The sequence below is a fragment of the Musa acuminata genome, chromosome BXJ3-10, assembly GCF_036884655.1.
Source record: "Musa acuminata AAA Group cultivar baxijiao chromosome BXJ3-10, Cavendish_Baxijiao_AAA, whole genome shotgun sequence".
In the NCBI taxonomy this organism is placed as follows: Eukaryota; Viridiplantae; Streptophyta; class Magnoliopsida; order Zingiberales; family Musaceae; genus Musa; species Musa acuminata.
Window position 1 is genome coordinate 21125032 of NC_088358.1, and position 286288 is coordinate 21411319.

The following is a 286288-nucleotide window of genomic DNA, read 5'->3' on the forward strand; positions in this document are numbered from 1 at the left end:
ATTCATAAAAAAAACTTTGTTTACAATCAAATATAAATGTATATTTAAATAATTATAAATTTTAGACATTATAGTTTTATATTAACACTCTCATTTAATTTTATATTAATATGTGTTCAACTTTTGAGAGAGAATCTATCGTCAAACACGTGGGTGTCACATGTCATCCGAATCATCATTTATCATATATAAAGATTCAATGCATAGAAACATAAACTTGGCATTCGGAAGGAAGATAATTATAAAATTTCTTCTCTCCTTTTATTATAAACATAAATCTCATTCTCTTACTTTATGACAATGAAAATGTTCTTTCTTCCTTCGAGGTATAAAAACACATTCTGAATAAGAAAATAAAGGAAGGATTCTTTTTTTTCTCGAACTACTCGAGACTATATTTAGGAATCTCGGATTAGTAACTCGAGTGTTAGAGTGATCAAGTCGGAAAAACTCCCCTGACCTTGATCTTTGTGTAGATGATACCTCGAGAGAACAATATATCTATCTTGAACCTACCTCGAACCCACTTCGAAGTCACCTCAAATCTACTTCGGATAATCTTGCATATACAAATCCGGATCATATTAGGTTGATCAAGACTTTAACGATACTTTTCACTAGCAAACTTAATTATAAATAATGTATTATTTGTTATAACAATCTTTTAGGAATTGGGAACTTGTTCACTGTATATTTACCTATATCATGACACAAGTAAAAAAAAAAAGAAGCAATATTATCTTTATCGTCGAATCAATTTATGAAAGTGATACATTAATTACGACACAGGAATAGATGTATTATCTATAATAATTTATATTTCGATATTTTAGGTCATGAGGTTTGTGTCTTTGTTCATCCTAACCTAAATAGTATATCTTTAAAATTAATTTTTGATTTAAAGTGTGCAATGGAACTAAATATCTCTCTTAGGTGATTATTTGGAAGGTAATTTATTTTATAAATAATATTAAAATTTTCCTACTAAAAGACACAGTCCACTATGCATGCACAACATGCAAATGGACATAATGACTATAAATACAATGGTGACTTATGCCCTACATCTTATAGTGCAAAAATTTATCTCTCTCTCTTAAGTGTGATTGAGGATATATATTATTTTTTGATATGAGGTTCGGGATCAAACTTCAACTCTCATGCTCACATAATTGGTATGATAAACATAGGAAGATATGAGGCTCAAGTCCAATTGTAGTTCTCTCAATTACAAAAAAAAAAAAAAAAAAAAAAGGAGAACAAGAAAGGTTTCATTAGTTTGCAGCAAGTAAAACACTCAATTAATAGACTTTATAGGATTGAAGTTGTAATCCTTTTTATAAGTATTATATGAAAAACACCAACACAAATTCACTAATATATGAAAATTATGATATAAAAAATATTATAAGTATAAATTTAATAGTTTTAATAAAAATATTTAATATATATATATATATATATAATATCTTTGTATCATAATTTTCATAGTTTAGTGTCTTTGTGTTAGAGTTTTTGTTATCCTCCCTTCTTTTATCTTCTCTGTTACTTTTTTAGATCTATGATGATCTTACCACAAATCCCCATACATAAGAGAATAATTTAAAGAAAAAAAATCATAGAAGCTCTTTAGATTTAAATTATATACATGCGTTATTTTAAAACATAAAAACTTATGCATATTTGATAGCTGATCTCCTTGGGGTACCATAAATTAAATGTCACTTGGAACTCTAATTTATAATAATACCTTACATTCACTATAATCTTCTTTAAGTGATGCTTATATATTTATTGAATTAGAATAAATTAATATAGATGAAGTGGATAGCCAAAGTTTTTTTTTTTTTCAACACATATTAATGACAATGACATGTAAAGAAATAAATTTTGATATTTCATAATAATATAAATTTGTTTTTCAATCTTTGAAAGGACATTATCTAAAATTTAGAACTTCAAAATAAATAAAAAAAAGAATGTTACAGTAGATTTAAAAATGTCACTTCATATATTCTCATCAATTCATCTCATACCGAGAAGACTCTCCCTCCCCAACAATGCAGACCATTGGTTTAAGAGTTACTTAAAATGATTTTGCAATCACAGAGACTACAACTCACATTTGCTATTAACTTTTCCACTTAGCACTATATATATATATATATATATATATATATATATATATATATATATATATATATATATATATATATATATATATATATATATATATATATATATATATATATATATATATATATATATAATTTAATATAATTTTAAATTTAATATATATTGTGTGTCATTGCATATTAAATTTAAATTTGGACACAAGCAATCATTTGTTAGTTTTTCTATACTCAAAATATTTAGTGAATATTATTATAAGCTAATTTATCGGTCTCACTTAGGAGACTCCTCATGTGGAAAACCAATACCAAAGCCATTGTTCTTCACTCTCATATCTTAGATTTTTAGCATCAACTTGAGTATATTCAATCTGAAATTTTTTATTTATTATATATCATAAATTATGTATAAAAGATGTTAGAGGAAAATATTATTGATGTTTTGATTAACCTAATGTGATCCAGATCCATCTAAGCAGAATTTTCCATGGTGTTTTCGATGTAAAAATATTATACTCCCAAAGTGTTACTTACACGAAGACAAAGATCATTGGAGGTTTTTTGACTCGATCCTTTTAATGCTCAGGTTAGTAAACCGAAATCCTCAAATATGGATTTGAGTCGTTCCAAAAGAGAATCCTCTCCACTATTTATAATATTTTTTTCCATCTTGAAAGATAAGAATGAAGCTTGAAATTAACTTTCTTATAGGATGAAAAAGAAGTTTATGATTATCTTTCTTATCATAATAAATAAGAAGAAAATTTATATAGACAAACATATATAGGGTGAATTGGATCCCACATAACAATCACGTATTAGCTAACAATATACCCCCTAATAGAAGGCACTAAGGGACATATAATGTATACAAGTGTTTACTATAGTAGAAATTACCTATAATGAATAAAATAATTTATTAGTAGTATTTGGTGTAATAAAACAACTTAGTAGTATTAATGACATTGAGAATATATTTGAACCAGATGCAATTGATGGTTAAATGATATATTGGCATGTTTAATGCTTGCACAACACTAAAACTAATTCTTATTAATAATATTTACTTTCAACTTTCACATTGAGAATTTATTTACAACCAAATATCTAATTGATAAATTATAAATTACTTATATTTTATGTGTGCAACCATGTGTTACATTTACATAGTTTATTCAAACACTCTCATATAACTTTAAATTAACCAATATGTTCAACTTGATTATTATTTTTTATAATATTTTTTTTTAATTGAGAACTTGAAGGAAAAAATTACTCATGTCAAGGCAAAAGACTTAAAAAGACCCAAGTGATGCACATCCAAGAGTAGAAGTATAATTATCTTTGTTTTCGAATTCACTTATTATTTTTTTATAATTCTTATGAAATATATAGCACCCCAATAGGTCCCATATTAAAGACAATATCATATATATGACATTATAGAGAAATAGTCGGATCCATCTATGGTAACTTTGGTTTTGTGAATCGTAATCTAAATAGTATATCTTTTAAAATTATTTTTTTGTGCAATGGATCTAAAGATCTCTTTTGGTGAATCCTAAATTTTTATTTGGAAAGAACTTATGTCATGATTATCATAGAAAATTTTCTACCGTAATTTATATTTTTAGATATCCAATAAAAATACACTCTCTTACGTATGTATATGCATACAAATGTATCTAATTGCTCTATAAATATAAGGCCAACTTCTATCCTACCCCGATAGTACAATAATTTCTCTTTCTCTCTCTCCATGTACGAGTATGACAAGATAGATAGGACTTTGAGATATGTATATATTTTTTTTTTTATGGAAGCTTTGGGATCGAACTCTGAACCTCATACTCACATGTTTAGTATGAGAAAATTAAGACATGAGGTTCAAGTTCAATCCTAGACTTTCCATGAAAAAAAAGGAAAGAAAGAAAAAGAGAATGTGAATGATCAATTGATTTGCAGCAGATAAAATTATCCATCAAGGCTTGTGAGTCCTTTCGTTTCTTTTCATTAATAGCTATCTTTTTTTTTTAATGTCCACTATGTTATAATTATTATTATTTCTCTTATCAATGTCTCAAAAAAATGAGAGATAAAAATAAGTGTAGATATCAGTTTTGATATTTATCCCTTTAATTGTATATTTTAACATACTGGACCATAAATATGATTTATTCAATAATTTTATTTATATTTATATCTATCATTATCTCTATCATTATAGAGTGCGCGTCCTCACACACATAGTGATGATGAAACTTAAATTGATACTAATATCTTATGAAAAGATATTTTTAATATTTAGTAATGATTGAATATTAGGGGTATTTTATCTATTTTTAATTATGGTTTTTCTTTTAATTCAACTAGCTAGTAGTAGTATCATGATTGGCACTAAATGAACATTAAAAACAAAATATGAAAGAATATTTATATAATATTAAAATCTGAAAAGATAGATTTATTAGAGCACCCAAATTTATTTTATTTATCTATTATGATATATAAGTTATTGGCGTAAATGAAAATATACTGATTAGTGACATTGCAAAGTCATTTAGCAAGGAAAGTTGCATCTTCATTTGCTAGTGTCCTTTGTGCTTAATGATCGTGAGGTTCATCTATACTATCCAATGAGAATGTTATCTTCCTTAATTGATAATTTTATCAAGATAGATAATCCGGACAAGCACTTGAAGACTAATATGTTTGTGCCTTGAATTTATGTGGAACTCTTATATCCCTAATCTTATATCCCTCCCCATCTTAATTGTTATAGTTTTCACGGTTGTTTCTCATTCACTCCATCAAGTGGTCATTCCCAAGCTTTTCTTGATTGTTCCCTTGAACTCTTATATCTATTGAAATTTCTTTTGATGGTTTTCTAGTTAGATACTAGGGTTTAATTTATGGTTATCGAATTGGTTATGTGGTTCTTTGAACATGGCATGCAGGTTTCTTAGTTGCTTTTGCTTTCATTTTCATTTATGTTTTTTAGGTTCAGATCTTTAGATTTGTTTGCTTAAAGGCTTTGGTGGTTTCATAGTTCTTTGGGTAGAGATTCTTTTCTTTGGTTAGTTTTTTAATAATTTTTAGGGTTTTGTTTGTGAATCTTATCGGAGTGTGATTCTTTGGGGTGGCATCACAAATTTCATTTGCTTTCATTTTTTAAGATTCAAATCTTTAAATATATGAGAATAGATGAGAGATTTCAAAGCTAAAAACTTACGATCTCTTAGATTCCAAATCTACAAGTCTATTTTTGCTTTACCTCATTTCTCCTCCCAATTATATATTTAAAACATTACATGAGCCCTCTATAAATAGAGAGGTAAACTCAAAACTTTAACTTTAGCTATAATAGAAACTCCAATCTTAACTAAGACTCTTAAACCAAAATTATATCTAATAATAAAGTTTGATTTAATATTCCAACACCATTTCCTAATTAAAGATTGGAAAAAAAATTATGGAAAGCATTGAATGTTATTATTATACATTATGTTCTTTAAAATTTTAGAATTTGAAGTGGCACAATCAACAATGACTTTTTGATTTGTCTTATATACCTTAATTAATTATAAAACTCTTATTTGTTTGGAATCAATCTTATTAGCTTTCTTGACAATCTCTAAACACTAAATCAATCTTATCAATATAATTATTTGCATACATATCTAACTCCTTTATTATAGAATATTCATTAATTTTTATAGCTTCTAGATCATAAATAATAATGATCCTCATATTAGCATTAGTAACATTTTCTTCTAAATCTTTATTGATCGACTTTATAAATATTTTTCTTTTTTTATAAGGAGGTAAAAAATACTTTTATGCTTCTCATAAAAATAAAATAATGTAATCCGATAAAATTATCTACTCCAATAAAAATCAATATTATCTGCATCGTAATCTAAATCTTGCTTTTGTATAATTTTGGCATCTTTAATATTAATAAGAATATTATTGGGAGAATATGGCATCTTTAATATTACTAACAGATCTATCTTTTGGGTTTATATTATATAATTTTTATGTATTATCTAATTTTTATGATAAGACAATGTAGGAGGATATATATCTCCTTCATAAAAATCTTTTAAGATTAACTAGTCTTTTCTTCTTATCTTAGCACAAGAAATCTTTAAAATAATATTTTCATTTAGTAATAAATTTTATTATTCTTTTATCTTCTTCTATGTTAAAATTTAATTCTTATTTTTTTTTCGTAGAGTGACATAAAATCTATATTATTTATCACATCTTTAAAATTATCCAAGGGAATTTTCTTTTAAACCTTTTGATCCGACAAAAATCTTCACCTTAATTTTTATTTTTAGTATTTTTTTATCAAACCTAGGTAATAACGAGATCTAAAATAACTTATAAAAATTATCATTAATATTTAGAACTACGAATTAAACCCAAGGATCTAACCAAATAACAACCGAAAGAAACGTTAATATGCATCATGATAAGGGGAATAACTAAAAAGAACCTAGGAATGACCTCTTAATCAAGCAAACAACATTGACGTCGTGGAAAATATAAAAGTTAGGATAGGGAGAGATAAGACGGTTCCATCAAAATATAAGACTTGATTTCATTGTGATCACGTTCGTTATCACCTTTATCTCATCTTCTCTCCCAACGCCATCGTCATTTCTCCTCTCCTCGAGTTTAGTGACGTAACAGCAAAATTATATAATCTATCCTCTTCTCTTATTTTTATTTTTGATTTTTTAAAATTTATATTTACATTTAATTCATATTTATATTTATATTTATTAAGAAAATTTATGGTCTTCATAAAAAAATAAAAATATTATAATGTGGTCCAAAAAAAATAAAAATATAATTTACTTAGGAATAACACATACTTAGTTTTTTCTAGATAATTTTTAAAATTTATGCAATATAATATTAATTAAGAAAACCGGATTACTATTACCAAATCACGTCATCGCTTCAAACAGCTTATATTATTCCAAAATCGAAGTCGATATAATGTTAAAAACGTGGTCGGCAGGATTCGAACTGCGCGGGCAAAGCCCACATGATTTCTAGTCATGCCCGATAACCACTCAGGCACGGCCACATTGGGTGATGTTTTCCTGTTACCTAATTATATATAAACTATCTTTCTAAACCCTGTCTTTTTCTATTCCAGTCATGATAGCTCGACCCTTAGTCTGTATTATCTCAAATTTCTAATGTCCAAATTTGCATACCGTATCCCTCGTGATTTTTGGTATTTATTTATGTAAATATAAGGTTAATATGTAATCATTCTCATTAAGTTTATCATTCATTATCATTGATTTTTTTTATTTATTATGGTTTAAATATTTCGATTTTTCATTGTAACTGTTATTATTAAATATTTTATTTAATATCATTAATTTTTTTATTATGGTCAAACATTATAAATTTAAATTAATTCTTGAACGTTATGAAACTCGTGATAATAAATGTTCTCGACGGGAGAACGTCTATATAAACGAGGGTTTTTATCCTTGGGCTCAATATTAAGTCTAAAGGATTTTCTATACCATCTAAAGCGTGGCTGGACGTACGCAATTTTTATTTCTGCATTAGTTTTCTTGTGTTTCTCTTATAATGGTTTAAAAACATATTTTGGTATTAAAATTTTTAATAGTTGGTATCTGAGCCATTAACCTCTACCAAAGAGTTTTTATTTTTTTATATCATGAATATGGCTTGATTTTAGTTTTTTTTTTAACTTCTTGATATATTTCATGTTGAAAATCATGAGGATATAATATTTTCAATATTTTTAGTCGATAAAATGCTCATATTATATATGAATATTTGGTTATATTAATTCATGCTTATGAACTAATTTTATATGTTCAAAATGTCTGGTGACTCATATAATCTTAATTAATTATGAATTAGTCACAACATCATTAATTAATTAAAATTATATATAAAGTTAAAGTAAGGATCACATAAGTAATTAGACTAAATAGTATGATTGATTATATTTAATATAATAATTATTATCCTATAAAATTTTTTATTATATTTATATAATTAATTAGGATAAAACATCATATTATTTTTATAATTTACCCATAAGGATTATGAATTGGAATATAATTTGATAATTTTCTCATAAAGACCCGAATCTATTTGAATTAAAAATTTATCTCACAATCAATTTTTATATTATGAGATTCATGTTTTTGCATATTTCATATTGGTAAAACATGCAATTTAAACTATTAAATCTCAAATTTTGACATAAATATGTTTGATTTTATGTAGTTTCTCAAACTATTAATATTTTTATATTCAATTTGACATTCCTGAACTTATGGGTGATAACTATAAGATATGGAAGTAGAGGATTCTTCTCCATTTAAGGTCGATGTATATTGATTATGCTATTAGGAAAGACGAATCATCTATAGTTACTAATACCAGCATTCCAATTGAGGTCGCGTTATATGAGTGATGGGAGCGATCCAATAGGCTCGGCGTGATATTTATCAAGACTAAGATAATTGTTGGTATACGTAGTTTTGTTGATCAGTATAAGATCCGAGACTTGCTACAAGTTACCGATGAGTAATTCATCACTTTGAAAAAGGCATTAGCAAGTATCAAAATAATGAAATTCTCATCCCTCAAACTCACCAACATAAAGGGTATGCGTGAGTATATAATGCAAATGCAAGATATTATGGTTCAACTTAAGAAACTCTAGGTTAATATGTCAGAATCCTTCCTGGTGCACTATATTCTGAACACTCTTCCACATCAATATGAACCTTTTAAGATTTCATACAATACATATAAGGATAAATAATCAATCAATAAATTAATGATCATGTGTGTTTAAGAACAAGAGAGGCTTGTGATGGAGCTGGGTGAGAGTGCATCAGTGATAACCACTCGCGGGAAGAATAAAATTGACAAAAATCAAGCCAATTAGAAAACTCATCAACAGGAAAAAGATAAAATATCACCCTAAGCTGATATCAAGAAAGAAGCAAAGTGTTTCTTCTATATAAAGAAGGGACATGAAGAAGGAATAAATGAAATTTTAACAATGACTTTAAAAAAAAGGTAAATCAACCTCGTTTGTATGTTATAAATTTAATATGGTTAATGTTAATATTAACACATGGTAGATTAACTCTGGATCAATAATCTATATTACAAACTCTTTACAGGGTATGTAAAACCTAAGAAAGCTAGTAGGAAGTGAGCAAAGCATCTTATTAGGTAATAAGATTGGCTCACATGTGGAGGCAATTGGAATATACATTTTAACTTTAAGTAATGGTCTTGTTTTAAAATTGGAAATGACCTTTCATGTACCAAGTTTCTCATGAAACTTATTTTTTGTTTCCAGACTCATATCAGTTCGATATTCCTTTAATTTTCAAAACACATCATGTCGTTTATTATATAAATCTGATTGTGTTAGGAAAGGTATTTTGTCTGATAATCTTTATCATATTTTCTTATAAAATGATGACACCCAAAATTCATGTTCATGCGCGTACTAAAAGGTGTAATATTAATGATGACTCCTCTATGTTATGACATTGGAGATTATGACATATCTCCATAGAGAGAATTAAGAGATTAGTTAATGATGGGATACTTAATACTCTTGATTTTACTAATTAAGACTTGTGTGGACTGTACAAAGAAATGTGCTAATAAGAGTTCAGACATATTAGATATCATTCATACTGATATATGTTGTCCATACATGGGCATACATAGTCAGAAATTCATATCTTTTATAGATGATTACTCACGATATATATATATATATATATATATATATATATATATATATATATATATATATATATATATATATATATATCTGTTTGCTTCATAACAAAAATGAAGTATTGGATGCCTTCAAAATCTTTAAGGCTGAAGTTAAGAACCAATGTGGTAAGTAAATTAAAATTATGAGATCAGATAAAGGTGGAGAATATTATGGTAGATATACTGAAAATGGACAAACACCTAGTTCTTTTGCTAAGTTTATTCAAGAACATGTGATTGTTGCCCAATATACTATGCCTGATTTGTCAAACGAGATGGTGTTGCAGAAAAAGAAACCGAACATTATTTGACATGGTGCGGAGTATGCTTAGCAACTCCAATCTTCCTAAGTTCTTATGGACTAAAGTACTAAAAACGGTTATGTATATATTAAATCGAGTTCCAACCAAGGCTGTCCTAAAGACACCATCTAAATTATGTAAAGGTTGAAAACCAAATTTGAGACATGTACATTTAGGGATGTCCGTCTGAGGTTAGAATATATAATCCACAAGAGAAGAAACTAGACCCGAGGACTATTAATGGGTATTTTATTACATATGTCGAAAAGTCCAAATGTTACAGGTTCTATTATCCATCTCACACAACTAGGATTATGAAATCAAGAAATGCTAAATTTCTTGAGGATGACATGATCAGTTCAGGAACATAGTTTCTGCATATGATCATATAGAATCTCAACCTTCCACATCAAATGATAGATTGGTTATAGTTTATAGTATTCCTCAAGTACAAATTAGTATTGAACAATCAATCATTGAGATTCCATAAGTTATTGACAATATTCTAATAGATCAAGCAGTTCAGGAATTACAATAAACTCCTGAACAACTAGATGAATCATAAGTTCCTCATAGAAACATTGGTACAACATTAAGAAGATCTACTAAAAATAAAAGATCAATAATTCCTAGTGATTATATTATATATTTATAAGAATTTGACTATAATATTGGAGCTAAAAATAATCCTGAAACTTTTTCATAGGTCATGAGTTATAAAGAATCAAATTTGTGGTACGATACCTTGAAAGTAGAGATGAATTCCATAAAAAGTAATAAAGTCTAGGATCTTGTAGAGTTGCAAATGCTATTAGCTATAAATGAGTTTTTAAAACTAAGAAAGATTCATTACGCAACATTAAGAGATACAAGGCAAGACTTGTTGCAAAGAGATTTACTCAAAAGGAGAGAATCGATTATACGAAGATGTTTTCTCTTGTATCTAATAAAGATTCTCTTCATATTATTTTGGTATTGGTTGCTCATTTTGACCTTGAGTTGCAACAAATGGATGTGAAAATAGTATTTTTTAATAGAGATCTAGAGGAAGAGGTTTATATGAAATAACCTAAAGGTTTCTCTACTAGTGTTAGTGAACACTTGGTTTGTAAGCTTAAAAAGTCTATATACAGTTTAAAACAAGCCTCTTGCCAATGATATTTTAAATTTTATAAAGTAATTTCTTCATTCGAATTTGTTGAAAATCTCATAGATTAATGTATATACCAAAAGGTCAATGGGAGTAAAATATATTTTTTATTTTATACGTATATAATATTTTGCTTGTAACCAACTATAACAGTTTGCCGCATGAGGTGAAACAATTCCTTTCTAAAAAATTTGACATGAAGGATTTGGGTGAAGAATCTTATGTCATCGGTGTTAAGATCCATAGAGATAGACCTCGAGGTATTTTATGTCTATCACAAGAAACCTATATCAATAAACTTTTAGAAAGATTTTGGATGAATGATTGTTCACAATGTTGCTCCCATTGTGAAATGTGATATGTTTAATTTGAACCAATGTCTAAAGAATAACCTTGAGAGGGAATCAATGAAAAATATCACATATGCTTCTGTCGTAGAAAGTCTTATGTATGCTCAAGTATATACTAGACCCGATATTGCATTTGTTATAGGGATGTTAGGTCGATATCAAAGTAATCCAAGTATGAACCACTAGAGAGCTACAAAGAAAGTGATCAGGTATCTATAATGAACCAAAGCTTACATGTTTATGTATAGACATATAGACAATATGGATGTGATTGGTTACTCAGATTCAGACTTCGCCGGTTGTGTTGATTATCATAAATCAACATCAGGATATATTTTTATAATGATTGGTGGAGCTATTTCTTAGAGAAGCACCAAGCAGACCTTGCTTACTACTTCTACTATGGAAGCTAAGTTTGTCTCCTGTTTTGAGGTTACTTCACTTGGTGCATAGTTTAAGAATTTTATTTCTGAGCTTAGAATCATGGATTCTATTTTTAGGCCATTAAGAATTTTTTATAATAATTCTTCTATTGTCTTTATAACTAAAAACAATAAAAGTAAAAGTCGAAGTAAACACATCGATATTAAGTATTTAGCCATAAGAGATCTTGTAAAAGAAAAGAAAGTGGTCATTGCGCATATTAGCATCGATGATTATTGATCCTTTCAACAAGGCATGCCACATTAATTTGAAGAAAATATATTGGTACTGGACCAAGAATAAATATAAGATTTATTTATTAAGTAATATTACTATATTAAGATTAAGAAACTAAATACATACATGAATGATAATACTCGTTATTAGAAGACTTATCGTTATGATTCATGTATTTTTTTTATGAATAAAGTTGTTCGATAAAGATTAATTTAAATTATTAAGCTGAGCGTATATATCAAGTGAGAGAATGTAACCGTTCTCATTAAGTTCATCATTCATTACCATCAATTTCTTCATTTATTATGGTTTAAATATTTTAATTTTAAAATTATTATTATTATTAAATATTATATTTAATATCATTAAAATTTTTTATTATAGTCCAAACGTTACAAATTTGAATTAATTCTTGAACATTATAAAGTTTGTGATAATAAATATTTTTGATGGGAGAACATCTATATAAACGAGGGTTTTGGTCTTTGGGCTCAATATCTCTTTCAAATCTAAAGGATTTCCTATACCATCTAAAGCTAGAGTTTTGAGTTGAGAAGTACCAAAATACAAAGAGAAACCATTGTTAAAATTCTTGATAACAATGGTTGGAGATACACAATTTTTGTTTCTACTTATGTTTATATTATAATGGTTTAGAAACATATTTTAGGAAAAAATTATATATATATATATATATATATATATATATATATATATATATATATATATATATATATATATATATATATATATATATATATATATATATATATATATACTCTTCAAAGTCAAATTATGCATTTCTTGTAGCTCCACCTACATTTCTTGTAGCAATATATATACCCTTCAAAGTCAAATATATGCATTTCTTGTAGCTCCACATATATACTCTTCAAAGCAAAGGGGTTCGTCAATATATTTCTTGTAGCAACGGCAATCTCAGCTTGATCTCAATCTTAAAAGCAACCATATTTATAGCCAATCGAATCGGGAAGCTATTTCACGCCATTTGACTCGTAGCATATTCTATCGATAAAAGAGTTTGCGTCGCCCACTCGATTTTTCCCAAATAATGAATGAAATGCAGAGGTTTCATATAAATAGCATATACTACAGAAGTCAACTACACTTCTTTAGCGACTTGGATTAAGTAATCCGATTTCAATTCTCACTTCTTTTACTTGGTTATCGAGTAATCCAAGCTCATTGTTCCTTTGGGCAGCAAAGAAACCCCACCCCCCTTAGTCAACGCTTGGGAGCGCCACTTGCATGCTTTGACCAATCCGCAACAGAATTCCTTTCCCTTAAAGTAAACTCGACACCTTTCTCCATGGCTTACTCATATACCGATCTATCTATATAGATAGCCCTAAAACTACAACGCCATTGCGCTGACACCCTTTGGTTCTCGTCCTCGGCAAAGCAATGGATTCCTGGTCTTCCATAACGCTCGCTTTGGTGCTCATCTTCTCCATGTCGAAAGCGCAAGGTGCAAGCTCGATCTCGTCGTCACGAAACCTGCACGCAATCTACTCGATGACGTTTGGACTTGCTTCGCAGGGGCCGGCGTGGAGTGCGAGCGCTTGGACGCGAGCGCCTGCGCCTACGCGGTGTCGTCGTCGGGAATGCGCTGCGTGCTGGAGAGGAACGCCGGGGGCGCCTACGCGTGCGCCACGTCGGAGATCGGCGCCGAGGGGTTCGTCGACTGGGTCGAGACGGAAGGGTGCATCGCGGCGTGCGGCCTCGATCGGAGAACCGTCGGGATATCGTCGGACTCGTTGCTGGACGCTAACTTCCGGTGGAAGCTGTGCTCCTCGGAGTGCTTCCGTGGCTGCCCCAACGTAGTCAACCTCTACTTCAATCTCGCAGCTGGCGAAGGTACACTGCAAGCACAGCAATATCATAGCCACTTGTTGCGATCTTGACGTGTGGATTCAACAGGAGTGTTCCTTCCCACCTTATGTGACGCACAGCGAATGAATGCTCACCGTGAGATGGCGGAGATACGAAGCAGCGGTGCGGCAGCAGTGATGGCATATGAGTGGTTTGGAGAGTCTCCTGCTTATCCTCCGAGCGACATCCCTGTCGACGTCTTCCCCCCGGCAGAATCACCCATCATGCTGTAGTTTGTGTAACATGTAGTAATAATATTGCCGCCATGGGAATCTTCTTCCCTCACGACTCTGAGAAATTGATTCCCAGGAACACCATATGCCAAGCTCTCATCTTACAAGTATTGCTCCCATACAGAGGAATCTGAATGAATAAAGTATGGGTTGGTGATGAACATCTTCTTATTATGAAGTCAAGACGAAGCATTTGTCTTTTTAGCCTTCAAAGGAACCTTTTGGAGCTTCCACGAAACTCGATAGAAGCTTCAAAGAAGCATCTCATGAATGCACTACGAGGTTGTTTATTGATAGAGAATGTGTAATGGTGTCACCTTTTTTTCTTACTCCTCATAGATCTAAATTGAGAATGAGTTTAGATGAATAATTCGTTGATCACAATAGTTGACAGAATACTCATAAAAAAAATAAATTTTCATCAGAATATAGTTTGGGTTAAATCAGTCCAACATTATAGTATATTTTTTTTAATGGAGTTATGTATTGCTACACCAAAAAACATTATAACTCCATTAAAAAAAATACTCTTATTGAATACTATCATATTTTTTTAATTATCATTTATTCACAATAAATGATTATAAATAATATATATTTTTTAAATATTTAAAACTGAATTTAAGATACAATGAAAATAAATAAATTTTTATGATGCTTTATTTTGAAATATGTAAAGACCTTCATGATCATAATAAAAAAATTTATAATTAATTATTTTATAATACCTCTAAACTTATAGTTGAAAGTTAATGAAAATTTTAATTAATTGAAACTATGAAGTATTCAGTGACAAAAATACTATAAGTCCATTCAAAAATATTACAGCTAAGATTATTTTTAAATATTTTTAATAAATAAAATAATTATTTGATTTTTAAAAAATTATAGGTCTAATTTAAGGTTATGTTAAAAAAAATACTTATCATTCTTTATTTTGAAATATGTCAAATATTCTTAAAATGCTATCAGATAAAATATTTTTATCATATATATAATTAATGTTTATGAGAATTTGAATTAATTAAGAATGAATTAGGGTGTTTTTAATAGAATTACAATGTTTTTAGTTTAGTAACAAGAAATATTGAAATCTTATTTCAACCCAATTCTTTTGTGATATTTTCTGTCCCAATTAATAATATAAAAAATTAAATAAAATTATTTGGTTTCTGATTGGACAAAATCCTGTGCTATGTGAGCTCAGTACATCGCATCTGCCTCACGCGGCACGTGCGAAGTGGGTGCCTTCCCTGCTTCGCTGTTGACTATAAGTAGCAAGCGCGGCCTCATCGTTTCCGTCTCCTCCGCTCTCCTCCTCGCCGCTTCTGTTAGCGGCGACCGCGCCGATTTCTGCGATCGAGGCTCCAGGATAAGGAGATCGATCACTTCTTCCTGTTCCCTTTTCCGGTGTAGGTACGTGGATGGAGCTTCTTTAGCGGCTTTAATCGTTTGTCTTCTGTTGTCCTGTGCTCCTCGATCGAGCAGAGATTCGAGGTTTTTATGCAAAGAATTCGATGGATTCGGTATATTTCGCCCTTTTTTCTTGTACTTGTATATTATATTTCTGAGCAACAGAGTGGAAAACGTGAAAAAGGGGGAACTTGCTTGTCAAATGCGATGTTATTCTTTTTCTCCTCTTTAAATTTTGTGAGACATGTGTTTACTCTGCTCCTGAGAGTTTTGGGATGAGTTTTATTAACCTTGGCTGTTCATGCGTCTAGGCTTGTTCGTTGTTCATGTTACTCTGCCCAAAACTTCTGATTGCATTAGGTTAGGGATTTTAACTGGTTCGAAACTCATGATCAAGTTGGGATAAAAAATAAAGAGTGGGCAAATTTCTTCTGTCTGCTGTTCTATTCCTCGGTTGGTAACATATCTGAATATATGCCTAATTTCTCTACCATTTTCTTCTACTTTTAATTCAAGAACTTATTTTGATGTTGTTATATCCGCGTGAGATGTTATCTCAACGAGATTTACTGATTTTTTTTGCTCTTTTATCCTTGATGAATTTCTTAATTCGTTTTTTTAAAGATCTGTTAGCAAATCTTCGCTTTCTTTTCTCGTGTGTGTGTGTGAAAATCTTCTCCTGCAATGCTTGTCAAGACCATAGACTCCATTCTAAAATCATGAAGATCTAATGTTTACCTTTCACCTTTTTGGGGCATAAGTCTTCCTCCTCCTTCCTTTTGGTGCATGTGGAAGGAATATTGCTTTCCAATCACAAGTTGTTTCTTAAAGTGATAAATTGGACTGTTTGATGGATGTGTACTCTCTCTTTTGTGCATTGGACCATTTTGTTTGAAGTGGAACTGTATTACCTACTCTACTCACCTTGGAACAGTGAATACTCTAGCCAATAATAATTTAGAGCCCAAGAAGTCATATCAGATGCTATCAATAATTTCATCCTATGTCCATTATTTCTTGTAGGAGGAATAAGAACTTTTGCCAAGTTCACTTTGATCCTTTCAACTTGCACAATACATCTAGAATTCTGCTTCGCTCTGGTCATCTAAAGTGTCCCTACCAATGAATCTTGAGCTCCTTTCCATTCAAAAGTGTGTTCCTCATGATTGACAAATTAATCCAATAATATTCGCTTAAATCCTGGTTTGTTGTTATCTGTTGATCCCCCATAACTATCCTTGCATCTTGTTTGTCACCTTTTTCAAAGTGCACAGTGTTGCTAATTATTTCCTAGAGCCCGTTGACTTGGTTGGCAAGGAAGGCATATGAGGTCACCCACTAATATTGAAAGCAGCTCTATATCTTCTTCTGTCTTCATAGATTGCTTTATCTGTGTTTAGAGTACTTTTAGGATGCTGATTCTCTAACTGATATTATATGTCGGGATCTCTGGAAGGCAAAAAAGATGCTTCTTATGCATTACTCATCTTCCTTTTCTGATGCAGTTGATATGGACACCTCTTTGCATGATAAGCTCAGATTCTACCATAAGTATAATTTTCTTTTGAACCAACCTTTGTCATGTCATTGTCATGCGTTTGTCATTTTCTTGTACCAAACCTGATCAACCTTGCATTATTTTTGCTGTTACTGGGAATGTGTACATGCATGGCATTGCCTTCCTGTGACTCATCAGTGCTCCACTCTTTCCCCATGTTTGGCTATGGCACAAAAAACACACAAGTTTGGCTCCATGCTTTACAACTTGTTTGGTCTATATGTTCCTCGCCATTCATTCCTTTGCTCATCAGCCAATGGGACATCAATCATGGATCGCTTTACCGGTCCGTACCAGTGTACCGATTAGTTGTTAGTATGGTACGTATCGAGTTGTATCGAATTATACCGAGCGTACCGACACATGGTACATGGGGGCGTACCAATATATCACCCGTACTGATCTCCTATCGAACCAGTATATACCGCCCGTACTGAATAATACCGAGCGGTACGACGAACCTTGATGTCAATGTTAACTTCAATATGATGTGCAGATTTTTGTATAAATTGGTTACCATCTAGAAAATTAACTGGCCAAACTTTGTCCCTGTATGTTGTTTGTGTCAAGGAACCTTGTAATGTTTGCCATTGTTGGATTGTTTATTTAAAATCAAAATTTAATCATCTTTGAACCTTAATATAGTTCCTTTGTCATGTTATGTTCTGCATCCAGCTTGCATAACCAACTTACAGAAGAATTCCCAGCCTAGATGGCGGTTGAAGACATTCCCCAGGTCCACATCACTAGTGATTTCTCCTGTGACCATGAGGTGGAGAAACCTCGAGAGAAAGAACCACCAATGAAGTGCAGCACATCAGATGACTCTGATCCAGCACCAACCATGGATGGTTTCTTTGACTGCAGTATTTGTTTGGACTCTTCAGTTGATCCAGTCATCACACTTTGTGGTCATCTCTATTGTTGGCCTTGCATCTACAAGTGGATGCAAGTGGAGAGCATCTCCCATCATCAGTGTCCCGTCTGCAAGGCCCATCTCTCAGAGGACACCCTCATCCCACTCCATGGTCACGGCAGTCACAGGATCAAGAGGGACTCCGATGTCCCATGTCGGCCAACCTTTCACCTCAATCGTCATCATGTGCTCGACCATGGAGCTTCGAATATGGATGAGGAGGACAATAGTCTTTATCAACCAATGCAGCAGCCGCAGTTTCATCACAATTACTACCACCAAGATCGATCTTCACCACCGATTGCACCTTTGTCTCATTCAATGACTAGGGATGTGCTTGGTGGTTTAGCTGCCTCCATTCTCCCTTGGGTGGATAGGAATCATGGACTAAACTTGTACTATGCAGAGCCATATCAGTTTGCATTGAGTGGGAACAGTGCAAGGCTTAGGAGACAGCAGATGCAGGTGGAGAACTCACTGCATGAGATATGGCTCTTCCTTTGCTGCTGTGCTTTGTTGTGTCTTCTCTTGTTTTGACTGGTCTGAGCTTTCTTCTTTCATACATGCACATAAGTTGATTCATATGAAACTGTAAACAATGAAAATGACCACAAAACAGATAAATGCTTAATATGGTAATAAAGGCAGTGGATAAGTTGATATGTATAATATGCAGTGATTGATACTTGATAAAAATGGATGATTTGGAACCACTATTCTGTTAATGTGGTTGTCACCTGGTTTATTTACTGTCATCATGTGCTCATTTTTGTTTATGATACAGAAATTATCAACTGCTACAGAGAAAAACACACATGGATTTTAAAGATACTATGCAGAAAAAATTTAGAATTTGTAGTTTGTAACTTAAATTTCAAGTGCACTCCTATTGTCTCAATAACAAGTCTTGGGGCAATCAGAAGTAACTATTGACTGCAATGATCCTTAAAGACAAATGGAACTATTGCACAATCCCAAACCTGCACGTCATTCTCAAATGTGTGATTCTTGTCTTGTATGACCAACAATAAAAATGTCATCATGGCAAGGAACACATCACTAGATTCATTTAGTTACTCCAGTTCATTGTCTGTAACTCATGATGCTTGGGTTCTGTTGTCATGCACAGATGTGGTGAAATTAAAATAATCATTTACATGATTTTTGCAACCATTACATCAAATATTTGCAACGCTGTAAACCCCACCTAATCCTTAGTCAAAAGAATTCAAAAACCTCCAAAGCTTATGTTTATCCATGCTTGAAGGTAAGGTTGTCAGATATCATCAATCACAATTGTGTTGTACTACCATCACAGAAATAATAACCGGATGTGATGTCCCAACCATCTGAAATGGACTATAAATGCAATGCATTTAATATTCAAATTATCAATCAACGTATGTTTATGAGTACAATCATAGACTGGAGAATTGGATCTGTGTTTGGGCCCAAGTCATTGGATACCATTCCAAGCCTTCCACGAACTCTCTAGAATGTGGCGGGTATGACAACAGGGTATAGGACGACCTCGAGTCGCGACTTGATTCCCTACCTAACGCCTTTGGAAAGACCGTCCCTTGTCCCCCGTCGACGATCTTAGGAACGACTCGGGACTTCTGCAGATATCCCGTTCCCACTTGACCGTCGATCGCCATCAGATCTTTGATGAGCGGCTCCGATCTGTGCAGGCTTGAGCAGTCCCCGTCCTCGTCACTCTCTCCGAACCCTTTTCCGGGCTTAAGGATGTCAGCTTTCTTTTTCTTACCCGTTACGTCTAACATGCTTTGCATCGCGCACGAAATTTATGAGTGTGGGACCCATCGTAAGGCCAATAATAAGATAGGTAGGTCAGAAAGTAAGATATGAAACGTAGCAAAGTGTGTTTGGAGGAGATGCGAGCCCTCGCGACCACTGCACGGTAGAAGACCAGTCGAAGACGAGATTGGAATGAATAGAGTGGGACGAGATAACGCATCCCCTTCTGCGCATCACCGAGAAATCTCCTCCTCTTCTTGTTTCAATCGGTTCTTTCGGTGGGTTCGTCCTCTTTTCTCGCGTAAAAGGTTCGATTCGGGGTGCTAGGTTTCCGTTCTTCTTCACATTCGGGTCGTTGGAGGAGGAGGAGGAAGGGAGGGAGCATGGGTTGGTGGGTGAGGAGTTGCCTGCAGTCGGTGCTGAAGATGGTGAACTCTATGATCGGGTTGACGGGGATGGGAATGATCCTCTACGCTCTGTGGATGCTTCGCTCGTGGTACAAGCACCTGGATGGTACCTCCTTCGGAGTCTCCGGTTCCACGCCTCCATGGTTTGACTCGCTTCTCCTGATTTCCTCTGGCCCTTTCTTGTTCGTCTTATATGTATCCTTTCAAGTGTTTCGCCAAGATGCGATTTTGGATTGCCGTTTGGATGTTTGTCGATTTGGTGAGTGACTTTTGATGGTAAAGGTGAAAGATTCACATCGTTGAGCTTCTAATTTACTTGGAATCAAGTACTTTATGTACTTACTCTTTTAGGTTCATTCACGGATTCACGGTGAGTGAGATATGCTCTATTGGATGTGACTGTAATTACTGCTTTAGCTAAAACATTAAAATAGGGAAGGATATTTTAGAAAGAATTCAAGGGGTGGAGTCTTGGTGCTTCAGATGGTGATGGGGGACCAGGGAGCAAAGAATATTTTATTTCATTTTTTAATCGAAAATGAATTTGTTTAATTTCTTCATTTGACAAGACTACTAGGCTATCAATTTTGCTTGAAGTAGGAGACCACTGATTTAAGCATATTCTGGAATCAGACTGGAACAACACCGGACTTCTATCCTGTCTTTTGGCTAGTTGGGGTTATGGGCATTGCCTTTGTTTTAAGCAGATTATAGGATTTGAATGGAAAGATGATGTTGTTTGTAAGTACCTAATGTTAATATTGCATTTTTGTTTATTCCTTCTATTCCTAATTTGTATTGATGACTCCTACCCGTTCATCTGCCTCAGGTAACTATCACCTCATTCGTTTGTATCACATTGAACTGCTACCTCATCCACTAGACGGGATGAGGAGTTCAGATAGGATTCCATTAGAGATTGATCTATATATAATTTTTCTTACTCTTATGTTTGTTACTCTATGCATCTTTTGTTGGTTGCTCTCAGGAAATGTGGCCTAGATTAGCAGATATTCTGATAATGGTGACTACATTTCACACATTGATAAAAGGTTATCATGCCAAACAAGTATAGGAGTTTCCATCATGGTGCATCTTGTTTCCAGATGATACAACACTGAAAAATTTTTCAACAATATTTTTCGTGTGGATAATTTTATTCATCTTGTGATGCATCAAACTATATTCTGCGGAGGTGGCAAAACTATTTTATTTTTCACAACGGACATTTTATGTGGAACACTTGGCGCTTAGATAATTCTGATATTGAAGCTCTTTTACTTCAATATAAACTATCCATTTCATTTATATCCGTCTGATATAATTGCGACAACATTGAATCAGATGTCCTTGGGTGTGCAGGTTCATTTACACTTTTCTTGGACTAGGCATCTCCCTTTGTTTGATAACATGCGTGGGTCACATCGCTGCTGAAACAGCTAACAGTTATTGTCTTTCTTGTGTATCCTTTTGCAAAGTGAGATCAGACTTCTCTTTTCTTAGATTATTCTTGAATTGTTTGTGTTTCTTGATGAATGAAATATTGCTGTCATGATTATCATTTCTATCAAGTTTTAGAGAATCTTAAGCTTCCAAAAGAGTTCTTTGTTGTCATGAATTTAGGCATATTGTATATATTAGTTCCTCGAGTAAATTTGACTGCATAAAAAATTAATTTGGATTTTTTGAGTTGTCTTTTGATCTACATCTAGCTTCGCTAAACCTTGTAAAAACCTTGTTTTTTGTATTTGTTGCATCATTTTCTATATGAGAGGATGAAAAATTAGACACTATGGCTTACCTTTTCTATGATAATGACACTGACATATCACACACATTTTAATACTTCTCGTCTTATTGGGAACTCAAGCAGAAGTAACAAGAGAGAAGGACGAGAATGAGACATTCACTAGAGATAATAAGGGAGAGAAAGTGGAAATATTATTTTTGTGACCACTATTGCAAGTGTATATTTTCTTGGTCCATTCCTTTAATATTTTCATTATATCACATGTTGGAGGTTCTAGAAAGGTCCTTCATTGTGCTCTTTAGTGGCTTAATTTTTCACACTTTTGATCCCATTTAGAATCTATTACCAAGATATTTCTCTATGGTTGTGTGGATTGTCTTTCTTCTCTCTCAGTATCTCACGTCCATTTCTGTGCATCCCCATAGTGAAATGGCAATTCCATTTCACAAGTGCAACCGAATTTCATTGTTCTTGTACTCTGTACCTGCATCAGTATTTCTGCAAAACTGTACTTACATTAATATCATTTAATTTTTTCTATATGTTCATCTACTTAGTGTTCGGAGAGCTTTATTATCCTGTAATGACTCATTCCTTTCTGCTCTATATGTTTTGTAACATTTAAGCATATTGAATAATGCAAATGTCCAATATTTTGACAATTTTTAAAAATTGGAGATCATGATTCCTCAATTTCAGGTAGCTGTGGATGCCGATTCCTTCAATATCCTCATTTACCCCTCTGGCATACTGTTAGCATGACCTGTTAAGAGTTTTACAGCCTCCTAGGTATTAAAAGCACAAAGTGCAAATATTGCATAATTAAAGTGTATGAGTTCTGTAGCCAAATTTAGACAATATTTCTTGATCTAGCACTAAGTTGATTTTTTCATGATATCTGTCCTCAGAATCTTGACAAATGCCAGAATCATCCAGTAATTTGATATTTTAATTAGCTTATCACCTCTTTCTTGTTAACCTTAATCAGCAGCACAGTACATGGTATTTGTCTTTCTATTTATTACATTGGAGGCTGCAATTACTGCATTTATATTTCTGAACAGAGACTGGGAGGAGGTAGGAATCTGCTTGAACGTCTGTCTATTACCAATAAATTTATTCTTTTAGGTGTGTTTTACATATATTGTCTGATTCCATGCTCTGCATCAGGATTTTCCTGAGGATCCAACGGGAGAGTTCAATGAATTAAAGAATTTCGTGAAATCAAATTTTGAAATGTGTGAATGGATAGGTTTGTTGGTTGTGGCTACACAGGTTAGTGTTTTGTTTCTATTTGCCCTTCTTGTTAAAATGCAAATCCTGAGCTCTGAAAATTGCATATCAGAAGATTATCTTATATTTTCCGGTATGAGTTATGCCAATATTTGTCTCTTTTTTTATGTGCGAGCGGACAATGTCAAATTTGGATCAGAGACACATATCTTATATCCAGTAGAGTCCGGCTAATGAATCCCATTTTGGAATCTATAAGCTCATGCTAGGTTCACATTCAGGGTGGGTCTTTATGTTATTAGGGTCTATTTGTCTGGTTATCCACAAGTGACATGGGTGAAGCTTTCTTCACGGTTGGCACGACGAGACTTGTTCTTTCGTCCTTATTGTAGATTCTGTTTTCGTTTTTTGCTAGAAACACACCTTTTGCTGGATCTTGATACATTATCCATCTTTTGTGAGCTTCTTCTGGATAGTAGGGTTTCAGTGATAGTTTGGGGTTAGGCCTTCATATTGTGCAATCTTGGAGTGCTTCATGATTGTTGTCTTTGCCATCGCTCTTCAACATATATTCTAAAATGGAAGTGCTTTGAGTCATGTTATATCAAAATGACACTTTGCCGTCAATTTGTAGGCATTATCTATCTTCGCGGCAATGGTGCTTAGGGCACTTGGACCCGACAGTGGAACCGATTGCGACAGCGATGACGACGCCATACCTGCTAGGCTGCCCCTTATGAGAAACCAGGTTTAGCAAACTCATAGGAAGGTTAACCGCAGCTTGTTTCCGACGAATTCTCGGAACATAAGAATCTATCTCCGTGCTTTTCCGATCCGTTTCCCTGACATCTTTTTTTTTTTTTTTCTTTTGTGCTTATTTTCGCAGGTCAATCGATGAAACCTTTTGCCGATTACCATGTGCATCCCATCCAAAAGAATATTATATTTTGGATTAGGGTTGTATCTCAGTGCTATTATACTGCTGCCTGTACCATTTATGTGGGAGTGATCCAAACTACTGTAACTGTTGTTAGAATTGCGATACCAACGCATGACTCTTCTTGACACCCGTTGCTGACACTGTGATAGTTGTCATGACCATCTGATACATTATTGGTACAGAAAATACAAAAAGGTCACTTTCTTCCTTATTGCTTCACTGTTGCGATTTCTTTGGGTTGACCTGATCGTGGAGATGATGGAGACATAACAGGCTGTAAAAGTTGACAGTCGCAGAGATACTTGTAATAGAATTCAGGGGATTTCTTCTCTGTTCTTTTGGCATTCTCAAGCTTCAACTTGGACAGTCAGCGATCTTATCCACAGTTTGACCTGCCATCCCACGTGGAGTTTTGCCTTTGGCACGTGACGTGCACACACATCTACGTCACATTGGAGCGGGTGCTTATTATTTCATTTTCGACGCGTGTGATTGTCCGCTGCAATACATCGCACACACTGTGATAGATGGGGCCCACGAACACACGAGGTCGGGGTGAGTCGGTTGAATCAACGTGGGGTTTCTCGTGGACTTTCTCCGTCGACAGCAGATGCGTCCGACGCCGTGGCAGCTTATCCGAAGGCCTTGGCGTGGCGCCGCGTCATCGGATAAGCTCCCGTAACATGCGCGCTCTCCACCCAACTGACGTCGGACTTATTTAAGGCCCCGCTTCGTCCCTCTACGAGACTCCATTCCCATCCTTTCTTCATCTGTTGTACTTTCCTCGCTTCAGAAGCATTACGCAAACTCGACAAAGGAGAAGATGTTGGCTATATTCCACAAAATGGTCGCCCACCCTCCTCAGGAGCTCGGCTGCTCCGAGTCCACCTCCACTGTCCCTCCCATGCCCGGCTACAGCCGGCGGCAACCCAAGAACCCCGACGAGATCCTCAGGGACTTCCACTCCGCCCACCCCGCCCACGCCTTCTGTGCCACCTTCAGCGGCGGCGCCGCCCTCGCCTGCCTCGGCCCCCGCGCCCCGCCTCCCTCCCTCCTCCACCGGAGGTGCGCACTTCTCTCAATTCGCATCGTAGAAGAAGAGTACGTACGTGTGTATACGTTAAGCCTAACATCGTCGGTGCGGCTGCAGGTGGTTCTGTAGCTTTGATGAAGTATACTGCATGTTCGTAGGGAGCCTCGACAATCTGAGCTCCCTCGTCAGGCAGTACGGGCTCTGCGGCAAGTCCACCAACGAGGCGCTGTTGGTGATCGAGGCCTACCGGACGCTGCGCGACCGCGGGCCGTACCCGGCCGACCAGGTCGTGAAGGACCTCGGCGGCAGCTTCGCCTTCGTCGTCTACGACAACAAGAACGGCGCCGTCTTCGCGGCCCTGGTACGTACACCCCCCGCCACATGTAGCCATCGATCCATCTCGATCAGGGATTTGAGTTCTCATTCTTGTTCCGCCTGCCATCGTCGTTGACACAGAGCTCGGACGGCGGCGTGCCACTGCACTGGGGCATCGCGGCGGATGGCTCCGTGGTGATCTGTGACGACAGGGAGATCATGAAGGGAAGCTGCGGCAAGTCTTATGCTCCGTTCCCAGCAGGTACGGTCGATATCTGCCACTTTACCCTCTTGGTTTGAAGTGATGGAATAGGTGACATCATGAATGGGTGTCATGGTCCAGGGTGCATGTTCCACAGTGAGGGAGGGTTGAGGAGCTTCGAGCACCCGACGAAGAAGATGCAGGCGATGCCGAGGGTGGACAGCGAGGGAATGATGTGCGGCGCCAGCTTCAAGGTGGACGCCTTCTCGAAGATCGCCACCATGCCCCGGGTGGGCAGCGCCGCCAACTGGACCTCGTGGGATGACTCCTACTGAACCCAATTGCAGATCTCAGCTGTTCCTCTATGGAGACCTGTTATCCTTGTTCCAGTTTCAAAGCATGCAACTAAAAGTTCAATCAATAAATAAGTTTCATCAATGATGAGACTCCCATGAATGTTTGGTGAGTAAGCTTGTAATTTGCTTAATGAATTTAAAGCAAGTCAGCTAAATTAAAAGAGAAGATTTATCAGCAAAAATAGAACGTTCTGTTTATCATCACAAAACATCCTATTTTTATTTTAAATAAATCCTGCCTTTAAAACGAGGGGGTAGAAATAATATCATGATAATAAATTACAAGAGGGAATCTCTTGTGGTCGAATCTGATGCAATGCAGAGATCGATATCAAAAACCTGAATTTAAAGAAAGAATCATCTTGGAATTTAATTATATGTGCGTAAAGAGAATTTTGAGCTTAGCTCATTGTTTCTGAGCTGTAAATATTCTCTCACGTCTTTCTCGGGCAATCATAGTACCAAACTGGAATGATACGTTTAGTCAATCCTCCTATGTTTAGAGGAGGAATGACCGGGCAAAGGACCTGATTAATATTTTATGCCCGAGGAGCAATGATGGTAATTAACTTTCTTTTTTCGGGAAAAAATGCCTATGCCAGATTCTTACAAAGAAGTGACAAGTTTGACCGGAAGAAGAACAAATAGACAGTAATGCAACTGAACATTGGATATGATACAGAGGTCAAAATCCATTTAAAGCTCCAAAAATATTACAAGGCATGAGTCTCTCGGCATGAGAGGAGGTGCTCACCATATATAGAGGATCTGAAAGGAAGCAAATCACCTCGTGGGTGTCCTTTACTCCAAGTCAATAATCTTCTGCAGCGTATTCAGGTAGGTGTAACTGGAGAAGAGCACAAATAACTTCCTAAACCTGCAAGAACATCCCAATCATATACCCAAAGAAAGGAAAGTACATCATTGATGCTGGAGCATAAACATATCATGCATGCATACTACATGGCTCGAAGAAATTCAATCGTTACACCAACATTGAAAACCCAAAACTAGCACTCACAAGGGATCACCCCCGTTACGAGAGAATATAGATATGTCCAATAACAAGTTTTTGAATACAATCATATTAGTTTAATGAATTTCTTAGATAAAAGAAAACAAAAGAAACACCCAATCATTTGCTGATGCTTATACTTAACCACTATGCAGGATACTAAACGAAGGTGCCTTTAGTGCAGATGATGATAGTTGTATTCAACCATTGATGCTGGTTATCTATTCTAGTTGCTTTCTTACACAATTTGATGACAACGTCAAATATAATGAAACATATATATACTTGTCAACCTAGAACAATATCTAGCATGGTGAAATATTGAGATAATTGTGCACGTAGATTTTCATACATTAAGTATACATGAATCCCGTTGGTCATAGACACAATGTTCAGCAGCAAAATGCGGATTTGACAAAGAGGTGCAAGCTCTATCATGGATACATACCAAACCCATTGGCTTTGGTGCTCAGCCATTGCAAGATAACTTTTGGATGGACGATTGTTGAGTAAACAATAGATTTGTGTCTGCCGATAATATGAAGATGAAACAATCGATAACCACACATCCAAAGGGCCAGTATATTTGCGAAAAATGCTTCGGCTGACCTGAAATAATAAAATAATAATTAAAATGATTAACCGAAAGCAATTTTAGCCTTAGAAAGCCAAGTATAGAGAGTTCGTGACAACAATAAGACTTCAATATTTCGTCCATCAGCTTGAAACTCAAAAATAACAAGATGTAAAAGAAATTCTAACAAGACAAATTAGCTCAGAGCAATGCTACAATCTACATGGAACACACTGGTTATTTAGAAAGTTAGAAGCTGTCTGGAAAATTTTTAAAGCATTCAAATGCATTTTTTGTTCGTATAAAACCTAAATTTTCAAAAAATTTGACAAGACAAGAAGGATTTAGATATTGGTCCACACCAAAACACAGATAAATTACCGAACCACTATGGCAATTCAGCATTACTTTAGTATATTCAGTATACCATGTAGTGATGTTGGATTGGATTGGTAAACATTTCTCAGTATGGTTGGGTTTTTGCTATTTGAAACCTTGCTAGATTGTCAAACATGTCATAAAACATATAGTTGCATGCGACTATTGACAATAATAGAATAGTACATATTGGAGCCCCACCAAATGGCATACAAAATGAAATACACCACACGTTTATAAATTGGGGCCTATATTACACAACGATTGGATAAAACAAACGTTTTCTTTCACACGCTGATAGGGAAACTGTTTTGTCGAATCATTTCAAAAAGGTAAATAAGCAAAGTAAAAAAGATTGAATTACTTCAATTAGATAACTTGCTACCACAAAGTAAATAATACACATTGCTTATCTATATTAAACAATGTAATAAAAATATTTAACTCCACAGCATGAAATATTATACATATAATTCCTGTTGTACTTATGGGTTTCTCGACTTGTATGTCAATCAATATAATCAGTAATGTGATTTCTAGAAAACCCTTGCACCAATATACTTAAAGCATTAAGGAAAATCACCTCAAGCATGTTGTAAATAGTATACCAATTGTTTAATTTCAACTTATTCACTAACTGATAATAGCCAGGTAAGTCTCATTTAAATATTACTTTCAAGTTTCTACACAAAGAAATAGCAAGAAAAGGTTATTATTAGAACAAAGAAGCATCCACATGACGTGGTTCAATCATGACAAACTAATAAGCAGGTAGCAAGACATTTAAAATGACGAAACTCCATACATCACTTGCTAAAAAGACAACTGCATCGAATGGATTTCTCCATAACGACAGATGCACATATAAGAGGGAAAAAAAGAGGTTTTATTGATCTAAAAGCTGAAATACACAATCTGGTAACAAAATTATTTTAATGGAGTCTAGTATGTGCAAATTGGAAAAAATACATATTATTGATATAGTTCATTGGAATTTATGAAAGAATCTTACAAGTTCCCAGGCCTCAAATTTCCTTTGCTTATTGGCAGATAGGAGCATGCTGTTCACAGAAGAAAAGGTAATCATTAAAACTATCACACAATTCCATGTTGTGTATGTAGGTAGCTGAGGAAATATATAATGTAGCTATGTAAGCAAGTCATTATAGGGCTCAGTGGCATGAGCAGAGAAACCACTGCAGTAATCATGCAGAGAAATAGTGCATTCGAAACCTCAATTGGTAGCATAGAAATATTCATCATATTTTTTAGTTCCATAATCTTCTACAATATACTATATAAAGATTTCTAATTTAACATAACTTCATTTGAAGCTTAACTGAAGAAAAAATGAAGTTCTACTTAGTTTTCTAATCACGAAAACTCTCACACTGGAGAATAATACAGAGTGGCTACAAATCAATGACTACTCTGTCATTAATAAGAGAAGGCAAATAAATAAAATTCAAAGAATTACATTGTCGTTTGCTACTATGTACAGAAGAGATGATACTAATCATTTACACAAAACATTTTGAAAGCACCATCCCGTTGAAGTTTTAACATGTCTGGGTGCAGACGATGCCAAATCATTTAACTCATTGACCTTTTGTGTAGTAATAATACATAAGTCAGATTATCACATAAGGAGAAACATTAATTATATCAAATATAAGATACAGTCCAGTGACGACACAATATAAGAGTGTATTATTTCTTGGCACAGAAAATGTTTAACAATCATATTAAGGGGACTAATACCATGCATGTAGCAAGATAGGCAATGAAGAATATATGTTTTCCTCAGATAGAAAATAGTTTCTCTAACTATAATAACACCACATGTTCCAATAATAAAGTAAAAAACTTTGCTAATAAGCTACTTTTAACTAAGTAAAACAACTAACCGAATTCCATGATGAACATCACGGTGATTTGGATGACCTGACACTCCAAAATCATCAAACGTAATCAGCTAAAAGAGAGAAAAAAAAAGAAGAAATTAGGCATACGATACACATCAATGTCATTCAAAATGAAATGAAAAAAAAACAAGCATGCCATCCTAATTGCATGCAGCTTAACCAATGTAATTGAAACTCTTTTGCCACAGGTTCAACAGATTGGTATAAAGAGCAATATCTTGCTTAGGCTCACATCATAGAGAGAATTCACATGTTGGTGTGGATAATACCAACATTAAGAAGTCTTTTCACTGTTTAAATGATTCAAGCAAGAGACTCTCATATAAGAAGTAAGATTCTTTTATTACAAGTAAATATAGTCTCTGGAGTGTCTTATGACAACTTAATGTGATAGCATCATTTGTTAATTTATCATCAGGATACGTACTCAACTTTTGCCCCGCCATAATATTTAAACCAATCTAAGTTGCAATCCAGCAGCTCCTATCTTTCATACCTTTAAAATGGTTCTTAAAGCTACAACAGAACTTTGGAAAAGAGAAATTTTCAACTCAAGACAAGAAAAACAAAGGTGAATCTTTCTCCTATCTAAGTTTGTCTTCGGTAGGAATTTGGAATCAGAATATAATGTTAGATGGCTGTAAATTTCGCTGAGGCTGAGCTACTACCATGCCTTTTCAGCTTCGAATCGTGCTCTTTAGACAACCCAGTACATGATTATATTTTGTTAATGAATGATAATAATAGTACTGCAACTCTAGCCCTCCTGAGACCATAACACTAGCAAACAAATAGAGAAAATTCTTACTTATGATGATGGTATCACTTCCCTTGGAGCCAGTATTTATGGGTCCCGCCAGAGTCTCCAATAGTGTTTTCATCTGCTAATTAAAGCTTGAAGAAAGTAGTTTGGTTTTATGGTACATTTGTTTCATTTGACTTCTAATGTGACCCTTGGACATGAGCCAATTTATGATTCAGCGTGTGTCAAGCTTCATCTTCGAGTAAAATTTTTCAGAGGGGCTTATGGAGGATGTTCAAAATTGTTAAAGTACAAATATATAGAAATAGAATCAGCTGGTCTCCTGAAGCTGATTGGGTCAAGTTAATTTTTGGTCGAATCACCAAAAACTCAGCAATAAAAGGAATGTCTAGTCCGATTCATATCAAAATTATCTAAGATTTTGAAAGAGTATATTACAACAAGAGAAAGTTAATGCACCATTTTTTAAGTGTGAACACATTATCTTAAAAAGGAATATAAATACAGAAAAGGAACAAAAAAATCTACGTTGTGCTAGTTCACGAAAAATAGACCTTACTGAGTCAATATCCCACACTTTAATTTCATCTTCAATAAGTCTTGCCAATAGTTCATGGTCCCAAGTGTTCTCAAATCCATCCTGATAGGATCAAACAATTCAAGGACAAAATACTATTACGTGATATTTGACAAGCTTTGGGGTGCTATATGTACCTGCAAACAGGGATGGTCCAGGACCTTTACTTGTTGTAGTGGAATCTGCAGGTGAATGGTCCAAAAAGCAATAACACCAGGGAATAAATAAACTATCAAATATTTTTCAAATCAAATTTACAGGAAAATTGGCAAAATCACCTTTAATATAGCACATGCCCTGTAAATTTCTACTTTACGATTATTTCCAACACCTTCGGCATTACCTATAAAAGATGGAGTTTGTTTTAAAAATCCTTCTGATAGAATAATTTTTCTTATATACAAATAACGTCATCAGCTATCTTCCTTCTCAGTATATGACAGGATAGGTTGATCTCATGACATCAGGTTTATGTTGCCTATCTAATTCACTGACATGGGACAAAAATATGCAGGGATATTGACTTAAAAAATTCAAATAATATTGATAAACAAGACTGTGAAAGTCAATATATTTCTTTTTTGCCCATGTAGCTAAAACGAAAATGGTTTTATCAGCACAGCGTGAATTAGGTTAGCACCCATGTAACAAGTTTTATCAGGTTCATTTTCAGCTTGCATATATCCACCTTAGTTAAATATAATCCTATCCTATCATGAAATAAATTGGTTACAATTATAAAGCTAATTTTATTTGACAACTATCTGGTACAATTCCCAACAAAACTATAAGCTCTTATAAGGAAAAAAATCATTTACACAGTCAAAGACAACCTTCTGATTACCATCAACCTGTGGAACGATTAATCTCTAATTCTGATTGCTAAATATACAAAAGAAAATGCCATCAAAACAGAATGCCAGACTAGCTAAGTCAAAAATAATGTAAACCAGTAAATCTTGGAATTGGATTCAGCTCTCTATTTGACAATGTTTAAAGTCTGAAACAAAGACAAGGAACTTGCTCTCATAGGATCAAGCAGTTTGAACTTCTTGTAGGTAACTAAAATGTATCAGAAAATGGCGCCAAGATTTGATTGGGTCTGTAGGATCTGGCTTGAGTCCCTTATTGAGCCACAATTTCAAACAATTTGATCCTAGGTACTTAATAATCACAACAAGAGTGATAAACCTATCACCCCTCCCTACTTTCTAATCACAATCCCTATCCTAGGTACTTAATAATCACAGCCAGTTCTCCCACTTTAGAAGAAAGTACAAACTAGTGGCTCTCTTAACATGATTAATTATCATTGTTTACATGGTATATTACCACTGCAATTTTTCTTTTAAATCCCACATTTCCTCTTTATTAAACAAAATCATCCTTTTTCACCTTTTAAATTCCACATTTTGTCGACACTCAGATGAACTTTCCCTCTTTCCCATTGCAATGTACAATTTCCACTATCACTAATTTTAATTTTTAAACTCTAGGTTTAAAGTATAATTTTATAAACTTTGCATGAATTTTCACATATTCTCGTTCTCCTACTAAGAAGAAACTATAATAAACCATCCACTTCTACATAGAAACTGACAGTTATTTCCTTTGTAAAAGTATGCATTAGCAATTGTTGACCATCAAACATGAAAAAATATTCACACTACCCTGCAAAGTGAATTCAAGTATTTCATACCAGTTGAGATGCACAAAATATGAATATTATGTCCTTCTGAATTCAAGAAAAGAATTGTTGGGGCAAAAAACCTGCACAAATTACTCAAAGGGTGTTAATCTAAATATTACATGAATATATTACAAAAAACAAGAGGTTTAAACCAGAATTTTCATATGGCATTGTGTTTCCTATCAAGTCAGCACAAAAGTGAAGCATGATATTGTAATTTTGCATTGAAAGACAGAAGAGGAAGTAGGAAACAATTCAGAGATGGTAGTTATATCAAATATTTTGGTCATTAAAGTTCATAAGGTGCAGAAATGGTCATTAATTATCTAACTTTAATGCAACTTAGTCTGTCACAGAAAATGTATTGTGGAAGGTTCTCCGAACAAGTTAAGAATATGGAATTTAGAGAAGTAGACATAAAAATTATAGTAAAACAGAGAATATGGAATTTAGAGAAGTAGACATAAAAATTATAGTAAAACAGATTGAAAAAAAAAAAATCTTCCAAAAGAATCTTCAAATGCATAGAGAAGTAATAATACTCAGACAACATTTACATCTCATCTTACTACCTGGAAAATAAATGATCATCGAGATGTGCCCTAGCATCTAGAACAACTAATTCTGGAAAAAATCTACAATGATTGATCATCGGGATGGGCGATAACCAACGATAGCCTTGTGTGCCCTAAACTAAATACTATCAACAATGTTAAGCCTTGTTTATTTCGTGGTTTAACTCAAAATGAACATGCTATCAATAGATAGCAGTCTTCAGATTCGAATGAAAAAGTCACACCAAACATCAACCATCTTGAGATTCTAAATCATGAGATTGTCCTAAAGATTAAGCAACTAGATGTTTTCTTTTCATTTTCTTTTCCTTTAAGGCCACATCCAAATCACAACCCAACCCAACACCATAATCGTCTTAGATAACATAACGAGAAAAAAGAATTCGGACTTGCATTCAAACCAAGAAACCTACAGAACAAGATAAATGTTTCATTATCTAATCAAGGAGAAGGGAAATACATTGGTTCCTCTTCGGAATATTCCATGAACTACGGCTTACATCGATTCGTCATCGGGATGGGCGATAACCAACAGGACATTCCTCTTCTTGCCGGATCCTATCACAGACGAGTGATTCGAAACAAACAAAGAGACCAACCATAAGGTTTCGCCGATGGATGAAGAAATAACAGGCAGATCGATCGGGGCGGAACTCACCAGTACGGAAGAACGGAGGATTCGAAGGAACGCAAGAAGAAGAAGACAGGATTCTCGACAAAGATATCACCCAGAACGAGATCGACACAGCAATGGCCGCCAAGAACCAGGCCATGTCTCCGATCGGACTTCAAACCCTCGAGATGGGAGCAGGGGTCGTAGACGACGGAGAAAGTGGGGGCTTCCAGGCTTCGATGTAGATGGATCGGGTCGGTCTCGTTACCTCACTTCCAACCCCGTTCGTTATCGGAGCTCCGAATCCTCCCCGAGCGGCAAAGCTCCGAATTCGGGGGGTCATGAATCTACGGCTTTGAGACCCGAACCACAGACGCCTTACATATCAGGTTGCACGTGTCAGGCATGGGAGACAGGGTTGGCTCGGGAGTACCGTACCACAGTGGCTTCAGGTGGTGGTTCGTCAGCGACACATTCAAGTGTATCTTCGACAGAATGTAAAATGAGAGAAATTAATGTAATATAATATTGGGAGATTTCGACCAGACATATAAATATATAATTAATTCCTGAATATTATTGATGGAAAGAGAGATAAAAATATAATTATGAAAATTTTACTAAAAAGGGCTTTTATGTGTCACTCCTTTCAAGTTTGCCAACAGCACATTTGGCCCTACAAATTTAATACTATATATATTATTAGTATCAATTTTGATTATCAATTTGATATCAATAATCTTTCGAGTCTTAATGGGCTATAGGTGATTGTGATATTGTCTATGCTCCATTCCATCATTCTTGCAAGACAAAACTTGTTTATAAGGAAGCTTAATTTCTATCAATTTTGAAAACTTCAAATTTATTACTTGTATAATGGATAGATGATATTTTTGATGTCTGCATCTAATAAATATGGATGCAATCGATGTAGAAAATGCTTTATCTAATTAGGATATTTCTAGTGATGTTTATGTTGGATGTGCAAATCATAAGTGACTTTTTGTTTGATTAGGAGACACCAAATATTTTCATGCTTATATATTAGATAAATGATTCATAGGGATATATCTTATATGAAAAGGGCATATCTAGTAGATACATTACATTCTTTTAGGTCCAGATGTTCCATATACTTGTTTTAGATACATTGGATGATTATAATACATTTAACCATTTTGTATGTGTATATCCTTAGTAAATAGATCATTCATAAAGAGATATATTACGTGATTAAAGCACATTAAATATTATGATGTATAGATTTTATGTTAGAGATACTTTGCATCTTTAGGGTATATTAGAAGTTTGGATAGTTGGATAGTTATATTCAGAATAATCACATCACAAAGCATCTTAACTTTTAAAAAAATTATTATAAAATATCCTCAAAAGATCATTTTACTTTTATCTTTATCGAATCCACTGATGTTTCTCACATTACACCGTCACCTCCTTATTGTTCGCCATCACCTCTACACCCTCATTGAACTCAAGTATATATACACCTATACCAATCCTAATCGTTCTTACTAGATTATAAAAACATTGCTAAGTAATCGATGAAATCAGTTTAAGCGTTAAGGAATAAGTGACTAAAGGAAATGATTATTGGAGCAAAAATGTAATAACCAATTAAGTAGAGGACAATGATCTATAAACGTAGGATGGTTGTTTAAAAAATATTATCCGAAAAATTTTCAAGGTTTTTCCCGAAAATTCATCCAGTTATATATATATATATATATATATATATATATATATATATATATATATATATATATATATATATATATATATATATATATATATATATATATATATATATATATATATAAAGTAGTGGTTTAATGAAAAATAGAAATCAAAACATATCTTCGGACTCGTTCTCTCGCCAAATACCTGCTCCTCGCCGCTGGCTTCAGTCTCCGGAGGAGATCGCCGCTCGTGGTTTCTCTTCCTTCATCCGATCGCCGCGTTCGCCGCTGCCGCAGCTGCCCTCTGCCCATTCCTGGATCGACACTGCAGCTGCTGCCTACGCACTCTCCGATTTCGGGGATAGCCGTCACCGATCATCCAATCCTGGAAGTACCGCCGTCCTTTCCTCTAATCTGTTCGCTCTATCCTCCGATCTCCACGACAACCGGAGTTTTCTGGCCGCTTCGCCCGTCGCAACTCAACGCTTGATCTCCACGCCGCTGCCGATGATCTCGGCCATTGTCGAGTTCCTCCTCCGCCCGCCAATCTTTATCTCTCCTTGGAACTTATATTTATAAGGTATTCCATCAAATCCTAGATTCGTAACTAAAATCGAAATCCGTGGTCGATGACTTCCCAATTCCTTCTCGTCTGATGCATCTTGTATGTATAGTTACTCTAATTTGACCACATTTTGTGAGGAGGGAGGAGATTTGATTTGATTTGATTTGATTCGTGTCTCTATGAAGATATTTCGTTTAGGTTACATGTATGACATTGTATGACATCGAGCGTCACAATTTAATACTCGCTCTTGTGGGATAATCGTTTGCTCGGATCTGCCTTTAACAGTTATAGTGGTTGCGACTAAATATTGTATTATAGTATATATTGGAGAGCTAGGAAAGATGGATTATTCTCATCTGTTGTAGAAGGAAGTGGATCAAATTGAATATTGGATGAATGGTGCAGCGAAGCTCTCTATCAAGAAATTAAATGAACAGAAACATACAAGCTCAATTTGAGGTTAAAATTTCATGAATTAAATTTTTTTGTTGTTTCATGTGGATTTTGTTGAAATTGATTTGGTCTTTGTTATTGTCAAGAAAACTATGCCCAGGCCCCAGTAGTTTTTCTATGGATCTCTAGTTCATCAATTTGAAAATTTCCGTTATTGCATTTCCAGTGAAAATATGAGTAAATCTTTCTTGGATTAATTGAAAAAAATTATGATTCCTTCTCACTCTATCAGTGGTTTTGTTAGGTTATACACCTCAGCAGGTTTAGTGAAAATCTGTCACAAATCATAATTACTTCTCTCTTTATCTGTGGTTTTGTGTGGCTATATTCCTCATCAAATTTGGTGAACAACTTTTAGAAGTCAAGAATTCATAAATATTTCAACAACTTTGACAATATATGGAAACAAGGAAGGAGATTTCTGGTATCAAACCCGTATTGGGTGATCATTAGACTGCTATGGGTCTGGTCCATGCCAAAGAACCAACAGACTGCATGTCATTATGTACCTGTGTACGTTCTGCAGGGGAAGGAAGAAGGGAGAATAAGGAAGAAAAAGGAAGGGAAAACAAAGAACAGGAAGAGGAGGCAGTGGAGGAAGAGGAGGAGAAGTACCAAGATGACGTAGGTGGCAGGCGATGGTTGGATAGGTGGTGGTAGTGATTGGGCAACAGCACATGAAGAGGGAGAACAGGCTTGCGAGGAGTCACAAGCCCTAAAAGCTATCAGGTTCGGCCTTTAATTTACAAATAAAAGGGACTAAACAACGTTAAGAGGGAAAAAATAAAAGAAAAAAAAGAGACCAGACATTCCAAAATGGGATGGTCCGCATCTTGGTTCATGCCAATCTGGGCGAAATTAAATTCCTTACTTCTCCTAACGAATTTCATGCCCTATATCACTTCTTATACATCCATTATATTCAGTTGGAAGTGTTTTAGGCTTTTGCTTCATAAATGCTGTGAAATAGATTCAATTGATCAGCTGTTAGGACTAGACTTTAAAGAAATAAGCTACAAATAAGTTCCTGCGAAGCTTGATCTTACTTCAGTTTTGTGTTTCTTTTCTGTCCAAGGAATGACTTATAACATCTAGTTGTCATCAAAATAGAATCTTTCATGCTGCTGCATCAATTATTTTACATATTCAAACTAGTTTATGTCATTAAATTTTGCTATTAATGATATAATAAAATTGCCTATATATGGTAGAAAATTTATTAGTTCTACTCTTATGCTCGCTATGTCAATAGTATCAATTAGATGATTTTATTTGAAAGCCATATTTTTAATAACAAATACATTTTCAGGTAAATTATTATATAGAGGAAGCTGGAAATTCGTAACAGCGTAGGTGATAATCTGGAGGCAAATGGTATCTAACAGCACTGCAGTCCTCCATACGTTGTCTATTAAAACAGTTTATATTATATTACTGGATCTCCTGAAAGGGAAAACATGCAACTTTCCTCATCTCTCCATGATCTGAAAACATTATCTGAACAAAATTCAGGTGAGGATGATGATCTTGAAAGCGATAGGAGTTATGGAGATGCAAAACCTTTTCGTGCTCTTCAAAGGGAAGGTGCCACATCAAGTTTTTCAAAGGATAAGTCCTATCCAACTATTCCAACTACAAGGAAGAAATGGCTTTGGGCAACTGTAGGCATTATTGCACTACTATTATTGTTCTCATTGATCTTACTATGTTCTGGATTCTACAGTACTTTTTTGTCACATGAAGCATCTGAGCATTATGTTATACTTGATTGTGGTAGTACTGGCACTCGGGTTTATGTTTACAAGTGGACTTTTGATCAAAATAAAGGACATAGAAACTTGCCTATTGCATTGAAATCCTTACCTGAAGGTCCTCAAAGAAATCCTAGAACACAGAGTGGCCGTGCTTATCACCGTATGGAAACAGAGCCAGGTTTTGATAAGCTTGTTCATGACAAATATGGCTTAAGGGCTGTTTTGCAGCCACTCCTACTGTGGGCTGAGAAACAAATACCAAAGCATGCTCATAAAGATACATCACTTTTTCTATATGCTACAGCTGGAGTTCGCAGGTTACCTAAGTCTGATTCAGACTGGCTTCTGGATAAAGCATGGACCATTTTGAAGAAATCATCATTTTTATGCAGGAGAGATTGGATTAAGCTTATATCTGGCATGGAGGAAGCCTATTATGGGTGGATAGCTCTTAATCATCACATGGGTTTATTGGGTTCCTTGCCAGCTGGAAAAACATACGGTTCACTTGATCTAGGTGGTTCGTCGTTGCAAGTTACTTTTGAGACAGAGACGCCCATACATGCTGATACAAGTATAAGTTTGAGAATTGCATCTGCTAATCACCATCTTAGTGCATATTCTTTATCAGGATATGGATTGAATGATGCATTTGACAAGTCTGTGGCCCATCTTTTCAGAAAGTTTGTGGGTACAGGAGCTGGTTTGAATAATAAGTTACAGCTTAAACATCCTTGCTTAAATAATGGTTATAGGGACAAGTATACCTGTTCTCGTTGTGCCTCAGTTAAGCAAGAAGGAAGTCCTTTGACTGGAGGGAAAACCATGAGCAAGAAGAAAACTGGAATAGTTGTTGAATTGATTGGTGCCCCACAATGGGAAGAATGTCGTTCACTTGCAAGATTAACAGTTAATCGGTCAGCATGGTCTAACTTCAGTTCTGGAATTGATTGTGAACTTAAACCCTGTGCTCTGAGTGATGGTTTACCTCAGCCACGTGGGAAATTCTATGCCATGTCAGGTTTCTATGTGGTTTTTCGGTTTTTTAACTTGTCCTCCGAGGCTTCACTTGAAGATGTATTAATAATGGGTCAGAAATTTTGTGGAAAAACCTGGAAAGTTGCAAAGAATAGTGTTGCAGCGCAGCCTTTTATAGAACAATATTGCTTTAGGGCCCCCTATGTTGCATCCCTTTTGAGAGATGGGTTGCACATTAAGGATAATCAGGTGATTATTGGTTCTGGAAGTATTACTTGGACCCTCGGGGTTGCCTTATTGGAGGCTGGACAAGCATTGTCCAAGAGAGTTGAAGTAAAAGGCTATGAAATAATATATAGAGACATACATCCAGCTATTTTTGTAGTAATCTTTTTTGTCTCGGTTTTACTACTTTGTTGTGCATTGTCATGTGTAAGCAATTGGATGCCAAGATTTCTCCGACGATCTTGCATCTTACTCTTCAGGTATAAGAGTTTGACAAACTCTGTTCTTAATATCCCTTCCCCTTTCAGATTCCAGCGGCGGAGTCCTATTATCTCAGGTAAGCTCACCATTGTTGATAGTTTTGATTGCCGCACATGCTTTCATCAGCATTTATTAATCCAAGAAAATTCCTGTTTTGTGCATCTATAGAGAAATTGCTTTTAGCCATTACATAAGCCAGATATGATGTTTGTTCACAGCTCTTGGCTATAGTCATGAAAGAGTTGCCTTTGTCACATTTTTGAAAAGATAAACACTGGTTTCAGCATATTTATCGTGTAAGAAAAATGTTCTTTGTATCAGAATGATGGTCTTGGTTTAAATATAATGACACTTACTGTTGTATTATGTACAAAAAATTTTGGATTAATTTTTAACTCAAATCCGTGTCATTAAAGAATCTAACTTGATGCCTTCTAAGCAAATTTTTGCTGACATTCATGGTATTGTAATGGGTGATATAAATTGCTAGTAAACTTGCATATCTTAAATTTGTTTGATGATGGAGTAATCAGGTTGAGGGAGTCTTTACTGAAAGTGTTGTTGGGTCAATGCCACCCCACCCGTTTAGATTCATGGATTGGCCCCCAGGTCAGGAGATCTTGACCTGTAGCAGGGCAAGTGGTGTTCGGGTGAAGCATATGTTTTCTTAATAGTATGTTCAACTCAACCTACCTTGAGCCATATCCTGAATTATTTTCTAAAAATCATTTTAAAACATGTATGAGACTCTTGACCTACTAAATCAACAGACTTAACTATATGGTTTTAGTTTGGCTCAGGAAATCCTCCTGCTGTTGGATGGGTCATGTTTGGGTAATGGCATCTCAACCCGACCCATAATAGCCCTAAGTAATATATTTTATTAGGTTACTTGTCCTTTTTTTAGGGTTTGTCTGGTTCAATGAAAATGTTAAAAACAAGATGTTTGCTCTTGGAATAACTTCAGACTATTCCAGGTTGTAGTTATTTTGAGGATTCTAGTCAAATTTGAACTTAATTTACTCTATAGGTTGAAGTAATTAATTTACTATATAGCTTGAATTAACTGCTGCTTCACTTGGAACAATTCAAACATGCCTTTAGAGTGAGGATGTCAAGGGATTATATCTGGTTTGTGTTCATGTCTTAATTTACACCAATTTGGGTTTGTATCTAAAAAAACTTCACTTTAATTCAAAGTTTACTAATTAAGATGTACTTTTAAATATGTCATATCAAGTCATTTTGTCTCTTCGGAGACATCCGATAAAATTGGAATGATACAGAGCATATCAAGTCATTTTCAGGCTGCATGTATTTGTTTCATATTGATTTTGTGTCTCTTAGTAATTGTGCTATCTTGTCATGTGAATTCTGACTTGTATCATCTTGTTTTGTTTAAGATTGATACTCTTATGGAACGTTCACAGGATTGGGATTAGTCAAAAAGTAAATTTACAATTGAAAATTCTAAAAAACAAAACTAAAAGAAATATAAAGCAATTGGAAAAAAAATTATATACTAGCTAAAATATTGATTTTAGCTAAAGTGTGTTCACCAGTCACAACAGATGGTCCACTTGAACCTGTGGCAGTCTCAACCAAATCAAAAGGAGAACTAACATGTGCTGTCCTTAGCTAACTTGGGCTTATGTTGCAAGTTGAGAAGAATCTCAAAGAGCAGCAATTACTCAGATTTCTACTAGGAATCAGCATATTGCCAGCATCGGGCATTTGATCTTAGTGCATAGTGTTTTGAGGAGTTGAAGAGTACAAAAGCTGCACCCAAGGATTTAAATATTGGTCCAGTACAGTAATAGTATATTGGGCTATATGTCTATCTATCTATATCACCTAGTATCATTGAATACAACAATAAAAAATAAAAAAATGATATATATATATATATATATATATATATATATATATATACTAGTATGAATTATATGTTCCCACCCTTGTTTGCATTAGTAATTATTATTTGTTACGTACCAATCCGGCTGGCATCTAATCTTCACAAAATTATAAAAAAATATTAAAAAATAGTAAATAGATAGAATTAGGAAAACTAATAGAGAAGTGATGTTAGTCTCATATGATTAGGCTTATGTATTTTAGTCAATGAAAAACCTTGTATCCCTCTTTAGAAAACTGTATTGTCATGCAGGCCCTTATTTTAGATAACTCTGTTTTCATATTTGTAATTTTTTCTGTAATTAACCTATTTTTCCTTTAATTTGGAATTTTGAGAAAGCTTTCTTCTCTAGTTGGTAAACAGTAGAGGCCCTATCAATGCCTTGGCAAGCTTTATGATGATGATCATGGCCAAAAAATCATGTACATTGAATGACCAGCCTCCACGCTTCTGCCTAATGCCAACGCCATGGTTGCCCAACTTAAGCAATAGCAATAACCCCTTCTGGTGGATGTGCGAGAGCTCAACACTGGCTACTAAGACATCATTGCTGATGTGCAGGAGCCCAAATTTGTATCTACATAAGTGAAGAACATTGGTTGATGTACATGGGTTTTCATTCAACAAACTTGAAGTCTTCTAGAAACTGCCTCTAATCCTTTTCATTCAACAAACATGAAGTCTTCAACTATTTTCTTTTTTGTCATCATTCTTTCATATCCTCTGCGGTAATTATTTATTCCAGTCAAATCAGTTCTGAGTTAAATTTAACTTACACCCTCAGCAACTATGATAAACCTGAAAGTGACAAGGTTTTATCATACTGCCATGTTTGTGAAAGAAAGGGAATCTAAATGTAGATCTAGCAGAGTGTAGTGAAACTCGTAGCTGATAAGTTGAATATTATATCAATTTATTGTGTGTTTGGGACAAATTTTAAGGTGCTTTTCTCTCACTTTAAAAGCTTTCTTTTGTTTGGTAACAAAGATTAACTTTTTTCTTTTTCTTTCATGAACTTATTTTACCAAATCACATAAAATTCCAATTATTCTATGATGTAGCTTGAATATCTTTTACTTATAGATTGTCTGATTGGATGAAGGTTCTATATGCACATTTGGGATACTTATTGGTTGACTTTCAAGCTAGTGCAATAATGAGCTTGATCAATTGATGTTGCTACTTCTAGATTATGGATATAAATTTTTGAGACATGGGGCATGATCTGGTTGCCAATTGGTTCTTTGTAAGATAAAAAATTTCAGTTTGTCATTTTTGTAATTACAGAATTGGACTGGTCAAATTTTGTGAACTCGGAAAAAGAATTACTAGTATGTTACTGGCATTTCATGACAAAAGACATGAAAATCAGAATTTGAGCCTTTTTAATTCTTTTCTTTTCTTCTAATATTTAGGTGATGGAAGGGTAAAGACACCACTCAGTCCTACCATTAGTGGTTCTCAGCAGCATCCATTTAACATGGGACAGGGCTTGGGAGGCAGCAGCGTTCATCTTAGTGAATCTTCTGTGCTTCCTTTGGTTGTCTCTCATAGTTATTCATCTGGTAGTTTAGGCCAAATGCAGTTTGGCAGTGGAGCAGGATCCTTCTGGCCGCCTCACCGGGGTAAGACAACACTTTCGAGCCGCAGATCTCAGTCAAGAGAAGACCTCAGTTCTTCATTAGCAGATGCCCATGTGGTGAAGGTTTGACCTACATGTTCCACTGCAGGCCTGGTACAAGTCCTTATAACCTATGCAACTTTTTCCTTGATAGATCTCCTTTTCTTATGCAGAGAACCTTCGGTGAAAATATTAGTTATTCCAGTTATATCTAGGATTACAACTAAAGAATAACATGTTCAATCGGTCTGTGGTTAACATGAGTAGTCAGCTTGCAGTTTCATTTCTGAAATTTCAAAATTATAGTAGGCTATATGTGCTGAGTGCTGTAGCTGTGTGTATCGGGTGCTGCTTTTGAAGCAGGTGTTTGAATTTAACAGATCAGAATCCTGACGATTTATCTACTTCCAAAATTGCAACATTCTTCCATTCACCTCTGGCCAGGTGCTCGGACGATGTCCCCACTCTGATCTCTAACTCGATGGAGGTTCATTTGGATCTGTCTTCATTATTTTCAATTTTGTAGCAGAGTAAAATCTTTTTGATTCTGTTTTCGTGACTGCCAATAGAAGTTTGAATGGTCATGTCCAACTATGGCTGTTACACCAACACTGATTGATGCAGATAAAAGAATACAGTCGAGTTGTTCGCACAACCATGAGGTGCGGGATCATTTTCCATTCGTTGGATTTTATTTTTCACAGCCTTAAGATCTTGTATTTATTTTCTCTTTGTGGAACTAACACTGGTTAGATCTGAGAATATTGTACTCATCGGCATCGCAACAAAGCTCAGTAGCTGAAAATTGTTTCCTTTCATTCAATGAGCCTATCGATAACATGCAAATCCGCCTGTGTAAACTTTATATGGGTCAGCTTGTTTGTTTGCACCTGAGCCTCAAAGTTACAGAGACTTGCTTAATTGGTAGGTTTTGCCAGGTTATGGGTGAGATAAATCTGGGTTATGGCTTGGGTGAACGGCATTCCATCTTTCTACGGTGGCACAGGTTATGGCTGAGATAAATCTGGGTTTGTAGATGTGAGTCTGCATCAATTGCAGAATAATGTTATGCTCTTTCGACTGCCAATTCATCTTGGTAAGGATAAAGAACTGCATGCTGTTCGTTTTCTATTTTGTACACTATTTACACATTAACATCATTGGATCTCTGATCGATTGATTGTGCACAGAATGTTTTAACTAGATTTTCCTCAAACATCTACCAGCGAGGTAATTGGACGCTGCAGTGGATCCCGCGCGGGGCCCGTTCGTCAATTTGCCGTTTTTATGTATCTATTCTAGATAACATATTTCCTCCTACAAATATACCCCTAAAATATGAAGATCCCACCCACACATATATGCTCGTCTTGTTACTATCATCCAAAAAGACTAAGCAAATATATGAAGGTACCTAAAACACTTAAAATTTTCACTTGGAATATTAATGCTAGTTGTAAATTAAACATCTCTGATCTTATAGCAAAATAATAATCAACTAAGGGTAAGCTCAAAGCCATATAAGCAAAATTTTGGATTTTGAAGACAGTCTACCTTGTACAGTCAGTCCAATCTAATTACTGCTGTGTGTAAAAAAAATAATTATAATAAAAAAAGAAAAGTAGACATGTATGTCAATTATTATTATTATTATTATTTGGTGTACTTCACACTTCAAAAAGTATGTGATGGCAAGTACACTAAATATCTTTAAAGACATGAGTGGCAAACATGTGATTTTCCTGGGCCTTTTTGTCTCTGGTCGTCTTTTGGAAAAGAGGCTTTCCAGTCGGAGACGGGGGCTAAATTTTGGACTGAGCTATTCACTCTTTGGCCGCTTTGAGGAGGAAATGAAAGAGCTATTCATTACTTCGTAGGAACAGTCTCAAACAGCACAAAGGAATCATCCATCGGTCGATGCGAATGATTGAAATCATTGATGTGTGTGGAGATGCGGTGTCTCTGTTGGTTGACTCGATAGGTTAAATTCTGGGTCTTTTACTGCGAGTACAAAGGTAAAACCATTCAGGTTTGTGTTTTTTGGATTGATGTCCTCGGAATTGAAACTGTGAGAACCTGTAGATCTGAATGATTGAGAATCGTTGGTGTTTGGATTGGTGCTGATTCTGCCATCCATCATTGGGAGGAAAAAGAATTGCATTATTGTGTTGGTTGACTTGTGGAGGTAAAATTCTTCGATTATTTGTGTCTTTATATTATCTTTGGATTGATAGCCTTCAATCGGGACTTGACCATAGGCAACAATTGAATTCTGGGTTGCCATCCCAATCATCCACACCTTTCTCTTTTGTTCCTTTTACCCTGCAATCACATCCATCTGCGTCTTGGTCTGCTCCCACTGGTCCCTTCCAATCTCCGGTTTCCCAAATCCCTAATTCCCTTCTCGTTATCTCTATCTTCAGGTATGGATATTTTCCTTCCTTTTTAATCTTGTTTGATTGTGCCAACCTTTGCAGTTGAGTTTCTTTGCAATCGCAGGAAACCCTACTTTTGCTGTGGAGTGATTAGCCTGCTTTTCTTTGTTGTGTGGATTAGGGTTTTTTTTTTGTTGTTGTTGGGTGCCTCTCTTGGCTGCTTGTGTGAAGTTGGTTATCTTTCCTTATCTGTCCCCCCCCCCACACACATCTTCCCCGGAATCTCACTCCACAACCTCGTTTTGCATGATTTTTTCAGCTATTGATCGATCGGCATCTGTTGATTCGCCATTCAAGAAACAGTTCGGATCTGATTTCCAACAGCTATTTAGGCGAAGATCATCGGTGGGATGGTCATCAATCTGAAGGAGAGAGAGAGAGAGAGAGAGTGCTAGTGTAGAAAACAGATCCTATCTTGTGTTCAGGAGTTGATGATTTTGGATTTTGGAGCTTTGACTGGTGTTGGAAACTTTGGAGCCCTCTGTCTCGGTTTCAGGTCCCTTCTGTTTTGCTAGTTATATGCTTGATACACTGGGCTGGTGAAGATGGTGATGGAAGAAGTGAGCTGCAGTTCATCCTGGACAAGGGAGCAGGAAAAAGCATTTGAAAATGCTTTGGCAACGCATCCTGAGGATTGCAGCGACTGGTGGGAGAAAATTGCGGCCAATGTGCCTGGGAAATCAATAGAGGATGTAAAGAACCACTATGAGCTTTTGCTAGAGGATATCAATGGAATCGAGTCTGGCCGAGTCCCTCTACCTTGCTATCCATCTTCCTCGGACGGTGATGACCATGCTAATGATGGTGTTAGTGGTAAGAAGGGAGGGCTTTCACATGGTGATCCCAGTCATAGTGGGAAAGCTTCGAAATCAGATCAAGAACGCAAAAAGGGAATCGCCTGGACTGAGGATGAACACAGGTGTATTCGTACTCACTTTATTTTATTCTCTTTGTTCAACATCTTAACCTCAACGTGTTGAGATATGAAGGAAAATGATGGTGCTAGCCTTTATGAATTCTTGGCCCACATATGATTAATATAACAAAGATTTAGTTTATCTCAAGAACTTTCTCGTCAATTGAAACTTTTGTGAATACTACTAGGCTTTTTAAGAACTACTTGATTTTGGAACCTGAATTTGAAAGTGCATCCTGTATCTTATGACCAAGCTGGCCGCTAAGACTATGAAATGTTGCTATGACGCAAATATCTTCTTTTTGTCGTTGTCTTACCAGCAAGATGAGTGGTTCCTTCCATGGAGAATGAAACATATGTTGGCTTTCTTCTGTATATTAGACGTAATATCAGGTTTAGAACTTTTGTATTGGTCATGCTATCCTGACATTTTGATGAAATATCTAGACAATTTTGTGAACTTTGAAGGCATAACTACCATATTTTGTCTATAATCAGTGGAACCTTTCAGTTGCTTCATTGGATGGTACCATTTTTCTGCTTTATAATAGTGTTCGTGAACTAACATCGGTAGAACATTGTGGTGATTTTCATCAAGAGAACCTAACAGCATTGGCATGGATGCCTGAAGTTTGGTAATTATATATAGCACCTGAACGGGATCTTTTCTTGTGTTCTTTCTTCCATGGGTGTTCTAATTTTGAAGGTGTCCTAAGAAGTAATCACCTGTGACGTAAACTTGGTGCTATGGTCTATGTAATGCCAATAGTTTCTTTATTGACAGGAGATCATATGGTTATTATTCTTACTAGTAAAATATCCCATCATGTTTTGTAATGACTTGTCATGTTGATGATTTCTGTTTCTTACTATCTTGGTATTGTCTTTCTGGATATGCAACCACATATTTCTCGCTGTCATCTGAAGCAAATACTACAAACTGATCTGGTTCACTCTCTTTTACTTGGTAACAATCTGTATCTGTTGCTGGGACCTTTTCAGTATCAGGCGGTCCATCTATGATAGCACACACCTCAGTCTTCTGGATATAGGTTATCAGTCATTTTCACTAATGAAGTCCTGCTTGTCATCAGAGAAAAGGGAACGTATTGGTCAGCTTCCCTAGCTTTGCACTATGTTCTCTAGTTAAGGATTTATTTTGTCAAGAGAACTAGCAAATATGTTAGATTTTAGGATTTATTTTTTTGGTTTTCCCTAGTTATCTTAAAAGTAAAGCCACAACTGATATCAACTAGCTGTATTGGGAGTTTGGGTTTCTGACATGTTTTTCACCCTTTGACGGTGTTTCCTGCCTAAGTCTCATCTCAAACAGAGTTGTTTTACTTGTTTCTGTATTTATATCTCTTTCTCTGGATATCCTATTGAGCAGTAAACAAATGATTTTACTGTCTCCTGAAGGTAATTGAGTTACAAACATCAGAAATAAGAAAATAAGGAGGCCTCTGGTCACATGCTTTTGGGTTCCTCTTAGCATATTACTATTTACATAATTCATTGGTCCAGAGATAGTATAAAATGAAAACCAATCTTGTTATTGTTGACTGCTTGACGCTCAACATCACATCTGACACTGATATGCTGTCTGGCACTTGTGTGTGAATGTCTTGCAGTGGTGACTGCTTTGATTACATTTTCAACATCAGATGCTTTTGTGAATGTGTTGCTCTGTTTTTTCTACTAGCAGGTTGTTTGTTATCATCAAGATCTATGATAAGGAAATGAATAACTATATCTACTGTTGGATCTTCTGCAGATTGTTCCTTCTTGGACTTGATAAATATGGCAAAGGTGATTGGAGAAGCATTTCTCGGAATTTCGTAATATCGAGAACACCTACACAGGTCGCAAGCCATGCCCAAAAGTACTTCATTCGGTTGAACTCGATGAACAAAGAGCGGAGAAGGACCAGCATCCATGATATCACCAGTGTAGGCAACATAGACATATCGACTCAACCGCCAATCACTGGTCAAACGAGCAGTCCAGTTGCGGCTACGGGGAGTTCGATCAACCAATCTCCTCAGCCATATGGAACTGCCATCGGACAGCCGGTTGGTGGTCCTATGATGCCAGCAGTAGGCACTCCGATTAATCTTCCTGTTCCCGGAGCACCTCATATGGCTTATGGGGTTCGAGCAGTGGTTCCTGGTGCCCAAGTGAACATTCCACCAAGTACGTATCCGATGCCGCCAACATCGTGTAATCGATAGTAGCAGCAGTATGTCATTCTGGGCAAAAGAAAGGAAGTGCTGCTTGTTTCTCATGCAACTTCATTATCATCTCAAATAAGCTGATGGCTGGAAAAGCATCCTTTTCTTGATGTATCTGAGGGCTCGCTGCAGGTTAGATAGACAAGAGCAGCTCTTAGCACTGTTGTTAATCATATTACTTGTGTGATGACTCCTTCCAATCCTATTCAGAAACAATAAGTGCAGGATTCAAATGGTGTCACAGCAACCGAGTGGTATATGAGTCATGTCATGTTGACATATGTAGTGATCTTGCATACACCTTTTTCATCTACTCCTTATAAAGGAAAAAAAAATAAGAACTTGTTTTCGAAATAGTGCTGTATTTTTATGCAGATTGCAATATAAATATCCGGTTGTTTGCGGTTTTAGCTTTCGAACTACGATGGATCTCATGAATGGGTGTCAGCTGCTTCAGTGATAGATTTTCAAAGCTGTAAAAAAAATTCAAGTATTTTTCTAATTTGTAGTAAGAATCAAATTAGCTGAAAGATAAGAAATTTATATATGAAAATACATATTTAGTTATTAAGGTTTGCTTTATAAATACCTTATATATTTCAAGGATTTAGTAGAGAGGAGGTATAAAGGAAAAGCACTATAAGAGTCTTGTTTTGGAACTAAACTAGAGAGGTTAGGAGAAAAGCTTTTTAAGGGGTTTAATCTTGAATGTGTGTTAACTAAAAAAAACCTATAGTTTATTTTTTACATGATAAAAAATTTAATATATTTTTAATGAATATAAGTAGAGAGTATTCATCGATATGAGCATACGGAAAATTTTTTGATTCAAATGAATCTAATATGAACATGATAAATCCTAAAATTATTTTTGCGAGCAAAGATAAACTCTTATAAGACGTCATCGGTTCTCTTGCTCCTCAATCAATATAATATTAAGTATAATTATTATATCAAACATTTTGTGTGGAACCATGTCTAAGAAGGTGACTTAGATGTAGCCCAACATTCAAGAAACGTGACACAGGCCCGATGGATGATTCCACTGCTCCACGGAAACGATGCTTCAGAGACATGGGTGGGTCTTCGAGTGTGGCCCCCCAACAAAATTGTTTCCGCAAGCAAGAGGGTACAGAATGGCAAAAGTAAGCTTTTTACAGGGAGGCCAAATCTGCAGAAGCTTCTTCCTTTTCTTTCTTGCCACAGATGTGATTAGTACAGCACTTCCTTCAATCAAAAGATTGCTTCTCCAATCTGTCTGTTTGTTCTGATGCAGAAACACATATGTATCTCCAGCTAAGCAAACAAATCTTAATCTGGCTTCCGGCTCAAAAGCTTCCTCCAAAGCCAGCAAACAAGGACAGCATAATAAGCTGCTGATTCATTCTTGTGTCAGGCAAGCAGGGATGTCGGCATGGAGCTTAATAGGACAATTTCAAATAATTACATGAAAAAGAAGGTGGAGGTGTTTTGGTTCCATCTAAGCACATGGCATGTCCCTGCATGATGTGCTTGGCGATGGCACCATACTTTTACCTTCCTTTACTTCATCAAATAATTTGAGCTCTCTCTCTCTGTCTCACTTCATAATTATATAACAAGATTTCACCACAGGTAACTTGATTTTTTTCTCTGAGAATAACATGGCACAGTGTTTTCTCTTGAAACTTCATGGATGAATATCGATTCAAAACTGAACACCCTAATACCATGTTAGACGATTTGATTGTGTTCCCAGTAAAAACTTGTGGTTAGAAAAGGCCCCGATATTTTATTTAACTCCAACAATGATGATCTACTTTTTCTCTTTCTTTTCATGAGGATGCCTTTGTAGCTGCTGATCCCATGCTGATTCTGCTTTTCACCAGTTGCATGTAATATTAATGTAATTGCCTTTGTTGCTTTGGATGACAGTGTCCAAGGTTGCTTCACCTTATAAGAGAAGCCTCCCCACCAGCCTTATTTGGAACACAGAATCCCCACACAACTTCTCCCAGCTAGTGGCAGCAGGAGGAGCACCGGCTCAATATGAAGAACATAAACCATCATCAAGCTGGAGGTGTTCCTATTAGGTCGATCGGATATGCAGCTGAAGTGGCTGGAAAACCTGCTGTTTCTACAGATCTTAATAGACTCTGTCTTCAAACCACTTCGTCAGATTCCTCCCAATATAAACAGAGTAATATCTTCTTTCTCATATGAAGTTGTTATTTTCATTGATCGTCTTGCAGAAACTCAATAGAATTATTCTGTGATGCAGAAGAAGTGGATTCACTAATGGCTTGGATGAGCAAATTCAGAAAGAAGGCAGACAGCTACATGAAAGGCATAAAATATCATGGTAAGTTTTCTGGCTTCCTCCGTCATTCCAAAGTTCAAGAACCTGACCTTTTGGAACATATGAGAAAAAATCAATGTTAAATAGTAATCTCTGCAACGCCTGTTTTCGTGTGTTTTTGTGATGAACACTGCCTGGAATTCCAAACCAGCATAGCAAAGAACTTGTTTCCAAGTGACTCATCTCAGTTAACCTCTTTTGGAAATTTCAGTGAGTCTAGGGCCCAAAATCTCAGAGACAGTGAAGGGAAAATTGAGCTTGGGTGCAAAGATTCTTCAAGCTGGAGGTGTTGAAAGAGTCTTCAGGCAGAATTTCTCGGTTGCAAAAGGAGAGAAGCTGTTGAAGGCATTCCAGTGCTATCTGTCAACCACAGCAGGCCCTATAGCAGGACTGCTCTTCATTTCCACTGACAAGATAGCGTTCCGGAGTGATCGATCCCTCAGGATCACTTCTCCCAAAGGAAATTTGGCGAGAGTTCCTTACAAGGTACTTCTTTTCAGAATCCAACACCGAAAAGTAGAGAATTTACTATCAATAAGATATGTAGAATGTTTTCACATTTAACTTCCATTGACTGCCACAGGTTTTGATCCCAGTAGGAAGGGTGAAAAGGGCCAGCCTGAGTGAGAACTCAGACAAGCCTCATCAAAAGTACATCCAGATTGTCACCGGGGATGATTTTGAGTTCTGGTTTATGGGTTTTCTCTGTTATCAGAGATCTCTGAAGCACTTACGAAGAGCAATCTCAAGATCTCAAGTAGGAGTTCTGCAGTGAACGGAATTGGAGTGCCTTCTTGATTCGAATAGTTCTGTATATTTAGGTGGTGGAGTGTTATGACTTGTATTTGGTACTGAAACTGCTCTCAATTTTCCAGAAGAGTCAAGTTCAATGCCGTCCTGGAAATAGAATCCTGCATTTTTCTTCTATAACTCCATGATTCCCGTAGATAAAAGTCAAGTTTGTGGCAAACTCCTTTGTGCTAACCTCTAACTTTCCAAGCTTTAAGAATTTTCATGGTAAATTCTTGATGCAAAACTTCTCCCCATTTGTGACCTGTATCTTATACATGACAACTCTTTTTTCCTTCTTGAACTTCTCTTCTAGTGATCATCATTATAGTCTCCCACTTATTTCCTGAAATTTGCTTGAAGGAAATATCAGCTCTATATTGATTGATTAATTTTGATGAGTTCAATTCTGTTCACATGGTAGGTTAATTCTATAATCCTCTCTTCTTCCCATTTCAGACCTTTAGGGATTGCCTAGTATGATATCCAATGGGTTTTGCTCCTTCAACAACCTGGGCTTGGACAAAACTCCATTTGTTTGGGTTCTGATGTTCATAGCTTAGCTTGCAGTAAAACACCATTTTCTTTGACAGGCAGCAAGATGATGAAACCGACAAATTGCTCGGCATATGAAATAACTTACAGATGTAAGAACAATCAACTACCTAAATGAATAGCTCTGGGTCCAGAAAAAAATCACCTGGGTCACTTTCATCGAATATGGAGATATTGCTATCCATCTTGAGTTGCTTGGCCATCCCTTCCAAGAGAACATATATGTCACTTCGAAGGTGATGTGTCCTGTCTTCTACTAGAAATTCATGGACAAATCCATCCACCTCAATCCAGCTACATCCAGGTTGCTTGACCACCTTCCTCTTCCACATCTTCTTTCTCATCTCCAAGGCTTCTTCCCATCTGTTCGATGAGGCATACATGTTCCACAGCAGCACATAGACGCCATCATCCTCTGGTTCTTTTCTAATTATCTCCTTCCCTGCAACCTCAGCTAAATGAGCATCACTGTGAGCTAGGCATGCACTAAGCAGAGATCGCCAAATGATGGCATCTGGTTCTGTGTCCATCTTTTCGATGAGCGACTTTGCTTCGCTTAGCAATCCAGCTCGCCCTAACAAATCAATCATGCATCCATAGTGCTCTAGCTGAGGAGATAAATTGAAGATTGACTTCATTCTGCCAAACCATTTTCTACCTTCATGTATCATCCCAGAATGGCTGCATGCTGACAAAACACCTACAAATGTGACTTCATTTGGGAGAACTCCAGAGTCTAACATCTTGGAGAACACTTTCATGGCTCCATATCCATCTCCATGAGCTGCTAAACCAGAAATCATTGTGGTCCATGTGAAAACATCCTTGTAGATCATCTCATCAAAAATTTGGTAGGCCATTCCAACATTCCCACTCTTCGAGTACATATCTACCACTGCATTATAGACAGTAACATCAGCATCAACATTTATCTTGTTGATATATGCATGTACCATGCGCCCAAGGTCTAGTGCTCCAATATCGGCACAAGCCGAGAGAACTCCCACCAGCGTGATTGGAGTGGGAATGTGCCCCTCTGATTTCATCCGAAGGAACAGCTGTAGCGCCCGGACCGGATGCTTTGCTTGCACATGACCAGTGATCATCACTGTCCAGCAACTCGTGTCCTTCATCGGCATTTCATCAAATAACTGGCATGCTGATTCCAATCCAATGTGTTTCATATTCCCATGAAGCATGCTGCACCACGTTACAGAATCTCTCACAACCATTTCACTGAAAACCTTGCGAGCCAACTCAATCCTTCCATTTCTACAGTACATATCTATCAACGCATTGCCAACGACCGTCTCGCCGCCCAACCCCCATCGATAGACCATAGCATGAACCGTCCTACCGATTCTGACATCGCCCATCCGGCCTGAAGCGGAGAGGGCGCTAACAACGGCGAAGCCATCCGGCGGCCCACCAGAGCACAATATTCCAGAGAACAAGGAGACGGCTCCGAGGTGGTCATCGGATCGAACGCAGAGCGACATGAGGCTAGTGGTGGAGACGATGTCGGGGATGGGGATCTCGCGGAAGAGGCTACGGGCATCATTGGCATGGCCAAATCGGGCGTAGGCGTTGAGGATCTGGCAGGAGATAAATTGGCGGTGGGGGTGGAGGCCTTCGACGACGGATCGGCCATGGATTTGTTGGAGTTCCTTTAGGGTCGCGCATTTACTGAGGAGCAGGCGGCAGTTTCTTGTGGTCATACGCCTTTCGAGTGACGGCAGGGGAGGGAAGGCGGGAGCGGAAACGGGCTGTTATCATTGGGTTCGGTCCGGTTCGAGCAATTTGGGCCCGGTTTGAGCAATTCAAGTGTAAACTCATCTTCCGGTTTAGAAGAATCTACGAGCGGTCTCCGTTCTCCACTAATACCGTTAATTAATAGGGTTTTAACGATTAACGAGTTATTAGGTAAGTTTGTGTAGGGAGATGGACATTAATATGACGTGTCGATTGCCATATCTAGCTGCCGCCGCCGGCTGCTGGGAAGCCGGATCTGCTCGTAGTTCTTCTTGATGAAAGCCTCAATTCGCCGGTTCAACTCGTCGTGACTCGCGGATGGGGGAGCCTCCTCCGGTCGTTTCGCGGCTCGCTCCGCCGCCGCCCGAGACGGCTTCTCCATGATCGCCTTCCACGTGGCGTTCATCGAAACGTCCTCCATACCTGCTTTGCCCGCGGCGGCCGGCACGTCCTCCGCTTCCGCCACCGCAATGCTGCTCTTGGATTCCGGTTCCACGATCTCTTTCGCCAAAAACACCGACGAAGCCATGGATCTTTCGTCTGATTCTTTCGTCAGGCACGACGCGTCGGACGACGAGGACTCACCGAGTTCCGGCCCCGGGACCGCCGCCGCCGTCTTCGGAGATATCGAGATTTCGTCGCGGCAGATCTCAGGCGAGGGAGTCCGGAGAAGGCTCGCATCAGGAATCGGCTCAAAACACTCGATTTTTCTAGGATTCTCGGGCTCCGTCTTCCTCTCCTGCGCCTTCCATTGCTCGCTGTGGTGGTGGTGCTGCTGCTGCTGCTGTTCAGAGAGCTTCCAAATGACAAGTACAATGAAATGGATGGCTACGAGCAGGTATGGAGGGGCGATCCACGAGCGAAGGAAGGACAAGGATCCCGGGAGGGCAGAGGCTAGGGCCCCGATGGCAGCGGGGACGGCGACTCTGGCGGCGGCGCCGAAGGAGAGGATCCCAAGGAAGCAAAAAGCAATCTTGGCGGCCCGAATCATGGTTTCATATCCGCTGGTCTGAGAACGCCATCTCGGATTCGCCATCTCTGCAAACAATCTTTCAAAGACAAACGTAAAAGCTCGACCTAATGAAATCTCCAAAGAGCTCACTCAAATAAGATGCTAAATCTAAGAGCAGTAGAGCGCCATTGGCATCGAAGATTCGAGAGGAGACGCCATTGTTACCGCTTCTGAAGCTTTTTGCTGCGTTTGAGAGAGACAATATAGGGGACGGCTCGAATTCGACGAGTAGACAGCGAGGGGTGTTTATGATGGAGGGGAAGAGAGAGGAAGATGAGCGACTTTAATGACAGCGTAAAGGCGAGCGAGAAGGTTAGCGTGGGCGAGACTCGGTGAACTACTGCCATTGGATGGACAACGGAGGGTTACTCGAGCTGCTCTAAATCCTGTGTGTCGTCGCAACCGCCAACCACGAGACAATTCACTGCGGCTCGGCCACGTTTGTCTTTATTCCATAGCGACGTGTTGACAAACTCAACGATGCTCGGAAGATTCCAACCACTAAGAGGACCTCAAAACATACTGTTCCGTCTTCCATCTTTCTGTCACAAAGAGAAGAAGGTGTGAATCGATCAGAAAAAGCCAATAATAATAAAACTCATACCTAACACTCAAAATCTTAAGCCATGTTGTTCTCAGCAGTTTGTTTCCATGGAGCTTTCTGTGCAAGAAAATAATGGAATCGCCATAGAACAGAGAGCACGCAGAGGAAAAACCACAGGGATGAGGGTTGGTGGAAGTGATGCTTTCCTAGAATTAATCATGGTAAGTTGAGCAAACAGTGATTTGTCCAAAAGGAAATATGATTGATGGATTATAATCAACTAATGATAAATAAGTCACATCTAATCGAGTTAATTATGGATTTTTTTATAATTATTTATCTTTAACATTTAAATCCTTACATTTTTTAAAATTATATTAAGATCTCTATATTCATAAAAATAAAATATTTAATATAATATTTTTTGTAATTTTAGTATTTTTTTAATTTTATGAAATTATCTTTTTAATCCGATCTTAATATTTTTATGATTAAAATATAATATAAAGATTTTAACATAATTTTTAAAAATATAAGGCTCGAGATACTAAAAATAATTAATTATAAAAAATAATTTATAATTAGCCCCACCTAATTAGAAAACAAAAATTTGTTAAAGCAGTAAAGAAATCATAAAGGAAGAAAACCTCGTATATTCCAGTGTGATCTTAATGGGTCGGATACTGGTTGAACAGATGGGTTCGGATCCATTACGAACGGGTCTTACTGGCACAAGAAGATGGACGATCCATTTGTCACGGCTCCGAGAGGGTTTAGGTCGGGTTCAGTTTATTCACACCTCTCGCTCTCTCAGGCACCGCCGCCACTGCTCTGCGCTCGCCACCATGTCGGGAGGCGCTGCGGCCGCATGTCTCCCCACCCTTTTCCGCCGCTGCAAGACCACCTCTGCCCAGTACGTGGCCAGTCGATCCATGGACCCAACCTTTGAGAAGCTGATGGAGGGGTACAAGCACTTCCTCAAGGTGCTCGCCGTCCAGGACCTTATCCTCGCTTCCCCTACCGCTTCCCTCCCTCTCCCCGTCCTCTCCGCCGCCGCCCCCCGCCTTCGCTTATCACGCGGCGCCGCCCACTTCGTCCGCACATTCCCCCGCATCTTCTCCCTCCTCTACGACCCCTCCGCCGCCCAGCCCCTCGTCCGCCTCACCCCCACCGCCGCCCGCATCGCCTCTGATGAGTCCGATGCCGCCTCCGCCTCCGCCCCCGATGCCGTTGACCGATTGCGGCGGCTCCTCTGCATGTCATCCTCCCGATCCCTCCCCCTCCGTGCCGTCTTCAGGGTCTGGAGAGAGCTCGGTCTCCCCGACGACTTCGAGGACTCGATCATCGCCCGTAACTCCACCATCTTCGTTCTTCGCACGAACCCTAGGGAAACCAACACCCATCTCCTCGAGTTCGTCGACCAATCTCAAACCCCCAAATTTACCCCGGTGGTGGATGCTTGGCGGTGCCAGGAGCGGAACCAAGCAGACGAGGCAGAGTTGAAGTTCGCATTCAAGCAAGGGTTTCCTCCCGGGATGCGGCTGACCAAAAATTACCGCGCCAGAGTGAAGGAGTGGCAGCGATTGCCGTACGCGGGGCCGTACGACGTCGGTGGTGGCGGAAGCGCAAGGTCGAAAGCTGGAATGCGGGCGCTGGAGAAGAGGGCGGTGGGGATCGCGCACGAGTTCTTGAGCTTGACGGTGGAGAAGATGGTGGAGGTAGAGAAGATTAGCCACTTCAGGAAGTGGTTCGGGGTTGATCTCAACATAAGGGACCTGTTCCTGGACCACCCTGGGATGTTCTACCTCTCGACGAAGGGGAAGCGGCACACGGTGTTCCTCAGGGAGGCTTATGACAAGGGGAGGTTGATCGATCCGAATCCAATTTACGAGGCGAGAAGGAGGCTTCTTGAGCTCGTGCTAATGCGCCGCCGAGGAATGGGTGCTGATTCAGCGGGAAGGAGGCCATCAAGATCCGAAGAGGACGTAGAAGTTGACATGGAAGAAGGGTGTTCTTCAGATTCAGATACTCGATATGATTTTGGAGAGTAGTGAACACATCAGATCTCCCGAATCTGTGTGATTAAATCTGGATTTTCTGATGCATGTTCATATCATGCAATATCATGAAGAGCTTTAAGAGGTTTCCTTCCTCCCAAGTCAAAGCAAAGGAGAGGGAGAGGCCATGGCGATGGCACCTTGGTTTCCTGCGGGTATGGACAGAGGACGAAGCATTGCTGGCGGATATATGAAATCTTTGATTTGAGTGGGCTCTTCCACCGCATCAGAAAAGTTCCTTCAAGCCCAAATCCCTGTAATTACCTGTCCATATTTTTTTATATATTATTTCAAAGGAGGCAAATGTCCGGTGGAGGAAAAAAAAGGGAGAAGGAGAAGAAGGAAGACGAGAAGAAGTGATTTGGGCTTAGGGTTTTGGCTCAATTCCTATCGAATTCTTTTTAGGCAAGTGTTCTAACATCTTTCTATAGTAATTTTGATTCTTGATTTCATCTTGATTATGAGTATTTTGAAGAGTCTTGTCTTTGCAAATGATATCAATCTTGACGAGCTCTAAATTTGTGAATTTGAAAATTTTCGAGATTCTAATATTTCTGCATTGTTTCGGTTATAACTTTTTTTTTTTTTGTAAGGAATTCTAATTTGAGTAAAACTTGATTATTTGAAAACTAGACTTGTATAGATTTCTTATGACCTTTAAATAGTAAAACTTGATTATTGTCTCTTTTTGTACAAAATAGAGACAATAATTAATGACCTTTAAATATTAAATTACGTAACTTTCTATTGAAAACTCTAATTAGTACAAAATTTATTTCATTTGAAACTAGACTCATATATGTTTCAATCAATTGAGGATTATGTAAAATAGAGATAATGTTTTTTGATATTTTCATACTAAATCACTTGTAACTTCTTGTGCAAATTATAATTTGTACAAAATTTATTTTATCAGAAAGTATACTGATATATCTATATCATTCCAACGACATCTTTCTTAAGTTAATTGAAACATAATTGATTATCCAAATAATTCATATTATGTCTCGTAGATTCTATCATAACAAAATTGTTATAATTTTTTTTTATCTATTCTTGTTTCTATCTGTTGGTGAACTTACGTGTTGTGGCCGAGGAGTTAGTATGGCTTGGTCCACGGGTCGATGTCCGGAGTTCCTGGCGCTCGGGAGTGCATCTCTTGGTCGGTCGGAAGGAATGCCGAGGTCGAGTCGGATCAGGGGTCGGGACGATCGCGCCTCCGGGGGTGGCCGAGTTCCTGCAAACAGGCCCTGATCGGGGGGTTCCTGACTTGGGCCCCTCGTAGATTAAGTCAATGGTCTTTTTCTCTTTTTCTTTTCCGTCCCCTGGTCAAGTGTCGATCAGGGGCTTTTATGTTACTGCCTGAGGGTCGGTCATACGCGGATTTAGCATGGCGACCGATCCCCTGAGTGATGAGATGTTACATTCATGTGGCTGTCGCCCGGTATGCACGGAACGAAGCCATGTGACGTTGTCCCAAGCTTTCCGGGACGGGACTTTCCGAGGGGGCACCTCCCTGTACGGGCTCCGGCTCGACACGGGAAAGCAGCTTTTGAGCTTACTTGGCAGGGGCGTGATGCGACGTGGGTTGTGACGTGGGCGAGGTCCAAAATATGTCTTATCATTATCTTTATGAATTTGAATTCATCTAGAATTCTTCCCTCAATTGAGCCTTATGTGATTACTTTAAACTCTTGTATCTCTTGTCATTTATTTTTATCATATCTGAATGTACTATGAAAAAGTTTATGTTACCTCATATTGTTTACACATGTATATTTTTGTTGTTCCGCATGTACTTCCTACACATGCTAAATTTCTTGCTCACAACATCCTTTTGTACTATAGTGTTTGTGGGATAATATGAAGTTTTGACAGAAAGAAAGTTATGTATAGAGCCCGCAATACTTTTGTCGACCCCCTATGACTTACATGAGTGTATGAAACTCTCAAACGTGGAAGATTTATGTTAATGGTTATCCAAAAATATATGGATCATATTATGTTATTATGGACCATATTATGTTATACTGGGCTAATGTTTGGATCCTGAAAACCTCGACGGATGTCTTCCCTTCTTCGTCTCCTACCTCATATGCTAACTCCCTCTTTAGCTCGAGCTTCAATGGTTTCGTTATCAACCATGGCTCATCATCATCCTCCTCCTCCGCTTCGGCTCTCATTGTCCATGGTGGGCACTCGCATGGGGTCAGTCGGCTAGCATCCACCACCGCCATTGTTAGAGCTCTCTGTCATGTAAGTTTCTGTTGATGACCCTTGTTGCGGGTTTCCGAGTCCTGTGCAAAACCCTTGCAATAAAAATCTGTTGATTTTGATGACATGAGTGTTTTCTTGTTACTGTCCTGACACAATCGTAATCGTTGTTTCTTGGGAGGACTATGTGTCTTGGCGCAGATTCTTGCGATCTTGAATGAGGTGTCGGCCACGTCAAGGGAGTACAAGTACGTGTTGGCGACCATTGAATGCATCATCACCAAGAACATGCAGAGTTGGCTACACGACCCTGCTCGATGTCAACAGGGCTGCGTTGTCCATCGCCTTCTCCCACACGTGTGAGTTCCTCCATCGCTCCCTCAAGCACTTGAGGTCTCCACCACCTCGTGGCCCTCCAGCGTCCTCTGCTGTAGAGCAGAAGAAGAATGTTGTAGAGAGGAGCGATAAATATATGTTTTGAGGGAGGGATTCCTTTTAATCATGCACTTAAATTATTTAATCACATCAATCATTCATATTTATAATTTATTTTTAAATCATAGATTGATTGAAGATAGCATTTCATATTTATTTCTATCATGATATTTTATCATGCTTTCTCCAGATTGAGCTTCTATTGACAATATCAATTTTGAAACAATGTAATTGAAAGATTGTGAGGGTGTATGCTAGTTGATCAAAAATATTAACGTAAGAAATATGTAGTTGATATCTGACAACTTGATCTCTGATGAAGTTGAAGTCGATGACAATGTATTTCATGCATGAGTGAAACACCGGATTTCCGTTTAGGTAGGTAGCACCAATATTATCATAATATTTTTAGGAGTGCATTAGGAGATGATGTCAAGTTCATGTAGCAGATTAGTGACTCAATTGATTTTATAGCAGTGGTAGCCATAGCTTGGTATTCAGCTTTAGTGATGGATTTTGTGATTGTATTATATTTTTTTGAATTCCAACTGATTAGATTTGCTTCAAGGAAGATAATGTAAGTTAATTTGTTCTATCATCATCTAAGTTATGAAGTGAAGGCATAGAAATGAAGTGGTGAGTGTTTACGTAGAAAAAGTCTATGATTGAGTCTCTTTGATATACCGCATGATACATTTTGTTGCAAACCAATATGTAGTGAAGAGTCAATACATAAATTATAATAATTTATTGACAGTAAATGAGATGCTTGGGCGTGTGAGAGATAAATAATATAAAGAACTAAGTACTTGTCAGTATTGTATGGAATTCGTAGTAGGACTGACATCATATAATTTGAGTGATTCAGTAGTGGAGAGTGGGGTGATGACTTCTTGGCATTCTACATATTCGTCTTTGATAATAGATCTTGAATATACTTCTTTTAAGATAGAAAAATTTCAGAAGATGTGAATGTTACTTTTATTCATAAAAAATAGCTTAAGGTTCCTTGATCTTCGATGGAAAATCAATCTGCCACTTGCTTAAAGAATTAATTGATCTCTATAGAATTGCTGCCTATTATGATAGTGTCATTCATATAAACCAATAAATATATAGTACTTTCATTTTATTATCAAAAAATAAAAAATATTAGACTTGAGTTGACGAAGCCAAATGATGTAAAAAATGAGTCAAGTTATGTATACTAGGCTTTTGGAGTTTGACAAAGTCTATAAATAACCTTTTGTAGTTTATAAATATGACTTGAATAATGAGTGGATGAAGCCAAAAGATTATTGCATAAAAACATCTTCAGTTAAAATCCCTCGTAAGAAAGCATTGTTAACATTTAACTAACGTATATATCAGTGGTAGTCAAACTCAAGATGAGTCGGATTATCATTGGTTTAACAACTGGACTGAATGTGTCTGCGACACATGGTCATTGGTGAATCCCTTTGACCACTAAATATACTTTGTATCTAGTAATGAATCCATCTGAGCTTCACTTAATTCGAAAGATTCATTTATACTTGATGATATTTTGTATGTGGTGAGATGGTACAAAGGTCAGCATTGTAGAGTAGGGCGTCGATCGCCAGAGGCAGTGGATCAAATCGGCATCACCAAAGGCAGTAGATCATATCAGCATCGTTAGAGGACTGATCAAATCTATTGTGCAAGCCACAAAAGGGAGATCGCAGCGATCAGGGAGGAGCAACGATCGAGGAGGGCTCCAACTCTTACTACGGCTCTAGGAGTGGGTCGCAAGGAGGGTCTAACAGTAGTGATCGGGAAGAAGTAGCGATCGAAGAGGGCTCCAAGCGACTAAGAAGGAAAGGTAGCATCGGGAAAAGGGAATGACTCTGACGACGACTATGGAACGACTCCGACTCTTACTTCGGCTCTGGGAGTGGGTCGCAAGGAGGGTCTAACAGTAGTGATCGGGAAGGAGTGGCGATCGAGGACTCCAATCGACTAAGAAGAAAAGGTAGCATCGGGAAAAGAGAATGACTCTGACGATGACTATGGAACGACTCCGTCAACTAATATGGAACTAAACAAAGCATACATCTATGATCGATCCATGGGAAAGGGACAAGGGGTGGGAGGAAAGAAGTCTATCTTGCTTAAAAGTAAGAGAACTCTCGTATCATATAGAGTATAAAAAATTATTATGAAAATAAATAATTTTATTCGTTGAGATGATTACCTATTTATATATGTTAGATTTTTTTCGATCATATACTCAAATTATTATAAAAATAAATAATTTTAATCATTGAGATGATTATCTATTTATATATATTAGATTTTTCTCAATCATATACTCAAATTACTCAATCACATTAATCACTCAACAAGCTTCGGGCATGCTTGGCCGCGGGTGAGGTCATCCCACTGTGGGCGTTTCCCTCCGGCCTCGCCTCCCTCTCCTGTTGAATCTCGTATTTTGATGATGAAACTACTTGATATATGTTTATGATTTAATCTGCGTTTTGAGTGACGCAGGATGCTTTGATCAGGATGAGACTATTAAAGCAGGAACATCATGTTGTGCCGGAGGAACATGTCAGAAGATTGGACGTCGGGCCAGTAGATCGGTCGACGTATCGACAGAAGGCTTCGGGCCGTGGACTCAGGCATCGGGCCAAGAAGAGCGGGTATTGTGCCAAGGATATCGGAGTTGCGGAGTCAACTGGCCGATTGGGCAATAGGCTGTAGGAAAGGACGATGCGCCGAAGAATCGGACGAAGCGTCGAGGGACCAATGACATGCCGGACAACTTGGTTAATTGTTTAGGATTAATTGTCTCGATCGAAGTTTTTGTTTTGAGTGTGCAGGATTAACTACGATGGAAGAAAGACAAGCAGCAGGAGTTGCGCCGGAGTCAAGTTCATGATCACGTTGGGAGTTCGAGAGTTCGACGGAAGTACGGACGGTCGTCGGAGGTTCTGCGGGAACAGATCCGAGAAGTCCAGAAGCTTGCCAAGCGAAGCTCGTCGGAACTCGCCAAGTGGATCGTCGCAAAGTCCAGGAGTTTGCCGGAAGTCCGCAGAAGCATCACCGAGGGTTCATCGGATGATCGACGGAAGTTCGCCGGAAACTCGCCGGAAAAAGCAATTGACGTACCGAAGCAAAGCTGCAGAAATTGTCTTAGATTTAATCGTAGTTAGCACGGTGATTAAGTTAGAAATGGGAGGTGATCCCATTAGCTTAATCCTGGGGCAATTGGGCCCCTGAAGAACTCAAGTTGGGTCGAATGGTTCAACCCATTCGAACCCAAGAAGCTGTGGGAGGTGCAACCGCCCAGGCAGGGAGGTGCAACCGCCCAGGCTAAGTCTCCCAGCGAGACTGGGCGGTGCAACCGCTCCAGCCAGGCGGTGCCACCGCCCAGGCTAAGTCTCCCAGCGAGACTGGGAGGTGCAACCGCTCCAGCCAGGCGGTGCAACCGCCCAGGGCTCAGTCTCCAAGCGAGACTGGGCGGTGCAACCTCCTCTGTCAAGCGGTAGCACCGCCTGAGCTCAAGTTTCGAGCTCTGCCTGGTGATGCAATCACCGAGCTCAGTCTTCGAGCTCTGGAAGAGAAGTACGATCTCTCTGGCCAGGAGATGCACAGCCTAAGCTCAGTCTTCGAGCTCTGGCAGAGAGGTGCAACCACCTCTGGCAGAAAGGGGCGACCACCTCTGGCAGAGAAGAGAAACTTCTCTGGTCAGGAGATGCACCGCCTGAGCTCGGTCTTCGAGCTCTGGCAGGAAGGTGCAACCACCCCTGACAGAGAAGGTGCAACCGTCTGAGCTCAGTCTTCGAGCTCTGCCAGGCGGTGCCACCTCTCCAGTCGAGAGGTGCAACCGCCTGAGCTCAGACTTCGAGCTCTGCCAGGCGGTGCCACCTCTCCAGTCAAGAGGTGCAACCGCCTGATCCCGGAATTTCGGGATTTGATCGTTTTGAGCTCGAAATTTGAATTGGGTTGGGGCCTATAAATACCCCACCCATTCAGCACTGAAAAGAAATAGACCCACACCGAAATCTTGATCTTTTCTGTGATTCTAAGAGCTCAAAAGTGTTGTAAAGCCTTTAAGTCTCCTCCTTCTGTTCTTCAAGTTTTCAGTTGTAAAGTGAGGAGAGAAAGGTCTGTAAAGGTTGTCTCCTGAGCCTGTTAAAAGGAGAGAAACTGTAAAAGGGCAGTTTGGCCTTCGCCCATTGAAGGAAGGCCCCTAGTTGACGTCGGCAACCTCGTCGGTGGAGGAAGCCAAAAGTGGAGTAGGTCAAGGCTGACCGAACCACTCTAAATCTCTGGTTTGCGTTTATTTTTGAGCACTTTATCATTACTGCAAACCTCCTCCATTACTACTGCTCTCTGCGCTTTCACAAACAAGTTCTAAGTGCTGTTCTTCCGAATCTGCATTCAGACGTAAATTCGTATTTTCGTACATTACAGTTTACGTTTACATTTGATTCTGCAGAACTGTCTTCGGTGCTTTTACGAAAGAGTTTCTTTGCAGTTTACACTTACATTTTGATCCTATTGATAACTGCAAACTGTCCTCTACAATTTTACGAACGAGTTTCAACATTTAGACGTAAAACTGCATTTAGACGTAAATCGGCTTTCCTCTCACAATCATCAGTTCTCAGTTCACGTTTACGTCTTGATTTCAACTGCATACTGCTTTCTGCGAGTATACAAACGAGTTTCAAAGTTTAGACGTAAATCTGCGTCTAGACGTAAAACAGCGTTTAGACGTAAATCTGAGTTTAGACGTAAAACTGCGTTTAGACGTAAATCTGAGTTTAGACGTAAACTGCGCTTAGACGTAAAACCGCGCTTAGACGCAAACTGTGTTTAGACGCAAACTGCGCTTAGACGCAAACTGTGTTTAGATGCAAACTGCGCTTAGACGCAATCTGCGCTTAGACGCAAACTGCACTTAGATACAAACTGAGAATTAGCTTTTGCATCATAATAGGTTTTTTTTATTGAACGAACGCAGCTTTTGGTTTTTAATCGCTGTAAGATTTCCGCTGCACTAATTCACCCCCCCCCTCTTAGTGCTCTCGATCCTAACAATTGGTATCAGAGCGGGGTATTTCTCATTTCGGATTTACACCCGAGAGAAATGGCTCTTCAAGAGGGCTTTTCGGTCTTTCGTCCACCGTTCTTTAACGGATTGGACTACACTTATTGGAAAACTCGAATGAGAGTTTTCTTGATTTCTCTAAATATGGATTTATGGAATATCGTTGAAAACGGTTTTCAACTTCCCTCTAAATCGATGAACGAATGGTCGGATTTAGAGAAGAAGTATTTTTCTTTAAACGCAAAGGCTATGAATGCCTTATTTTGCGCTTTGGACAAAAATGAGTTCAATCGGGTTTCTTTGTGCGAAACGGCTTTCGATATTTGGCGCACTCTTGAAATCACGCACGAGGGAACTAATAGAGTCAAAGACTCGAAAGTTAATATTTTACTATATGATTTCGAGCTTTTTCATATGAAACCAAGCGAAACCGTTGTTGACATGTACACCCGTTTTACGGATGTCGTCAATGGTTTAAAATCACTTGGTAAAAGCTTTTCGGATTTTGAACTCGTTAACAAAGTTTTGCGCTCACTTTCTAAAACTTGGGATTCAAAAGTAACTGCAATACAAGAAGCAAAAAACCTAAACAACTTACCACTTGAAGAACTAATTGGTTCATTGATGACATATGAAATGGTGCACAATGCACATGATGAACATGTTGAACACAATTACCTTCCAAAGAATAGGAAGGATTTGGAACTCTGGACAAATGAATGCCACTTGAGCGATGACTCAAGTGATGAGGACAATGATGAACAAAACAACCTTCCAATGAACAGGAAGGATTTGGGACATAGAACATTTGAAGACCACTCGAGCATAAGCTCAAGTGATGGTGAACTTAAACTACAAATGAAACTAAAATTAAAAAGCAAAAAGAATCGAACTACTTGCTTTAAACGCAAGAAGAAGAACAAAAATTGGGATGAATCGAGCTCCTCCGAAGAAGAGAAACTCAACAAAAGCAAGGCGGCAAACTACGCCTTAACAGCCTACAATGATGAGGTAATCGAAATCCCCCTAATTTATTTTGAAATTACTTGATGCTTTCATGATGTAGTTTTCTTTTTTAGTTTAGAATTAATTTTCTTGAAAATTACATGTTACAAAAAAAAAAAAATTACAAAATTATGATCATGCTAGTAATTTCGAAAATGATAATATTACATATTTTATGATAAACAAACAAAATTATTTTAATTGAAAATATGAAATCATGGTTAAGAAGTAATAATGTGTATCATGTTTGATTAACATTGTTGAATGAAATCACGTTTGATTTAAAGTAATGCATAATAATATTAAATGGTTATGATAAAATGATTAACAATTTTATGCATGAGATTTTAAGTTATTCATGATCATGAGCTTGTTTGATCTTCATGATTTAAATTCAAAATCTATAGCAAAAATCATGTCTGAATATATGAAAGTGTTAATTTCATTTTCGGATTCACTTAACAAGTGGTATCCTAACAATCGGATTTACTCATACACTTATGAAAAATAATTTTCTAAAATAGGTTTGATGAAATGATTCCTGCTTATAAATTCCATCTTGAAATATGAATGATAGTATTTTTGCTTGCAAAGATATGTTTCACATACATATCTCCTATGATTCATGTGCAGAAAAAGAATTTATAAATCATAATACAATGAGATTTCTTATGCAAAAATAAAGTGCTTTTGTGATTCATTGCTAAAGAGAATAATTATTAAAATCATGATCTTGATAATTATAACATGAAGCTCGTTATAAATCAAGATCGTTCATTATGCTTATCAAAAAGGAGTTCTTCAAATGAAATGCAACTTGTCTTTTGATTTCTTAGAATTCAATAAAGTGTCATATTAATATCTTAAAACTTGGAATATTTTAAAATGTGATCTTGATAATAATGTTTCAAGTTGCTCTTTGTACTATATCTTTTCAAATGAATCATGAGCCTTGATATCATATATTTCATAATATAGAAATAACAAGATTTCTTTGCCTTTTGTCTTGAACCTTCATGCTTATCTTAATTTGGCATATAAAGACTAAGGCATGATTAGATGAAAAAGAATCTCTTAAAAAATGCTTTTCCCATCTGATCGAGATTAATGATTTCATGATATTTTGTGAATCTCGAAATTAATTTTAATGACTTGATTATGAATTTCAAGTTAATGATTTGATTTGAACAAGTTTTATCTAAATCATAATCTTGAATTGATACTCACAATATGAAAGCATTGATATTCATGACTTGAATTGGATTGAAACATTGTATGCTTAAATTAATCATTCTCCTATGTTTCAAAAATTCCTTAAATGCCTTATGTGATGATTGAAAACTAACTTGCTTTATGATGAATCACGAATCATAACTTGATCTATGATGCCTTGAAATGATTGAAATATTTAACACTTTTATGCTCTACCCCCTACTTTCTTCTTGTTTTCAATGATAAAATGGGGAGAAGTTTTGATCATGGATGGTAGGATATAATTTGACAAAATTGATACCATCATGATATGAAACATTTATGATATGAAATTATGCATGTAATACTTCAACCTATGATAACGATGCATGCAATGATAAAATATTCATGATGAAAAATTGTCTTGACATTCATAACTTGATTATTCATCCTTTGTCATGATTTTGAAATCGTTGTAAAAGGAAAAAGAACTATAAAACTGTATTCTTTCTTTCTTTTTGACAATGACAAAGGGGGAGATAGCTAGCTTGCACAAGTCAAGAAGATGCAAAAACTTGATTGCTAACTTGCTTATTTCAAGAAGCAAAAATTGTCTTCTTGAAAATCACTATCTTGAATATCTCAAGAAGCAAGACTTGCAACCTGCACATTACAATAGGAAGCAATAATCATGAGCCTACACAAGAAAGTTATCTTGCATTTGCTTTCGAAGTTTTTGCTAGCCTGTATATTGCGAAACTTGTATATCGTAAAAATTGCTAGCTTGTAGTCTAAAGAGAAGCGAAAAGTTGCTATCTCAAAAGAAGCATATGTGCTATCTTGCCTATCTCAAGAGGCAAAAATGCTAACTTGCACATCTAGCAAAACTTGACAAATTTGCATATCTCAAGAAGCAAGAGTTGCTTTCTTGAACATCTCAAAACTGCTAGCTTGCATGTTCTAAAAGTGCTATCTTGTATGCTGTAAAACTTGCATATCTAAAACTTGATAGCCTGAATATTCTAAGCATGATGTAACATTTGCTAAATTTTCTGGCTTCAAAACTGCATGATGATAAAACTTGATAATATGTTTTTCATGCAATAAGTTGAACCAATATCACAAACACTTGATTATGATACTTCTCCTTTTTGTTGATGACAAAGGGGGAGAAGTATGTTGATGAAAGTATGTTGATGACATGACATGTGATGCATAAGTTTATGCATATGTTCATGTTGACGTGTTGCAAGTATTCACGATGAATATTGCAATGACTTGAATTCAGTTTGAATTCAAGGTTCTATCAATATGGCATATTGATAGGGGGAGTTTGTTTAAACTCTGGGAGTTAAGGTTAACTCCGTTTATGATGACATGTTGCTTAGATTTTTGAATCTAAGAGTTTCTATCAATATGGCATATTGATAGGGGGAGTTTGTTTAAACTCCGGGAGTTAAGGTTAACTCCATCATCAAGTAGTTGTCATCATCAAAAAGGGGGAGATTGTTGAATCTCGTATTTTGATGATGAAACTACTTGATATATGTTTATGATTTAATCTGCGTTTTGAGTGACGTAGGATGCTTTGATCAGGATGAGACTATTAAAGCAGGAACATCATGTTGTGCCGGAGGAACATGTCAGAAGATTGGACGTCGGGCCAGTAGATCGGTCGACGTATCGACAGAAGGCTTCGGGCCGTGGACTCAGGCATCGGGCCAAGAAGAGCGGGTATTGTGCCAAGGATATCGGAGTTGCGGAGTCAACTGGCCGATTGGGCAATAGGCTATAGGAAAGGACGATGCGCCGAAGAATCGGACGAAGCGTCGAGGGACCAATGACATGCCGGACAACTTGGTTAATTGTTTAGGATTAATTGTCTCGATCGAAGTTTTTGTTTTGAGTGTGCAGGATTAACTACGATGGAAGAAAGACAAGTAGCAGGAGTTGCGCCGGAGTCAAGTTCATGATCACGTTGGGAGTTCGAGAGTTCGACGGAAGTACGGACGGTCGTCGGAGGTTCTGCGGGAACAGATCCGAGAAGTCCAGAAGCTTGCCAAGCGAAGCTCGTCGGAACTCGCCAAGTGGATCGTCGCAAAGTCCAGGAGTTTGCCGGAAGTCCGCAGAAGCATCACCGAGGGTTCATCGGATGATCGACGGAAGTTCGCCGGAAACTCGCCGGAAAAAGCAATTGACGTACCGAAGCAAAGCTGCAGAAATTGTCTTAGATTTAATCGTAGTTAGCACGGTGATTAAGTTAGAAATGGGAGGTGATCCCATTAGCTTAATCCTGGGGCAATTGGGCCCCTGAAGAACTCAAGTTGGGTCGAATGGTTCAACCCATTCGAACCCAAGAAGCTGTGGGAGGTGCAACCGCCCAGGCAGGGAGGTGCAACCGCCCAAGCTAAGTCTCCCAGCGAGACTGGGCGGTACAACCGCTCCAGCCAGGCGGTGCCACCGCCCAGGCTAAGTCTCCCAGCGAGACTGGGAGGTGCAACCGCTCCAGCCAGGCGGTGCAACCGCCCAGGGCTCAGTCTCCAAGCGAGACTGGGCGGTGCAACCTCCTCTGTCAAGCGGTAGAACCGCCTGAGCTCAAGTTTCGAGCTCTGCCTGGTGATGCAATCACCGAGCTCAGTCTTCGAGCTCTGGAAGAGAAGTACGACCTCTCTGGCCAGGAGATGCACAGCCTAAGCTCAGTCTTCGAGCTCTGGCAGAGAGGTGCAACCACCTCTGGCAGAGAGGTGCAACCACCTCTGGCAGAAAGGGGCGATCACCTCTGGCAGAGAAGAGAAACTTCTCTGGTCAGGAGATGCACCGCCTGAGCTCGGTCTTCGAGCTCTGGCAGGAAGGTGCAACCACCCCTGACAGAGAAGGTGCAACCGTCTGAGCTCAGTCTTCGAGCTCTGCCAAGCGGTGCCACCTCTCCAGTCGAGAGGTGCAACCGCCTGAGCTCAGACTTCGAGCTCTGCCAGGCGGTGCCACCTCTCCAGTCAAGAGGTGCAACCGCCTGATCCCGGAATTTCGGGATTTGATCGTTTTGAGCTCGAAATTTGAATTGGGTTGGGGCCTATAAATACCCCACCCATTCAGCACTGAAAAGAAATAGACCCACACCGAAATCTTGATCTTTTCTGTGATTCTAAGAGCTCAAAAGTGTTGTAAAGCCTTTAAGTCTCCTCCTTCTGTTCTTCAAGTTTTCAGTTGTAAAGTGAGGAGAGAAAGGTCTGTAAAGGTTGTCTCCTGAGCCTGTTAAAAGGAGAGAAACTGTAAAAGGGCAGTTTGGCCTTCGCCCATTGAAGGAAGGCCCCTAGTTGACGTCGGCAACCTCGTCGGTGGAGGAAGCCAAAAGTGGAGTAGGTCAAGGCTGACCGAACCACTCTAAATCTCTGGTTTGCGTTTATTTTTGAGCACTTTATCATTACTGCAAACCTCCTCCATTACTACTGCTCTCTGCGCTTTCACGAACAAGTTCTAAGTGCTGTTCTTCCGAATCTGCATTCAGACGTAAATTCGTATTTTCGTACATTACAGTTTACGTTTACGTTTGATTCTGCAGAACTGTCTTCGGTGCTTTTACGAAAGTGTTTCTTTGCAGTTTACACTTACATTTTGATCCTATTGATAACTGCAAACTGTCCTCTACAATTTTACGAACGAGTTTCAACATTTAGATGTAAAACTGCATTTAGACGTAAATCGGCTTTCCTCTCACAATCATCAGTTCTCAGTTCACGTTTACGTCTTGATTTCAACTGCATACTGCTTTCTGCGAGTATACAAACGAGTTTCAAAGTTTAGACGTAAATCTGCGTCTAGACGTAAAACAGCGTTTAGACGTAAATCTGAGTTTAGATGTAAAACTGCGTTTAGACGTAAATCTGAGTTTAGACGTAAACTGCGCTTAAACGTAAAACTGCGCTTAGACGCAAACTGTGTTTAGACGCAAACTGCGCTTAGACGCAAACTGTGTTTAGACGCAAACTGCGCTTAGACGCAATCTGCGCTTAGACGCAAACTGCACTTAGATACAAACTGAGAATTAGCTTTTGCATCATAATAGTTTTTTTTTATTGAACGAACGCAGCTTTTGGTTTTTAATCGCTGTAAGATTTCCGCTGCACTAATTCACCCCCCCCCTCTTAGTGCTCTCGATCCTAACATCTCCCTCACCGCGCATCCTCGCGTTCAAGGCGCCATGGTCAAGATCATATGTAACATCTCAACCACCCCCCAAGACTCGAACAACAACTAATCGATCGAGCAAATCGAACTTTCGGCAGTGACGCTGTATCGGATATGGGACGAAGGGAATGGGAAGCAGCGGGGGAGGTGCGGTTCGGGGCGTTGGCTCTGTGGCTACCGCTGCTATGCTACGCGAGCAATGGGGTGACGAGTCCGGTGCTGATGGCGGTGAAGAGGTGGGAGATGGAGAGGGTGATGGAGGACCTCATCGCGGGCTTGCCGGGGGAAGACCAGGAGATCATACTGCCATACTGGCTCGAGGACTTCGCCGCCTCCGACTCCGACTGGCCCAACCTTTCTCGCTTCTTAAACGTCAACACAAAGGTCAAAAAAATCTGTGTCAATGTCAAAATTAAGTACTTATTGGTGTTGTTGATGCAATATATACATTTTCGAAGTATAAAACCAAAAGGAATACAATTGCACTGTGAATACTGACGGATGACGAGATCAGAGAATGTCACCAGCTCAGTGGCTCACGAATCGAGGATGAGATCAGTGATCGGCACAATTGCCCTTTCTCTCATGGATACGACTCCAATTTCGTCGACGATGGACGATTGAGATGTGAGATGACGATGATGGGACGGTCGAGATGGGAGAGTTGGAGGAGAATTCGGATCCTGACCCAACTTGGAACAAACCTTTTGCGGTCCTCTCATTTCCCCAAGCCACGATCAGACGGCTGGAAAGTACCGATCGCTACAGTCCGCCCTTCCACACTCCCGCCTCTATTTTACCGGCTCACGTCTGCGTCTGTAGCCATAATCCTCCAAATTTGCCCGAAGAATTAGCTGAAGGAGGAGGACAGCCACGAGGATGGGAGCGATGGAGGTGGAGATGAGGATGGAGGACACGGGAGAGGGCGGCGGGAGGAGGAGGGCTACGACGAAGGCGGAGGAGGAGGAAGCGGTGGGATTGACAGAGGCGCCGTCGATCGAGAGCGAGTTCGACGGGGAGCGGGTGCCGCCTTGGCGGGAGCAGTTGACGGCGCGGGCCTTCGCGGTGAGCCTGGTGTTGGGGGCGATGTTCAGCGTGATCGTGATGAAGCTCAACCTCACCACCGGTGTCATCCCCTCCCTCAACGTCTCCGCCGGCTTGCTCGGCTTTTTCTTCGTCAGGACCTGGACGGTGGCGCTCGGCAGGGCGGGTCTCCTCCGCCTGCCCTTCACCCGCCAGGAGAACACCGTCATCCAGACCTGCGTCGTCGCCACCTCCGGCATCGCCTTCAGCGGTAATCCCCTCCGCCTCCTTATCGTTAGCTGCTTTCCAACCATAATTACGTAGAGAATGCTGTTTTGATTTCCTAAAAAGACAGCATTTTTTATTTGTTTAAGCTATTAATTTCTTCAATAATTATCAGTTTTAAGATTATCCTAAATCTTAGATCACAGAATGAAATGGATGCCAAATTGAGTTGTTCTGCTGACAAATATCCATGAGCAGGGGGCTTTGGAAGTTACCTCTTTGCCATGAGTGAAACCATTGCCAAGCAATCAACAGAAGCTAATGATTCACAGAACATAAAGAATCCCAAACTGGGATGGATGATTGGATTCCTCTTTGTTGTTAGCTTCCTAGGGTTGTTCTCCCTTGTTCCCTTGAGAAAGGTATTGTATCTACTTCAATAGGAATCACGATGAATCAGTCTCTCATGTTGCAGTAGACTTCGACTATAGAATATGAACGAGAAAGGTTGGTTTCAGATAATGATCGTCGACTACAAGTTGATCTATCCAAGCGGCACTGCAACAGCACACCTTATCAACAGCTTCCATACTCCTCAGGGAGCCAAGCTAGCAAAGTAATCTGAACCAGTCTTACAATTGGCCTTCTCTTTCGTCGAGTGAGTTTATGTTAGCAAACTTGGCATTTGTTGCAGGAAGCAGGTGAGAACATTGGGCAAGTTCTTCACGTTCAGCTTCCTCTGGGGTTTCTTCCAGTGGTTTTACACTGCTGGTGATGACTGTGGATTTGCTGCCTTCCCTACATTAGGCCTCCAGGCATACCAAAACAAGTGTGCACCCATAACTTTATCCCTGTTGATACTGTTCTGAAGAGTGAAATGATACAAGATATGAATCTGATTCAAACTTGTTGATAAACTAGTTGGATATCGCTGCAGGTTCTACTTTGATTTTTCAGCTACATATGTTGGGGTTGGGATGATTTGTCCCTATCTCGTAAACATATCTGTGCTCTTGGGAGGCATCCTCTCATGGGGAATCATGTGGCCTCTGATAGGTGCTAAGAAAGGCGACTGGTACTCGGCAGATCTCCCTTCAACCAGTCTTCAAGGGTTGCAAGGATATCGGGTAAAAAGCATCATCTCATGTAAACTGGCCGGCTAAGTAGGATCATCTCATTTCGTCGAGCACTTCGTTGCAGGTGTTCATAGCCATTGCCCTGATCCTGGGAGACGGCCTCTACAACTTCTTCAAGGTCTTGAGCAAGACTGTGGCTGCCTTCGTGACTCAAATCAGGAGCAAGTCGTCTGCGACTCCGCTGCCCTTCTCTGATGACACATCCGTCGTCACCTTCGATGACCAGCTGACACGGACTTAGCTGGATTTGCCTAAGTCGTGCGGCACCCTTGCGTGTCCGTCCGCAAAGGTCAACCTCTCCGAAGCCTCCCATTATCCCTTAAGACCAATCAAAGAGAGAACGGGTTAAAAAGAACGCCTCAATCGGGATCCACAAGCAGACATGTCCGAAAAACACTTCATAGACAATGCAAATTACAAACAGACTTTACAAGCTCTGAATAGTGGCACAACAAAGGGTAAAATGGTCCATTACAGACCGAAAAGCTCTCGCACGTGTCCACATGACACAACCTTTATTTACAAGCCTAAAGATGCTACCAACACAACTAAAATGGGACTATTAAGCCTTCGACCGCCCCTTTACATTCTGTACAGGGTATGAATATGCCAACAGACACGGACAGATATAAGCATTACATCAAACACCTTGTTTAGAAGTTTGTCCGTGACATTCTCCCCCACTTATCCCTTCGACATCCTCGTCGAAGCCTTTGTGAACACTGCAACTCTTCGCCTTTGCTGAGTCTTCAATCTTTTGCTCCAGCTGTAATGCGCCTCCTGGCTCCCAGCTGCTCTCCGCTGCTGTTTTTGAGTCGTCGAACCCTTGATCCGCCATGCTGCTTCAACTCGCCAATGACTCTGACTCTGGTGTGGGGTTGGCTGAGTTGTGTTGATCCTCGTTGATTCCTGCGGATCTCCCGGATGAAGGAAAAGACCATCCTTACTGCGCCAGTCTCTCAAAATTCCACATGCTGCTTGAACTGGGTGGATGCTTGTTGGAGCTTTAACGAGCATTATCTCCCTTCAGTTAGTTGTCACCTCCAAGTAGGTTCGCATCACTTCCACTTTCGATTGCCATTTCGTTGGGAAATGAAGCGGACAACCTACTCTCAGTAGCACTGATCACCGTTGGTGAGGATTTGACAACTATTGTCTTCCATTATCTTCGAAGGGTCTTTGAACTCATGCAGAGCTCCTCTGCTGGATAGATAAGAGAATTGGGGTACTCGGTTTCACCCATTCTCTTAAGGATTGAGAAGGCAAAGGTTACTTGACTTCGCCCGCCTCCTCAAGGTTGTACTTCACGCATCGAGCTGGTTACTGGCCTTCGCCTGCTCTTTGCTCACACTTCTGAAGCACTTGAAGTGTTTGCACTCCTTGCGTTGAGTTAGCTACTGTGATTCACCTTCTCAATGCCATTGAACTTCTGGAATGCAGGAAGTTTTCACCCCAACTTGGAGTAATTCTCTGATAGATGAGGTCGCCTCTGGGATTGTACCGTCTTCTCCATCAACCCTGCCGCCTACTCCACTGAGTAGCAAAGGTACAACACCGCGTACTGCTTGCTTCGTTCCTTGGTCGTGCACTCTTGCATGACCCAAAGTCCTTCACTTACGGCTATCTTGATGAGAAACTTGTTGACACCGGTCTTACGAAGTTCCTCGGCCTCTGCCCTTCAGCCTTGTCTCGGTACTTGGAGATTGCCTCTGCATGCTCCACCTCCTCGGCCCCTTTCACGACCAAACACCCTCCCTCCATGAGAGTAAGGGATCAATGACCTTCACGGAAGTCCCGCCTCTACGGTACCATGGCGCTGCCATGCCCATGGCACTACTATCCGTCGCCTCGCATCTACATCCCTTTTCTTCACAATCAGTAGAAATGTCTCCGTGGCACTCCTCTGAGTCCACCTCCATTCTGACTGATGCTTGATTTTGGGTAGCTAAGTCCCTCTGGACTCGTCGTCGCTTCCTTGCCCCTTTCGACCCCCTGCTTCAACACCTCTGTGTTCTCCAAGCAGTCTGTTTGGTCAATGGAAAGACAGACTGCAACTCCCATGCATGGCCTCTGCCATCGCGTTGTAGGATTTGCACCAATTCTGTTCTCCTTAGCTTCCTTGGTAGCAACGTTCGCTTACTCGACCTTGTCCTCTGACTTGTCGGGCTCCCTTAAGCGAATATGAGCTCTGGAGCAGTCCAACTCTCCAGCTGCTTCGATCATACCTCTGCATGATCAAGTCCCTCCCATGGAACTCACTGGTACTTACATACGAACTTTTCCCTTGGTGGAACCCAGCCCCCATATGCTGATGACCAAGGTTTTCATCCGATGCAAAATTCGGTGCACGCCCGGAAGACCCGCCTCTGCGGTACCATGGCCTTCACTCCTTGAATCCATAGCCCTTCTTACCGTCGTGTTGTTCACCAAAGCGGAGCTCCCAGTAGCTCCCGATCATACCTCCATATGATCTAGTCCCTCCCGGGACTATGTCGTGTGTATTGCATTGCCACGAACTGTTCCACCACGATCCGCTGCACCATGTCGCCTCCTTGTGACATCTCCACTGCATTCTGATCTTTGTGGAATAAACTCGAATTGTGAATCCTCCATGTGTGGCCTCTGCCAATACATCGCAGGGTCTTCTCCACCTTCGATTTTGTTCGCTCTTTTGGCAATCAACCTTCATCCACCCACTCTTGGGTCACACCTAGATGAAGCACCGCTCTAGGACAGTCCGTCGCCTAGTAGCTCCCGAAGTCCACCGACTTCACTGTAATTTGTGCACCATTGTCTGGATCCTGGGCCTCTGCCCCTACCAGCATAATCTCCGCTGCGCACCGCTTCCTTCATGGCAACTTGAATGGCAACACTGTGGCATATTCTTCAAGAGTACCCGCCTCTACGTCCTCTTGCCTCGTGCTAAGGCCTTCTAAACTCAACTTCGCCTCCGCAAATTGAGTCGCCTTAGTTCCTCCATCAAATGCTCCTCCGAGATAAGGTGCATGTGCCCCGAAGCTCCCTTCGTCTTTGGCACCATGCAAGATGAGTATGCTCCGTCAGAATGAAGGACCCATGGAACAACATGATCTTACTCTTGCCTCTGCAAGAGTTCGTGTCCTTGACCTCTGTCTAAGGAAAGCACTGTGCCTCTGCTCCATGTTCCAACTTCTATGCTGGCTCCCTTCATGCGGCTTGGGTACTTCGCCAAGTTACACCCAAGTTGCTCCGCTCCTTGTTTTTTGCATTGAGTCGATGGTGGCCCTCGCGCCCACCATTCCACGGGTCAGCCCTCCCTTGAGTCCAATCTCTACATCAACTCCAAGTGTGCCTTCATTTAAGTTGCTTTAGGTCGCTCCCCCACTTGATCTCGCAATGCATCCACCAATGCATTCTCTCGAGCGAGATCATGCGACAACTCCTCGCTACTTGCTCGGTCCATTGAGCTTCGTGGAGTTGTTGTTTGTGAGGTACTCCTCCTCAACATGTGAAGTCCGTCTCACATGATTCTCCCTCTGGAGAGCCGAGACTTATCCCTCCTGGATAACTGTCCCGTTGGAGCAACATCTCTCTTCATTTCGGAGACCACCATCCCCTTGGACTACTCCGACCTGCTGAACAAACTGTGCATTGTTCTGCCTCTTGCAAACGCACTTGCTAGATTGCGCCTCCACGTCAATACAGCCACCGCTGCACCCCTCAAGGCCTAGCAACATGCTGAACTCGTTGCACACTTCAGCCTCCTCCGGACGTATCTTTCGCATGCCGAAGAGAAAGTTTCAATGCTCCATGGCGCCGAGTCTCGGTCACCTTAGGATGGCCACGAACATTCCATCGTCCGCATACAAGTCCATGCATGAGTACCAAATTCATCGAGTTAGCAATTCCCCTCACCTCTGTGAGCTTTGCATAACTCTTTTGGTCGTTGAGCAACTCATTCTACCTTGGATGGTCTCATTCTTGCCAAGCGCCTCGCTTGCCTAGAGCACCATCAAGTATAGTTGTCAACGTTGAGCCGTAGCTCAAACTCAGCAATCCTAACCTTTGTGCGCTCCACATTCTTCCAAGCTTGCCTGTTCTCGTGGTGCCTCTTGCGCGAAGGGTTGGCCATTTCTCTGAATGCCAATCTCAGATGCCCGCTCCTCTGAGCGACTCCTTTTCCCTACATCTCCATGCCCGTTTTCCCTCAAACGGTCGCGCGTGTGCTGACTGCCCTCAACGCAGCCCCGCTAGGTCCCCCACGTTTACATGTCAAGTGTTTCTATGAGTGCTTGTCCCGCTCTGATACCATATGACACGGACTTAGCTAGATTTGCCTAAGTCGTGCGGCACCCTTGCGTGTCCGTCCGCAAAGGTCAGCCTCCCCGAAGCCTCTCATTGTCCCTTAGGACCAACCAAAGAGAGAACGGGTTAAAAAGAACGCCTCAATCGGGATCTACAAGCAGACATATCCGAAAAACACTTCATAGACAATGCAAATTACAAACAGACTTTACAAGCTCTGAACAGTGGCACAACAAAGGGTAAAATGGTCCATTACAGACCGAAAAGCTCTCGCACGTGTCCACATGACACAACCTTTATTTACAAGTCTAAAGAGGCCACCAACCCAACTAAAATGGGACTATTAAGCCTTCGGCCGCCCCTTTACATTCTATACAGGGTATGAACATGTCAACAGACACGGACAGATATAAGCATTACATCAAACATCTTGTTTAGAAGTTTGTCGACACAGCGTCGCGTCCAACTCTTTCTCATGACCAAATCCCCAAACCAATTGCCTACGGAGGTTATCTTGTCGTTGCTGCCGTATCTACTGCTACGCTTCCCCACATCATTCCGCAGCTGCGGTGGTACTACGTGCTGGTGGCCTACGTGTTCGCGCCGGTGCTGGCGTTCTGCAATGCCTACGGCGCTGGCCTTACCGACTGGTCTCTTGCTTCGACCTACGGCAAGCTAGCCATCTTCACCATCGGCGCGTGGGCTGGGGCCTCCCGCGGCGGCGTTCTCGCGGGCCTCGCTGCTTGCGGTGTCATGATGAGCATCGTGGCCACCGCTTCGGACCTGATGCAGGACTTCAAGACCGGGTACTTGACTCTGGCCTCGCCGAGGTCCATGTTCGTCAGCCAGGTGATCGGCACTGCCATGGGATGCGTCATTGCTCCGTCCGTCTTCTGGTTGTTCTTGAAGGCGTTCGAAGACATCGGCGTCCCGGGAACAGAGTACCCATCGCCCAATGCTCTCGTCTACCGCAACATGGCGATACTCGGGGTGGAGGGCTTCTCGTCGCTGCCGAAGCACTGCCTCGTCCTCTGCTACGTGTTCTTCCTCGCCGCCGTCCTCGTCAACGCATCGAGGGACGTCGTGGGGAAGAAGGCGGCGAGGTTCATACCGCTGCCGATGGCCATCGCGATACCGTTCTACTTGGGGTCTGCCTTTGCCATCGACATGTGTGTAGGCAGCTTGATGTTGTTCATCTGGGAGAGGACGGACAAGGCGAAGGCGGAAGCGTTCGGGCCGGCGGTGGCCTCGGGGTTGATCTGCGGCGACGGGATATGGACTCTTCCGCAGTCGGTGCTCGCGCTGGCCAAGGTGAAGCCGCCCATATGCATGAAGTTTTTGTCGAGGAGCATGAACGAGAAGGTGGATGCGTTCATCGCATCCGTGTCTTAGTCAATAGGAAATAAACAATAAGAGGAAAGGCAAGCGGCATGGTTACTAATCCTTCACTCCCAGGTGTGGAAATGAGAAAGTAGCTGGCACACGATTTTGAGGACTCACACAATAAAGTGGAATGAAAAGATGAAGACGATGGAGACCGTCGAAATTGTGGTTGCAGAAGCTTTAGAGTAATAATAATACAAGGGAACCAAATTCCTCATGAAAATAAATACCCAGAAGATAAAGGAGAGAGGATTCCTCGATGTAACGATGTCAAGTGAACGATCTGATGCTTGCTGGGTCTTCACACAAATCATATATCAGCAACAAGGAAATTTCCAGGTAAGGAAACCTGCAAATGTTTATTGTTTCTTCAAGTATGAGAAACTCGATTTCTCTATGTGATCATGGACGACAAACAGCAAATAGGTGAAATCTGAAAGCACAATGAATAGAAATTGAGTCACCTTTTCGCCCAATTTGAAGGGGGGAAGGCCTCTGTAAGGGCATCCACCACACCTGAATGCATCCCCGAGTCCGCACTGCAAAATGAAAATGGTTAAGCAAGAATACATTATTGGATATCTTCACAAGCACGACAAATTATCAAGTCATAATGTCGACTTCACAATTAAGGATAAATCAGTCACATACACTGCCACAAGCGGACTGAGGATTATTCATCTGCTCTGTGGTTAATCCCACTTTCTGCAATTTCTCCTCTTCTTGAGCCCTTCCACAAGTGCAGTTCTTGCAAGCCTTCCTTGTGCTTCCAACCTCACAGTCTGCAACTGAGCCAAAGCAAGTGAACTGTAAGTTTACAGGGATCTCAGAAGAGACACGATAAGAAAGACTTAAAAGTTCTGAATCATACAGGCAGGCAGCTGTGGTTTTTTCAGGTCTTCCTCGGTCAGGAGACTGTCTTCATCGATCAGATCTGATTCATCATCAATCTTAATTTTGGGTACCATACTCGTTGCTTTCTTTAAGGGAAAAGATGAACCTGCTGTCCAAGAAGCCTTCTTACCCTTAATCTGTGCCAGAGTGCGATAATTTATTACAAGACCAACATAAGAAGGGGTACGATTAGGAATAGCAGTTGCAACAATCAGAATATAACTCACTGTAATGGACTGAACATTTCCAGCTGATAAGAAAGGTTTCATTTCCAGTGATTGCACATCCAGAAAACCTTGCATAAGCAACTTCAACTCCATCGTGGAGCTTGGCTGCAAGGGTAGTGCTTTAACATTTCATCTCCTCAAGCCATTATAACAGATATTTGTCGGGAACACAATTGAAAACCTACTTTTCATATGACAAAAGAAGGCTACCTTTTCCAGCATACCAGAAGACAGAATAGATTGTAAAATGAGTTCGCCACCGGGTTTTAGCACTCGACCAATTTCTCGAAGCCACTGCTCTCCAACAAGCTCGGGTTTGTTCCAGGCAGTAACGACCACATCGAAAGATGCAGTCATAATTGGCAATTTCCCTTCTGTCAAGCATACCATCCAATTTAATTTCAAGGAAGAATATACAATTTCCATAGAACTTTACTCTGCTAGATCTATCACAAACACGGAATAATTAGCTACTTCAACCACAACTCCAATGCCCAAATCTTAAGCTATGTACGATCTATTCCAAATCAAGGAGAAAAGGTTACCAAGCGATTCGCACTGGGTAATAACGACGACATCGTCTTCCGGGACTGCTTCGGCCCCCGCATCCCGCGCAGCAGACAGGATCGCGTCGAGGGGCAACGCAACATCATCCGTCAACAGAAGCGTGCTGCTCTTCCTCCCCATGATGTCCTGCAATAAACTCCCTCAAACAATCTCGGATCAAGTTGCTGATCTTTCCCGGAAAATGATAACCTAAGAATCAATCCAAACGACGAAGGCGGGATGAAACAACTCACCATCGAAACCGTACGAGTCAAGAAAACGAACCCTGGAATTGATCCCCGAGACGATTAACGCGGCAGCCGCGGGCGGAGGGGGTATTTATAGGGACCCTAAAGCTCAGAGCTCACTCGAGGCCGGTTGAGCTAACCGTCGCACATCGGCTGTGGAGATTGGTTTGGTTCGCCGATCTAACGGTCCAGATTGACCGAGCGCACGAGAACGTGGTCGGCGAGGATGCGGGGTCGATATGGAGCCACGTGGGACACGAGACGCGTGTCCGGGGGAGGACTCGCCTGTGCGCCAGCGTGTCGCACCGCGGCGGGGAACGTGGAGTTTGGCAGCCAATGAGAGCCTGCCAAGGAGATCACGAGGCTGATGGATCCTTTGGAGCTTGCGATGCGAGTTGGAGGCAGAAAGCGACGGACAACCACCGGTGGGTGGAAGAAGGGGACGTGGATGAGAATTGTGCAAGCGCTGGTGTGGCAATAACGTGGGGCTGTTCGCTATCGAACATTCCCAGCGTTGATAGAAGTTGGCGAGGACACCATGCACAGTCTTCAGTGTGCGAGACAACACGTACTTAAATCTCGGGAGACGTCCTCTTAGACTTTTTAGTAGCCTTTCATCATCTACGATCAAATCATCTAAAATATCATGACATTAAAAACATTAAACACTCCCTTTGTAACAGATGATTTCTAAAATTCCAATAATGAATTTAAGCTTAAAACTTACAATTAGAATATTTAGGCATCAATTTTCAAACTTGAACTACATTTTTCTGACAACCTCACCACGCAGGACCAAAGATAATAAAAAGGATGATATTTACCGTGAGAGAAGACAGCACAAGGCAGGTTGAATCAATTCAAAGATGCCGGAAATTGGAACGAAGACAAAAAAAAAAAAAAAGCTTGTTCAGTGCATAGCATACTTCTGATCATTCATCACATTTCACCTATAAAACTGGTCTTTATATTGGGGAGATTAAGCACAGCCATATAAATTGACAAATCGACTCTGATAGTATCTTCTTTACTAACAGCCATAAAGATTGAGAAGTCAACGTCAGTCGACGAAAGCAGACTTGAAGTGGTAGTCATCGATCGTAGAATAAATATGACCGATGTCCACATAGTAATCGATAGCTTCCCTGCTCAGAGACATCAAATATAAGATTAGTTCACAGATATGAGTAGAAGAGTGAAAGAGAGCAACTAGGGAGAGCAAGAGACTTGATCTTATTGATTGGTACTCCCAGTCGTTTGGCAACTTCATCAACATGCAATCCATGGTCGCTGTCACTGTTCAACAATCACATGCTTTATCGCTAATAATTCATGATTTGAATGAATCGAGCATTCTACCAAACATGCTACAAATGACTTACACGTTTGCAGGTTCCTGGAAAACGTTCAACACTAATTTGTAGATGTCAGTCTCAGGTCCATTCGTGTTTGCACTTCCAGAAGACTAATAAAAGTACAGAAAAGCTATGCCAGTTAGTGAATTCAACCACTAGCTTATTCATGATTTGGAAGGAAAATTAAATATAAAAACTCCATACTGGACTGGCAACTGGAGTTTGGGGCACTCTCAACCCTTCAAAAGAAGTGGTTGTTGTCTTTACTGGAGTTGTCTGGTGCTGGAAAGCACCTCCCTGTTGCAAATGACAAACAGAAGGCCCGGTTACAAACGTGGAATTGCATAGAGATACAAAAACTCATGGACGAGACAGCTAAATATCCAAGATGCCAATACCTTCTGCCTGGTGTTCCAGAGATGTACATGTATGCACTGAATGAAGTGGAGTGCAATAGCATTATAGTCACTGACAGGCCTGGAGTGCAAATTAAGTTAGAGTTGCAGTTTGTAGACAGTGACAAACCTAAAATACGGCAAAACATGTAAACATAGATAATCAAATATTTCTTAACCAAGTGAATCTAAGACGTTTGGAAGGAACAGCATAGTGTACAAAGATCTCTCTAGTTAGGAGTACTACGAGGGTTAATTTATAGTCTTGGGACTAAGTACAGAGGTTGCTTCTGTTCACCTGAATCCTTAAAATCTGTTTTGTTTCAATAAGGTGTAAATTGACACCAAAGTGCAGTTTCCAGAGTCAGGTTTCATGAAACTTGACTTTTACACTCATATTTAGTTATCCAAAATTCATTGAAGTAAAATTCCACAAAATCAAATAAAATATCTACCCTCCCACTTTTCCATAAATAACTCAAGCTCCAGAGTCATAGTCCAGTTTGTTAAATTTATGACTTCCCAAACCCCATTTCCGAATTGCTATCTAGTTCTGGTGAACCAAACATAGGAACTTCTGTCATTTTCATCAGAAGTGTAATTAATTAGCTCACTTTGGAGAAACAAACAGGACCAGAAATGTTTCATTCAGAAAGGAGCAACCCTGTACATTTTATGAACATATCATATAGCAATGCCATTGATAATATGCTCGTAAGTCTCCATGACACTTGAGAATTATGGCATCCAACATTGCAACATCAAATTAAATTATCCAGTTGCCACTAATGAGTTTGGACAAAGGTAAGAAAACTTTAAACAAGCAAATAAGTGAGAAGTTATAAGAACTTGAATCAAGTAGAGTATGCATGCCAATCCACAACCACAAAGGTAGTAAAATCTGTCAAAAGCAAAAGGAGGGCAACAGACAAAATGGGCCAGCCCAGTGTGAAACACAAGCCACATCGCAAGTTGCATTTGTATATCTTTCAAACTGAATTTGATAATGACCTCTGGGCCATAATTTAACCCACTTCTATAGAAGTAAAATATGTAAGATCATCACATGTCCTCTTTAGTAGATTAGACACATCACTCAGTGGAAAATTTTACCCGAACCATGACAACCACTGAACAATTGCAGTCCTTAAGGTCATTATAAGCATATTTTAGCGCAACTGAATTAAGGCACTGATGTTAAGGTAGATTAGGTAACCAGGATAAAGCACAATGCATGATGTTACTTACAGATATTAACTCCTTGACCAGATTACATATCCAAATAAAAGTTCTAAAATTGTAAAGCTTACAGCTGAGATTTTCTCAATTTCCTATGTTGATCCGCATTGTTAGGAACGAACCACATCATTAAGTTTCCCCATAGTAAATTCAAAAACCAAATAAAAAGACACAGACCTCTATAGTTGAGTGCAACCACTAGGTTTGTAGGACTGATGATGCTTGGTTACCAAGGAAGTTATTTCCATTTTGCTTTAAGTTGATTGATCACTAATCTAACCCTAGAAACATAGGTTGGCAACAAAGTAGAATATGTTCCCATCCCTGATAAGATTAGCTATTATGACCAATAATTCTATGTCCATGCTTTCTGCAATAAAAGCTGTTACTTTTCATTCAAGAACTAACAGGGCCAATAAAAGAATCATTGTTTTCAATTAGAACACTTAGCAATAGATTATGCATCCAGCAATGTAAGGTGAAGGCTTATTTATGCAAACAATTAAAAGACATCTAAATCCAAGAACAACTTAGAAGCAAGAACCTGTAGCTCCTATCAGGACTAAAATATTCTGGGTTTTCTTATATAGATAAAAATTTCTAAAAAAAACAATAGATTGTCAAAAAAATTAACTAAGGTTCATCATACAGCATCACATACCGCCCAATACAACGGTACATATCGGTCTAACAAAGGACTAGTACAAGTGAGACATACCAATTTGTTAATACTCCCCACTGTACCATATGTCGGTACATTGATATGGTTTGGTACATTACATACTATACTGATGATAGATCAATACACCAACACAACCGATAAGGCGAATGATGTTTTCAACTATGTTCAATAACAGGATTTTGCAACGAAAAGAGCAAATATGAACTGGAACACAGAATCAGAAACATCAAATAGCTTACCTAACAGAGAATGCAACGGCTCTTTTTTTGTCTTGAAATCCTTTAAGGCTACCATTGACGGAGACATACATACCATTCCTTCACCCCCCCAAAAGAATGATTAGTCAGAAAGTGAAGGAAAAATAAAGAGAAAAAAATATTAACACGACAAAAATAAGCATATTATCTGTGATATCTTACTGAATAATAGCTGTCTCGTTTGCATCTGAAGTGTCATTAACCCTAAAAATCATAGTCAAAAGAGAAAATAACGGCATCAGGACAACATGCTGCGTCGACAAGTGAAGTAGAAGGTTTCTACCATCTGATGACATCGATTCGTCCAGTGCCATCGTCAAGGGTGAAGGTAACGTCCGTAGCCCTCTCCGCCTTGTTCATCACCAGCCCCAGGAGTCTAATCTGCACCCACCAAATAAAAACATCATTCTCAGTAAAAACCGAGCTAAATTTTAGGCTTCAGATTTCAGGAATAACACCTCAAAAAGATCCATAAACAAAAAGAAGATTCAAGGGCTTTACATTGGTGGCATCAACTCCATCGAGAAGGAGACTGGACTTATCGCCTGCAGAGTCGAAGGCCTCCCTAATCTGCTTCACCGTCACGGGAAGAACTCCCGGAGCGCCACGATTCTGAGAAAACATCGAGGTCAAGGGATCCACGGAAGGAGATCGGTACAAATAAATCACAGTTCGTCGTTACCTTAGCGAAGCCGGAATCAGGGTTTTGGGAGGATTGAGAGAGCATGAATCCACCTCCATCGATTTGGCTCGAGAACATCTTTGGTGCTACTTCTCCCCTCTTCTTCCCTCTCGATCTAGAGCAAGAGAAGGACTCAACCCCCGCCCTAAATGTAGACGGCGCGTTACGAGGTGTTAAGGCGTAGCGCGGGAAATTTATGGGTCGCGGGTGCGCCTGAATTTTTTCCCGCCAATTCGGTGCATCATTCATGCGTATAATATATATATATATATATATTCCCAGAATATTTTTTTATTTATTCTTATAAATTTAACTTTAGCGTATTCATCTCTCTAAAATCTAAAATGTTGCATATAAACCATCTTGGTTAATTAAAAGTCTAATTTACATTGAGATCCTTTACGAATTTATTATGATAGTGAAAAAAATTATGATTTTAATACAAATAAGTTAATGTTAATCGTAGAGTTAAAGTAATTAATCTTGATATTTTGGATGGAAGTAGATGAATCTATATATTGTATTTAAAATCTATAATAATAATAAATACACTATTTCCAAAGTTTTGTAAGGATGGATGTGCGAAATTCCCTTTCTATTTTATGTTGTCCTATTGCTATTGTGTATAAATTAACAACTATTTTAATTCTCACAATATTTTTTTGTACTATCCAATATATTGTTTTTTCATGAAAAGTTGCATATACATCCCTTTATAGTATGTGAATTTTATATTTATTTATTTTATTTTAAGTTTAAACATATATGCCATGGTAAAACATAAAAGTTTGCATGTAATCCTTTATGGCTAGTCTTTATTGGTATCATATTTAGCTATTAGAATAAACTTTAGTTAGGTATAAAGTGAAAATTTATTGACTAACATGATAATAAGAGAACCAAAAATATTTGGGGTATTTTTTAAATTAAAATATTTGTATTAAGTAAAAATAATAATAAATAATAATTATTATTATTATTATATTAAATGATATATAAGTCGTCTACACATGAATTTCAACTTGACACCCATTACTTATGGAATAATACATTAATGTCTCAACAAAACTTATAATTTTTACTATTCATACATAGCTTACTAAAGATATATTATTATTAGCACTATTGACTTGATTTGAGGAAGACCTCCGGGCAATTAATAGTACAGCTACCAAAGCACGTCGTTTAAATACCCACCAGGTAATAGAGAGCGCCTGTTTGTGGGGACATTTTATGTTCTCCAATAAACACACAGGTAAACCAGTGGGTGACATGACAAGTGGCAACCTGTATTTTTAATGGGTTAGCACGGGGATCACTCCCGAAAAGTCTCGGTGTGGCGGGTGCGGATAAGTCGCCGGCTGAAGCCTGACGCAGCGCGATGGCGCTTGCCTTAAGCGGCGCCGCTCCTCCCCGCGTCGCCGCGTCGTCGAAGGACAGGTGGAGGCGGTGGAGGGCGTGGGCGTCGTCGTCGGAGCCGGAGGGGGAGGTGGAGATCAGGGTCTGCGTCAACCGGACCTGCGGGCGGCAGGGCTCCAGGGACGTCTTAGCGGTTCTGTCCGCCATCGCGCCGCCGGGCATCTCCGTCGTCTCCTGTGGTTGCCTCGGCCGGTGCGGCGCCGGCCCCAACCTTGCCGTCCTTCCCCCGGGCGCCCTGCTCGGCCACTGTGGCACAGCCGCCAAGGCCGCCCAGCTCCTGGCGGACCTCTGCGGCCCGGAATTCGATCCGCAGAGGAACCTCGAGACGCTCGCTCTAAGAAAGAAGGCGGAGGACGAATTGGAGAAGGGGAATGAAGCCGAGGCCGAGTCTCTCCTCTCCCAGGTTCGAAAAGCCAGTAAACTTGTTCCAATAGGGAAAAAAGAGCCATTGTTGGAGTTCCAAATAGGTAACAACAGGAAGAGAATTCTGAGGATTGGAGCTTCTAACTGGCTTTTTGGTCGCAGGCGATTGATCTTAAACCTTCTGGCGGTCTGCATCTTATATACAGAAGCAGGTCTCTGTGTGTTTGGGATAGTTGCTGTTGTCTTAAATTGCTAAAATAAGTATATTTTTCTTTTTGATGGAGAAAATTTTCTCGTTCTCAGTGAGTTTCATTGGATGAGTACTTCAGCATGAAGATTGATTTTGCCTTATTCTCATATTTTGGTACATTTATCACTCAGGTCTTCTGCAAGATTAGCAATGGGAGACGATGTTGGTGCCCTTGAAGATGCAAGAGAATCATCTCGTTTAGCTCCTAAATATCCACAGGTAACTTATTTTGTGTTTTAATGAGGAAATAAAGAGGATGCATTATAATTGAATGATCTAAGTTGAAATTGAGCTCATCTGGCTAAAAGACTGCAGTATGTTTGGTTGCTTTTACTCTTCCAAAGTTAGATCAATGGAGACTTAAGGAGTTCTCTTCGATCTTAGTAAATCACATCACATGTGCTTTGATAGTTCAGATGATGGCATTTACAACTTCCAACTGTGTTCCATTGGTTCACCCCCTTCTTTTTCACTGCTTATATTCCTTATTGCATGTCAGTTTTAGGGTTATATACAACAATCTCAGAAGAAACAGCAGATGGGAAGAGTTGGGAATTTTGTTAGTTTAAAGAACTCTTATGTAGTGCCTGAACATGTCTTTTTCTCTTGACTCCTTTTCCAACCAGACATATTCTTTTCCAAAATTCTGCATTCTGAGCATGAAAAAAAGAGAAGGATTTTTCTCTGTCACCCTTGAAATCCATGAACTATGGAGTCTAATTCAGCATTATTTCAGTAACTGAGAGTTTAAATTCTGAACTTCTAGTGCCCATGCCACAACCAAAATATCTTTGCTATCATTTTCTAATTCAGCCTGCCGCTTGCACCAAATCCAGAAAGGTTGTTAGTTTTTTACGGTGTGAATTTGGTTGGGAATTTTGATGCTGACCAACTGATTCATGCTAGAGCTATTCAAAGAACCTTAATATGTACAAGCATATTTGATCAAGTTTTAATTATGTAATTCTCAAGGGTTATCACATATCTTACTTCACTAGTAGTCATTGAGAAGCTCATTGATGGATCTACTTGTATCATGTATATGTATCGATGAGAAAGGTGGAGAAGACCACCACCCTGTTTCCATTTACAAGGGTAAACAAAACGGTGCCTTGGAAAACTGAGCATTGTCATCCAAGTCTTCTACAACAAATGTCATGTAGAATACAACCCAGAAGGCTTCATTCAGAAATTGAAAAATCTCTTGTTTTTCGGGATCAGTTATCAGTCGTGTCAAATTTCTAGCCAATGAGAATTTAGGCAAAAGTGATGCTTGCTTAAAAACCTAAGGATCAGTTAGAGGTAGAAAGATTAGTAAGTCTCCAAAATCCACCTAAAGTTGGGAGAAGTTTAAAAAAGAAGAAATAACAAGTTATTTTTTGGGGATAGGTTTTCAAGATGGGAGTCCATGCAGCTGATGAGCAAAAAAAAAAATAAGCCCCAGAAGCAATTGATGGACCAGTGGTGCTTTCCAGAGTTGATGTCTAGTAACTTATCTATAGTATTAGGTCCTGAGACCATAGCCCTTTGGGGCTAAAATGTTGGATTTTTGGAGCAAGGTTTTTGCTTAAAAAACCAGGAAAGTCCAGTGGTTTTTAAGTTTCACCATAGTATCATTCTAGTATTGATTTAAATTTGTTAATGATTTCTTTTTCTTTTTAAGAGGGAACGAAAATGAACATGGAATTAGAATAATCTTGTAATTGAGTTCTTAATTATGTGCTTTTTTCTTTCTTGCCTTATCTGCCATAGGGAATATCCTATTAATTCTCTATAGGAAGCCAAACCTTGCTACCTGACTTGGCGGTGGTTCTTGGAACGAGAGAATTTGATGACAATGTTTAACAAGTCAGTTCTGTAACTTGTGTAGTTTTACCAAATATTCAAGTCAACATGGTTGCATGTAGGAGAGAAGCAACCCCATGCTGAAAGGATTTCATTTTTGGTTCAGGAAAAAAGCATCATCGTCTGACGTAATGCTGTCTGTATGCCAGAGGTGTACAGTGATTATTATACATTATTGTGCCAAAGAAAATTTTCTTTACCTTTATCATTAACATTAAGAGCTTCAACAGAATAGTTGTTCTAAGAAATAGAACATGTTTCCTTTTGCACTCTATGTATTGACATAAATAATCAGCTTTGACGACAGAGATGATGCTTACTTGCCGTCGACTTGTAGGCTTATATTTGCCAAGGTGATGTATTCTTGGCAATGGAACAATGGGAGGCTGCTGAGAAAGCATATTCAACTGCTTTGCTGCTTGATCCATCTATCCGTCGCTCCAAATCATTCAAGGTCGCCCTCGTTTCTTTTTCTAAACTTTGGATGATGCATGAATTACCATTAGTTTGCCGAAATTTTGTTTTTTGTTCTTACATAATGTGCATTATACAGGCCCGTGTTGCAAAACTCCAAGAGAAACTAGTCGCTTTAAATACTTCATCTTAGTTCCAGGCTTGGAACATGCATGATCAACTCAACTAATGAAGGATCATGCTTGATATATTGGTAAAATAATTGTCTGAGCTTTCGGGATCCTCTTAGAAGCCGGATCGGCTTGCGTCTACTAACTAGTCTCATGATAAAGCTGTGCAAAGTCTTAATGTTCACTTATCACTTGTATTTAATCATCATGCTGCTTGCTACATGTGGTCCTGTACAGTGATAAACCATTGACATTGCTTACAAATTTGAATTTAATGGAGACTGGGACTTGTGTTATGCTTATTGAATTCTATTGTATGTTTTGCATGAAGTAACATTTTGGGATTGACTATGAATTTAACTGACTGCAGCTTTTCTGGCATGTGGGCTTCAGCATTCTTTATTATCATTACCATGAGCAATTACTTATTATATTGATGTAGATTGCCATTGGATTCATAGGTTTGACTCTGTATACAGGTAGCTTTTGCAATGATATGAAACTGAGTTGAAGCTTTAGGGTTCATAACAAGTAGTAGTAGGGATCAAAATAGATTCATAAGAATAGCAGGATTATTTTTCCTTACTTTTCTTGGCCTTTTTGTTCCTGCATTTGATGTGCCTACTGCAATGCGGAAGGTAAAAAGAGACTCTGTACAGCATCGTGTCAGACACAGTGGGAGCAAGATAACTCAGTCTGCCTTGTCTCCTTGAGGTGTCACACCAGAGGGACTGGTGGGCGGGGAGGAGACGGCGCCGCCACCAGATCCACGTCGTAGGTCCGCGGCGAGGGAGTTGACGGCGTGCAGCGCCTGCTCCAATCGGAGCACGCTGACCGGCGGCAGCCCCGCCTCCGCCGGCCGTGCCGCCGCGGAGGCCGCGTCCGCCACGTACTCCGTCGTGATCCTCCTTCTCGCCATGTCTATCACCTCCTCTGCCCGATCGCACGACGCCCTGAAGAGCTCCCACCGATGCCTGAAGTTCTCCAGCGCCACGTCCATCGCCGCCGTCCGCCGTCCGCCTGATGCTTCTCTCTCCCGCGCCACGTCCGCCGCGGCGGCCACGAAGTCCTCGTACGCGTTGCTCATTTCGTCGATGGTGCTCTCCATGAAGAAACACTCTCAGCTACTTCTGTTGGCTGCAGGTGTCCTTTACAGGAGACTTCTTCAAGTGTCTGTCAGAAACGGACGAAGACCGCTTCAAATCCACCACGCTTGAAGTATGCAACTGATCCAAAGTTATCGGCTAAACTCATGCACTGGAAGGGCAACTCATAACACACGAAGAAGAAGAAACGCCCGACAGACTTGAACCGGGCGGCTTCAAGTAATGGAAACCAAGCCTAAATAGGAATCTTTTGGTGACCACTGCTTGCCTGCCGCTAGCCATCGATGGCTGGGGCTGTGACTGAGACCGCCGAGCTTTAGAATGGCTGGTGGAGAAGCGGGCTTGCATTTTCTTCCAAGGGAAGTTTGGCCAAGATGCCTTTGTGGACGGAACTTCATGTTAGGTGTGCCAAATGAGTGAAAGAGAAGGGAGTATGGCCATGGCAAAAGAAGACTACAGCTTTTCTCTGCTTCGTTTACTGGGAAGATCTAAAGAAAGAAAGACCATGGCTTTCTGCTTTCTGATAAATTGAGGTTGTTCTTCCCTTCCGGATTTTGGTGGAAGGCAAAAGACTCAATTTCTCATGCTATTTGTGGATCCACATTTGCCTGTGATTCAATGCCAAAGATTGCAACAGGAGAAAGAAAGGCTCTTTTGCTTTCGTTTGGTCATCAGATGGCTTCCATCTTGGCTTATAAGGGAGACAAGCTGTTCTTACGCAACATTATAAGCCATGAGATTAAGTTTATACAGGCAGCATTATATTACATGTTAATTCCACTATATTTAGTGCATATTTATAGTTAGTTCACACAATATTTTATATTAATGTCACCTACAGTTGCAAGTAATTAATCTGAATTTTATGGATGAATGCTAATAATATATTATATATTTGTAACTCAAATTAGCTATTGACATCCGTGATTACTAATGGTTAATCTAAGCTTCGTAGATACGTTATATAATACAAGCATCGGACTCGATGGGGAGCAACATAACTCAATCTGCCTTCTCTGCTTGAGATGTTACACCAGAGGGGCTGGAGGCCGGGGGGGAGACGGCGGCGCCACCGGGGCCACGTCGGAGGTCCGCGGCGAGGGAGTTGACGGCGTGCAGCGCCTGCTCCAATCGGGGCACGCTGACCGGCGTTAGCCCCGCCTCCGCCGGCCTCTCCGCCGCGGAGGCGGCCGCGTCCACAACGGACTCCGTCGTGATCCTCCTCCTCGCCATGTCCATCACCTCCTCCGCCCGATCGCACGACGCCCTGAAGAGCTCCCACCGCTGCCTGAAGTTCTCCAGCGCCACGTCCGTCGCCGCCGTCCGCCGGCCGCCTGATGCTTCCCTCTCCCGCACCACGCTCGCCGCCGCGGCCGCGAAGTCCTCGTACGCGCTGCTCATGGCCTTGATGATGCTCTCCATGAAGAAACTCTCAGCTACTTCCGTCGGTTGCAGGTCTCCTTTATAGGAGACTTCCTGCGTGCAGCTATGAGCTGACCGCAAGACTGCTTCAATGCTAACATGCTCGATCCTAATTTTGGGGGGCAGTCAAAGTATTTTTCTGCGTATTTACATAATAAAAAATTTCATTAATAGATTTTCTGATTATAAAATAGATATTAATGAAATGGCTTTATGTTTAAGATCTAAATAGGGCATCAAATGAGGTTGACAGGAAGCTGCAGCAAACTCATGCCTTGGAACGCATCGAGGTCGCCCACGACGTCCTTTCAAGCTCACCTCCTCTCCTTGCTCAGAGAATGCAGGACTGTCAACCATCTCAAGCAGATCCATTCCCTCCTCGTAACCTCTGGCCTCTCCCACGACGCCTCTTGCAATGCAAGGATCCTCCGACTCGCCGCCCTCTTCGTCCCCGGCGACATCGCCTACGCTTCTCTTGTCTTCCACCAGACCGAATCGCCTACGGTTTCGATGTGGAACGCCATGGTAAGGGGCCATTCCCTACGCTGCCACCACGGCAGAGCCATTGCCCAGTACACGCAAATGCTCCGAGAAGGCGTGGTTCCTGACGAGCACACGTATCCCTTGGTCCTCAAAGTCCTTCCCAAGCTTAGCGACATCCGCCCGGATCAAGTGCATGCTCAGGTTCTCAAGTTTGGCTATTGCGCTGACTCTTTCGTTCGGAATTCCTTGGTTGCCGCTTATGCTAAGTGCGGCGGCTTGGCGTCCGCTCGTAACCTGCTTGATGGAATCTCTGATCGGGATCCCGTTCCTTGGACAGCAATGATTCAGGGGTATGTGGAGAATGACCAAGCATCTGATGCCCAGGCCGTTTTCGTCAAGATGAGGACTTTGGGAGTTCACGTCGATGAGGTTGCCATTGTCAGTGTGCTCAAAGGTTGTGGCTTGCTGGGGAACGTTTGGCTTGGGAGGTGCGTCCATGGCTTCTACGTGGCTTGTGGGAGGGTGAAGTGGGATGTGTATGTTGGGAGTGCACTGGTGGATATGTATGCCAAGTGCGGCTGTTGCGACGATGCTAGAGAACAGTTCGATGAAATGCCTCTTAGAAATGTTGTCACTTGGAGCACTATGATCACAGGATATGTTCAATGTGGTAGATACAAGAATGCTCTATCCTTGTTCCGCGATATGCTCCTCGAAGGCCAATCACCAAATGAAGTCACGATGGCCAGCATCTTGACATCCTGTGCACAGACGGGGGCTCTAGGTCAAGGCAGATGGATCCATGGGTATGTGAATAGGAGCAAGCTGGAATCGAGCACGGTTGTCGGGACGGCCCTCATAGACATGTACGCCAAATGCGGATGCATAGATGAAGCAGTCATGGTGTTCAATGGCATACTGCAAAAGGACGTCTACCCTTGGACAGCTCTAATCAACGGGTTGGCGATTCATGGATATGCCTTTCAGTGTTTGGATCTCTTCTCTCGGATGGTCAAGGATGGTGTGCAACCCAACGAGGTCACCTTCATCGGTGTTCTCTCTGCATGTTCTCACAGTGGCCTGGTGGAGCAAGGAAGATATCACTTCGGTTCTATGTTCAAAGATCACAGTATCAGACCGAAGGTGGAGCATTACGGTTGCATGGTGGATCTCTTAGGGCGAGCAGGGATGTTGGAGGAAGCAATGCTTGTGATAGAAAGCATGCCTATGGAGCCGACCGCTGGAGTCTGGGGGGCTCTGCTGAACGCCTGCATCATCCATGAAGAATTCGATTTAGGTGAACGAGTCGGAAAGCATCTGATCGAAATGGATCCCCGACACAGCGGCAGATACGCACTCCTGGCTAACCTGTACTCTCTTTCGAAGAAGTGGGATGATGATGCCAGTGTGAGGATGACCATGAAGGGAAGAAGGGTGGAAAAGACCAGAGGGTCTAGTTGGACAGAAGTCAACGGCATCTTGACTGAATTCTTCGCCACGGATGAGTCACATCCAGAGACAGAGGCTATATATGAAATGTTAGACGGACTGACCAAGGTGATGAAGCTCAACGGTATATGCCGTTAGTTGCGATGGATGTTGGCTGATGGAGACTCCAAACAAGGGGTCAACCTTCAGAGAAGACAGAGCGCACATCAACTTTATGACGACTTAAGCCCGAAGAAGGGGGCCCAAAATCCGACAGCTCAGTAACTAGAGGTACGGAGGATCCGCGGATCGCTCATCAAATCCGACCACCAAACACGTCGGTCGGCCCTTGAAATCGATCTGTTCTTCTCACCACGTGCCTTGACACCCACGTGGACAGCAGCTCAACATTGGATTCGCACTGAACAGCCACGTGCTTCTGAGACCACCCATCCAGAGGGGATAAGTTCTACCGCGGCACTGTTTTGGATTTTAGGTAAATTGAATCGAGAGTTTTTTCACCATTTAATACATTTAAAATTTAACAGAAACAGTATATGTTGCGTAAAATTGTGATTGGCAATATTTTGTCGCCAGGGAGAATGTAATTTCTCTGAAAGCAATATATGCATGAGAATAAATGACAGTGGCTAATGCTTACTACAATTAAATTCAACTACATCTGAATGGGCCAAAATACGAGAAGTTGAGAGACACTGGATGAGGATCTCTCTCTATTTCCACCCCTCTTTTCTCCCTAATCTTCAACTATCTAGCTTCTGTTTTCACATTCCAATGTCCAAAAAACCAAGTCAAAAAAGAATTGCAGAACATGGTATACATTCGTCAAAACAACAAAAAAATTGATCAAGAAGAGTTTCGAGGGTCCATTTCTTCTCCTTCACAGCTTCCATTGTCGGCTGCTATCGCATCCGATTGCACAGCCGAGCCACATCGGATGGGCGGACGGGCTTGAGCAAGAAATCCTCCGCTCCTTCCTCCAAACACCTGAATCAAATCGTCGATGCCTACGTCATTAGAATCATTCGCTTCTTGTGTTCGAGATGTGAGAAAACATTTAGCAGCGGATTGAACGTTACCTATTGATTCTATTGGGAACGTTCTCCGAAGACATTATAACCACGGGGATTTCTCGCAGCTCGGATGATTCCTGCAATTAGATTTAGTCTCATTAAAACCATGCAAATATGATTTACGATGATCCAGAAATGGTTTATGTTTCGCGGGACGAGTTGTTCAGACCTTGACTATCTTGAGAAGTTCATACCCTGTCATCTCCGGCATCCAGTAATCCGTAATAATCATGTTTACATTTGGTTCCTGCTATCAGGAGAAAAAAAAATCCAATTTTCTCATCAAAAAACTATCTTTTTCCAACTTCAATTAAAAGTGATCAGGAGAACAAGCACAAGATGAGACTCGCGTCATCCTCAACTCACCAGTCCCAGAAGCTCCAGTGCTTTCTTTCCGCTATCTACAGTCGTGACTGCCACAGAAGAAGAAGCCGGCGAGTTCCATCAGAACAAGCACGAGCATGCGAACAAAAAGGAGGGAATTTGGCACAGAGAACAGCGTCTACCTCTGTACTTGGAGCTCCGAAGAAGCCTTGCGATCACCGCCCGGTCGACCGAGCTATCGTCCACGGCGAGGACATGGATCTGCCGGTCTGCAGCTCCTCCGCCACAGGCCTTCGGTCCCCTCGGCGACGACATGTCAACCAACGCCCGCACCCACGCGACTCGACGGAACAGGAAGGGAGAAAGAAGATAATGGAATCGAGGACAGAGGAGGCCCAGGTCACCCGCACCGCTTATGTACAAGTTCTCAACGACACGGTATATAAAAAGGAGAGAAAGAAGAAGAACAGGCGAAGCATCGACCAGGAGAGAATAAAGAGCAGGAAATCCCCACCAGGCCACCAAATCCCCGCCCCCAAGAATCCCAAGGCGCACTGCGCCCAAAGTCCACCCCCCGCCCCCAAATTCCACCCTCCACCCTCCACCCTCCACCCTCCGCCACAAATCTACCTCCCCTCGCCCCGCGGGGCCCGACCTCCATCTCACGCGATCTCCACCCGATATCCTCGCCCCCCCTCGCATCATAAAACACGGGCCGGAGTAGAAAAAGTCCACGCATCCCTCACCGGCGAATAAAAAACGTGCAATAAATATCCCGAAGAAATATTATAACGTCACCGCCATATCTGTGGATATCGTATCGGTATCTGCCCAGAGGACGTATATCGTATCTTGATAAAAGTATAGGAAGGGGATGGGCGAGATCTCTGGACGAGTACCGAGGGAGATCTCTTCGGAACTCAGTCTATTATCTTAATCTTAATTGTTCTTACGGAGGCTGGTGCGTCAGATAGCAGATAATATTTGGGTAGGATTAGGAGTGGGGAGAAGGAGGGAGGAGATATTCTTCGGGAAGCGTATCGGTTGCAGCGATGGACAGAGATCTTTTGCCCCCACCAAAAGATGGGACGGTGAGCAAACGAGGAAAGATTCGTCTGGAAAAGGAGATCTCCACATTTACTTCCCTCCGCCAGGTAATTCCCGGTTCGGACCGATGGATGATCGTCGAACCGGACCGACATTCCGATTCGACCGGAGTTTTTCCTCGTCGACTGACTGGAATCGACCGGGTTTCTGGTCCGATTGAACCGGCGGGTGAACCGAGGAAAACTGAGACCGCGGCACGTGACGGACTGATGACGTGGCCCGCGGGCTGCTCTGGGAAGCTCTTCAGCCACGCGTTCCGGTGGCGGTTCTCGGTAAGGGAGAAAGCATGTGTGTTGCGCTGAATCGCCCCTGAAAACTTTTGCGAGGTGTCACGGTGCGAATCCACGTCACCCATAGTATTTTCATGGGTGATCCAACTTCGTATCAGTGTAGAATGAGTAAACGTTACCAAATCTGAATGAGATAATTACTTTATCCTTATGAAAAATGCCATTTATTTAGACCCAATTGTCCAAATAAATATATGCTAATTAAAAATATATACTAATAAATTTTAAATTTTTATATTTTATTAATTAATTATATTCATTTTTTTTATGAAAAATAAATGATGAAGGTTAAATCCGAATCTTACGAAAAGCTGTTAAATCTTTATTAAAATTAGCTGACACCCTCAACCATAATTAGATTCGGATTTTGGTTTTATTGCAGTGAGATGAGTGAGTGTTATAATGTTGCTATCATTATGCGTTAGGAGGAGCGTTGCAACATAAGGCAGACAATGCAGTGAATGATCACATTATATGTCACTTTCTGGCCTACCCAAATATTTATATCAAATCGTATGCAGAGATTGCACAGACGTCATACTCTCCTCATATGGCTAAACAATCCGAAAGAAACAGCAGAAGAATGAGAAGCTGTGGAAGGATGTGATTCTGATGCAAGCTTTGTATCTAAGTTCTATAAAGTCAAGTCCACCTTAAGGAAATCAATCAAATGACAAGAGAAAAATCCACTGCCATCATTCAAATCTTCAAACCCCACAAAAAAAACTATATTATCACTTTTCATTAGTCTTTGACTTAAGGCACACAGACAGTATTGTAAAGGTATCAGAGATTGCAAATCTACAGACAGATTATATTGAAGCTTCTTCTCCTTTGCATCTGGATTTGTTTTAGAGTCAACACTGATGGAATGTCAACTAAAGTTGCTTGAGCACCACCGCATGAGCTGACTTCGATTTAATTAGTCCGATGGAATAATAGGTTGACAAACTCGATGATAGGGGGTTCCGATGCTTCCTTGCTTTGTCTTTGTGGAAGTCAACCTCTATGATGGAACATCAAGCATCTGGAGTTTGCAGCTGACCACTGTGCAAGATTGGTGGCTCCGAGCGACAGCAAAGATAAGGTATGAGAAAAGAAAGGAAGGATGCCATTGGGATGGATGGAGGTGGTGGTCTATAGAATAAGTTAGACTGGTCTCGTGTGAGCATCCAATTACCTTAAGCACAAGGGATAAGCTTGAGCTAGCAGAGAATCAAGATGGTGATGACAAATGTACCATCTTGATATATACATATATGCTGCACACACAATGATAAATGCTGGAGCGGAGAATCATTACCGAAATAATTGATTCTACGTTCTATTTTTCATCTTCTATGTTCTTATATTATTAAAGACTAAGTAATACAATACCCTATCATATCTTACCGAGTATTGTTTCGATATCATTCGAGATAGATCTCTCGTACCCGAATTTATTATGAAAAAATTCATACTTTTTTTTATACTTATAAAATTATATGATTCTATTAACTTAAATATCAAATAGTTATTTACTAATTGATACTAAGCTCCGATGTTAGACTAATGTAGGATCTCATCGAACTTTCAAATCATTCGACAATAAACCTAGTTATAATTCTGAACTATTGACATGATGAATAATATGTATAAATAGTAATAAGTATAACACTCAACTAAAGTGAAAAGAAATTTTGATGTTAAAGATTTAATATCACACTAGTCATTAATTTGATAGGTCAAAATATTTATATATAAATTAGTAATATTAGATTCATCTAATTTTAGAAGGTAAAATAATATATTATTTTACCTTTTAACGCGTAATATTCCGTGGGTATGCGTGATGGATTAGCACGGGTACTTGGGCTGCCATATGGGCTTATTGGCTCTCAATGCTCAGTCTAATCGAACAAAATGCTAAGCTCTGACTCCTTGCCATGGCTTGGCCCCCGTTCTACCATAATTGCGAAGGCCCCTTGGCCTCCGTAGCAGCCTCCCTCCTCCAGGGTTGCGCCTCCTCGACCGGCGGTACCCTTCGCAAGGCTCGCCAACTCCACGCCCTCATCGTCGTCGCCACCCCCCGCGGCTCCTTACCCTTCCTCTTCAACAACCTCCTCTCCCTCTACGCGAAATGCGGCGCCCTCAGCCACGCCCGCATGGTCTTCGACGCAATGCCCAGCAGAAACCTCGTCTCCTACAACGCGATGATTGCTGCCTACTCTTGGTACCCCCCCGGCGCTCATTCTGCTTTGCAGATCTTCCGGGAGTCGCGCCTCGCCGGCCTCGGGCCTGGCGCTTCCACGCTTTCTAGCCTCATCCGCGCTGCTGCTGCTCTTCGGGAGCCTCTGCTGAGCCGCGCCTTGCACTCCGTAGTCGTCAGACATGGTCTCCTGAACAATGTGTGTGTTCAAACTGCGCTTCTCGGGATGTACTCTGACAGCGGAAGTCCTGAAGCTGCCGAGAGCATCTTTTCTGAGATGGGCGAGGGAGATGTCGTCGCTTGGAATGCTATAATACTAAGCAACGTCAAGCATGGCAAGATCGAGCAGGGTTTGCGGCATTTTTTCCGCATGATCGAGACAGGCTTGGTGCCCGACAATTCCACGTTTTCTATAGTTTTCAATGCTTGTGGGAGACTGGAGAACCCAAATAGAGGGCGTATCGTGCATGCAAAGATGATCAAATCAGAAATGGAACCCGATATCCCGTTGCAGAATGCACTGATCAGCATGTATTCTAGCTGTGGAGACATGACAACGGCATTACTAGTTTTTGAGAGGATCGAGAAGCCAGGCTTGGTCTCGTGGAACTCAGTTATTGCTGGTTACTCAGATGTCGGTGAAGGAGAGAAGGCCATGGAAGTATTCATCGAATTGCAAACTCTTTCCTTTTATGGAGGGCCATGCCCCGATGAGTATACGGTTGCCACTGTTGTTTCTGCTACTGCTACTTTACCCTCTATATTCTACGGGAAGCCTCTTCATGCCCACGCTATAAAATCAGGGTTGGAATTTAGTATATTTGTGGGAAATACGCTGATCAACATGTACTTCATCAATGATGATCCTGACTCTGCTCGGAAACTGTTCAATTGCATTCAGATTAAAGATGTCATAATTTGGACTGAAATGGTTGTTGGTCATTCGAGATTGGGTGAGGGTGAGTTGGCTATGAAATACTTTTACCATATGCTAGAGGAAGAGCACAAAGTTGATAGCTTTTCTCTCAGCAGTGCATTGAATTCATCAGCTGATCTTGCAGTGCTGAAACAAGGGGAAATGATCCACTCTCAGGTGGTGAAAGCAGGATATGAAGCAAATCTGTGTGTCTGCGGGAGTCTAGTTGATATGTATGCTAAAAATGGTAATCTCGAAGGTGCTAGCTCAGTCTTTTACAGAATAAAGGATCCGGATTTAAAATGCTGGAATTCGTTGATTGGAGGATATGGTAATTATGGAAATGCTGAGCAGGCATTTGAGCTGTTCAATAAGATGGTTAAGAAAGGGTTACAGCCTGATCATGTGACCTATCTGTCTCTGCTTTCTACCTGTAGTCATTCTGGAATGGTCGAGAGAGGAAGATTCTACTGGTTCTGCATGACAGCAGATGGTATAATGCCAGCTTTTAAGCATTATACTTGCATGGTAAATTTGTTAAGCCGATCGGGACTATTGCAGGAAGCTGAAGGGTTCGTTATGAGATCACATTTTTCTAAGTCTCCTGAGCTATGGAGAATCTTATTGAGCTCATGTGTTATCTTCAGAAATTTGGAAATAGGTGTTCATGCTGCAGAGAAAGTTTTAATATCAGAACCAGATGATAGTCCTACATATATATTGCTTTCAAATCTTTATGCTTCTCTTGGCAGATGGGATGCTGTTGCTGGAATGAGAAAACAGTTCAGAGGACTAATGGTAGAAAAGGAACCTGGTTTAAGCTGGATTGAGATTAAAAATGCAGTACATGCTTTTTCTGCAGATGATAATACACATGTGCATATTAACGAGTGCCGAAATGAACTACTTAGACTACAGGGAAATTTAGTGGGATCAAAATCACCTGATTTGCAGCTTTTCGACAGTATGATATGCTAAGAAAGAGCTTTATTTGCTGGCATCCTTGCAGGTGTCGTATGCAGGCCAAACTGGTTTGCTTTTGAGTGACAAGAAACAATATTTTTGTCAGCAAGTCTATAGTTCATCTCATGTGCCTGCTGCTCTTATATAATCAAATTGTTATGTGATTTTGTGAAAGAAAAATCAAATCTCGAACCACTTTCATTCAATCTCACCTTCAGATTGAGCTAATCATCACCCACTTATTATAATATGATTTTAGACCAGTCAGGCTCACCACATCTCTCGCCAAAGCATGTATCTGACTGTTACAAGGTAACTTGTTCTCTTTACTTCACCCCATCACCTCCTTTTGTTAGAAAGATGCTGACAAAAGCACATTACTTTGGCTTGTAGGGAATGGGTGACAATTTATTGGACTGATGGGGCATTCTGTATAACTCACTGAACCTGCAGCTTCATTTATCATATCACAATAAGCTGAATCCATCGTAAAATGGCTGATTTGCACTTCAACTATGTTGGATGTCTTTTCTCTGTGCAAAGGAGGTTCTCACTTTGTTTCGGTGAGTGTTCTTGGCTTCATTCAACTACTCTTTTATCTTTTTGTTTCTATTTTCTGTTGGGAATCTCAGTATGGAATTGATTTGAACTTCAGGAATGCAGATGATGATGATTCTCGAGGTGCATCTAGTCCTAGTCCTTTTCAAAAGCATCCTCCATAAGGAGATTAGGACAAAATATATCTGAGTGCACCACTTGGTGTAAGAAAATAAGTGGAATCATTATATAAATAAGGATCAGCTTAAAGGAAAGTGCAACCTTGTTGCTTAAGTACTACTTTGTGAAACTCGCATTCTATATTTGTTTGAAAAGATATACTAACAAGTTATAGATACTAGAAGATAATGTTGTCCAAAAATCACTATTTTGTCATTTTAAGCATTAAATAGAGAGCAATAGTTACTGTTAATATTTGCTTATATTGTTAGGTGATATAGACTTAGTGGTTTTAGTTTTCTTTTTCTTCCTCAGTTTTCAGTATAATTGATTACTCAATCTATAATTTACTTACTGCACTGTAAGCTGAACTGTAAAATTTTCGTTAGTGTATTATTAATTACTTATAGTATGGAATAGGGCTAATTTAAGATAACCTCTTGTGATTAACTATCTTTATCATCTCGATCCTTAAGTTTTTAATAGTTACATTGACATTCCTATATTTAAGAAAGGAAAAGATTTGATCTTATTGTTCTAACAAAACCCTCATCTCTTGATTTTAAACTTTATAAAGTTATCTTTTTTAATTATGTACAGGGATCTCAATATTTTACTTTTGTAAATATAAGGATTCTAATATAATTTTTAAAAATGTAAGAATTACGATGTTAAAAATAACTAATTACATGAGGTAATATATAATTAGTCTTATGGAATGCTAGTACTTAGAGTTTGAGAATACAAATTGATAGTAATCATGATTTGTTCATTGTGGTTTTGATTGATTTTCCTTTCCCTTATTTTGTTGGTTTTATCTATGTACTGCTGGTTTGATACCTTTCAATTTTCTTCAATTTTATATGTGTTCTTTTTAGATTTAACTTTAATGCCCTATGCAACTGATGACCTAAGGAACTATTTTATCAATTAGATAAAAATAACATGTAAGATAAGAAAACATTGAGAAGATATAGTAGACTTCAATAGCAGTTATGATTCCTACAGGAAAGACCCAACTCTTTATTCATTTCCTAAGTTTTTATTTTTTCTTTTGTGCAAAATTAGATGTTGGAAAAAAATAATATCATAATATTACATATGAACTGAATTATCTGAGAGCAATTCCTAAAATTATAATATTATCTATCTAATTTGTAGAGTAATACTTAGATCAAGCAGTTTATGATCTGCTAGAGAAGTCTAAATGATTAGAAGGGTGTTAGGCTAAATCTCACTACTCGTCTTTATTGGAATATCCAGATTGATTATTGCAAAATTGCATCAGCGATAGATCGAGTTTATCATGTGAGTGTCATTTATGCGTAGTTATTATTATTATTATTATTATTATTATTTTTAAATCCCACTGTTCAAGTGAAAAAGCTTTTTCTTTTTTCTTGGTCCCACACGATGAATCCAATTAAAGGGAAGGTAATCGAACGGGTAGGTCACAGAGGGTAGGAAATGAACCGTTAAACCAGGGCGAGTTCAACCGGGTCAAACTCGGACAAGGAGGAGTTCTTATCTGTCCTTTATAAATAGACCAACCCCGTTTATCGAACTCGACTCTCCTTTTCATTGACGTGACGGTTGCCTACTCGTTCGCCCAATAACAAGGATCTCGCTGGACCCTTTGCGTTCGTTCCCCGCGGCCGGGCGGCAGCGCGCCTCCTTCCTCCGAGACCCTTCCACTCCTCCCGCCTCGATCGCCGAAAATGAACGCCGGAAGCGCCGCCAAGCTCATCGTCGAGGCGCTTCTCCAGCGTTTCCTCCCTCTCGCCCGCCGCCGCATCGAGACGGCCCAGGCTCAGGTGCCCTCCTCTCTCTCCCCCGTCAACCCTTCTCCGTTCCCCCTGCTTCGAGTGTCGGTTTGCTTCTCTTTATCTCTAGCCGTGTGGCGAAGAGTCTTTGGCTCTACGTTGGGTTCATCCTTTTACCGGCTTTGTTACATATAGTCTGATGGCCATCATTGGTGTAGTAGACCTTTTCGTTTGATAGATGTCAACTAGCTTAGCGGTAAAGACTTTCGCAATTTACTGTAATATCCTAGTTTCGAATCCCGTCTTCACAGTTTGCCCTTTGTAAAAAAAAGAAATCTTTTCGTTTGTATATATAACTCACAAAAAATCTTCAGCACAAAGAATCTTTGACTACTTCACGGGTTATCTTTTCCTGTTTTACATCAAGTTATGGCTTGGATCACGTATAATCATTGTGCGCTTTTTTTTAGGATGCTTGTGATGGATGGAGGGGTTGATAATAAATGCAAGTATTTTTTTTAGTAATCTTAACTGGCAAAACTTGGTATACTGATTATGTTTCTTTTTAAAAAATGAGAGTGCGACACATTGGAAGGACGCCATTAGAAAGTTGTACTTTTAAACTGCCAAAGCACCCTACATGCATTTACAAAGGCACTTCGTAGTGCATCCTCTCCACTGTGTCATTTAAGAGCTTATGATGGGGGCATGGAATATTGGAGAAGCCAAATATTTCAATTATGGAATGCAGACCATTCCGGTCAGAAAATGCGATTGTCTGCTTGTAATGCTGACTCAACATGACTTGGAGTGCCGTACACGGTGCACTCAGGTCTTCTACTCCAGCTCGAGAAGTGCAGAACAGAGACCATAAATGTAGTGGCCGAGATCATTAAAGCCAAGTTTATCATGTTCTACAGATTATATGATACAGTGGCCGAGATAATTAAAGCTGTGGAGCCACTATACATAGACGTATGCGACATAGATATGGAAAAGAGACCACATATGAGATGTTTGATTGACTTTATGTAGTTAGCAAAGGAGGAGATCAGAAGGGTCATTACTGATGATTTAAAACCAAAAGCTTATATCAATATCATCACAGATGGGACAATCAAATGTCTTGAGATAATCACATAGCGAATCGGAAAACATTTCAAATGCATTTTAAATATAATTCAAAATATGTAGTTATGTACAGTTTTAAGATATTACAGCCTCACTAGTTATCATCTTAATTAGGCATATCAAGTTATCATCTTAATTAGGCATATCAATATTGGAACAACATGGTCACTGGTGCTGATCTGTTGCTAGCTCTCTGCAATGTCATATGTAGACAAGCCATATGGTGATAGACAATCAATACTGTTATTTAGGTTTGACAGGTTATTTATTAAGATTTGATGGCAGTTCTTATTAAGGTTTATTTAATTTATATTAATCATTTATGTAGATATAGGGATGACTGTTTCAGCAAGTTTCTAGCTTGTTCATTGATAACATTGTTATATCATGCTGTTATAACATGGACCCTGATAATATAATTAACCCTTACAATTGGCCTTGTATTTACCTAATGAAGTTGTTTATCTAATACAAGTTTTAATCATTTGATTCAGCTTAGTGGCGGCTATACTTTAAAAAAATCGACACTAAATTTAAAGCGAGTAGAAATACAAGTCCTATCACAGACCATATCATATGGTGGTTGCAAGCATAATTGATTGACGTTCGTAGCCCTTAAAAGAAGTTAATCCATGAATTTATCACCATCAAAGAAATACAAGTCACTATCACTGAATTCACATGAGCACTTAAAGAAACATGCATATGAGATTGCACTATGTTGTCAACTTGTCATAAATAAGAAAATGGAGGAACCTGAGCCTGACTAACTAACCTATCAACTTCGTTTAACTTAAATCACTGGCTAAAATATTTAAGTTGAAGTTAATAATAATACACTCATCAGACCTTTATATGTCAATCTTAGTCTTGCATACTTCCGATGTGGAACTAATTCAAAGTGTTACAGTACACTCATAGACCTGATGAATTAACTAGCCTATCAACTTCGTTTGACCCAAAGTACTGGTCAAAATATTTAAGCTGAAGTTGATAATAATACACTCATCGGACCCTTATAAGCCAATCTTAGTTTTGCCCACTTTCGATGTGGGACTAATCATAGGTGTTACATCGTATGTTGGTGAGGATGCTCAAGTGTTTTACTCATGTCTGTCACACATCACAATCCTATGTAATTTTATAGCTTCTAACTAGATCTCATTACACTAGATGTAAGACATTGTATTTAGATGGAAATGTCATTAAGTCCTTAGTGGTCAAATGAAAAAAAGGCCTCATATGTTCCATTGACTCAAGCATCATGATTGATAATGAAATTTTGATGTTTGGCATTCTTAACCTCTTCAGTGGTCTTGGTGGGTTTTCATGTGGGACCCACCTAGCTGTAGTATCAAGGTTTTAAAATTGACTTAATTTAAGTCAAATAGTGAACAAAGAGTTATTTTAGAAGTCAGAAGAGTTTTCTAACTTGTCCTCATAACTTATGCCATCTCTTTTGCTTATCTAGAATTATATTCGATCACTAGGATAGCCATTTAAATAGTAACCCACATACATTTATTTAGTTAAATAAACAACCAGGAGAGCCATTTAAATAGTATGACTACTACGTCATCGTAACTTAGTACCAATGACTACTACGTCATCGTTGTTAACTTATTTTAGTCCCTTGATCAATCCCCCTTTGGAAAAAGGTTAGAAATGTGACATTTAAAAGCTATACTTAAGCAAATTCAGACTAAGCATTGTTAGACTAAGGTTTTCATGTCATTCTCCTTGTTTCATAATTGAAATATGACTTTATATGAAATATAAATGTGTATTAGACTTGTTGCTATCAAGTGCATGCCCTTGGCAATACTCTAATAATTCATTGACACAACAACAGCAAAGCTGTAAAGTCCTAACTATTTGGGATCGGCTAGATGGATTTTTTTCCGTCATTAAGATCTGTAAAGAGCTATATCTTTAGTTAAGTTAAGAATATTTAAATATTTATTTATAATTTTTATTAAAATATTTTAAAGGTATCATCTGCCTCTCTAGTAATCATTTCACCTCTTCTAACTACGGATCTATCTCTACCTTTCTTTATATCGCTAATAGTAATCATTTTAACTCTTCTGACTACGATCATTTTAACTCTTTTGACTACGCATATGTAGGTCTCTTGAACACATGTTCATGCTAGAAGGTCTCTTGAGCACATGCCCATGTCATCATAAACCATTCTCCTTCACCCTGTCCTTTATCAAAGCGGTATCTAGTTGTTCATGAATGAAAACATTTTTAATCCATTTACATAGTTAAAAATTATGGGAAATATCATGATCCTCAATGCAACTTAAATCTGTTAGTACGTTTTGGTGTTGGAACCTGGACACATCTTTTATGATTGACATCAGTAACTCTGGTTGAAGCATTGATCTTTGTGCAAGATACAATATGTATCATGTTGGATATACATATACATATACATACATACACACATACATATATATATATATATATATATATATATATATATATGTATATATATCAGTGTGTATTATTCATATATATATATATATATATATATATATATTTGTATGGTTTATATGTTGCAAGAACCATGTATGTGGAATGCTATATGATTATTTTAGTTTTTTATATATCTGACTATACATCGTAAGCAGGATGGGCAATATCTTCGACCATCTGATCCAGCTTATGAGCAAGTGTTGGATTCATTAGCTATGGTTGCACAGCATACACCTGGACCACTTTTAGAAGCTCTTCTTCGTTGGAGAGAGAGGTACTTAGAAAATTTTCTGTTTACTCTATTATGATTAGCTTAAATTTACTAAAGCTAGTTCATTCTGTATAAGCATAAATCACTTGTGTTAGTTGATTAGATAGCAATATCATTATGTTCTGGATGTGCCAGCACATGTCTAGTTCAAGTTTTGGTTTGTACAAGCCAGCAAAGGAACGTGTTGGATGGCATGGCTTGGTATTTTGTGATGCTATAATGGTATCATCACTGTGCCTTCTGTGCCAAAATATGGCAATTATTGTTGTTCTAGCAAAACAAAGATTTGACTTTGAGCATAGTAAAAGAAATACTAAATCTGGTGCTCCAAATACAAGTACTGTAAGGGTATCTGGAATTTTATGATTGCTTAAGAGAGAACAACTAGTTGAACCAGTGTCTGTATATATACATATATATATATATATATATATATATATATATATATATATATATATATTTAAAGAAGTTATATAGAAAGCAGAAAGTCTCAACTTTCAAGGACCATAATCTGTGCTTTATGTATATATAATATGATTCCAAATTAAAGAAGTAATATAGAAAGCTGAAAGCCTTAATTCAAGGACCATAATCTGTGGTTTATATATATATATATATATATATATATATATATATATATGAGTACAAATTAAAGAAGTAATATAGAAAACAGAAAGCCTCAACAAAAACAAGTAATATAGTGCTTCATAGTTCATATTATATATATTTTAATATGAGTCCAAATTAAAGAAGTAATATAGAAAGCAGAAAACCTCAACTTAATTCAAGGACCATAATCTGTGCTTCATATGGTTGCCACCAACTTTCAGTTGTTAATAGGCCCTTAATCTTTTTTGCTTGGAAGGTGTATCACATCTATATCAAATGTATCGGATATTTTATGACTCCAACATGCATTTGGGAAGTAAGCACTGGGTAGTCGTATGTGATTCATATTGTGCATGCATGTAGATTGTCTTTTGAGATACTAACATGTCATAGGAAAACAACAAGTTTACAGTTTGACTTTTGGTTAAAGAATGGTTGGTTAATCGTTTTCCTTTTACCTTATGGTGTTTTTGAGGAGGTTTGTGCGTCAGATTCAATCTATCCTGTAAAGCATAGCAAGATTTGAAGTTGTGGGACCATAATTTGGAGTTTTAGATCTTAGGCTCTATGTGCTAGATATGAACAGTTTTCTTAGATTTGTTGGATATATTTGTTGAGATTGCTGTTGTTTGGCTTAGAGGAAGGATGACTTGAGAAGTATAGAAGGTTTATGCATGCTCGCAGGCTGGCTAAGCCTTTCTGGCAGCAGCTTGCATTTGCTACTGCTTAGATGGTTAGCACTAGAAGGTGGCTGGCTGCCATCTTTGCCAGCAGTGATTCAGTGGACTTAAGTGTTCTGCCATTTTTTTTTTCAGCATTAATACTTCACAATCTGGAGGTCCTAAGATGAAAATTAGTAGCGAGGATCTAGTGAAAAAAGGAACTAGCACAGGTAGTTATTGGACAGAAAGAAATTATTTCCGAATTTTTAATAATTTTTTTTGAAGTTCATGTTTCCAAAATGCTCTATTCAAGTTATTGGGCTCTCAATTTACCCCTTGATTTGCATAAGTTTCACATAATGACTCTCATGACTGCTTCTGTTGTCAACATCAGACATCAGGTGTCAGGCTTAATGTTGATCTGCTTTCAACATTTTGGGTTTATTCTTCAATAATTTAGATTCACTAGGTTAATCCATCATGGAACCTACTATGTCAGCCAAACTATAATTTTGTCATAATAAGGGATTGCCATGGACGTATTTCATATATTTCATAGTATAACATTGTAAGGATTTGGCTCACAATTGAACTGACACGGAGAAGCTTCCTCATGTAGATAATTTAGTGTATAATATAAGTATATACTATATACCAAATGCTCAGAAGTAAACCTCATTGGATTGCGAGGAAGAGTAGCTTTAGCATGTAGAAGAAATCCTTAATTCAAGAAATGCCAATGTGTCAAACTTCTGGAATGAATCAAGGCATTTTCAACATTCACTTGCCATTGTCAAATGCCAGCATGTCACTTGAAGAATTTGCTGATTTGTGTGGGCCTTAGCATGTAAAGAGGATTGTTGTGGAAGAAATACCAATATGTCACAGTTTATAACTTTATATAATAGTTAAAGATTGTGTGGTCATGCTTGCGATCTTCAATGTGTCAGCATTTCACCTGAAGAATTTGATGATGTTGGGCCTGTGACAAGTGTATAGTGATCATACAATTCCCCTGTAATAATATAATATATTGATCGTTGCTTCTGATGACTATCCTGCCTAATCATGATGGCAGAAGTAGCTTAACTGCTCACTTGAAACAAATGGGCAGCTGTGTCATTGAGGAACTTGATGGTTTGTGTTATCAGGATCAGTGTCTGGTCATTCAAATAGCAGCAATGGTATGATGATATGAGTTTTTATCAGACGAGTATCCTGCAAAGCTGCATGGCTAACAGAGCTTATCCTGCTCAGCTGGACCTCATAGTTTATACTTTATATCTCTATGCCAACAGCATTATATCTACTTGTGCAAAAGTGGAAATTCAGATTCTTCGTACTTTTCCTTGAAGAAACATCACTTTTGCATAACCAGGGCTTGATTTTACTAGTACTAACAGTACTCTTATTGAAGTTTTTATTCAACATTTTGCTATTTTGAGGCATATAAATAAAGTATTATCTGAGGTTCACATCTATTGGTGATTCTCTCACATGTTTCTTGTTTGTCTGCTTTGTTGATGGGAATCCTCATTCTCTCTTGTCAACGTTTTTAAGTCTGATTAAATGTGTACAGACAAGGAGACATTTTGAGTTTCTGTATTCTTGGCTGATATGTTATGTAAATATACCCAAGTTTCTTGCATCTATTTACTCATTATTTTCTTTTTATCTCAGTGAATCACCAAAGGGTGCAAATGATGCTTCCACATATCAGAAGAAGGTTTATTCTTTTTTTATTACCAATTTACCATACTATCATTTCTATTAAAATTGTGGAAATCATGCTCTGATTTAGCAGTAATTATACTTTAAATTCTAATAGTTTGTGAATTTTTATGGAATTTATGATGGTTTTGCTTTTTATTCAAGTTATAACTTCTTCATGGTGTAGTGAGATGTCAAGAACCCTTTGTGTAGTACCTATCAGGAGAAATAACCGAGTACCCTTAACACAGTTATCCAGTTTTAGATTCCCATTTAACTTGTTAGGCCATGAGGTATAGACAAGTGATGGCAATATTTCTTCACACCTGGGACTCTGATGTAACTCTTATTTCAGAAGAGGGCTTAATCTCTTGATATTAGAAGCTCTAACCAGACTTCAGGTATTCATTATAGTGTGGTACTTGAGTATTATAATGTGAATGAATCACTAGGTATGTGAATAAATTGACTATGGCTTTGTGTTATCATGATTAATATGATCATTTTACTCCACAGCTTGCAGTGGAGTGCATATTCTGCTCTGCTTGCATTCGCTTTGTGGAGTGTTGTCCCCAAGAAGGAATTACTGGTATTGACTAAATCAATATGCAGATATTTCCTACATTGTGCATTTTTGACTTGAATTATCTACTTTTGTTTACAGAAAACCTATGGTCTGGTCTGGAAAATTTTGTGTTCGATTGGTTAATTAATGCAGATAGGTGAGGCTCAGCAATCTATTTATTTGCTTAAATTTTGTTTAACCTAAATACTCATATCTTGGGTTTGCAAAGAATCTTTTTAAAATGATGACAACACATTTGATTTTTGGATGCAAATTGAAACTAGAGCACTGGAACATCACTATTGGCCAATTTAGTACTGAACTGTCTGTGAACCTACATGCGTTTTGCTCTGTTAGAACCATTGTTGCTAGTTCAATTCAAGAAATTTATTTATAGTAAAGTAACTTCAGCATTTGATTTAATTGTTAATATAAAATATATTTAATATAGGAATTTAATGATAATATTAAAAAATTAAGGCATATAATTGATAAACTAATCTTATTAGCATTGGCACCTATATGACACCTCATAATCCTTAAGTGGTATTGATTTGGCATATGAAGTTAATGGAATAAAAGGCATATGGGTTCCACATTGTCTAAGTGCGTGTGGCATGTCATATTGTTGCCATGTTTGCATCGTATGTGTGGTTGCAATCCACATGATGTATGCATGGTGCCATTTCAGCACCATATAGGACCAATGCTGTACCATGTCAGTGCCACATAGGAGCCATGTCAGTGCCAGGCTAGTACAATCGATATTAGAATCCAGTGACTATGAATATCACATCAGCACCACATTCTTGGATTGTTATCATATGTCAATTGTCATCATGATGAGTGCCACATCAATCATGTCTCTGTGCTCAGATTTTAGCATGAAGTGGATAACAATGATGGTTGCAATCAAGCAGCAAGTAATTAGATATACACACTAAGCTGCAGGTGGGCAACTTAAATTGGGCCAACCTGTAGGTGGATTAAGTATATTTTGCTCTATTTGTGTTGTATATCATTGGTTAGCTTTGCATGATAAGCTACTAGTACATCTTATATATGATGCCACTTTATTATACTTTCGCTAGAGTACCAGACTTAGATATCCCTGACCTAGTTTATCGTTTTCTGAAGTAGTTAGGTTTCTTGAATTCCTTATTGGAAAGCCTATTAGTACCCACTCGATATAAAGTGCTACATACAATTTTAGATCTTTGCTATGGTAATTCGTTTCTTGCTATTGAGTTCAAAATATGAATTACCATTCATATGCCTTCCTTAACAGAAACAATGTTGAGTAAGCTGGTTAGTACATTCTTGTGCTTTTCGGACCAAGAATTGATTTTGAGTCACAAACGCCATGCCTGCCTGTATGGTCACAATGAAAGGCTTTATTCTCAAGTGGAAGAGTTAAAAGCTTTGGATAATAAATTGTCTATAATATTTCACCAAGCTCGTTTCTTTCTCCTGTTTCTTTTTGAGGGCTATCCTGAAATGCTGATTCACAAATTTTTATATTAATTTGCTAGTTTATCTTGACTTGGTAAAGTAATGATTAAGAATTCAGATTTTTTTACTGTGACGAACATTTGTTTGCTGGTGTACATATAGGGTTGTTAGCCAGGTTGACTATCCTTCATTGGTTGATTTGCGTGGGCTCCTCTTAGATCTTGTTGCACAACTTTTAGGTGCTTTATCGCGGATTAGGTTTGTATTCGGTTGCTTTATGCTAATGAACTTTTCTTTTTGAATCTTGGATCCAAATACTTACTATTGAAAGTTTGAAACCCACAATGTTCTATACATTAAGCTGAGCATGAAATTTTACTGGTTATGAAATAAGATTATTCTTTTTACTTTATTTTTCAGAAAGTCCTCTATATTTAAATATGCAAAATTCTTGCAATTATCTCATAGTACTTTTTTGCTTCTCCATTATGACAGATTACGACTCTTGTATCTAATACTTGTAGTTTTATCCTCTGACAATGTGTTAGGAGCAAGGATTGAAATATTGTACCGTACTAGAGTTTTGACTTTTGCTCGGTACGGTATGGTACTGTATACCGAGCGATTTGGTATATATATATATATATATATATATATATATATATATATATATATATATATAATAATAATAATAATAATAATAATAATAATAATAATAATAAAATAAAAATTCGGTGACTTTGCCGAAGCGACGTCGCCTCGGCAATTTCGCCTATATATATATAAAAGTAAAAAAAAATCTTATATATATTTATATATAAAAAGATTTTTTTATATATAAATATTTTTATAAAAGGTGACGTCGCCCTGCGTGGGAGAAGGGAAAGGCGACGTTGCCGAGGCGACGCGATGTCGCCTTTTATAATATAATATATATATATGTATATATATATATACATATATATATGTATATATATATACCACCCGATAACGGGCGATCCGTGTATCGGTCTACTGACGAACCAGTACGTACCGCCTGTACCATACAGTATTATTCGAAATTGAAGACTTTGGTTAGGAGTTTCTAGTAATGGTAGGTTGATTCTCACTTCCAAGACTTGGCACGTTAGAAAACAAAAACATTAGTTGTATAGGTTTTACTTGGTCACGTTCTCAAGTAAATGTATTTCAATAATGTGGTTACATAATTAAATAATTTGTGAAATTTTATATTTGAAAGGTTTACTTTTAAGGTTAACTATGAACATAACTTCTTTGTTAAGATGGCCAATCGCTCAGGGACATTATTGTGTTACTTGAAACTTTTATCATTAATAAAGGCACTATTATTGTCAAATGTGTTGTTGGTTTGATGTAACTAATCATGTTTTTGAGCCAAGAGATGCTTATCAATCAGATTTCAATTATGATGATTTAATCTTGATGTACAAACTCCTTGCTGGTGCATTTTAGATGATCTAACATCATCTCATCTGCTATTGGTGCTTCGGCCAACTTCTGGCTTATTTATTAATTTTCTTGTTCTATCCTATTACAGTTCTTCATCCTTCCTCATTTTCTAATTTAAATACAGTAATTTTTAAGATATCCTTTCCTATTTAAACTTTTTTTGTTCTTCCTGATATCCTTATTTTATATAGTTTTTTCATGATCTTTCTCCCAACTGCTGACAATCTGTCTCATAATTTGTCATTCATCTTGTAGCTTTCTCCTTACATTTCTTATCTTTATGTATGTAGTTGCCATTTGATCACATTACGAACCTGCCTTTTCAATTGTTTGGTCTTCTTAAATAGCCCCTTCTTTTAGAAGACTGATGCAAGATGTTGAAAGTTCTTTTATGCTTTTAATGATCTTCAATTATATTTGTCATTTGCTTTCCCAATCTTACTAAATTGCATTTCTTGTTTATTCTTGTTGACATAGTTCCAAACGTTATTATAAAAATTAAAAAGTTAGCTTAGACTAATTTAGTCTCATAAATTAATTTACCTGTTGCCAACATTTTAAACAATGGAATTGCTTATCATATGCCTAGTTAATTCATCATAGGTTTGCAAAGTGCATTGGCTATGTTGGCCCTTGCTCCTACTGTAATGATTCAGAACCAAATGCTTCCTTTATTATCAGGATATTAATCAATCATTCATATCGGTGATCATGCATTCACAACAGGCTGTTCATTGTTTTCTGATCAATGTAATTATTTATCTAGGAAGCTTATGTTTTGTTTTTGTGTTAAATAGAATGATATGAGCATCTGACTGGAAATATCTACTAGGAATACTATTATCACATTTTGAGATTAATTTGTTATTTTGGATTAACACTTATGATTTTTAGCATTCCAAAATTACTTTATGTAAATGTTAACTATGCATACTCTATTGATCTATTTATACAGGTTCAGCTCTGTAACAGAACGATTTTTTATGGAGCTAAATACTCGGCGTATTGACACTAGCGTTGCCAGAAGTGAGACGCTCAGTATCATCAATGGGATGCGCTACCTAAAGCTGGGAGTATGTTTTACTTCTCATGTTCATGAAATTGTAGTTTTTATTTAAAGCATTTCTTCTATATCTCCAAATTACTATTTGTAATCTTGATTCCTAGAAAAAGGACAAATGAACTATACTAGACCTCTCGAAAAGGTGCAATCTCTGTCCTAGTTTACACCCCCACCAGTAAATATTGGCCACTACAGAGATTAAAATCACTGTAGGAAAGAGTTAGAACACTTGCCTTATAAAAATTTGATTCTCAAGTGTGAGGAATTGATCTAAAACCTGAAGCCAAAGCAGAACTTCTTCTTCTACTAAAATTCATCTACCCTTCTCTTCTCAAGCCTACGTTGGTTGCAGCAAGTTTCCTCATTTGGTAAGTTTTCCTTTAGTTTTCTCTTATAATTGCTTAGGTTTGCCTAACACAAAAATAACAAGGTGACAAACATATATCAAGGAAGTTTATGTGTCATTCGTGGAACAAGCATAAATGGCACTATCCTTAGGTTAGTTAGTGACACATGTCCTCCATTTTTTTTTAACTTAATATGAATTTTTTACAAATCATATTCAATTGCTATGATTCATAATTAGGTCCCTAGCAATAAGCTTTCAAAAAAAAAAAAATTCTCAATTTTGTAAATAGGTCATTCTAAACAATTTAAAATAGGTCCTTACATTACAAACAAATCCTTTTGTACTTTAGTGTTTGTGGGATAATGTGAATCGTGGTTTGTTGTGCCGCTTAAAATGGTACGGTACGGGTGACACGTATCAATTCGAGAGGTGACAGACACACGGACCACACTGTACTAGGCGATTATATATTAGGGGCCCCGTATCGCTCAATACAAGGTATATACCGGGTGGAACGATCGAAATCCAATTGTTATCGACCTCTACCAGTCGGTAACGGTAGGATTTCGATTGATATCAATTAATGGTTGAGATTGACCTGGTTCAAACAATCATATTTAATTGTTTGAACCAATTCAAACGGTTTTTAAACCCTTTCCTCCTTTTTTCAACCCCTTTTATTCTCTCAAACTCTTCAACTCTCTCAATCTCTAATTTACCGTTTAAACCAACTCTCAGCAAAACTGTGATTTGTGGATTGGAAGTAATTTAGGAGGATTAACACTTAAGTTAGAGGAGGTCTATATGACATAGACACAAAGTGGACCTTGTCGTATTTCCAGCCATCGTATTATGGAGGATCACATGGCCAACAACAGTACGGTGATCGGTCTTATGATATAGAGCTTTAGGTTAGTGACGAAAGTAGAAGTTCTGGTGTTCTCCAACCTCCGCACCAATACATACCACAATCATACTTGCCTCAATAGTCGCCCCGGATACGTGTGGTTCATGATAATCAGACTACAACTATCATCACATTGATGCACCAATGACATACGGTGTATCGGTATTTTATGTCGTGGGATCAATTTTAAGATTGAGTTTGATAAACATACCATATTGATATACAAATACATAGGATCATTGATCCCAATCTATCACTTGTGGAGTCCCATCATTCTTTTTAGTGGGAGAACCAGGCATATCCATCGATCGATCAATTTATTACTTGATTCATTTGAATGTTAAAGTTGAACTAGTAATATAACAGTTCAAGTCATATCTTTATAGATAATTCAATATCAATGAAAGGACTATTTGGAACATGCCACAACACTGCTCCTCAAAGCTTGAAAAAGATATGCGCTGATATTCCTTCCTAGTTTAGAATATTTTTGATGAAATAATACTAAACTTACATTTAGTTCCAAATTAAAAACCTAATATATATTTTCCTATTTTTTGAGGTGCTTTTGGCCTTTTTTTGTGCCGTCGGCACGCATCGCCGTATCGACACTCAGCACACCGGTACATGGCAGCATGTGCCATGCTGTCAGTTGGCTGGCACACCGGTTCGGACCAGTAAGTCGATCCTTGGTCTTGATAATTTGTATTAGTTAAGAACCTAGGTGTATGATTTAATCATTTAAAGATCAATTTTGTAAATATGCAGGATAATTCTCATGCTAAGCAAAACTCAAGGTGATGTAACTTTAGATATTACTACTAATGGTGAATTTGCTTATTGGGCAGACGTAAATCAGTCAAGTATTAAATGGGTTAATAGAAGGTATATAAAATAATATTAAAGACTAAGTTCCAATACAAAGATTATAATGTATCCTCAGAACAGGAAGCTTTTAGTTGATACCTCGTAACTCCTGACGACTATTAAGAGATGAATTATTGAATATGATAAAGAAATTCTCAAAGTGATTTTCTTTTACTAAAAATTATCCTGCAAAAATTTCTGTTGGGCTTTAATATTTTGTGGGAATTCTTATTTGCTTTCTTTTATTTATTGATTCTATCACTTGTTGCTTTAACTTTGCCAGGTAAAGACAGAAGGTGGTTTGAATGCATCAGCATCTTTTGTGGCAAAAGCTAATCCTCTTAATCGTACTCCTCACAAGAGAAAGAGTGAACTATATCATGCATTGTGCAATATGCTTTCAAGCATATTAGCACCACTTGCAGAGAGTGGAAAAGGCCATTGGCCTCCATTGGGAGTGGAATCTGCACTAGCATTATGGTATGAAGCAGTAGCTCGAATTAGAGGGCAACTTATGCATTGGATGGAGAAACAGAACAAGCATATAACAGTAAGTAGCTCCTTAAAATATGTGCTGAATTTATTTTCTTCAATAGTGAGGTTCTTATGTGCAGTCAATTGACTAAAACTCAATGTTCCAAGTTTCCATTATGGGTCTTTCCTAATAATGATACATATATCAGATTGAGAATTTACAGACTTTTCAGACATTGCACACACTAGTTGGAATGTTTGCAGCATCTCTTGCTGATGCAAACCAGTGCACCCTTTACAAAGGCCTGTGCCTGCTTGCATCAAGCAACAAGAATTTCAGGGCTGTTGGCCATATTGTTGTAATAATCTTGTTCTATGTTAGTATAATGGTACTAACCAGCACTGTATCAAATATGCTGTAGGCCCCTTTTAATTGGATTTTTGGAATCTTGTAACTCCATTTGGATTTCCTTTCTCTGGGAGAGAAAGAGAGAGAGAGAGAGAGAGAGAGAGAGAGAGAGAGAGAGAGAGAGAGAGAGAGAAGCTGTGAAGGAATGAAGGATTTGAAGTCTTCCAGGTGATCAATTGAATTTCAAATTAGCTATTTTCTCAAATTCAATTTCAAATTATTTCCAACCATGGAACCTAATATATACCATGAGAGTAACTTCTGAACTGTAAACATACATATTGGCTTTTGCTGGCTTCTGGTGGTACCACTTTCATACTCTGACACAAATTGAGATGTACACATCAGTAAACAGAATCAATCACACTAATAATGAATCTATTATCTGAATACATATTTACAAACTCTATTTGTTATCAGTTTTGGCACCTCATCAGATTTGCAAGATTGCAGTATGTCGGGGAGGCAAGGACACAGTTCTAATTCACAGTAGTATACTGACTGATGCTATGCCGGTACATGGTGTACTAAGAAGAGGGAGAGGAGTACACAGGTTGACATGGTAAATACTGACCAGCACGAGCAGCAACCATCGAGCGTCATGAGGGGGGAAGTGGACATAAGAGAGGTTGACATGCTAGAAAGATCGAGATGGCTGTGTGATAACTCTAAATAAAAAGAAAAAAGGGCTGAACCGAACGTTCCCAAAGGGGCTGGTCTATCTGTTGGTTTTTCAGACCATGAGATCAATCCAGATGGTATTTAGAACTATGCTGGGTGATATATCAACTTGTACCACCGACATCACAAAAAAAAAAGAAAATTAATATCAATTTGTACCAGGCTATATGATTTGATGCTGATCCTCGATCAGATTGAAATATATTAGTTGGTATTAGTCCGACTGGTATTTAAAATCTGATACGGATGTCAAGGAAAAGAAACCTTCTTATTTCTCATAAAGATTTTCTACATGTGTCAGTTTCCATTGCACTTGACAGAATATTGGAATAATGCAGCTTGCAAGAGATTTTTCAGTGCAATACTAGCTGATAGATGGTTACGTTGCTCTTGTAATAAAGATGTGGGATTATGAATAGAGTGGGCTAGTGGGTTCCCATTGAGCCTCAACTTTTTAGATAATTCATGCTTCATTTTAACCTGAATTAGCACACAAGAATATGAAATTATCCATGTTGGGTTGGATTAAATATTGTGGTCCAGGTTGCATTTGTCAACTTATGAATTTTTTGTCAGTCATTATGCTGGATTAAGTGTTAAGGCCTTAAGGGTGTACCTAGTGCATGAGGCTTCTACCAATGTGGGGTCTGGAGAGGTTCAATGTATGCAACATTATCTTTAAAATATTTAAAGAGATTGTTTCCGTGACTTGAACCCTGGTCTTTCAGGTTGAAAGGGAGCAATACCATGGTATCAATGTTGGATAAAGTATTGAGGAAGCAAAATCATATTGGTGTTTGGGAAAAGGTTAAGCTGCCTGTGGTGAATGTGTAATGAAACATGAAATGATCACATGGAGGTTCTAAAGGTTTCAAGGAAGTTGTTTTCATGGTTTCAAACATCGTGATATATTGACTGTACTGATTGGTACTTGGTACTATTATGTTTAATATATATATATATTTTTTTTCATTGATGTGTCATGTTGTGTCATACTATATTGGTTGGTACAGGTGCCAGTATTCAGTATTTCAAACTTATATTATTTTCTATGATGGCCAAGCTGATACATTAATGTGGAAGATGGGCAGACTGGAGAAAGGCCAACAAAAGTTATGAATGGATGAATAGAAATAGTTAGTCATATAAGAATCCTAAATATTAATTTTAAAGGAGGTTTTGAAGACATTGCTTGCTTCTGGATTTAGTCTAGGAATAAGCATCACAGGATTTTTAGAGCCATGACCAATTTAAACAGGCTTGTTTATTACTGATATTACACACCAAAACTCTTGAACAGATGAATGTTGCCTATGTGTATACTTGGATTTGCTGACATTCTTTTTTGTTTTTTAATGCTTGATAAAAGCAGTGGTTTTCATAGAAAAAGCATGTGAATTGATCCAGACATATGTCAACATCTAATTCAACAATGAGAGAAAACAGAAATAATGGAGCATGTAGAAAAATAATTTTGGTAAGTATTTCATGAGCAGTAGTAGATAGGTTTACAAGAAGCCTCTGAAAAGAAAAATTCAATCTAAGATCATCATGTTTTTCATTGCAAATATGTACCTGACATGTTTCTTTCTTTCTTTTCTGTTTGGGGTTGGGGACAGGCTTGTGTTGGTGGAATGCTTTTTGTAAGTAGCACTGATAAGAGTTAATCCACAGCTTTTTTATTTTGTTGTTTCTATTTTATTACAGAATTGTTCTTTGATTACTGGGGAATTATTAAACAATAATTAGAAAAAATTTGAGTCTAACATTGCGGATGTTTAGATTGGTCAATTAGTAATATTGGGCCTTCTCTTCTAGGAGCTTTGTCATTTGTCATCATTGTTGAATATCTTAAAGTCTGATATTTTGTTATAGAAGTTGCTTTTTTGAGCTTCTCTGACATGCATGAGTCACAACCATGCAATAGAGGAAATTTTTTTGAAGATGGATGCATAAGAAGAGCAGCATTATTTTATAATTTTTTGTTGTAGAAGTGATTGTAGTGACATCCTCTTTCTTTTTCCCCCATACAGTTATCAGTGGTTAACTTCTGACTCAGATTTTTTTTTTTCCATTATCTTAAGTCTTGTGCATCTGCAATAATTTCATTTTTTCTAGGTTGGCTTCCCATTGGTGACCCTTCTACTCTGTCTAGGCGATCCCCAAGCATTTAATACTAACTTTGGTCCTCATATGGAGCTTTTGTATAAGAATCTTAAAGTGAGTGTGTTTTCTTGTGTAATATAACAAATTGTTTTTTTGTTAATTAGTGCCAACTGCCAAGCTAATTATTCTATCTCATTTACGTGGCTATTTGAAGGCAGCTATTTGCCTTTTTTGATGTCCCATTCCTGTCAAGCATTAACTTGTTTGATGCCATCTCTATGCAGGATAAAAACCATCGGTCGATGGCACTAGATTGCTTGCACCGGGTTGTGAAATTTTATTTAAATGTTTATGCAGATTTCCAGCCTAAAAACCAAGTATGGGATTACTTGTACAGTGTGACAGCACAGTTGTTGACTGTCTTAAAGAAAGGTTTGCTAACTCAAGATGTTCAGCATGATAAACTTGTTGAGTTCTGTGCGACTTTAGCTGAGAGTAACCTAGATTTCACTATGAATCATATGATACTAGAATTGTTGAAACCTGATAGTCTGAGTGAAGCAAAGGTTATTGGTCTTCGGGCTTTGCTTGCCATTGTTATGTCTCCTTCAAATCAACAATTTAGCTTGGAAGTTTTTCATGGTGATATTTCCTGCCCTCATAAAATATTTTCTTCAACACTTTTTCTTTTGAATTTTGATTCTGTACTTCTGTATATTGCTATATGTAACGCTAACTTATCTATTACTGTTTCAGTTCATGGTATTGGTCATTACGTTCCGAAAGTGAAATCTGCTATTGAGTCTATCATACGATCATGTAATAAAGCCTATAGCCAAGCCCTTCTTACTTCACCAAAGTCAACCATAGGTGTGCTACTCTTCTTTATCCAGTGCTACTTTTTGTAGATGTTTCTGTGCACTTAATTTTTATGGTGTAAGTACAAGGGTATGTAAAGTCATACGCATAAGAAAGTTTGTTTACAGCACAGCTAGTATGGGGCAAAGTATGATTTAATTTAACTTGCCCTATATTTTATTTCATGTTTAATGGTCACTCCTGGACTATATTTCCACTGCTTAGTAATTATTAAGTATTAACTATAATGCATTGTTATTGATTGAGGAGAATAGATGCAGATATGTAGCAATATTGTTATTTCATTCATCCCACTTGAGGAATATATCTCATGTGCCTGACAAGAATTGATCAATGTTATTCATATTGCAGAATATGCCATTTATTAGATAATTCATGAAAAGGGTGAGTAGTTCTAAATATATTAATAGTAGGGTGCAACCATGGATGATTTTGGGTGGCAATTTCATGACATGTCAAAGGAAACTATGAGGAGAGATACAACTTTGTAAATGAATGGATTATTTTGGATGTTACTGATGTTGGTGTGACAAGACGTTCATCATGGCTACGATCAATGACAAATATATTTATATTGGACCTTGTGGTGCCACTTCTCTGTTTATTATGGCAATGGCACATTAAACATACCAACACATAAGGTTAATCTCGAAGTTTTATTTGTGATAAGTGGAAAATTGGTCCTTGATGCAAGAGTAAGTTTGCATTGAATATTAAAAGATATGTTCAACAATGAAATTTATGCCCTTTTTTTTATTCTGTGATCTAAAAACGATTTTGACAAAATATATTTTCAAAGGCTAAAAAAAAATTTGACGATTACAGTCTTTTAGCCTTTGCAGAGCAAAGTTAGGCTTTCCAATTTTTTCTGCTGAAATATGGCATATCTAGTTAGTCGTATTTTGATTTGATAATGTGGATAATTAAAACTTGATGATATCATAGATTTTTATGCTAGAGAAATAATGAAATAGCTCCTGAGTTTAAGAATCCTCCTAGTTATATTTATATTCAGTTCATCTCCATCCCAATATAACATATATTCTTAGAAATGAAAATGGATTAACAAGCTATTTTTGTTAGATTTTTTAATCTATCTCTTTTTTGTATCTTGAAATTTGCTCATAATCTTCTTTCCATTTTACTTTTGATCTTGTTCTTCTAGTCATAATACTTGTTTTACTCAGACCGCAAATAAAAAAGTGAGTTTTCAAGTGATTGCAGTAACGTGAGTAATCTACAATGATATCGATACCAAACATGAACTGAAGAAAAAAAATTGTAGATCAGAACTACTGCAACTTCATGTATCTTGAGAATGAGATCTATTCAATAAAAAGTGAATTGATGCTATCCAACTTCATGTAACTTATCTAGTTTTATTGAGTCTATATTAGATTTATTTTTCTTCAAGGATTTATGATATTATTTATTAATTAGATGTTAGATTTGTATAAGATGTCTCATTTTATTATTATTTGTTTGGCTTTATCATTTGTTTATTTAGAAATATAATAAGATAAGATAGAACTATTAGTTTAAGAAGTTTAGATGAGTTGAGCTGGGAGAAGTTATGATCAAATCCTTATTTTGGTGGTATATTTTTTGAAAATAAATCATCTTCATTTCTAACTCTAATAGAACAAAATTCATGTATAGATACATCATCACCAGCACTCCTGTGCTAACAAATGCATCTTGGTTTTAGTTGACTTACTCGTTCATAAATAAAGCCTTTTATGCCTTAAACATGCATGACAATGACATGTATTGTTGGATAAGAGATGTTTTTTTAGATCTTGAGTACCTACTATCTTCTTTCGTTTATGATCGATAATTTCTTCCAACTTGAAGTTATTTTCTTCTAATCTATAGTCTCCTCGCATCTTCATTAGGGTTTATAATTTTGGTCAGGTGTTGATATTGTACAGTTCCAGTATGGATTGATGTAGCAACACATGGTACAGAAAAGTTCCGCTTGGACTAAGAGAAAGGGGTAGAGAGGAGCAAGGTTCGCCTTATCGATCCGTACAGGTGTACCAACTGGTCATTGGTATGGCATATACTAAAGCATACCAACATATCGTATCTTGGTACAACGAGGCATATCGACGGTATGGTAAAATTACCGAAAATAGCTTCAAATATTTATAAAAATAGAAAAAAATTAGATTAGGGTTTTCAAGTTGAAAATAAATATAAATTTAGTATAATTTTATCAAAAAAATCTAAATTAGGAAAGAATAGTCACATCTTTTTTGGGCTTTGAGGAGTAGCTTTGTGGTATGTTCCGGATCGTTCTTCCATTAATATTGAATTATCTACAAAGAAATGATTTAAATTGTTAGATTAATTTTTAAACAACTTAAAGTTTAAGATTATAATGAATCAAATAATTAATCGATAAATATACTTAGTTCTATCACTAAAGAGAACTACAAGACTCTGGGCAGTGGATTAGGGTTTTCGATTCTATAAATCTATATATCAATTTGATATATTTGTTGGACCTAATTCTAAAATTGATCTCACGATATAATATACTGATACACCATATACCATTGGTGCGTTAATGTGATGATGGTCGTAGTCTGATCGTCGTGAACCATGTGTCCGAGGCAGCTCTTGAAGCAAGGACGATTATAGCATGTATTAGGTGAAGCATGGAGAATGTTTGAATTTCTACTTTCACCACTGATCTACTGCTCCGTATCATAAGATCGATCATTATACTACTGCTCGGAGAAGTATGACCAACTATCACCGTACTGCTGTTGGCCGTAAAATTCTCCATAATACGATGGCTATGAATACATTGAGTTTCGCTCTGTGTTTACGTCGTGTAGGCTCTGTTACATCTGCTCAAAATTATCTACTGTCTTCCCTTTCCCCCTCGATGTATAAACTTGACCAGTACCTTATTTGTTGGGAAATCTGGGGCGATATCACATGCACAACAGAAGAACAGAAAATAAAATCCTAGAATTTCTCGTAGAAAATAAAAGAGGGGGGAGGAAAGGGTTTAAATCCCTTTTCTATGGTTCAAATGATCAAATTGATCGTTTAAAATAGGCCAATCTCAACTCTTGATTGGTAATAGTCGAAATCCGATCATTATAGGTTAGTAATGGTCGAATTTTGACCATTTTTTATTAGTATAGACCCTGTATCACCCGATATGAGGTCATGTAATGGGTACCACCTCGTGTAGGGTGGTCTATATCAAGGTCTGCCATACCGAAGCGTACCGCCTGGTATGGGCGGTACGTACTGGTCCGACAGGTTACTGGTACGCGGACCGCCCGGTACCGCTAAAGTGCTACAGTGCTATACTGTAGCACTACTACAATATGCAAAAAAATATAAAATTGTTCGGTATACCAAGGTGTACCGCTCGGTACATCGGTACCGTACCGTACCGAGCCGAAACGTCGGTACGATACGATACAGCGAACCTTGGTCTATATATCGATCCCTTGACGGACTGGTACATCCCACTTGTATTGGACAGTACAGCTCGGTATGGCGAACCCTTGAGAGGAGTAGGAAGAAGAGGAGGGGGAGGAAAATGTGGAGGAACGATATAGGAAGAGGAGGTGGAGGAGATGGAGGAAGAGGAGGAAAAATAGATGAGGTGTACCAGAGGTAAAGGAAGTAGCCCTTAAAAGGAGGAAGAAGCCATGGGGTGGAGGAAGTGGCGGAGGGGGAGGAGAGAGATGTGAAAGAGAGAAAGGAAGAGGCGGTGGGGAGGAGGAAGAGGCAAAGTGAAGAGAGAGATAAGCGAAAGAGAGAAAGGAAGGCAGGAGACAAAAAAGAAAAGACAACTATCAAAAGTTAAAAACAGATAGGGGTATCGGGTGGTATTCCCGGTATGATAATCAAACCAGGCGGTAAGTCTGGTTTTGAATGAACTGGTAAATACTGGTTGATACATATTAGTCTGACAAGTTTTATAGTTTTTGGTCTTCATTGTTGCAATTTTATATATTTTGTTATCTTTTAGCTATTTGTTGCTTCAATGTGCTATCCTAGATTCATGATGGATGCTATTATCAAAATTAGAGTTATTTCAAAGTTAGTGTGTTCATACTAATTAGCAATTTTATGAGTTCAATTTCTTCTGCAGTGGTTGATTACTTGCAGTAAATCGGTTATATCAGTGTAAAGATGCTGACTCATAGTTCAGATTTGTTAACACTTATCTAATTTTCTATTTTATATCATTTAATCTGAAAATCAGGTTGATAGTCAGGACCTTAGGAAATTTAGAGTTAGTCCCACATCGGAAGTGGACAATGACTATGATTGACTTATATGGGCCTGATGAGTGTACTATGACAACTCCCGCTTAAGTATTTTGGTCCGTGGTTAAAGGACTGAAATGGAGTTATTGGCCAGTTAACTTATCAAACTCGGGTCGTGACATTTGGTAGTTTTTGGCAAAATTGACTGGATCTTTTAGTGCTTTAGTTTGTTTCAATTGTTCTCAGTTTTCTTGGTTAGAAGTGTTAGCATATTGATTATATATTACTCTTTCTCTTTCTTATTTGCAAATGCTATGAAATTGTTCTAAAGAATAAACTCTTTTAGATAATGCAACGAAGGAAAAATCTCAAGCGTCTCTCTTCAGGTCAGTGCTGAAGTGCATACCATATTTGATCGAAGAAGTTGGCCGCAGTGATAAGATAACTGAAATTATTCCACAGCATGGCATAAGTTTTGATCCTGGTGTTCGTGAAGAAGCAGTGCAAGTAATGAATCGCATTGTACGACATCTTCCTCATCGTCGTCATGCTGTGGTGAGAGGGATGGCTACCTTTATTCTGAAACTTCCTGATGAGTTTCCTCTTTTAATCCAAACTTCACTGGTCCGCCTAGTGGAACTTATACGTTTGTGGAGGGCTTGTTTGTCTGATAAACTGTTGGTAAATGATGCTCATAGCATTAAGAGACCATGTCTTGATGGTGATAAAGTGAACAGGTCTCCATTTCTTCAGTCAGCAGACCCTTCTGAGTTCCAAACAACAGAGGTAGATGCACTTGGTCTTTTTTTCCTCAGTTCAGTGGATGTCCAGATAAGACATACAGCATTAGAGTTACTGCGGTCTGTTCGTGTTTTAAGAAATGATATCAGAAACCTCTCAGCAAATGGCCGAGCTGATAATAAATTATTTGAGGTGGAACCAATATTTGTCATTGACGTATTGGAAGAAAATGGAGTGAGTATTTTCAGTTTAGTTTTTGTCTTTTTCCTCTTATTTTTTATTTTTTAATGCTTTAATATATGTTTTCTCTTTTACATCATGCTGATATGTTATAAATCATAAAAAGGCCATGTAAGGAGATGAATTTCGATGCTTGGTAACTTGTACTGATCAAGAGAAGAATTAATATTTTGGAAAAGGTTTATTACTTATGTTGGACCAGATGTCATATTGTCATGTTTACATAAGTGTCTGAAGGGTAGAATTCCTTAACTGGAACAAAATAGTGTTTGTTGTTGGCTTTCAATCTTTTGGTGGTTTATCTGATTCAGGTTTTGATTTGATTCCCAGGATGATTTTGTTTTGAGTAGCTATTGGGATTCTGGTCGTCCTTTTGATTTGAGGAGGGAATTCGATCCAGTGCCTCCAGACATAACACTTCAGTCCATTCTTGAAAACCCTGATAAAAACAGATGGGCCCGCTGTCTTAGTGAACTTGTTAAGTATGCTGCTGAACTTTGCCCAACTTCTGTTCAGGAAGCAAGGCAAGAATACTTTTCTTTATTTAGTTAGAATGTTATGTACTTCTTCTTTTGTCTTTGAGATATAATAATGTCATCTTGGTTTGCCTTGTTAAGACTTAAGAGTGCTCATTGATCTGGAGATTGTATTAACTTAGCTGCACATATTGCTTCAGCTAATATGACTTAAATATCAAGACATTTTGACTTTAATCTTGTACTAAGACAACCTGTTCTGTTTGTGCCAAGTCCACTTTCCTTCTACATAATAGTTCAGACTTACTGCAGGGTTGTGCTGGCAGTAGGTAATTGTTTCAGCTGTGTAGTTTGTGGTCATTTGCAATTAAAAGCTAGTAGGCATTATGTGAACTTAAATTATTTAACTTCATCAACTAGTGGAAATTTATTCTACGTTAAGTCTAGGTGTGCTAAATTTTGATTAGTCATGAGAACTATGCTTATTCCAAGGAGATGTGGAATTCATGTTTTCTATTTTTCTTCTATTCTTGTTCTCTTGCTTCTTTTGTAACTTCTTAAACATACAAATATGGTGGTATAGAATATAGATCACCTTGACATTTTCTTTTTTATCTTTCTTCTCTATGTTTTAGAGCAAGGTATACAGTTTCGAATAATACTGTCCATACCGGGCGATACATATCGGTCCGTTAGTTGACCGGTACACGGACCGCCCATTACCAGATGACATATATATATATATATATATATTATAAAGCGACGTCATGTCGCCTCGACGACGTCGCCCCGTGTGGGAGAAGGAAAAAAAAAATATATATATATATATTCTTTTTTTTTTTTTTTTTTTAAGGGCGACGTCACCCCGATGCGATACGACATCGCCTTTTATAAAAATAATTTATATAAAAAAATCTTTTATATATAAATATAAATAAATAAATAAACATATATATATACTGAGCGGTATACCATCGGTATACGGTCATACCGTACCGAGCGAATGTCAAAACGCTGGTATGGTCCGATATTTCAAACTTTGTTTCATAGTCCAGAGTCCAGACACCTCTTATTTTCCTTTTCTTCTCTAATTTGATAGGTTATGGTTCCTCCTGTTAAGCATTCTATATGTTAGGAAGGGAAAAGTGAACTGCTGATAACTGCTAAGATTAATCCTAAATAAATGTTTTATGTAAAAGACTGCTTGAGAGAAGAAAATTCATGCATACCCTTCAAGTCTTAGAAGCACATATGTCTACAATCAACTAGTGTCAAAAAAACTATCTGAACTGTATAATACTGAACTATTTTAGAAACTATTTTACTCAAGTCTTTTCCCTGCCTTTTCTATTCTCTGCTTTTAGAGCCTGAGTTGGGTTTCCCAACTTGGATGAGCCTGCTTTCCTTTTCTTATTTGATGTGGGATTGTTGATCTATTCTTTTTCTTGGATAGCACTCGTTGAACCCAGAAGCTATCTTCTAGACTTTTCCAATCAGTACATCTATTGTCCTGGCCAATCCGAGTTTGATTGAAGTCTTCCCAGCATGTTAGAACAATATCTGGTCCAATTGGCCAGTCCAGCCAAAGTGAGGGCTGTCTGTAGCTTTCAGCCATTATCAGGTTTGTTTGTTTAGTTACCCCTCTGTTGCCTGACCAAGGTAAGGATGCCTCTGACCCTATGAGTCTGGTTGGGGTTTTTAGGTTTGAACCATACTGGGATGTCACTCGTTCACTGTATGACTGATGGTTACCAGATTAGTCGGTCATGAGTTCGCAAACCTTGAGTCATACATAGTTACCAAACTCAGGAGTAGATATGAGTCATTGGTTCACTGGTTGGACTAGTGGGTCACGGGGTTGGACTGTGGGTTTGATATGAAATATTTAAACATAAATAATGCTTATATATTATATATAAAGATAAAAAATATACAGTAAAGATACCAAAAATTAAGAATAAAAATATCCTTGCAAAATCTTTCCTTATCATATAAAGAATTCATGAAATTTGATGATCAAAAGTAGAAATCTGAGCTCAAATATGTTAACTAACAGAAGAATAGATCAATAACAAATGATGTGAGGTTCTGGCAGAAGAAAATTGAATGATTGTGAAAGAAAGCAACTACAAAAAGAACCGTGACAGAAACAGAAAAAAAAGAAAGAATGACAGAGAGGATGAAAGAAATGACGAAATCAAGAGGAGGACAACAAAAGAGAAAAGGAGAACATTAATGACAAAGGGCTGAGAGGATTTAGAAGAGGGGATGATAAAGGGGGTGGGTTAGAAAGAGGGATCGAGTGATGCACACTTTAAGAAAGCATAAGAGAATCTATATTTAAGGCATTATGGTCAATATAGATAAAACAGTCTGATTAGTGAATCCGATTGCCCAAGTGACCTGTTCCTGATTTTTATGGGCGGACTGGCTGGTCCAGTCTGGGCTAATAACTATGGTTTAGAATATTATAGAAGACTTGCAAATTTATAATATTGATATCTATTGTCATTATATCAGTTAATATTTCAAATCTATATTCATAGAGTTTGACCACTATATGAGTCTTTTATTATTTGTGCGATAATTAACTAACATGCTAATGTAAGTGATGCGAGAGAAAAATAAAATATGTGGTTTAAATGGAAAATCTTATTTTTTTTACTTTAAAACTTCTTGCTGACGAGTTGTCTGACATGTAGAAAATATTTTTCGTTCAAAATCATTAATTCCTCCAAGTGAAGGAAATTGTCTTTGTAATTTGGATTGCTATGCCGGTGTTAACTTCATTGTTAGCATCACTCAGTAGCCAACATTAGACAGCCCTGGTTATTACTAGTCTATCATTTGAAGCTCTCAGTATACAGTAATTAAATAGTACTAATTATCACAAGCTATGGAGTATTTATTAGTTATGCTAGTAATTTTCAGGTAATTTGATATTCATTTATAGCTAATAATTCTCAGGCTGGAGGTAATACGTAGGCTTGCACTTGTTACACCTGTTGAATTAGGTGGGAAGGCTTATCAGTCACAAGATGCAGAAAACAAACTTGACCAATGGTTAATGTATGCTATGTTTGCATGCTCCTGTCCAACTGATAACAGAGAAGACCGGGCCTTTACAGCAGCTAAGGAGCTTTTTCATCTCATATTCCCAGCACTTAGACATGGATCTGAAATATATACTGTAAGTACAAGGTTACTTCCACTGTCAGATATTATCTTTGACAACAAATTTACAACCTTGCTGAAGATGCAGTGATATGTGCTTACAAGTCATTGCTAGTCTAAACAAAAGCATGATGTACCAACAATTTTTTCTGATGCTATAACCAGAGGTTTAAGTTACAGCAGATTAAAATGGGATCAAAACGTTTGGGTATTATTACAAGTATCAAGCTGATTTTTTCTGTGATATGTTTGTCTTCACATGAAGATTTTTATGAGCTGAGTTTGATATACCATAAGGAGAGATACTGTGGAGCCTATGCGTATATATATTTTTTTCCGAAGCATATGCATGTTTGATCCTTGCAAAAGCCTCATGCATCCTATTGCACACTTGTTTGGCTGTGAATGGTGTTTTACTGGCCAATCACATATTCAAGGCCAGGTGGGTGAACCATTTGAGAGGCTTCATAGTGTCCATCCAAAACTAGAATTGTATGAGAGGATTGGAATATATAAAGCTATAAACTATGTGATTCTACTCTTTTTGATGATTATCAACTTAAGGTGTATTTAGGTTATTTTCCAACACATTCAGGGATTAATAAGGTTTCCCTTGATGTGTGGGAAGAAATCTCTGAAAGAACAAAGCAAGGTAAATCATTGGTACATGTGATATGTATATCGTATTATAATAGTGTACTTTAACTTTCTACTTTTATCTAATGAATTCCAAAAGAATCATCTAATGCTAATTTGTGCAACTACAAGGAGCCATTGCAGGATAAACAATGTGATTTCTTAAATAAGAATTAGAAAGTGTGGCTAAATGAGTGAGCTTCTTGCCAATACGAGGCTTCTCAGAGACTAGGCTTTGAAAGATTTCCTGACTTATTTATAGGGGTTCTTTCAGAATCTTTGGCATGTAGATCTCAATGGAGCAACATTATTATGAAACCATGACTTGCCCTATTAAATTTTTGTAATTAAATTCCTCAACAAGGGATGCCTTCAAGTGTACAAGAAAGGAAAGTAAATAGTGTAGAAAGTGGTTGAAGCCTTGAAGGTCCTAGGTATCGAAAGCTCATGTATTTTGTTGAAAGTACCAGAAGCTCATGTACTGAAAGCTCATGCCTATAAGGGATGCCTTCAGAATCACCTTTGCAGACAAAAATCACATATATTTTGTCGAAAGTATTCCAAACTTTGCTATTGAGAATTTATAGGTTGTTTACTTTTTAATCCTTATGTTGGGAAAAAAATTAGAAACAAAGACAAACTTATCAAATTTGATCAAATTCATTACAATACTTGGAAAAAGGCCTTTTGTCTTTATATTTTTTGCAGTACTTGTTTCTCTTTTGTGAAAGGTTACTATTTGAAATTTGGCCTTCTGGATAATTTACCATGGGATGTGACAATTGACAACTTATAATGCCTATAATGATCTTCCCCCATTGCATATATGTCTACCCAACACAACACTTTGTTATCTGACTGATCCATTTGGAACCTGTTAAAACTAGCCAAAATTTGGTTTGAGTAGGCTGATCCAAGCCTTTGTTGGCCAATTTTAGTCAATATTCGATTTGCAAAGAAAAAAAAGTGGCAGCTGAAGAATGGGTGAAGGCATGAAGAGGAAAGGAAGAGAAAAATAATATTTCTGCATCTACTATTGTTCATTGTGTATCATCAGTGCTGCCCTTCTCTCATGTCATTATCCTGCTTGTTGCTGTCTCTGTGAGATTGGAGTGCAACGTGAGTGAAAAACATAATTTCTTGATCTTTTGACAAATTGTTAAATATACTGAATATTAGTTTCTATTTAATTGTGAAATATGAAAATACTTTGAAGTAAAATGTTCTGAAAGATATATATATTTGAGAAAAAAGAGATCACTATAGTTAAAATACTTTTTAATATGTAAAATGATTAAACATGAAAATCAAACTAATAGTAGGTCATATAAATGATATGCTAGTTATATAAATTTTAATTATACATAGATCCTTTGTACATCTTACAATTGTAGGAGCCTTGCCTATTGGACAAACATTTTTCATTTCATCCCTGACCCATGTATTGATTTTCAAACTTTTTTGTGTCATATTTAACCCTAAATTGGAGGAGCAAATATGTCAAAGGTTCAATATATTATGTACATAATGACCCAATGTACAACAATATAGTTGTCAGCCAACAATAGGTTATCTAGTAATTAATGCTCGATATGGTAACTCAAGTTATCGGTATTGTTGGATGAACAAATGCTCATCCATTGACTAGTTAAAATATTTGAGATCCATAACCAGTTTGATCTAATAGAGGTCAAAGTTGGTGTAACTCAATTGGTAATACATAAACTAAAATTGTTAAAGCTAACACATGAATAGCGATCACCTACATTTCTTGGCTTCATCTTATATGCCCCCTTCTCCATCTCATTCCTACTCATTTAGTCCAACCAGCCATTTTCCTTGTTGATCACCCCCCACAGCCACTCACTTCTCATAAGCTGACATATTGATGTTGCCTTATCTTCTGTAGGGCCCTTTTTCCTTACTGATAGTCTGGCTCTTTGTTTGAATCTAGTTCCCCTCACTCTCCAACTTCCAACTGATTCCACCGCTTGTTGGCATGCTTCGATTCCTATTTCCATTTTGGTATTTGGTTTTTGGATTGCCTCTATTTACTTTTAGTCACCCCAGCTTTCTTATCTACTACTTCCATACATCTATCTAGTGGTAGACTCATTAATTGATGTTTACTTGGTCCTCAAGTTATTGGGATTGGTGTCCATGCCCATGTAACCGATGCTGATAAGTGGATGCTCATGTAATCTATTATATTTGGGCATCTGATATCCTTTGTAAGTATTTGCTTTCTGAAAAAAAAAAGGCAAAAAGGTTGGTAGCAATTTAAGATGAAGAGGCATCAGTACTATCTCTTCTTGCATTTTCCAATTTGGCTTATGCCACCTGGTGATCATTAATAGTGCTTTACTATATTTTTGGTCTAGCATGCAGCTATCACTGCTCTTGGCCACTCAAACCTGGAAGTATGTGAAACAATGTTTGGTGAGCTTGCATCATTTGTTGAGGAAGTTTCGTCAGAAGCAGAGGGAAAGTCAAAATGGAAGGTACATGATGTACTTACTGCCTGAAATAATTATTGTAATGGCCTAATGGGTATATAAGCCACTTTGGTCAAGTGTCTTTGTATATATTTTAAGGGAAGTCCATGAGTATACTCGCATTCAAATTATTCTTGATAAATTGAAGTATACTGTTGTGCTGGCTGTTGCACAGAGATATGTTAGATATCGTGTTAATTGCTAAGTTTTGCATAACTTCTCATGCTTTAGTACTTAATTTGCCTAAATTTTCAATCGACACAATGACATGATTTCTTTACTTTGTTGAACAAATTACAAGGAAGCATTCATATTTAAAAAGCATTCATATTTATGATTACCTATTGCCCTAGTTCTCTTTTGGTATAGGAATGTTGGAGTTTGGGAAATCTGCTTGGTTGACCTATGACATGGTGAAAAACCTATTTACACTAGTTATTGGGTCAGCTTTAATTTGCATTCTGATTATAGGCATGGATCTGGTCTTGTTTCAGAGTAGCACTGATGAAAGAACCACATACAAATTCACCTAGCTGTTCTTATCTTTTCTGAATCAGGGCGAGTTTATCATCTTTGGCAATAGTGTTGAATGGATTAAACATATTAGTCAGACCAAATTGTATTGGAGCAGTTGATTGAATGAAGTTCTTTATTGTTTTGCCTCGTATATTCCATTGTTCTATTGTTTGTCTCACATTGCCCACCTTTTTCTTTTCAGAGATACCTCTTCTAATTCATCTGGTGTCTATACTACTCTGCCAGTTTATCAAGATATATAAAGAAATTATAGTCATTATGTGGTACATTTCTATAAAAACTCTCACCAATTATGTTTGGCTAATAAAAAAAAAATGACATGGCCTATTTAAATTATTATTTGTTTTCTCTCCCACCTCTGCATAAACAACTTTGTAGTTTATCTGAACATTTGATTTTTGTCCAGGCAGACCAATGAAGTGGTGCTGTTTATCATATTAGCCAATAAAAGAGCTATCAAGTTTTTAAATGATAAGTGCTTTTTAAATGTCCTTAAGTTTGAATTAAAAGAAAGCTTCTTTTCTACTTCATGAGTATTTAAACTAACACTAAAAACATATGTGCTTAGGTGTTAGAAATTATGTATTCACTACATCTCATCAAGTATGTGCATGCAGAACCAGAAGTCCCGCCGTGAGGATCTTCGCATACACATTGCAAACATATATCGTACAATCGCTGAGAAAGTTTGGCCAGGGATGCTTAGTCGGAAAACTATTTTGCGACTACATTTTCTGAAATTTATTGAAGAAACATACCGCCACATATGCGCATCACAATCTGATAGTTTTCAGGAATTGCAGCCTCTCCGTTATGCGTTAGCTTCTGTGATACGATATTTAGCTCCAGAATTTGTGGAGTCAAAGTCTGATAAGTTTGATGTCAGAATTCGTAAGAAGCTTTTTGATCTTCTTCTTAGTTGGTGTGATGATACAGGCAGCACATGGTCACTTGAAAACATTAGTGAGTACCGCAGAGAAATTGAGCGCTACAAGTTGGGACAGCACAACCGATCAAGGGAGTCAATAGATAAATTCAATTTCGATAAGGAGGTTTTTGAGCAAGTGGAGGCAGTGCAGTGGGCCTCCATGAATGCCATTGCCTCTCTTTTATATGGGCCTTCTTTTGATGACAATGCCAGAAAGATGACTGGTCGGGTTATATCTTGGATCAACAATTTATTTATGGAACCAGCTTATAGGGCACCATTTGGGTTTTCACCTGCAGATCCACGAACTCCATCATACACAAAATACACGGGAGATGGAGGACGTGTTAGTGCAGGACGAGATAAACAGAAAAGTGGACTTCTACGCCTTCTTCTAGCAAAAACTGCATTAAAAAATCTTCTCCAGACAAATTTGGAGCTATTTCCTGCTTGTATTGACCAAGTAGGTTTCATCTCCTCTCCATATCTTCCTTAGCATCTTGCATCTTATATGTTAAGTTAAATGTCTTTGCACAAAAAACAAGGTGAAAAAACCTCCTATGAATGACAGTCAATAAGCATTAGTATAATCAAACTCAACTATAGCAATTCATTTTCAAGTTTTGCATTAAGATTGGAAAAGCTCCTTCAAGCAATGAGAAAAACTTAAATGCTAACCATTAGTAGAAAATCCTTGGTTGAGCCTTAAATATCTGATCAAAACATAAATCATGCCTTAAAAGTTGAGACACTTGTATTATACAGCTTCCTAGAGATGCATCATGTTGTAGATTTTGTTATATTACAGTTTTTGCATAATTGTTATATTTCATTTCACTGATTTCAAATGCATAAATTATATGCCATTACCTGCTTTGCAACATCAGATTTGTTGTTAATAAATGACAATATTCGTTAATGCAGAAAAGTGATTAGGCCAAAAATGCAATGTCAAAAAGGTTCATTTTAACATAAAGAACATATATTTTTTAAGAAGCTAGGAGAAATTTTCAGTTTACCCATTATTTGTTTGCTACAAAATGTATAAGACTTCATTTCTATTTGCGTGAAATAAAAATAACCTTCTTAAGAATCTATGTATGAATTGCTTCTCATGAGGTCTGAATACAGAGGAAATTATCATGTTGTGTTGTTCAGAGAGTCTAATTGCTACATAGACTCAGTACAATGTCTTAAAGATGCCCATTGAATTTATTTGTTTTTGGTTTAAAGTAATAGTATAGTAGTTTTTCAAGTTTGTCAGTCCCTGATTATTAATTCTTGTTGACCATGGGCTATAGGAACCTGACCATTCACTGCTTAAGCTTCTTTCCATGGGGTTCTTCACTTCTACACTTATTCATTTATGATCACTTTGATTCCCTCTTCCATCAATATCAATGCATCCCCTAACCTTCCTGTTGGGGATGGTTTTCAGCATTCATAATTATTATTACTGCACAATGGTTACCTTTTCAGCATTCATAACTATTATTACTGCTCGATGCTTACGTTACCAACACTATTCTGAGTCTACCAGATCTTTTTCTGTTGACCCCAACATTATCCACTGTGCCAATTTTTCTTGAGTAGTTTTTAGATATCAAATGGACCTCCTCAAGGGGTAATCTTAACATGGTCAATTTAGCCTCTTTAGCAATCAGCTGATATAGTTCTAGCAGCTCTAGCTAATTGTTCAATCGATAATGATAGTCAATCGTGTTTGAACCAGTGGCTCAACAAGGAATAGGACCAAAACATTTTACTGAAAGAATACTGAAACAAGAATGTAGAAACAAGAAGATGAGCTGTCTAGAATGTAGAGGAGGTAAGATGGACAGTTGGTCAGATCTAGTATGGGTCATACATGAATAATACATGGAATCTCTTGGAATTCTTGGTTTCCTGAGGAAGAGGATTAAGTTGGCCTTTGCAAATGGTCACGCTATCTTCCTTTAGCCTCTTGAGTGAAATGTGGCAAAAGGAAGTAAAATTTATGAACTGAACCACCTTGTAGGAAGTTAGGAACTATGAAATTATCCCAAGGATGCCTTCGTGGGCTGATCATAGCCTGTCAAAAAGGAATGCATGAGCTGTACGGTTTCCAGTTGCGCATTAATCGAAGGAGGGTAAAAAATGGCTATCACTTATTCTTAAGAGCTATTTTTGTTCATCTATCATCTGCATATTCTAATTTCTGCTCGATTGCTTTTAACATAGTGGATTTACTTCATAATTTATAGATAATATGTGTTCAGTTCAGGGTCAAAATGGCATGGTCAAATTCTTATAATCTAGACACAGTTACCTAATTCATTAATCAAACAAGCAACCGACTACATGCCTTTCTTAACATGTTGGCAAGATTTGTTAGTTTGTTTGCTCCATTTCCCCAGGTGTCTTCCAGATTACTGGGATATAGTGAATAACTGGATCGTAATATGCTACCCTCGCTCTAAATAATGTGCGTGGCATTATATATGAACCAAGACACATTCTCAGGTTATAATTTTATAAAAAATTTGTAGCTTTTGCTTCCTATCCATAATTGAACACAACCAAGATCCTTATTCAGGAAAACCAGGAGTACTGACTACCATGCTGGTGATTTTAGAAACCTGTATTTCATATTATCTTTTGTTATGTTCCTTTTTCAGTGTTGAGCCCATTTGTCATGTTATGAAATTATTTTACTATGGCACAGTGCTACTCTCCAGATTCTTCAATAGCAGATGGTTACTTTAGTGTACTAGCTGAAGTCTATATGTGCGAAGAAATTCCAAAGTGTCAGATCCAGAGACTGGTAAGTTTGATCCTCTATAAGGTAGTTGATCAGTCAAAACAAGTTCGTGACGATGCCCTTCAAATGTTGGAAACCCTTTCTGTCCGTGAATGGGCTGAAGATGAATTTGAGGGTACAGGGCGTTATCAGGCATCAGTGGTTGGAAACCTACCAGACTCCTATCAACAATTTCAATATAAGCTTTCCTCCAAACTTGCTAAAGACCATCCTGAGCTGAGTGAACTCCTGTGCGAGGAAATTATGCAACGACAGCTTGATGCGGTGGACATTATTGCACAGCATCAGGTCCTAACATGCATGGCTCCTTGGATTGAGAATCTGAACTTCTTGAAACTTAAGGAATCTGGCTGGGGTGAAAGATTATTGAAAAGCCTTTACTATGTGACGTGGAAACATGGTGATCAATTTCCTGATGAAATAGAGAAGCTGTGGAGCACTGTTGCTAGCAATAACCGGAATATCATTCCAGTCCTTGGTTTTTTGATCACCAAAGGGATTGAAGACTGTGATTCTAATACATCAGCAGAGATAACTGGAGCATTTGCTACATATTTCTCAGTAGCCAAACGTGTTAGTCTATATCTTGCACGCATTTGCCCACAACAGACCATTGATCACTTGGTTTGTGAGTTATCACAGCGAATGCTGGAGGAGATTGAGGATCCAGTTAGGCCTAGCAAGGATGATCCTTTGGCAAGTTTTATTTTGGAGTTTTCTCAAGGCCCCACAACTTCTCAGGTCACAACTATTGCGGACAGCCAACCTCACATGTCGCCTTTGCTTGTTCGTGGTTCCCTTGATGGGCCACATAGAAACACCGGCGGTAACCTGAACTGGCGGACTTCAGCAATAACAGGCCGGAGTATCTCAGGCCCTCTGAGTCCATTGCACCCTGAAGGTAACATTATTGCTCCTTCCACTGGTCGGTCAGGGCAACTCCTTCCAGCACTTATGAACATACCAGGGATGAGCTTGTCAGGGCCATTGATGAGTGTTCGGAATTCAACAGGTAATTTAAGGAGCCGCCATATGTCACGTGACAGTGTAGATTGCCTAATTGATACACCTAACTCTGGTGAGGATATTTTGCATCTTGGGGGTATTGAACTTCAAGGAATTAGTGCCAGTGAGCTCCAATCAGCTTTGCAGGGACATCAACAACACTTACTATCCCGTGCAGACATAGCGTTGATTTTACTTGCCGAAATTGCTTATGAGAATGATGAGGATTTTCGTGAACACTTGCCACTGCTCTTTCATGTTACTTGTGTCTCCATGGATAGCTCAGAAGACATTGTGCTCCTGCATTCTCAGAATCTGCTTGTCAATTTACTCTATTCACTTGCTGGTCGGCATCTAGAACTGTATAAGGTTGAGAGTGGTGATAGAGAGAATAAGCAGAAGCTGTTTAGCTTAATAAAGTACATTCAGGCCAAGCGTGGCACTTTAATGTGGGAGAATGAGGATCCAACTCTTGTGAGAACTGAACTACCAAGCACCGCACTGCTTTCGGCACTTGTACTGAGCATGGTGGATGCCATTTTTTTCCAAGGGGATCTTCGGGAGACATGGGGTGCGGAAGCACTCAAGTGGGCAACAGAATGCACGTCTAGACACCTCGCTTGCCGTTCTTATCAGATATATAGGGCTCTGCGGCCTAGTGTAAAGAGTGAGAATTGCATGTTACTTCTCCGTTGCCTCCACAGGTGCCTGGGAAATCCTGTTCCAGCAGTTCTTGGCTTTGCAATGGAGATTCTCTTGACAATGCAAGTGATGGTAGAGATCATGGAACCTGAGAAGGTAATCCTCTACCCCCAGCTTTTCTGGGGTTGTGTTGCTATGATGCACACAGACTTTGTGCACATATATTGCCAGGTGCTCGAGCTCTTTTCCCGAATAATTGATCGTCTGTCCTTCCATGATCAGACAACTGAAAATGTGTTACTGTCCAGCATGCCCCGCGACGAGTTTGACACTTACAATTGTGATGTAGCAGAGCTTCACAGGGAAGAATTACGGTCTTGTGGGAAATCTTTGCCTAAAGAGGGTGGAAAGGTGCCAGCATTTGAAGGTGTGCAGCCTCTTGTGCTGAAGGGACTTATGTCCACTGTCAGTCATGGTTCTGCAATCGAGGTGCTATCTCGAATGACTGTTCCTTACTGCGACTCTATATATGGGAGCCCGGAGACACGGCTTTTAATGCACACCACAGGCTTACTGCCCTGGCTTGCCTTACAGCTAATGAAGGATCCGATTGCCACAGACTCGGTTACACCTCTTCGACTTCAGTACCAGAAAGCATGCTCTGTTGCTTCTGACCTTTCATTTTGGTGTCGTGCAAAAGCATTAGATGATCTTGCTGAAGTGTTTCTAGCTTATTCTCATGGTGAGATCACATCCAGTGAGGACCTCTTTGCCTGTGTATCTCCACCAATTTGTTCTGCATGGTTCCCCAAACACTCATCTTTAGCATTTGGTCATTTGCTAAGGCTGCTTGAGAAGGGTCCTCTGGCTTACCAGAGGGTGGTACTATTGACGCTTAAAGCACTGCTGCAGAAGACTCCAATGGATGTGGCACAGAGCCCACATGTGTATGCTGTTGTCTCACAGCTTGTCGAGAGCACATTATGTTGGGAGGCGCTTGGTGTTCTGGAAGCACTACTGCAAAGTTGTAGCAGTGTTGCTGGTGGCCACATGGACGATCCGGGATCAAACGAAAATGAGTATGATGCAAGTGACAGAGTCTTACACGGTATGTTGGTACCACAGAGCTCATTCAAGGCACGAAGTGCAACCCTACAGTATTTGGGTGGATCTGCATTTGGAACTGGACTACCAGCTCAAGGTGCTGGGTCAACAACTGATGGTGGTTTGTCGGCAGGAGAGGTGGCACTTCAGAATACTCGTTTGCTTCTTGGTCGTGTGCTGGACAGTTGTGCGCTCGGAAAGAAGAGGGACTTCAAGCGTCTTGTTCCCTTTGTTGCCAGTATCGGGACATGAAGCACATCCGATGCTAGCAATATTATGCAACAATGTTGAATGATCCTTGTATGGTCTCTTTTTGTCCGGAGGCATATGGCAACTGCCCCCAAAATGGGTTTAGGAGCAAGGCTCCTGCTCCATTGAAGTTATCTACACCGATGAAGGCACCAACGAATGCTGCTATTCGACTCGGATGAACTGGTGGTAGTCGTTTTAATTTTTCATGGAGCCTTTTTGCAGTTATTATTACCAGAATCTCCTCTAATTTAATATCTCATTATATTTTTGTCCTATGAAGCATCTTGGTCTCACATTTTGATGAAAAAGTATGTGGGCACATTTCATCGGCTTATTTAATAGACCAAGTGATTCGGAAGTCTTGGTCGACATCCTAATTTAGCGAATTCCCTCCTCCTCGGAGAATCTGAAATGTTTTATCTTTTTGTATAAATGTAAAGTCTCCCATGTATTTATGAAGGCTAATGGTATGGCTAATTGGATGGCATCAGGGCACCAAAACTACTAAATTTTGGTTTGCTGTGATGTGAACAGCCATATTTATTTCCATTATAATTAGTAAAATTTAATTTCTTTTGTCTGAAAAAAAAGTGCTATGATGACCAAAATCCAAGTATGCATCTCGCATCATCAATCTAGTAATCGAACCGTCTCTTGGGTTGTTTGGCTCACTGTTTCCTAAGCATCATCACTTACTATTGGAAGTCTCATGCAGTCTAAAAATCCGTAGTCAACATCAGCTGTTGCATCCTGCAGATGTTGCTCTTGACAACGGCGTTCCGTCGAAATGTCAATGCTTGCTGATGTTTTCATTGGATGATATATTTTTTATTGTCTTTTATTGTATTAAATTTTCTGATGAATGAATTAATCTGATGTCCGTCTGTGAGGTCACTTTCATACGTACGTACGTGAGGAATAATTGAAGGTGCATATTATGTTGATTAGGTGGTTCGAGATAATAAATACATGTTGACTATACCCACCGGTTCTACTTAAATCACCGAACGGGTGAAGAATCATTCTAAGAATAGTCAACAAGAGGATGAGACTGTGTGCATTAGACGTCTGCCATTAAATTTTAGAACCATGTTTCTTGCACGCAATAGTATTGCTAGTCGTTGTCAATTAAGTAGATAATGCTACTTGATTTTAGTACCATGTAGAACGTTAGCTAATAGCTACCACCATCCATGTTGGATTATATATATAGAAGCTCTCTCAGTCACGGTTGGCGGCTTCGACTGATAAGACGCCGAACAAAACTATTTGTCGCATCATAGAACATCTTGTGGTTTGTGTTCCACAATTGAACTCCAAAATTTACGATGGTTTTTTTCTTTTTCATTTAATCCCTACACGGTTTGAAAAATGAAATTTGTTAGTATATTTCAACAAATAAGTGTTCTAAATTTGTTAGTACATTAGAAAACAATGGCTCTTAATGCTTTTAGTATCCTAATAGGTGTTCACATGTATACCGATATAATAATTCAGGGCAAGTTTTATGTTCTGTAGGTATATGAATATACTATTGTTTGATAGATTGGTGGAGTCCATCGAAGCAATGCACCAACTGTTTGAGTTGGGATTTACAATATCTATTGTACCCGATGAGAGTATTAGTAAACTTACGAATAAGATGGCTATGTGATATAAACAAATACGATTGGCCAATTGGAGACTCAAACAAGCAGAGCCAAGTTATCCAAAATGAACTGTCGGAGCTCGCCGCATCATCAACGTGAATGACAGTAGAAAATATTTCCTCTTAACTACAGACAGCGAGGACAGGTCGACTACTATAAATAAAGGATTCTCCGAGTGCCATCAAGATATATGAATGATTCTTTGAGTTCTCACTTGGATCTGTCTTATCTATGATCTCATCTGAGGTATTCTTTTAAGTTGAACGTCGCTGGGATCTTGTCGAATAAGTTTTGCAATAGGCATAAAAAAATTGGATCAAGAACCGAACTACTCACCTTAGTTGGAGAATCACTCTAAATCAATCAGAAGCTATTCTCGAGAATTTCTACTCATCTAAATGGAGGTTTTATCTTAGGATTCATGCATATTCAAATTTCAAACACAATAAGATTTAGAAAAGTGGATCGGGCAAGATCGAAAAGACAATAATAAAGGTTTTAGATTGATAATTAGGAAAGTCCTTTCTATCAATGTAATCTTATAAGGAATCCTATTTAATTGAATTTTCTTTTTATTGACTAATACCGTCATCATAATTCAATCATATCTATAATATATTTTATTTAATTAAATAAGATCATATAATTGGTAAGATATAAAAAATTAAAACTAAAATAAATAAAATAAAATTTATTTAAAAATAATTTTATCTAATTGAATTCTAAAAAAAATTTAAAAATATTTTATACATGACCATGAATCTTAAAACAAGCTAATAAATCTAATAAGCACAATAATACTACATTAAATTTAACTATTAATGCGAGTCATAACGGTTATATGTCATCAATGTCATACTCTCTTCTATATAGCAAAACATTATTAACCTTTCATGATGTAGTCCATAATGACTCATCTAATTTATCTTGTCAAAACAATTATATTATTATATTAAACTATAATATGCATAAACATAAATATAAATAGAACAGTAATAATAAATAACTTTAATTAAGTAAAAAAATATCAATAATAACATCCATTTAAATATATATCACCATATTTTTTATGACATACTAAAAAGTTTTATTCTAAAAATATATTATTTAAATATTTTAGATTATAAAATTTTAATAAATAGATCAACAATCATTAACATGGTATTCAGGTTCTCAATTGATAGTTGTTGTTTCTAGATTTTTTCTCTTATTACTAAATATTTTATTTCGATGTACAATTAATCTTATGTCACCTCAAATTATTGACTCAAAATACAATAATCCAAGTTGGTCATTGCCAACTTCGCATGTACTTGAAGCATATTTGACAACGAGACAAATCCTATAATGTATGTCCCGTTGCAAGAAATGGACAAATGTCTTGAGAATATGATGTACAAAATTGAACTCAGTAAGAAAACCAACCAAGCTAAAGTTGATTTGGCATCCCTCTTTATTCAATAAATATAAGATGGAAACTCATTCTCCGAGCTTCTATTTATCAAACTTAGATACATTCAGTAGAAGTACCGACCCCATAAACATGTGGCCATGTTCGAGTCTGAGTGACCCTATATGAAACTTATGATGTACTTGTGTTTCGGTTATTCCCTCCACTATGTAGGGAAATGATAGGGAGTGCTACTCCGTTCTCCCTCAGCATCCGTCTTGTCATTCGGGTAGCTATCAAAAGAATTTGAGCTCCACTTTAATAGCAATTGATGCTTGAAGAAGACTAATGTAGCTAAATTGATAGTTTGGTATGGAGATGATAGGTTCTTAGTGTTGGGAAACATACGGAGCATCTAGTGAAAAATAAAAAATAAAAATTAATTTTCTAAAATAATGATAGGAACATCATCGGTAGTGAAAAACTCAACAAACAAAAAATTGCATAAGATTCGTGAGATGTTCTCACCTAGAGGAGATCGTATATCCCCGTAAAACATAGATCCTAGTACGTGGATGAAGGAGGTCAGATATCCTTCGTTCTAGCGATGATCCACATGACAAATGATTCAACGATGCACCTCCCTTTGCAGCTTAAATCCTCGTAACTTTCGTGCTCCACCTTGTAACAACAAACAAAGAAGAGTCGACTTCTTTGTTATCCTCGCACATCACCAAAGGATTGTCGACTGAGGAGGAGAGAAGAGAACAAGAGGATGCGGCCAAAAAGGATATAGCCTATGATCATTTGGACTCTCTCCTAATTATAGAAGTCATTGTCAACGTAATCATAATAGATCATATTTTAATGGGTATTAGATCTCTATTCAATCACCCTAACCCTCTTGGATTAATGGATTTTTATCCAATAATTACTATTTGCTTTTATTGGGTCTCACCCAAAAGATCTTATAAAATAAAGATTTATTAGATATCCAATAAAACAAGGGATCATCATATATTTCATATTTAATACTCTAGTCGTGACATCCACTATATGTGTGTGACCCTTTAGGCCCAATATCGAGTTGGCCATGAGTTACACTTGTCAGAACTCCTCCTGATTCAGTGAATTATCATCCCATGATAATTCACTCAACTCATTGATGTTGGAAAATCTAGGACGACATCACATGCGTAGCACAAGAATAGAAAATAAAATCTTAAAATTTTTTGACAGAAAATAAGATTTCATCGTCATGCAAAGATTAGTGCGCTAAAACTCATAAAGCCGAAAACTGTATATGTAAGAAAGATGTGTGACATAGAAAGATCATATATCCCTGAAAACTTGTAGATCTGTGGGAGAGGATGAAGGAGATCAACCGTCCTTCTCTCTAGCATTGATCCACATGACAAGGGCTGTGAAAATACTCTTCAAATCGTTATCCAAATCTCTTCCTTGTGTATATCATGCAATCAAGAAGGGGTTGTCCTTTCTTGCTGTCCACATTTTGGTATAGCCTTCGCAACCAAAGTATTACTTAGACGCAATGCACTGTAACCGTGCTAAGCATTAGATATTAGATGCAACTATCCCGATCGAAGAATTTCTATGTTTGTAATGTATCCGAGCCAAATAAATCATTGATTACCCCATGTAGCACATTGAAAAGAGCGATGATTAATTAGTTTGTAATATTTTGATGATATGATGCTATGATAAACTTACATAAGATTACCCTTCATTAATTTGTATACGAAGTTATGTGTACTTGAGTATTAAGTATTGTAAATTTTGTATAATTAATATAACTAATAAGAGAATCATACAGTATTTTCTGAAAGTACTTTAACTGCAAATATAGATATTCCATAATATTACATATTGCATAATTTTTTTGCATTTTATAGACTAATAAAATTTATTATTTTGGCTGTCATCCATAAGGTAAAGCAAACTATTATATTATTGTGATCGTCCATTGCAAGCCAACATTATGTTATATCACTGTGGTTGTCAGTTGACTTTTACAAGATCAAATATTATTTATTACTATGATTGTGCTGCATACTCAGATAAAATTATGACATGATGTTATACTAGTTAGATCTATTATGATAACATGTTCTAATAACATGATGTTAGATCTATTATAATAGTTAATTAAGTATAGTAACATGGAATGATTATCTCCGAGGATAAGGAAGAGAGGAGGTGGAAGGAGGAAAATATAACGATTAATTAAGTATAGTAACATGTCATTATAGAAGAGGAGAGGAGAAGGCGACTAAGAGAACTATTTCTTAAGTAACATGTCACTATAATTATCTTCATTGTCGTCACCCCTCTATAATTGTTTTGCCCCTCGACCATCATAAATTGAGAAAGAAGGGAAGAGTAAGAAGGGATTTGTTGAATCGGTTAACTAATTCGAATCAGCTTAGTGAACAAGTTCAAAAATAAAAAATAATAATAATTTGAATAGGAAGATAAATTTGATATTTATAAAAAAAAATCCCTCCATAATTTTTCAATAAAAAACCATCATCCGATAAATATCAATTAGTAATGACTTCTCTTGATAAATTATTTTTTAAAAAATCACTCTTGTCAATTTCAGTGAGATGTCATGTCGAAGAAAAGTCAAAAAGAAAAAAAAGAAAAAAAGACGAGTCAATGCCTTCTAGATGTATGCTATTTGATTTTAGCAGTGTGTAGTTTGTAGCTAATAGCTACCATCAATCAAGTGGAATTAATTAATTAATTAATTAATTATATATATATATATATATATATATATATATATATATATATAAGTTAAACAAATTAACTATTTGTCATATCGTAAAATCATTACGTAATTTGAAAAAAAAAGATGGTACACTTGTATAATATTTAAATGGTTTTTTATTTTTTTTTACTTGCGTAATTTGAAAATGACATATTTGTCATTACAATTTTCAATAGAACGTATGTTCGTACCTATCTAAAGATTAAGATCCTCTCGTATGTGATAATCGCAATAAAAAAAACCAAAGTTAAGCATTCTTATCCGTGATTAGCTTTAGTTTGTTTTTTTTAAGTTAAATAATTATATGAAAATATAATATATCTGAGTTTTCAAAGTATAACAGCATGAATTAGAGTTTGAAGTGGATTTTGAACTTTTAAAGGAATATGCAAAGGTTTTGATCTATAAAATAAATACTTATAGGTGAGATTCGTTCAATGTGACAACATATTTGAATATCATGATATTTTAGTTTGTTGAGATTTCTCAAATATAATTATAATTAAATAAAAATCTAACTAAATTGAGTTGAATTGAGTGATCCAATAATCTAATATTATCCAACTTCAAAATGCCAAAAAGATTATTTTATTCCATGTGACAATGCGTTCGAACTGCATCATCATTTGCACCCTTTTTCTAATCTATGGAGAGCTTAAAGAAAGCTATCGAAATGATATCATTCATGCTCTCATTTATGATATTTAAATTACAAATAAAACATTTTCACTGAATAAGAAAAAAGTTCAATTTTGAATAACTCTGAAGTCGATTATTCTTGAAAAAAGCTCATTAATTATTTTCTGTACTTCATATCCCAATCTCCCTAAGAAATCAAGATTAAGTTTATGAATATCCAAAAAATCCTATTTTTTGTAATATACCTGAAGGCATTGTTTTATTTATTTTTTTTGGGAACGATTTAGGAGGAGAATTTTTTCTTTTATTATTATCAATCAATGATTGTGATCGTTAAGTCAACCATAAGGTGGTAGCTTATCTACGTCATCTTATTATTATTATTATTATTATTATTATTATTATTATTATATATATATATATATATATATATATATATATATATATATATATATATATATATATATATATATATATATATATATATATATATATATAAGAAAATTCTTTCACATCGCGCTGCTCAATACTCATCGGTGAATTATTGGATCTGATGAGTCAACAACGCCTCAGCCAGCTAGTTGCTATTTATTATGAACCAATGGATGCATGCTAATGGTGTCGTATATTCTTATATATGTATGTGTGTGCGTGTGTTCAAGGAACCACCACTTCCCAGTGCGAAACATCCGAGTCTGGTTTCCGAGAGTGCGGAGAGATTTCCCTTGTCTTAGAGATGGCAATGGTCCTGGATTCATTTGTTTCAAGATACATTGAACAAGTGACGGGCTTTGTTGAGGGAGAGATATGCAAAGTGCTGGGGGTGAAGAAGGAGATCAAGACGCTGCAGGAGAAGCTGGAGATGATCAAATGTTACCTCGAAAGTGCAGAGCGGAAAAGCCGTGGGGATCCCGGCATCGAGGCCTGGGTGAGGAAGCTGAAAGCCATCATGTACGATGCCGACGACATCATCGATCTGTGCATGATGGAAGGTGGCAAACTGTTGGAGGCTCGGGGATCGGCATCGGCTTCGGGGGTAAGCTTCGCTTTCAGCTTTGTTTCTTCTTGCTTTCGGTGTACCAAACACCGCCATGAGATTGCGGGTGAAATCGAAGCCATTAATGGTAGACTGAAACAAATAGCTGAGGATACCTCCATCCTTAGTAATCTACAGTCTTCTGGTAGTCACCAACCCCAACCCGAAAAACCAACTGTATTTGAGACGACTTCCATGGAAGTCGAGGAGGACATCGTAGGGGGACAAATCGATGTAGATGCCGATACTCTAATCAATGCCATGCTAGAGGACACCAAACAAAAATGTCGTATTTTTGGGATTGTTGGAATGGGCGGAATCGGGAAGTCCACTCTGGCACGTAAAATATTCAATGATGAAAGGATCAGAGTCAATTTTCCCATTCAGAAATGGTTGTATATATCTAAGAATTATTCGGAGACGAAGTTACTCGGAGAGTTAATTCGGTGCGCATCTAACAAATCTGAAGGAGGTGATGCCAAACAAGAATCTTTCGAGGGACAAAGCAAATCAGAATTGGAAATCAAACTTGCCTCTCTCCTCACCAAAAAATTATTTCTCGTGTTGGATGATGTCTGGAGTACAAATTTATGGAACGATTTCCTCAGGAAACCACTAAGTAAAGCAGTAGGTTGCACCATCTTAGTCACCACGAGGAAAGAAACTGTGTTAAAAGGTATGAGACCCAGCTATACCCACCCGGTGGAGAAAATGGATGTTAATAGTGGCTGGATGTTGCTTCGAAATTTGGTATTTGGAGCTGAGGAGGAGGATGACGAGCGTAGGTTGAAAGAAGTAGGCATGAAAATTGTCAGAAAATGTGATGGTCTTCCCCTTGCCATCAAAGCTATCGCAGGTGTTCTTGTTTGTAATGATAGGAGCATAGGGAAGTGGGAAGAAGTCCTGGGAAGTGATGCATGGAATATGAACCAGATCGACGATGAAGTACCAGGGGCTTTGAATTTGAGCTATGTGGATTTACCTTCTCATCTGAAACAATGTTTTCTGTACTGTTCTTTGCACCCCCAGAAAAGTGATATGTATTACAAGGAAATCATTCGGTTTTGGGTAGCTGAAGGCCTTATCACACAACAAGGAAATAGGCTGTTGGAAGATATAGCCGAGGAATATTACCATGAATTAATTTGGAGGAATCTTCTACAAGTGGACGCAGGTACCTTAGGCCAGAAAAACTTCTCTATGCATGACCATTTACGATCTCTCGGTGCATGTTTGATGAAGGAAGAAGGAAAATTAATTAGACATGGTCAAAAATTAGATGTTAGAGCCAATGCAAAGATCCGTCGGTTGTCAGTGTCTAAAATGGGGAGTAAATTGGTACTGCCAGATCAAATTATGCAAGACAAGTGTCTGAGAACCTTAATTGTTATTGATTCCCCTCGAACCAAGATAATCGAGGATAATGTACTCAGAATGTTACCACATCTTCGAGTGCTGGATCTGTCTTATACATCGATCAAGAGACTTCCAGATTGTATCGGAGATCTGTTGCAGTTGAGGTATATAGATTTGGATGAGACAAATATTTATGAGATACCAGAATCTATAGGACGCCTTGCAAACCTCCAAACTCTGAACCTCTATAATTGCGCATATTTGCACAGACTTCCTAACGCGATCACCAGACTGCACAGTCTACGATGTCTTGATATTGAAAATGTTCCTGTGACTCATGTGCCCAAGGGAATCGGAAAACTGATGGATCTTAATCATCTCGAAGGATTTGTGATCGGCCACAATGATCCAACGAACGAGTTGCATGAGGAGGGATGTGACCTAGAGGAGCTACAAGCTCTTTCCAAGCTCAGATGTCTGAGAATATATGGGCTAGAGAGGGCAGTAACAGGGGTCTCGGTACTTGCGGATAAAACTCTTCTCAAGGAGCTGACTTTAAGTTGGATGCCTCCAGAAGAAGATGGTGATGATGAGGAAGAAGATGGTGACGGTGGAGATGACAGCAACTCTAAGAATGATGGAGGTGAGGACGAGAACAACAATGACGATGGCGATGATGATGATGATGATGATGATGACGACGACGACGAGGGTGATGAGGATGATGACAATGATGACGATGATGATGATAATGATGATGATGATGATGAGGAGGAGGAGGAGGAGGAGGAGGAGGAAGGAAATGAGGAGGATAACAAAGATGAGGATGAGGGCCAAGGAGTGACATGGACTGAGGAGCAGTTCCAGGCAGTTGAGAAGGTATGCGATGAACTCTCTCCCCCATCCAGCCTGCAAGATCTTATCTTTCAACAATTCCCCGGTCGGCAACTCCCATGTTGGTTGATGTCAACCTCACTAGACAAATCCTTCCCTAATCTGGCATATTTGAATTTTTGGTACCTCAAATCATGCACGGAACTGCCTCCTCTAGGCATGTTGCCCCTGCTAAAACATCTTGAAATCACCGGCGGTGAAGCCATCAAAACCATTGGGCCTGAGTTTCTGGGCCGCAACTTACCGGGAGCTTCCGCATTTCCAAAACTTGAATATCTGGAGTTTGACGAAATGCCCAACTGGGAAGAATGGTCAGTATGGAGGATGGAAGAAAATGGTCAGGGACCGCACCTCAAGCTCTTTCCTAATCTGAAGATATGCAAGATCATAGACTGTCCGAAACTGAGAGCTCTTCCAGAAGGCCTATCCCATGCTACCAAGTTGAAGGAATTGTATCTTGATAGTACTCAAGACTTGAGAGAAATCACAAACCTCCGGTTGAATTACAAGCTCGAGGTCAAAGATAACACGATGTTGAATAGAATATCCAACCTTTCCATGAAGTATCTGAAGGTGGAAGATTGTCCGAATCTGGAGTACGTGGAGAATCTCGACAGGTTGCAACAGCTGGTCCTGATATGTCCACGACAAATGAAGCAACTTCCGCAGTGGCTATCAACCCTAATTCAGCAGCGCCAAAGCATTCCTTCCGCTCAGTGGAGCTTCAGAAAACTGGAACTGCAATGCAACACCGTGCTGCTGAAGAGTTGTCTCGAGGGCAACGAGAATTGGCATATCATTCAACAGATTCCAGATGTCATAATTCAAACCTATTCCAGGAAAAAGTATATTCGATATAGCAGGCATCCACCCATGTACGATGCAAAAGTATGATGAATTCGTCGTTCCGGTAAGTTCATTTTCCATTTTCTTTTCTATCTATCCCATGACTGTATATACATATATGTGTATTTGTTTTCATGTACGTTGACGTTCTCCTTTCGTACAGGATCAATAAAAGGCCTCTGCCCGGTTATTCTACTTATAGATTTATTGTGAATAAAGAAGCTATTTGGAGCAGGGATTCGATGATGTTGTCCTACTATCAAGACTGTATGCTTGTTTGTTTCCTTCTACGTTACTTATTTGTGAATTTGCACCTACGCAATAATTTATCTTTCCAAAAGAATTTAGAACAAATGATGTGGTCATGTAAATAGTATGAAGGCGTTGTCCGTAGGCAGTATAGGTCAGCATGAAGATGTTGTCACTGATCCATATACGGAGATGGCACAGTGAGATGATTGACAAGAACCTACGGGCAAATTTTCGTGCCTCATCGTAAGTACATTATTCTTCCCTTTTCTGTTGTTGGTTGCTTTTAGCTGCTTATATTTTTAGGGTTTATTACTACATAAAGTTCTCGATGTTTCTCTCCTTCAAATGCTTCCTTTGGCAGGTCATAAAACACTGAATCCATAGCTAGGTTCTCCTTCAACGTGAAGGCTGCTGCATCCTCTTCGAGGCTAAAAACGAATCCAAAAGACATCTACTCGGTCATTGCGGCTACAACTTCTCAGCATTCTTCACTTTCCGTTCTTCCATCTTTGTGGAGCCTCCCGGACATATATGGGGAGTTATTTGCATGCATGAAGACTTTAGCAGAACGGTGCGAGAGAGCCCGTGTGTACACACAAGATGGAGCTACATTGGATGTTGCATGACCTCTAGTTTGATGTGTGTTCAGATTGTTCCTTGTCATATTTGATCAGAATAATATATTTTATTAGAAGCTTTTGCATCGTCGCCTCTTACGACTGTCGTTGACCGGTTCGAGAGAATGAGTACTGCTTGTACGAGTTTGTGTCCATTGTGTAACAACACTCTATTTATTGGGTTGGTATTATTATTTTTCTTTTAATAGCGGCTGACACGCAGGTTTTGGTCTCACTTCCTTCTCCTCAGTTGAGTAAAGGTGATCTAAAAGGTAATGATGGTATATTAGAAGAAGAAAAAAAAATCCGAAACCAGAAATACAGAAATCACAGAAAAAAATGAATATTTTCTTTAAAAAATCTTATTTTAATCAACATAACTGTTGATTGCGGGGGCATAGTGCTTATGGATGTTCGATAACCTACGCTCAATAAACTTAGGCGCATGCTATATGCTTCAGCAGTACAGTTTTGTAATCCTCTCCCAGATTCTGTGGATTCATCGGCAGGATGTCAACTTTTGCTAGTTGTTTCCAATATTTCGTCATGGGATTTCTCTTTGAGCTGCTGGTTATACATAGTTGTTTCACAGATTCTTTGAATCGACTCCTTGGTAGATTTTTCCAACTCAGCCAGCGTGTTCAGGGAGCTCTTTTCTGAGACTTCATCATGCGATGGCCTGTGCAAGAATAGTCAACAAAAGGATGCTGTAATAGTTGCTAGTGAGTGTCAATTAGATAGATGTTACTCGACTCGTCGTGGTACGTTTCTCGTGGTCAAAGCTATCATGCAACCCATGTTGAAAACTTTCGTTCGATGAAAAAAATCGTGTCGGAAACGTTCAAGGTGTGTTTAACTTAGAATAAGTGTAATAAGCAATTAAAGTAATATCAATGACAATAAAAAGCAAAAAAAATATAAATCAAGTTTTATAGTAGTTCGGACGTCATGACCTATGTCCACTATTGATTTCTCCTCCGATGAGGCCATCAACATCCACTAACGGTCTTCCTTCGATGGGCGAAGACCAACTACCCTTTTACAACTATTTTTTCCTTTTTATAGGTTTAGGAGATAACCTTTACAACCCACTCATCTCTCTTTTAAACTGAAATCAACACTTAGAGCTAGAGGAGGGTGGTTCTCACAAGATTACAATAGTGTTTTCCCCAATTTTTGTTCTCAGTTGGTGTGTTTACTAAGAGGGATGAGTGGGATATTTATAGGCCCAAAATGACTTTAAAAAGTGAAGCTAAAATTAAAATCCCTAAGATTTTGAGGTACTAGCGGTACCACAGCCCAGTCTAGTAGTACTTCCACATAACACACTAACATTGGACGATGCCACCACCAAGTTTGGGTTGTACCACCGTCAGACCTTGCTATAGGACATTGAATGGGCCAAATAGTAGGCCCAATTGAGTCCTGATTCAGGCCCAATTGGCCCCTAATTAAGTTGACATTATTTCACATCGATACCAACTCAATTAGACCTAAACTAACTTGATCTTGATAAATTATTACAAAACATGAATCATATATTGTTCGGTATGTCATTGGTTCTTCCAGCGCTTCGTCTGATCCTTCGGCTCATCGTCCTCTCCTTCGATGTATTGTCCAATCGGCATGTTGACTCTCACAATTCCCGATCTCCTTGGTGCAATGTCCAATACTTCGACCCAATGCCCGAACTCATGGCACGAAGTCCTTCTACTCGCACGTCGACCGATCCTATAGTCCAATGTCCAATCTCTTGACATGTTCAACTCCGGCCCAACGTTTGATTCCACCTACTTCAACCAATTTGCTTTTCCTTAATTGAAGCTAGTCCTGCATCACTCAGAATGCAGATTAGATCACAAACTCATTAATTGATTTTATTATCAAAATTCGAGATTGAACAATCTCCTCCTTTTTTATAATGACAATCATTTGATGATAGAGTTTAAACTAAACTCCCCCTATCAATGTGCTATATTGATAGACACTTTGAATTCAAAAAATCATGACTATTTCATCATTACATACATCATGAATATTGAAAGAACCAATTAATCACATCATTGCATCCACTTAAAATCATAAGTATTTCATGCATAATCAAAGTACACCATGCATGATCATCATCATGTTGAATCTCGGATTTTGATGATGAAACTAATTAATTATGTTTAGATATTTAACTACATTTTGAGTGATGCAGGTCTACTCGATCAGGATTAGACAATTGACGCAGGAAGAATTGACGTTGCGCCGGAGGAGATCACGTCAGGATATTGGATGGCAGAACGCTTCAGACGTCGGGCATCGGGCCAAGGAGAGCGGAATTGCGCCAAGGATATCGGGGTTGCGGAGGTCAACCGTCGATTGGGCAAACGCCGCAAGAGAGGACGATGCGCTGAAGAATCGGATGAAGCGCCAATCAATAACGTGCCGGGCAACAAAATGTCAATTCGCGTTGTAATAATCGTCTAAATCGGAGTAGAGTTTTAGTTTGTGTGTGCAGGAATAACTACGATAACGATAAAGACATAAAGCGAAACAAAGTGTCGGAGTCAAGCGCGAAGGATTTGTTTGGAGTTCGAGAGTTTGACGGAAGTTCGAAGGTTCATCGGGAATGCTGTCGGAACTAGCCGAGAATGAGTAGGGAGCTTGTCAAAGGGTTTTTCGAAAGCTCGCCGGAAGGTTCGTTGGAAGTTCGCGGAGCTCGTCGAGAAAGATTGGAGCTTGCCGAAAAAGCTTGTTGGAACTCGCCAAGATCAAATCGTGAAGTCTAGGAGCTTGCCGGGAGTCCGTAGAATGGTTTCCGAGAGTTTATCGGAAGACCGTCGAAAGTTCGCCGGAAGCTCGCCGGAAGAAGTCTTGACTTATGGACTTTGTAATAGCTTATAAAATGTCTTTAAATTCGTAGTTAGCATGTTAATTAGGGTTAGGATTAGGTGTTAATCATATAACCTAAGTAGGGGCCAATTGGGCCCGAGTTCGAACAGGTTTGGGCCAAGTTTGGAGCCCAACTAGTGAGCTGAAACACTGTATGCGGTGGCACCGCCCAGAACCCGAGAACTGGGCGGTGGCACCGTTGGACTGAGCGGTGGCACCGCCCAGCACCTGAGAGATCGGGCGGTGGCACCGCTGGCCTCGGAAACCCAAGAGAATTCAAATTTTGGAGCCCAAATTTGAAATCTCTTGGGGCCTATAAATACCCCTCAATTCTCAGTTGAGAACACAACCTTTGAGAAGCAAGAGAGTGAGCCAAAAGTCTTAGCAAAGTCTTTAGCAAGTTTTTGTCTTCAATTGCTTTGAGTGTTCACCTCCTTCTTTCTATTCAAAAATTTGTAAGAGTGTGAACCACTTGTAAAATGTTATAAGAGTGGTATTAGTCCTTCCCCTACAAGAGATTTGCTAGTGGAAGTTGGGAGCCTTTTCGAAGAAGGCTTCGCAAGTGGATGTAGGTCATTTTGACCGAACCACTTTAAAACTACTGTGTTATCTGGTTTGCATCTTACTCTTGCCATTTACATACTGCAAACTTCTTTACTTAGTCACTACGCTTCCATACGCTTCTAAGTTATCAAGCTTCCAAATCGGTTTTCATCAATATTTATTTTTATTGTACGAAAGATGTTTCCAAAACCGAAGTTTTAATCCGCTGCACTAATTCACCCCCCCCTCTTAGTGCCGCTCCGATCCTAACAATTGGTATCAGAGCCCGGTATTTCTCATTTTGGATTTATACCCGAGAGAAATGACTCTTCATGGCTTTCAAGAGGGCTTTTCGATTGTTCGTCCACCGTTGTTTGACAGATTGGACTACACTTATTGGAAAACTGGAATGAGAGTTTTCTTGATTTCTATGAATTTGGATTTATGGAATATTATTGAAAACAGTTTTCAACTTCCCTCTAAACCGATGAACGAATGGTCGGATTTGGAGAAGAAGTATTTTTTTTTAAACGCAAAGGCTATGAATGCCTTATTTTGTGCTTTAGACAAAAATGAGTTCAATCGGATTTCTACGTGCGAAACGGCTTTTGATATTTGGCGAACACTTGAAATCATGCACGAGGGAACTAGTAGAGTCAAAGACTCGAAAGTTAATATTTTATTACATGATTTTGAGCTTTTTCGAATGCAACCAAGCGAGACTATAGGCGACATGTACACCCGTTTCACGGATGTCGTCAATAATCTAAGAGTTCTTGGTAAATCTTTTTCGAATCTTGATCTCGTAAGCAAGATCTTAAGATCCCTTCCAAAAAGGTGGGATCCTAAAATAACCGCAATACAAGAGATAAAAAATTTAAATGATTTTCCATTAGAAGAATTAATCGGGTCATTAATAACCTATGAAATGACACTTTTAGAATATTTTGAACCTGATGAGCACTTGAACCACCTTCCAAAGAATACGAAGGATTTGGAACTCCGGACAAATGAATACCACTTGAGCAATGACTCAAGTGATGAGGACAATTATGAACTTGAACTTCGAACACTAAATCTTAATAAGTTCATTAAACAAAAATCTAAAATAAACAATGAACTTAAACGGAGGAAGAGGCCAAAGAAGAGGAAGGCAACCAAGGATAAATCAAGAACTTCCAAAGGTGAAACGACGAATTGGGCTTTGACGGGCTTCAACTACAAGGTAAGCAACTCAACTCTCTTGAATTATTTTGAAATTATATAATACTTTCATGAGTTATTTTTAATTTAGTTTAGGATTAATTTTCTTGAAAATTGCATGTGTTATGTTAATGCAATAAAATGTTAGATATAAATCTAATGCTTATACACCTAGTAAGATTAATCTTATATATGTGCTTGAGAAGCAAGAATGTGTATTTTGACGTTTTCCATATTGATTTTCAATGACGATGCATGGCTTTTGAAAGGAAGGCTTGATGATTTTTTTTAACCTTGTCTTTGGTTTTCAAACATGATGTATGGTTTTGACATATGAACAAAATTTGAGCTGCTAAGATAAAGTCAATCATATAAATTAAAACTAAAGAAGTTTTAGTTATCTATAAGAATCATTCAAAATTATGTTCAATAAAACCAATGAAAAATGATGGAATGAAAATATTAAATGTTTTGATACCATTTTATACATGAGATTTTAAAAGTTATACATAATGATCTTGATGGTTTTTATGAAGAAATTTATTTTTCGGTCCTAAATGATTGATGATATATATACTTTTTTTTGGCGCAAAAAGGACAAAGGCATGCTTATATGAAACAACTAAATAGATAAAAGTATTTTTCTTGAAAATTCTTGGTTTGATGAATCTATTTTATCATCTTTTTATGAATATCTTGAAAATGATTTTGATTTGATGATTTGAATTTGAATGAGCTTTATCTTGATTTTTCAATATTTATAACTTGAGATTTACTCTATAAAAATCAAGATCTTGTATCCTCAATATTCTTTTTTAGCATCTACTATCCAAATGAATTATGATTGGTATCATTGCACTAAAGAGAAAATTTTCCTAAATGAATCGTGATTTTTCGGAACCACAATTCTTTTTATGATTCATAATGAATTGAGATATTTTATATGCTTGAATTAATATCTTGTTCTCTTATAAGATTGTATGAATTTTATCTATATCATGATCTCCTAAGATTTTCCCTTGATTATTTAAGAGGAGATTTTTCAAAAGAAAACGTGTCTTCTGTTATTATCTTTTCATGATATAATTTTTATGTAATTCCTTGTACTCATGAAATACTTATCTCATCACCCAATAACTCTTTTTGATATTCCTTATGTAATGAAATGAAATAATACATGAAATACAAATAAGAAGTTAATGATTATGCATGATAGGATGTAATGAATTTTGACATTTAGATACTGTCATTTGAATAGCTATGATCATGTTACCAAAATAATATATCATGAATGCTTGAATATTATGCCCATATTGATGATTGAGTTATTTGTATCATGTATGAAAAATGAAAGATATAGTTTTGAAATTGTGCATGTTCGAATTTGAAAATATGATGATGCATAATGATGAAATTGTGTAACGAAAATATTAAACATTTTGAAACCATGTTTTTATTTGGCATAAATGAAATAAAATCATATGAATTGAAACAACTAAAAAGAGAAAAATATTTTTTTCTTGAAAAATTATTTTTCTCTATCTTATTGATCTTGATGATTATTATGATAAATCTATGTATACCATTTTGAATCTCTTGAAAGTAATGTTGAGATTTTGATGAATTTGACGATTTGAATTTGAATGAGTTTGTATTCAAATTATGATCTTGATTTCTTGGATTTACTACTTGAGATTCTTTTTTAATCATAATCTCTTCTTTGTACACCTACAATTTTTGTTATTTATAAAAGGAAGATATTTAATAAAATGAATCATGTCTTTTGGTATTCAAATGGTCTTATCTTTGATGATATGATTTCTTTGTATCTATGATATAAATGCCTTGAAATGATTGAAATATTTTACACTTTTATGCTCTTCCCTACTTCTTTCTTATTTTCAATGATAAAACGGGGAGAAGTTTTGATCATGCATGGTAGGATATAATTTGACAAAATTGATACCATCATGATATGAAACATTTATGATTTGCAATGATGCATGCAATACTTGTGCTTTCTAATTATGATGTGATGTATTGCATATGATGTAAATCATGATTTAAAATGCTATGAGTTGTTGCTAAAATGATAAATGATGATTGTTTGGTATCATGATCAAAATATTGATAAATAGTTAAAAATTTTAGTATCATGTATGATAACCTCATAATGTCGATCGATTTATTCAATATCGTGCATGAATGAAATATAAGGTTTTTGAAAATATATATATTTTAAATTGAAAATATAATGATGCACAAATAAGATTGACACTTAACCCTTGTCATGATTTGAATATTATAGTAAAGGGAAATGAATTACACTAATTGTATTGTTATTCCCCTCTATTTGACAATGACATAGGGGGAGCAAATTTTGCTAGCTAGCTTGCAAATATCAAGAGAAGCAATGAGTGCTAAGTTACACATTTTGAGAAATATTGCTAGCTCAAGATGTAAAATTTGGAAACTTGTATATTGCAAAAGAAGTAAAACTTGCAAGCTTGCACTTCTCAAAAAGAGAAGAAAGATATTACCTATAGAAAGAAGCAAAAAGTGCAAAATTTAGAAAACTTACAACAAAATTGCTCTTGCCATGCTTTGTATAAAAAAATATGTTGATATCCTTAAAAGCATCGCAATAAATTTTTTTAGTGTATCGCAATGTATCACATATATTACAAATTAAATTTTTTGAGACTATTATCATATCATGTTTAACATTTGATATCTTTCATTGATATGATAAATTATCATATCATGATGTATCGCATAATGATATCATGATTTGTAATTGTTTCATGTGATCCTTAGTGAATTTTCACATTGTTATCCTTCATGAAATGATTTCTTTGCATTATTGTCTTGTATGCATCATGTGATGCTTGAAATATTGATTGATGCAAAGTTGATGTAAAAGTCTAAATCATTGGTTCTTCTCCTTCTTTTTGACATTGACAAAGGGGGAGAAAGTTATTGCTAGCTTGCACACTTGAATGAAGAATTTGCTAGCTCGATCATTGTAATGAAGAAATTTGCTATATCAAACATCATAAATATTGTTATTTGCAAAGAAAAGCAAAGTGCAATCTTGCACAAAAATTCTAGTGTTGAATTGCCATGATTGAACTTATGAATCTTGCTATGCTTTTGTGCTTATATATTATGATAAAAATCTAGCTTCAAGTTGCAAAAACTTATATATCTTTTAAAATAGCTAGAGCTACTTCTCCTTTTTGTTGATGACATAGGGGGAGAAGTATATTGATGACTTCATGCATTGAATTGAATATTTTATATATATTTGCATGATGGTTTAAATGTTTTTCATAACATGTGATGAATGTTACTTGGATTTGGGATAATCCAAGTGTTCTATCAATGACATATTGATAGGGGGAGTTTGGTTAAACTCCGAGGAGTTAAGGTTAACTCCGTTAGTCATCAATTAGTTGTCATCATCAAAAAGGGGGAGATTGTTGAATCTCAGATTTTGATGATGAAACTAATTAATTGTGTTTAGATGTTTAACTACATTTTGAGTGATGCAGGTTTACTCGATCAGGATTAGACAATTGACGCAGGAGGAATTGACGTTGCGCCGGAGAAGATCACGTCAGGATATTGGATGGCAGAACGCTTCAGACGTCGGGCATCGGGCCAAGGAGAGCGGAATTGCACCAAGGATATCGGGGTTGCAGAGGTCAACCGCCGATTGGGCAAAAGCCGCAAGAGAGGACGATGCGCTGAAGAATCAGATGAAGCGCCAACCAATGACGTGCCGGGCAACAGAATGTCAATTCGCATTGTAATAATCATCTAGATCGGAGTAGAGTTTTAGTTTGTGTGTGCAGGAATAACTACGATAACGATAAAGACATAAAGCGAAACAAAGTGTCGGAGTCAAGCGCGAAGGATTTGTTGGGAGTTCGAGAGTTCGACGGAAGTTCGAAGGTTCGTCGGGAATGCTGTCGGAACTAGCCGAGAATGAATATGGAGCTTGCCGAAGGGTTTTTCGAAAGCTCGCCGGAAGGTTCGTTGGAAGTTCGCGGAGCTCGTCGAGAAAGATTGGAGCTTGCCGAAGAAGCTCGTTGGAACTCGCCAAGATCAAATCGTGAAGTCTAGGAGCTTGCCGGGAGTCCGTAGAATGGTTTCCGAGAGTTTATCGGAAGACCACCGAAAGTTCGCCGGAAGCTCGCCGGAAGAAGTCTTGACTTATGGACTTTGTAATAGCTTATAAAATGTCTTTAAATTCGTAGTTAGCATGTTAATTAGGGTTAGGATTAGGTGTTAATCATATAATCCAAGTAGGGGCCAATTGGGCTCGAGTTCGAACCGGTTTGGGCCAAGTTTGGAGCCCAACTAGTGAGCTGAAACACTGTAGGCGGTGGCACCGCCAGATTAGGCGGTGGCACCGCCCAGAACCCGAGAATTGGGCGGTGGCACCGCTGGACTGAGCGGTGGCACCGTCCAGCACCCGAGTGATCGGGCGGTGGCATCGCCACCGACAGGCGGTGGCACCGCCGGCCTCGGAAACCCAAGAGAATTCAAATTTTGGAGCCCAAATTTGAAATCTCTTGGGGCCTATAAATACCCCTCAATTCTCAGCTGAGAACACAACCTTTGAGAAGCAAGAGAGTGAGCCAAAAGTCTTAGCAAAGTCTTTAGCAAGTTTTTGTCTTCAATTGCTTTGAGTGTTCACCTCCTTCTTTCTATTCAAAAATTTGTAAGAGTGTGAACCACTTGTAAAAGGTTGTAAGAGGGGTATTAGTCCTTCCCCTACAAGAGATTTGCTAGTGGAAGTTGGGAGCCTCTTCGAAGAAGGCTTCGCAAGTGGATGTAGGTCATTTTGACCGAACCACTTTAAAACTACTGTGTTATCTGGTTTGCATCTTACTCTTGCCATTTACATATTGCAAACTTCTTTACTTAGTCACTACGCTTTCATACGCTTCTAAGTATCAAGCTTCCAAATCGGTTTTCATCAATATTTATTTTTATCGTACGAAAGATTTTTCGAAAATCGAAGTTTTAATCCGCTGCACTAATTCACCCCTCCCTCTTAGTGCCGCTCCGATCCTAACACATCATGCCTTCTCTCCCTTTGTCATCAACAAAAAGAACATACAAGCTAACAAGTTGGTAAGTGTTACTTTTCTTTGAAGTACGAAGGCTAGCAAGTTTTGCTTCTCTTTATACGAGTAAGCTAGTACTTTTCTCTTAAGATGTGGAAGATAGCAAGTTTCTACTTCTTTGAAATGTGCAACCATGTAATTTGGCTTTCTTTTGCAATATGCAAGCTAGCAAATTTTTGCTTCATTTTTCAAGCTAGCAAGTTTTCTTTCCTTGAAATGTGCAAGCTAGCAATTTTTGCTTCCTTTTGTGATGTACAAGATAGTAAGACTTTTTCCCCCTTTGTTATTGTTAAAGAGAAGAAGAGGGGAATGATACAATGGTGCAAATTTTTCTTATTACATCAATGCTCTAAGCATCACATAAGGCATACAAACATAAATATAAGGGAATTGTACATATTGAAAATTATGTTAATAATGAAATAATATCAAAGATCATGTAAATACTAAAAGATATGATTCATTTTGATCTCTTTTATTTTAATAATGAAAAAAAATCTTAGGAGATCAAATAATAAGGAAAATCTTAAGTCATAAATTTCGAAAAAGATATTCTCTTTAGTAAATTGTAAATAGGAACATAAGAATAAAATATCTTGATTCATAAAGATCTCAAGTTATAATTATCAAGGATCAAGATCATGATTTAGATAATAACTCATTCAAATTCATATCGTTAAAATCACTTTCATAGTTCAAGAAATTCAAAAAATAATAATATACATAGATTGAAAAACTTGATAAGTTTTAGAAATAAAGACATTTTCAAAAGAGAGGCATTCCCTTTTTATGTGTTTCAATTTATGTGATTTATTTTATACAACTATGCCTTTATCTTTTATGTCAAATAAAACATGCATTAACATTTAAAAACCAAAAAACAAGCTTCATCATGAAAATTATCTAGATAAACATTTAAGCATTCATAGAATTATTTTTATTTGGTATATAAGTATTATATTCAAATTTATATCACTTATTACACAAATACTTAACGAGTTATGTCTACTAACATAGCATCTTCAAACAAAAGATTCGATTTGTTAATAATCATTTTAATTCCAATGATATTTCTTTTATTATTATTTATTGTAGTAATACATATTCTTTCTTTAGTGAATCTAACTCATTACATTTAGTGTAAGGAGTTATCATGCAATTGTCATACTCATTTTTAATTTTTCAAAATCACTAGAAAGAGAAGCATGATTTTTTTTTATATTTTTTATTGGTTTCTAACTAATTTAAAATTAACTCATGAAATGCATCAAGTAATTTCATAGTAAGGTAAAGGAGTTTTGGTTAAGTCACTTACGTCATTATCGAAAGCCACCAAGGTGTAGTTCACAACCTTATCTTCGGATGCACCTAATTCATCTCATATCGCCTTAAGTGCTTTCTTCTTTTTTTATAACTTCTTCTTCACTTGCGGATATTCGCTTTTTAACTGCCCTAACCGATTGCATTTATAGCAAGTTATTTTATCCTTTTTAAGTTTATTTTTATTTTTTAATTCTTGTTTTATGAACTTTTTAAATTTTATTATTAGGAGTTCAAGGTCATCATCGTCATCATCACTTGAGTTTTCTCTTCAGTGGTCTTCTATTGTTTAAAGTATCAAATCCTTTCTGTTCTTTGGAAGGTTATTCTCATGTTCATCATGTTCGATACGAGTCATTTCTTATGTCATTAAAGACCCGATAAATTCTTCAAGAAAGAAATTATTCAAGTTCTTTGTCTCTTGTATTGTTGTCACTTTTGGATCCCAACTTTTTTTAATGGATCTTAGTATTTTATTAACAAGTTCAAAATTAGAAAAATATTTATCAAGACTTTTTAAACTATTAACGACATCCGTAAAATAGTTGTACATGTTAATAATAATTTTTCTTGGCTTCATACAAAAAAATTTAAAATCATGTATCAAAAGATTAATTTTAGAATCTTTAACTCTACTTGTGCGTTCATGTATAATTTCAAGAGTGTATCAAATCTCATATACAATTTCATAAATAGAAACCCGATTAAATTTGTTTTTATCTAAGACATAAAATAAAGCATTCATTGCTTCAGCTTTTAAAGAAAATGTCTTCTCCAAATCATTCCATTCGTTCATTAGTTTGAAAAACTTTTCAAAACTGCCTTCAACAATGCTCCATAAATCGAAATTCATAGAAAGTAAGAAAACTCTCATTCAAGTTTTTTAATATATGTAATCCGTCCCATTGAACATATGAGGACGAATGATAGAGTAACCCTCTTGAAAGCCAAGAAAAGCCATCTCTCTTGGGTGTTAAACCAAACAGAGAGAAACTAACTCTGATACCAATTGTTAGGACTGAAATTGACACTAAGAGAGAGGGTGAATTAGTGCTTTGATAAAAACCTCAATGATTCGAAAACTTTCATTTGATGAAAAATCGTGTCGAAAATGTTGAAGGTGTGCTTGAATGCAATAAGCAATTAAAGCAATATCAATGACAATGAAAATTAAAATACAAATACAAATCGAGTTTTATAGTGGTTCGGTCGTCGTGACCTACATCCACTCCCGATTCCTCCTCCATTGAGGCCATTGGTATCAACGAACGATCTTCCTTTAATAGGCGAAGATCAACTACCCTTATACAACTCTTTTTTCCTTTTCATAGGTTGAGGAGATAATCTTTACAACCCATTCACCCCTCTTAAATTAAAATCAATACTTAGAGCTAAAGGAGGGGAATTCTCACAAGATTATAATAGAATTTTCCTCAATTTTTGTTCTCAGTTGATGTGTTTATTGAGCAGGGATTAGTAAGGTATTTATAAGCCCAAAATTACTTCAAAAAAGGAGCCAAAATTTAAATCCCCGAGATTTCGGGGTACTACCTGACATAGTCTAGGACATTGTGTCTGGGCAGTACCATCGCTAAATATAAGCAGTACCATCTCCAGACACTGCTACAGGACATTGAATGGGCCAAACAGTAGGTCCAATCTAAGCGGTACCACCTCTAGACCGATATACTAAAAAAGTCTAATTATAAAGGGTAATATGTAATTAGACCCATCATATTATATATCTTTAGTTGTCATCGCTCATAAAATGTTATGATATCATATTTTTAGGTTTATAATTGATTTGTTTGATATTAGGAGTCTATTTTGATAAGTGTTTTTAAGTAGATTTTATAGTGTTTTTACTATAGTGATCAAAATTTTATAACAAGTTAATTTTTTTATTTCTATTTGAGTTATGTTGTTCGTAACTATCATAAATACCTATTTAAATCATAGTATAATATATCAAATGATTTCTAATGTGTTTTGATTTTATTTGACTTATTTTTAATATTTTAAAATAGGATTTATAGTATTTTTATTGTGATGACCAATATATTTTAATAGACTAAAAATATTATAATAGGCTAAAATATACTAAATAAGAAGAAATTTTTTAGGAGTAGTTCCCGTAACTATGGGGAAAAACAAAAAATAAATACTGATTATAAAAATATAATTATATAAATATTTTCTTTAAAAAATCATCCTGTTTAAAACTGTTGATTGCGGGGGCGTAGTGCTTATGGATGCTGGATAATCTATGCTCAATAAACTTAGACATGCCATACTATATTTCAACAATATAGTTTGGTATCGTTTCTCACATTTTGTGGATTCATTGGCAGGATGTTAACTTTACTTTGCTATTTCCAATATTTTTGTCTTGTGATTCCTCCGTCCTTCGAGCTACTGGTTATACAAAGTTGTTTCACAGATTCTTTGAATCGACTCCCTGAAAGATTTTTCAAACTCAGCCAGCGAGTTTTGGAAGCTCTGTTTCCGAGACTACGTCATGCGATGAGATAGATGCCTATGAGGGTCAATTAGATAGATGCTATTCAACTTGTAGTAGTACGTTTCTCGTAGCTAAAGCTATCGACAACCATGTTGAATTATTTGCATATAGAAGCTCCCACACCCACATCATCTCATGTGGACCTAAAGACGAAGACATGTTTCATGGTTTGTGTCTAAATCCCCATCTTACATCATTTCGTATTCAATAATTTGATTCCAACTTTTTCGATGTTTCATGGTTTGTGTCTAAATCCCTATCTTAGATGGTTTAATTTTATCAGCTTTTCATGCTATAGTTGAAGACACTGCTCTGTTTTGTTTTTTCAGAAGCATAAAACAATATTTTGAGAAAAAAATAGATCGGTGTTGGTACAAAATATTTTTATTGTGATTGTGAATGTTAACTCAATAAAAAAGTGGTAGTTTAGTTTTTTTTTTCTTTTTGTTGTGCTATCTGTTTTTTAAAATAACTTAGGGATAATTTTTTTGAAAAAATCTCTTTTTAGCTTTTTGTGAAGGTGTCTTTTGTGTAACATTTTATTTTTCTCTAATATCATAAAAGGTCTCTCGTAATAGCTAACCTCATCTTGTTCTTTCTTTGCAATAGTAGTGCTTTTGGTCATTGTCTCCACCTTCTTCAAGTGGGCATTATGAATGGCCTCATAGCTATCCTACTTTCGCGAGGTAGATATGAGAGAAAATTGTAAACATAAAAATTATAATGATATTATTATGCAAAAAAATTTATATCAAAAATTAAAATCAAATAATAATAGATCATATATAATATGCATGTTTTTCGATAAAAAAATTTCTATAAGTATATCGTCGTTGAATCCAAAAGTTGCATTGATGTTGATCTATAAAAAAAGTTAGACTCGTCTTCTCTTTTCCTATCTTTTACAAGATAGCTATAAAGTAAGGAATAAGAGAAGATGAAAAAATATCTGTAATCTTTTAATAATTTAACATGACTAGATGAGATGAGAGAAGATATGTAATCTCTCAATAACATTACGTCACATATCCACATTGAGTCCATAAGAGCAAAGGGTCTATGATAAGTAATTAAGAATCTCACATCAAAGGTATCTTCTAAGGAATTTTATCATAATTAGACTTTCTTTTTATTGACTTATTATCATAATCAGAATATAATTATATTTATAATATATCTTGTCTAATTAAATATGATCATATATTCTAAAAGGTTTGAGATCGTGGACGTCAAAAGTAATGAAGGAGAAAGAGACAACTACGATATAATAAAAGCAATAGGGTTGAAATAACGAGATGAAAGTGGTAGGATCGAAGTGATGAGATAGAAGCAAGGAGACCTCATAATATGATGAAATTCAATTGAGACAGAGTGTGTGTAAAGAAAAAGAGAAAAAAATAGAGGTGCAGATCAATATGTTTTTATCTGAAACGGAGAAAACTAGTGGACCACATTCTAGAATAGATGCCGCACGACATTTATAATTGTGCCACTTAGCTCTAAATCACTCATCTAATCCAAAACCAAATTGGATTCCATGACACATTTTTTAACTATTTTGATGACAATTTAATATAAAAGTATTTAAAGACTAAATGTTACTCTCTAAGTATTACATAATAACTCATTGATATCTGATAAATTGATAAAGATTATGGGGTCTTTGAGTGCCTTATTAGTCAATGTGGAACTAGAAGTATATCAATTTAGAAAGTCTTTAATATTTAAATTATCTCTCAGGTAATCGTCATATGCTAACAGATCACACAATCACTTATTATGGTCAAAGCTATCATGCAACCATATTGAATCATTCGCATATTGAAGCTGACACTCACATCATCTCTCATGTGGGCCTCGAGAGGAAGATTTATTTATTGTTTATATTTAATATATATAATTTTTTAAAAGATAAATGATGAAAATAATATTTGATTTCAAAATAAAATGATAAGGTATTAAAATGATATATTTAATAATTGAATTATAAGTTTTTTTTTATGTTACATCAAAAGATGGTTGTTTATGGTTGTTTAGCTTTGTCTTTGGCTATGAATTATTGGTTCGGCTGAGTGGTGACGTCAGCCCATGTTGAATCATTCGAGTATAAAAGCACTCACATCATTTGATGTGGGCCGAAGATAAAAAAATTATTTATTATTTATATTTAATATATATATTTTTTTAAAATAAATGATGAAGTTAGGATTCAAATTCATAATCTTATGGTAAACTATTAAAGTGATATATTTAATAACTTGATTCCAAGTTTTTCAAAGCTACATCAAAAGATGGTTTAGTTTTATCTTTATGATTTTTTCCTTTAAAATTCTTTTATATCATGTGTGTATTGGACCATCAAACCATATTAATCTATGGCTATGATTATTGGTTCGGATGAGTCTGATATCAGCTATCAGCTATCATGTAAACTATTAAAGTGATATATTCAATATCTTTATTCCAAGTTTTTCAACGTTACATTAAAAGGTGGTTGTTTAGCTTTATCTTTCATGTGGTCTCAAGAAGAAAACTTATTTGTTGTTTATATTTAATATATATATTAAAAAAAATTGTTTAGTTTTATCTTTCTAACTTTTTTCTTTTAGAATTTTTTTATATCGATGGTGTATTGAACCCATCAATCCATATTGATTAGTGATTATGAATTATTAGTTCCGATGAGTCGTGACATCAACTATCATGCAATCGATATTTTAATTATTTATATTTAATATTAAAAAAAATGATAAAGTTAAGATTCAAATTCATAATCTTACGATAAACTATTAAAGTGATATATTCAACTATTAAAATTTTTCAATGTTACATCAAAATGTTGTTGGTTAGCTTTATCTTTCATTTGGGTCTCGAAGACTTATTTGTTATTTATATTTAATATATATATTTTAATATATATTTTTGTTTAACTTTATCTTTCTAATTTTTTTCTTTTAGAATTTGTTTATATCGCGGGTGTATTTGACCCATCAATCCATATCGATCATTGACTATGAATTATTAGTTCGGATGAGTTGTGACAACAGCTATCATGCATCTGAATCATTCGCATATAAAAGCTAACACTCACATTATCTCATATGAGCCTCAAAACGAAGACTTATTTATTATTTATATTTAATATTTTTTTAAAAATAAAATGATAAAGCTAAGATTCAAATTCATAATCTTACATTAAACAATTAAAGTGATATATTCAATAATTTGATTCCAAGTTTTTTACTGTTACATCAAAATGTGGTTGTTTAGCTTTATCTTTCATGTGAGTCTCAGACTTATTTATGTTAGGACCTAAATCGACACTAAGAGGAGGGTGAATTAGTGCTTCGATAAAAATCTCAACGATTTAAAAACTTTTGTTTAAAAATAATATCAGAAATGTTGAAGGTGTGCTTGACTTAGAATAAGTGCAATAAATAATTAAAATAATATCAATGATAATAAAAAGTAAAACAGAAATGCAAACCGAGTTTTATAGTGGTTTGATCGTCGTGACCTACTTCTACTCCTGATTCCTCCTCTGTTGAGGCCATCGATATCCACTAACAGTCTTCCTTTAATGTGCGAAGACCAGCTACCATTTTACAACTCTTTTCTCATTTTTACAGGTTTGGGAGATAATCTTACAACCCACTTACCCCTCTTTTAAACTGAAATCAACACTTAAAAGCTAGAGGAGGAGAATTCTCACAAGATAACAATAGTGTTTTCCCCCATTTTTATTTTCAATTGATGTATTTGCTGAACAGGGATGAGTAGAGTATTTATATGCCTCAAATGACTTCAAAAAGTGGAGCTAAAATTTAAATCCCCAAGATTTCAGGGTACTAGTGGTACCACCGCCTAGTCTGGTGGTACTACCATCTGACACATTAACACTGGACGGTACCACTACCCAATCTAGTGGTACCATCGCCTGACATAGTCTAGGAGACTGTGTCTGGATGGTACCACCACCCAGTCTAACGGTATCATTGCCTACTTTGGACAATACCACCTCCAAACCCTACTATAGGACATTGAATGAGCCAAACAATAGGCCCAATTGGCCCCTAATTAAGTTGGTATTGTTTCACCCCAATTCAGACTCAATTAGACCTAAACTAACTCAATCTAGACAAATTATTACAAAGCCTGAATCAAATATTGTATGGCATGTTATCGGTTCTTATGACGCTTGATCCTTTAGCGTATCGTCCTCTCCTTCGGTGTATCGCTCAATCGGCATGTTGACTCCTACAACTTCCGATCTCCTTAGCGCAATGGTCAATCCTTTAGTCCGACGCTTGAACTCATAGCACGAAATTCTTCTGCCGACATATCGATTGATCCTCTAACCCGATGTCTAATCTTCTAATATGTTCAACTCCAGCCCAACGTCTGATTCCTCCTGCTTCAATCAATTTACCTCTACTTGATCTAAGCTAGTCTTGCGTCACTCAAACTATAGATTAGATCACAAACTATAGATTCAACAATTTATTATTTTTATTATATATATATATATATATATATTTGTTTAGTTTTATCTTTCTAATTTTTTTCTTTTAGAATTTTTTTTATCGTCGGTGCATTGGACCCATCAATCCATATCGATTAATAGCTATGAATTATTCGTTAGTTCGGATGAGTCACGATATCAGCTATCATGCAACCGAATCATTCGCATATAAAAGCTAACACTCACATCATCTCATGTGGGCCTAAGACGAAGACTTATTTATTATTTATATTTAATATATTTTTTAAAAATAAATAATAAAGTTAAGATTCAAATTCATAATCTTATGATTAACTATTAAAGTGATATATTCAATAATTTGATTCCAAGTTTTTCAATGTTATATCAAAATATGGTTGTTTAGCTTTATATTTCACGTGCATCTCAAGACAAAGACTTATTTATTTTTTATATTTAATATATATATTTTAAAATATATATTTTTTGTTTATTTTTATCTTTTTAATTTTTTAATTTAGAATTTTTTTTATATTGCGGGTGTATTGGACTCATCAATCCATATCGATCAATGACTATGAATTATTTGTTCGGATAAGTCGTGATATCAGCTATTATGCAATCGAATCACTCTGCATATAAAAAAAAGCTAACACTCACATCATCTCGTGTGGGCCTCAAGATGAAAACTTATTTATTATTTATATTTAATATTTTTTTAGAAAATAAATGATTATGATAAGATTCAAATTCATAATCTTACGATGAACTAGTAAAGTGATATATTCAATAATTTGATTCCAAGTTTTTCAATGTTACATCACATTTTGATTGTTTAGCTTTTATCTTTCATGTGGATCTCAAGAGGAAGACTTATTTGTTGTTTGTATTTAATATATATATTTAAAAAATATATTTTTTGTTTAGTTTTATCTTTTTAATTTTTTTTTTTAGAATTTGTTTACATCGTAAGTTTATTAGACCCATCAATCTATATCGATTGGTGACTATGAATTATTAGTTTAGATCAGTTATGGCATCAGCTATCGTATAACCGAATCATTAGCATATAAAAGCTAACACTCATGTCATCTCACGTGGTCCTCAAGATGAAGACTTATTTATTATTTATATTTAATATTTTAAAAAAATAATAAAAGCTAAGATTCAAATTCCTAATCTTATAGTAAACTATTAAAGTGATATATTCAATAATTTGATTCTAAGTTTTTAAATATTACATCAAAATATGGTTGTTTAGTTTTATCTTTATGATTTTTTTTTTGAACTCTTTTATATCGGAGTGTATTGAACCATCAATCTATATTATAAATTATTGGTTCGAATGAGGTATGGGCTATTTGCTGCTAGTCAATAGTTAATGCTGGAGGCAACTAAATCGACACCTTGATGCAGATAAGCCTGCTCTTTTTGTTAATAACTTGCGTATGAAATATGAATTTATAGATAATGTCTCATCTACTGATTTAGAATTTTAGATACAATGAAATTGATAAAAAAATTAAGATGATATTTAAATCTTATCTAGACCACACCTATAAAAATGTATATATCCCTGATTAACATTCATTTGCTAGGTTGAGAATATAAGTATATAGGTCATATGACAATTGGTTTAAACTTCAAAACAGACTATACATATATACTATACGGTCATAAAATTTACCAATATTGTACTGTTAGTAAAAATTTAGACGTACCATTTAAAGATCAAATAATTTCAATTTAGCACAACATTGTTGTACAAGATAGGTAATATGAACATTGTTTCGTTCAAAAAAAAAAATATGATAGTCATCAAATTTGCTAAAGTTAAAGTTTCACATGATTTGTGAAGCATCGTTTTTTTTTACTTGTCATAATATTATGGTATAAGAAAATTCGTATGAACATCGTTTTGTTGAAAAATGTGATAATCATCATATTTGTGAAAAATAGATAGTTGATACATAAATTTTTTAATTAAAAAAAATTGAATTTGAACGATATTAGGGAACTAAAGAAGTCATATGCATATGGTTTGCCGGTATTGGGATATGAAGCACATCTAATGCTAGCAGTCTTATGCAACAATGTTGAATGATCCTTGTATGGTCTCTTTGTCACAAGGCATATGACATCTGCCCACAAAATGGGTTTAGAAGCAAGGCTCCTCCATCAAAATTATCTACACTCATTCCAGATGAACGAGTGTAGATCTAGTCAACAAAAGATTTCTAGTTTCAGTGTGTTGGCATGAAAGAATAGTCAACAAATCTGCTTACACAAACATACCCTAAGTATTCCTTATGCGTTATATGTTCTAATCAAGTCAAGTATTCGAGATATGACCTTCTGGTCAAAGAATTTATGTGTTTGTAATGCATCCTAATCAAACAAATAATTAATTAGCGTTGCACGTTGAAAAGAGCCATGATTAATTGGTTTATAATATTTTGATGATATTATGCTATGATAAACTTATATATGATTACCCTTCGTTAATTTGCATATGAAGTTGTGTGTACTTGAGTATTAAGTATTGTAAATTTTGTATAATTAATATAACTAATAAAATAATCGTATAGTATTTTCTGAAAATACATGTTGCATAAATTTCATGCATCCATAAGGTAAAGCAAAATATTATAAACATGATGTTAGATCTATTATAATAGCTATTTAAGTATAGCAACATGGCATGGCATGATTGCCCCCTCCACCATAATAATTTGGATGATGAGGAAGAGAAGAGGTGGAAGGGATAGAGTTGACGAATTCATTGACTCAAACTGATTCGTTAAATTGGTTAACTAATTAGAACCAGTCTAATGAACAAGTTCAAAAAAAAAAAAAAAAATTTGAATAGGAAAATACAATTGATATTTATAAAAAAAATACATCGGATAATTTTTCAATAGAAAACCACCTTCCGATAAATATCAATTAGTAATGACTTTTCTTGATAAAATATTTTTTTGTAAAATATCACTCTTGTTAAAATATCACTTTTGTAAAACCGAATAAATCATGCTTATGATTCCTGTGAGTGAAAGTCGATTATTCTTGAAAAAAACTCATTAATTATTTTCTATACTTCATATCCTAATCTCCCTAACAAATCAAGATTAAGTTTATGAATATCCAAAAAATCCAATTTTGATCAGGACTCAGGACAAGCTTTTCACAATATACCCCAAGGCATTGTTTTATTATTATTATTATTATTATTATTATTATTATTAAGTCAACCTTAAGCTGGTAGCCTATCAACGTCATATTATTATTGTTTTATTAAAAAAGGAAAATTCTTTCACATCGCCCTCCTCAATGCTCATCGATGACGCCATGAATTATTGGCTCCGACAAGTCAACACCTCAGCCAGCTAGTTGCTATTTGTCATGAACGAACGGATGCATGCTATTGGTGTTGTATCGATCGGTCATGCTTCTCAATGCAATTTATTCTTTTGATGAAAATTCGATCGGTGTAGGCATTAAGCATCATACGTAAGTGTGCTCGAGGAACCACCACTTGGGGCATCGAGTCTTCTTCCCGAGAGTGCCGAGGCCTTTTCCCTGTTCGTCCTCGAGAGATGGCAATGGTTCTGGATACTTTCGTTTCGAGATACGTCAACGATGTGGCAGCTTTCGTGGAGGGAGAGATATGCAAAGTGCTGGGCGTGAAGAAGGAGATCAAGGCGCTGCAGGAGACGCTGGAGACGATCAGATGTTTCCTCCAGGATGCCGAGCAGAAGAGCCGCAGCGGGGATCCCGTCATGGAGCTCTGGGTGAGGAAGCTGAAGGAAGTCATGTACGACGCCGACGACGTCATCGATCTGTGCGTGATGGAAGGGGGAAAGCCCTTGGAGGTTCGGAAGTCGGCATCGGCCTCAGGGGTGGTAAGCCTTCCTTTCAGCTACGTCTCTTCCTGCTTTCGGTGTACCAAATACCGCCATGAGATCGCAGGCCAAATCGAAGCAATCAATGATAGGCTGAAACGAATAGCGGCAGATAACTCCATCCTTCGAAATCTACAGCCCGCAAGCCAAAAACTCCACCCTAAAAAATCACCTCCACCACGTGAGACGTCTCCCTTGGAAGTTGAGGAGGACATTGTGGGGGAACAAATCGAAGAAGCTGCCGACGATCTAATCAATCGCATGTTGGAGAACACCGAACAAAAGTGTCGTGTTTTTGGGATTGTTGGAATGGGTGGAATCGGGAAAACTACTCTGGCAAGTAAAATATATAATGATGAAAGGATCAAAGCAAACATTCCTATCCGAAAGTGGTTGTATATCTCAAATGATTATTCGGAGATCAAGTTACTCAGAGAGTTAATTCGGTGTGCAGGAGATGAAACCAAAGCAGAATCTTTTGAGGGAGAAAGCAGAGCAGAATTGGAACCCAAACTTGCCTCGCTCCTTACTGAAAATTTATTTCTCGTGTTGGACGACGTGTGGAGTCCAAAAGTATGGACTGATTTCCTGAGGAAACCACTAAGTAAAGGAGAAGGTAGCCGCACGATCTTAGTTACCACTCGAATCAAAACAGTGTTAAGTGGTGTGAAAGCCAGCTATATGCACCATGCTGAGAAAATGGATGATAACAGCGGGTGGATGTTGCTTGGGAAGACGGTATTCGAAGCTGGGGAGGAGGATGACATGCGTAGGTTGGAGGAAGTAGGTAGGAAAATTGTTAGAAAATGTGATGGACTTCCTCTTGCTATCAAAGCTATTGCAGGGGTTCTAATTTCCAAGGACAGAAGCACAGCGGAGTGGGAACAAGTCCTCCAGAATGACGCATGGAGTACGAACCGGCAGATCGACGAAGAAGTTCCAAGGGCTTTGCACTTGAGCTATGAGGATCTACCATCTCATCTGAAACAATGCTTTCTTTATTGCTCGTTCTTCATGTGGCAGGTTTTTCATTACAATGATATTATTCGGTTTTGGGTAGCAGAAGGCCTTATTGTCGAAGCAGGAGGTAGGCTGATGGAAGATGTAGCCGAGGAGTACTATTGGGAACTAGTTTCGAGGAACCTTGTACAAGTGGTTCCATCGGCTATAAACAAGAGCTTGTTTTGCATGCATGACCATTTACGAGCGCTCGCTACATACTTGATGAAAGAAGAAGGACTTTCGATTACAGTTGGTCAAAGATTAGATATAAAAGCCAATGCGAAGATTCGTCGATTGTCGATATCTAACATGGGAATAAAACTAATACTGCCGGATCACATCATAGAAGAAAAATGTTTGAGAACTTTAATGGTCAGAGACTCACTCTCAACCACCATGATTGATGATAAAGTATTCGAAGGGTTACCAAATTTACGAGTATTGGATCTTTGCGAGACATCAATCGAAAGAATTCCAAATTGCATCGGAGATCTATTGCACCTAAGATACCTAGATCTTGATAGAACAAAGATTCATGAGATACCAGAATCGATAGGGCGCCTTGTAAACCTTCAAACTTTGAATATTTCAGGATGTAAAAACTTGCACAAGCTTCCCATGACCATCGCGAGGCTACACAATCTAAGGAGTTTTGTTATTAAAGATACTCCTCTGACTCATGTACCGAAGGGAATCAAAAAATTGATAAATATTAATAGACTTGAAGGATTTGTGATCGGTCATGACAATTCGACGAACGAGGTGGACGAGGCTGGGTGTGGATTAGACGAGCTACAACCTCTTTCCAAGCTAAGATATCTAAGCATATACAGGCTAGAGAGGGCAGTGACGGCAGCTTCGGCACTAGCGGAGAAACGGTCTCTTAGGGAACTAATTTTAAGTTGGATGCCACCAGAAGATGGGGAAGATGGAGATGCCACTGACAGAGGTGAGGATAGAAGAGCAACAACATGGAGAAAGGAGGAGCAAATCCAGACGGGAGCCGAGAAGATATGTAATGAACTCTCTCCTCCTTCGAGCCTACGAAATCTTTTCATCGAAAAATTCCCGGGTCGACAATTCCCAAACTGGATGATGTCGTCCTCCCTGGGCGAATCACTCCCTAACCTGCAATACTTGTTTCTTGTGGTGTTACCATCATGCACAGAGCTCCCTCCTCTGGGCATGCTGCCCCTGCTGAAATCTCTTAAGATCATAGGAGCCAAAGCGGTCAAAACCATTGGGCCTGAGTTTCTCGGCCACAGTTTCCCAGGAACTTGTGCATTTCCCAAACTTGAGTATTTGGAGATCAACGACGTGCCCAACTGGGAAGAATGGTCACTATGCGGGGTGGAGGAAGGTGGTCACAGAACACACCTGAAGCTGTTTCCCAATCTAACGAAATGTTTTCTGGTAGATTGTCCCAAACTGAGAGCTCTTCCGGAAGGCCTATCCCACGCTACCAACTTGAAGGAATTGTACATTTGGAGAGTTCACAACTTGAGAGAAGTCACAAAGCTCCGCTTGAGTTACAAGCTGAATGTCATAGATAACAAGATGCTGAACAGAATATCCGACGTTGCCATGAAGTATCTGGAGGTGGAGGATTGCCCCAATCTAGAGTGCGTGGATAATCTCGACAAGTTGCAGCACGGGGTCCTGATATGTCCGGAACATATGGATCAGCTTCCCCAGTGGTTATCCCGCTTAATTGATCAACAGCGCCCTAATTCTGCACAATGGAGCTTCCGCAAACTTGAAGTGTACTGCAACGTAGTGCTGCTAAGGAGCTGTCTCGATGGCAACGAGCATTGGAACATCATCCAACGGATTCCAGATGTCAAATTTCAAACTGATTCCGAAGAATACATGCGATACATCAAGGATCCATATAAGTATGACACAAATGTACCTCCAGAATAAGGGCATTGGTGTTCCTTGTAAGTCATTTTCTTGGTTCTATCCGATAACTTAGCTATATATGTGTGTATATATTCTCTTAATTCTTTTGTTGATTTCTTTGCAGGGTCAAAGAAAGGTCTCTGCGCCAGTTTATGCTTCCTTTATATAATATTTTGCGAATAAAGGTATTTGATGCCGGGATTTAATGGTTTCATCTTTTTATTATTTATTTATGATAAGTTTTGATTAACATATGAATCACGGTGTTTATTGGACTGTGGGTTGCTTATATCAGATTATCATTAAGTTTTTCTGAGTGTGCGGTTGAAACATGATGGATCGGTTATTGATTAAATTATATAATTAATCTATTAAGATCACTGTATGTTTAGATTATTTTCTATGTTATTTGGATTGAAATATTGAGAATTCTTACCGAGTTGTTAAATCTATTGTACATCCTATCCTATGGGTTGATTTATCATGAATTAGATTATGTGATAATTATGAAATCTAGTTTATTTTGATTCTGCCCTTGCAATCAAAATCTACATAATTATAACATTGTACTATCCGCTGGATTGGAAGCGTTACACACCACCTCGTTCATCGTCTACCAGGTCAATAATGAATTCAGAAGCCACTCTGTTTAGTCATTGTGGTGTTGGGTTGCAGCAACCCTCAACTTCGTTCTCGTACCGACATATGGATGACCTTCTTTCTTAGTACATGGCATGGAATGCATTCCATGACCTCGTTTATTACATTCATATTTTTCCTTCTCATGTAAATGTATTCGGGATCAATATATATTCGTTCGTTGGAAACCTGAAATTAATATGATTTAGCTGGTCTTAGTTACTCTTTGGAACGCTTGTAAGCCTTAACTCCGGTCCATTGGAAGTATGAAATTAATATGAGTCTGCAGCGAAGGTTGGAAGCTATCAGATATTACGTTCAAGATGTGGAGCGGTAGGAGCATCGCCACCGAGCTACGAGGATTTACCATCTCGTCTAAAACAATTTTTTCTTTATTGTTCTTTCTCTACGAAGGTCTTTCTGTATTACAAGGGTATTGCTCCGTTTTGGATGGCTGAAGGCTTTATTGTAGAACGAGGAGGTAGGTAGGTTGATGGAAGATGTAGCCGATGAGTGCCGTGGGCTAGAACTAGTTTGGAGGAACCTTCTGCAGGTAGATTCGATATTTTTCTTTGCATGACCATCTACCATCTCTCTGGATGCAAACTCGACGAGTTTAAGTTGGATGCCACCGGAAGATGGGGGAGGAGGAGATAGAGGGAAAGGTGACAAGCCCAAGAAAGGTTTAGGGAACAGTTCATTGACTGGAACAAGTTCGTGGACTTGGAACCGATTCACAGACCCGAACTGATCTAAAGTTTTATTAGGACAAAATTGGTATTAAAAAAAAATGAAATGTCCATACTACCTAATAAAAAATGATTCTAAGAGTGTCCTAACCCTTTTTTCTATCTTTTTTTTATTATCCAATAAAAATAAAGTATCCTTCAATCAATGATCATGTTGTATGTAGATTTCTATAGACAACCCTAAAAGATGACTTATAATATAACATCTTATTGATAATCCAAAAACTAATATCTTTCAGATTGTTACAAAAATACCCAGAATATCATCTTCCGAGCATTTAACCAAACATGTTAAATCGATCCAACAAATATCAAAAATTATTTCTCACCACCTCTTCAATCTTCATAAAGTTTCATTTGATTATTTATTTATTTATTTTTAATTATTTTGTATCTCCAACAATGATAGATGCTTTGATGATTAAGAAGAGAATAACAACAACAACAACAATAATATAATTAGATTTAAAAAAAATTGTTAGAATTAAATAGTAAATTGAGGACATTTATATCCATTTGCATAGGATATGTTAAGAATATCAAAAGTTATTAAAATGAAATTGTTCGATAGCAAAAATGAATTGAATATAAATCTTCTACTTTTATTTATTTTTATTCTATATTTTATTATCACATGAATATTAGATTTGAATTAAATTATACCACCTATTTTAAATACTTGATAGTGGGGGCATAGTTTTTAATAGTGGAGATATCTATTTTAAATAATTAAATTATTGCTCGTCATACAAGTTTCATACTATACTTCAAGAGTACATCCATAGTATGAATTTATTGGTACGATATCAATTTTTTTAGAATTATACTTTTCGAAATATTTTTAGAATGCTCATACTTTTTTTTTCTAAAACAACGTTTCTAGTCTAATGAAAAAAATCATTTAATCTCTTTTTTCGTTAGACCCGCTAATACCTCCATCGTCCCATAGCCACCGTTGGCCACCCTCCTCTACGGCATACAAGCAGGATTGTCTCTTTTGTTATAGCCCTCATGCTTACCCTCCTCCATTATATACGAGGTTATTCTCTATCAGTGGACGAATATCGTTATCATAGACCATTAGGTTATGACGAGGGCGACGACAAAGACGATGGCCGATGGGTTAGACTAAATGGAGGGGACAGCTGACGAAAGGATAAAATTATCATTTAGAAAAATTCTGTTTCGAAATCTTTTTAAAATAGAAGCGCTGTGAGAAATTAAAAAAAAATAAAGAAGCGCTATGAGAAATTATCATTTAGAAGCTCTGTTTCGAATTCGTTCCTTTCCAATATTTCGCCATCCGTCCTCTGCGCCGAGTCGCTGGTTATACACAGTTGTTTCACAGATTCTTTGAATCGACTCCTTGCAGATTTTTCGAACTCAGCAAACACAGCTGTTCAGCGTGTCCTGCGATCTCTGTTTCCGAGACTTCGCCCCGCAACTCCTCCGTCCACTCCGCTGAGCTGCTGGGTCTCATCTTCATCTAAAACTTGAACAGTTGCACACACTTCCCAGATACCGCGACTTCTACTTCCGAGATTTCGCCATGTGACTCTGCCGTCTTCTCCGTTGAGCTACTCGTCTTATTTGTCTCAGATCTCGGAAGACTAAGAAAGTAGATGATAAGGTAATCTGATTTCTGACGGCTACTGCATGGATCACCTTAGGAAACAATTCCATGTTGTTCCTCGGTCGATTAACTTCTGTCGTTAGGGGCCGGGCCGCTCGTACGATTTCATGACTCGACCAATGACCGGAGATTTCTGGTATCTAATGCAACAAAACATGCACAGTGGAAAGAAACATAGATACTGCTGCATGCGAGTGCGCTCTCATCTTAAAATTATAGCTACCGGTTTGAATGCAGACAGACGAGCGTTCCATTTTTTTTGTTTCGCTTGCAAACGGGAACCGGTGAAGGTAAGACTCCATCCTTGACATTTGTCGTAATTTTGTTTGCAGGCGTGGTTTGTTTTAGCCTGTTTGTTCTACTGATGATGCTGCTCTTGGATACAAATATATTTGTGCTCAAGGAACACTTGGCCGTGCAAACAACACATCAAACTTTCTTTCTGAGTGGTGTGGCATTTCCTCGGTTGGTGTCAAAGAGATCATGGCAATGATCCTTAATTTCTTTGTTTCAAGATACCTTAAAGTCGTAACAGAGTTTCTGGAGGGAGAGATGTGCAAGGTGCTAGGTGTGAAGAAGGAGATCAAATCCCTGACGGAAAACTTGGTCAAAATCAGATGTTTGATCCAAGATGCAGAGCGGAAGAGGCGTGGGAGCGCCGTCATTGACAACTGGGTGAGGATGCTGAAAGATCTCATGTACGATGCCGATGATATCATCGATCTCTGCACGATCGAAGGTGGGAAACTTTGGAAGCTCCGCCGGCATCAGCGTCAGCGGTAAGCTCCCCTCTCAGCTTTGTTTCCTCTAGCTTTAAGTGCACTAAATGCCGTCATGAGATCGCTCCCAAAATCGAAGCACTTAATGCTAGACTGAAAGAAATGGCCGAGTTCAATGCCTTGGTGTCTGAGATAGTGTCGGCAACCCAAGAACCCCAACCTCACAAAACAACTACACGGGAGACATCTCCCTTAGAAGTTGAGGAGGACATTGTAGGGGAACAAATTGAAGTAGCTGCCCACAATCTGATTGATGCCATGCTCCAGAAAAATAAGCAAAAGTGTCGTGTTTTTGGGATTGTAGGGATGGGTGGCATCGGAAAGACCACTTTAGCACGTAAAATATACAACGAACAAAGGATCAAGGACAACTTTCCTATCAGTAAATGGTTGTATGTGTCTAAGGATTATTCCGAGATCGAATTACTGAAAGAGCTAGTAAGGTGTGCAGCCGAAGGTGCAGAATCTTTTAAGGGAGAAAGCATGTCAGAATTGGAACCTAAACTCGCCTCTCTCCTGACCAAAAACTTGTTTCTCGTGTTGGACGACGTTTGGAGTGCAACTGTTTGGAATGATTTCCTCAGGAGACCACTAAGTAAAGGAGAAGGCAGCTGCACGATCTTAGTTACCACGAGAAAAGAAAGTGTGTTGATAGGTATCAGACATAGCTATATCCACCAAGTGGAGAAAATGGATGAAAATAGTGGGCGGATGTTGCTTCGGAAGATAGTATTCGAAGCTGGGGAGGAGGATGACATGCGTAGGTAGGAAAATTGTTAGAAAATGTGATGGACTTCCTCTTTCCATTAAAGCTATTGCAGGGGTTTTAGCTTACAAGAACAGAAGCATAGTGAAGTGGGAAGAAGTCCTTGAGAGTGATGCTTGAAGTATGAACAAGATGGAGGATGGAGTACCGGGGGCTTTGAATTTGAGCCACCAGGATTTACCATCTTACCTGAAACAAATGTTTTATCTATTGCTCCTTATACCCAGAGAGAAGTACTATACATTTCAGACAGATCGTTCGGTTTTGGGTGGCTGAAGGCCTTATCGTATAACATGGAAATAATAATAGATTGATGGAACATGTAGCCGAGGAGTACTATTGGGAACTAGTTTCGAGGAATCTGCTACAGCTGGATCCACTGTACGCAGACAATAGCTGTTGCTCTATGCATGAACGTTTACGATCCCTTGGTGCATATTTGATGAGAGACGAAGGGATTTCGATTAGACATGGAGGGGAATTAGATATACAAGCAAACACCAAGATTCGTAGGTTGTCATTTTCTAACATGGGTGACAAATTACTACTCCCCAAACGAATTATGGAACAGGAATGTTTGAGAATTTTAATTCTGAGTCCCCCAGGACCAAGATAATCGACGACGATGGTGCTGAGAAGGTTACCGCACCTACAAGTGTTGGATTTGAGAGATACATCGATCGATAGAATTTCGGATTGCATCGAGGATCCATTGCATCTAAGATACTTAGATCTTCATGGTACAAAGATTAATGATATACCAAAACGATAGGGCGACTTGCAAACATCTAGACTTTGATCGTTTCCCACTGCAACCACTTGCACAGGCTTCCTAATGCTGTCACGAGGCTGCACAGTCTGAGGTGTCTCGATGCTTTCGATACTCCGCTGACTCATGTACCAAAGGGAATCTAAAAGTTAACAAAGCTTAACAATCTTTAAGGATTTGTGGTCGGCCTTGATGACCCAACGAATGAGATGGACGAGGGGTGCGACTTGGAGGAATTGCGAGCGCTTTTCGAGCTAAGATATCTGAGAATATCCAAACTGGAGAGAGCAGTAGCGACGGGATCAGCGTCGGTACTTGCGGAGAAACGCTTCCTTAGTCATCTCCTTTTGAGTTGGATGCATGTCGCGGACGATGGCGAGGATGTTGAAGTCGACGATGACGGTGTAGATGAGGGCGAAGAGAGTGAAGACGAGGAGGAAGAAGAAGATAATGGAGATGGGAACAACATGCATGACCAGGAGGACGAGGAGGAAATCGGGAGAGCAGAGAAGATATATAATGAACTCTCTCCTCCAACAACCCTGAAGACCTTACCATCAACCAATTCTTCGGTCGAAGACTCCCAGGCTGGATGGTGTCACACTCGCTGGACCAATCTTTTGCTAACCTGGAATACTTGAAGCTCTGGCACTTCCCATCATGCACCGAGCTACCTCCTCTAGGCATGTTGCCGCTGCTAAAATATCTGGAGATCATAAGTTTCAAAGCCGTCAAAACCATCGGAGTTGAATTTCTCGGCTGCAGTTTGCCGGTGGGATCTTCCGCATTCCCGAAACTCGAACATCTGGAGTTCAACGACATGTCCAACCGGGAAGAATGGTCGGTAGGCGGGCAGGGAAGACTGTTTCCCAATCTAAAGGAGTGTGTTCTTGCCGACTGCTCCAAGCTGAGAGCTCTTCCGGAAGGCCTATCCCATGGTACCAACTTGAAAGAATTGTACCTCTATGGAGCTCACGACTTAAGAGAAGTCACAAACCTCCGGTTGGATGACGTTCTCAGAGTCGCAGACAACAAGAAGTTGAACAGAATATCCAATGTTTCCGTGAAGTTTTTAGAAGTTCATGGTTGTCCAAATCTGGAGCACCTGGATAGTCTCGACCGGCTGCCACACATAAAACTGATATGTCCACTACAAATGGAGCAGCTTCCGCAGTGGTTCTCGAGTCTAATTGAGCAGTCCCAAAGCATTCCTTCCGCTCAGTGGATCTTTAGAAAATTTGAACTGAAATGCGGCTTAGGATTGCTAAAGAGCTGTCCTTCCGCTCAGTATTGTTTTGATTCGTGCATAATCTCTCATGTATATATATAGAGAGTGGAATAAGGCTGCAAATTAGTTCACTAGATATGTTAGGCTAATCGAATCTGTATTTTTTTGAAGAGGGAACTGACCCTCTCAGCCCAATTGTTTTTTTGTGCTTTTGATCTACAGAGCTTCTTTCTTGTTTCTATTGCTTAGTTAATACATTTCTCTTTTGGAAACACAAACTACATGTTTTTGTGCAATAGAATAAAACATATATGGATTATGGATTAAAGTGTTCAATTGCTTTACATGCCATGGCTTACACAATGAAGCCTTGATTCTCACTTAGTTTAGAAAGCTTAAGCTCAAATCAATAATTACAAATCCATCTAATTTGAAATCTAATCCACCACTGCAACCCTACAAATCACATAATTATCGTCCAAGAGATGTAACACTCTTTCCATCATCAATGAGGATTCAAATTTATAAGACAGAAGAAGTTTCTAAGTTAAATTGATATCGAATCAGATGTATACACAAGCAAGTCGTCTTTCCTACATCATATGAGTTCTTGGGTGCCTTCAACAGCTTCCCCAAAGCAAGAAGAAAACAACTTTATGTTTTTGTTGAACACTCTGTCATGGAAGACACGATGCGTTTTGATGGTAAGAAACCAAGTTTTAGTTATGACGATCTCAAAAAATAAAAATAAAAATCCCTCCTAAATTCTCAATACTCTCTCTCTCTCTCTCTCTCTCTCTCTCTCTCTCTCTCTCTCTCTCTCTCTCTCTCTCTCTCTCGCAGTTCTTGTGCTTTTGATAATCCTATTGTTCAATTGCCCGATGTGGTGTGAGACAAATATGACTCTTCAATTCTAATAAAGAATTGTTGCTAGCTTTAAGCTCCGTTCAATTTAGAACTGTAATTCTACTCTTCTACGATTACATGCAATGTGGGCTATGCCGTTGATTGGTTGAAATGAGACATCATAGTTCTTCTTCGTTCTTTGCTAGCTGATGTCTGATTAGTGGCTCGATCCCATCTGAAATTTCTAAGAGTGTGATTCAATTTAGTGGAATTAACTTTGGTCGCTTTTTATGTGTTTCGTAACAAGAAAATGATACATAATAAATGTGTATTTTGGAATCAAATCTACTGATTCTTTTGGCATCAATTATTAGCTGACAAGAAGGTAGCTAAAAGACAGTCCTCAGCTCAACACAGACCCACCAAATGGAAACTTATGCCGTGCAAAATGAGTTAATTAGGACGTCAAATATTTAGCATTAGGGAACACAATTTTATATTGTTCAAAGCGTGATAGCCATCTCCACCTAATTTTATGAGAGGGACGTGATGATGGTACTTTTAATATAGTTAGAATTGATAATCAATCGGAACGTCATAAGAAAAATAGTTCGTTAACTTAAACATCGAAAAGTTCACACCAGAGATTATCTGATGTAGTTTTATAACATCCTTCAACTTGAGATATTAAGATGCAAACGAGGAACCAACACTTTGAATTGATGATCAATTCTATTATGCTAATATTTGAAAAGCAGGTCATGTCGGATCAAATTCATCATTTAGATTGATGACCATCTCTAATTTTTTTTTGTCAATTAACCTCTTCTACTTCTTAATTAACATTTTTGGATACTATATTTATCCCAAACCCCCCTTAACTTATCATGAATAAAGGATAATAAAAATACTGATTTGTCTATTTGTCTCATTGAACATAACAGCTCACAATGTGCTCATTTACTAAAGTATTTAGCACGTCGAAAATATTTTTTTTTGTTCTTTTTAGCATGAAAAGATGCATGTAGTCAAGTCCAATTAAAATGTTGTTATTATATTGCATCAGTAATATCAGCACAATATTTGGTAAGAGTCACTATTGACTTCACATGAAGTTAACTCAATAGGCTCCTGAAGAAACTTGTGTGTGTGGACACTTTATGCTTTCAACTTCCGAGAATGAACGAAAGCATCCAACACATTCACCCTGTGGGGGTTGTGTTTGCTTCATGCAATGAACATTAATTTCAACTTGTGGGGGTTGGGACCAGAAACATTAATTTCAACTTGCATGCATCTCTCGAAATGCCCGTATTCAACTTGCATGTTTCTGGTCCCAACCCCCACATTCACCCTGTGGGGGTTGGGACCAGAAACATTAATTTCAACTTGCATGCATCTCTCGAAATGCTCGTACCATATTCTGTCTTATGTTGATTGCGGGGGCATAGTGCTTATGGATGTTCGATAACCTATGCTCAATAAACTTAGGCGTGCCATAGGAGACACATGCTATATACTTCAGTAGTACAGTCTTGTAATCCTCTCCCAGATTCTGTGGATTCATCGGCAGGATGTCAAATTTTGCTAGCTGTTCCCAATATTTCGTCATGCGATTCCTCCGACCTCCGCGCTGAGCTGCTGGTTATACACAGTTGTTTCACGGATTCTTTGAATCGACTCCGTGGTAGATTTTTTGAACTCAACCAGCGTGTTCAGGGAGCTCTGTTTCGGAGACTTCAACGTGCGATGGCCTGTGCAATCATAGTCAACAAAATAACGCTGAGATAGTTGCTAGTGAGTGTCAATTAGAAAGAAACAACTCGACTCCGTGGTTGAATCATGCAACCATGTTGAATCATTCGCATATAGAAGCTGACACTCACATCATCTCTCATGTGATCCTCGAGAGGAAGATTTATTTATTTTTTATATTTAATGTATATAATTTTTTAAACGAGAAATTATGAAAATAATATTTGATTTCAAAATCATATGGTAAAGTATTAAAATGATACACTCAATAATTTAATTCTAAGTTTTTTAAGGTTATATCGAAAAAGATTGTTTAGCTTTATCTTTAACTCTGAATTATTGGTTTGGATGAGTAGTGACACTAACACTAACACTCACATCATCTGATGTCGATTCATCATCTGATGAGTAGTGAATTATTGGTTTGGAATCAAGCTAAAAGATTGTTTAGTTTTATATTTAGCCCATGTCTATTCATTCGAATATAAAAACTAACACTCACATCATCTGATGTGGGCTTAAGATGAAAAATTATTTGTTATTTATATTTAATGTATTTTTAAAAATATAAATGATGAAGCTAGGATTCAAATTTATAATTCATAATCTTATGATAAACTATTAAAGTGATATATTTAATAACTTGATTCCAAGTTTTTCAAAGTTACATCAAAAGATGGTTTATTTTTATCTTTGTGATTTTTTTCCTTTAAAATTCTTTTATATCATGGGTGTATTGGACCATCAATCCATATTAATCTATGGCTATGATTATTGATTCGAATGAGTCTGATATCAGCTATCATGCAACCATGTTGAATCATTTGTATATAAAAAGCTAACATTCACATCATCTCATGTGGGCATTAAGACTAAGACTTAGTTTGTATTTAATATTTTTTTAAAAAAAATAAATAATGAAGTTGGGATTTAAATTCATAATTTACGATAAACTATTAAAGTGGTATATTCAATAACTTTATTCCAAGTTTTTCAACGTTACATTAAAAGATGGTTGTTTAGTTTTATCTTTCATGTGGGTCCAGACTTATTTATTATTTATATTTAATATATATTTAAAAATATATTTTATATTTATTTTTATCTTTCTAACATTTTTCTTTTAGAATTTTTTTATATCGCGAGTGTATTGGACCCATAAATCTATATCGATTAATGGCTATGAATAATTAGTTCGGATGAGTCATGACATCAGCTATCATGCAATCGAATCATTCGCATATAAAAGCTAACACTCACATCATCTCACGTGGGCCTCAAGACGAAGACTTATTTATTATTTATATTTAATATTTAAAAATAAATAAATGATAAAGCTAAGATTCAAATTCATAATCTTATGATAAAATATTAAAATAATATATTCAATAAAGTGATATATTCAATTATAAAAGTTTTTCATTGCTACATCAAAATATTGTTGTTTAGCTTTATCTTTTATTTGGGTCTCAAGATGAAGACTTATTTGTTGTTTGTATTTAATATATATTTTTTAAAATATTTTTTTTGTTTAGCTTTATCTTTCTAATTTTTTTCTTTTAGAATTTTTTTTATATCACAGGTGTATTTGACCCATCAATTTATATTGATTAGTGGCTATGAATTATTAGTTTAGATGAGTTGTGACATCAGCTATCATGCATCCGAATCATTTGTATCTAAAAGCTAACACTCACATCATCTCATGTGGGCCTCAAGACGAAGACTTATTTATTATTTATATTTAATATTTTTTTAAAATAAAATGATAAAGTTAAGATTCAAATTCATAATTTTACAATAAACTATTAAAGTGATATATTCAATAATTCGATTCTAAGTTTTTCAATGTTACATCAAAATGTGGTTGTTTAGCTTTATCTTTCATGTGGGTCTCAAGAGAGACTTATTTATGTTAAGACGAAAATCGACACTAAGAGGGGGTGAATTACTTCTTCGATAAAAATCTTAATGATTCAAAAACTTTCGTTCGATGAAAAATTATGTCAAAAATATTGAAGGTGTGCTTGACTTAGAATATATACAATAAGCAATTAAAGGAATATCAATGATAATAAAAAACAAACAGAAATGCAAACTGAGTTTTTTTAGTGATTCGATCATCGTGACCTACGTCCACTCTTGATTTTTTCTCCATTGAGGCCACCGATATCCACTAACGGTCTTCCTTCAATGAGTAAAGACCAACTACCATCTTACAACTCTTTCTTCTTTTTATAGGTTTAGGAGATAACCTTTACAACCCACTCACTCCTCTCTTAAACTGAAATCAATACTTAGAGCTAGAGGAAGGGAATTCTCACATGATTACAATAGTGTTTTCCTCAGTTTTTGTTCTCAGTTGATATTTTTACTAAGTAGGGATGAGTAGGATATTTATAGGCCTCAAATGACTTCAAAAAGTGGAGCCAAAATTTAAATCCCTGAGATTTCGAGATATTGGCGGTACCATCGCCTAGTCTGATGGTACTACCGCCTAACACACTAATACTGGACGGTACCACCACCTGACACAATTTGGGAGACTATGTCTGATTGGTACCACTACCCAGTTTGGCAGTATCATTGCTTAGTTTGAGCGGTACCATCGCCTAGTCTGGGCAGTACCACTGCGAGACCTTGCTATAAGACATTGAATGGGTCAAACAATATACCCAATTCAGCCCTAATTCAAGCCCAATTGGCCCCTATTTGAGTTGGCATTGTTTCACCCCAATACCAACTTCAATTAGACCTAAACTAACTTGATCTAGATAAATTATTATAAAGCACGAATTATATATTGTCTACCATGTCATTGGTTCTTCTAGTGCTTTGTCCGATCCTTCGTTACATTGTTCTCTCCTTCAGTGTATTACTCAATCGGCATGTTGACTCTCGCAACTTTCGATCTCCTTGGTGCAATGTCCAATCCTTCGGCCCGATGCCTAAACTCATGGCATGAAGTCTTTCTGTCGACACATCGACCGATCCTGTGGCCCAACATCCAATCTCCTAATATGTTCAATTCCGGCATAACGTATGATTCCTCCTGCTTCAATCAATTTGCCTCTCTTTGATTGACGCTAGTCCTGCATCACTCAAAACGTAGATTAGATCACAAACTCATCAATTGATTTCATCATCAAAATCTGAGATTAAACAATCTTCCTCTTTTTGATGATGATAATCAATTGATGACGGAGTTTAAACTAAACTCCCTCTATCAATATGTTATATTGATAGAAACTTTAAATTCAGAAAGCATGACTATTTCATTATTACATGCATCATGAATATTAAAAGAACCAATTAATCACATCATTGCATGCATCTTAAAATCATGAGTATTTCATGCATAATCAAAGTACACCTTGCATGATCATCATCATAACTTATCCCCTTTTGTCATCAACAAAAAGAAGAAACACAACTAACAAGTTTTCAAGCTAGCAATTTAGCAAGATTTACATCACTTTAGAACATGCAAGCTAATAAGTTGGCAAGTGTTACTTCTCTTTGAAGTATGAAGGCTAGCAAGTTTTGCTTCTTTTTAGATGAGTAAGCTAGTACTTTTTCTATTGAAATGTGCAAAAGAGCATGTTTCTACTTTTTTGGAATGCGCAACCATGCAATTTTGCTTTCTTTTGCAATATGTAGCGATTTTTGCTTCCTTTTGCTAGCTAGCAAGTTTTCTTTCCTCGAAATGTGCAAACTAGCAATTTTTGCTTCTTTTTGTGATGTGCAAGCTAGTAAGACTTTTTCCCCTTTGTTATTGTCAAAGAGAAGAAGAGAGGAATAATACAATGGTGTAAATTTTTCTTCTTACATCAATGCTCTGAGCATCACATAAGGTATACAACCATAAATATAAGGGAATTGTATATAATGAAAATCATGTCAAGAAGGATATAATATCAAAGATCATATGAATACCAAAAGACATGATTCATTTTAATATATTTTTTTAATATCTTGGGAGATCGAATAGTAAGAAAAATCTTAAGTCATAAATTCCAAAAAAGATATTCTCTTTAGTAAATCACAAAAAGGAACATAGGAGAATAAAAGATCTTGATTCATAAAATCTCAAGTTATAATTATCAAGGAATCAAGATCATGGATAATAACTCATTCAAATTCATATCATCAAAATCACTTTCATAGTTCAAGAGATTCAAAAAATAATAATATACATGGATTAAAAATCTTGATAAGTTTTAGAAATAAAAATATTTTCAAAAAAGATGCATACCTCTTTTTATGTATTTCAATTTATGTGATTTATTTCATACAAGTATGCCTCTGTCTTTTATGCCAAATAAAATATGCATCAATATTTAAAAACCAAAAAACAAGCCTCATCATGAAAATCATCAAGATAAACATTTAAGCATTCATAGAATTATTTTTATTTGGTATGCAAGCATTAGATTCAAATTTTTATCACTTATTACACAAATATTTAATGAGTTATGTCCACTAACATGGCATCTTCACACAAAAGATTCGATTTGTTAATAATCGTTTTAATTCCAATGATTTTTCTTTTATTATTATTTATTGCAGTAATATAGTTTCCTTCTTTAGTGAATCTAACTCATTACATTTAGTGTAAGGAGTTAACATGCAATTGTCATGCTCATTTTTTATTTTTTAAAATCACTAGAAAGAGAAGCATGAATTTTTTTATATTTTTTATTTGTTACTAACTAATTAAATAACAACTCATGAAATATATCAATTAATTTCATAGTAAGGTAAAGGCGTTTTGGTTGAGTCACTTACCTCGTTGTCGAAGGCCACCAAGGCGTAGTTTGCAACCTCATCTTTGGATGCACTTAATTCGTCCCATGTCACCTTAATTCTTCTTTTGTAGCTTCTTCTTCATTTGTGGACATTCACTTTTTAAGTGCCCTAGCCGATTACATTTATAGCAAGTTGTTTTATCCTTTTTTAAGTTTATTTTTATTCTTTAATTTTTGTTTTTTGAATCTTTTAAATTTTATTATTAGGAGTTTAAAGTTATTATCATTATCATCATCACTTGAGTTTTCTCTCAAGTGGTCTTCTATTGTTCGAAGTGTCAAATTATTTATATTCTTTGGAAGGTTATTCTCATATTCGATATAAGTCATTTCATAGGTCATTAAAGACTCGATAAGTTTTTCAAGAAAGAAAGTATTCAAGTCTTTTGTCTCTTGTATTACTGTCACTTTTAGATCTTAACTTTTTGGAAAGGATCTTAGTATTTTATTAACAAGTTCAAAATTAGAAAAACATTTACTAAGACTTTTTAAACTATTGACAACATCCATAAAACGGGTATATATGTCAACAATAGTTTTGCTTGGCTTTATATGAAATAATTTAAATCATGCATCAAAAGATTAATTTTAGAATATTTAACTCTACTTGTGCCTTCATGTATAATTTCAAGAGTATGATAAATCTCATATATAGTTTAATAAATAGAAACTCGATTAAATTCGTTTTTGTCTAAGGCATAAAACAAAGCGTTTATTGCTTTAGCATTAAAAAAAAAGTCTTCTCCAAATCATTCAATTCGTTCATTGGTTTGAAAAACTTTTCAAAACTGCTTTTAACAATGTTCCATAAATCAAAATTTATAGAAAGCAAGAAAACTCTCAATCGAGTTTTTCAATATGTGTAGTTCGTCCTATTGAACATAGGAGGATGAATGATAGAATGACCTTCGTGAAAGCTGAAAAAAGCCATCTCTCTTTGGTGTTAAACCAAAGAGAGAGAAACTGGCTCTGATACCAATTGCTACGATCGAAATCGACACTAAGACGGAGGGTGAATTAGTGCTTTGATAAAGCCTCAATGATTCCAAAACTTTCATTCAATGAAAAATCGTGTTGGAAATGTTGAAAGTGTGCTTGACTTAGAATAAGTTTAATAAGTAATTAAAGCAATATCAATGAAATGCAAATCGAGTTTTATAGTGGTCTAGTCATTGTGACCTGCGTCCACTCTCGATTCCACCTCCGTTAAGGCCACCAGCATCCACTAACAGTTTTCCTTCAATGGGCGAAGACCAATACTCTCTTACAACTCGTTTCTCCTTTTTATACGTTTAGGAGATAACATTTACAACCCACTCACCCGTCTCTTAAGCTAAAACCAACACTTAAAGCTAGAGGACGAGAATTCTTACAAGATTACAATAGTGCTTTCCCCACTTTTTATTCTCGGTTGATGTGTTTACTGAGTAAGGATAAGTGGGATATTTATAGGCCCCAAATGATTTCAAAAAGTAGAGCCAAAATTCAAATCTCCGAGATTTCGGAGTATTGACGGTACCATCGCTTGTCAATTCTGACACTAGGTGGTACCATCACTTGACATAGTTTAGGAGACTATGTCTGGGCAGTACCAGTGCCTAGTCTGGGTGGTACCACCACTAGACCGACACTAAATGGGCCAAATTGTAGGTCTAATTCTACATTGATTCAAGCCTAATTGGCACCTAATTGAGTTGACATTGTTTTACCCCAATACCGACTCAATTAGACCTAAACTAACTCAATCTAAACAAATTATTACAAAGCCTAAATCATATGATATCCGACGTGTCATTGGTTCTTCCGGCGCTTCGTTCGATTCTTCAGCGCATCGTCCTCTCCTTCGGTGTATTGCCTAATCGGTATGTTGACCCCCGCAACTTTCGATCTCCTTGGCGTAATGTCCGATCCTTCAACTCGATGCCCGAACTCATGGCATGAAGTCCTTCTGTTGGCACGTCGATCAATCCTCCGGCCCGACATCCAATCTCCTAACATGTTCAACTCCGGCCCAATGTATGATTCCTCCTACTTTAATCAATTTGCTTCTCATTTATCGAAACTAATCCTAGGTCACTCAAAATACAGAGTAGATCACAAACTCATCAATTGATTTCATCATCAAAAATTGTCATTCAATAATTTATTATTTATATTTAATATATATATAAATATATTTTTTGTTTAGTTTTATCTTTCTAATTTTTTTCTTTTAGAATTTTTTTTATCACGGGTGCATTGGACCCATTAATCCATATCGATTAGTGGCTATGAATTTTTAGTTCAAATGAGTTGTGACATCAGCTATCATGCAATCGAATCATTTGCGTATAAAAGCCAACACTCACATCATCTCATATGGGCCTCAAGACGAAGACTTATTGATTATTTATATTTAATATTTTTAAAAAATAAATGATAAAGCTAAGATTCAAATTCATAATCTTAGTTTAAAACTATTAAAGTGATATATTCAATAATTTGACTCCAAGTTTTTCAATGTTACATCTAAATGTGGTTGTTTAGCTTTATATTTCATGTTCATCTCAAGGTAAAAACTTATTTATTTTTTGCATTTAATATATATTTTTAAAAATATATTTTTTATTTAGCTTTATCTTTTTAATATATATTTTTTTATAATTTTTTTATATCATGAGTGTATTAGACCTATCAATTACTATGAATTATTAGTTCAGATAAGTCGTGATATCAACTATTATGCAATAAAATCACTCGTACGTAAAAAAAGCTAACACTCACATCATCTCATGTGACCCTCAAGATGAAACTTATTTATTATTTATATTTAATATTTTTTAGAAAATAAATGATAAAGATAAGATTCAAATTCAAAATTTTATGATAAACTATTAAAGTGATATATTCAATAATTTGATTTATTTGTTGTTTGTAGTTAATATATATATTTAAAATATATATATATATATATATATTAACTAATATATATATTTAATATATATATATATATATATTAGTTAATATATATATTCAATATATATATTTAATATATATATATTAGTTAATATATATATTGTTTGTAGTCAATAATTTGATTTATTTGTTGTTTGTAGTTAATATATATATTTAAAAAATATATTTTTTGTTTAGTTTTATCTTCTTATTTTTTTCTTTTAGAATTTGTTTACATCATGGGTATTTTAGACCCATCAATCTTTATCGATCGGTGGCTCTGAATTGCTAGTTTAGATCAGTTATGACATTAGCTATCATGCACCCAAATCATTAGCATATAAAAGCTAACACTCACATCATCTCATGTGAGTCTTAAGACGAAGACTTATTTATTATTTATATCTAATATTTTTAAGAAAATAAATGATAAAACTAAGATTCAAATTCATAATCTTATGATAAACTATTAAAGTAATATATTCAATAATTTGATTCCAAGTTTTTCAATATTACATCAAAATATGATTGTTTAGTTTTATCTTTATGATTTTCTTTTTAGAACTCTTTAATATCGCGAGTGTATTGAACCCATATCTATTCTATAAATTATTGGTTCGGATGAGTTATGGGATATTTGCTGCTAGTCAATAGTTAATGCTGGAAGCAACTAAATGGCTGCAAACGACACCTTGATGCAGATAAGCCTGCATGTACGGAAGCATAATTAGCTACCGCTTTCTCTTTTTGTTTATAACTTGCGTATGAAATATGAATTTATAGATAATGTCTCATCTACTGATTTAGAATTTTAGATACAATGAAATTGATAAAAAATTTAAGATGATATTTAAATCTTATCTAGACCATACCTATAAAAATGTATATATCCCTGATTAACGTTCATTTGCCAGGTTGAGAATATAAGTATATAGGTCATATGCCAATTGGTTTAAACTTCAAAACAGACTATACATATATACTAGACGGTCATAAAATTTACCAATATTGTACTGTTAGTAAAAATTTAGACGTATCATTTAAAAATCAAACAATTTCAATTTAGCACAATATTGTTGTACAAGATAGGCAATATGAACATTGTTTCGTTCAAAAAAAAAATTGATAGTCATAAAATTTGCTAAAGTTAAAGTTTCACATGATTTCTGAAGCATCATTTTTTTTTACTTGTCATAATATTATGGTATAAGAAAATTCATATGAACATCGTTTTGTTGAAAAATGTGACAATCATCATATTTGTGAAAAATGGAAGGTTCACGATATTTGATGCATAAATTTTTTAATTATTTTTTTTTTACTTTGAACGATATTAGGGAACTAAGAAGTCATATGAATATGGTTTACCAGTATTGGGACATGAAGCACATCTAATGCTAGCAGTCTTATGCAACAATGTTGAATGATCCTTGTATGGTCTCTTTGTCACTAAGGCATATGACACCTGCCCACAAAATGGGTTTAGAAGCAAGGCTCCTCCATCAAAATTATCTACACTCATTCCAGATGAACGAGTGTAGATCTAGTCAACAAAAGATTTCTAGTTTCAGTGTATTGGCATGAAAGAATAGTCAACAAATCTGCTTACACTAACATGCCCTAACCAAAAGAAGCAACTGACACACCTCTGGTATGACCATCGTAACCAAAGTATTACTTATGCGTTATATATTCTAATCAAGCGAAGTGTTCGATGTACCGGATATGACGTTCTGGACAAAGAATTTATGTGTTTGTAATGTATCCTAATCACACAAATCATTAATTACCTCAGATAGGTAGTGCACATTCAAAAGAGCCATGATTAATTGGTTTATAATATTTTGATGATATTATGCTATGATAAACTTATATAAGATTACCCTTTATTAATTTGCATATGAAGTTGTGTGTACTTGAGTATTAAGTATTGTAAATTTTGTATAATTAATATAACTACTAAAATAATCATATAGTATTTTCTGAAAATACATATTGCATAAATTTCATGCATTTTATAGACTAATAAAATTTATTATTTTGGCTGTCATCCATAAGGTAAAACAAAATATTATATTATTGTGATCGAAAATTGCAAGGTGACATCATATTATATCACTGTGGTTGACAGTTGACTTTTACATGATAAAATATTATTTATTACTAGGATTGTCCTTTATAACATGATGTTATACCAGTTAGATCTATTGTAATAGCATTTTCTAATAATATGATGTTAGATCTATTATAATAGCTATTTAAGTATAGTAACATGGCATGATTGTCCCCCTCGTGCCTCCACCATAATAATTTGGATGATGAGGAAGAGAAGAGGTGGAAGGTAAAGAGAAAAGCACATTCCAATTAGTATCACTTTATACATGGTGAAAGAGAAGATTTTAACTGAGCAGAGATATTTTCTCATGTAGTTAAGAAAATCTCATATGCTATGCAGTTGAGGAAATCTCTCTATTATCAGTGAAAATCTCTGTTATCATGCCATCGCAAGATCGAGCTCATGTCAAGATACCGATCTTAGACCGATGCAACAAAAATAGTTTGCGGGCTAGAGGCTTCGTGACTAAGTCTGCTAGTTGATCAGCCATATGGACGTGAGAGACACGAAGTTGATGTCTAACAACTTGATCTCGCACGAAGTGAAAGTCAATGACAATGTGTTTCATACGTGAGTGGAACATTAGATTGACACATAAGTAGGTAGCTCCAACATTGTCACAATATATTATAGGAATATGGGAAGAGCTGACTTTGGTCCCTTGAGAAGATTTGTGACCCAATTGACTTCAGCACAGTAGCAGCGGTAGCAATAGCACGATATTCAGCTTCAGTTGTAGATCGGGCCATTGTCTTTTGCTTCTTAGAACTCCAACTGATTGGATTAGACCCAAGAAAGATGACATACTCTGACGTGGAGGTTCTATCATCAAAGTTTCCCGCCCAATCAACATCAGCAAAGGCATGGAGATGAAGTTGAGTGGTTTTACGGAGAAAGAGACCATGATTAAGGGTCCCTTTAAGATACCACAAAATTCGTTTAACCGTAGACCAATGCATAGCAGAAGGCTGGTGCATATACTGAGATAATTTATTGACTGCAAATGAGATATCTGAATGGGTGAGAGCCAAGTATTGTAAGGAGCCAAGTACTTGTCAATGCCTTCTAGACGCATATTATTTGATTTTAGCAGTGTGTTGCTGGTAGCTAATAGCTACCAACAATCATGTGGAATTAATTAATTAATTAATTTTATATATATATATATATATATATATATATATATATATATATATATATATATATATATATATATATATATATATATATATATATATATATATATAAGGTTAAACAAATTAACCATTTGTCATATCATAAAATTATTACTAAAAAAAGATACAACTTGGGTCGATGCCACTTTATGTCGTGGTGACATTCGGCTCTCCTTCTAGTGTTAAAAATTTTTTACACCTTTATGCTGTGGCTTAGGGCCGGTACGGTTTGATCTTGTCCCGAAAGTGCAAGATCGTCCAAGTGGGTGGAAGAGTGATGTCGGATCTGTGGGTTGGCTCCGAGGCAGGGCCAAATTTTCATCCTTTTTTTTATCGACTTTAAACTATTATAATATTTTCATTTAACTCATTTATAGTATTTTTAATAATATTTATAGCATTTTTATTAAGATATTAAAAACACCATAAATATTATTAAAAATTATTTTAAGTGACATCATATTGGGGCTAATTATATATTATCCTCTATAGTTATACATTTTTAGCATCTTGATCTCTAGACTTCAAAAATTTATATTAAAATCTCATTTTACCGACGAAAGCATGAAAACAATAAGCAAAAAGATAATTTTAATATTCTAGTTACGTTTTTTGTGGTGGTAGACAATAATACCGGGTGACTATTATGGATAAGGGGGGAGAGTGGTGATAAGAGGTGAGGCAAAGGGAAAGGGAGAAGAGGACAGCACAAATACTAACGTAGTTGTTAAGTGGTATTGACGTAGATACAGAGCATCGATATTTGCATCATCTTTTTTCTCTTCTTCCTTTATCTCACCTTACGTTATCGCTCTCCCTCCTCATTCAATAATAACTACCCGTGGCCCCAACGACATTGTTATCCGTCACCATTAAAAATATAATTAAGATATTAAAATTATTTTTTTTCTTATCATTTTGTGCTTTTGTCGATAAAACCAATGTTCGGGTAAATGAAGGTATATGTTTCACTTTCATAATATAGATATTTTAATATAAAGTTTTTAAGTTTGAGAATCAAGATGCTAAAAATGTCTAATTATAAGAGATAACATGTAATTAAGCACATCATATTGTATATATTTAGTTGTCATTGCTCACATATTGTTATGGTATCATATTTTTAGGTTTATAATTGATTTGGTTGAGATTAGGAGTTTATTCTGATAAGGTGTTTTTGAGTAAATTTTATGGTGTTTTTACTATTGCGATCAAAATTTTATAAAAAAATTAATTTTTTTATTTCTTTTTGGATTATGATTTTCCTAAACTATCATAAATACCTATTTGAATCATAGTATAATATATCAAATGATTTTTAATGTGTTTTGATTTTCTTTGACTTATTTTTAATATTTTAAAATAGGATTTATAGTATTTTTATTATGATGATCAAGATATTTTAATAGACTAAAAATATTATAATAGGCTAAAAATACTATAATAAGAAGATTTTGTTAAATAAAATACTATTATAATTATATAAATATTTTTTAAAAAAAATCAACCTATTTAAAATTGTTGATTGCGGGGCGTAGTGCTTATGGATGCTGGATAACCTATGCTCAATAAACTTAGACATGCCATACTATATTTCAACAGCACAATTTTGTTATCGTCTCTCACATTCTGTCGATTCATTGGCAGGATGTTAACTTTATTTAGCTATTTCCAAGATTTTGTCTTATAATTCCTCCATCCTTCGTGTTGAGCTACTGGTTATACAAAGTTGTTTCACATATTCTTTGAATTGACTCCCTAAAAGATTTTTCAAACTCAGCCAGTGAGTTCTTGAAGTCCTGGTTCCGAGACTACATCATGCGATGAGATAGATGCTCGTGAGGGTCAATTAGATAGATGCTATTCGACTTGTAGTAGTACGTTTCTCATAGCTAAATCTATCAGCAACTCGCGTCATCTCATGTGGGTCTAAAGACGAAGACTTGTTTGTATTCAATAATTTGATTCCAACTTTTTCAATGTTTCATGGTTTATATCTAAATCCCTATCTTAGATGGTTTAATTTTATCAGCTTTTCACGTTGGAGTTGAAAACACTACTCTGTTTTGTTTTTTCAGAAGCATAAAATAATATTTTGAGAGAAAATGGATCGGTGTTGGTACAAAACATTTTTATTGTGTTTGTGAATGTTAACTCAATAAAAAGGTGGTAGTTTAGTTTTTTTTTCTTTTTGTTGTGCTATCTATTTTTGAAAATAACTTGGGGATAATTTTTTTTTTAAGTCTCTCTTTTTAGCTTTTTGCAACATTATTTGGTTTAACATTTTATTTTTCTCTAATATTATAAAAGGACTCTCGTAATAGCTAACACCATCTTCTTCTTTCATTACAATAGTGGTGCTTTTGGTCATCGTCACCTCCTTCTTCAAGTGGGCATTATAGATGGCCTCAAAGTTATCCTACTTTCGCAAGGTAGATACAAGAGAGGATTATAAACATAAAAATTATAATTATAATATTATGTAAAAAATTTTATATCAAAATCAAATAATAATAGATCATATATAATATGCATACTTTTCGATGCATCTAAAAAAGTCTTTATCTGTTCTATAGGTACACCGTCGTCGAATCCAAAAGCTGCATTGATGTTGATCTACAAGAAAAGCTAGAGTCGCCTTCTCTTTTCCTATCTTTTGTAAGATAGCTATGAGCGATGAATTAGGGACTAGGAGAAGATGAAAAAAGATCTGTAATCTTTCAATAACTTAACATGACTAGATGAGATGAGAGAAGATATGTAATCTCTCAATAACATTACGTCACATATCCACATTAAGTCCCTAAGAGTAAAGGGTCTATGATAAGTAATTAATAGTCTCTCCCATCAAAGGTATCTCATAAAGAATTTTATCATAATTAGACTTTCTTTTTATTGACCGATTATCATAATCAAAATCTAATTATATTTATAATATATCTTATCTAATTAGATAGGATCACATATTTTAAAAGGTTTGAGATCGTGGCTGATAGCAAGGTCAAAATAGTAGACGTCAAAAGTAATGGAGGAGACTACGATAGAATAAAAATAGTAGGGTTGAAGTAGCGAGATGAAAGTGACAGGATTGAAGTGATGAGACAGAAGCAATGAGACCTTGTAATATGATGAAATTCGATTGAGACAAGTTAATAATATTACAAATATAAATTAATCAATTAGAGGACATAGTGTGTGTAAAGAAAAAGAGAAAAAAATAGAGGTGAACATGCAAGATCAATATGTTTTTATCTGAAATGGAGAAAACTATTGGACCACATTCTAGAATAGATGCCGCACGACATTTATAATTGTGCCACTTAGCTCTAAATCACTCATCTAATCCAAAACCAAATTGGATTCCATGACACATTTTTTAACTATTTTGATCACAATTTAATATAAAAGTTTTTAAAGACTAAATGTTACTCTCTAAGTATTGCATAATAACTCATTGATATCTGATAAATTGATAAAGATTATGGGGTCTTTGAGTGCCTTATTAGTCACTGTGGAACTAGAAGTATATCAATTTAGAAAGTCTTTAATATTTAAATTATCTCAGGTAATCGTCATATGCTAACAGATCACACAATCACTTATTAGATATTACAAAATGAATTATTAGGTTTCTTAGGATGTCATGTCGAACAGTAGTTAAGCAAAGAATCAGTCGATGTCATTTATGGAGTAGATTATGATGGTTTGTGGGATGTCATGTCGAAGACGAGTCAATGTCGTTTAAGTGCTCATTAGATATTACAGAATTGATTATTAGGTTCAGTGGGATGTCATGTCGAACAGAAGTAAAGTCATTTAGATGCTCATTAGATATCACAGAATGGATTGTCAGGTTGTGGGATGTTATGTCGAACAGTAATCTAACGAATGACGAGTCAATGTCATTTAGATGTGTGCTATTTTAACTTTACATCTACGTTTCCTTTAGCTAACAGTTACGTGCAATAATGCTGGATTTCTCATGGCGGCTTGGGCTTAACTAGAGAGACACCAATTGTGTGGATGATCTCATGTGAATCCTACGAAAGTAATGTGTTACACATGTTTGTTGTTTGTTTTCAATAATTGGATCCTACCTTTTTCTTAAGGGTTTTTATATATTTTATCCTGATGACATATTTTGTCATTACATTTTTCAATAAGACATATATTTATGACCCTCCTAATTTTCAATTATTTGTATCAATTTTCAATAAGAATTTATGTCTCACTAAGAAATCAAGTTATTATATTTAGTGAACTCCAAGATTGTTGGGGAAGAAGAAATTTCTAATAATTAATAATTAAATAATATATCAAAAAATTGATAGAATATATACATATATATGATTTTAATTATTTATTAATATTATTTTATTATTCATCTTCATCAATTCTTTTAGTGATTTAAAGAAAAAAATCTTTCGAATATAAAATGATAAAGGAGTATAAATCTATATTTTTTAATATCAAATTTAAAAAAAATTATTTTAATTAATTTATTATTTTCTAACAATCTTACATTACTATATTCAACTATTCTTGTACTATAATAAGAGTAATAAGATCTATATCTTTTAAATTTTTTTAGATAAATAATAAATATTTAAAAATAGTCCCTAAATCCAATTTTTTTTCATGTAAATTGAAGACTCTTATTTTTACAAAATATTTTTCTTTTATGAGTTTATATAGCATTTATAAACTCAAATGATTTACGCTTTAACTTTCTTTTATTGTTACTCAATCCTTGAGTTGAATCCAATCCTTAAGTTGTACCCAAAATATTATGAGTCTTTCCTATTTTAATTTTAATTCTTTCTAAATATATATACTAGTCAGCTCATTTAAGTTTCATTTATCCTTAATTTTATTATAGTAAATTTTAAATGAGTCATGCCTAACATGCAATGTTCTTGAGGTTATAGTTTTATTTGAATTCCTTAAATACTTTCACAGTGAATTTTAATTAATTTTTTTATTAATATGTCAGTCGGTGACTTGTCAACAAATTTAAATTGATCTTTAAAAATATTTTAGTGTGATAGTTATAAACTATAATAATGTCTAAATATTATTAGTAATTATCATAAAATTATGTTTTTTAGATTTTTTTATCATTTATTCTAAATACTTATTTTATAAAATTCTTAGTAGTTATGTTTATGATCCTTTTAATTAGTTTGATTTAAATCAAACATACCGTGTATAAATTATATAACTTAAATTATTTATATTAATTTAAGGATTGAAAAGATGAGATGGAAATGGTAAGATCGAAGCAAAGAATTTGATAATAAGATTTTGATAGAATATTAATCAAGAGATAATAAGATTTTGATAGAATAAATAAATCTTAATTTATCAATGATTCTTTTATACTAGAATTCCTAAGAATTAATTAAATAAGACTCGAAAAATACTTGACAATCATAACAAAATTTCTTTCTCGACAATGACTGGGAGCAAGCATTTTCAGCTTAGGTTATTCTTTTGATGAAAATTCGATCGGTGTAGGCATTAAACATCATACGTAAGTGTGCTCGCGGAACCACCACTTGGGGCATCGAGTCTTCTTCCCGAGAGTGCCGAGGCCTTTTCCCTGTTCGTCCTGGAGAGATGGCAATGATTCTGGATACTTTCGTTTCGAGATACGTCAACGATGTGGCAGCTTTCGTGGAGGGAGAGATATGCAAAGTGCTGGGCGTGAAGAAGAAGATCAAGGAGCTGCAGGAGACGCTGGAGACGATCAGATGTTTCCTCCAGGATGCCGAGCAGAAGAGCCGCAGCGGGGATCCCGGCATGGAGCTCTGGGTGAGGAAGCTGAAGGATGTCATGTACGACGCCGACGACGTCATCGATCTGTGCGTGATGGAAGGGGGAAAGCCCTTGGAGGTTCGGGCGTCGGTATCAGCCTCAGGGGTGGTAAGCCTTCCTTTCAGCTTCGTCTCTTCCTGCTTTCGGTGTACCAAATACCGCCATGAGATCGCAGGCCAAATCGAAGCAATCAATGATAGGCTGAAACGAATAGCGGCAGATAACTCCATCCTTGGAAATCTACAGCCCGCAAGCCAACAACTCCACCCTAAAAAACCACCTCCACCACGTGAGACGTCTCCCTTGGAAGTTGAGGAGGACATTGTGGGGGAACAAATCGAAGAAGCTGCCGACGATCTAATCAATCTCATGTTGGAGAACACCGAACAAAAGTGTCGTGTTTTTGGGATTGTTGGTGATAGGGATAAAAGTGGCGATGTGACACGCCATCCCCCTGAGCGACACGTTGCCCGAGGCTCACCATACCCTGCAGTAGCTCAGCCTCCCACGCAACCCCAGTGGCAATGCTAGACGCCACCGAAGGTACAGTCCTACCCTGCAAACAGCTGTGTCAGGTAACATCTAATCTCCTCCATAAATACCCATGAGCCCTAAGCAAAGGGGGAGACTCTCAACGCACTCAACACACGGAGGTTTCTCCTCCTCCTAAACCTCCTTCACATCTTTCACTGACTTGATCGTTGAAGGGGTCGGGTCGAGCACCCCGACCCGACCTTTGTGCAAGTGCGACACCTTTGGAGATCACTGCCTCTGGAGATCCAGCAGACTCGAGGGGCTCCCCCACCCGTTGACCACCGCCTTCCGGACCCGGACCAAGCCGTGACGGCCCCAGGGCCACGGCTGAACAGTTACTCACCGTAACATTTTGGCGCTAGAAGGAGGGCCCGGACTGACGGTACGTTAGTCTTCTCCTTGGTTGCGCCACTGCAGCCGACCTGCACCACCAGCAGCGACTTCTAGGGCTGTTCTGGCCCCGAGCGGCTCGGCCCACGCGCGTCTCGCCCGCGTCGGCCCCCACGCGCGCGTCTCGCCCGCGTCGGCCCCGCGCGTCTCGCCCGCGTTAGCCCCCACGCGCGCGTCTCGCCCGCGTCGGCCCCACGTGCGCGGCCAGCCCGAGCGCCTCGGCCCCTCGGCCCCGCGCGCCTCAGCCCGCGCGTCCCGGCTCCTCAGCCCCCACGCGCGCGGCTCGGCCCCTCGGTCCCACGCGCGCGGCCCGCTGGTTGCCGGTCTCCGCCAGGGGACACAGCCACTCGATCAAGGGCCAGACGCTGTCGCCGGATGGCGTCGTGGTCCAGATGAGTCGCGGCCGGATCGCGTCCCGCCCAGAGCCGACGTGCTCGCCGTCCACGGGCGAGTACTATGTCGACGCCTCGGGGGGTGATCTCCAGGTCGATGTGTTGAACTGGACGCTAGCCAACGGCGGCCTTGCGCCCAAGTCGTGGACCGACTACCTCTACTTGTCGGTTGGCAGCACTCTCTCCAACGCCGGCGTAAGCGGGCAAGCCTTTCACCACGGACCTCAGATCAGCAATGTCCACGAGCTCGATATGGTCACAGGCAAGGGCGAGCTGATAACATGCTCAGAAGATCAGAACTCAGAGCTGTTCCATGGAGTTCTCGGTGGTCTGGGACAGTTTGGGATCATCATCAGAGCCCGGATTGCACTGGAGACAGCTCCTCACGGGGTGAGATGGATCCGAGTACTGTACTCCGACTTCGCGGCCTTCACCAGAGACCAGGAGCAGCTCGTCTCGCTCCACAGCGCCCACCGGAGCGAAAGGTTCGACTACATCGAAGGCTTCGTCATCATTGATGAAAGCCTCATCAACAACTGGAGGTCGTCCTTCTTCTCCCCCAAGAACCATGTTAAGGTAAGCTCTGTTCACTCCAACACGCTGCTGCCTCGCTGCCTCGGCTCCTCGGCCTCGTGCGCAGCCGGCAAGCAGCCTCGCTGTCTCGGCCTCTCGGCATCATGCGCAGCCAACATGCTGCTGCCTCGGCCTCATGCGCAGCCAGCAAGCAGCCTCGCTGCCTTGGCCACTCGGCCTCATGCGCAGCCAGCACGCTGCCTCGGCCACTCGGCCTCATGCGCAGCCAACATGCTGCTGCCTCGGCCTCATGCGCAGCCAACACGCTGCCTCGGCCACCCGGCCTCATGCGCAGCAAGTAGCACGCTGCCTTGCTGTCTCGCTGCCTCGGCTCCTCGGCCTCACGCGCAGCCAGCAAGCAGCCTCGCTGCCTCGGCTCCTCGGCCTCGTGCGCAGCCAGCAAGCAGCCACGCTGCCTTGGCCACTCGGCCTCATGCGCAGCCAGCGCGCTGCCTCGGCCACTCGGCCCCTTGCGCAGCAAGCACTACGCTGCCTCGGCTCCTCAGCCTCATGCGCAGCAAGTAGCACGCTGCCTTGCTGCCTCGCTGCCTCGGCTCCTCAGCCTCACACGCAGCCAGCAAGCAGCCTCGCTGCCTTGGCCACTCGGCCTCATGCGCAGCCAGCACGCTGCCTCGGCCACTCGGCCTCATGCGCAGCAAGCACTACGCTGCCTCGGCTCCTCAGCCTCATGCGCAGCAAGTAGCATGCTGCCTAGCTGCCTCGCTGCCTCGGCTCCTCGGCCTCACACGCAGCCAGCAAGCAGCCTCGCTGCCTTGGCCACTCGGCCTCATGCGCAGCCAGCACGCTGCCTCGGCCACTCGGCCTCATGCGCAGCAAGCACTACGCTGCCTCGGCTCCTCAGCCTCATGCGCAGCAAGTAGCACGCTGCCTTGCTGCCTCGCTGCCTCGGCTCCTCGGCCTCACACGCAGCCAGCAAGCAGCCTCGCTGCCTTGGCCACTCGGCCTCATGCGCAGCCAACATGCTGCTGCCTCGGCCTCATGCGCAGCCAGCAAGCAGCCTCGCTGCCTTGGCCACTCGGCCTCATGCGCAGCCAGCATGCTGCCTCGGCCACTCGGCCTTATGCGCAGCCAACATGCTGCTGCCTCGGCCTCATGCGCAGCCAACACGCTGCCTCGGCCACCCGGCCTCATGCGCAGCAAGTAGCACGCTGCCTTGCTGCCTCGCTGCCTCGGCTCCTCGGCCTCACACGCAGCCAGCAAGCTGCCTCGCTGCCTTTGCCACTCGGCCTCATGCGCAGCAAGCACTACGCTGCCTCGGCTCCTCAGCCTCATGCGCAGCAAGTAGCATGCTGCCTTGCTGCCTCGCTGCCTCGGCTCCTCGGCCTCACACGCAGCCAGCAAGCAGCCTCGCTGCCTTGGCCACTCGGCCTCATGCGCAGCCCGCACGCAGCCTCGGCCACTCGGCCCCTTGCGCGGCAAGCACTGCGCTGCCTCGGCCTCGGCCTCATGCGCAGCCAGCACGCTGCCTTACTGCCTCGGCTCCTCAGCCTCATGCGCAGCAAGCAGCCTCGCTGCCTCGGCCACTCGGCCTCATGCGCAGCAAGCAGCCTCGCTGCCTCGGCCACTCGGCCTCATGCGCAGCAAGCAGCCTCGCTGCCTCGGCTCCTCGGCCTCACACGCAGCCAGCAAGCAGCCTCGCTGCCTCGGCCACTCGGCCTCATGCGCAGCCCGCACGCAGCCTCGGCCACTCGGCCCCTTGCGCGGCAAGCACTGCACTGCCTCGGCCTCGGCCTCATGCGCAGCCAGCACGCTGCCTTACTGCCTCGCTGCCTCGGCTCCTCAGCCTCATGCGCAGCAAGCAGCCTCGCTGCCTTGGCCACTCGGCCTCATGCGCAGCCCGCACGCTGCCTCGGCCACTCGGCCTCATGCGCAGCCAGCACGCTGCCTTACTGCCTTGCTGCCTCGCTGCCTCGGCTCCTCGGCCTCACACGCAGCCAGCAAGCAGCCTCGCTGCCTTGGCCACTCGGCCTCATGCGCAGCCAGCACGCTGCCTTACTGCCTTGCTGCCTTGCTGCCTCGCTGCCTCGGCTCCTCGGCCTCACACGCAGCCAGCAAGCAGCCTCGCTGCCTTGGCCACTCGGCCTCATGCGCAGCCCGCACGCTGCCTCTCGGCCTCATGCGCAGCCCGCACGCTGCCGCAGCTCCTCAGCCTCATGCGCAGCCAGCATGCTACCTTACTGCCTTGCTGCCTCGCTGCCTCGGCTCCTCGGCCTCGTGCGCAGCCAGCAAGCAGCCCCGCTGCCTCGGCCCCTCGGCCACGTGCGCAGCCAACACGCTGCCTCAGCTGCCTCGGCCCCATGTGTGGCCAGCCCGCGTCAGCTCCTCGGCTGACGGCGCAACCTACTGCCTCGGCCCCTCGGCCTCATGCGCAGCCAAGACGCTGCAGCCAGCACCCTGCCTCGGCTCCTCGGCAGCCCGCTGCCTCGGCCCCTCGGCCACGTGCACAGCCAACACGCTGCCGAGATCTACCTCAACGCGGCCTGCCCTCCCGAGCAGCGCCCGCTCGGTCGCAGCCTGCCTGCGCCGAGCTCCTCGGTCATAATCACTGCCGAGATCTACCTCGACGCGGCCTGTCCGCCTCTATCGTGTACCTCGGCCGCATGGTGCCCGAGTCCACGTCCTCGCGTCCTGCCTGCCTGCGTCGTGCTACTCGGTCGCATGGCCCTTGTGACCACGCCTGAGCGGTCTGCCCGCCTGCGTCGTGCTCCTCGGTCGCGTAATGCCCGAGACCACACCTGCGCCGCCAACCGCCTGCGTCGTGCTCCTTGGCTCCATGTTCCCGAGAAAGACCAGTGCCGCCAGTACGCCCGCGTCGTGCCCCCTCGGCTCCATAAACCCCGAGACACGTCTGCACGGCCAGCCTGCCCGCGCCGAACTCCTCGGCCATATCCACTACCTTGACCCACCTCGGCGCGGCCCGACCGCCTGTCGTGTTCCTCAGCCGCGTGGTGCCCGAGGCCACGTCCTCGCATCCTGCCCGCCTGATCGTGCTACTCGGTCGCATGGCCCTTGCGACCACGCCTGCGCGGTCTGCCCGCCTGCGTCGTGCTCCTCGGTCGCGTAATGCCCGAGACCACACCTGCGCCGCCAGCCGCCTACATCGTGCTCCTTGGCTCCATGTTCCCGAGATAGACCAGTGCCGCCAGTACGCCCGCGTCGTGCCCCTCGGCTCCATAAACCCCGAGACACGTCTGCACGGCCAGCCTGCCCGCGCTGAACTCCTCGGCCATATCCACTACCTTGCCCGCCTGGGTCCTACTCCTCGGTCGCGTAATGCCCGAGGCACACCAGCGCGGTCAGCCCGCCTGGGTCCTGCTCCTCGGTCGCGTAATGCCCGAGGCTCACCAGCGCGGTCAGCCCGCCTGGGTCCTTCTCCTCGGTCGCGTAATGCCCGAGGCTCACCAGCGCGGTCAGCTCGCTTGGGTCCTTCTCCTCGGTCGCGTAATGCCCGAGGCTCACCAGTGCGGTCAGCCCGCCTGGGTCCCACCACCTCGGTCGCGTAATGCCCGAGGCTCACCAGCCCGGTCAGCTCGCCTGGGTCCTACTCCTCGGTCGCGTAATGCCCGAGGCACACCAGCGCGGTCAGCCCGCCTGGGTCCTGCTCCTCGGTCGCGTAATGCCCGAGGCTCACCAGCGCGGTCAGCCCGCCTGGGTCCTACTCCTCGGTCGCGTAATGCCCGAGGCTCGCCAGCGCGGTCAGCCCGCCCGGGTCTTCTTCCTCGGTCGCGTAATGCCCGAGGCACCCCAGCGCGGTTAGCCCGCCTGGGTCCTTCTCCTCGGTCGCGTAATGCCCGAGGCACCCCAGCGCGGCTAGCCCGCCCGGGTCTTCCTCCTCGGTCGCGTAATGCCCGAGGCACCCCAGCGCGGTCAGCCCGCCCGGGTCGTCCTCCTCGGTCGCGTAATGCCCGAGGCTCACCAGCGCGGTCAGCCCGCCTGGGTCCTACTCCTCGGACGCGTAATGCCCGAGGCTCACCAGCGCGGTCAGCCCGCCTGGGTCCTTCTCCTCGGTCGCGTAATGCCCGAGGCTCACCAGCGCGGTCAGCTCGCCTGGGTCCTTCTCCTCGGTCGCGTAATGCCCGAGGCACCCCAGCGCGGCCAGCCCGCCCGGGTCTTCCTCCTCGGTCGCGTAATGCCCGAGGCACCCCAGCGCGGTCAGCCTGCCCGGGTCTTCCTCCTCGGTCGTGTAATGCCCGAGGCTCACCAGCGCGGTCAGCCCGCCTGGGTCCTACTCCTCGGTCGCGTAATGCCCGAGGCTCACCAGCGCGGTCAGCCCGCCTGGGTCCTTCTCCTCGGTCGCGTAATGCCCGAGGCTCACCAGCGCGGTCAGCTCGCCTGGGTCCTTCTCCTCGGTCGCGTAATGCCCGAGGCTCACCAGCGCGGTCAACTCGCCTGGGTCTTGCTCCTCGGTCGCGTAATGCCCGAGGCTCACCAGCGCGGTCAGCTCGCCTGGGTCCTTCTCCTCGGTCGCGTAATGCCCGAGGCTCACCAGCGCGGTCAACTCGCCTGGGTCTTGCTCCTCGGTCGCGTAATGCCCGAGGCTCACCAGCGCGGTCAGCCCGCCTGGGTCCTGCTCCTCGGTCGCGTAATGCCCGAGGCACACCAGCGCGGCCACCCCGCCCGCGTCATGCCCCCCGGATCCGCATGAACAGCCCACCTGAAGTAAGAAGCCATGCATCGAGCTCCCCGCATGCAAAAACCGACACATAGCTCCTTTCGAGGGGGGCATATGATAGGGATAAAAGTGGCGATATGACACGCCATCCCCCTGAGCGACATGCTGCCCGAGGCTCACCATACCCTGCAGTAGCTCAGCCTCCCACGCAACCCGAGTGGCAATGCCAGACGCCACCGAAGGTACAGTCCTGCCCTGCAGACAGCTGTGTCAGGTAACATCTAATCTCCTCCATAAATACCCATGAGCCCTAAGCAAAGGGGGAGACTCTCAACGCACTCAACACACGGAGGTTTCTCCTCCTCCTAAACCTCCTCCACATCTTTCACTGACTTGATCGTCGGAGGGGTCGGGTCGAGCACCCCGACCCGACCTTTGTGCAGGTGCGACACCTTTGGAGATCACTGCCTCTGGAGATCCAGCAGACTCGAGGGGCTCCCCCACCCGTTGACCACCGCCTTCCGGACCCGGACCAAGCCGTGACGGCCCCAGGGCCACGGCTGAACAGTTACTCACCGTAACAGTTGGAATGGGTGGAATCGGGAAAACTACTCTAGCAAGTAAAATATATAATGATGGAAGGATCAAAGCAAACTTTCCTATCCAAAAGTGGTTGTATATCTCAAAGGATTATTCGGAGATCAAGTTACTCAGAAAGTTAATTCGGTGTGCCGGAGATGAAACCAAAGCAGAATCTTTTGAGGAAGACAACAGAGCAGAATTGGAGCCCAAACTTGCCTCGCTCCTTACTAAAAATTTATTTCTCGTGTTGGACGACGTGTGGAGTCCAAATGTATGGACTGATTTCCTGAGGAAACCACTAAGTAAAGGAGTAGGTAGCAGCACGATCTTAGTTACCACTCGAAACGAAACAGTGTTAAGAGGTATGAAAGCCTATATGCACCGAGCTGAGAAAATGGATGATAACAGTGGGTGGATGTTGCTTGGGAAGACGGTATTCGAAGCTGGGGAGGAGGATGACATGCGTAGGTTGGAGGAAGTAGGTAGGAAAATTGTTAGAAAATGTGATGGACTTCCTCTTGCTATCAAAGCTATTGCAGGGGTTCTAATTTCCAAGGACAGAAGCACAGCGGAGTGGGAACAAGTCCTCGAGAATGACGCATGGAGTACGAACCGGCAGATCGACGAAGAAGTTCCAAGAGCTTTGCACTTGAGCTATGAGGATCTACCATCTCATCTGAAACAATGCTTTCTTTATTGCTCGTTCTTCATGTGGAAGGTTTTTCATTACAAAGATATTATTCAGTTTTGGGTAGCAGAAGGTCTTATTGTCGAAGCAGGAGGTAGGCTGATGGAAGATGTAGCCGAGGAGTACTATTGGGAACTAGTTTTGAGGAACGTTGTACAAGTGGTTCCATCGTCTATAAAAAAGAGCATGTTTTGCATGCATGACCATTTACGAACGCTCGCTACATACTTGATGAAAGAAGAAGGATTTTCGATTACAATTGGTCAAAAATTAGATATAAAAGCCAATGCGAAGATTCGTCGGTTGTCGATATCTAACATGGGAATAAAACTAGTACTGTCAGATCACATCACAGAAAAAAAATGTTTGAGAACTTTAATGGTCAGAGACTCACTCTCAACCACCATAATTGATGATAAAGTACTCAAAGGGTTACCAAATTTACGAGTATTGGATCTTTGTAATACATCGATCGAGAGAATTCCAAATTGTATCGGAGATCTATTGCATCTAAGATACCTAGATTTTGATAGAACAAAGATACATGAGATACCGGAGTCAATAGGGCGCCTTGTAAACTTTCAAACTTTGAATATTTCAGGATGTAAATACTTGCATAGACTTCCCATGACCATCACGAGACTACTTAATCTAAGGAGTCTTGTTATTAATGATACTCCTCTGACTCATGTATCGAAGGAAATAAAAAAATTGATAAATATTAACAGACTCGAAGGATTTGTGATCGGACATGATAACCCGACGAACGAGGTGGACGAGGCCGGGTGTGGATTAGAGGAGCTACAGCCTCTTTCCAAGTTAAGATATCTGAGCATATACAGGCTAGAGAAGGCAGTTACAGCAGCTTCGGCACTAGCGGAGAAACGTTCTCTTAGGGAACTAATTTTAAGTTGGATGCCACCTGAAGATGGGAAAGATGGAGATGCCACTGATAGTGGTGAGGATAGAAGAGCAACAACATGGAGAAAGGAGGAGCAAATCCAGATGAGAGCCGAGAAGATATGTAATGAACTCTCTCCTCCTTCAAGCCTGCGAACTCTTTTCATTAAACAATTCCCGGGTCGACAATTCCCAAACTGGATGATGTCGTCCTCCCTGGGCGAATCACTCCCTAACCTGAAATACTTGTTTCTTTTGGTGTTCCCATCATGCACAAAGCTCCCTCCTCTGGGCATGCTGCCGCTGCTGAAATCTCTTAAGATCATAGGAGCCAAAGCGGTCGTGACCATTGGGCCTGAGTTTCTCGGCCACAGTTTCCCAGGAACTTGTGCATTTCCCAAACTTGAGTATTTGGAGATCAACGGCATGCCCAACTGGGAAGCATGGTCACTATGCGGGGTGGAGGAAGGTGGTCACAGAACACACCTGAAGCTGTTTCCCAATCTAACGAAATGTTGTCTCCTAGACTGTCCCAAACTGAGAGCTCTTCCGGAAGGCCTATCCCACGCTACCAACTTGAAGGAATTGCACATTCGGAGAGCTCACAACTTGAGAGAAGTCACAAAGCTCCGCTTGAGTTACAAGATGCTCGTCAGAGACAATAAGATGTTGAGCAGAATATCCAACGTTGCCATGAAGTATCTGAAGGTGATGGATTGCCCCAGTCTAGAGTACGTGGATAATCTCGACAAGCTGCAGCACCTGGTCTTGATATGTCCGGAACATATGGATCAGCTTCCCCCGTGGTTATCCCGCTTAATTGATCAACAGCGCCCTAATTCTGCACAATGTGGCTTCCGCAAACTTGAAGTGTACTGCAACACAGTGCTGCTAAGGAGCTGTCTCCAGGGCAACGAGCATTGGAACATCATCCAACGGATTCCAGATGTCCGAATTCGTAACTATTTAAAGGAAGCATACATGCGATACATTAAGGAACCATACATGTATGACACAAATGTATCTACAGAATTAGTCTTCCTTGTAAGTCATTTTCTTTGTTTTCTATCCAATAACTTAGCTATATATATATATATATATATATATATATATATATATATATATATCTGTTAGTCCTTATGTTGACTTTCACCTTTTTCTTTGCAGGGTCAATGAAAGGTCTTTGCGCCCACTTATGCTTCCTTTATATAATATTTTGAGAATAAAGGTATTTGATTAAGGGATTTAATGCTGAGCTGTGGGTTGCTTATATCAGATTATCTTTAAATTTTTCTGAGTGTGCGGTTGAAACATGATGGATCGGTTATTGATTAAAATATATAATTAATCTATTAAGATCACTGTATGTTTAGATTATTTTCTATGTTGTTTGGATTGAAATATTGAGAATTCTTACGGAGTTGTTAAATCTATTGTGTATCCTATGGGTTGATTTATCATGAATTAGATTATGTGATAATTATGAAATCTAGTTTATTTTGATTATCAAAATCTACATAATTATAACGTTGTACTATTTGTATCGGAGGCGTTACACACACAATCTCCTTCATCGTCTACCAGGCCAATAATGAATTCATAAGCCACTCTGTTTGGTCATTGTGGTGTTGTTGCAGCAACCCTCAACTTCGTTCTCATACCCACAGATGATCATCTTCTTTCTCAGTACATGGCATGGAATGTATTCCATGACCTCGTTTGATGCATTCATATTTTTCCTTCTCATGTAAACGTATTCGGGATCAATATACATATTCGTTCATTGGAAACCAGAAATTAATATGATTTAGCTGGTCTTAGTTACTCTTTGGAACACTTGTAAACCTTTAACTCTATTCCATTGGAAGCATGAAATTAATATGAATCCGCAGCGAAGGTTGGAGGCCATCAGATGTTAAGTTCAAGATATGGAGCGGTAGGAGCACCGCCACCGAGCTAGGAGGATTTACCATCTCATCTGAAACAATTTTTTCTTTATTATTCTTTCTCTACGGAGATCTTTCTGTATTATAAGGATAATACTCCGTTTTGGATGGCCGAAGGCCTTATTGTAAAACGAGGAGGTAGGTAGGTTGATGGAAGATGTAGCCGATGAGTGCTGCGAGCTAGAACTAGTTTGGAGCTACGTCTCATTTGATTATTTATTTATTTTTAATTATTTTGTGTCTCCAACAATGATAGATGCTTTGATGATTAAGAAGAGAACAACGACAACAATAATAATAATATAATTAGATTTAAAAAAATATTAGAATTAAATAGTAAATTGAGGATATTTATATCCATTTGCATTGGATATGTTAAGAATATCAATAGTTATTAAAATGAAACTGTTCGATAGCAAAAGTAAATTGAATATAAATCTTCTACTTTTATTTTATTTTTATTCTATATTTTATTATCACATGAATATTAGATTTGAATTAAATTATACCACCTATTTTAAATACTTGATAGTGGGGGCATAGTTTTTAATAGTGGAGATATCTATTTTAAATAATTAAATTATTGCTCGTCATACAAGTCTCATACTATACTTAAAGAGTACATCCATAGCATGAATTTATTGGTACGATATCAATTTTCTTAGAATTATACTTTTCGAAATATTTTTAGAATGCTCATACTTAAAATTTTTTTTCTAAAACAACTTTCTAGTCTAATGAAAAAAATCATTTAATCTCTTTTTTCGTTAGACCCGCCAATGCCTCCATCGTCCCATCGCCACCGTTGGCCACCCCCCTCTACGGCATACAAGCAGGATTGTCTCTTTCGTTAAGCCCTTATGCTTACCCTCCTCCATTATACATCATTCCCTATCAGTGGATGAATATCGTTATCATAGACCATTAGATTATGACGAGGGCGACAACAAAGACGATGGCCGATGGGTTAGACTAGATGGAGGGGACAGCTGACGAAAGGATAAAATAATCATTTAGAAAAATTCTGTTTCGAATTCTTTTTAAAATAGAAGCGCTGTGAGAAATTAAAAACAAAATAAAGAAGCGTTATGAGAAATTATCATTTAGAAGCTCTGTTTCGAATTCGTTCCTTTCCAATATTTCGCCATCCGTCCTCTGCGCCGAGTCGCTGGTTATACACAGTTGTTTCACAGATTCTTTGAATCGACTCCTTGCAGATTTTTCGAACTCAGCAAACACAGCTGTTCAGCGTGTCCTGCGATCTCTGTTTCCGAGACTTCGCCCCGCAACTCCTCCGTCCACTCCGCTGAGCTGCTGGGTCTCATCTTCATCTAAAACTTGAACAGTTGCACACACTTCCCAGATACCGCGACTTCTACTTCCGAGATTTCGCCATGTGACTCTGCCGTCTTCTCCGTTGAGCTACTCGTCTTATTTGTCTCAGATCTCGGAAGACTAAGAAAGTAGATGATAAGGTAATCTGATTTCTGACGGCTACTGCATGGATCACCTTAGGAAACAATTCCATGTTGTTCCTCGGTCGATTAACTTCTGTCGTTAGGGGCCGGGCCGCTCGTACGATTTCATGACTCGACCAATGACCGGAGATTTCTGGTATCTAATGCAACAAAACATGCACAGTGGAAAGAAACATAGATACTGCTGCATGCGAGTGCGCTCTCATCTTAAAATTATAGCTACCGGTTTGAATGCAGACAGACGAGCGTTCCATTTTTTTTGTTTCGCTTGCCAACGGGAACCGGTGAAGGTTGATATGGCAAAAAATAGTAAACCCCGCCCCCGGCGACTTCCCCCGCACGTGGACAGGCGCGGCGCCCCAGGGAAAGCGACAAGGGCAACAGACTGCGTCCGGACGTTAGCCTCACAGAGCCCGCAGCCCCTTCAGTTGACCCAGCACAGTAGGACGAGACGGAAGTGGGTAGCGGTTGAAGCTCGCCCATACCCTGCGATCCCCCGCTCCCATACGCAACGTCTTCAGCGATATCGGACGCCATCAGAGATACGGCCCCGACCGACGGGATGGCGCAGCCGAGAATGCCGGGTTCCCCTATAAACGTCCTCAAGCCCGAAGGGAAAGGTAAGGCTGAATTCCCCCAAGAAAACCAACCGCCACGGCATCTCTCTAACTTGATCGTCGGAGGGGTCGGGTCGAGCGCACCCGACCATTGTGCAGGTATCAAGCCGAGGTCTCCCGATCGGGACGCGCCGGCGATCCCCGCTTGGGAAGAGTCGCCGCATCGCCCCGAGTCCGAGGCCGCACCCGACCATCCCGGTGGAGACGAGTACCGCCCCAGGGAGATCCCCGCCATTCGGACCCCCGAACGAGCCGAGACGACCTCCCGGGTCACGGCTAAGAAAAAGGGTGTTTACACTAAATAGAAAAAAAGGTGTTTACACTAACATAATGGCGCTAGAAGGAGGGCCGGTCCGAATGTCAAGCGATCCGCAGGCTCACTCCGACGAACCCCCAGCCATCCGGTCGCACACGACCGACGCGACGGAGGAACGCCCCCAACAGGAGGGAATTCGGGACGAGCGCCCCGCCGCGACCTCGGAGCGCTATTGGCGATTATTCAACGATCCGGGCCTATCGCCTCCCGTCGCCAATCCCGGTGGCCCGTCACCCGTGCCACCCGAAGCCCTCTACGACCTCACGCACCAGGTTCGGGCCCTTACGGGAGTAATGCAGACCATCATCCCGCTGGTCTCTCCCCCGGCGTCTTCACACTCAACCCTACCCCCACCGCGGCAACGGCCCGCCGGCGCTCAAAACGCCGCACCGCTCCCCGAGTCTCCCATTTCCCCTCCGCGCCGATCGACCCGACCCGGGAGCCGAGAAGCGGAGGAACCAGCGGCGCACCCGACGCCCGTAGCCCCACTTTCAGGCTCAGCGGAGGAACTGTGGGCCCAGCTACGCCTCGTAGGCCGCCGGCTGGACGAGGTGCAGCGCGAGGTTCGCCGGACCGGGGGAGACCCGGGGGCCGAACAACACCAGGGGTCCCCCTTCATCCCCGAGATTCAAGAGCAGGCCATTCCGCCGCATTTTCGGCTCCCGTCACTAGATGCTTATGAAGGTGCCACCGATCCGGCGGACCACGTGGCTGCTTTCCGCGCCCAAATGGCGCTATACGGGACGTCCGATGCCCTGATGTGCAGGGCGTTCCCGACGACCCTGCGGGGCCCAGCCCGAGCGTGGTACAGCAATCTGAAGACCGCGACCATCGCCTCTTTCGACCAGCTGGCCAGGGATTTCGAGCTTAACTTCCTGGCTCATGCCAAGCCGAAACCATCGGTGGCGATGCTCCTCGGGCTCAACCAGAGGGAGGACGAGCCCCTTTCTCACTTTGTGAACCGCTTCACCACACAAATCCGCGGCCTATCTGATGCTCACCCTTCTTTAATGATGCAGGCATTCATGATGGGCCTGCGCCCTACCCGGTTCTTTTGGTCTCTAGTGGAGCGACCCCCTACTTCGGTACCCGAAATGTTGCAGCGTGCGAACCAGTACATCGCTGCCGAGGCGTGGATGGTCGGCAAGCGTGACGAGCGCAAAAGGGTCAAGCCCGAGCAGTCCCAACAGCAACAGCCCGCCACCTCCCGGCGCAGGGCCGGTGGCCTCAACGATGCGGTGCCTGGGTCCCCTCTTCCGGGCCTTCTCAAAGAACCCTACCCGATGAGGAGTCCGCGCGAGCTCGCGGACCGCTCCAAATACTGCCGTTTCCACCGACAGCCCGGTCACGACACCGAGGAGTGTCGGGAATTAAAAAGGCAAATTGAGGAGCTCATCCGCCGAGGACACCTCGGTTCGTACCTCCAACCAGACAAGGAGCTCTCGCCACGCCCGGAGGGCCCCATCGAGCGACACATAGATGTCATAACCGGCGGGCCGGCGTCCGGAGGGAATTCCGCGGCGGGTGGAAGGGCATACGCCAGGGCCTCCCGGGCTGAGGGCTCCAAACCCGAAAAAGGTCCCGAGGTCACCTTCCCGACCGAGGGATCTGAACTAGCCGAGCATGATGACGCACTGGTGATATCAGCCAGAATCGCCAACGCACAAGTAAGGAGAATCATGGTCGACACTGGAAGCTCGGCCGATATACTTTATTGGGACGCCTTCCAAAAGCTCGGCCTGGTAAAGGAGAACATGAAGCCGGTATGCTCAACACTCACGGGGTTCACCGGCGCCTCGATCTCGTCACTAGGGGTCATCACCCTGCCCCTAACTTTGGGAGCCTTCCCGAAGGCAAAAACGGTGATGACCTCCTTTCTGGTGGTCGACCTCCCCACGGCATACAACGCCATCCTAGGACGGTCGACCCTCAACAAAACCCGAGCCGTCATCTCAACTTACTACCAAACCATCAAGTTCCCGACCCACGATGGGGTCGGGGAAGTGGCAGGGAACTCCTGGGAGTCCAGGCGCTGCTACTTGACCGCTGTGTCGTTAAACAAGAGAGCAAGGATCCAATCCCCGCTGGAAGACCCCCGGGAGGGAAAAAAACCATCCCCCCGCCCCGAGCCGAAGGAATCCACCGTCGACTTACCGCTGGTCGAAGGAAGGCCCGATCAAGCAGTCAAAATCGGGTCGGAACTCCCCGAAAAAGAACGACAGCAGCTCGTCGGCCTTCTGCGAGTCAACGCCGACATCTTCGCTTGGACGCCAGCCGACCTAACAGGAGTCCACCCGGAAGTCGCATTGCACCACCTGAACGTCTCGTCCGACGCCCGGCCGGTGAAACAGAGGCCCAGGCGGCAGGCCCCGGATCGGCAGCTGGCCATCCGAGAAGAAGTAAACCGGCTTCTGGCGGCCGGTTTCATAGAAGAGGCGAGGTACCCACAGTGGCTTTCCAACGTAGTCCTTGTCAAAAAACCTAATGGAAGCTGGTGAATGTGCGTTGACTACACCAGTCTCAACAATGCTTGCCCAAAAGATTGCTACCCCCTGCCAAAGATCGACCAGCTGGTCGACGCCACGGCCGGCCACGCCCGACTCTCGTTTATGGACGCCTTCTCCGGGTACAACCAGATCAGGATGGCACCCGAAGATCAAAAACATACAGCCTTCCTCACCGAGCAAGGAATATACTTTTACAGAGTTATGCCGTTCGGGTTAAAAAACGCCGGGGCAACCTACCAGAGGACGGTGAACAAGATGTTCGCCCACCAGATCGGACGAAACATGGAGGTATATGTCGACGACATGATCGTAAAGAGCCGAACGGCGGAGGCTCATCCCGCCGACCTGGCGGAGACATTCGACACTCTGCGGAGGTTCGGCCTGCGCCTCAACCCCACCAAGTGCGCCTTCGGTGTGACCTCGGGAAAATTCCTCGGATTCATCGTACACGAAAGAGGGATTGACGCCAACCCGGAAAAGATACAGGCCCTCATCGACATGCGGCCTCCACGGACGATCAGAGACCTGCAGCGCCTCAACGGGAGGCTAGTCGCTTTATCGCGCTTCCTCTCCCGATCAGGAGATCGATGCCACTCTTTTTTCCGGGCCCTGAAGGATCCGAAGAACTTCCAATGGACGGCGGAATGCGAGACGGCCTTCGAGCAGATGAAGCTACACCTGGCCAGCCTCCCTCGACTCGCTTCGGTCTCCCCAGGGGAGAAGCTGAGTCTCTACCTTGCCGTCTCTCGGCACTCGGTCAGCTCGGTTCTAGTCAAAGAAATTTCCGGCGACCAACTACCGGTCTACTACGTCAGCCACATGCTGAGCGGGCCAGAGGAACGCTACCCGCCAATCGAAAAGTTGGCGCTGGCGCTCGTCCTGTCGGCGCGGAAACTCCGCCCCTACTTCCAGGCCCACCCAATAGAGGTAATAACCGATCAGCCGCTTCGGCTTATCCTGTCCAAATTCGATGTTGCAGGGCGTCTCCTCAAATGGGCAGTGGAGCTCGGCGAGCACGACATACAATACATACCTCGGACCGCCATCAAAGCCCAAGCCGTGGCAGACTTCATTGCGGAGCTGACGCCGAATACCGGCGAAGAACTCGAGCCACTGCGCGATACCTGGACCCTCCACGTAGATGGCTCGGCCAACGTGAATGGCGCCGGCGCGGGTCTGGTTCTGACGACACCTGACGGCCGCTCGATCGAGCGCTCCTTCCGCTTCGGGTTCAAAGCCACCAACAACGAGGCAGAATACGAGGCTCTCCTGGCGGGGCTCCAGTTGGCACTGGAAATGCAGGTGACCGACATACGCGTCATCACCGACTCGCAGCTGGTGGCTAGGCAGCTCGATGGCGAGTACGAGGCCCGGGACCCGACTATGGCAAAATACCTAGCGCAGGTAAGAAGCCTGGCCGCCAAGTTTGCCCATTTTGAACTGTCGAATGTTCCCAGGAGCGAGAACCAGCGAGCCGACACCCTGGCTAAACTGGCGTCCGGCCCGTCCCCCTGGGCTCGACCCGAGACCGAAGAACTCCCCCGCCGAGCCATAGAGGTCGTCGCTACCGTCGCTCACGGCGCGCCGGCAACTTGGGTACAGGAGATCTTACGCTTCAAGCAGGACGGGACCCTGCCCGACGATACTACTACAGCTCGGCGCTTGCGTCGAACGCAGGCGTGGTACACCGAGGAAGGAGGACGGCTGTACAAACGGTCTTTCTCGCGCCCCCTGTTGCGCTGCCTAGAGCCGAGCGAAGCCAGGACGGTTCTGTCCGACATGCACGAAGGGGCTTGCGGGGAACACATAGGCGAGCGAGCCCTGGCGCACAAGGTACTCCGACAGGGGTACTACTGGCCGACCATGCGCCAGGACGCAAAAGCTCTCGTGCGGCGATGCAGCTCGTGCCAGGAGCATGCCCGTACCACCCGACGACCGGCGGTCCTGTTCACCCCCGTCGACTGTGCCTGGCCATTCGCGCAATGGGGACTGGACATACTCGGGCCTCTCCCGCCCGCCTCCGGCCAGCGGAAGTACATCATCGTGGGAGTGGACTACTTTACCAGATGGGTCGAAGCCGAGCCCCTAGCGACCATCACGGAGTCGCAAGTGAAAAGGTTCGTATGGAGAAACCTCATAACCCGTTTCGGCCTGCCCCAGTCCATCGTCGCCGACAATGGACCGCAGTTCGCCGGCAGGAAATTCCAAGAGTTTTGCGCCAAGCACAAAATTCAACTGAGGTTCAGCTCGGTGGCTTACCCCCAGGCGAATGGGCTAGCTGAAGTAACCAACCGAGCCATCGTCGACGGACTCAAGAGAAGGGTATCCGCTACCCGATCGGCTTGGATCGACGAGCTCCCGAGCGTCCTGTGGGCGCTTCGCACTACCCCCAAGACCCCGACCGGGGAGTCTCCCTATAGCCTCACGTTCGGGACCGAGGCCGTATTACCACCCGAGTTAGCCGTCCCGACTCCGCGGACGGCAGACTATAGCGAAGAAGCCTCGGGCGAAGGGCTGCGATCAAACCTGGACCTGCTCGAGGAAAGACGGGCCGACGCACACCAGAAAGCCCTTTCTTACAAAAGAGCCGTAGCGAGGGTCTACAACCGGAACGTGCGACCCCGGTCGATAAAATTAGAGGACTTGGTCCTGCGCAAAGTCGAGGTCAGCCACCCCACCCAAGTAAGGGGGAAACTGGCCCCAAAGTGGGAGGGACCCTATCGGGTCATCGGAGTATCCCGACCGGGGACATTCAGGCTCGCCACAATGGATGGCGACCCCGTGCCCCGGACTTGGAACATACAGAACCTTAGGAAATATTTCGTCTGAAGAAACAGACAACACGCAAACACAGAAGATCGGAGGAAAAGTTCATCTTATTAAAAAAGGAGGGGATACAGAAGCCAAAACCCATGCACAAAACCCTCGCACCCTCGACCCGACGTACAAAAAACGACCCTCACTCCTCACCCGGAGTCTTCGGGCGGTCGTCAAACGGCACGTCCTCCGGCATATCCACCTCCAGGTCCACGGGGTGAGAGGCGAACGGATCCCTTTCCACCTCGGAGCCGGGAGGGCACGAACCGAAGCGACCCAGGGCGATCCTGTATCCATACTCGTAGGATACTCGCCCCATTCTGGTCAGTCCGAGCTCAAAGTTCTCGGACTTCTTGTAAGCTTCGATCGCCTCCTTGTCCTTCGACGGGCGGAGGCGAACCTCCTCAGCCAACGCCTCGGAAGCAGCGCGGGCTTCAGCCTCGGCCTTCTCCGCCCTCTTGGAGAGACCAAGCGCCTCTGACTTCGACTGGCGGAGCTCGGCCCGATCCAAACGAAGGGACTCCTGGAGCTCCTTGACCGAATCGCCCGACCGCTCGAGCTCTGCTCGTAAACGCGCCACTTCTTCCTCGGAACAGGTCGCGCGTTTTTCCGCAGCCGCCACCGCCTCGGGGCCAGACCCAGCGTGAATCTCCTCTAGCTGGCGACACAACTCGGAGTTGCGCTCGCTGAGGTCCCAGATTATCTGGCCGGCGTCGCGCACTCGGTCCATCAGCGCCGTCGAATAATGGAGGCCCTGCCACAAGAAAATAAGGGTCAGCGCACAGTCACAGGGATACCCGGAGTTAGCAAAATGCTTACCAAACGTCAGGAACCTCCCCGCCTTGCTGAGCATGGTCTCCGAGGGCAGAGTGTACAGGTCCCGAGCCAGGTCAGGGTGGAGCACGCCTCGAAGGAAGGCGGCCGAGGGATCTCCCCCGGCCCATACCCGGTCCCCTCGGGACAGCCCCTTCCATCGGGCGACCAGCGGGTCGGAAGCCTCCCCTGTCGGAAGCTCACCCATCACCGCTGCCCATAGGGGCTCGTCGGCTCCCGCGCGTAGCCCGCACAGATCATCCACCGTGGGCAGGTTCGCCCTTTTCCCGGCCGCCCCCTGGCTAGGCCCTTCAAATCGGGAAGGCCCCTCCTCCCGAGTGGTCCGCTTGGCACCCACGACTATTGGAGGAGCGGTCCCCGCCTTGGTTTTCCCCGGACCCGTCATCCTCGCCTTCTTGGACGGACGTCCCGCAGGGATCTCCAATGGGGCACCCGCCGAACCGGGCACCGGGTCGGCCGGGGAACGCGGGGGGGAAGCAGCGAACTGGCGCGGGGAAGAAGCCGACGAAGAGCGACTACCACGGAGGGACAGGAGCTTCATCCCTGCGAAAAAGACAAGTGAAACCGTCACAAACTGTAGAAACAAATAAAACGTGGAGAACACCCTCTATAAACATACCCCCGAAAGCCGGGCTAAGACCCGCCTCGGCTAGCCACTTCTCGGTCATAGCTCGGATGGCCTGAGAGCCGGGAAGGATTGCCCGAAGCCTCTTCAAATCCCGACACTCCTCGTCGTTCAAATCCGGGACGGTGTTATCTATCACCCTCACCGCCCACCGAACCCCGAAGCCCCAATCCCTCGGCCAGCTGATGTAAAAAAACCGCCCCTTCCACCCTTTATTACTCGAAGGGGCTCCCCCGACGCGAAAGCCAGCCCGGGCCGACACGAAATAGCCCCCCGGCCCCTTGAGAAGGCGGAAACATGAAAGAAAGAGGTTTCGGGTAGGGGTGATGTTAGCATAATAACACTCCCCCAAGAACGCTACCAGGTACCGCCATGAGTTAGGCGTCACCTGGGAAGGCGAAATCCGCCAGAGAGATAGGCAGGAAACAATGAGGGCGTGAAGGGGAAGGCGCAACCCAGCCTCTAGGGCATCTTGGGTCAGCGCAAAACCTCGGGGAATCGGGTCGTACGACCGCTGCCCCGGATTAGGGGCAGCCAGGACGAACTCCTCCGGGATGTAATAACGCTCCCGGAGCTTTTCCAGCGACGACCCGCTCACCACCGAGTCGAGGTCGTGCGGCCACATTAGAGCCTCAAGGGCTCGCGCCGCCTCCTCGTCCGAGGAAGACGGAGGCATGCTCTCCCGGACTCTGTCAAGGGACGAAGGCGAAGAGACAGGTGAGAAGGACATTCCTTACCGGCTTTTGGAACGAACAAGAGAGACGACGAGGGAGCGACTGTGGGATGGTAGCGTGGGAGAGGGGAAGGAGCGATGGCAGAAAGAAACAACGAGGTCCAAGACTCAGCAGCAGAAGTCAAAAACGGACAGGATACGCCATTTATGCAAGGAAAAACCCGCCGGAAGAGACGTCCCTTCGTCTCCCCCTAGCGGCCGACAGCTCATCCGCACACCCGCTCGCATCAGGGAAGACCAACGGACACCCCATCATAAATGCGGACCCAAAGCCGCTGCAAGAAACGACGTGGAAAACGGCCACTACGACTTCTCAACGCCTAAAGAGAACGACGATCGTGTCTCACGTTTCCCGAGACCACCCCCTCGGCGCGGCTAGCCCGCCCGAGACGTGCTCCTCGGCCGCATGTTTCCCGAGACCACCTCCTCGGCGCGGCCAGCCCGCCCGAGACGTGCTCCTCGGCCGCATGTTTCCCGAGACCACCTCCTCGGCGCGGCCAGCCCGCCCGAGACGTGCTCCTCGGCCACATGTTTCCCGAGACCACCTCCTCGGCGCGGCCAGCCCGCCCGAGACGTGCTCCTCGGCCGCATGCCCCCGAGAACACCTCCTCGGCGCGGCTAGCCCGCCCGAGACGTGCTCCTCGGCCGCATGTTTCCCGAGACCACCTCCTCGGCGCGGCCAGCCCGCCCGAGACGTGCTCCTCGGCCACATGTTTCCCGAGACCACCTCCTCGGCACGGCCAGCCCGCCCGAGACGTGCTCCTCGGCCACATGTTGCCCGAGACCACCTCCTCGGCGCGGCCAGCCCGCCCGAGACGTGCTCCTCGGCCACATGCTTCCCGAGACCACTTACTCGGCGCGGCCAGCCCGCCCGAGACGTGCTCCTCGGCCACATGTTTCCCGAGACCACCTCCTTGGCGCGGCCAGCCCGCCCGAGACGTGCTCCTCGGCCACATGTTTCCCGAGACCACCTCCTCGGCGCGGCCAGCCCGCCCGAGACGTGCTCCTCGGCCACATGTTTCCCGAGACCACCTCCTCGGCGCGGCCAACCCGCCCGAGACATGCTCCTCGGCCGCATGCCCCCGAGACCACCTCCTCAGCGCGGCTAGCCCGCCCGAGACGTGCTCCTCGGCCGCATGTTTCCCGAGACCACCTCCTCGGCGCGGCCAGCCCGCCCGAGACGTGCTCCTCGGCCACATGTTCCCGAGACCACCTCCTCGGCGCGGCCAGCCCGCCCGAGACGTGCTCCTCGGCCGCATGCTCCCCGAGACCACCTCCTCGGCGTGGCCAGCCCGCCCGAGACTTGCCCCTCGACCGCATGTCCCCCGAGACCACCTCCTCGGCGCGGCCAGCCCGCCCGAGACGTGCTCCCCGACCGAAGCATCTACGCAGCGCGGCCTGCTCGCCCCGAACATGAGTCCCAGTCGCGACCCACGAAAAGAACCGTCACTTACCGATCAAAAGCCATGCCTCGAATCCCCACCGTCCGATGCCGAGTCATGGCTTCCTTTGGGGGGGGGATATGATATGGCAAAAAATGGTAAACCCCGCCCCCGGTGACTTCCCCCGCACGTGGACAGGCGCGGCGCCCCAGGGAAAGCGACAAGGGCAACAGACTGCGTCCGGACGTTAGCCTCACAGAGCCCGCAGCCCCTTCAGTTGACCCAGCACAGTAGGACGAGACGGAAGTGGGTAGCGGTTGAAGCTCGCCCATACCCTGCGATCCCCCGCTCCCATACGCAACGTCTTCAGCGATATCGGACGCCATCAGAGATACGGCCCCGACCGACGGGATGGCGCAGCCGAGAATGCCGGGTTCCCCTATAAACGTCCTCAAGCCCGAAGGGAAAGGTAAGGCTGAATTCCCCCAAGAAAACCAACCGCCACGGCATCTCTCTAACTTGATCGTCGGAGGGGTCGGGTCGAGCGCACCCGACCATTGTGCAGGTATCAAGCCGAGGTCTCCCGATCGGGACGCGCCGGCGATCCCCGCTTGGGAAGAGTCGCCGCATCGCCCCGAGTCCGAGGCCGCACCCGACCATCCCGGTGGAGACGAGTACCGCCCCAGGGAGATCCCCGCCATTCGGACCCCCGAACGAGCCGAGACGACCTCCCGGGTCACGGCTAAGAAAAAGGGTGTTTACACTAAATAGAAAAAAAGGTGTTTACACTAACAAAGGTAAGACTCCATCCTTGACATTTGTCGTAATTTTGTTTGCAGGCGTGGTTTGTTTTAGCCTGTTTGTTCTACTGATGATGCTGCTCTTGGATACAAATATATTTGTGCTCAAGGAACACTTGGCCGTGCAAACAACACATCAAACTTTCTTTCTGAGTGGTGTGGCCTTTCCTCGGTTGGGGTCAAAGAGATCATGGCAATGATCCTTAATTTCTTTGTTTCAAGATACCTTAAAGTCGTAACAGAGTTTCTGGAGGGAGAGATGTGCAAGGTGCTAGGTGTGAAGAAGGAGATCAAATCCCTGGAAAACTTGGTCAAAATAAGATGTTTGTGATAGAAGATAAGATTTGAAATTCTTCCTCCTAATTCCTATAAATAGGAGAGGGAACATGTTAATAGATTCAAGCTAAAGCTATTTCATTTCTATAATAAAGCTTCTTCAATTATTGTTCTTATCTTCTATTATTTCTATCATGGTATCAGAGCCGCTTGCCTAGAGCAAGCTCTCTTCTCGCTGCCAATTCATCATTGGTGTTGCCACTCTGCGCCAACGTCCGTTCCTTTCCGCTACGGCATCTCTAGTGCTGCTCATCAGCACTGTCCCACCTTTCTTCCTCGTTGTAGCTATTTTCCTTCCTCTTTTGCTACAGCTTCCTCTTCCGCTACAGCTTCCTCCTCTATTGCAGTTTCCTCCTTTGCTATAGTAGCAACACTGCAACAATGCTGTAGATTTCTTCTTTACCGTCGCAGCCGTCGTAATCACAACCACGACCAACGTCGTTGAGAAAAGCGAAGCTTCGCTCTTGCCTTCGACCAGCGACGTTAGTCGCTGAGAAAAGTGAAGCTTCACCCTTTGGCTAGCAACCAACGCCGTTGCATTCCTAAGAGGCTCCGTGGTCAATCCTCATCTTCCTCACCGCGGTAGTCTTCGCTGATCTGTCAACATTCGGCAGACTTAAGGAGAATGAAGGGAACGCCTGTGCCATCGCAGCAACAGCAATCGCAGCAACAGCAGCAGCGATCTACACTTATCTTACTCATGAAGCCTCTCGCTTGTAAACAATTCTTTGCATCGATCCAAGATTGGTATCCTTGTCAGGAGCACCATCTTGCGGGGGCATGATAGAAGATAAGATTTTCCTAACTATATGAGGAAATTTCTCTATTCTGTTGAGGAAAATCCTCTATTCTATTAGAGAAATCCTTCCTCCTAATTCCTATAAATAGGAAAGGGAACATGTTAATAAATTCAAGCTAAAGCTATTTCATTTCTATAATAAAGCTTCTTCAATTATTGTTCTTTATCTTCTATTATTTCTATCAATTTGATCCAAGATGCAGAGCGGAAGAGGCGTGGGAGCGCCGTCATTGACAACTGGGTGAGGATGCTGAAAGATCTCATGTACGATGCCGATGATATCATCGATCTCTGCACGATCGAAGGTGGGAAACTTTGGAAGCTCCGCCGGCATCAGCGTCAGCGGTAAGCTCCCCTCTCAGCTTTGTTTCCTCTAGCTTTAAGTTGACTAAATGCCGTCATGAGATCGCTCCCAAAATCGAAGCACTTAATGCTAGACTGAAAGAAATGGCCGAGTTCAATGCCTTGGTGCCTGAGATAGTGTCGGCATCCCAAGAACCCCAACCTCACAAAACAACTACACGGGAGACATCTCCCTTAGAAGTTGAGGAGGACATTGTAGGGGAACAAATTGAAGCAGCTGCCCACAATCTGATTGATGCCATGCTCCAGAATATTAAGCAAAAGTGTCGTGTTTTTGGGATTGTAGGGATGGGTGGCATCGGAAAGACCACTTTAGCACGTAAAATATACAACGAACAAAGGATCAAGGACAACTTTCCTATCAGTAAATGGTTGTATGTGTCTAAGGATTATTCCGAGATCGAATTACTGAAAGAGCTAGTAAGGTGTGCAGCCGAAGGTGCAGAATCTTTGAAGGGAGAAAGCAGGTCAGAATTGGAACCTAAACTCGCCTCTCTCCTGACCAAAAACTTGTTTTTCGTGTTGGACGACGTTTGGAGTGCAACAGTTTGGAATGATTTCCTCAGGAGACCACTAAGTAAAGGAGTAGGCAACAGCACGATCTTAGTTACCACGAGAAAAGAAAGTGTGTTGATAGGTATCAGACGTAGCTATATCCACCAAGTGGAGAAAATGGATGAAAATAGTGGGTGGATGTTGCTTCGGAAGATAGTATTCGAAGCTGGGGAGGAGGATGACATGCGTAGGTAGGAAAATTGTTAGAAAATGTGATGGACTTCGTCTTTCCATTAAAGCTATTGCAGGGGTTTTAGCTTACAAGAACAGAAGCATAGTGAAGTGGGAAGAAGTCCTTGAGAGCGATGCTTGGAGTATGAACAAGATGGAGGATTAAGTACCGGGGGCTTTGAATTTGAGCTACGAGGATTTACCATCTTACCTGAAACAAATGTTTTATCTATTGCTCCTTATACCCAGAGAGAAGTATTATACATTTCAGACAAATCGTTCGGTTTTGGGTGGCGGAAGGCCTTATCGTAGAACATGGAAATAATAATAGGTTGATGGAAGATGTAGCCGAGGAGTACTATTGGGAATTAGTTTGGAGGAATCTGCTACAGCTGGACCCATTGTCCGCAGACAGTAGTAGTTGCTCTATGCATGATCATTTACGATCCCTTGGTGCATATTTGATGAGAGACGAAGGGATTTCGATTAGACATGGAGGGGAATTAGATACACAAGCAAACACCAAGATTCGTAGGTTCTCATTGTCTAACATGGGGGACAAATTATACTCCCCAAACGAATTATGGAACAGGAGTGTTTGAGAACTCAAGACCAAGATAATTGACGACGATGTGCTGAGAAGGTTATCGCACCTACGAGTGTTGGATCTGAGAGATACATCGATCGATAGAATTCCAAATTGCATCGGGGATCTATTACATCTAAGATACTTAGATTTTCGTAGTACAAAGATGAATGATATACCAAAATCAACAGGGCAGCTTGCAAACCTCCATACTTTGATCGTCTCCCACTACAACCACTTGCACAGGCTTCCCAAGGCTGTCACGAGGCTGCACAGTCTGATGTGTCTTGATGGTTTCGATACTCCGCTGACTCATGTACCCAAGGGAATCTAAAATTTAACAAAGCTTAGCAATCTTTAAGGATTTGTGGTCGGCCTTGATGACCCAATATATGGTCTTTAGGATATTGGATGGTTGAGAGACTATATGTATACGATAACCGATGATAGATAGGTCTAAATGATTGAATTTCCTTGTATCATCTAGGGACTGCGGCGTAGTGGACTAGTACGTACGCAGTCGATGAGTTAAGTGAATTATTATGAAGATAATAATTCACTGAGTCAAAAGGAGTTCTGATAGGTATGACTCACGGCCAGCTTGATATTGGGCCTAGAGGGTCATACACATATGGTAGGTGTTACAATGAGTAGAGATTCGGATATAAGATATCCGCCGGAGCCCCTATCTTATTGGATATCCAATAAGCCTCTGAATTATTGGATCCCATGGATGAGATCAAATAAGAGCCAATAATATATTATTAGATAGAGATATACTAATCTAAGATGCTTGGGTAGTTGGATGGAGATCCAATACCCAATAGGGCAGGATCCATTAGAGTTAAGCTGACGTGAGGCTTCTATAAATAGGAAGGAACCAAAGGTTCATAGGCTAGAGCTATTTTTGGTTACCACCTCCTATTCTCCTCTCCCCTTCTTCTCCTCAGATAGCATGCTTGGAGATTTGAGGAGCATCGTCGTAGCCCTACTGTGTGGATCACCGCTAGAGAGGAGAATGCTTGATCTCCTTTATCCTCTCCTACATATCCATAGAGATTCAGGGATATACGATCTCCATAGATAAAATACATCTATCTCACATATGGTTTTTCATTTTATGAATTTTACGTATCAATCTTCGCATGACGATGAACATCTTTTAGGAAATTTAGGATTTTTATTTTATGTTCTTCCACTGCGCATGTGTTGTCACCCCTAGATTTCCCTATAGTGCTTGACTTAGAATAAGTGCAATAAGCAATTAAAGCAATATCTGCTAGTCATAGGTGCCCAGTAAGCTAATCACGTGAGTGATGACACGTGTGACTTGATACAAAATCTTTTTGCTTATTATATTTTGGCATATATCACTTTATAACTATTGCATATATGTACATATATATTGTGATGTGCTTGGATTTGTGCAATGAGATTCAGATCGTGATGAGATCATGAAAATGAGATCGATTCACCTTTAAACACATATCCTAAATAATCCCAGTCATAGGTTACTCGAGACAAACATCATGATAACCGGACAGACTGGTGTGTTGTATACCCATCCATATGATGGATGCAGCTGGTCTCATAGCTGCTCGTGTAGGGACACTAAGGATATAGTACATGTGCTCATTGGAGAATGAGTTCACTGATTGATCCGCTTATGGAATGCTGGATGGTTGATGATGCCTTAGTGTTAAACAGCGATTCTGTAGTCCTAGTGGTATATCTGGTCCTTAGACTTAAGACACCAAGGATGTCTTGTATGAATGCGCCACTCTTTGATACCAGAGTTATAGGTTTGCCTATCCCAGATCTAGTACAATTGGTCATTGGGAGTGGTAGTCGACCTTACGAGGGCTATTGAGTGTCGATAGAGGATCATTTACTCTCGGCGTCATAAGAGGAATATCCCATGTGTTCTTGCTCAGACAAATCCTTGGCCAGGGTCATTCGGGTTGAGAGAGAAAGAGTTCTCCGGGAAAATCTGATCAGAGCGAGACTCGAGTAGAAACCGTATGGGTCTGACAGCACCATGCTCGATATACGATCTCTGGGATATTAGATGGATGAGGAACTATAGGTACATGGTAACTGAGGACAGACAGGTCCAATGGATTGGATTCCCCTATATCGTCTAGGGACTACTGCGTACTAGCCTAGTACGTCCGTAGTCGATGAGTCGAGTGAATTATTACAGAGATAATAATTCACTGAGTTAGAAGGAGTTCTGACAGGTATGACTCACGGCCAGCTCGATATTGGGCATAGAGGGTCACACACGTATGGTAGGCATTGCAATGAGTAGAGGTTCAGATATGAGATATCCGACGGAGCCCTTGTCTTATTGGATATCCAATAAGCCCTTGAATTATTGGATCCCATGGACGAGATCCAATAAGAGCCCATGAGAGATTATTGGATAGAGATCCACTAATCTAAAAGGCTTGGGTTATTGGATGCAGATCCAATACCCACTAGGGGAGGATCCATTAGGGTTTGACAGGGTACCTCTATAAATAGGAGGGATTCAGAGCCTCATAGGCTAGAGCTTTTGCTTGCCTCTCCTATTCTCCTTCCCCTCTCCACCTCAGAGCAGGCTTGGAGTTTTGAGGAGTGTCATCGTAGACCTGCTGTGTGGATCACCGCTAGAGAGGATGACGCTTGACCTCCTTCACCCTCTCCTAAAGATCTGCAAGGAAACAGGGATATACAATCTCCCTAGGTAACACAATCTACTCTATATGTAGTTTTTCAGTTTCACGGATTTTGCGCACCAATCTTCGCACGACGACGAACATCTCTTTGGGAATCAGGGATTTTGTTTTCTTGTTCTTCCGCTACGCATATGATGTCGCCCCCAAGATTTCCCAACAATATCAATGATAATGAAATGTAAAACAAAAATGCAAATTGAGTTTTATAATGGTTCGGTCGTCGTGACTTTCGTCCACTCCCGATTCCTCCTCCGTCAAGGCTACAAGCATCCACTAACGATCTTCCTTCAATGGGCAAAGATCAACTACCCTCTTACAACTCTTTTCTCCTTTTTATATGTTTATGAGATAACCTTTACAACCCACTCACCCCTCTCTTAAACTGAAATTAACACTTATACAGGAGGCTTACAAAATTACAATAATGTTTTCCCTAATTTTTTTCTCAATTGATGTGTTTACTAAGCAAGGATGAGTGAGATATTTATAGGCCTCAAATAGCTTCAAAAAGTGGAGCTAAAATTTAAATCACTGAGATTCTGGGGTACTGGTGGTACAACCGACAGTACTAGGCGGTATAATCACCAGTACTAGGCGGTACCACCACCTAGTCTAGCAGTACCATCGCTTGACACAGTATGGGAGACTGTGTCTTAGCAGTACCACCGCCTGACACTATTACAGGACATTGAATGGGTCAAATAGTAGGTCTAATTCTACCCTGATTTAGGCTCAATTGGCCCCCTAATTGTGTTTGCATTGTTTTACCCTAATACCAACTCAATTAGACCTACACTAACTTGATCTAGACAAATTATTACAAAGCCCGAATCATATATTGTCTGACATGTCATTGGTTCTTCCGGCTCTTCATCTGATCCTTTAGCGCATCTTCCTCTCCTTCGGTGTATTATCTAATCGGCATGTTGACTCCTGTAACTTCCGATCTCCTTGGCGTAATGTCCGATCCTTCAACCCGATGCCCGAACATATGGCACGAAGTCCTACTAGCACATCGATTGATCCTTCAGCCCGATGTCCAATCTCCTAACATGTTCAACTTCGACCAAACGTCTGATTCCTCTTGCTTCAATCAATTTGCCTCTCCTTGATCGAAGCTAGTCCTACATCACTCAAAACGCAGATTAGATCACAAACTCATCAATTGATTTTATCATCAAAATTCGAGATTCAATAATTTATTATTTGTATTTAATATATATATATATATATATATATATATATTTGTTTAGTTTTATCTTTCTAATTTTTATCGTTTAGAATTTTTTTCATCGCGGGTGCATTGGACCCATCAATCCATATCAATTAGTGGCTATGAATTATTAGTTCGGATGAGTTGTGACATCAACTATCATGCAACTGAATCATTCCATATAAAAGCTAACACTCACATCATCTCGTGTGGGCTGCAAGATGAAGACTTATTTATTATTTATATTTAATATTTTTTAAAAAATAAATGATAAACTAAAGATTCAAATTCATAATCATACGATTAACTATTAAAGTGATATATTCAATAATTTGATTCCAAGTTTTTCAATGTTATATCAAAATGTGGTTGTTTAGCTTTATATTTCACGTGGGTCTCAACACAAAGACTTATTTGTTGTTTGTATTTAATATATATTTTAAAAAATATATTTTTTGTTTAGTTTTATCTTTCTAATTTTTTTCTTTAGAATTTTTTTATATTACAGGTGTATTGGACCCATCAATCCATATCGATCAATGGCTATGAATTATTAGTTCAGATGAGTCGTGACATAAGCTATTATACAATCGAATCACTCGCATATAAAAGCTAACACTCACATCATCTCATGTGGGCCTCAAGATGAAAATTTATTTATTATTTATATTTAATATATTTTTAAAAAGTAAATGATAAAGATAAAATTCAAATTCATAATTTTACAATAAACTATTAAAGTGATATATTCAATAATTTGATTCCAAGTTTTTCAACGTTACATCAAAATGTGGTTGTTTAGCTTTATCTTTCATGTGGGTCTCTTGACTTATTTATTGTTTGTATTTAATATATATATTTAAAAATATATATATTTTTTGTTTAGCTTTATCTTTCTAATTTTTTTTTTAGATTTTTTTTTATATTGTGGGTGTATTAGACCCATCAATCCAATATGTGGTTATGAATTATTAGTTCAGATGTGTTGTGACATCAGCTATCATGCAACCGAATCATTAGCATATAAAAGCTAACACTCACATCATCTCATGTGAGCATCAAGATGAAGACTTATTTATTATTTATATTTAATATATTTTTAAAAAGTAAATGATAAAGATAAGATTCAAATTCATAATTTTACGATAAACTATTAAAATGATATATTCAATAATTTGATTCCAAGTTTTTCAATATTACATCAAAATGTGGTTGTTTAGCTTTATCTTTCATGTGGGTCTCAAGACAAAGACTTATTTGTTGTTTGTATTTAATATATATTTTAAAATATATATTTTTTGTTTAGCTTTATCTTTCTAATTTTTTTTAGATTTTTTTTTATATCGTGGGTGTATTAGACCCATCAATCCAATCTGTGGCTATGAATTATTAATTTAGATGTGTTATGACATCAGTTGTCATGCAACCGAATCATTAGCATATAAAAGCTAACACTCACATCATCTTATGTGAGTCTCAAGACGAAGACTTATTTATTATTTATATTTAATATAGTTTTAAAAAATAAATGATAAAGATAAGATTCAAATTCATAATTTTACGATAAACTATTAAAATGATATATTCAATAATTTGATTCCAAATTTTTCAATGTTACATCAAAATGTGGTTGTTTTGCTTTATCTTTCGTGTGGGTCTCAAGACAAAGACTTATTTGTTTGTTTGTATTTAATATATATTTTAAAAAATATATTTTTTGTTTAGCTTTATCTTTCTAATTTTTTTTATATCGTGGGTGTATTAGACCCATCAATCCAATCTGTGGCTATGAATTATTAATTTAGATGTATTATGACATCAGTTGTCATGCAACCGAATCATTAGCATATAAAAGCTAACACTCACATCATCTTATGTGAGTCTCAAGACGAAGACTTATTTATTATTTATATTTAATATATTTTTAAAAAGTAAATGATAAAGATAAGATTCAAATTCATAATTTTACGATAAACTATTAAAATGATATATTCAATAATTTGATTCCAAGTTTTTCAATGTTACATCAAAATGTGATTGTTTAGCTTTATCTTTTATATGGGTCTCAAGACGAAGACTTATTTGTTGTTTGTATTTAATATATATTTTAAAAAATATATTTTTTGTTTAGTTTTATCTTTCTAATTTTTTTAGAATTTTTTTATATCGTGAGTGTATTAGACCCTTCAATCCAACCTGTGGCTATGAATTATTAGTTTAGATGAGTTGTGACATCAGGTATCATGCAACCGAATCATTCATATATAAAAGCTAACACTCACATCATCTCATGTGGGCCTCGAGACGAAGACTTATTTATTATTTATACAGTTTTAAAAAGGCTACATATCTTGATTTGGCATAAATGACAAAGGCATGTTTATATGAAATAATGTAAGTATCATGCTTAATGATTTTACATTTAAATTATGCTTTATGGTTTATTGATCTTGATGATTTTCATGATGAGATTTACTTTTTCGATTTTAAACCATGATGTATGGTTTTCATACGAAAAAGACAAAGACATGCTTATATGAGTTTTGGCTCGTTTTTGGGCCGTTTTGGCCAGTTTTTGGCTTGTTCTTGTGTTGCGCGGTGACCGTCGTGAGCGGAGAAAAATGTCAGCCATCTCAGCACCCTGGAACCCCCCGGGTGGCACAGGGCTGGATGGGTCTTTCGTATAGCAGGGACGGTGCTGCCTCTCGCTTCGCTCGCTATCCGCCGCTCGCCGCTCGCTTGCGCAGCCAAAAATGGCCAGTTTTGGCTCGTTTTTGGGCCGTTTTGGCCAGTTTTTGGCCTGTTCTTGCGTTGCGCGGTGACCTTAAATAATAAATGATAAAGTTAAGATTCAAATTCATAATCTTACGATAAACTATTAAAGTGATATATTCAATAATTTGATTCCAAGTTTTTCAATATTACATCAAAATATGGTTGTTTAGTTTTATCTTTATGATTCTTTTTTTTAGAACTCTTTTATATCTCGTGTATTGAACCCCTCAATCTATACTATAAATTATTGGTTCGGATGAGTTATGGGATATTTGCTGCTAGTCAATAGTTAATGCTGGAGGCAATTAAATGGCTGCAAACGACACCTTGATGCAGATAAGCCTGCATGTACGGAAGCATAATTAGCTACCGCTTTCTCTTTTAGCTAACTTGCGTATGAAATATGAATTTACAGATAATGTCTCATCTGCTGATTTAGAATTTTAGATACAATGAAATTGATAAAAAAATTTAGACGATATTTAAATCTTATCTAGACCACACCTATAAAAATGTATATATCCCTGATTAACATTCATTTGCTAGGTTGAGAATATAAGTATGTGGGTCATATGCCAATTGGTTTGAACTTCAAAACAGACTATATATATATATATATATATATATACTACACGGTCATAAAATTTACCAATATTGTACTGTTAGTAAAAATTTAGACGTACCATCTAAAAATCAAAAAAATTCAATTTAGCACAATATTGTTGTACAAGATAGCTAATATGAACATTGTTTGGTTCAAAAAATATATGATAGTCATAAAATTTGCTAAAGTTAAAGTTTCATATGATTTCTGAAGCATCGTTTTTTTTTTTACTTGCCATAATATTATGGTATAAGAAAATTCGTATGAACATTGTTTTGTTGAAAAATGTGACGATCATCATATTTGTGAAAAATAGAAGGTTCACGATATTCGATGCATAAATTTTTTAATTAAAATTTTTTACTTTGGACGATATTAGGGAACTAAGAAGTCATATGAATATGGTTTACCAGTCTTGGGACATGAAGCACATTTAATGCTATTAGTCTTATGCAACAATGTTGAATGATCCTTGTATGGTCTCTTTGTCACAAGGCATAAGACACCTGCCCACAAAATGGGTTTAGGAGCAAGGCTCCTCCATCAAAATTATCTACACTCATCCAGATGAACTAGTGTAGATCTAGTCAACAAAAGATTTCTAGTTTCAGTGTGTTGGCATGAAAGAATAGTCAACAAATCTGCTCACTCTAACATGCCCTAAGTATTACTTATGCGTTATATATTCTAATCAAGCCAAGTATTCGATGTACCGGATATGACCTTCTGGTCAAAGAATTTATGTGTTTGTAATGCATCCTAATCAAACAAATAATTAATTACCTCAGGTAGGCGTTGCACGTTGAAAAGAGCCATGATTAATTGGTTTAGAATATTTTGATGATATTATGCTATGATAAACTTATATAAGATTACCCTTCATTAATTTGCATATGAAGTTGTGTGTACTTGAGTATTAAGTATTGTAAATTTTGTATAATTAATATAACTAATAAAATAATCATATAGTATTTTCTGAAAATACATGTTGCATAAATTTCATGCATTTTATTGACTAACATCATATTATATCATTGTGGTTGACAGTTGACTTTTACAAGATAAAATATTATTTATTACTATGATTGTCCTACATACTCAGATAAATTATAATATTATGTTATACCAGTTAGATCTATTGTAATAGCATTTTCTAATAATATGATATTAGATCTATTATAATAGCTATTTAAGTATAGTGACATGGCATGATTGTCCCCCTCGTTGCCCCCTCCACCATAATAATTTGGATGATGAGGAAGAGAAGAGGTGAAAGGTGGAGATGAGAACTATTAATTAAAAATATATCATTGTAGTTGTTTATAATAGGAAGAGAGACCGAGGAGAAAAGGGATAGAATTAGATGAATTCATTGACCCAAACCGATTCGTTAAATTGATTAACTAATTCGAACCAGTTTAATGAACAAGTTCAAAAATTAAAAAAATAATTTGAATAGAAAAATTCAATTGATATATATAAAAAAAAATACATCCGATAATTTTTTAATAGAAAACCACCTTCCGATAAATATCAATTAGTAATGACTTTTCTTAATAAAATATTTTTTTAAAATATCGCTCTTGTTAATTTCAGTAAGATGTCATGTCGAACAAAAGTAAAAAAAAAAGAGACGCATGCTATTTGATTTTAGCAGTGTGTTGCTGGTAGCTAAGACCTACCAGAAATCATATGGAATTAATTAATTAATTAATTCCACATGATTTGAGATTGGACAATGGCAAAATCAAAATAGTAGATATCAAAAGTAATATGTCAAAAGTAATTAGTAGGGTTGAAGTAGTGTGATGGAAGTGATGAGGCAGAAATAACGAGACCTCATAATGGGACGAAAATAAATCGAGATAAATTAATAATATTATAAATATGAATTAATCAATTAGAGGATGTAAAGAAAAAGAGAAAAAAAATAGAGGTGGACATTTATAATTGTCACACGACAAATATGGACCACATTCTAGAATAGATGTCGCACGACCTTTATAATTGCGCCACTTAGCTCTAAATCACTCCTAATCCAAAACCAAATTGGATTCCATGATATGTTTTTTAACTATTTTGATCACAATTTAATATAAAAGTTTTTAAAGACAAAAAGTTACTATCTAAATATTACATAATAACTCACTGATATCTGATAAATTGATAGGGTCTTTGAGAGCGAGAGAGATTTTAATGCTATATTAGTCAATGTGGAACTCGAAGTATATCAATTTAGAAAGTCTTTAATATTTAAATTATCTATCAGGTAATCGTCATATGCTAACAGATCACACAATCACTTATTAGATATTACGAAATGAATTATTAGGTTTGTTAGGATACCATGTTGAACAGTAGTTAAGCCAAGAACAATTCAATGCCATTTAGATGCTCATTAGATATTATGGAGTAGATTATCTGTTATAAATTGTTCAAATTAAGAATTTCTTTTCAAAAGATTTATTTGAGAAAGTGTTTATACACGTTTCAAGCCTAAATATCTTTCCTAAAGTATTCTTGATCTTGTGTTTGTTATTTGTTTTCATAGTGGTTTTTATCCTCTTCTTTGTCGTATATCTTTTTCCCAACAATCTAAAAATGATATCTTGTGAGTTTATACAAATTCATTATGGAGGCTACGAATACCATCAAATTATTGAATCAAGATTTTATTCGTTTGGATCGTTTTGATGGAACGAATTTTACCCGTTGGCAAGACAAGATGAAGTTCATGTTGACTGCTTTGAAGATCTTCTATGTGCTTGATCCAAATCTTCAACCAATTCCTGATCCAATCGACGATGACACCGATGAAATCAAGGCTGAACAAAAGAAAAGAAATGAAGATGAAGTCATGTGTAGAGGACACATTCTCAATGCTTTTTCGGACCGGCTTTATGATCTTTATACGGTGGAACCATATGCAAAAGCAATTTGGAATGCTTTAGAATTCAAATATCATACCGAGGAAGAAGGTACAAAGAAATTTTTAATTTCTAAATATTTTGATTACAAGTTTGTGGATGGCAAGCCAATATTGGCACAAGTACATGAGTTGCAGGTCATTGTTAATCAATTGAAGGCTGAAAAAATTGAACTTCCTGAACCTTTTCAAGTAGGGGCTATAATAGCCAAGTTGCCTTCATCTTGGAAATGGTATAGGAAGAAGATTTTGCATGACTCCAACGATATTACTTTGGAGCAAATTCAAAAACATCTTCGAATCGAGGAGGAATCGAGGATGAGAGATAAGAGTGAGAATTCTTTTTGCAATATAAACACAAATGTTGTGAATCAGCCTAAGAATTCCAACAAAAACAAACAAAACAAGGAGAATTATTTTGGCCCCAAAAGGGATCAAAGAAAATTTAAGAAGTCATAGAGTGGAGGCTGTTTTGTTTGTGGAAAACCTAGTCATTTTGCTAGGGATTGCAGATTTAAAAAAGGCCAGAAACCAAAAGTCAACTCCGTTGAGGGAGATGATAATATAATCGCTACGATGAGCGAAGTGAATGCCATATTTGGCAAGGTTTCTGGTTGGTAGTACGATACTTGTGCTACCGTCCATGTTTGCTATGATAAGGGACTCTTCAAGACTTACAAAGAAGTCACAGAAGGGCAAGAGATTCAAATGGGAAATGAAGTTCGTTCTAAGGTGATTGGCAAGGGAAATGTGGAACTCACTTTCACTTCAGGTAAGAAAGTCACTCTTATTAATGTTCTTCATGTACCGGATATGAGTAGAAATTTAGTGAGTGAGAATCTCCTTAGCAAACTTGGAATTAAATCTGTATTTGAATCCGGGAAGTTAATTCTATCCCGTAATGGAACTTTTGTTGGAAAAGGCTATTCCGCTGAGGAAATGGTCAAATTATCTATTGTTGACAATGATTCTAAAGTTAATAAAGACGTTGCTTCTATTTATATTATTGATTCTTATTCATTATGGCATGATAGATTAGCACATATTGGAATTAGCATGATTAGAAGAATAGTTAAGTGTGGCTTAATAAATTATCATTTTGATGATCTTAATAAATGTGAAATTTGTGTTAAATCAAAGATGATGAAGAAACCCTTCAAAAGTGTTGAAAGATATACTAATTTGTTAGATTTAATACATTCTGATATATGTGAATTAAATTGCATATTAACGAGAGGAGGTAATAGATATTTTATTACTTTTATAGATGATATGTCTAGATTCACATATGTGTACTTATTGAAACATAAAAATGATGCTTTTAATGCTTTTAAGGCATATAAAGCAGAAGTTGAAAATCAATTGGGGAAGAAAATTAAAGCTTTAAGAAGTGATAGAGGAGGAGAATACTTTCCTAATGAATTTAACTTGTTTTGTGAACAACATGGCATAATTCATGAATGTTCAGCACCTAGAACACCTGAGCAAAATAGATTAGCAGAAAGAAAAAATAGAACTTATCTAGAGATGATTAATGCTATGTTGTTGCATGCTAAATTATCTTATAATTTGTGGGGAGAAGCTTTATTGGCTGCATGTCATAGCTTAAATAGAATTCCCTCTAAAAAGAATAAAATCTCTCCATATGAGTTATGGAAAGGAAGACAACCTAACATTGGTTATTTTAAAGTGTGGGGGTGTCTTGCATATTATAAGAATAATGATCCTCAAAGGACAAAATTGGGACCTAGAGGAATCAAATGTGCATTTATAGGCTATGCCTTAAATAGCAAAGCATATAGACTTCTTAATTTAGAGTCTAATATCATAATAGAATCTCGAGATGTGGAGTTCTTTGAACATTTATTGACTTCTAATAATAATGTTCATCCTCCAACTAGTGAAGAGTCACTAGTAAAGAAATCTCAAAAGATTAGTGAGTAACCTAAAATTCTTTTGATTGGACATCAATCAAGTTCACAAGAGGTTGGAGAGCAATCTTACGAATTAAGGAGAAGTACTCATGTACGAAAAGCAAAAACATTAAAATCGGATGAGATTGATTCTCAAAGTATTTCTTTTTACCTTGTAGAAGGAACTAATGAGAGAGTATTAAAAACAATTCCTCTTGTTTTACAAGTGGAAGATGATCCTAAAACATTTAAAGAAGCTATGGCTTCTCGTGATGCTGCTTTTTGGAAAGATGCTATTAATGATGAGATGGATTCTATTATGTCAAATCATACTTGGGAACTTATCGATTTACCTTTTGCCTCAAAACCTATTAGTTGTAGATGGATATTTTGTAGGAAGTATCATACAAATGGTACTCTCCAAACGTTCAAAGCAAAGTTAGTTGTTAAAGGATTTCGACAAAAGGAAGGAATAGATTATTTTGACACATATGCTCCTGTGACTAGGATCACATCTATTAGAATTATTTTTGCTTTAGCATCAATTTTTGATCTTTATGTTCATCAAATGGATGTCAAAACGGCATTTCTAAATAGAGACCTCGATGAGGAGGTTTATATGGAACAACCCGAAAGTTTTGTTCTACCGGGAAATGAACATAAAGTGTGTAAACTTATTAAATCATTGTATGGTTTAAAGTAGGCTCCAAAACAATGGCATGAGAAATTTGATGCAATAATTCTTTCTAATGGATTTGTTCATAATATTGCAGATAAATGTGTTTATCTCAAAACTTGTGATGACTATATGGTGATAGTTTGCCTTTATGTTGATGATATGCTAATAGTGAGCAACAACATAAAAGGTATTGTAGAAACAAAAATGTTTCTATCTTCAACATTTAAGATGAAAGATCTTGGGCAAGTTGATACTATACTAGGTATCAAGGTAAAAAGAAATAGTGGGGGATATGTTTTGAGTCAAACTCATTACATAGAGAAAGTATTGGAGAAATTCAGTCACTTAAAAATCAAAGAAGCAAATACCCCATTTGACCCAAGTATCAAATTAGTCAAGAATGTTGGAAGAACAGTGGCTCAATTAGAATATTCAAGTGCTATAGGAAGTCTTATGTATGCAACGCAGTGCACAAGACCTGATATAGCATTTGCAGTTAGTAAATTGAGTAGATTTACTAGCAATCCAAATGTAGAGCATTAGAAGGCTATTGAAAGAGTTCTTGGGTACCTTAAACGAACCAAAGATTATGACCTACAATACTCAAAATTTCCTACTATTTTAGAAGAATATACTAACGCAAGTTGGATATCGAGTTTTGGAGATAACAAATCCACTACTGGTTGGGTGTTCACCTTGGGAGGTGGCATTGTTTCTTGGAAGAGTAAGAAACAAACGTGTATAACTCACTCAACTATGGAATCGGAATTTGTTGCTCTAGCAGATGCAGGAAAGGAGGCTGAATGGTTGAGGGACTTTCTATTAGAAATTCCATTGACTTCTAAGAGTGTGAATTCAATTTCTATACTTTGTGATAGTCAAGCCACTTTAGCTCGTGCATATAGTGAAATATATAATAGAAAGTCAAGACATATAAGTCTTAGACATGATTATGTGAGGAAATTAATCAAGTGTGGGATTATTTCACTCACATTTGTGAAAACAAGTGAGAATTTGGCTGATCCATTCACCAAACCTCTTACAAGAGAAGTTGTAAGATCAACATCAAAATGGATGGGGCTAAAACTCCTTGAATAAAAGATCTACCAATGATAGCAACCCTACTCAATATTATGAAATGAGTAATGAAGAGTTCAAAGGGTAAGAACAAGTCATTGATATGTGGAGTGGTTCAGCACTTTGAAATATTTTATGAGTCCCATCTAAAAATGTTAAAGTGTTGGTTGTCACCGAATGAGGGTTGAGTTAATTATACTCTTAATGAAGTTCAGTCAAGTTAGGATAAGTATCTCAAAGAGTGACAAAGATACTATAAGAACTTCACCTATATGAACTTAGAAGTGGTGCCGCTTCGATTGAGAGTTGGAGTTTCTCTCATAAAAGTTCATGAACTTGGATGAGCCCAAGGCTATATTAGGGCTAAGCGAGATTTTATGAGGAATACAAGAATATTTTATTTATGTGTGTAGTATCACTGGTGTTGTCATGAGGAATAACAAATTCAAAGCTTTTATGCTATTTGGGATTTCGACTTCACTTTGTGATGCTTACACTAAGGTAATATTCAAATCGAAAAATATATTACTTTATTCATAAATACTATTTAATCACTTAGAGAAAATTTTAAATTTGAACAAGTGGGGGATTGTTATAAATTGTTCAAATTAAGAATTTCTTTTCAAAAGATTTATTTGAGAAAGGGTTTATACACGTTTCAAGCCTAAATATCTTTCCTAAAGTATTTTTGATCTTATGTTTATTATTTGTTTCCATAGTGATTTTTATCCTCTTCTTTATCGTATATTTTTATCCTCTTCTTTATCGTATATTGTGGTATATCTTTTTCCCAACATTATCATGGTTCGTGGGATATCATGTCGAACAGTAGTCAAGCAAGGACAAGTCAATGTCGTTTAGATGCTCGTTAGATATTACAGAATTGATTCTTAGGTTCGGTGGATGTCATGTCGAACAGAAGTAAAGTCATTTAGATCACAGAATGGATTGTCAGGTTGTGGGATGTTATGTCGAATCGTAATCTAACGAATGACGAGTTAATGTCATTTAGATGTGTGCTATTTTACTTTACATCTTTGTTTCCTTTAGCTAACAGTTACGTGCAATAATGCAGGAATTCTCATGGCTGCTTGGGCTTAGCTAGAGAGACACCAAACGTGTGGATGATCTCATACGAATCCTACGAAAATAATGCATCACACATATTCGTTGTCTGTTTTCAGTAATTTTATTCTACCCTTTTTTTAAGGGTTTTTTTAATATATTTTATCCGTGCATATTTGAGAATGACATATTTCGTCATTACAATTTTCACTAAGACATATATTTATGTCCCTCCTAATTTTCAATTATTTCTATCATTTTTCAATAAGAATTTATGTCTCACTAAGAAATCAAGTTATTATATTTAGTGAACTCCAAGATTGTTGGGGAAGAAGAAAAATCTAATAATTAAATAATAAATCAAAAATTAATATAATATAATATGCACATGATTTGATGTATAATAAATCTAAGAAAATAATTTATTTTTTGAGTTAACCCAAATTCAAACTGAAATTGTTTGTACATCCTTTCGTCTAAACTTTCAATATTATTTTCTCTTAACCTTTCTTGAGATTCAGAGAAAATCATACCAACATCTAAACTATTTTTATTCTGTATTTCTTCAACATTAAAATCAAGAGATAATAAGATTTTGATAGAATAAATAAATCTTAATTTATCAATGATTCTTTTATACTAGAATTCCTAAGAATTAATTAAATAAGACTCGAAAAATACTTGACAATCATAACAATATTTTTTTCTCGACAATGACCGGGAGCAAGCATTTCCAGCTTAGGTTATTCTTTTGATGAAAATTCGATCGGTGTAGGCATTAAACATCATACGTAAGTGTGCTATCCACATCCATAATGAAAAGAACCACATCACTGCTTTGCTTAAAACTCACTTAAAAACACTGCTTTTATAAAGAATAGAATTGAGAGTGCTTTCCCATTGCTACTGCCCTTCCTCTAAAGAATCTCATATAGGACCGCCTTAGAACAAAATGACCTTCTTCCAACGTTACTTTCTACTTTGAAATGCAGCGATAGGTTCAATAATTATTTTCTATACTTTATATCACAATCTCCCTAAGAAATCAAGATTAAGTTTATGAATATCCAAAAATCCTATCTTGATCAGGGCTCGGAGTAAGCTTTTCATAGTATATTATTTTTATAAAAAAAATCTTTCACATCGCGCTCTTATATATATATATACTAATGGCGTTGTATACTCTTACATATATATACAAGGAACTACCACTTCCCCGTGAGAAACATCCGAGTCTTGTTTCCGAGAGTGCGGAGAGATTTCCCTTGTTTGAGAGATGGCAATGGTGTTGGATTCATTTGTTTCAAGATACGTTGAAGAAGTGACAGGCTTTCTTGAGGGAGAGATATGCAAAGTGCTGGGCGTGAAGAAGGAGATCAAGACGCTGCAGGAGAAGCTGGAGACGACCAAATGTTGTTAGAGCTAGCCCCAGGATATTTACCAAAGGGTAATTTTGGCAACACAACAAAGACAATAAAGCGGAAATAATAAAAGCGACAAAAACAAACAAAACACCAGAACACCAGATATACGTGGTTCGGTCAAATGACTTTGACCTACATCCACGGAAGAAAGAGGAGCAAATTACTATTATAAAAGAGGGACACTTACAAATGCCTTAGGAAATGTTCCTAGGCCATAAAATACCTTCAGCTTCCTAAACAAGAAGACTTCAAACCATAAGCAGGTTTTCTTGTGATGCCTGCTGTTCTTCTTGTGGTGTCTGTGGTACTTCTCGTGGTGTGTCTAACATCAAAGCTCAGGCCCTTATTTATAGTTCCAAGACGAGACAACAAGTCTGATTTTCCCGATGTGGGACTATGGGACTTGCCAAACTAACAAATCTCCACCTTGGCATGTCCCAACAAAACTTGCTCCACCTTCTTCACAAAAGCCCCAACGGGCAATCACCAACAATGAACACCAACCAAGTCCAAGCACTGCTTGAACTTGTAAACTGGAACATGCTTCGTAAGCATATCAACTGGATTGTCCTTCGTATAAATTTTCTGAACAAGGACCTTTCCCTCAGCAATCAACCACTTAGCGGAATTATCAAAAGAAACTGCATCTGAATAGGAAGTAGGCTCACCAACTTCACTTGTCTCTTTTGCAACAGACAAAGCATATGCAACCAAATTTGCATATCTTTGTGGTGGTCGAATATCTCTCCGTGGTCTATCTTTGGCTATGGAATATTGCTCTTCCTCTGGATCATCTGCGTCAGTAGACTCGGGACCACCTACTGGCATTCTTTGAGTAGAAGAGTTCGACTTAAAAGAATCTGAACTACCAATCTCAAGCTTCACCTGCTTCTGCGCACTATCATTTGTACAACTAGTAGATTCCTCTTTAGAAGATATCATAGATAATTCATCAAAAGTAACATCTCTACTGATTATAAATTTTGGGGATTTGGGATCAGGACACCATAATCTGTATCCTTTCACCCCAGAAGCATACCCAAGGAAAATACACTTTTTAGCCCGAGGATCTAATTTTCCTTCATTTACATGCATGTATGCTGGGCACCCAAAAATTTTAAAATCAGAATTATCAGCAGGAGTACCTGACCAAACTTCCTCTGGAGTTTTAAAGTTAAGTGCTGCAGAAGGAGCGCGGTTGACAACGTAACAGGCCATATTAATCGCCTCTGCCCAAAAGTCTTTTGTCAACCCTGCATTTGAGATCATACACCTCGCTCTCTCCAAGAGTGTTATATTCATACGTTCAGCCACACCATTTTGCTGAGGTGTCATCCTAACAATGCGATGCCGAACGATTCCTTCATTTTTGCAGAATTCTTCAAAGTCACCTTCACAAAATTCCATGCCATTATCTGTTCGAAGCCGCTTAATCTGTTTACATATTTGCTTCTCAATCAAAGCCTTCCATTGTTTAAAGGTTAGAAAAACATCTTTTTTATGCTTCAGAAAATAAACCCAAACTTTCCTGGAATAATCATCAATGAAAGTCAACATATACTTGGCACCACCCTTAGACTGAACTTGAGCTGGACCCCAAAGGTCTGAATGAATATAGTCAAGAGTACCTTTCGTTTTGTGAACTGCCGGAGAATTGAAGCTGACTCTTTTCTGCTTTCCAAAAATGCAGTGTTCACAAAAGTCCAGTGACCCAGTACTCTGTCCGCAAAGTAGACCTCTTTTGCTCAATATGCTCAAACCTTTTTCGCTCATATGATCCAAACGCATATGCCATAATTTGGTGATGTCAGAATCAGACAATGATGATGACAAAACTGCAACCGAACCTGTGATAGTAGTTCCCTGCAGAATATACAAGCTACCAAACCTACAAGCTTTCATAACAATAAGGGCATTTCTAGAAACTTTCATAACTCCACCTTCAGCTGTGTATTTACACCCAAGGGCCTCTAGGGTGCCTAAAGAAATGAGATTCTTTTTCAAATCAGGAACATGTCTAACATTAGTGAGCGTCCTCACAATACCATCATGCATTTTAATTTGGATTGTTCCTCTACCAACAACATCACATGCGGCATTATTGCCCATCAAAACAATTCCACCATTACAAGATTCATATGTGGAAAACAAATCTCTATTGGGACACATGTGATAAGAACAACCTGAATCTAAAATCCATTCATTTTTAGACTTTGTCCTGTCATCAATAGCAAAGAAAATATTTCCAAAATTCTCATCAGATGCTACACTAGCTTCAGCGGATTCAATAGTTTTCTCAACAAATTTTTCCTTTTGCTTTAATTTATTTTTCAATTTAAAGCAATCAGATTTAATGTGCCCCATTTTATGACAATATCTGCATTCCAAATTTCTATGTCTGGATTTAGATCTAGATTTAGATCTACTACTGCCAAATTCTCTTTTATCCATTCTCCCCCTAACAACCAGACCCTCAGCCTGATTCTCTCTACTTTCCCCAGTGATATTCTTGTCTATCTGCTCCTTAGATTTCAGTGCAGATTTAATTTCTTGATAAGAAACTGTTTCTTTTCCATAAATCAAAGTATCACGGAAATGCTTAAAAGATTGGGGAAGAGAACACAAGAGCAACAAAGCCTTATCCTCATCATCAATTTTTGCATCTATATTCTCCAAATCCATAACCAAAGAATCAAACTTATCAAAATGCGAGAGTATAGATGTACCTTCAACCATCCGAAGCATATACAGTCTCTGCTTCAAGTAGAGACGATTCTCCACTATCCTCTTCATGTACAAGGCTTTAAGCTTGTCCCACATGCTCTTAGCCGTAGTCTCTGTAGCTACCTCCCGTAAAACCTCGTCAGAGAGATTTAGAATGATGCTGGATCGGGCCTTCTTATCCATACCCGCAAGATCTTCCTTTGACGTACCATCTGGAATGTTCTCAGCACCCTGAAGTGCCAAATCAACTCCGTCTTGAACCAGAATGGCCTCCATCTTGAGTTGCTACATGCTGAAGTTGACATTTCTGTTGAATTTCTCGACAACAATCTTTGTTATTGTCATCGTTGCCAAAAGATCCCAGAACCAGGCTCTGATACCAGTTTGTTAGAGCTAGCCCTAGGATATTTACCAAAGGGTAATTTTGGCAACACAACAAAGACAATAAAGCGGAAATAATAAAAGCGACAAGAACAAACAAAACACCAAAACACCAGATATACGTGGTTCGGTCAAATGACTTTGACCTACATCCACGGAAGAAAGAGGAGCAAATTACTATTATAAAAGAGGGACACTTACAAATGCCTTAGGAAATGTTCTTAGGCCATAAAACACCTTCAGCTTCCTAAACAAGAAGACTTCAAACCATAAGCAGGTTTTCTTGTGATGCCTGCTGTTCTTCTTGTGGTGTCTGTGGTACTTCTCGTGGTGTGTCTAACATCAAAGCTCAGGCCCTTATTTATAGTTCCAAGACGAGATAACAAGTCTGATTTTCCCGATATGGGACTATGGGACTTGCCAAACTAACAAATGTTACCTCGAAAGTGCAGAGCGGAAAAGCCGTGGGCTTTCAGCTTTGTTTCTTGCTTTCGGTGTACCAAATACCGCCATGAGATTGCGGGTGAAATCGAAGCCATTTATGGTAGACTGAAACAAATAGCTGAGGATACCTCCATCCTAAATAATCTACAGTCTTCTGGTACTCACAAACCCCAACCCGAAAAACCAACTGCACTTGAGATGACTTCTTTGGAAGTCGAGGAGGACATCGTAGGGGGACAAATAGAAGTAGATGCCGATACTCTAATCAATGCCATGCTAGAGGACACCAAACAAAAATGTCGTATTTTTGGGATTGTTGGAATGGGCGGAATCGGGAAGTCCACTCTGGCACGTAAAATATACAATGATGAAAGGATCAGAGTCAATTATCCCATTCAGATATGGTTGTATATCTCTAAGAATTATTCGGAGACGAAGTTACTCGGAGAGTTAATTCGGTGCGCAGCTAACAAATCTGAAGGAGGTGAAGCCAAATCAGAATCGTTCGAGGGACAAAGCAGATCAGAATTGGAACCCAAACTTGCCTCTCGCCTCACCAAAAATTTATTTGTCGTGTTGGATGATGTCTGGAGTAAAAATTTATGGAACGATTTCCTCAGGCTTCCTAAGGCAATCACCAGGCTGCTAATCTTCGGTGTCTTGATATTGAACGTGCTCCTCTGACTCATGTGTTGAGATTTGATTCTAGTTATCTATCTAGATTGTTATCATGATCTAGTGGTTACATGATGATTTCAATAAACCACTTGATCATGATCTAGTAGTTTCAATAACTACCTTATGATCTAGTAGTTATAGGGTAGTTGTCATTAAGTCCTATAAATAGGACCTTAGTTCATCTAGCAAGACATTGAGATTGAGGAGAGGAAGATAAAGAGTCTGTGTGCATTTGGTATCTTGTAAGTGTTCCTTCTGTTTTTAATACTACATCAGTTTTCTTGAGTCAAAAGGATTCTTTTTACTCGTATCGTAGTATTCTGTTTCTTCCTTGTTCCATCTCCAACATTTGTGGTATCAGAGCCTAGTTTCAATCTGAACTGGGCATTATGGCTTTTAACGGTAATTCCGTGTCTCAACCCCTTATCCCAATCTTCTCGGGCAAAAGTTATGAATTTTGGAGTATCAAGATGAAGACTCTATTCAAGTCTCAAGATCTTTGGGACTTAATAGAGAATGGATATGCAGATCCAGATGACGAAATCAGGCTGAGGGAGAATAGAAAGAAGGACTCAAAGGCATTGTTCTTAATTCAACAAGCTGTACATGAGACGATCTTCTCAAGAATTGCAGCAACGACAACCTCAAAGCAAGCCTGGTTGATACTTCAAAATGAATTTCAAGGCTCATCAAGGGTGATTACGGTAAAACTTCAAACCTTCCGTCGTGAGTTTGAAATTTTGTTCATGAAAAGCAATGAATCGGTACAAGATTTTCTTTCTCGAGTGACTGAAATTGTTAGTCAAATGAAATTGTATGGTGAACATCTTCCTGATCATATAATTGTTGCAAAGGTTTTGAGAAGTTTAACTCCGAAATTTGATCATGTTGTTGTCGCAATTGAGGAATCAAAAGATTTATCTACTTATTCATTTGATGAACTAATGGGTTCCTTGCAAGCACATGAAGTAAGGTTGAACAGGTCACTTGAAAAAAGTGAAGAAAAAGCATTTCAGGTTAAGGGAGAGTCTTCTACTTCAGAAGAAGACAAAAAATCAACAGGAAGAGGACGTGGCAGAGGAGGATTTCGTGGTAGAGGAAATGGAAGAGGAAGAGGACACTTTGATGAACAAGGGCAATCAAATTATGATCAAAAAAATTACAAAAGTGGAATTTAATGTCACTATTGTAAAAAGTTTGGTCACATGAAGGCAGATTGCTGGAAAAGAGAAAAACAAGCAAGCTATGTGGAGAAAATTGAAGAAAATAGTAAGTTGTTTATGACTCATTCACAAATTCATAACATCTCAAATGATATTTGGTTTTTGGATAGTGGATGTTCTAATCATATGTCAAGCATAAAATCAATATTTAGAGATATTGATGAGACTCACAAGTTGAATGTTAGACTTGGAGATAACAAGCAAATCCAAGTGGAAGGGAAAGGAACAATTGAGGTGAAGACAAATCAAGGGAAGGTAAAATACCTTGATAATGTTTTCTTTGTTCCTACTTTATCACATAATTTGTTGAGTGTTGGACAATTAGTAAATGATGGATATCAAGTAATATTTGATGATGGTTCATGCACTATTAGAGATAAGAAATCTGGTTTGATTATAGTAAATATTTGCATGACACAAAACAAGATGTTTCCACTTGATGTGTCAAATATTGAAAGACATGCGCTTATCACAACTCAAAAGAATGAGTCTAGTTTATGGCATTTAAGATATGGACATCTTAACATTAAAGGTTTAAGGTTGTTAAGTCAAAAAAGAATGGTTTTTGGATTGCCTAAGATTAATACGCTTGATGTATATGAAGGATGTATATATGGCAAACAAAGTAGAAAACCATTTCCTATTGGAAAAGCATGGAGAGTATCTAATTGTCTTGAATTAATTCATGCTGACTTATGTGGACCTATGAATACAAAATCATTTGGTGGAAGTCAATATTTTTTATTGTTTACGGATGATTATAGTCGCATGAGTTGGGTATATTTTTTGAAATTGAAATCTGAAACATTTGATAATTTTTGAAAGTTCAAGGCACTTGTAGAAAGACAAAGTGGTAGATATATAAAGACACTTCGGACAGATAGAGGTGGTGAATTTTTATCTAATGAGTTTAGTTCTTTTTGTGAAGAAAATGGTATCCACAGAGAATTGACAGCACCATATACACCGGAGCAAAATGGTGTAGCTGAGCGAAAGAATCGGACTGTCGTTGAAATGGCAAGAAGTTTGCTTAAAGGAAAACATCTTCCAAATCAGTTTTGGGCAAAAGCAGTTGCAACAGCAGTTTATTTGTTGAATATTTCACCAACAAAGGTTGTTATGAATCGAACTCCTTTTGAGGCTTGGTATGGTATGAAACCAAGTGTTAGACATCTAAGAATTTTTGGTTGTATTGCTTAGGCTTTGGTGAATTCACAAAATCATCACAAGCTTGATGAAAAATCAGAGAAATGTATTTTAATTGGTTATTCTTTACAATCTAAAGCATATCGATTATATAACCCTGTTAGTGGCAAAGTTATTATTAACAGAAATGTTATGTTTGATGAAAGGGCAAGTTGGAATTGGGAGACCAATAAAGGTGAAACACAAATGCAGATTCCAGCAGAACTAGACACTCCGTAGAATCAAGTGACAGATCCTGCTCCAACAAATTCATCGTCAACCTCACCCAATAGCAGTTCAAATTTGGATTCCTCAAATGAAACCCCTCCAAGAAATTTCAAATCACTGACAGAAATTTATAACTCAACATTTGCTTTGTTTATTTCAGATCCGACAACTTTTGAGGATGCAGTTAAAAAAGATGAATGGAGAAAAGCAATGAAGGAGGAAATCAAGTCAACTGAGAAGAATGAAACTTGGGAGCTAATGGATCTACCGAAAGAAAAGAAAGCGACTGGGTTAAAATGGATGTTCAAAACAAAATTTAAATGCAAATTATTTGGTTTCACTGATAGTGATTGTGTAGGAGCTTTAGACGATCGAAAGAGTACTTCAGGCAAGTGGAGCTATCACAATGAAGTATTGTGGAACGGATGAACAAGTTACGGATATCTTCACCAAATCACTTTCATTTCGAAAGCATATTTATTTTATGTCGCAAATTGGTGTATGCAACTATGAATCAAGGGGGAGTGTTGAGATTTGATTCTAGTTATCTATCTAGATTGTTATCATGATCTAGTGGTTACATGATGATTTCAATAAACCACTTGATCATGATCTAGTAGTTTCAATAACTACCTTATGATCTAGTAGTTATAGGGTAGTTGTCATTAGGTCCTATAAATAGGACCTTAGTTCATCTAGCAAGACATTGAGATTGAGGAGAGGAAGATAAAGAGTCTGTGTGCATTTGGTATCTTGTAAGTGTTCCTTCTGTTTTTAATACTACATCAGTTTTCTTGAGTCAAAAGGATTCTTTTTACTCGTATCGTAGTATTCTGTTTCTTTCTTGTTACTCCATCTCCAACATCATGTACCTAAGGGAATCGGAAAACTGATGAATCTTAATCATCTTGAAGGATTTGTGATCGGTCATAGCGACCCAACGAACGAGTTGTACGAGGAGGGGTGTGACTTGGAGGAGCTACGAGCTCTTTCCAAGCTTAGATGTCTGAGAATATACCGGCTAGAGAGGGCAGTAACGAGAGTCTCAGTATTCGTGGATAAAATTCTTCTCAAGGAGTTGACTTTATATTGGATATCTCCAGAAGAAGATGGCGATGATGAGGGGGACGATGGTGAGGGTGATGGAGATGGCAGAAACTACGATGATGATGATGAGGAAGGAAATGAAGAGGACAACGGAGATGAGGATGAGGGCCATGGAGTCACATGGACTGAGCAGCAGTTCCAGGCAGTTGAGAAGTTATGCGATGAACTCTCTCCCCCATCCAGCCAGCAAGATCTTACCATTCGACGATTCCCCGGTCGGCAACTCCCATGCTGGTTGATGTCAACCTCACTAGACAAATCCTTCCCTAATCTGGCATTTTTGAGGTTTTGGTACCTCAAATCATGCACGGAACTGCCTCCTCTAGGCATGTTGCCCCTTCTAAAACATCGTGACATCACCGGCGGTGAAGCCATCAAAACCATTGGGCCTGAGTTTCTGGGCCGCAAGTTCCCTGGAGCTTCCGCATTTCCAAAACTTGAACATCTGGAGTTTGACGAAATGCCCAACTGGGAAGAATGGTCAGTATGCGGGATGGAAGAAAAAGGTCAGGGACCGCACCTCAAGCTCTTTCCTAATCTGAAGATATGCAAGATGATAGACTGTCCGAAACTGAGAGCTCTTCCAGAAGGCCTATCCCATGCTACCAAGTTGAAGGAATTGTATCTTGATAGTACTCAAGACTTGAGAGAAATCACAAACCTCCGCTTGAATTACAAGCTCGAGGTCAAAGATAACACGATGCTGAATAGATTATCCAACCTTTCCATGAAGTATCTGAAGGTGGAAGATTGTCCGAATCTGGAGTACGTGGAGAATCTCGACAGGTTGCAACAGCTGGTCCTGATATGTCCACGACAAATGAAGCAACTTCCGCAGTGGCTGTCAACCCTAATTCAGCAGCGCCAAAGCATTCCTTCTGCTCAGTGGAGCTTCAGAAAACTGGAACTGCAATGCAACACCGTGCTGCTGAAGAGTTGTCTCGAGGGCAACGAGAATTGGCATATCATTCAACAGATTCCAGATGTCATAATTCAAACCTATTCCAGGAAAAGTTATATTCGATACAGCAAGCATCCACGCATGTACGATGCAAAAGTATGATGAATTCGTCGTTCCGGTAAGTTCATTTTCCATTTTCTTTTCTATCTATCCCATGACTGTATATACATATATGTGTATTTGTTTTCATGTACGTTGACTTTCTCCGTTGGTACAGGATCAATAAAAGGCCTCTGCCTGGTTATTCTACTTATAGATATTTTGAGAATAAAGAAGCTATTTGGAGCAGGGATTCGATGATGTCGTCCTACTATCAAGACTGTATGCTTGTTTGTTTCCTTCTACGTAACTTACTTGTGTATTTGCACCTACGCAATAATTTATCTTTCCCAAAGAATTTAGAACAAATGATGCGGTCATGTAAATAGTATGAAGGCGTTGTCCATAGGCAGTAGCTCAGCATGAAGATGTTGTCACTGATCCATATACGGAGATGGCACAGGGAAATGATTGACAAGAATCTACTGACAAATTTTCGTGCCTCATCGCAAGTACATTACTCTTCCCTTTTCTCTTGTTGGTTGCTTTTAGCTGCTTATATTTTTAGGTTTTATTACTACATAAAGTTCTCGATGTTTCTCTTCTTCAAATGCTTCCTTTGGCAGGTCATAAAGGGCTGAATCCAAAGCTAGGTTCTCCTTCAACGTGAAGGCGGCTGCATCCTCTTCGAGGCAAAAAAGGAATCCAAAAGACATCTAATTGGTCATTGTGGCTACAACTTCACAGCATTCTTCACTTTCTGTTCTTTCATCTTTGTGGAGCCTCCCGGTCATATATGGGGAGTTATTTGCTTGCATGAAGACTTTAGCAGTACGGTGCGAGAGAGCCCGTGTGTATACAGAAGATGGAGCTACGTTGGATGTTGCATGACCTCTAGTTTGATGTGTGTTCAGATTGTTCCTTGTTATATTTGATCAGAATAATATTTTTATTGGAAGCTTTGCATCGTCGCCTCTTACGACTGTTGTTGACAGGTTCGAGAGACTGAGTACTCCTTGTACGAGTTTGTGTCCATTGTGTAACAACACTCTATTTATTGGGTTGGTATTATTAATTTTCTTTTAATAGCGGCTGACACGCAGGTTTTGGTCTCACTTCCTTCTCCTCAGTTGTGTAAAGGTGATCTAAAAGGTCATTATGGTATATTAGAAGGAAAAAAGGAAAACCGAAACCAGAATCACAGAAATCACAGAAAAAAATGAATATTTTCTTTAAAAAATCTTATTTTAATCAACATAACTGTTGATTGCGGGGTTATAGTTCATATGGATGTTCGATAACCTACACTCAATAAACTTAGTAGTGCCATAGGAGACGCATGCTATATCCTTCAGCAGCACAATCTTGTAATCCTCTCCCATATTCTGTGGATTCATCGGCAGGATGTCAAGTTTCGCTAGCTGTTTCCAATATTTCGTCATGCGATTCCTCCAACCCCCGCGCTGAGCCGCTGGTTATACATAGTTGTTTCACAAAGTCTTTGAATCGACTCCCTGGTAGATTTTTCTAACTCAGCTAGCTTGTTCAGGGAGACTTGGTCATGCGATGGCCTGTGCAAGAATAGTTAACAAAAGGATGCCGTGATAGTTGCTAGTGAGTGTTAATTAGATAGATGTTACTCGACTCCCTAGTAGATTTTTCAAACTCAACCAGCGTGTTCAGGGAGCTCTGTTGCCGAGACTTGGTCATGCGATGGCCTGTGCAAGATTAGTCAACAAAAGGGTGCCGATAGTTGCTAGTGAGTGTCAATTAGATAGATGTTACTCGACTTGTAGTGGTTCGTTTCTCGTCGTCAAACCTTTCATAAAACCATGTTGAATCATTCATATATAGAAGCTGACACTCACATCATCTCTCATGTGGGCCTCGAGACGAAGATTTATTTATTATTTATATTTAATATATATAATTTTTTAAAATATAAATGATGAAAATAACGCAGGTGTATTGGACCATGGCTATGAATTATTGATTCGGATGAACGATAACATCTGCTCATGTCGAATCATTCACATATAAAAGCTAATACCAATATCATCTGGAAATTATTTATTATTTATATTTAATATTTTTTTAAAAATAAATGATGAAGCTAGAAATCAAATTCATAATCTTATAGTAAACTATTAAAGTGATATATTTAATAACTTAATTCTAAGTTTTTCAAAGTTACATCAAAGGATAGTTTCGTTTTATCTTTGTGATTTTTTTTTAAAATTATTTTATGTCACGAGTGTATTAGACTCATCAATCCATATCGATCTATGACTATGATTATTGGTTAGGATAAGTCTAACATCAACTATCATGTGGGGCTTAAGATGAAGACTTAATTTGTTGTCTGTATTTATTTTTTTTTTTTAAAAATAAAGGATGAAACTAAGATTCAAATTCATAATCTTACAAAACTATGAAAGTGAGACATTCAATAACTTGATTCCAAGTTTTTCAACGTTACAATAAAAGGTGGTTGTTTAGCTTTATATTTCATGTGGGACTTAAGACAATGTTGTTTGTATTTCATAATCTTACGGAACTATCAAAGTGACATATTCAATAACTTGATTCCAAATATTTCAAAGTTACATTAAAAGGTGGTTGTTTAGTTTTATCTTTCATGTGGGTCTTACGATGAAGAGTTATTTGTTGTTTGTATTATATATATATATATATATATATATATATATATATATATATATATATATATATATATATATATATATATATATATATATATATATATATATATATCCCTGATCAACATTCATTTGCTAGGTTGAGCCATTGGCTGCTTGGAGGAGCGTTGAGAATATAAGTATATATGTCATTGTACTGTCAGTAAAAATTTAGACGTATCATTTAAAAATCAAACAATTTCAATTTAGCACAACATTGTTGTATAAGATAGGTAATATGAACATTGTTTTGTTCAAAATAAAAAATGATTGTCATAAAATTTGCTAAAGTTTAAGTTTCACATGATTTGTGAAGCATCGTTTTTTTTTTTACTTGTCAAAATATTATGGTATAAGAAAATTCGTATGAACATCGTTTTGTTGAAAAATATGACGATCATCATATTTGTGAAAAATAGAAGGTTCACCATATTTGATGCATAAAATTTTTAATTAAAATTTTTTTACTTTGAACGATATTAGGGAATTAAGAAGTCATATGAATATGGTTTACCAGTATTGGGACATGAAGCACATCTAATGCTAGCAGTCTTATGCAACAATGTTGAATGATCCTTGTATGGTCTCTTTGTCACAAGGCATATGACACCTGTCCACAAAATGGGTTTAGGAGCAAGGCTCCTCCATCAAATTTATCTACACTCATCCAGATGAATCATGCTTATGATTCCTGTGAGTGAAAGTCTATTATTCTTGAAAAAAGCTCATTAATTATTTTCTATACTTCATATCCTAATCTCCCTAAGAAATCAAGATTAAGTTTATGAATATCCAAAATAATCCTATCTTGATCGGGACTCGGAGCAAGCTTTTCGTAATATACCTGAAGGCATTGTTTTATTTTTATTTTCGGAACGATTATGAGGAGAATTTTTTTTATTATCAATCAATTACTGTGAACATTAAGTCATCTTATTATGATTTTTATAAAAGAAGAAAATTCTTTCACATCGCCCTCTTCAATGCTCATCGATGACGCCGTGAATTATTGGCTCTGGTGAGTCAACATCTCAGCCAGCTAATTGCTATTTATTATGATGCATGCTAATGGTATTGTATACTCTATATATGTATGTGCGTGTGTGTTCAAGGAACCACTACTTCCCCGTGCGAAACATCGAGTCTTGTTTCCGAGAGTGCGGAGATATTTCCCTTGTTTGAGAGATGGCAATGGTCCTGGATTCATTTGTTTCAAGATGCATTGAACAAGTGACAGGCTTTCTTGAGGGAGAGATATGCAAAGTGGTGGGCGTGAAGAAGGAGATCAAGACGCTACAGGAGAAGCTGGAGACGATCAAATGTTACCTCGAAAGTGCAGAGCGGAAAAGCCGTGGGGATCCCGGCATCGAGGCCTGGGTGAGGAAGCTGAAAGACATCATGTACGATGCCGACGACAACATCGATCTGTGCATGATGGACGGTGGCAAACTGTTGGAGGCTGGGGGATCAGCATCGGCTTCGGGGGTAAGCTTCGCTTTCAGCTTTGTTTCTTCTTGCTTTCGGTGTACCAAACACCGCCATGAGATTGCGGGTGAAATCGAATCCATTAATGGTAGACTGAAACAAATAGCTGAGCATACCTCCATCCTTAGTAATCTACAGTCTTCTGGTAGTCACCAACCCCAACCCAAAAAACCAACTGTACTTGAGACGTCTCCCTTGGAAGTCGAGGGGGACATCGTCGGGGGACAAATCGAAGTAGATGCTGATACTCTAATCAATGCCATGCTAGAGGACACCAAACAAAAATGTCGTATTTTTGGGATTGTTGGAATGGGCGGAATCGGGAAGTCCACTCTGGCACGTAAAATACACAATGATGAAAGGATCAGAGTCAATTTTCCCATTCAGAAATGGTTGTATATCTCTAAGAATTATTCGGAGACGAAGTTACTCAGAATGTTAATTCGGTGTGCAGGAGATGAAACCAAAGCAGAATCTTTTGAGGAAGACAGCAGAGCAGAAATGGAACCCAAACTTAGCCTCACTCCTTACTAAAAATTGGACTACGAAGATGTATCGAAATTTACCCTAAAATTAGTAATGGCATGGTACGAAGAGAGATATAGTAAATTTTATTTCTAAATATCTGTAGGTGAAGGTAGAACATTGAATACCGATAGAAAAATTGTAAAGAATTTAAATTTATGAATGGATGTGAGAGCAAGTCATTATGGAGTTTGTGACAGGATTACCCAAGACTACAAAAGAATATGATAGAATTTGAATAATAGTAGACAGATTTACTAAATCTGCTCATTTCTCCCTGTTAACAAGAAGTATTCATTGGATAAACTAGCAATATTATATATTAAGGAAATTATTCGGGTGTTAATTAGCATTATCTCAGATAGAGATCTAAGATTTACTTTTAAGTTTTTGGGAAGTCTACAAAAATCTTTGCACATGTAGTTAAAATTTAGTATAGCTTTTCACCCCCAAACTAATAGTCAGAAAGGATAATATAAACTCTTGAAGATCTCTTAAGAGCATATTCTTTGGACTTTGGTGGGAGTTATGATATGCACTTGCACCTAATTGAGTTTTCTTATAATAATAGTTATCACTCTAGCATAAAAATGACTCCATTTGAAGCTCTTTATGAAAGAAAGTGCAGATCACATATATATTGAGATGAAGCTCTTTATGAAAGAAAGTACAGATCACATATATATTGAGATGAGATAGGAGAACGGAAGTTTTTGGGACCTCAATTAATTCAAAAAGATACTGATAATGTTCAAATTATATGCCAAAGATTATTAATAGCTCAAAGTTGTCAAAAAAGTTATGCAGATCGAAGGCAAAGAGATCTAGAGTTCGAAGTTGGTAAGCATGTCTTTTTAAAAGTGTCGCCAACAAAGGGAGTTATAAGATTTGGTCAAAGGGGAAGTTAGCCTCAAAATTCATTGGTCTATTTGAGATCTTACAAAAAGTCAGGCTTGTGACGTACAAATTGGCATTGTCCTCGACTTTGGCTAGCATCTATGATGTATTCCATGTGTCTATGCTTCGAAGATATATTAGGCATCCAACATATGTCATATCTTACCAACCTCTACAACTAAGAGATGATGTCATTTTTGGAGAACAACCAACCCAGATCTTGGAAAGGAAAGAACATATTCTAAGGAATAAACTTATATCTTTGGTAAAGATTTGTTGGTAATAGAGGTAATGTGGGAAAGAGAAAAAGATATGTGAGAGTAATATCCTCATCTATTATATTAAGGTGAGCTAAATTTGGGGACTAAATTTTCTATAGGATGGGATAAATATAATAAAATCAAATAATTAAGTTAGAAATTAATTTTTTTTCCTTACTTGCCATTGTAATTTAGGAAATCTTAATCTATTTACTTGTTTGTTATTATGAATTACGAAATAACTATTAAGCATTTCAAATAGGGTGATATAATATTCATTAGTATATTAAATAGAAATAATTTATATTAAATAAATAAGAAAATAAAAATAAATTTTCTTTAATGGAAGCTCACCTCCTCCTCTTTAAGAGGAGGGATTTCTCTCCTTCTTTCCTCACTTAACCGAGCCCAATAATGGGAGGAACGATGAGTTACACCATGGTGATGAGAGGTAAGTTTCTTTACCTTTCTTGAAAATAAAAGTTTTAGTTTTTATTTTGATTCTTTAAATATTATAAGTTTTGTAGTTTGAAAATAATTGTCAATTCTTTAAATGTCAAAATTTTTATTGTTGTACTAAAATATATTAGTTGAAGTTTTTTATTATAATGTTCTTTGACCCCTACTTAAGGTTTTTATTTTTAGATCTAAAATGTTAAAAATGTACATGTTTTATGTATTAAATATATGATATTTCATGACATTACAACTTATCTTTAATCTTATCTCGATTAAAATTTTTGTTAGATTAAAATATATTATCTAAATATTTTTGATATTCTTTGATCTGATATTTAAAATGTGCTATTCTGAATTATTTAAAATTTATTTGACTAGAATATGTTGAAATTATAAAGTATAATTTCTATTTGAATTTAGAAGATTATTTCCTCATATTAAAGCTTATATCTTATTCTATCTTTTAATAAGTTATTATGTTTTTGTTTATATAATTGTTAGTGAATATATGTTGTTGTATGAAATTGGATATGAATTGGATTAAAATTGATTACACGTCAAATCCAACCTATAGGTCAAGTCACAGCCCATTGGTCAGCCCAGTTAGTAGATCAGGCTTAGCCCATAGGCTAAGCCCAACCCATGGGTCAGGCTTTGGCCCGTAGGCTAACCCAATCTAACCATCATGGGCAATCACATGCGACGCACATGACTAATCCATGGGCCAAGGCTGGGCTAGCTTTGTGTGATATATTCCCAGTCATGTGTAATGCACATGACCAATAGATGAGCTGGCCCAATCTTATTATTGGATCTGAGCCCAAATATTGATTAAACTAAACTAGGCTTGATTAATCTAGATCGATTTAGGGTGATTCCGAATTGATTGACCTATTCAAGTCAATTTAACCTAAACTAAACATAATCTAGTCCAAATTATACTAATCTAGGATGGTTCCAAACCAGTTAAATGAGGATTAGAGTTCGGTTCAGTTATATTATAGTAAATTGAGTTCAATAGAATCGATTGAACTAGAGTTCAAGTCAATCGATGGTTAATTTGTATTATTCGATATTGATGATATTTGAAAGAGATATTTTAAATGTGTTATTTCATTTCGATAGGGACATAACTAGTGTAAGATTATGTTATTTTCCTACCGAGAGCAGGTAGGGTGATTCCCTTTGGGGATTAGCAGGCCGTCAGACGTGGCGGTTGGACGGTTGCTCCATCCGTTGTTGAGAGGAACATGTCCCTACTTTGGCGGGTGAGGGACAACACTCCATCCACTGTTGGGAGTGCGATATGAGTTTGCCTTCATCCCCTATTGGAAGAATACAAACTCATCTCGTATGATAAAGCCTCTCCATCCGCTGTTGGGGGAGTACTTCTTCGGATATTTAATATATGTCAATATGATGATTGAATTTTGATCGTGTATACATTTTGAGTTAACTTTTGGAGTTCTTACTCAATGTTGCTGAATTTTTTTTATTTTTATAATAACATTCCTCTAGCACTAAATCGGATTCTAGTGGAGAGCGGATCTTCATCTATCGCTAGGTAGAACCACTTGGATTATTCTTGAAGTTAACATCACTATATTTAATTTTCTACTTATGATTTGATGAATAAAATATAATAAATATTTATAAATAAAATAAAAATAATATTTATCTACTTCTATGTAGAAAGATATTAAAAAAAAAAAATTTACTGTTTCCTAAGCATCACTTACTATTGGGAGTCTCGTACAGTCTAAAAATTCGTAGTTCACATCAGCTATTGCATCCTGCAGACGTTGGCGTTCTGTCGAAATGTCAATGCTTGCTGATATTTTAATTGGATGATATATTGCACTGGTTTTTTATTGTCTTTTTAAATATCTGAGTCTTGCTTAATGATGTTAAATTTTCTGATGAATGATCTAATCTGATGTCCGTCTTTGAGGTCACTTTCATACGTACGTAATTGAGCAATAATTGAAGGCATATTATGTAGATTAGGTGGTTCAAGATAATAAATACATGTTGACTATACCCACGGGTTCTACTTAAATCACAGATGGGTGAAGAATCATTCCAAGAATAGTCAACAAGAGGATGTGACTGTGTGCATTAGACGTCTGCCATTAAATTTTAGAACCATGTTTCTTGCACGCAATAGTATTGCTTGTCGTTGTGAATTAAATAGATAATGCTACTTGATTTTAGTACCATGTAGAACGTTAGCTAATAGCTACCGGAAACCATGTTGGATTATATATATAGAAGTTCTCACATTCACGGATGGCGGCTTCGACTAATAAGACGCCAAACAAACTATTTGTCGCATCATATAACATCTTGTGGTTTGTGTTCCACAATTTAACTCCAAAATTTACGATGGTTTTTTTTCTTTTTCATTTAATCCCTACACGGTTTGAAAAATGAAATTTGTTAGCACACTTCAACAAATAATTGTTCTAAATTTGTTAGTACATTCGAAAACAATGGCTCTTAATGCCTTTAGTATCCTAATAGGTGTTCACATATATACCAATATAATTCAGGGCAAGTTTTATGTTCTGTAGGTATATGCATGTACTAAATTTGATAGATTGGTGGAGTCCATTGAAACTATGCACCAACTGTTTGTGTTGGGATTTACAATATATATTGTACCCGATGAGAGTATTAGTAAACAAATATGATTGGCCAATTGGAGACTCAACAGGCAAAGCCAAGTTATCCAAAAAAAAAAAAAAAGACAAAAGAATGATGAGAGAAAATATTTCCTCTAACTACATACAGCGAAGACAGGACGACTACTATAAATAAAGGATTCTTGGAGTACCATCAAGTTATATGAATGACTCTTTGAGTTCTCACTTGGATCTGATGTATCTATGATATCATCTGAGGTATTTTTTTAAATTGAATGTTACTGAGATCTTAGTCGAATATGCCCATTGTACAAGTTTTGCAATAAGCATCAAAGATTTAGAAAAGTGGATCAGGCAATATCAAACTCAATGACCGGTTATTTATCAATAAGATTTTTTATCTTTTTATAGACAATAATAGAGGATTGATAATTAAGAGAATCTTTTTTATTAATGTAATCTTCTAAAGAATCTAATGTGTTCTTCGCTAACAATGTGTCCTTCGCTAACAAAGCATCGTTTTACACTCGAGTCTTGACCGAACAAAGTGCTCAACATATATAGCTTTTGTGGGCAAAATATATTCTTTGCTCGATGAACCCTGATCAAAACTATTTGATGTGTTCAACGTGGCCTTTGTAGTTAAAGTAAATCCTTATGCTTAATGCATTCTAATATATAAAATGTTTGATGTGATGTTAATGACAAAATATCTCCTTATACTAATGTGCTCTGACCAAAAGAAACAATAGACACACCTGATATGGCCTTCACAACTAAAGTATTACTTATACCCAATTCAACTATCCTGATATAAGAATTTCTATATTTGTAATGTACCCTATTCGAACAAATAATTAATTACTCCATGTAGGCGTTGCACATTGAAAAGAGTGATGATTAATTAGTTTATAATATTTTGATAATATGATGCTATGATAAACTTATATAAGATTACCCTTCATTAAGTATTGTATAGGAAGTTGTGTGTACTTGAGTATTAAGTATTGTAAATTTTGTATAATTAATATAACTAATAAGAGAATCATATAGTATTTTCTGAAAGTACTTTAATTGCAAATATAGATATTCCATAATATTACATATTGCATAATTTTTTTGCATTTTATAGACTAATAAAATTTATTATTTTGGCTGTCATCCATAAGGCAAAGTAAACTATTATATTATTGTGAACGTCCATTGCAAGCTAACATTATGTTATATCACTGTGGTTGTCAGTTGACTTTTACAAGATAAAATATTATCTATTACTATGATTGTGCTGCATACTCAGATAAAATTATAACATGATGTTATACTAGTTAGATCTATTGTAATAACATGTTCTAATAACATGATGTTAGGTCTATTATAATAGTTAATTAAGTATAGTAAAATGGAATGATTATCTCCCAAGTCGTTGCCCCCTCCACCATAGTTGGATGGTGAGGAAGAGGGGAGATGGGAAGAGGAGAAGAGAATGATTAATTAAGTATAGTAATATGTCAATATGATAGTATAATTAACTATCATAATACTTAGAAATTGAGAAAAAGAAGAGAAGTAAGAAGAAACGAAAATAAGAAGAGACAAAGATGAAGGAGATCGAGATAGGGTTGACGAATTCACTGACCCAAATCGATTTGTTGAATCGGTTAACTAATTCGAATTAGCTCAGTGAAAAAGTTTAAAATAATAATAATAATAATTTGTAAAGGAAGATAAAATTGATATTTATAAAAAAAAAAAATATCCCTCCCTAATTTTTCAATAAAAAACCACCGTCCGATAAATATCAATTAGTAATGACTTCTCTTGATAAATTACTTTTTAAAAAATCACTCTTGTCAATTTCAGTGAGATGTCATGTCGAAGAAAAGTCAATGCCTTCTAGATGTATGCTATTTGATTTTAGCAGTGTGTCGCTTGTAGCTAATAGCTACCAGCAATCATGTGGAATTAATTAATTAATTATATATATACAAGTTAAACAAATTAACTATTTGTCATATCGTAAAATTATTACGTATAATATCGAGCGGTGCACTTGTATAATTTTTAATTGGTTTTTTATATTTTATACTTGCGTAATTTGAAAATGACATATTTGTCATTACAATTTTCAATATAACGTATGTTCGTATGTGATAATCGCATTGTAAAAAACCAAGTAAACCATTTTTAATCATGATTAGCTTTAGTTTGTTTTAAGTTAAATAATTATATGAAAATATAATATATCTGAGTTTCAAAGTATAACAACATGAATTAGAGTTTGAAATGGATTTTGAACTTTTAAAGGAATATGCAAAGGTTTTGATCTATAAAATAAATACTTATAGGTGAGATTTGTTCAATGCGACAACATATTTGAATATCATGATATTTTAGTTTGTTGAAATTTCACAAATATAATTATAATTAAATAAAAATCTAACTAAATTGAGTTGAATTGAGTGATCCAATAATCTAATATTATCCAACTTCAAAATGCGAAAAAGATTATTTTATTCCATGTGACAATGCGTTGCAACTGCATAATCATTTGTACCCTTTTTCTAATCTATGGAGAGGTTAAAGAAAGATATAGAATTGATATCAACCATGATCTCATTTGTGATATTTAAATTACAAATAAAACATTTTCACTGAATAAAAAAAAGTTAATTTTTGAATAACTCTAAAACCGAATAAATCATGCTTATGATTCCTGTGAGTGAAAGTCGATTATTCTTGAAACGAGTTCATTTATTAATTTCTATACTTTATATCCTAATCTCCCTAAGAAATCAAGATTAAGTTTATGAATATCCAAAAAATCCAATCTTGATATCCTAATCTCCCCAAGGCATTGTTTTATTATTATTATTATTATTATTATTATTATTATTATTATTATTATTATTATTATTATAAAGTCAACCGTAAGCTGGTAACTTAACAACGTCATATTATTATTATTTTTATTAAAAAAGAAAATTCTTTCACAGCGCCCTCCTCGATGCTCATCGATGACGCCATGAATTATTGGCTCCGGCGAGTCAACACCTCAGCCAGCTAGTTGCTATTTATTGTGAACGAAGGGATGCATGCTAATGGTGTTGTATCGATCGGTCATGCTCCTCAATGCAATTTATTCTTTTGATGAAAATTCGATCGGTGTAGGCATTAAGCATCATACGTAAGTGTGCTCGAGGAACCACCACTTGGGGCATCGAGTCTTCTTCCCGAGAGTGCCGAGGCCTTTTCCCTGTTCGTCCTCGAGAGATGGCAATGGTTCTGGATACTTTCGTTTCGAGATACGTCAACGATGTGGCAGCTTTCGTGGAGGGAGAGATATGCAAAGTGCTGGGCGTGAAGAAGGAGATCAAGGCGCTGCAGGAGACGCTGGAGACGATCAGATGTTTCCTCCAGGATGCCGAGCAGAAGAGCCGCAGCGGGGATCCCGTCATGGAGCTCTGGGTGAGGAAGCTGAAGGAAGTCATGTACGACGCCGACGACGTCATCGATCTGTGCGTGATGGAAGGGGGAAAGCCCTTGGAGGTTCGGGCGTCGGCATCAGCCTCAGGGGTGGTAAGCCTTCCTTTCAGCTTCGTCTCTTCCTGCTTTCGGTGTACCAAATACCGCCATGAGATCGCAGGCCAAATCGAAGCAATCAATGATAGGCTGAAACGAATAGCGGCAGATAACTCCATCCTTGGAAATCTACAGCCCGCAAGCCAACAACTCCACCCTAAAAAACCACCTCCACCACGTGAGACGTCTCCCTTGGAAGTTGAGGAGGACATTGTGGGGGAACAAATCGAAGAAGCTGCCGACGATCTAATCAATCGCATGTTGGAGAACACCGAACAAAAGTGTCGTGTTTTTGGGATTGTTGGAATGGGTGGAATCGGGAAAACTACTCTGGCAAGTAAAATATATAATGATGGAAGGATCAAAGCAAACTTTCCTATCCAAACGTGGTTGTATATCTCAAAGGATTATACGGAGATCAAGTTACTCAGAGAGTTAATTCGGTGTGCAGGAGATGAAACCAAAGCAGAATCTTTTGAGGGAGAAAGCAGAGCAGAATTGGAACCCAAACTTGCCTCGCTCCTTACTAAAAAATTATTTCTCGTGTTGGACGACGTGTGGAGTCCAAATGTATGGACTGATTTCCTGAGGAAACCACTAAGTAAGGGAGCAGGTAGCAGCACGATCTTAGTTACCACTCGAATCGAAACAGTGTTAAGTGGTATGAAAGCCAGCTATATGCACCAAGCTGAGAAAATGGATGATAACAGCGGGTGGCTGTTGCTTGGGAAGACGGTATTCGAAGCTGGGGAGGAGGATGACATGCGTAGGTTGGAGGAAGTAGGTAGGAAAATTGTTAGAAAATGTGATGGACTTCCTCTTGCTATCAAAGCTATTGCAGGGGTTCTAATTTCCAAGGACAGAAGCACAGCGGAGTGGGAACAAGTCCTCGAGAATGACGCATGGAGTACGAACCGTCAGATCGACGAAGAAGTTCCAAGGGCTTTGCACTTGAGCTACGAGGATCTACCATCTCATCTGAAACAATGCTTTCTTTATTGCTCGTTCTTCACCTGGAAGGTTTTTCATTACAATGATATTATTCGGTTTTGGATAGCAGAAGGCCTTATCGTAGAAGCAGAAGGTAGGTTGATGGAAGATGTAGCTGAGGAGTACTATTGGGAACTAGTTTCGAGGAATCTTCTACAAGTGGATCCATCGTATATAAACAGGATCATGTTTTGTATCCATGACCATTTACGAGCGCTCGCTACATACTTGATGAAAGACGAAGGATTTTCGATTACAGTTGGTCAAAGATTAGATATAAAAGCCAACGCGAAGATTCGTCGGTTGTTGATATTTAACATGGGAATAAAATTAGTACTGTCGGATCACATCATAGAAAAGAAATGTTTGAGAACTTTAGTGATCAGAGACTCCCACTCAACCATCACAATTGAGGATAATGTACTCGAAGGGTTACCAAATTTACGAGTATTGGATCTTTGTAACACATCAGTCGAGAGAATTCCAAATTGCATCGGAGATCTATTGCACCTAAGATACTTAGATCTTGATATAACAAATATTCATGAGATACCGGAATCAATAGGGTGTCTTGTAAACCTTCAAACTTTGAATATCTCAGGATGTAAACACTTGTACAAACTTCCCATGACCATCACTAGACTATATAATCTAAGGAGTCTCGTTGTCGAAGACACTCCTCTAACTCATGTACCGAAGGGAATCGGGAAATTGATAAATATTAACATACTCCAAGGATTTGTGATCGGTCATGACAATCCGACGAACGAGGTGGACGAGACCGGGTGTGGATTAGAGGAGCTGCAACCTCTTTCCAAGCTAAGATATCTGAGTATATACAGGCTAGAGAGGGCAGTGACGGCAGCGTCGGCACTAGCGGAGAAACGTTCTCTTAGGGAACTAATTTTAAGTTGGATGCCACCAGAAGATGGGGAAGATGGAGATGCCACCGATAGTGGTGAGGATAGAAGAGCAACAACATGGAGAAAAGAGGAGCAAATCCAGATGGGAGCCGAGAAGATATGTAATGAACTCTCTCCTCCTTCAAGCTTACGAACTCTTGTCATCGTACGATTCCCGGGTCGACAATTCCCAAACTGGATGATGTCGTCCTCCCTGGGCGAATCACTCCCTAACCTGCAATACTTGTATCTTTCGGTGTTCCCATCATGCGCAGAGCTCCCTCCTCTGGGCATGCTGCCCCTGCTGAAATATCTTAAGATCATAGGAGCCAAAGCGGTCATGACCATTGGGCCTGAGTTTCTCGGCCACAGTTTCCCGGGAACTTGTGCATTTCCCAAACTTGAGTATTTGGAGATCAACGACATGCCCAACTGGGAAGAATGGTCACTATGCGGTGTGGAGGAAGGTGGTCACAGAACACACCTGAAGCTGTTTCCCAATCTAAAGGAATGTTGTCTCGTAGACTGTCCCAAACTGAGAGCTCTTCCAGAAGGCCTATCCCACGCTACCAACTTGAAGGAATTGCACATTTGGGGAGCTCACAACTTGAGAGAAGTAACAAAGCTCCGCTTGAGTTACAAGCTGTCTGTCACAGATAACAAGATGCTGAACAGAATATCCAACGTTGCCATGAAGTATCTGGAGGTGGAGGATTGCCCCAATCTAGAGTACGTGGATAATCTCGACAAGCTGCAGCACCTGGTCCTGACATGTCCGGAACATATGGATCAGCTTCCCCCGTGGTTATCCCGCTTAATTGATCAACAGCGCCCTAATTCTGCACAATGGAGTTTCCGCAAACTTGAAGTGTACTGCAACATAGTGCTGCTAAGGAGCTGTCTCGAGGGCAACGAGCATTGGAACATCATCCAACGGATTCCAGATGTCAAATTTCAAACTGATTCCGAAGAATACATGCGATACATCAAGGATCCATATAAGTATGACACAAATGTACCTCCAGAATAAGGGCATTGGTGTTCCTTGTAAGTCATTTTCTTGGTTCTATCCGATAACTTAGCTATATATGTGTGTATATATTCTCTTAATTCTTTTGTTGATTTCTTTGCAGGGTCAAAGAAAGGTCTCTGCGCCAGTTTATGCTTCCTTTATATAATATTTTGCGAATAAAGGTATTTGATGCCGGGATTTAATGGTTTCATCTTTTTATTATTTATTTATGATAAGTTTTGATTAACATATGAATCCCGGTGTTTATTGGACTGTGGGTTGCTTATATCAGATTATCATTAAGTTTTTCTGAGTGTGCGGTTGAAACATGATGGATCGGTTATTGATTAAATTATATAATTAATCTATTAAGATCACTGTATGTTTAGATTATTTTCTATGTTATTTGGATTGAAATATTGAGAATTCTTACCGAGTTGTTAAATCTATTGTACATCCTATCCTATGGGTTGATTTATCATGAATTAGATTATGTGATAATTATGAAATCTAGTTTATTTTGATTCTGCCCTTGCAATCAAAATCTACATAATTATAACATTGTACTATCCGCTGGATTGGAAGCGTTACACACCACCTCGTTCATCGTCTACCAGGTCAATAATGAATTCAGAAGCCACTCTGTTTAGTCATTGTGGTGTTGGGTTGCAGCAACCCTCAACTTCGTTCTCGGACCGACATATGGATGACCTTCTTTCTTAGTACATGGCATGGAATGCATTCCATGACCTCGTTTATTACATTCATATTTTTCCTTCTCATGTAAATGTATTCGGGATCAATATATATTCGTTCGTTGGAAACCTGAAATTAATATGATTTAGCTGGTCTTAGTTACTCTTTGGAACACTTGTAAACTTTTAACTCTGTTCCATTGGAAACATGAAATTAATATGAATCCGCAGCGAAGGTTGGAGGCCATCAGATGTTAAGTTCAAGATATTGAGCGGTAGGAGCACCGCCACCGAGCTACGAGGATTTACCATCTCATCTGAAACAAATTTTTCTTTATTATTCTTTCCCTACGAAGGTCTTTCTGTATTACAAGAATATTGATCCATTTTGGATGGCCGAAGGCCTTATTGTAGAACGAGGAGGTAGGTAGGTTGATGGATGCAAACTTGATGAGTTTAAGTTGGATGCCACCGGAAGATGGGGGAGGAGGAGGAGAGGGAAAGTGACAAGCCCAAGGAAGGTTTAGGGAACAGTTCATTGACTAGAAAGTTCGTGGACTTGGAACCAATTCACAGACCTAAACTGATTTAAAGTTTTATGAGGACAAAATTGGTATTAAAAAAAGAAGAAGTGTCCATACTACCTAATAAAAAATGATTCTAAGAGTGTCCTAACCCTAAGAGTGTCCTAACCCTTATTTCTATGTTTTTTTATTATCTAATAAAAATAAAGTGTCTTTCAATAAATTATCATATTCTATTGAGATTGATAATCCAAAAACTAATATCTTTTGGATTGTTACAAAAATAACCGGAATATCATCTTCCGAGCATTTAACCAAACATGTTAAATCGATCCAGCAAATGTCAAAAATTATTTCTCATCGTCTCTTCAATCTTCATAACGTCTCATTTGATTATTTATTTATTTTTAATTATTTTGTGTCTCCAACAATGATAGATGCTTTAATGATTAAGAAGAGAACAACAACAACAATAATAATAATAATATAATTAGATTTAAAAAAATATTAGAATTAAATAGTAAATTGAGGATATTTATATCCATTTTGATAACTTTTGATATGTTAAGAATATCAAAAGTTATCAAAATAAAATTGTTTGATAGCAAAAATGAATTGAATATAAATCTTCTACTTTTATTTTATTTTTATTCTATATTTTATTATCACGTGAATGTTAGATTTGAATTAAATTATACCACCTATTTTAAATAGTTGATAGTGGGGGCATAGTTTTTAATAGTGGAGGCATCTATTTTAAATATTTAAATTATTACTTGTCATACAAGACTCACACTATACTTCAAGAGTATAGTTTTCGATTGTATGAATTTATTGGGACAATGTCAATTTTCTTAGAATTATACTTTTTGAAATATTTTTAGAATGCTCATACTTCAAAAAAAATTCTAAAAAAACGTTTCTAGTCTTATGAAAAAAATCATTTTATCTCTTTTTTCATTGGATCGTTAACGCCTTCATCGTCCCATTGCCACCGCTAGCCGTCCCCTCCACTGCATACAAGCAAGATTGTCTCTTTCGTTATAGCCCTCATGTGAGAGTTGATTCTGGACGAATATTATTATCATATATCATTACCATTAGGTTATGATGAGGGCGATAGCCGATGAGTTAAACTAGGCGGAGGGAACAGAAAGGATAAAATTATTATTTAGAAAAATTCTGTTTTGAATTTTTTTTAAAATAGAAGCGCTATGAGAAATTAAAAAAAAAAAAGAATCGCTATGAGAAATTATCATTTAGAAGCTCTGTTTCGAATTCGTTCCTTTCCAATATTTCGCCATCCGTCCTCTGCGCCGAGTCGCTGGTTATACACAGTTGTTTCACAGATTCTTTGAATCGACTCCTTGCAGATTTTTCCAACTCAGCAAACACAGCTGTTCAGCGTGTCCTGCGGTCTCTGTTTCCGAGACTTCGCCATGCGACTCCTCCGTCCACTCCGTTGAGCTGCTGGGTCTCATCTTCATCTCAAACTTGAACAGTTGCACACACTTCCCAGATACCGCGACTTCTACTTCCGAGATTTCGCCATGTGACTCTGCCGTCTTCTCTGCGGAGCTACTCGTCTTATTTGTCTCAGATCTCGGAAGAATAAGAAAGTAGATGATAAGGTAATCTGATTTCTGACGGCTACTGCATGGATCACCTTAGGAAACAATTCCATGTTGTTCCTCGGCCGATTAACTTCTGTCGTTAGGGGCCGGGCCGCTCGTACGATTTCATGACTCGGCCAATGACCGGAGATTTCTGGTATCTAATGCAACAAAACATGCACAGAGGAAAGAAACATCGATACTGCTGCATGCGAGCGCGCTCTCATCTTTAAATTAAAGCTACCGCTTTGAATGCAGACAGACGAGCGTTCCGTTTTTTGTGTTTCGCTTGCCAACGATAACCGGTGAAGGTAAGACTCCATCCTTGACATTTGTCGTAATTTTGTTTGCAGGCGTGGTTTGTTTTAGCCTTTTTTTTCTACTGATGATGCTGCTCTTGGATACAAATATATTTGTGCTCAAGGAACACTTGTCCGTGCAAACAACACATCAAACTTTCCTTCTGAATGGTGTGGCATTTCCTTGGTTGGTGTCGTAACAGAGTTTCTGGAGGGAGAGATATGCAAGGTGCTAGGTGTGAAGAAGGAGATCAAATCGCTGACGGAAAACTTGGTCAAAATCAGATGTTTGATCCAAGATGCAGAGCGGAAGAGGCGTGGGAGCGCCGTCATTGACAACTGGGTGAGGATGCTGAAAGATCTCATGTACGATGCCGATGATCTCATCGATCTCTGCACGATCGAAGGTGGGAAACTGCTGGAAGCTCCGCCGGCATCAGCGTCAGCGGTAAGCTCCCCTCTCAGCTTTGTTTCCTCTAGCTTTAAGTGCACTAAATACCGTCATGAGATCGCTACCAAAATCGAAGCACTTAATGCTAGACTGAAAGAAATGGCCGAGTTCAATGCCTTGGTGCCTGAGATAGTGTCGGCAACCCAAGAACCCCAACCTCACAAAACAACCACGGGAGACATCTCCCTTAGAAGTTGAGGAGGACATTGTAGGGGGAACAAATTGAAGTAGCTGCCCACAATCTGGTTGATGCCATGCTCCAGAAAAATAAGCAAAAGTGTCGTGTTTTTGGGATTGTAGGGATGGGTGGCATCGGAAAGACCACTTTAGCACGTCAAATATACAACGACCAGGATCAAGGACAACTTTCCTATCAGTAAATGGTTGTATGTGTCTAAGGATTATTCCGAGATCGAATTACTGAAAGAGCTAGTAAGGTGTGCAGCCGAAGGTGCAGAATCTTTTAAGGGAGAAAGCATGTCAGAATTGGAACCTAAACTCGCCTCTCTCCTGACCAAAAACTTGTTTCTCGTGTTGGACGACGTTTGGAGTGCAACTGTTTGGAATGATTTCCTCAGGAGACCACTAAGTAAAGGAGAAGGCAGCTGCACGATCTTAGTTACCACGAGAAAAGAAAGTGTGTTGATAGGTATCAGACATAGCTATATCCACCAAGTGGAGAAAATGGATGAAAATAGTGGGCGGATGTTGCTTCGGAAGATAGTATTCGAAGCTGGGGAGGAGGATGACATGCGTAGGTAGGAAAATTGTTAGAAAATGTGATGGACTTCCTCTTTCCATTAAAGCTATTGCAGGGGTTTTAGCTTACAAGAACAGAAGCATAGTGAAGTGGGAAGAAGTCCTTGAGAGTGATGCTTGAAGTATGAACAAGATGGAGGATGAACTACCGGGGGCTTTGAATTTGAGCTTCGAGGATTTACCATCTTACCTGAAACAATGTTTTATCTATTGCTCCTTATACCCAGAGAGAAGTACTATACATTTCAGACAAATCGTTCGGTTTTGGGTGGCTGAAGGCCTTATCGTAGAACATGGAAATATAATAGGTTGATGGAAGATGTAGCCGAGGAGTACTATAGGGAACTAGTTTTGAGGAATCTGCTACAGCTGGATCCATTGTACGCAGACAATAGTCGTTGCTCTATGCATGATCATTTACGATCCCTTTGTGCATATTTGATGAGAGACGAAGGGATTTCGATTAGACATGGCGGGGAATTAGATACACAAGCAAACACCAAGATTCGTAGGTTGCCATTTTCTAACATGGGGGACAACGATAATCGACGACGATGTGCTGAGAAGGTTACCGTACCTACAAGTGTTGGATTTGAGAGATACATCGATCGATAGAATTTCGGATTGCATCGAGGATCTATTGCATCTAAGATACTTAGATCTTCATGGTACAAAGATTAATGATATACCAAAACGATAGGGCGACTTGCAAACATCTAGACTTTGATCATTTCCCGCTGCAACCACTTGCACAGGCTTCCTAATGCTGTCACGAGGCTGCACAGTCTGAGGTGTCTCGATGCTTTCGATACTCCGCTGACTCATGTACCCAAGGGAATCTAAAAGTTAACAAAGCTTAACAATCTTTAAGGATTTGTGGTCGGCCTTGATGACCCAACGAATGAGATGGACGAGGGGTGCGACTTGGAGGAATTGCGAGCGCTTTTCGAGCTAAGATATCTGAGAATATCCAAACTGGAGAGAGCAGTAGCGACGGGATCAGCGTCGATACTTGCGGAGAAACGCTTCCTTAGTTATCTCCTTTTGAGTTGGATGCATGTCGCGGACGATGGCGAGGATGTTGAAGTCGACGACGACGGTGTAGATGAGGACGAAGAGAGTGAAGACGAGGAGGAAGAAGAAGATAATGGAGATGGGAACAACATGCATGACCAGGAGGACGAGGAGGAAATCGGGAGAGCAGAGAAGATATATAATGAACTCTCTCCTCCAACAAGCCTGCAGACCTTACCATCAGCCAATTCTTCGGTCGGAGACTCCCAGGCTGGATGGTGTCACACTCGCTGGACCAATCTTTTGCTAACCTGGAGTACTTGAAGTTCTGGCACTTCCCATCATGCACCGAGCTACCTCCTCTAGGCATGTTATCGCTGCTAAAATATCTGGAAATCATAAGTTTCAAAGCCGTCAAAACCATCGGAGTTGAATTTCTCGACTGCAGTTTACCGGTGGGATCTTCCGCATTCCCGAAACTCGAACATCTGGAGTTCAACGACATGCCCAACCGGGAAGAATGGTCGGTCGGCGGGCAGGGAAGACTGTTTCCCAATCTAAAGGAGTGTGTTCTTGCCGACTGCTCCAAGCTGAGAGCTCTTCCGGAAGGCCTATCCCATGGTACCAACTTGAAAGAATTGTACCTCTATGGAGCTCACGACTTGAGAGAAGTCACAAACCTCCGGTTGGATGACGTTCTCAGAGTCACAGACAACAAGAAGAAGAACAGAATATCCAATGTTTCCGTGAAGTGTTTAGAGGTTCATGGTTGTCCAAATCTGGAGCACCTGGATAATCTCGACCGGCTGCCACACATAAAACTGATATGTCCACTACAAATGAGTCTAATTGAGCAGTCCCAAAGCATTCCTTCCGCTCAGTGGATCTTCAGAAAATTCGAACTGAAATGCGGGTTAGGACTGGTAAAGAGCTGTCTCAAGAGCAACCAGTATTGGCACATTATTCAACAGATTCCAGATGTCAAAATTCAGACTATTTGGACGAAGAATACCTGCGATATGTCAAGGATCCATACATGTAAGATACAAACGTACATCCAGGAGAAGGGGATTAGTATTTCTTGTAAGTCTTTTTCATTTGTTTTCTATCCCAGTATATTTCCTTTTAGTTCTTATGTTGACTTCCACCTTTTCTTTCTCGGTTTTTGCAGGATCAATGGAAGATCTCTACGCATGTTTACGCTTCTTAGATATATATGTGTTGTGAAGAAAGTGTTGAGATTTGATTCTAGTTATCTATCTAGATTATTATCATGATCTAGTGGTTACATGATGATTTCAATAACCACTTGAATCATGATCTAGTAGTTATAAGGTGGTTTCATTAACCACCTCGTGATCTAGTAGTTAGGGTGATTGTCATTAGGTCCTATAAATAGGACCGTAGTTCATGTAGCAAGGCATTGAGCCTGAGTCTATTGAGATAGAGATTGAGAGATTGAGATAGCAAGCAGAGAAAGATAGAGAATCTGTGTGCATTTGGTATCTTGTAAGTGTCTAATCAATTCTCCTGTTTTTAATACTACATCAGTTTTCTTGAGTCGAAAGGGTTCTTTTTACTCGTATCGTAGTATTCTGTTTCTCCTTGCTTCTCTATCCCCAACATTTGTGTTATCAGAGCCCGGGTTTCAATCTGAACTGGGCATTATGGCTTTCAATGGCAATTCCGTGTCTCATCCCCTTATCCCCATCTTCTCAGGCAAAAGTTATGAATTTTGGAGTATCAAGATGAAGACTCTATTCAAGTCTCAAGATCTTTGGGACTTAATAGAGAATGGATATGCAGATCCAGATGATGAAATCAGGCTGAGGGAGAATAGAAAGAAGGATTCAAAGGCATTGTTCTTCATTCAACAAGCTGTACATGAGACGATCTTCTCAAGAATTGCAACAGCGACAACCTCAAAGCAAGCTTGGTTGATACTTCAAAATGAATTTCAAGGCTCATCAAGGGTGATTATGGTAAAACTTCAAACCTTCCGTCGTGAGTTTGAAATTTTGTTCATGAAAAGTAATGAATCGGTGCAAGATTTTCTTTCTCGAGTGACTGAAATTGTTAGTCAAATGAAATCTTATGGTGAACATCTTCCTGATCATATAATTGTTGCAAAAGTTTTGAGAAGTTTAACTCCGAAATTTGATCATGTTGTTGCCGCAATTGAGGAATCAAAAGATTTATCTACTTATTCATTTGATGAACTAATGGGTTCCTTGCAAGCACATGAAGTAAGGTTGAACAGATCACTTGAAAAAAGTGAAGAAAAATCATTTCAGGCTAAGGGGGAGTCTTCTATTTCAAAAGAAGATAAAAAATCAACAGGAAGAGGACGTGGCAGAGGAGGATTTCGTGGTAGAGGAAATGGAAAAGGAAGAGGACACTTTGATGAACAAGGGCAATCAAATTATGATCAAAATTACAAAAGTGGAATTCAATGTCATTATTGTAAAAAGTTTGGTCATATGAAGGTAGATTGCTGGAAAAGAGAAAAGCAAGCAAGCTATGTGGAGAAAAAAGAAGAAAATAGTAAGTTGTTTATGACTCATTCACAAATTCATAACATCTCAAATGATATTTGGTTTTTGGATAGTGGATGTTCTAATCATATGTCAGGCATAAAATCAATATTTAGAGATATTGATGAGACTCACAAGTTGAATGTTAGACTTGGAGATAACAAGCAAATCCAAGTGGAAGGGAAAGGAACAATTGAGGTGAAGACAAATCAAGGGAAGGTAAAATACCTTAATAATGTTTTCTTTGTTCCTACTTTATCACATAATTTGTTGAGTGTTGGACAATTAGTAAATGATGGATATTCAGTAATATTTGATGATGGTTCATGCACTATTAGAGATAAGAAATCTGGTTTGATTATAGTAAATGTTTGCATGACACAAAACAAGATGTTTCCACTTGATGTGTCAAATATTGAAAGGCATGCGCTTATCACAACTCAAAAGAATGAGTCTAGTTTATGGCATTTAAGATATGGACACCTTAACATTAAAGGTTTAAGGTTGTTAAGTCAAAAAGGAATGGTTTTTGGATTGCCTAAGATTAATACACTTGATGTATGTGAAGGATGTATTTATGGCAAACAAAGTAGAAAATCATTTCCTATTGGAAAAGCATGGAGAGCATCTAATTGTCTTGAATTAGTTCATGCTGACTTATGTGGACCTATGAATACAAAATCTTTTGGTGAAAGTCAATATTTTTTATTGTTTACGGATGATTATAGTCGCATGAGTTGGGTATATTTTTTGAAATTGAAATCTGAAACATTTGATAATTTTTGAAAATTCAAGGCACTTGTAGAAAGACAAAGTGGTAGATATATAAAGACACTTCGGACAGATAGAGGTGGTGAATTTTTATCTAATGAGTTTAGTTCTTTTTGTGAAGAAAATGGTATTCATAGAGAATTGACAGCACCATATACACCGGAGCAAAATGGTGTAGCTGAGCGAAAGAATCGGACTGTCGTTGAAATGGCAAGAAGTTTGCTTAAAGAAAAACATCTTCCAAATCAGTTTTGGGCAGAAGCAGTTGCAACAGCAGTTTATTTGTTGAATATTTCACCAACTAAGGCTGTTATGAATCGAACTCCTTTTGAGGCTTGGTATGATATGAAACCAAGTGTTAGACATCTAAGAATTTTTGGTTGTATTGCTTATGCTTTGGTGAATTCACAAAATCATCACAAGCTTGATGAAAAATTAGAGAAATGCATTTTAATTGGTTATTCTTTCAAAGTTATTATTAACAGAAATGTTATGTTTGATGAAAGGGCAAGTTGGAATTGGGAGACCAATAAAGGTGAAACACAAATGCAAATTCCAGTAGAACTAGACACTCCGCAGAATCAAGTGACAGATCCTGCTCTAATAAGTTCATCGTCAGCCTCACCCAATAGCAGTTCAAATTCGGATTCCTCAGATGAAACCCCTCCAAGAAATTTCAGATCACTGACAGAAATTTATAACTCAACATTTGCTTTGTTTATTTCAGATCCGACAACTTTTAAGGAAGCAGTTAAAAAGGAGGAATGGAGAAAAGCAATGAAGGAGGAAATCAAGTCAATTGAGAAGAATGAAACTTGGGAGCTAATGGATCTACCGAAAGAAAAGAAAGCGATTGGATTAAAATGGGTGTTCAAAACAAAATTTAAATGCAAATTATTTGGTTTCACTAATAGTGATTGTGCAGGAGCTTTAGATGATCAAAAGGGTACTTCGGGCAAGTGGAGCCATCACAATGAAGTATTATGGAACGGATGAGCAAGTTGCGGATATCCTCACCATATCACTTCCAGTTTGAAAGAATATTTATTTTATGTCGCAAATTGGTGCATGCAACTATGAATCAAGGGGGAGTGTTGAGATTTGATTCTAGTTATCTATCTAGATTATTATCATGATCTAGTGGTTACATGATGATTTCAATAACCACTTGAATCATGATCTAGTAGTTATAAGGTGGTTTCATTAACCACCTCGTGATCTAGTAGTTAGGGTGATTGTCATTAGGTCCTATAAATAGGATCGTAGTTCATGTCATTGAGCCTGAGTCTATTGAGATAGAGATTGAGAGATTGAGATAGCAAGCAGAGAAAGATAGAGAATCTGTGTGCATTTGGTATCTTGTAAGTGTCTAATCAATTTTCCTGTTTTTAATACTACATCAGTTTTCTTGAGTCGAAAGGATTCTTTTTACTTGCTCCTCTATCCCCAACAGAAAGCTGGAAAGTGCATTGCAGGGATTTACTGTTTTCATCCTATTATCAGACTGTTTGTTTGCTTGTATCTTATTTGTTTATTTGATATTATCATGTCAAGATGATAGCTTGATATTTGTCGAATCAGCACTGACAACCACATAACTTGTGGTGATTAATCGGCATCACCTCACCACACTGTCACTGATCCTAAAGGCAAACAGCTGCAAGTTTGAAACGGAACGAAGCTTACCATTGCTGGAGGGCTGCCCTTTTAGCCTGAGGTAAATTGCAACTGTGTATTCTTCTTCTCTTTTTTTTCTTTAGGTTCTCTTATCTACCTATATATAATTTCAGGGTTTGTGTTGACATTTTACGTCGTTTTCTTCTTTGCAGGATATCAACTACATGAGTTTGTACGATTTCTATCAAGAAATGATACTTGTGATCCCTTGTTCTTCGATGCAGGTCTTTTGAGAGTTGGGAGTATGTTGTATCGTGAGGCTACTATTGTAAGAGATGGCCTTCGAGTAGCTAAACAAGATGGGCTCAAACTGATTCATCCAGAGGTTCTAGTTAAGGTGTTACACAGGATAATTTTTACTCTCTGGGCAGTCCAAAATATAATTGAAGATATTTGACACATTCAGTATTGTTTTGATTCCTACGTAATCTCTCATGTATATATATAGAGAGTGGAATAAGGCTGCTAATTAGTTCACTAGATATGTTAGGCTAATCAAATCTGTATTTTTCTGAAGAGGGAACTGACCCTCCTCTCAGCCCAATTGTTTTTTTGTGCTTTTGATATACAGAGCTCCTTTCTTGTTTCTATTGCTTGGTTAATATATTTCTCTTTTGGAAACACAAACTACATGTTTTTGTGCAATAGAATAAAACATCTATGGATTATGGATTAAAGTGTTAAAGGACCTTCTTTGAATAAAAATTTGCTTTACATGCCATGGCTTACTCAATGAAGCCTTTATTCTCACTTAGTTTAGAAAGCTTAAGCTCAAATTAATAATTATAAATCCATCAAATATTTATAAATCTAATTATTTTTTTTAAAAAATTTGATGCAAGGCTAAATCTTATAGTAAGAAAAAGGCCAAGGATTAATAACATATTAATAAATGATCGTAGAGTATGTTCGAGATCGAAAAGCAAGGGTGAAGGATATTGTAATCTAAAAGCAAGGTAGAGTATGTTCGAGATTGTAGAGTATGTTCGAGATCGAAAAGCAAAGTAGTTACCGATTCTTAATTAGTATAGTTGTGTCGGAAACAATGGTGAAAGATATTGTAATCTAAGATTTAATGAAAATTCATTTTGTTTCTCATCTCTAATTTGAAATCTAATCCACCACTGCAACCCTACGAATCACATAATTATCGTACAAGAGATAGAAGAAGTTTCTAAGTTAAATCGATATCGAATCAGATGTATGCACAAGCAAGTCGTCTTTCCTACATCATATGAGTTCTTGGGTGCCTTCAACAGCTTCCCCAAAGCAAGAAGAAAACAACTTTATGTTTTTGTTGAACACTCTGTCATGGAAGACACGATGCGTTTTGATGGTAAGAAACCAAGTTTTAGTTATGACGATCTCAAAAAATAAAAATAAAAATCCCTCCTAAATTCTCAATACTCTCTCTCTCTCTCTCTCTCTCTCTCTCTCTCTCTCTCTCTCTCTCTCTCTCTCTCTCGCAGTTCTTGTGCTTTTGATAATCCTATTGTTCAATTGCCCGATGTGGTGTGAGACAAATATGACTCTTCAATTCTAATAAAGAATTGTTGCTAGCTTTAAGCTCCGTTCAATTTAGAACTGTAATTCTACTCTTCTACGATTACATGCAATGTGGGCTATGCCGTTGATTGGTTGAAATGAGACATCATAGTTCTTCTTCGTTCTTTGCTAGCTGATGTCTGATTAGTGGCTCGATCCCATCTGAAATTTCTAAGAGTGTGATTCAATTTAGTGGAATTAACTTTGGTCGCTTTTTATGTGTTTCGTAACAAGAAAATGATACATAATAAATGTGTATTTTGGAATCAAATCTACTGATTCTTTTGGCATCAATTATTAGCTGACAAGAAGGTAGCTAAAAGACAGTCCTCAGCTCAACACAGACCCACCAAATGGAAACTTATGCCGTGCAAAATGAGTTAATTAGGACGTCAAATATTTAGCATTAGGGAACACAATTTTATATTGTTCAAAGCGTGATAGCCATCTCCACCTAATTTTATGAGAGGGACGTGATGATGGTACTTTTAATATAGTTAGAATTGATAATCAATCGGAACGTCATAAGAAAAATAGTTCGTTAACTTAAACATCGAAAAGTTCACACCAGAGATTATCTGATGTAGTTTTATAACATCCTTCAACTTGAGATATTAAGATGCAAACGAGGAACCAACACTTTGAATTGATGATCAATTCTATTATGCTAATATTTGAAAAGCAGGTCATGTCGGATCAAATTCATCATTTAGATTGATGACCATCTCTAATTTTTTTTTGTCAATTAACCTCTTCTACTTCTTAATTAACATTTTTGGATACTATATTTATCCCAAACCCCCCTTAACTTATCATGAATAAAGGATAATAAAAATACTGATTTGTCTATTTGTCTCATTGAACATAACAGCTCACAATGTGCTCATTTACTAAAGTATTTAGCACGTCGAAAATATTTTTTTTTGTTCTTTTTAGCATGAAAAGATGCATGTAGTCAAGTCCAATTAAAATGTTGTTATTATATTGCATCAGTAATATCAGCACAATATTTGGTAAGAGTCACTATTGACTTCACATGAAGTTAACTCAATAGGCTCCTGAAGAAACTTGTGTGTGTGGACACTTTATGCTTTCAACTTCCGAGAATGAACGAAAGCATCCAACACATTCACCCTGTGGGGGTTGTGTTTGCTTCATGCAATGAACATTAATTTCAACTTGTGGGGGTTGGGACCAGAAACATTAATTTCAACTTGCATGCATCTCTCGAAATGCCCGTATTCAACTTGCATGTTTCTGGTCCCAACCCCCACATTCACCCTGTGGGGGTTGGGACCAGAAACATTAATTTCAACTTGCATGCATCTCTCGAAATGCTCGTACCATATTCTGTCTTATGTTGATTGCGGGGGCATAGTGCTTATGGATGTTCGATAACCTATGCTCAATAAACTTAGGCGTGCCATAGGAGACACATGCTATATACTTCAGTAGTACAGTCTTGTAATCCTCTCCCAGATTCTGTGGATTCATCGGCAGGATGTCAAATTTTGCTAGCTGTTCCCAATATTTCGTCATGCGATTCCTCCGACCTCCGCGCTGAGCTGCTGGTTATACACAGTTGTTTCACGGATTCTTTGAATCGACTCCGTGGTAGATTTTTTGAACTCAACCAGCGTGTTCAGGGAGCTCTGTTTCGGAGACTTCAACGTGCGATGGCCTGTGCAATCATAGTCAACAAAATAACGCTGAGATAGTTGCTAGTGAGTGTCAATTAGAAAGAAACAACTCGACTCCGTGGTTGAATCATGCAACCATGTTGAATCATTCGCATATAGAAGCTGACACTCACATCATCTCTCATGTGATCCTCGAGAGGAAGATTTATTTATTTTTTATATTTAATGTATATAATTTTTTAAACGAGAAATTATGAAAATAATATTTGATTTCAAAATCATATGGTAAAGTATTAAAATGATACACTCAATAATTTAATTCTAAGTTTTTTAAGGTTATATCGAAAAAGATTGTTTAGCTTTATCTTTAACTCTGAATTATTGGTTTGGATGAGTAGTGACACTAACACTAACACTCACATCATCTGATGTCGATTCATCATCTGATGAGTAGTGAATTATTGGTTTGGAATCAAGCTAAAAGATTGTTTAGTTTTATATTTAGCCCATGTCTATTCATTCGAATATAAAAACTAACACTCACATCATCTGATGTGGGCTTAAGATGAAAAATTATTTGTTATTTATATTTAATGTATTTTTAAAAATATAAATGATGAAGCTAGGATTCAAATTTATAATTCATAATCTTATGATAAACTATTAAAGTGATATATTTAATAACTTGATTCCAAGTTTTTCAAAGTTACATCAAAAGATGGTTTATTTTTATCTTTGTGATTTTTTTCCTTTAAAATTCTTTTATATCATGGGTGTATTGGACCATCAATCCATATTAATCTATGGCTATGATTATTGATTCGAATGAGTCTGATATCAGCTATCATGCAACCATGTTGAATCATTTGTATATAAAAAGCTAACATTCACATCATCTCATGTGGGCATTAAGACTAAGACTTAGTTTGTATTTAATATTTTTTTTAAAAAAATAAATAATGAAGTTGGGATTTAAATTCATAATTTACGATAAACTATTAAAGTGGTATATTCAATAACTTTATTCCAAGTTTTTCAACGTTACATTAAAAGATGGTTGTTTAG

The 286288-nt window shown here is 38.7% G+C and overlaps 29 protein-coding genes, 1 long non-coding RNA gene and 1 pseudogene across 46 annotated transcripts; 23 read left to right on the top strand and 8 right to left on the bottom strand.

Moving 5' to 3' along the window:
* Nucleotides 1–13806: 13806 nt before the first annotated feature.
* On the top strand, nt 13807–14712 carry LOC135650813 (uncharacterized). Its single transcript, XM_065170417.1, has 3 exons — nt 13807–13907; nt 13979–14296; nt 14360–14712. The coding sequence occupies exons 1-3, from the start codon at nt 13844–13846 to the stop codon at nt 14542–14544; spliced, it is 567 nt and encodes a 188-aa protein (XP_065026489.1). The 5' UTR covers nt 13807–13843; the 3' UTR covers nt 14545–14712.
* A 1135-nt stretch (nt 14713–15847) lies between these two features.
* On the top strand, nt 15848–19144 carry LOC104000509 (E3 ubiquitin-protein ligase RMA1). Of its 2 annotated transcripts, none has more exons than XM_009422597.3 (2): nt 15848–16070; nt 18191–19144. In XM_009422597.3, exon 2 carries the CDS (start codon nt 18228–18230, stop codon nt 18966–18968), a length of 741 nt encoding a protein of 246 aa, XP_009420872.2. In that variant the 5' UTR covers nt 15848–16070; nt 18191–18227; the 3' UTR covers nt 18969–19144. The 2 variants fall into 2 exon arrangements, with proteins under 2 accessions (XP_009420872.2, XP_009420871.2); XM_009422596.3 differs by having other exon boundaries at nt 15848–15960.
* A 1158-nt stretch (nt 19145–20302) lies between these two features.
* LOC104000508 (tetraspanin-19) lies at nt 20303–24738 on the top strand. 2 transcript variants are annotated; one of them, XM_009422595.3, is made up of 6 exons: nt 20303–20739; nt 21959–22058; nt 23343–23423; nt 23517–23621; nt 24214–24348; nt 24466–24738. In XM_009422595.3, the coding sequence occupies exons 1-5, from the start codon at nt 20573–20575 to the stop codon at nt 24331–24333; spliced, it is 573 nt and encodes a 190-aa protein (XP_009420870.2). In that variant the 5' UTR covers nt 20303–20572; the 3' UTR covers nt 24334–24348; nt 24466–24738. The 2 variants fall into 2 exon arrangements, with proteins under 2 accessions (XP_009420870.2, XP_009420868.2); XM_009422593.3 differs by having other exon boundaries at nt 20304–20739; nt 24214–24327.
* Nucleotides 24739–25270: 532 nt separating this feature from the next.
* On the top strand, nt 25271–26525 carry LOC135651558 (stem-specific protein TSJT1-like). The gene is made up of 4 exons (XM_065171714.1): nt 25271–25584; nt 25670–25913; nt 26009–26129; nt 26211–26525. The coding sequence occupies exons 1-4, from the start codon at nt 25343–25345 to the stop codon at nt 26402–26404; spliced, it is 801 nt and encodes a 266-aa protein (XP_065027786.1). The 5' UTR covers nt 25271–25342; the 3' UTR covers nt 26405–26525.
* Nucleotides 26526–27057: 532 nt separating this feature from the next.
* On the bottom strand, nt 27058–34791 carry LOC135585876 (uncharacterized). Of its 4 annotated transcripts, none has more exons than XM_065171716.1 (10): nt 34581–34791; nt 34423–34480; nt 33357–33427; nt 31936–32000; nt 31795–31839; nt 31640–31720; nt 30300–30336; nt 29405–29453; nt 27889–28049; nt 27058–27302 (listed from the first exon to the last, which is right to left on the bottom strand). In XM_065171716.1, exons 1-10 carry the CDS (start codon nt 34693–34695, stop codon nt 27259–27261), a joined length of 726 nt encoding a protein of 241 aa, XP_065027788.1. In that variant the 5' UTR covers nt 34696–34791; the 3' UTR covers nt 27058–27258. The 4 variants fall into 4 exon arrangements, with proteins under 4 accessions (XP_065027788.1, XP_065027787.1, XP_065027790.1 ...); XM_065171715.1 differs by having other exon boundaries at nt 30300–30367; nt 34581–34788; XM_065171718.1 differs by having other exon boundaries at nt 30300–30367; nt 34383–34480; nt 34581–34672.
* A 1602-nt stretch (nt 34792–36393) lies between these two features.
* On the top strand, nt 36394–44830 carry LOC135651820 (probable apyrase 7). 3 transcript variants are annotated; one of them, XM_065172291.1, is made up of 4 exons: nt 36394–36812; nt 37780–37982; nt 38563–40547; nt 43802–44830. In XM_065172291.1, the coding sequence occupies exons 3-4, from the start codon at nt 38711–38713 to the stop codon at nt 44095–44097; spliced, it is 2133 nt and encodes a 710-aa protein (XP_065028363.1). In that variant the 5' UTR covers nt 36394–36812; nt 37780–37982; nt 38563–38710; the 3' UTR covers nt 44098–44830. The 3 variants fall into 3 exon arrangements, with proteins under 3 accessions (XP_065028363.1, XP_065028364.1, XP_065028362.1); XM_065172292.1 differs by lacking the exon at nt 37780–37982 and having other exon boundaries at nt 43802–44121; nt 44388–44830; XM_065172290.1 differs by lacking the exon at nt 37780–37982.
* A 1020-nt stretch (nt 44831–45850) lies between these two features.
* On the top strand, nt 45851–49999 carry LOC135651529 (transcription factor SRM1-like). Of its 4 annotated transcripts, XM_065171653.1 has the most exons (4): nt 45851–46022; nt 46090–46192; nt 46702–47361; nt 49133–49999. In XM_065171653.1, the coding sequence occupies exons 3-4, from the start codon at nt 46988–46990 to the stop codon at nt 49587–49589; spliced, it is 831 nt and encodes a 276-aa protein (XP_065027725.1). In that variant the 5' UTR covers nt 45851–46022; nt 46090–46192; nt 46702–46987; the 3' UTR covers nt 49590–49999. The 4 variants fall into 4 exon arrangements, with proteins under 4 accessions (XP_065027725.1, XP_065027726.1, XP_065027724.1 ...); XM_065171654.1 differs by lacking the exon at nt 46090–46192; XM_065171652.1 differs by lacking the exons at nt 45851–46022; nt 46090–46192 and adding an exon at nt 46239–46430 and having other exon boundaries at nt 46507–47361.
* Nucleotides 50000–51617: 1618 nt separating this feature from the next.
* Nucleotides 51618–52820, top strand: LOC104000502 (GEM-like protein 7). The gene is made up of 4 exons (XM_009422576.3): nt 51618–51768; nt 51850–51930; nt 52139–52413; nt 52511–52820. The coding sequence occupies exons 1-4, from the start codon at nt 51618–51620 to the stop codon at nt 52700–52702; spliced, it is 699 nt and encodes a 232-aa protein (XP_009420851.2). The 3' UTR covers nt 52703–52820.
* Nucleotides 52445–54989, bottom strand: LOC135650775 (pentatricopeptide repeat-containing protein At2g22410, mitochondrial-like). Its single transcript, XM_065170358.1, has one exon. It carries the CDS (start codon nt 54987–54989, stop codon nt 53382–53384), a length of 1608 nt encoding a protein of 535 aa, XP_065026430.1. The 3' UTR covers nt 52445–53381.
* A 230-nt stretch (nt 54990–55219) lies between these two features.
* Nucleotides 55220–56453, bottom strand: LOC108951512 (uncharacterized). Of its 2 annotated transcripts, none has more exons than XM_018819451.2 (2): nt 56201–56453; nt 55220–56072 (listed from the first exon to the last, which is right to left on the bottom strand). In XM_018819451.2, exons 1-2 carry the CDS (start codon nt 56380–56382, stop codon nt 55220–55222), a joined length of 1035 nt encoding a protein of 344 aa, XP_018674996.2. In that variant the 5' UTR covers nt 56383–56453. The 2 variants fall into 2 exon arrangements, with proteins under 2 accessions (XP_018674996.2, XP_065026431.1); XM_065170359.1 differs by having other exon boundaries at nt 55220–56061; nt 56201–56299.
* Nucleotides 56454–57355: 902 nt separating this feature from the next.
* Nucleotides 57356–59088, top strand: LOC135651207 (protein ROOT PRIMORDIUM DEFECTIVE 1-like). The gene has a single exon (XM_065171110.1). The coding sequence runs from the start codon at nt 57425–57427 to the stop codon at nt 58628–58630; it is 1206 nt and encodes a 401-aa protein (XP_065027182.1). The 5' UTR covers nt 57356–57424; the 3' UTR covers nt 58631–59088.
* A 14549-nt stretch (nt 59089–73637) lies between these two features.
* Nucleotides 73638–74096, top strand: LOC108951442 (probable metal-nicotianamine transporter YSL12). Its single transcript, XM_018819138.2, has one exon. It carries the CDS (start codon nt 73638–73640, stop codon nt 74094–74096), a length of 459 nt encoding a protein of 152 aa, XP_018674683.2.
* LOC135651853 (probable metal-nicotianamine transporter YSL12) lies at nt 73894–80809 on the top strand (annotated as a pseudogene).
* Nucleotides 80810–80827: 18 nt separating this feature from the next.
* LOC104000500 (anamorsin homolog) lies at nt 80828–82870 on the bottom strand. 2 transcript variants are annotated; one of them, XM_065172370.1, is made up of 8 exons: nt 82722–82870; nt 82467–82614; nt 82132–82295; nt 81922–82026; nt 81672–81831; nt 81452–81582; nt 81265–81339; nt 80828–81149 (listed from the first exon to the last, which is right to left on the bottom strand). In XM_065172370.1, exons 1-8 carry the CDS (start codon nt 82722–82724, stop codon nt 81111–81113), a joined length of 825 nt encoding a protein of 274 aa, XP_065028442.1. In that variant the 5' UTR covers nt 82725–82870; the 3' UTR covers nt 80828–81110. The 2 variants fall into 2 exon arrangements, with proteins under 2 accessions (XP_065028442.1, XP_065028441.1); XM_065172369.1 differs by having other exon boundaries at nt 81452–81588; nt 82722–82869.
* A 768-nt stretch (nt 82871–83638) lies between these two features.
* On the bottom strand, nt 83639–87474 carry LOC135650646 (replication protein A 32 kDa subunit A-like). Its single transcript, XM_065170140.1, has 10 exons — nt 87326–87474; nt 87145–87255; nt 86927–87024; nt 86806–86847; nt 86626–86703; nt 84469–84547; nt 84275–84367; nt 84098–84180; nt 83943–84011; nt 83639–83860 (listed from the first exon to the last, which is right to left on the bottom strand). Exons 1-10 carry the CDS (start codon nt 87401–87403, stop codon nt 83776–83778), a joined length of 816 nt encoding a protein of 271 aa, XP_065026212.1. The 5' UTR covers nt 87404–87474; the 3' UTR covers nt 83639–83775.
* Nucleotides 87475–88643: 1169 nt separating this feature from the next.
* Nucleotides 88644–92093, top strand: LOC135650871 (uncharacterized). The gene is made up of 5 exons (XM_065170521.1): nt 88644–89147; nt 89270–89319; nt 89489–89576; nt 91540–91656; nt 91756–92093. Exons 1-5 carry the CDS (start codon nt 88707–88709, stop codon nt 91807–91809), a joined length of 750 nt encoding a protein of 249 aa, XP_065026593.1. The 5' UTR covers nt 88644–88706; the 3' UTR covers nt 91810–92093.
* Nucleotides 92094–92477: 384 nt separating this feature from the next.
* Nucleotides 92478–92786, bottom strand: LOC135651373 (mediator of RNA polymerase II transcription subunit 32-like). The gene has a single exon (XM_065171438.1). The coding sequence runs from the start codon at nt 92784–92786 to the stop codon at nt 92478–92480; it is 309 nt and encodes a 102-aa protein (XP_065027510.1).
* Nucleotides 92787–93894: 1108 nt separating this feature from the next.
* LOC135651374 (mediator of RNA polymerase II transcription subunit 32-like) lies at nt 93895–94314 on the bottom strand. The gene has a single exon (XM_065171439.1). The coding sequence runs from the start codon at nt 94312–94314 to the stop codon at nt 93895–93897; it is 420 nt and encodes a 139-aa protein (XP_065027511.1).
* A 122-nt stretch (nt 94315–94436) lies between these two features.
* On the top strand, nt 94437–96866 carry LOC135650870 (pentatricopeptide repeat-containing protein At1g50270-like). Its single transcript, XM_065170520.1, has one exon. It carries the CDS (start codon nt 94555–94557, stop codon nt 96382–96384), a length of 1830 nt encoding a protein of 609 aa, XP_065026592.1. The 5' UTR covers nt 94437–94554; the 3' UTR covers nt 96385–96866.
* A 182-nt stretch (nt 96867–97048) lies between these two features.
* On the bottom strand, nt 97049–98171 carry LOC135650872 (two-component response regulator ORR5-like). Of its 2 annotated transcripts, none has more exons than XM_065170522.1 (5): nt 97826–98171; nt 97686–97732; nt 97489–97569; nt 97326–97396; nt 97049–97233 (listed from the first exon to the last, which is right to left on the bottom strand). In XM_065170522.1, exons 1-5 carry the CDS (start codon nt 97956–97958, stop codon nt 97149–97151), a joined length of 417 nt encoding a protein of 138 aa, XP_065026594.1. In that variant the 5' UTR covers nt 97959–98171; the 3' UTR covers nt 97049–97148. The 2 variants fall into 2 exon arrangements, with proteins under 2 accessions (XP_065026594.1, XP_065026595.1); XM_065170523.1 differs by having other exon boundaries at nt 97489–97566; nt 97826–98169.
* A 2770-nt stretch (nt 98172–100941) lies between these two features.
* LOC104000587 (pentatricopeptide repeat-containing protein At3g50420) lies at nt 100942–103292 on the top strand. The gene has a single exon (XM_009422667.3). The coding sequence runs from the start codon at nt 100966–100968 to the stop codon at nt 103120–103122; it is 2157 nt and encodes a 718-aa protein (XP_009420942.3). The 5' UTR covers nt 100942–100965; the 3' UTR covers nt 103123–103292.
* LOC104000586 (uncharacterized) lies at nt 103281–143336 on the top strand. Of its 4 annotated transcripts, XM_065170517.1 has the most exons (18): nt 103281–103419; nt 103501–103670; nt 109358–109476; nt 112425–112470; nt 112971–113043; nt 113119–113176; nt 114634–114729; nt 116897–117014; nt 119411–119677; nt 122810–122911; nt 123082–123439; nt 123554–123667; nt 128267–128895; nt 129232–129425; nt 132345–132567; nt 135569–135688; nt 136837–137610; nt 139852–143336. In XM_065170517.1, the coding sequence occupies exons 2-18, from the start codon at nt 103623–103625 to the stop codon at nt 142948–142950; spliced, it is 6438 nt and encodes a 2145-aa protein (XP_065026589.1). In that variant the 5' UTR covers nt 103281–103419; nt 103501–103622; the 3' UTR covers nt 142951–143336. The 4 variants fall into 4 exon arrangements, with proteins under 4 accessions (XP_065026589.1, XP_065026588.1, XP_065026591.1 ...); XM_065170516.1 differs by lacking the exons at nt 103281–103419; nt 103501–103670 and adding an exon at nt 105320–105638; XM_065170519.1 differs by lacking the exons at nt 103281–103419; nt 103501–103670; nt 122810–122911 and adding an exon at nt 105320–105638.
* Nucleotides 143337–150054: 6718 nt separating this feature from the next.
* LOC135650721 (putative disease resistance protein RGA3) lies at nt 150055–154617 on the top strand. Its single transcript, XM_065170277.1, has 2 exons — nt 150055–153618; nt 153718–154617. The coding sequence occupies exon 1, from the start codon at nt 150060–150062 to the stop codon at nt 153600–153602; it is 3543 nt and encodes a 1180-aa protein (XP_065026349.1). The 5' UTR covers nt 150055–150059; the 3' UTR covers nt 153603–153618; nt 153718–154617.
* Nucleotides 154618–175924: 21307 nt separating this feature from the next.
* On the top strand, nt 175925–179689 carry LOC135650395 (putative disease resistance protein RGA4). The gene is made up of 2 exons (XM_065169670.1): nt 175925–179352; nt 179439–179689. The coding sequence occupies exon 1, from the start codon at nt 176105–176107 to the stop codon at nt 179333–179335; it is 3231 nt and encodes a 1076-aa protein (XP_065025742.1). The 5' UTR covers nt 175925–176104; the 3' UTR covers nt 179336–179352; nt 179439–179689.
* Nucleotides 179690–182818: 3129 nt separating this feature from the next.
* Nucleotides 182819–183882, top strand: LOC135651375 (putative disease resistance protein RGA3). Its single transcript, XM_065171440.1, has 2 exons — nt 182819–183114; nt 183207–183882. The coding sequence occupies exons 1-2, from the start codon at nt 182819–182821 to the stop codon at nt 183880–183882; spliced, it is 972 nt and encodes a 323-aa protein (XP_065027512.1).
* A 22762-nt stretch (nt 183883–206644) lies between these two features.
* LOC135651376 (cytokinin dehydrogenase 5-like) lies at nt 206645–209780 on the top strand. Its single transcript, XM_065171442.1, has 2 exons — nt 206645–207287; nt 209548–209780. The coding sequence occupies exons 1-2, from the start codon at nt 206645–206647 to the stop codon at nt 209778–209780; spliced, it is 876 nt and encodes a 291-aa protein (XP_065027514.1).
* Nucleotides 209781–211798: 2018 nt separating this feature from the next.
* LOC135651377 (putative disease resistance protein RGA3) lies at nt 211799–215196 on the top strand. The gene is made up of 2 exons (XM_065171443.1): nt 211799–215064; nt 215188–215196. Exons 1-2 carry the CDS (start codon nt 212440–212442, stop codon nt 215194–215196), a joined length of 2634 nt encoding a protein of 877 aa, XP_065027515.1. The 5' UTR covers nt 211799–212439.
* A 5790-nt stretch (nt 215197–220986) lies between these two features.
* LOC135651378 (uncharacterized) lies at nt 220987–223713 on the top strand. Its single transcript, XM_065171444.1, has 2 exons — nt 220987–222887; nt 222951–223713. The coding sequence occupies exons 1-2, from the start codon at nt 220987–220989 to the stop codon at nt 223711–223713; spliced, it is 2664 nt and encodes an 887-aa protein (XP_065027516.1).
* A 31323-nt stretch (nt 223714–255036) lies between these two features.
* LOC103972743 (putative disease resistance RPP13-like protein 1) lies at nt 255037–256784 on the top strand. Its single transcript, XM_009387086.3, has 2 exons — nt 255037–256330; nt 256430–256784. The coding sequence occupies exon 1, from the start codon at nt 255037–255039 to the stop codon at nt 256312–256314; it is 1278 nt and encodes a 425-aa protein (XP_009385361.2). The 3' UTR covers nt 256315–256330; nt 256430–256784.
* A 3277-nt stretch (nt 256785–260061) lies between these two features.
* On the top strand, nt 260062–264444 carry LOC104000583 (uncharacterized). The gene is made up of 2 exons (XR_010501521.1): nt 260062–260432; nt 263744–264444. It is a non-coding gene; the product is annotated as an uncharacterized LOC104000583 (long non-coding RNA).
* A 3846-nt stretch (nt 264445–268290) lies between these two features.
* LOC104000578 (putative disease resistance protein RGA4) lies at nt 268291–271956 on the top strand. Its single transcript, XM_065169707.1, has 2 exons — nt 268291–271736; nt 271823–271956. The coding sequence occupies exon 1, from the start codon at nt 268489–268491 to the stop codon at nt 271717–271719; it is 3231 nt and encodes a 1076-aa protein (XP_065025779.1). The 5' UTR covers nt 268291–268488; the 3' UTR covers nt 271720–271736; nt 271823–271956.
* The last annotated feature ends 14332 nt before the right edge of the window (nt 271957–286288 follow it).

What these genes read in the sequence shown, in the direction of transcription:
- LOC104000578 (XM_065169707.1), top strand. Translation starts at nt 268,489, where the DNA reads ATGGCAATGGTTCTGGATACTTTCGTTTCGAGATACGTCAACGATGTG.
- LOC135650813 (XM_065170417.1), top strand. Translation starts at nt 13,844, where the DNA reads ATGGATTCCTGGTCTTCCATAACGCTCGCTTTGGTGCTCATCTTCTCC. An exon ending in CTCCATGTCGAAAGCGCAAG is followed by an intron (nt 13,908 to 13,978) that starts GTGCAAGCTCGA and finishes CTTGCTTCGCAG; the next exon opens with GGGCCGGCGTGGAGTGCGAG. An exon ending in CAATCTCGCAGCTGGCGAAG is followed by an intron (nt 14,297 to 14,359) that starts GTACACTGCAAG and finishes TGGATTCAACAG; the next exon opens with GAGTGTTCCTTCCCACCTTA.
- LOC135651207 (XM_065171110.1), top strand. Translation starts at nt 57,425, where the DNA reads ATGTCGGGAGGCGCTGCGGCCGCATGTCTCCCCACCCTTTTCCGCCGC.
- LOC135650721 (XM_065170277.1), top strand. Translation starts at nt 150,060, where the DNA reads ATGTATGTGTGTGCGTGTGTTCAAGGAACCACCACTTCCCAGTGCGAA.
- LOC135585876 (XM_065171715.1), bottom strand. Translation starts at nt 34,695, where the DNA reads ATGGCCTGGTTCTTGGCGGCCATTGCTGTGTCGATCTCGTTCTGGGTG. An exon ending in CATCCCGATGACGAATCGAT is followed by an intron (nt 33,428 to 34,422) that starts GTAAGCCGTAGT and finishes TAATTTGTGCAG; the next exon opens with GTTTTTTGCCCCAACAATTC. An exon ending in TGGACCATCCCTGTTTGCAG is followed by an intron (nt 31,721 to 31,794) that starts GTACATATAGCA and finishes TGATCCTATCAG; the next exon opens with GATGGATTTGAGAACACTTG.
- LOC135651373 (XM_065171438.1), bottom strand. Translation starts at nt 92,786, where the DNA reads ATGGACGTGGCGCTGGAGAACTTCAGGCATCGGTGGGAGCTCTTCAGG.
- LOC135651378 (XM_065171444.1), top strand. Translation starts at nt 220,987, where the DNA reads ATGGACGCCTTCTCCGGGTACAACCAGATCAGGATGGCACCCGAAGAT. An exon ending in TGGGGACTGGACATACTCGG is followed by an intron (nt 222,888 to 222,950) that starts GCCTCTCCCGCC and finishes CTACTTTACCAG; the next exon opens with ATGGGTCGAAGCCGAGCCCC.
- LOC135650646 (XM_065170140.1), bottom strand. Translation starts at nt 87,403, where the DNA reads ATGTTCTCGAGCCAAATCGATGGAGGTGGATTCATGCTCTCTCAATCC. An exon ending in CGAATCGATGTCATCAGATG is followed by an intron (nt 86,848 to 86,926) that starts GTAGAAACCTTC and finishes TATGATTTTTAG; the next exon opens with GGTTAATGACACTTCAGATG. An exon ending in GCCGTTGCATTCTCTGTTAG is followed by an intron (nt 84,548 to 86,625) that starts GTAAGCTATTTG and finishes TTTGCACTCCAG; the next exon opens with GCCTGTCAGTGACTATAATG.
- LOC135651374 (XM_065171439.1), bottom strand. Translation starts at nt 94,314, where the DNA reads ATGGAGAGCATCATCAAGGCCATGAGCAGCGCGTACGAGGACTTCGCG.
- LOC104000587 (XM_009422667.3), top strand. Translation starts at nt 100,966, where the DNA reads ATGGCTTGGCCCCCGTTCTACCATAATTGCGAAGGCCCCTTGGCCTCC.
- LOC108951442 (XM_018819138.2), top strand. Translation starts at nt 73,638, where the DNA reads ATGGAGGTGGAGATGAGGATGGAGGACACGGGAGAGGGCGGCGGGAGG.
- LOC104000509 (XM_009422597.3), top strand. Translation starts at nt 18,228, where the DNA reads ATGGCGGTTGAAGACATTCCCCAGGTCCACATCACTAGTGATTTCTCC.
- LOC104000502 (XM_009422576.3), top strand. Translation starts at nt 51,618, where the DNA reads ATGAAGAACATAAACCATCATCAAGCTGGAGGTGTTCCTATTAGGTCG. An exon ending in GAAAGGCATAAAATATCATG is followed by an intron (nt 51,931 to 52,138) that starts GTAAGTTTTCTG and finishes TGGAAATTTCAG; the next exon opens with TGAGTCTAGGGCCCAAAATC. An exon ending in TGGCGAGAGTTCCTTACAAG is followed by an intron (nt 52,414 to 52,510) that starts GTACTTCTTTTC and finishes TGACTGCCACAG; the next exon opens with GTTTTGATCCCAGTAGGAAG.
- LOC135651376 (XM_065171442.1), top strand. Translation starts at nt 206,645, where the DNA reads ATGAGTCGCGGCCGGATCGCGTCCCGCCCAGAGCCGACGTGCTCGCCG. An exon ending in CTCGGCCTCGTGCGCAGCCG is followed by an intron (nt 207,288 to 209,547) that starts GCAAGCAGCCTC and finishes ATGTGTGGCCAG; the next exon opens with CCCGCGTCAGCTCCTCGGCT.
- LOC103972743 (XM_009387086.3), top strand. Translation starts at nt 255,037, where the DNA reads ATGAATCTTAATCATCTTGAAGGATTTGTGATCGGTCATAGCGACCCA.
- LOC104000500 (XM_065172369.1), bottom strand. An exon ending in GAAATGTTCAGTCCATTACA is followed by an intron (nt 81,832 to 81,921) that starts GTGAGTTATATT and finishes ACTCTGGCACAG; the next exon opens with ATTAAGGGTAAGAAGGCTTC. An exon ending in CCTTCAAATTGGGCGAAAAG is followed by an intron (nt 81,150 to 81,264) that starts GTGACTCAATTT and finishes AAACATTTGCAG; the next exon opens with GTTTCCTTACCTGGAAATTT.
- LOC135650871 (XM_065170521.1), top strand. Translation starts at nt 88,707, where the DNA reads ATGGCGCTTGCCTTAAGCGGCGCCGCTCCTCCCCGCGTCGCCGCGTCG. An exon ending in CATCTTATATACAGAAGCAG is followed by an intron (nt 89,320 to 89,488) that starts GTCTCTGTGTGT and finishes TTTATCACTCAG; the next exon opens with GTCTTCTGCAAGATTAGCAA. An exon ending in GTCGCTCCAAATCATTCAAG is followed by an intron (nt 91,657 to 91,755) that starts GTCGCCCTCGTT and finishes TGCATTATACAG; the next exon opens with GCCCGTGTTGCAAAACTCCA.
- LOC135651529 (XM_065171653.1), top strand. Translation starts at nt 46,988, where the DNA reads ATGGTGATGGAAGAAGTGAGCTGCAGTTCATCCTGGACAAGGGAGCAG. An exon ending in TGGACTGAGGATGAACACAG is followed by an intron (nt 47,362 to 49,132) that starts GTGTATTCGTAC and finishes GATCTTCTGCAG; the next exon opens with ATTGTTCCTTCTTGGACTTG.
- LOC108951512 (XM_018819451.2), bottom strand. Translation starts at nt 56,382, where the DNA reads ATGGCAGTAGTTCACCGAGTCTCGCCCACGCTAACCTTCTCGCTCGCC. An exon ending in AGCAAAAAGCTTCAGAAGCG is followed by an intron (nt 56,073 to 56,200) that starts GTAACAATGGCG and finishes TGTCTTTGAAAG; the next exon opens with ATTGTTTGCAGAGATGGCGA.
- LOC135651820 (XM_065172291.1), top strand. Translation starts at nt 38,711, where the DNA reads ATGCAACTTTCCTCATCTCTCCATGATCTGAAAACATTATCTGAACAA. An exon ending in GCGGAGTCCTATTATCTCAG is followed by an intron (nt 40,548 to 43,801) that starts GTAAGCTCACCA and finishes TCTAATATTTAG; the next exon opens with GTGATGGAAGGGTAAAGACA.
- LOC135650775 (XM_065170358.1), bottom strand. Translation starts at nt 54,989, where the DNA reads ATGACCACAAGAAACTGCCGCCTGCTCCTCAGTAAATGCGCGACCCTA.
- LOC104000586 (XM_065170516.1), top strand. Translation starts at nt 105,543, where the DNA reads ATGAACGCCGGAAGCGCCGCCAAGCTCATCGTCGAGGCGCTTCTCCAG. An exon ending in TAGCTTGGAAGTTTTTCATG is followed by an intron (nt 123,440 to 123,553) that starts GTGATATTTCCT and finishes TTACTGTTTCAG; the next exon opens with TTCATGGTATTGGTCATTAC. An exon ending in ACTTCTGTTCAGGAAGCAAG is followed by an intron (nt 129,426 to 132,344) that starts GCAAGAATACTT and finishes AATAATTCTCAG; the next exon opens with GCTGGAGGTAATACGTAGGC.
- LOC135650872 (XM_065170522.1), bottom strand. Translation starts at nt 97,958, where the DNA reads ATGTCGTCGCCGAGGGGACCGAAGGCCTGTGGCGGAGGAGCTGCAGAC. An exon ending in CACTGGAGCTTCTGGGACTG is followed by an intron (nt 97,570 to 97,685) that starts GTGAGTTGAGGA and finishes TTCTCCTGATAG; the next exon opens with CAGGAACCAAATGTAAACAT. An exon ending in GTTCCCAATAGAATCAATAG is followed by an intron (nt 97,234 to 97,325) that starts GTAACGTTCAAT and finishes GATTTGATTCAG; the next exon opens with GTGTTTGGAGGAAGGAGCGG.
- LOC135650870 (XM_065170520.1), top strand. Translation starts at nt 94,555, where the DNA reads ATGAGGTTGACAGGAAGCTGCAGCAAACTCATGCCTTGGAACGCATCG.
- LOC135651558 (XM_065171714.1), top strand. Translation starts at nt 25,343, where the DNA reads ATGTTGGCTATATTCCACAAAATGGTCGCCCACCCTCCTCAGGAGCTC. An exon ending in CCCTCCCTCCTCCACCGGAG is followed by an intron (nt 25,585 to 25,669) that starts GTGCGCACTTCT and finishes GTGCGGCTGCAG; the next exon opens with GTGGTTCTGTAGCTTTGATG. An exon ending in TTATGCTCCGTTCCCAGCAG is followed by an intron (nt 26,130 to 26,210) that starts GTACGGTCGATA and finishes GTCATGGTCCAG; the next exon opens with GGTGCATGTTCCACAGTGAG.
- LOC104000508 (XM_009422593.3), top strand. Translation starts at nt 20,573, where the DNA reads ATGGGTTGGTGGGTGAGGAGTTGCCTGCAGTCGGTGCTGAAGATGGTG. An exon ending in TCCGGTTCCACGCCTCCATG is followed by an intron (nt 20,740 to 21,958) that starts GTTTGACTCGCT and finishes TTGGGTGTGCAG; the next exon opens with GTTCATTTACACTTTTCTTG. An exon ending in TGAACAGAGACTGGGAGGAG is followed by an intron (nt 23,424 to 23,516) that starts GTAGGAATCTGC and finishes GCTCTGCATCAG; the next exon opens with GATTTTCCTGAGGATCCAAC.
- LOC135651377 (XM_065171443.1), top strand. Translation starts at nt 212,440, where the DNA reads ATGGGTGGAATCGGGAAAACTACTCTAGCAAGTAAAATATATAATGAT.
- LOC135650395 (XM_065169670.1), top strand. Translation starts at nt 176,105, where the DNA reads ATGGCAATGGTTCTGGATACTTTCGTTTCGAGATACGTCAACGATGTG.
- LOC135651375 (XM_065171440.1), top strand. Translation starts at nt 182,819, where the DNA reads ATGGCAATGATCCTTAATTTCTTTGTTTCAAGATACCTTAAAGTCGTA. An exon ending in CGCCGGCATCAGCGTCAGCG is followed by an intron (nt 183,115 to 183,206) that starts GTAAGCTCCCCT and finishes ACTTAATGCTAG; the next exon opens with ACTGAAAGAAATGGCCGAGT.